This window comes from Herpailurus yagouaroundi, unplaced genomic scaffold (assembly GCF_014898765.1).
Source record: "Herpailurus yagouaroundi ecotype Mexico unplaced genomic scaffold, PumYag 184, whole genome shotgun sequence".
Taxonomy (NCBI): domain Eukaryota; kingdom Metazoa; phylum Chordata; class Mammalia; order Carnivora; family Felidae; genus Herpailurus; species Herpailurus yagouaroundi.
Genome location: NW_024412415.1, coordinates 29,094,424 through 29,380,409, shown reverse-complemented (window position 1 = coordinate 29,380,409; position 285,986 = coordinate 29,094,424). Strand labels below are relative to the sequence as shown.

The following is a 285,986-nucleotide window of genomic DNA, read 5'->3' as shown; positions in this document are numbered from 1 at the left end:
TTTCATAGTACCCTGCGAAAATACACAAGATAACAAGTGCAGGGTATATATAACCTTGCAGTTTTGGTTTATAAGAGATGTAACCTGGGGGAGCACCTGGGGGCTCAGTTGGTTAAGCATCCGACTTTGGCTCAGGTCATGATCTCACGGTTTGTGAGTTTGAGCCCCACATCGGACTCTGTGCTGTCAGCACAGAGCCTGCTTCAGAACCTCTGTCTGCCCCCTCTCTGCCCCTCCCCCACTTGTGCAGGCACATGCGCTCTCTCTCAAAAATGAATACACATTTAAAAAAGAGGGGCGCCTGGGTGGCGCAGTCGGTTAAGCGTCCAACTTCAGCCAGGTCACGATCTCGCGGTCCGTGAGTTCGAGCCCCGCGTCAGGCTCTGGGCTGATGGCTCGGAGCCTGGAGCCTGTTTCCGATTCTGTGTCTCCCTCTCTCTCTGCCCCTCCCCTGCTCATGCTCTGTCTCTCTCTGTCCCAAAAATAAAAAAAATAATAAAAAATGTTGAAAAAAAATTTAAAAAATAAATAAATAAATAAAAAAGAGAGAGAGGTGTAACCTGTGGCTAAAGGACATATAATGAAACCTATTAGAAATTTCTCAGAAGAAGGGTATTCAGGATTTACTTCTTTAATTTCTGGGCTTTTATGTAGTTGACCAATTTAGGAGGGAGATCTTATTAGTGATTTATTTCCAGAGCAGATGAGAAGTTATAAAACTACCTTAGTTTCTGAAATACCATGAATCAAAGAATTCAGTGCATAGCTGCCTTGCCCACCTCTCTCACTTCATTCCCATTACCTCATCATTACTTTTAGTAAGTACCGTTTTACCACACGTATAGCTTTTGTTGCATTTAAGGCTGTGTCCTCATCCCCTATCTTATTAAAGGACTTCACAGTATAATGTTGATTGATTAAAAATTTCATAAGCAGTGGATTCGACATGGCTCTGCAGAAGAGTGAAATAGAATATATAGAATTTCTTATTTAAATGCAGCCCAGGAGGGGTGCCTGGCTGGCTCAGTTGGTGAGCGTCTAACTCTAGATTTCAGTTCAGGTTATGATACCAGAATTGTGGGATCAAGCCCCATGTCAGGCTCCATGCTGAGCATGGAACTTGCTTAAGATTCTCTCCCTCTCCTTCAGCTTCGCCCCTGCTCACATTCTGTCTCATATAATTTTAGATAGATAGATAGATAGATAGATAGATAGATAGATAGATAGATAGATAGGTAGGTTTATTTAAATGCAGCCTAGGATAAGTCATTACTGTGTGCTAATCTTTGACCAAAGACACAGACTTTCAAAGTGGGCTTATGTCTGTATCTTTTACCACCAACATTGGCCACTTTATGGGCAGTCATGTGAAAAACTAGGAACAGAATGGAACTTGCGTGGGCATCTTTCTGTACAGATAGTTCTAATAAATTATGGCTATGTCTCCCAAAGAGACTTTTCTATTTGGCACATTTTCTGTAATACCTAAGAAACTAAACAGGCAAGTCTTTTAAATAGCCTTAAAATGATTCCAGTCAAAAGATACTGAGTCCAGATGTTCTGATGTGAAAGAACTTCTGAACGAGACTGTCTGTTTTCTGAGTCCTCATAATATATTGATCATAACACATAGCAATGCTTTTTTTTTTTCTTTTTTTAGTTTATATCCAAATTAGTTAGCATATAGTGCAACAATGATTTCAGGAGTAGATTCCTTAATTCCCCTTACCAGTTAAGCCCATCCCCCCTCCCATAACCCCTCCAGTAACCCTCTTTCCAGCTGAGGTGGCACTTCAGAATCATTTGCAGAACTGTGCTTACATTTGCTACCAAAAGTTCTGGTTTAGTAGTTTTGAAGTGATGTCACTGCATCTGTTTTTAAAAATTTTGGTGCTGTTTCTAATAGACACACTTCTGGTTGACTACCACTCCCAACTTACTTTGTAATTTGAACCACACATATTCTGTATAACCTGGAGCCACGCTTTCATTCATATAGGTTCTGTGGCTTTACAAAGAGAAACCTGGAAGGTAGCTAGAAGGAAACCCTGGCTATTGTCAGAATTTTAGTTTTAAGAGGAAACTAGTCCAAACTTCTCCTCTTTACAGATGAAAAAGCAGAGACATGAAGGAATTTTCAGGGTTGGTAGCAGAACCAAATACTAGATCGAAGACTGATTTGAGCCTTTTCTCCAGTAGCATCTTGGATTAGTCCCGTCTTTGAGAAAACTTCAAAGCTACTTAATAATCTAAAACTGTCCTGAGCATTCAAAGCCTGCCCCAAGATATGGTGAGGTCTCAGGGTATTTCATACAAGGAGCAATAATGCAGCCAACAGGAATGCCTCACATCTTTGTAGGAGTAGGAGTAAATTCCTTATGGGTGGAGTTATGAGTGATAGAACTCATAGGTAGAAATTACAGACATCACCCAGAATGCTTTTGTGACTTCTTTGTAAACATGGAAATTTCTGACAAGAGATGCTTGGATTTATTACTAAAGATTGTCAAGAACAAGATGATCATTTGTCTCATTTAAACTGATCTTTAAGTATCAGAAGCAAGCCTAGGGAATTATGTCAGTAGTATATATCTAAGCAGACCTTACTTTTAGTCTACTTATACTTCAGAAGGAGGATTTTGTGCCCAGATTTGCAATTTATCCAACTAAAAGAATAATATGTTTATTAATTACGATTAGATTTGACCATGAAAAAAGGTCCAAATAACAGTTTACTGAAGATAGAGATTGATTTTTCTTTTGGATTAAAAAAGGGCAGGGAAGTCCAACATTGGTTACTTCACAGCCATTAGGGACTCACGTTTTTTGGTTTGTTTTTTTTTTCTTTTTTGTTCCACTCATTCTTGCCACTGTCTGATATCTACAAGGTGTCTGATGGTTCTAGATGGCTTCTGGAGCCTAAGCCATCATCAAAGCAGGGCATACCTCCAACTTGAGTCAGCTCCCATGGAAGAGCTTTTCTAGAACTACCTCATCCAACAATTTCTGATTCTGTCTCACTAGTCATAGTTGTTATCAAAGGAAGCTAGAAAGTTACAACCACGCAGGTGGCTATTTGCAGTAATTAGAAGTTTTGTTATGAAGAAGAAGAGAATGGATACTAGACAGGTAACTAACAGATCTGCCACAGCTGTTGTGAAGAATGTACTACTTTTTTAAAAAAGAATATAATATTTATATTAGGAAAATCAAATTTTAGTGACATCAGAAACTATTATATAGCATTTAAATTTGAAAGATCCCCAAACTACCATCCACCATATGTCTGATTAGTAAAAGCAGTAATTCTCTACGATGGTGTTCTGCTTTGGATTTTTCAGCAGGACTCATTAGGAACAGCTGTTAGGTTTTGTATATTTTAAAGAAAGTGAAGAATGAGTTCAGAACAACAGGGAGATAAAAGACACTTTAAATTAAATCTGATTTCTTTTGGAGATAGAATCAAAACAACCACGAGGACAATTCAGTGGATATTTATGGAGCTGACAGGAGCAGAGTATGCTGTATTAGGTGATACAAGCTGGGGATGAGCATCCTAAAACACTCAAGTTTCTTAGTACCTAGAGGAACAAGGTAGACTCCAGTAGCACATGAAACAGTTAAACACATATCATAGCAACGAAACACACCAACTCCAGATAGACAAGATTTATCCTGGGGACAAGGATGGGCATCTTGGGTTAAAGCTTTAAATAGTAGATATTGTCTTAGTCTATTTGGGCTGCTGTAACAAAATGCCAGTAGACTGAGTGGCTTATAAACTCAGAAATTTATTTCTCACAGTTCCAGACTAGAAGTCCAAGATCAGGTTGCCATCATGGTCAGGTTTTGGCGGAAACCCTCTTCAGACTTTGTGCTGTGTCCTCACATGGTGGAAGGGGCTAGGGAACTCTCTACAATCTCTTTTACAAGGGCACTAATCTCATTCATAAGAGTTCTGCCCTCATGATCTAATCACTTCCCAAAGGCCCACCTCTTTTTTTTTTTTTTTTAATTTTTTTTTCAACATTTATTTATTTTTGGGACAGAGAGAGCCCGAGCATGAACGGGGGAGGGGCAGAGAGAGAGGGAGACACAGAATCGGAAACAGGCTCCAGGCTCTGAGCCATCAGCCCAGAGCCTGATGCGGGGCTCGAACTCACGGACCGTGAGATCGTGACCTGGCTGAAGTCGGACGCTTAACCGACTGCGCCACCCAGGCGCCCCGTAAAGGCCCACCTCTTAAAACCATCACATTGGGCATTAGGTTTTCAACATATGAATTTAAGGATGATGAGGAGACACAAACATTCAGATTATAGCAGGTAGAATCACCTCTGCTTATCTCTTATCTATACATATAAAAAGAATGAGGAGAAGGAGAGATTTTGTTGTCTAAAGAACTTGTAGGGGCGCTTGGGTGGCCCAGTCGGTTAAGCGTCCGACTCTTGATCTCAGCTTAGGTCATGATCTCACACTTTGTGAGTTCAAGCCCCGCATCGGGGTGGCATGGAGTCTGCTTGGGATTCTGTCTCTCCTTCTTTCTGCCCCTTCCTTGCTTCTGCTCTCTCTCTCAAAATAAATAAATAAACTTAAAAAAAAAAAAAAAGAACTTGTAGGCAGAAGCAAGTAGTAATCTGTAGCATATATAGCTGTAGAACATGGTATACATAAATGTGTGAGATGGAAGTGTTTCTGCTCTATGAGACCAGATTTTTTAAAAATGTTCTGTAGTCTCATTCATATCCGCTGTTCACATGGTGCCATTTAACACATGTTTACTGAATGCCTCATATTTACAATACGCTCTAAGGGAGAAATTCATTCACAAGTTGACACTTAGGTGAGAAAGTGTCTAGATTTTAGCATCTTAGAGCTATGAATTTCAAATCTAGGGAAAGCCCAGCCTTGTCGTTTATTTTTCCTTTTCCTTTCAGAATTACTTACCAGTAAACAAATGCTGTCTGTTGACTTTGCCCCAGCTGATAGAAAACAGGAAACTACAGAGACTCCCTGTGAGAAGAGAGCCAGGCTGTACCCTCTGTGACCTCAACCTTTCAATCTGAGTTCTCCTTGGGGCAGCAGTTGCAAACAGCTCCACGCGGCTTTTGGCAGTTAGCATAGGGAGCGCAGATGAAAACAGCTAATGCAACAAGGCCCGTTAGGCTGGCCTGTGAGCTCAGTGAACTGTCTTTTAACCTTCTGTGCTACTGTACTTTTGGGCCTCCTTGGGGAAGAATAGTTTATGCTCTGATCCAGTAATGGATCAGGGACCGTTCGCTGTCTTCCGTAGCAGTGGGAATACCTTTGTCACTCTGGTATTAAATAGCTGCTTGTTTGAGGCTATTAGGTGATGACTCACCTTTCCTACGTGTTACTAGTTCGCTTTGAAGCTACTGTGCTCAGTTTAGGTTCTCCAGGAGTGACTATGAGAGAAAATGGTAATCTCACAAATTGTACTTTCTTTGTATCTACCCAGTGCTGATGCAGCTATCTCACATTTTGGGTTTTGTGTCCCCCACTCTACAACCTATTTCTCCTCTGCTTGCAGGTGAAGGTCTTCCACAGGTGTATTACTTTGGACCGTGTGGAAAATACAACGCCATGGTGCTGGAGCTCCTTGGCCCTAGCTTGGAGGACTTGTTTGACCTCTGTGACCGAACTTTTACTTTGAAGACTGTGTTAATGATAGCCATCCAGTTGGTAAGTTGGCATTGCTGTTCTGCAAAAGGATAGGTGGGTCCCCCAGCTGCATTCCTGTGTCCCCTTTAGGGCTCTCCCAGATGTCGCGACACATATTGAGTGCACACTCAGAGGTTTGATGGCATTCTAGGAAGCAGGCTGTGCCAAAAGGGTTAACCTAGAGAAGACATACTGCATCTTCTGTTCGCTCTATTTTAAGAATTTGCACCTTGGAGCAACACCCTGCCCTCAACTGAAGTGGAAGCATATAATTTAGTTTGGGGATAAAGAGGATGAGTAGGTGAAATTGTACAAATGCAAGTGATTTCCTTGATGTTTTATTTATAGGTTTTAAACATATGGCTGTAAAGGTTTGTCCTCTCCCCTCACCCTTGCAGCCAGGAAGGGATTGGCCACATAACCCACTGCCCTAACAATCAGATTCCAAAATCGTGTGACCAAGAACCTGCCTTAGCTCTCTGGCCTCCGGTTCTTACAGAGACTGGCAGAGCTGAAGAGACAGCTCCCTCAGCTCCAGCCAAATTACACAGCAGTGCCAGTTCAAGAAGCAGTTAAGACAGTTCCCTTGAGAAGTCTGTCAGCCTCTCAGAGGAAGGATGCTCATGCATCTTTTATTGGTCTCAAATGGTGGTGGTCTCGCCCACTTTACAGTAAAAGCTTGGAAATGTTAGAAAATTGACCTTGGCTTTTGAGTCCAAACTTAAGATGCCTCGGCTTCCCTTTGTATGCTGTAGATAGAAATAAAACAAAGAAATTTGAAATAATTTTATGGTTACTATTTGGGGCTATATTTAATTTCACATAAAAACTGCTCTTCTACCTCTGCTGCTGATTAGCTCTGTAAAATCAATGCAATCTTTACTTCTCTGGACCTCACTTCCCATGTTTTTGCAGCAGAAAGTACTAGGTTGGGGAGGCCTGCCTGACTGAAGATACAAAGGTGTGGGCAGAAGGTGAATGTGACAGTGGCACCTGTCTTCAGAGGTTGCCGACGTATTGTGATAATCCTGGCTGGGGATACTTCGAGCCTCTCAAATGTATGCTTTCTGATGTAGCATAAAAACACCTAATTCTATTCATCATTTACAAATTGTAACATTATGAGCTGAACTGGCTGTCTCACTTTCATTTAACTTGATACTTGTTATGTATGTATTTGTATCCGAATTTTTTCTGGTTTACAAGCGTGAAGTGACTGGGTGGTGAAGAAGAAATGAGTTTTACTTTCATTTCAGTAGTTAGAACCTTTGGGCTCATAAAAGAAAATGTTTGGATGTTTGTTTGGTTTTTTCCCAGTAAACTTCTTTAGAGTATTTTCATCATTGTGTATTCTCTTTTAGCTTTCTCGAATGGAATATGTGCACTCAAAGAATCTCATTTACCGAGATGTGAAGCCAGAGAATTTCCTGATTGGCCGACAAGGCAACAAGAAAGAGCATGTTATACACATTATAGACTTTGGACTGGCCAAGGAATACATTGACCCTGAAACCAAAAAACACATACCTTATAGGGAGCACAAAAGTTTAACTGGAACTGCAAGATACATGTCTATCAACACGCATCTTGGCAAAGGTGTGTTTATTTTCTGCTCAGTGAAAAGGGGCGGGTCCTTAAAATAACTTTTTATTCCAATAATACTTTTGTCCCCTTTGTGCATTACAACTTGTGGTTCTTCTTGCTTCACAAGGCAAGTGATTTTTATACTTGAGAAACTAAGATGGTGAGTTAGTAACTTTCCTAGGTATCCTGTTGACAACTTAAAGATTTTTCTTTAAGTAAAATTCTTTACTTTTTTAATGTTTATTTATTTTGAGACAGAGCAAGCGAGAGAGCATGCACAAGCAGGGGAGGGGCAGAGAGAGAGGGAGGGAGAGAGAATCCCAAGCAGGATCCATGCTGTGTGCACAGGGCCCTATGCAGGGTTCAGTCTCATAACCATAAGATCATGACCTGAGCTGAAACCAAGAGATAGAAGCTTAACCAACTGAGCTACTCAGATACCCCTATTTAATTCTTTATACTATGTTTCCAAATGCTTAGTTTTTTAGCAGTGTGGGCACTTGAATTGTTGTATTAAAATGATAGCATTTGAGTAAGTCTAATGATGAATTTGGTGTTTACATATGAATGAATGACTCCATGTATGACAGTCCTGAAAAGGACATCAGATTGGTTGGTATCTGAACTGGGGAAGAGTGTGTTACTAAAACATGTGCTAGGCTTCTGTTCACTGTGCATAATTCCATGAATAATTCTTTGAGGAAGAGCCTATGTCTTACTCAATGAAAATAGAGGAGTTGTACACTATATTCAGGATAGGCAATTTGTGAAATCTCAATCAACAAGTAAGGCAGAAGGCCTTACTTGTTAGAGGAACTATTTCAGGGGAGAATATTTGTAAGAGAAGCCTAAGGAACAGTGGGAAAGCCAAATAAGCCGTGGGCCCCTCACTAGCTTCTCCAGAAAAGCTTCCATTTTTATCTATTTTATATATTGGGCTTCTGTGGAAGATTCTATATGAAGAAAACATTCTAAAGTGATTGTAAAACTGTGTTTGAAATTCATCACTCTTGGGGCGCCTGGGTGGCTCAGCTGGTTACATCTGACTTCGTCTCAGGTAATGATCTCACAGTTCATGAGTTCAAGCCTTGCATCAGGCTCCATGCTGACACCTTGGAGCCTGCCTCACATTCTGTCTCCCTCTCTCTCTTCCTCTCTTTCTCTTTCTCTCTGTCAAAAATAAATATTTTTTTAAAAAATACACCACTCTTGAGAATAGACATGTAAACAATATTATCAGGTTCCATACTCCTAGACATAGCTAATTATATTGGGTGTTTAAATATTAATGAATTGTTGTGCACTAACAAGTATTTTAAAGACTAAATGACTACAAAGTTGCCTTATTGACAAAACTGCCTAGGTTTTCAAATGAGGATTCTAGTGTTAGTGAAGAGTAACTATCATATTGCAAAGTGATACAACTGGAACAGAAATCCTGAATGCTATCAGGATTTTTTCAGTAAACGTATGAAAATCCTCACTTAACTAAATGTAATACTTTAAAATTAGACTAGAAGGGCTTCTGCCACTTATTATCTATGTCATTTTGGACAGGTTACTTAATCTTCCTGAAACTTATCTGTAAAATAGAGTAATATTTCACAAGGATGTGTTTGTGGGTTGAATGGGTAGTATGTGTAACATAGTTCTCTTGCATAGTGTTCAATATCCCCTCTTTCTTCCTTTTTACTTAGATAGACTGTGTTGTAAATAGTAAAGTCATGATTATTTGGTTTAACTGACAGACTCTAGAAGTTGTTCTAATTCCTGCTTCCTAGGCACAGCAGTCCATGTTCTGATTTTATTATTCTTGTCAGGAAAGGCAAGAAGAGACAGAGATGGGTCTCTTTGCTATGTACAGATAATGGTTTACAGAATATGTACAGATAAGGTACAGATAATGGTTAAGAAAAAGGTTTGCAAACCCTGGCTCTTGCGCTTAAATCTATATGATTTTGGTCCAGTAAACTTTCCTCAGCCTCAGTTATCTCATCTATGGAATGGGTATGATAATAATACATTATACTATAGGATACTGAGAGATAATACATATAAAGTATTTAGCACAGTGCCTCATAGTAGCAAAGACTGTAAATGGTAGTTATTTATTTATTCAACAAAATACATTTTCAGTGTGTAAGATCGTCAGACTGGTGCTTTCATCTCCTGGTATAGCCATTCCTGCTGGAACTTTGAGTTTATCTCCAAACTTGAAATTCCTGAGTTCTAGAGTTTTTTGGGTCACATTGAACCTATCACCATATTTTTGCCCTCTCCAGATTACAGAGAATACATATAGATGGTTATTATATGCCCTTTAAATTCTGGCCAGGGTCTCAAAGCAGAGAGGTATTCCATAGGACCTTGAATCATACTGTTTTGTTTTGTTTTGTCTATTTATTTATTTTGAGAGAGAGCGAGCAAGCAAGCAGGGGAGAGGCAGAGAAAGGGAGAGAGAGAATTCCAAGCAGTCTCCACACTGTCCGTGCAGAGCCCTGTTTGGGGCTCGAACTCAGAAACAGTGAGATCATGACCTAAACTGAAATCAAGAAAGGAACACTATTTTTTTTTTTAATTTTTCAAGTGTTTATTTATTTTTGAGAAAGAGCGAGAGTGCAAGCAGGGGAGAGGCAGAGAGAGGGAGACACAGAATCTGAAGCAGGCTCCAGGCTCTGAGCTGTCAGCATGGAGCCTGACATGGGGCTCGAAATCATGAACTGTGAGGTCATGACTTGAGCTGAAGTCACACACTTAACCAACTGAGTCACCTAGGTGCCCCAAGAGTGGAACATTTAACCGACCATGCCACCCAGATGTCCCCATATTGGTTTTTAAATGTGTAGCATTCTGTATGTTGTAATGAGGAAAAAGGGAAGTGCATCTTCAAATGACTTGGGGAAAATTGCCTGTTTTGTAAGGGAGAACAAGGGAAGAAGCCTCCTAAACCTGACCATATCAGATTAGCCACTTTGTATTCTTAACGACTGAAGTTAGGGTAAGAACACTGGGTCATCTAGACCCTTTCCTCCAGCAAAATATATTTGACCTAAAATCAGAGGTGTGATACATGTAAACCAAGCATGTCTTTCTGAATGGTTGAAAGCAGGCCTTTATGGTGTGAAAGAATTCTATGTCCTACTTTGTCCCACTTGTATTGAAACCTTTCTTCTTTGAAAAGGAAAATACCCTTCATGAAAAAAATGAGAGCATGTGGAAATTCTGAACTAAATGAATACGGTTTTCAGAGAAGTACACAAATAAAGCATGACTCTGGTTTTCACTTTTTTGAAAGGATTAAGTTATCATAGATTAATTACTAATGGGTTAAATTATCATAGATTAATTACTTTAGAATCTTAGAACTGGAAAGTGACTTTTCAAATTATCTACATCAGCCAACTTTCTTTTCTTGTTTGTTTTGAGAGAGAGAGAAAGAGAGTGCGCGTGCGTGAGCTAGCAGGAGAGGAGCAGAGAGGGAGGGGAGAGAATCCCATAGGTTTCCCACTCCACACTGGGCTTGACACAAACCCAGACATCATTACCTGAGCCGAAATCAGGAGTCTGATGCTTAACCAACTGAGCCACCCAGTCACCCCAACCACTTTATTTTCAAGTGAGAGGACTGTGGACCAAAATAGGTGACTTGGCCATGCTGAATTTCACATGGATCGAATGAATGGAAAGAATGGGCCAAGAGCTAGATAACCTAATTCGGGAGCCATTGTTTTTCCTATTATGCCATATTCCACAACTATTTTTCATGGTGCTCAGTAGTTGGAAAATCACTTTATTAGTTATTCTAGTGGGTTTACATGTGTTTTTGGGGTGTGTGTGTGTGTGTGTGTGTGTTTATTTAAAAGGCACTCATTTAATAATGGGCTTTGCTGTGGAGAGAAGTTGGGCGTTTTTCAGGATTGATCAGTATTGAAAATGTGGAGAGGTTTGCCCTCTAGTGCTCAACCAACAAAAGTGCAACTGTCCAGTGAATTTTTATTACCAAGGGGCCTCTTCTTACAGGAAGTGGATATAAAAATGGAAAGGCAATGTGTAGGTGTGATACAGTGTGAGAAACTGCAGGCTGTGGTTTCTTTGTCTGCCCTGCTTTATGAGAGGCCTCAACTCACCCTGCTTGTTCTTTCTTTTTTATTTGTGTGTATTTAGGTCCTATTAACAAACTCTTCCAGTCTAATGCCTTTATGTTTTCAATTATATATAAAATTTGGTGGCAAACCCCAGGCAAGCTGTGTAGACAAAAGCTTCTGTTGGTCTTGCTGTTTTACTTCATTCTTTTTAAGATTATTTCAATTGATGTGCATCCACTCAATTTTATGTTATTTATCTCTTGTCAGGGTGCCTCTTTTTCGCATTAGTGACCACCTTGCCAAAAACCGTTTTCAAACTGCAACTTACCAAGTTGCCTTTTCTTTCCTGATCCGCCCTGTAGAGTTCTATTCACTCTTTGTTGTGCACATTTTCCCATAAGTGAAGGCAGCCATTAAACATGTTGTACTTCCGCATTTTGCGCTGAGTAGCTCTCCTCCCTGCTTCCCTCGTAGGTTTTACTTTCTGCACAAAGAAAGCACAGTCAAGTTTAGAGTAGCCCCTTAGTCTTGTCTTTTTAACTTCTCTTGATAAAGCCCTCAACCTGATTCTGAGAAATAAACACATAAGATATCTGGGATGAGCCATACTTGGCAAATTAGGAATAGAGGCATGTACTACTTACATTCAGTCTGACAACCCAAGAATATATAAGGACGTTTTTTGAGATGAAGTTACAATATTTTTTATTATCTGTTCTTTAGTTTTTTACTATCTTAGTCTTCCCAAATGAAAGAAACTAAAACCTAGCAATTTGTTTTGCCTGATAAGCTCCCAGAATGCGGGGATCCTGTTTTATTTTTCTATATAGGGCACCTTAGTGATAAATTACAGGGGAGGGGCGTGCACACACACACACACAGAATCTGAAGCAGGCTCCAGGCTGTGAGCTGTCAGCACAGAGTTTGATGCGAGGCTCAAACCCACAAACTGTGAAATCATGACCTGAGCCAAAGTCGGATGCCTAACTCACTGACCCAACCAGGTGCCCCAAATTTTAAATGATTCTTAAGGTAGCTATGGAACATGGTACAAATGGCATGGAGCTGAGAGATGATACATTGATGTTTGTTTATGTCAAACTATATTTTAACTGTTAATTTTTGTGATGAATTAAAAGCACTAGACATGTATGCTAGGCATTCCACAGCTTGTGTCTTTGCAGACCTGGCCATTAGGATGGACCATTTAAAAGTTATAGCTGCTTTATCTTCTCACTTTCCATCATGGTAACCCAAAGGGTAACTGTAGCCCATATACCGCAAATAACATTTCATTTAAATTATCTCACTTTCAGGAAGGTGACAGCAGTGACCGAGGGGTGGCTACTCACCATTTAGTGATTTAGATTTGGTTTTAGTTTAGGATTTGCTCTTTTCACTTGGTATTTACTTGCCAGTGACAGCTCTAGGCAAAGGAAGCACACAGTATTTTTTGGTTTTGATCTGAAATACTATCCCTGGTTTAGATACACAAAGAATTAGTAAGCAGCGCCTTTCCAGAGCAGAAGGGTTTCTGAAGGGATTACTTGGTTTTGAACCCCTTTCTGCTTTAATAACTGCAAACATAATGTGTGATCTGTCTTCCCTTTTAGAGCAAAGCCGGCGGGATGATTTGGAAGCCCTGGGCCATATGTTCATGTATTTCCTTCGAGGCAGCCTACCCTGGCAAGGACTCAAGGTATCCTTGAAAGTGCTCAGTGGAGGGCTTTGTTTCAATACTCAGTTGTTAATGAAGGGGTTGCTGACTTGACGCCTGCAAGAAGCACAATTGGGAAGATTGGCTGGCTGCAGAGATGAAAAGCAGGGGCTGGTTATATTGTCTATACTGTAGATGCTTCCCTGGGCTTTGGGGGCTCTGTTTTGCTCACATTTGTCTTCTTCCCCTTGTGAATCCTTCTTCCTTGTTTTAGGGTTTTCCACAGTCTCTTCCCTTGTTCCCTCCCAGCCTTGGCACTGCTGCTTTTCTCTGTGTCACTTTCCTCCTCCACTACCATTATGTAGCAAGAAGAGTGTTCCCAGTGTACTGGGGAATTTCTGGAACAAATTGATGACAGCAGCTGCTACACATTTTACCAGCAAGGCCAACAGAGCTGGGTTGCCCCTAAGGAGAACTGGAAAATATTTATTCATCCTATCAAGGCTAAGGATCCACCTGAACTAAAATAAAAATCCAGGTTTAACATTGCTGTTCATGTGTCTTATTCAGTAAATGCCTATGCAGACAATAGCCATTCCTCATGAAACATGTAGTTTAAATAGCCTACCTTAGGTATCAGTACAGTGTATTTGTGTCAGAGTTAACTACTGATAATAATTTTAACCACTGTAATTATTCTGTGCCTCTGGCTGGTTAGACTAGGAAATGGTGAGCTTCTAACCCATTTTAAGTCCCATTTTAGATAGTTAAATGTGAGGTATATTTTTGAGTTGTGATTTATTTCAACATGTTAGTATGGAAAGAAACTTAATCAATAGATTTAGGTACTTACACACCCCTTGGCCCCCTCCCTTTCTCCCTCCAGAAGGGCAGAATGATTCATTTGCTGTGCTTTCTAGACCGTTGTCCTGAAAAGTAAAGCTTCTGCCCCTTCCCTTTGGGAAGATTTTATTTCTTTCCCCTTAAATTCTTCTCCTAACACTTCCTAGTCTTCTCCTAGTCACATGTATCTTTTCATTGGTATAGATAGCTGTCAGATAGAGTTTCATATTCTATTTACTCATTACATAGCCAAGCAATACATTTGTGTATTAATTGAAACTCACTCACAGTCTATGAATCATTTTAGTGTCAGTTGTAGATCTAAAATTTCTCCAACTTTATTTTATTTTATTTTATTTTACTTTATTTTATTTTATTTTATTTTATTTTATTTTATTTTATTTTATTTTATTTTATTTTTATGTTTTTATTTTAGAGGGAATGCAGGCATGCAAGCATGGGAGAGAGGCAGAGGGAGAGAGAGAGAGAGAACCAAGGCTCAATCTCACGACCTTGGAATCATGACCTGAGCTGAAATCAAGAGTCAGACTCTCAACCGACTGAGCCACCCAGGCAGCCCTCTCCAACTTACTATAGAACACTATTGCTTAAAACTGGGTGCAGCCAGCTAGGGAGAGCCTCACAAGAATCCCTTGAGGCTACACTGTTGGTCCAAGCTCCAGGAGCCTTCTGTCTATAATCCTGAACAAACTTAGTTTGCTTTGAGCTGCTGACATATATGAAACCTACCTGTTAGCCTGTTAGCCATGCCTCTATCATAGGTAACACTTTTCCCTCTGGAAGCACATTGTGGAAAGGCATTTTCTTCTACTACTTATTCTTTTTTTTTTTTCCCTATTCAGATTCACAGTAAATATTCTGTGGAGCCATCTGTCTGCCCCACACTTAGATTAGCAATATTTTTAATCTTATAATAGAACTGATCTAAGAAGGAGAAGGCTGAATTTTTGAACCCCAGTGGTCATGGGAGATTACTAAGCTTCTGCAGTTTTGAAAATAACTGCTATATGTTATTTTTATTTCCTTTTCCTAACCACTCATCTCATTACATTTGATGGTGTTTATCTGAGACTACTAAATATATTTGCAAATAAAACCTTCCAGAACAGAGCAGACGTTAAATACATCATCTCTGTTACATTTCTTATGTATTAGAAGATTGAGCCTAGCAATTCCTGCCAGTTTGAGTGAAGCAACCATTGCATCCCCAGACATATTGGACCTCCCATACGTGGCACCTGTTTCCAAATAACTTTCTCCCTTTGCTCTACAGGCTGATACGTTAAAAGAGAGATATCAGAAAATTGGTGACACCAAAAGGAATACTCCCATTGAAGCTCTCTGTGAAAACTTTCCAGGTAGGATGCTAGAAGGACATTCCAGCCATCGTGACTAAAACTTTGAAGTAGGTAGAGACAATGACTTGGTGTCTCTAGATAAGGGCGCTCTCTAGAAAATTCACATTTCCTTTTATTGTCATTTAAACCAAGACAGGTTTTATCACTTTCATTTGGGTCATAAGGAAAACACAAATATTCCTGACTTGGCTCAGAGCTTCTCACCATAGGAAGCATTCAGCTCATGAGCATGGCCTTTCACCTCTTTCCTACAGAAGAGATGGCAACGTACCTGCGCTATGTCAGGCGATTAGACTTCTTTGAAAAACCTGACTATGAGTATTTACGGACCCTCTTCACAGACCTCTTTGAAAGGAAAGGCTACACCTTTGACTATGCCTACGATTGGGTCGGGAGACCTATTGTAAGTATCCTGTTTTACCTCATCACTTCAGACCAGCACTACCTCGCTTGCCAGACTTTCTGCTTAAATCTATGGAAAAAACATTCCTTTGACTGTGGACTTTACGTATGCCAGCCTTTTCAGGGTGATGCCATAGGTTACAATTACCAGAGTTAGAAAGCAGGAGCAACTCCTTTATACATTTTTAAGATTATGACCAGTATGGCCTAAGATACCAGAACTTAAGCCAGTTTTTAAGAAGAACTTTTGCTTGAATGATCCAGAAGCTGGTGCTACGTAAGCTGGTCCTGCTTCTGTAGAAGTGGAACCCTTCACCATAAGAAATTTTTTTTTATTATTCATTTTATTAAAAAATTTTTGTTAAATTTTATTTATTTTTGAGCATGAGCGAGGGATGGGGAGAGAGAGAGGGAGACACAGAATCTGAAACAGGCTCCAGGCTCTGAGCTGTCAGCACAGAACCTGACATGGGACTCGAGCTCATGAACCGCCAGATCATGACCTGAGCCGAAGTTGGATGCTTAACCGACTGAGCCACCCAGGCGCGCCTGTTTATTTTTTTTTTAACTTATTTGTGTGAGAGAGAGATGGAGTATGAGCAGGGGAAGGGCTGAGAGAGAAGGAGAGAAAATCCAAAGCAGGCCCTGCACTGTCTGTGTGGAACCCAACTCGGGGCTTAAGCTCACAAACCATGAGATCGTAACCTGCGTCAAAACCAAGAATTGGATGCCTAATGGATTGACCCACCCAGGCATCCATCATGAAAAACTTTTGAATTAGTTCTTCTGGCCAGGAGTTCACAGTACCTGAGAGCAAGCTAACACATCACTGTAGGATGTTTTCTTATTTTCCAAGGTAAGCTGCTCTCTAATGAGCTACTGAGGACCAGGTGGCCTCCCTTTTGCAGATAAGCAAAGTGAGAAGACTTGAAACTGCCCATGATGACTGAAAACAACAATTAACCACTGTTTTATTAGAACTGGAATGATGCTCTCCTTTGCAGAGTCATTAAGTCGGGCCCATCTTCCATTTGACTTTTTGTTATATTTTTCCAGCCTACTCCAGTAGGGTCAGTTCATGTAGATTCTGGTGCATCTGCAATAACTCGAGAAAGCCACACACACAGGGATCGGCCGTCACAGCAACAGCCTCTGCGAAATCAGGTATGTGCTGGACCTTCCTTGTTTCAGACATTCTCCTTCTTACTAAAACCAAAATTTTTCGGCTTCCCTGCTTAAGTGTATATACTGAAATTGAATACAAAGGACTTGCCTTTTCTCAGGCATGTGGGGTGGCATTCCAGCATCCCTGGGTGCTATAACGGTACTGAGGTGTGGTCAGGCACCTGATACGAAGTATCCAGTCAAGAGAATTAGGACTTGTCCAAGTCTGTTGGCTGAAAGGGGCCATCTGCCACAGGCCCGAAAGACCTGCTGAACCACACAGGATCAACAGGGTAGCCCATTTGGGGTCTCATCTGTAGTCCAGTGTGGGGTACTCTCACTGGTGCTGGGGTGGCTTTTGGTCATCTTTATTTTATTTATTTGTTTAAAAAAAATTTTTTTAATGTTTATTTATTTTTGAGAGAGACAGAGACAGAATGCGAGTGGGTTAGGGGCAGAGAGAGAGGGAGACACAGAATCAGAAGCAGGCTCCAGGCTCTGAGCTGTCAGCACAGCCCCAACACGTGGGGCTCGAACTCACGAGCCGTGAGATCATGACCTGAGCCGAAGTTGGACACTCAACCAACTGAGCCACCCAGGCGCCTGATCGTCTTTATTTAGTTTTGTTTTTGTTTTTGTTTTCTGATTAAGAAGAGTGGGTAATTTGGACTTCTAGCTGACCTGGGCATAAACTGGCACCTCTGTTCCACCTCTGCTCCTGTCCCCATGTGAATTCTAGAGCTGGCCAAGTAAGGTGAAGATTCACCTTTGCTTTAGGCCACTGCAGAGGAGACCATGCCATCCATCCTTCAGCGTTCATGGTTTGAGAAACTAATGGTCTATGTGAGAGGCTTCTCTCAGCCTAAAAACAGAGGAGGCAAACACACAAAAATCAGCAAATTTGACAATATTTGAAGAAAGACGTCACTGATTGGGAAGGAAATATGACAACTTTCATCTTTATATCATATACAATTGACCCTTGAACAGCACAGGTTTGAACTGTGTGGGTCTACTTATATACAAATTTTTAAATAAATATAGTATAGTATTGTAAATGTAAATATAGTATTGTAAATTTTCTCTTATGATTTTTTAATAACATTTTCTTTTCTCAATCCTTATTTTAAGAAAACAATATAATGAGTATAACATACAAAGTATGTGTTTATCAAATGTTTATGTTGTTGGGAAGACTTCTGGTCAGCAGTCAGCTATTAGTAGTTAAGTTTTTGGGGGAGTCAGAAGTTATATGGGGATTTTCAACTTCACAGTGGTTAGTGCCCCTAACCCCCACGTTGTGTTGTTCAAGGACTAGCTGTACGTTGCTAAGAGAAAACTGAAGACCCCAGTAGATAAATAAGCAAAGGATAATAAACAGATACACAACATGTTCAGTCATTATCAACTCTCAAATTAGCTCGTAACCCTGACCTCACGTTTTAATATTCACAGACATATTTATAATAAAATGCAAAAATGCTTATTTCAGATGCACATATGAGAAAGTACATAGGTTAACAATAGCATATAGAAGTACATACACACAGGGAACATCTGACTGGCTTAGTCAGAAAAGCATGTGATTCTTGGTTTCACGGTCGTGAGTTTGAGCCTCACGTTGGGTGTAAAGATAAATAAATAAAACTTAAAATTTTTTTTCTAAAAAGAAAACATATACATGTACAGTGAAGTACATGCACAAATATGGATAGACTCACCAATAAGCACATATTCTTGGCAAAATGTATGTCTTGGTAAAAAAAGTATAAAGGAGGGAAATCTGTGTATTTAGTAGCTAAGAGAGAGTAGACAGGCAAAAAGGTGGGGTTTAGCAAATCACATACACTAATTGGATCCATCGTTACATGCTTTAATCAAAGTAGTTGGCTAGGAATTACCATTTGACTGGCTTCTGATTGACACAGAATACTGTTGATTCTGTGGTTGTTCTCTTCTACCTCTCTTGTTAGAAGTGTAGCTGATGGGGCGCCTGGGTGGCTTGGTTGGTTAAGCGTCCGACTTGAGCTCAGGTCATGATCTCACGGTCCATGAGTTCGAGCCCCGCGTCGGGCTCTGTGCTGACAGCTCAGAGCCTGGAGCCTGTTTCAGATTCTGTGTCTCCCTCTCTCTCTCTGCCCCTTCCCTGTTCATTCTCTGTCTCTCTCTGTCTCAGAAATAAATAAATGTTAAAAAAAATTAAAAAATAAATAAAAAAAATAAAAGTGTAGCTGAGTGCACACTTAAACTGACACTCTGAGACATGGCTCTGGACTTTGAAAATCCAGAATCAATTATTGGAATCCATTTTAAGAAAACAACCCACGATATAGATTAAGTTATGTGCATAAAATTGTCACAGTGTTACTTGAAACAAACGTTTTAGAAATGATCCACTTATTATAAGGGAATGGTTATGGATCCAGCTGAAATCTTTTAGCAAAAAAACTGGGTTATAATAAGGTAAATTGTAGTGGGCTTATTCAGTAGAATATTATGTAGCCACTTAAAATAATATTTAGGAAAACTTGTAGCAACCTGAAAATGTTTATGGTTTGTAGGGTGAAGAAATCAGAGTACAAAATTAGAATGACAGCATGATTTCCCCTCAGGGAAAGGGAAAATGAAAAAAATCAGTGGAAGGAGATAATGCCAACATATTAGAAGAAACAGATAATGTTGTAGGTAATATTTTTCCAGACTATTCTATGAAGAAGTTACATTATCCTATAATGAAAAATGCACTTAAATAGAAAAGGTATGGAAAGAAAAAAAATCAGTAGTCAGTAGTGAAGTCCACATAATCAGCATATCTGCCCGAGTACTCATGTTTTCAGAATATTTCAAATTAAAATAGGTATTTCCTATAGTTTTCCATGTCTTTTCTGCTTCAGTGAATTCTTAATCAATGCTGCTGTTTTGATTGGATTTTTAAAGTATGGGAAAAAGAGATGTTGAAAACCTGGATTGCCAGGGTGAAAAAATTAGTCAAAGCTAGTATCTGAGTAAAAGTACGCTGATTTTCAGTGTACTTTTTAAAAAATTATTTATTTATTTATTTATTTATTTATTTATTTATTTATTTATTTATTTTGAGAGAAGAGCAAGCAGGAGAGGGGCTGAGGGAGGGTGGAAGGGAGAGAGAGAGAGGGAGGGAGGGAATCCCAAGCAGGCTGTATGCCCAACATGGGGCCCTATGTGGAACTCAGTCCCACAGCCCTGGAATCATGACCTGAGCTGAAATCAAGAGGCAAACGGTTAAACTGAGTGAGCTACCCAGGTGCCCCTCAGTGTACATTTAAGTGAAGGGTCTTTATTTATTTATTTTTTTTTTAATTTTTTTTTTCAACGTTTATTTATTTTTGGGACAGAGAGAGACAGAGCATGAACGGGGGAGGGACAGAGAGAGAGGGAGACACAGAATCGGCAACAGGCTCCAGGCTCCGAGCCATCAGCCCAGAGCCTGACGCGGGGCTCGAACTCCCGGACCGCGAGATCGTGACCTGGCTGAAGTCGGACGCCTAACCGACTGCGCCACCCAGGCGCCCCTTTTTTTCTTTTTTTTTTTTAATTTTTTAAGTGAAGGGTCTTTAAACTAGTGTGTATAATTAGGAAATCTTACTGCAGTGCAATAATAAGCTTCTTTCTGAAGAATTGAATCTTGAAATTCTCTCTGATTTCTTTTTTCTTTTTAGGGTTTTTAGTATCCCTTGGCTGCTAAGGGATTGAAATTCCCCACATTAATGCAAATTTTATACCTCTCTCCCAGCAGATTCTGAATCCTTGCTGGGTTGAATTCTTTCTGCACTCTGCCCTGTGGGTAAATGTATTTCTAGTATCTGTTCTACCTTTACACTGTGTCTTAGTCTGGTCTCTTTGCTTTTATTCCATCTTTAGGGTTGTTTTCTTATGTTTTTCGGGTTTTGTGCTTGTTTTTTCAGAAAAATTGCAGCCAAGTATGTCCTTTACATTACTCCAAGAATTGAAAGAAGTATGTTCTTTTTTGGATTGGTACTTTTCAAGTTTTGAAATCAGCAAAAGAAGAAAGTAAAATCTCTCTTTGAGAGATCCTGACAAGTATTAACCTCACTTTAGGGGCAGCTAACTTTTTCTCAGCAACTTTGACTAAATAAGTCTAGCTGGAGACCTGCTCTGTGAAAGTATGTCCTGGGGATACCAAGATAAGTAGGGAGTCATTGTCCTCAAAGCATTGCCAGGTAGATCAGCCAGGTAGCCAGATAACCATAACACAAGGCAGAACAGAGAAGTTCCCCAAGTTTCAAATTATCATCATCAGAGATTGGAAGAAGAAGACATTTCATCTAGTTTGAGTGTGACAGTTTCATGAAAGAAGGTGCATTTGAAGTGCTCTTGGAAGAGTAACGTGGACATGAAAGAGGCATTCCATGCAAAAAGGAATTATGAGCAACAAGAAGTTATCTAGTTCATTTTCCTAAAATATATGGTGTGAATAAAGGAGACAAGGCTAGGAAAATTATCTTGGAGCCATTTGATGAAGTTCCTGGAATGATGGGCTGGAGAGTTGATACTTAGTTTCACTAGGGAATAGATAGGTACTAAAGGTTTATGAACAGAGAGGAGTGATGTGATCAAAACTTGGCTTTAGAAATTTTTTGGCATAGAACATAATAATGGCTTGACAGCCAGCAGTTGTATTCGTTCTCTTCCATTACAATGAGAATTTTCAGAGAAAATAGGCTTTGCTATTCTAAATTGTAGGTATATTGAATTGAGTACTATTTGGTTCCTAGATGCAGTGATAGATCTCAAATATGGTTCCCAAAGAACTGCATTTAAACTCACCTACATAGGGGCATCTGGATGGCTCAGTCGGTTAAGCATCCGACTTCAGCTCAGGTCATGATCTCATGGTTTGTGGGTTCTAGCCCTGCGTCATGCTCTGTGCCAACAGCTCAGAGTCTGGAGCCTGTTTCAGATTCTGTGTCTCCCTCTCTCTCTGTCCCGTTCCTGCTTGCCCTCTGTCTCTCAAAAATAAATAAACGTTAAAAAAATTTTTTTAATAAAAAAAAATTAAACTCATCTACATATACTAAATCTGTTTTTTACAACTATGTTAATATCAGATGTTTAAGAACATTTTTTAAATGTAAATTTTACCCAGCTAGAGAACTATCACCAAATCATGAGTTTGGATAGAACAAATACTGATAAAAGCTAGATCAATTTAGAAAATTACCAATGGATTTGTCTTTTCTGTTATTTTCCCCTTGGTATTTGTCCTTTCCCAGGTCCAAAGATGGTAAATCTTACCATGGCTGTGGTTCCTCTGTAAAGAACCATCCATTAGGAAGGGGTTGAAAAATAGTTCTGCCTCTTTCTACCTGGCAAGCTTCCCTTTGCATTCTCCGATCGAATGTGATCAGGAAGTAAGTCCTGGCAGTATCCAGAGATCTAATTTGGAGTGCAGTGTATTGCACTGTTGAAGGTTTTATTCATTGTGTTTGCTCAGTGTGCTGGATATAGAATCTTGCATTGACTAGGATGTGCGTGCAGGAGTATGCTTCCTGCTCTTTCTAAATCTAAGCCTGTGGCAGTCCTTACTCAAGTAAATGCTATACACATGCTACCATGGTTCAGCAATTTTGATAGTTACATAGGTTTCTGTGGGCATATGAAGAAGGGGTACTTGACCTAGGAGGTTAGGGAGAACAGATCTGTTTTGAGGTTGGAAAGAGTCACATTGGTCATCAAGAACTGTTAAACTCTATCAGACATGGTATCCTAACATCATAATATTGAATAGCACTTACTCATTTTTATATGTACAATATGTGTTCAGGGGAAATAATTTTATTTTTGTAATTTTCTACTCGGTGAACTGTTCATTTACAAATTATCAAGTTTGGCTGGGCAGGAAAATATGAATCAAATGTCAGAAAAGCTGATCTCTCATCCATCTAAAAGAACCATATTTAAACTAACTCAGTACCTTATAAACACACAAGAAAGGAGCAATAAAACTTGAAAGTGTCGAGTCATGTTGAGTTTTGAAGGTGTTCCCCCAGTAAAAGTGTTTCAAGGGCACCTGGCTGGCTCAGTGTGTGGAACATGCACCTTTTGATGTTGAGGTTGTGAGTTAAAGCCCCACATTGGATTTAGAGATTACTTAAAAGTAAAAACCTTTAAAAAAAAAAATTAGTTCAGATTTGTTTGTATCTTGACTCCCAAGAGATGAGATTAAAGGTATGTAAAGCCTTAGAAAAGTATGTTGTGGTTTAGTGCTGTGGTGCTTACTGGAAGAAGCTTGTTATAAACATAGCTTTTCCAAAGGAGAGATTAAGCCAGGTTGCTAAGTAGCCAAGATGGCCAAAGATCTTGCTAAAATGAATATCTTTATAGATTCTTTTGAAAGTCCACTGGCTTTGGAAAAAACAAAAGTTGATTAATTCTCCATTCACTTCTTTTGACATAATACTACTTCGTTTTCAGCAAGGTTCATAGTTTGTTAGTTGAAGAGGCAGGTGAGTGTGCTCAGAGAAAGTTTACGTCCCTTTGACCTGTGTGTAATTTCCTAACTTGCTGCCTGCCGTCTAGCAGGAACTTGGGTATAGAGATTGTACTTTCATCCTGTCACCCTCCAGCATAGAGCCCTGTGCAGAATGGGGCTGCACTCCTCATTTCTGGGACCTTTATCCAAAGGGAGACATCAAAACAAGGAAATGTAAAGAAAACTGAAATTCAGTCATTTTCTTACCTTCTCCCATTTGTCACCTATTTGCTGCTACTCACCTCTGCTCTAATCCTATATTCCATATTAAAAGTTCTCTTTGTGCAGTGGTCCCTGGCTAGCTTAGTGAAGCACGTGACTCTTGATCTGAGGGTCACAAGTTCAAACTCCATGTTGGACGTGGAGCCTACTTAAAAATTATAAAAGTTTTGTGTAGTCTTCAATATTTTGTATTTCAGCAGACATCTTGTGTTGTAGGAAGGCGAATCTGGAGTAGTCCTACCTAGATAAGTCATCCTTCTCTAGTTGTGGCAGGATGGGGATTGAAGGGTGGCTTCTACCCTTTTGAATAAGAATAAGCAGGGGCGCCAGGGTGGCTCAGTCGGTTGAGCTTCTGACTTCGGCTTAGGTCATAATCTCACAGTTCATGGGTTCAAGCCCTGCATCGGGCTCTGTGCTGACAGCTCAGTCTCGAGCCTGCTTCAGATTCTGTGTCTCCTTCTCTCTCTGCCCCTCCCCTGCTCACACTCTGTCTCTTGAAAATAAATAAATGTTAAAAAAAATTTTTTTAATAAGAATAACCAGGGTTTGAGTAGAGTGTTTCAGACCTCTGGAATGGTTCCATGATTTTTCTCAGAGCTTCGCAGAATTGACACTACTGTCTCTGTGGGCCTGCATTTATTGAATTTGGGAATAATCCCTCCCAGGTTACCAGTGATTTTCCAACATCTCTGATCTTCACTATCAAGGTTGTAGAATACAAGAAGGCGTTGTTTACACACACAGCAGGTTGCATGGAATCATCCTTGACTGGCACAGAAATTTGTTTCTATTTCATGAACTTAACAGAAGAAAATTTTTTAATTTTGTTGAAGTATACACTTCAGTAACCTTGCCACCTTTTAAAAATTTCATACCTAAGGTCAAATATGCTCCAGAAAAATTTCTTGAGGTATTTCTTGCCCCATTTTTTTCTCCTTACATCTTACCCCTATTACATTTTAAAAAAAAATTTTTTTAGTGTATGTGCTGCCAAAGCAAGCACAACAAAATTGTTTTTCATCTTGGAAGTGTGGTAAGACAATGTAATCTAGTGTATTCATTGCTAACTTTTTGGTACTACTCAGTCTCTATTTTTGTTAATTATAGCTTAAGACTGTAATTATATAATGAGGCCTAGAAGGCCAGCATGTGAAACCAAAATGTTCTGTTTAGGTGGCACCTTATAGAGTACTTTGGGAGCCATAAAGTGAAATGGAGAAAGTTCTTTATAAATATAATCAAAATTAACTTTTCAGAATAACTATATAACTTTATATAATGAATGGAATTCAATGATTTATGTGCTGCAACAGGAGAAAAATGTTTGCCTGCCTTTTGTTTCAGAACAGGAGCTTTATCTCTGATAAGTATTGGAAAGAATTTTCAAGCCATAGATGGTATCTGAGATGTTTTCAGAGAGTATTTTCCTGCCCTCTTGTGTCATTGTCCCCAATGTCTGTCCGTTAATCCCTGCTAGATGACTGCTGGGAGAGATTCATTTCCTCTGCCCTAAATCACGGGTGGTGGTTTTGACTTTTTACACCAGGCTCCTCGGTGTTTCCCCTTAAGTAACTTTTGTTAGCTTTGTCTTTGATTTATGTTAAGCTGGATCACCACTTTCTTATTTCCATGTTCATCTACTGGATAGTAAACCAAGCATTTCCACACAGGTAATGCAATCCCAACAGAAGATTTTAAAGCGTTCCCCCCAAGGAATTCCTACTGCTTGAGATTCCTGCTCCTGCCTTTGGGAATTTACACACTCCATGTGGACCTTTGCCTTTCAAGTAATGCAGAGAAATTGATATTGCTGAGTGACTCTTCTGTCCATCGAAGCTCCTGACTGCCTTTTAGATAGACACGTGTGCATGAGTGGTCTTTGAGAGTGAAAAGTTCACATGCCGATCTCCTCTACTGGTTTGCTTAGTAGGACTGTATCCTGTGCTGATTCTGCCCAGTCCTAATCCCCTGTACACAGCATTGCCTAGAATACCTGTCAGGTACACGAGCAGAACACTGTACTTGTCAAGATTCCTCAGTTTCATCTAGTTCCTGGGCACTCAGTTGCTTTCTAAAACTGGCAAATGACCCTTTCTCCTTTATCAACTTATATATACCAGTCTAAGCCCTTAAATTCTAGAAGGGAATAGCCACAGAGTTTAGTATTATGATGAAAAGTAATTCCCAAAGTGATGAACCGACAACCGCAGGTTCACATCTGTCTCTTGGTTTTGTTGCTTTCAGTGGATATAGAAGTCACTGGAGGGCAGTAGTCTGGTGCAGTGTGCTCTTCATTCATCACAGTGGAAGCATTTAGGAAGCAGCCTGGAATTGTTAACATTGTTTTTCTCTTTCTAAAAGATAAATAACACATTGCTTTAATGATGCAGATGGAGTATGACTTTAGGCCTTTGGAAAATGTCTTGCTATTTTTGAAATCCGGACATAAATGTTCATTCTTTGAATAAATTATGTATTTAGCTAGAATGAATACAAATAACTACATAGTCCTGTGAATCAGACAGTAGCATCAAACCAGACTTCTGATATGTGTTTCAGTAAAAAATGGAAATAGTAGTTGATCAGCTGTCCAGGTTTTGTTAAAAGCATATGAGTTTTATACGTACATTTCTTGCCATTTTCATTCAGTTTTATCTGCCTTAAAAACAAGCGCAAAACAGAGCATTCATGAAAAAAGTAATCACATTAAATATTTTATCATGGAACTCAAAACAACACCGAATGGCTTATAAATGTGTGGATATTGTTTAAACATTTAAAGTTTTTGAGAACTGACAGTTGTTCATAGTAGTTTAGGAGCTTAAATAAAGTCCTAGAGAGAACTAAAGAAGCTATCACTAATACAAAATAGGTATTGATATTACTTATAGTATTAGAACAGATTTATTCTCGGGGCACCTGGCTGGCTCAGTTGGTAGAGTGTGCAACTCTTGATCTTTGGGTTGTGAGTTCGAGCCCCACATTGAGTGTAGGGATTATATAAAAAAATAAAAGATTCAAAAAAAAAACCTGATTTATTCTCAAATCTCTAGTAATAAGAAGATATGAGATTAAGTGCTCTGAGAATATGGATACTGTCAATAAATTTATAAAAACTAAGAGTATGTTATAAACCACAGTCTTATTTGAAAAGTGAAACATCTGAACCTCTGTTGGCAGAAATAGTTGGAGGGACAGATATTTTGGGTACTTTTGATTCTCAAATGGGACTAGAGGTATAGAGAGCCAAACCCCTCTTTGGTTAGAGAATATAGCAAGCAAATTAATACAAGCTGCCTCCTTACAGAATATGCTCATTCCATGAGGAATATCAGAAAACATGGCCAAGATCCTTTACAGTGCTGTTACCCATGTGGCTTCATATTACATTAATAAAGATGAGTAAGTTTTAGCTGGTATATGAGGCTTGGGTTTGTTGTTGTTCTTTTAATGTAAAAAGCTTTTTTAGTGACTTACACTTGAGCTTTACATAACTCTTGTCAATGAGATACAGAAGAGGGAGACTGAGTATGAGTCTCAAACCACCACTTCTTTCTTTTTCTTTTTTATAAAATGCACCATTGATAGCTGTGAACATCTCTAAGATTTATTGCATCCTTGCTGGTTTTCGTGCAGAGCAGCAATATCACATCCCAACCCCTGCTGCTGTTTATATCAGCAGCAATTAAAATTTGATTTACCAATCCCTCATTGCTGCCTCTCCAACTCCTCATTTTTCATTTTGTAGAGCCTTAGGACTGTTACAGCTGAGCATCATGATGTTAACACCTCCTCAGCCATCTGGTACAGGGGAAGAGGCACCTAAACAGATTCTTCAGAACAAAAATCACAAATGAGCAAGATCAGAATAGTATGAGATCTAAAAAACAGGTAAAGAAGAAATGAAGAGAGCCTGAATGACAGCAGAACTGAAAGCAGAACTCAAAAAGGTTTTGGATTTAAAGCCCTCCTTTTTCTGGGGGAAAGATCTGCCTTTTGATATCTCGAGGAAAATAATTCATAGTAGTCCTATCTAAAACTATTTGTAATTCCAGACTAGAGGCCATTAGCTAGAGGAAGCAGGAAAACATTGTAGCCTTACCCACCGCCACCCCACCTCCCCGGCCCCGCCATCTTTTCATGTTCTTGACCTGTGAACCTGTTTTGAAGAGATACTTTTTTCATTCTCTTAGATAAGAAAGTATATTCCAGCCACTGCCACTGCTCATTTTATTGTATTTGAAAGTCTTGTGGAGGTTTATGTTGAGAGTGGTAAACTCCCTAAAAGCCATATTATCTTGATTCCTAATGCTAGGAATTTTCTGTATTGACTACTGTCTATTTAGGTAGATCTTTAATCAGTGAAATGATTTGTAAGTATGATTGTTCCTTTGTCCAATAGTCTTAACATTCTGAATTTGGTCTGCTTAGTGGCTACTGAAATTTTACTAATATGGAAGCTAAAATTGATTCCAGCTTTTTGGTGGTTCCCTGGTGGTCCCCCCACCCTTTTGGTGATTATTGTTTTTCTGTGTCTGGGTGAGGATGGTGTGCTGTAGAGTGTCATGTGTTGGCTCATTGGGCTGCAGTGAATGTAGCCAAGCTAACTTTTTTCCAGTGCTTTGCAGCGGTTGTTAGTTTAAAATCCAAAACGAAAACAAAACCCTCAGGGACGCTAATGTACTTGATTTTGTTATTGCTTGCTGTTGCTTCACCTTTCCTTCCATATCTTGCTCTCATGCTTCCTAATGCCTGAGCAGACTGCATCGTCAGAGCGCCGAGGAGAGTGGGAAATCCAGCCCAGCCGGCAGACCAATACCTCGTACCTGACGTCTCACTTGGCTGCAGACCGCCATGGGGGATCAGTGCAGGTACTTACTGCCTTTATTGCCTTTTCTTGGCCTTCTCAGCTTGGCTGGTGGAATGTTGACTTGCTTCTGAAACTTTGGTTCCTTTAAAAAGGAAACTTACTGCAAGGTTGAGCTGTTTCTATAGTTAACTGAATATCTGTGTGCTAATTTTCTGCCTAAGTAGACTTGGAAGAATCACTGGATGGGATGATTGTTGGTTGTCATTGACTAAGAAACATCTCTGTGGTTTCTGATACTGATTTCTGGTTAAACTTGTCCTACAACCTTGATACAACTCATGATAAACTGTAAAAATAACGTCAAGGTACAAGTATGTTAGTGTCAAGAATGTGAATTTTAAAGACTTGAAATGTATAAAGTAAGTATTTTTTGGATAGAGGACTGCATAATGTAGCTCATTTCATGATGATATGTGCTTTAGCACGTAACGTGAGAATGCTAATTGGTCCAAGCCAACCATTTTTGAATGCGTACCCAAGAAGTTGGGCTGTTTCTTTTTTCTTTCTGGAAAATGTGTGGTCTTGGGGAATTATTTCTGATTTCATTTGGACTATTTTGAAGCTCTGTTGTCTCTAGTACGTAAGAATATCTTGTGTCTCTTTACTTTTCTTATATGTCACTGTTTTAATAATCTTAACTCAAATACATCTTTCATACTATTAAGTGACACCACCAGTTGGGGCACACAGGTGAACTCAGAGCTACCAAATCATATAAAGGGATAGACAAACCTTTTACATGTAGAAATGCATTTTGATAGGCTTGATTGTCTAGCATATGCTTTTTTATATGAAGTGATGCACTGAAGATCGTGTTATTCACAGGAAGTCAGGAGACAGCTGTGGTTCTGTAGAAAAAAAAAAAATCAGAAAAACAGGAACATCTAGGTAAAAAACGTCTGTGTTCTAGGAAGCCACAGAACCCTAGATGCTCTCTCCCACCCCAGCAAAGACCAAAGACTTATTCTTTGCTAAGGGCAAAATAGAGGGGCTGTGGATAAGAGGAAATGAGGCACATTTTGAGGGAGGGGTGTTATCCTGAAGAAAAGGTACAGACACTAAATGAATGTGTGATCCATACTTAAATACTTAAGACTTTAGTCTTTGCAGTCTCCCACTTGTGTAATTATTTTTAAGTTTATTTTTTTAACTTTGAGAGAGAGCGAACAAGAGAGGGACAGAGAGTGAGAGAGATTGAATCCCAAGCAGGCTCCACACTGCTAGCATGGCACCTGATGCAGAGCTTGAACTCACTGACCATGAGATCAGGACCTGAGCCAAAATCAAGAGAGAGATGCTTAACCAACTGAGCCACCCATGTACCCTTGCAGTCTCTCACTTTTAAGTATAGGCAGCAGATGGAGGATTATCAGATTTCTGAGGAAAGCCTTTAATAAAAAAGGGACCGAAGCAAACAACAACAGTAACAACAACAACAAAAACTTCATTATTAATATCCCCACAGACAGAAAATATTGCAACTACGAAGTAAGGATAGGATGCTATTTTAAAAAGGAACATTGTAAGAACAAATTAAAAAGAAAAAGAAAAAAACAGAGCTCTTGGAAACTAAAAACATAATAAAAACTTTAAAACTGAAGAGTTTGGAAGATAGAGTTATAAGGAAGGCTCCCAGAAAAAAGATGGAGGTTAAAATGGTAGACAACATTTCTCAAAAAAAAAAAAAAAGAACTACCATGCAACCTAGTAATTCCACTTCTGGATATTTGTCCCAAGAAGATGAAAACACTTACTGAAAAAGGTATGTGCACCTCTATGTTTATTGAAGCATTATTTATATTACCCAAGGTATGGAAGAGTCTATCTTCCAAGAGTCTACCCCAAGAGTCTATCGATAGATGAATGGATAAAGAAGATGTGGTACACACGTGTGCATGCATGCACACACACATACACATGCATTACACTATTAGTCGTCCATAAAAAAGAATGAAATCTTGCCATTTATGACAACATGGGTGGACCTAGAGGCTTTTGTGATAAATGCAATATGTCACACAGAGAAAGACAAATACCATATGATTTCACTCATCTGCGGAATCAAAAAAAAAAAAACACACAAACCAGAAGCAGACTTATAAATATGAGAACAAATTGATAGTTGCCAGAGGGGAGGCAAAAAGGTGAAGAGGATTAAGAGGTATAAACTTCCAAACTCAACACCCAAAAAACAATTCAGTGAAGAAATGGGCAAAGACATGAATAGACACTTTCCCAAAGAAGACATCCAACAGACACATGGAAAGATGCTCAACATCACTCATCATCAGGGAAATAGAACTCAAAACCACAATGAGATACCACTTTACACCTGTCAGAATGGCTGAAATTAACAATTTAGGCAACAACAGATGTTGGTGAGGATGCAGAGAAAGAGGAACCCTTTTGCACTGCTGGTGGGAATGCAACCTGGTGCAGCCACCCTGGAAGACAGTATGGAGGTTCCTCAAAAAATTAAAAACAGAATTACCCTGCAACCCAGCAATTGCACTACTAGGTATTTATCCAAAGGATACAAAAATGCTGATTTGAAGGGGCACTGTCAACAATAGCCAAAGTATGGAAAGAGCTCAAATGTCCATCGACTGATGAATGGATAAAGAAGATGTGGTATTATAATGGAATATTACTTGGCAATCTAAAAGAATGAAATCTTGCCATTTGCAACAATGTGGATGGAACTAGAGTGTATTATGCTAAGCAAAAGACAAATATATGATTTCGCTCATGTGGTATTTAAGAAAGAAACATGAGCATAGGGGAAAGGAAGCAAAAATAAGATAAAAACAGAAAGGGAGACAAACCATAAGAGACTTTTTATTTTATTTTATTTTTTTTTCCAATATATGAAATTTATTGTCAAATTAGTTTCCATACAACACCCAGTGCTCATCCCAAAAGGTGCCCTCCTCACTACCCATCACCCACCCTCCCCTCCATCCCACCCCCCATCAACCCTCAGTTTGTTATAAGAGACTCTTAAATACAGAGAACAAACTGAGGGTTGCTGGTGGGATGTTGGGCAGGGGGATGGGCTAAATGGGCAATGGGCATTAAGGAGGGCCCTTGTTGGAATGAGCACTGGGTATTATATGTAAGCGATGAATCACTAAATCCTATTCATGAAATCATTATTATGTTATTATTATATATGTTAACTGACATTGATTTAAATAAAAAATAAATAAAAAGGTACAAACTTCCCATTAGAAAATAAGTAAGTCAAAGGGATGAAAAACACAGCACAGGGAATATAGCCAATAATGTAATAACTTTGAGGGCACCTGGTTGGCTGTCAGTAGAGCATGCGGCTCTTGATATCAGGGTCATAAGTTTGAGTCCCACATGGGGCACAGAGATTTAAAAAAAATTTTTTTTAATCATATAATAACTGTATGGTGACAGAGGGCAATATACTTATTGTGGTGAGCATTTTGTAATGTAGATCATTGTTAAATCACTACGCTATACACCTGAAACTAATATATGTCAACTGTACTTCAATTAAAAAAATTTAAAATGATTTTAAAAATGAAATAATACAATGTAAGATTTAAAGTTCAGGAGGTCTAATTTCTTAATAATGGGAATTCCAGAGAGAGAACAGAGAAAGTGGGGTAGAGGAAATCATTAACAAAATAATTCCCCAGAACTCATAAAGACTTGTTTCCAGGTCAGAAGAGCCTACTGAGTGCCCAGCATAATGGATGATAGAACCACACCAAGGTACATCATTGTGAAATTTCAGAACATGGAGGGCAAAGAGAAGATCTTTTGAGCTTCCAGAAAGAGAAACAGTCAACATGCAAAGAAAGGATCAGGAATTAGTGTAGCTTCAAATTTCTGAATAAGCAGTTCTGGAAGCTAGAAGGCAATGAACAATGCTTTCAAAATTCTAAGAGAAAATTATTTCCAGTGTGGAATTCTATACTCAGCCAAACTGTCAGTCTGGTTGGAATATAGAAAAAAGCTGTTTTCAAAAATTTGTGCTCTTAAAAATTTTACTTCTCATGTACCCTTGTGCACTGTGAAAATGAGTGAATAAACCAACGAAGAGGAATATATGCGATCCAGGAAATAAGATCTGACACATGAAAGAAGTGAAGGGACTCCCCAGTGCAATGGTAAAGTTAGGAGATCCCAGAAAGACAGCAGTGCACCAGTAGAAGAGGATAGCCTGTCCCAAACATAGGTGTTCAGGGGGCCTTGAGAACAATTTTACCAAGATGATGAAATGACTAGGATACCAATTTGTCAGAATATCTTGAAAGTAGCTGGGTAGATAAATGACAGAGTTTGGTTAGAATTAATGATTACAACTAATACATAAAAACCTAAGTAAAAATAAATTTTAGTGGCCGGTTGGTAGCTCAGCCGGTTAAGCTTCCAACTCCAGCTCGGGTCATGATCTTGCAGTCTGTGAGTTCCAGCCCCACACTGGGTTCTGTGCTGACAGTTTCAGATTCTATGTCTCTCTCACTCTCTGCGCCTCCTCCACTTGCACTCTTCTCTCTCTCAAAAATAAACAAACATTAAATAAGTAAATAAAATTTAAAAGATAATTAACTCCAAGGAAAAAAGGAAATGATACAGGGAAGTAAAGAACCATGGTATATACTTCATGGTACAGCTATAGTTTTTAATAGTCATAATGTAAAACTAAGAATTGATCTAGTTAAAATTACAGTATAAAGTGTAATGAAGGGGCACCTAGCTGCCTCAGTCAGAAGAACATGCAGATTCTTAATCTCAGGGTCATGAGTTCAAGTCCCATGTTGGGTATAGAGATTACTTTAAATAAATAAAGGTTTTTAAAAACTATAATGGAAATAGAAGGATGAAAAAGGTGAATATATGCCTAAAAATGAAGAATCAAGATGCATGCAATTCAGAGATGTGGAGGTAAAATAAAAGAATCAGTTGTAAAGGAGGTGAAATGGTGGAATAGGGGAAAGAGACTGCTGTTTTTCCTAATGATCCTTGTAGAAATATGTGCTTCTTTATGCAATGTGTTCATAGAAGTCTGATTTAAACAAAACCTAACAACTTAAAAAATACATAGATACACACACGCACACACACATACATACCAGTTTTCATCTATCACATTTGTAGTAAATTATAAATTTAAGAGCCTATCCATCTACTATTGTTGAAATGTGAATTACAGCTATTTTAGAGAGTTCTTCGGCACTATCTTTTCAAATCAAATATCTACACTTTTTGATTCAGTGAATCCAGTTTCAGATAAATATTCCTCAGAAATGCACAGATACTGAAGATACATATTCTAGAACAGTGCTGCTAAACAGGACATCAATCGTTTGTGATTTCAGATTTTCTAGTAATCACATTGAAAAGGTAAACATAATCAGGTGATAGTAATTTTAATACTATATTTTAACCCAGTTTAAAATAATTCAATGTATAGTCAGTATTAAAAATATTTATGAGGGGGTGCCTGGCTGGCTCAGTCGGTAGAGCATGAGACTTGATCTCAGGGTTGTAAATTCGAACCTCGAGTTGGGTATAGAGATTACTTAAAAATAAAATCTTAAAGGTCATCTGGATGGCTCAGTCAGTTGAACATCAGCCCAGGTCATGATCGTGGGGTTTGTGAGTTTGAGACCCATATTGGGCTTGCTGCTGTCAGCCTGTCCATGTGGAGCCTGCTTCGGATCCTCTGTCCCCTCTTTTCTGCCCCTATCCCGCTTGCACTCTCCCCAAAATAAATATTTTTAAAAGTAGTAAAAAAAATAAAATCTTCAAAAAGATTCTAAGATATTTTTACTTTTTTTATGGAGTGTTAGAAATCTAGTGTGGGGGCGCCTGGGTGGCTTAGTCGGTTAAGCATCCAACTTTGGCCCAGGTCATGATCTCACAGTCTGAGTTCGAGCCCTGTGTCAGGCTCTGTGCTGACAGCTCAGAGCCTGGAGCCTGCTTCAGATTCTGTGTCTCTGTCTCTCTCTGCTCCTCACCTAATCATGCTCTATTTCTCTCTCTCTCTCTCTCTCTCAAAAATAAATGTTAAAAAAAAAGAAAGGAAGGAAGGAAGGAAAGGAAAGAAGGAAGAAAAGGAAAAGAAAAGAAAAGAAAAGAGAAAAGAAAAAAGAAAAGAAATGAAATCTAGTGTGTATTTTACCCTTACAGAACATCTCTGTTTGGACTAGCTACATTTTTAGTGCACAGTAGCCACATGTGGCATGTAGCTATTGTATTCGATGCTGCAGTTTAGAATGTTGCCACTTGTTTCTTTTTTTTTAAACTTTTTTTAATGTTTATTTATTTTTGAGAGAGAGAGACAGAGTGTAAGCAGGGGAAGGGCAGAGAGGGAGGGAGACACAGAATCTGAAGCAGGCTCCAAGCTCGAAACTGTTGGCACAGAGCCCGATGTGGGGCTGGAACCCATGAACTGTGAGATCATGACCTGAGCTGAAGTCCCACACTAAACCAACGGAGCCACCCAGGCGCCCCATGTTGCCACTTGTTTCTAATACCAGAAAATCTGAAGCAACTAAATGTTCATTAATTAGGCATTAACTAACATAATACTTCCATACAGTGAATAGAGATCTCTGGTATTATGGGAAATGTCCAAGATGTGTTATGGAAAAAGCAAGTTGTAAAATGATATATGAAATTTGGCCCCATTTTTACTTATTTTCACATACATATGCAAATATATATATATATATAAGAGGAATAGCATACATATATGTTAGTTTATGCAGAATGAGAAAAAAAAAGCAATGTAGAGTAGGGGAGGCAAACACAGCCAGTGGGCTAAATCCCACCCTCTGCCTATTTTTATAAAGTTTTATTAGAACATGAACACATTCATTTGTTTATATGTTGTATATGTCCACCTTTATGTCCAGTGGCAGAGTTGAGTAGTTTCCACACAGACTGTATAGTCCAAAAAACCTAAAATATTTACTAGGTATCTTTTTATGTAAATGATTTGCATGCCCTTGTTCTCAAGGAAGATATACTGAATTTCCCACTAGCCATGTCCATGTGATTTCATCATGGGAAACCTGCACTTTCTTATGTAGTCTTTTTTAATACTCTTTTTTTTTTTTTTTAACAATAAACATGCTTACTTTGTAACTAGGGGAAAATACAAAGATTAAATAATTTTTAAAAGGAAAATACCTCATAATCAGGCATATCTAGACAGTTTAGTTAACTAGATTTGTGTTCCCAGAACACAGAGGTACCCATTTGGACAGTGTTTCCTACTGTCCACTGTAAGGGGGTCTCTTTATTTATTTATTTATTTATTTATTTATTTATTCAATGTTTATTTATTTTTGGGACAGAGAGAGACAGACCATGAACGGGGGAGGGGCAGAGAGAGAGGGAGACACAGAATCGGAAACAGGCTCCAGGCTCTGAGCCATCAGGCCAGAGCCCAACGCGGGGCTCGAACTCGCGGACCGCGAGATCGTGACCTGGCTGAAGTCGGACGCTTAACCGACTGCGCCACCCAGGCGCCCCTAAGGGGGTCTCTTTAGAATTGAGTCACGTAGAGTCTCTGACAGCACTTTGGAAAATGCAACCTGCCTGTACTCCCTGTAAACTAAGTTCTGCCCGCTTCCCCCACTTGGATAGGGGACAGGCAAGTGTGCTGTTTCCCTAATATTACATTAAGCTCTGCTGCTCCTCACTGCATCTGCCTCTTTAATTGTAGCCCCAGTTTTTGTAAACTCAGAAAGGCTATGCTTTTTGCAAACCAAATCAGTCCTACTTTTTTCTGGCGCAGCAGATGCCCACGTATTTTCGAGTTGTCTCACTTTCCAAAGGTAATGTGTTCAAACCATGCTTAGCCTATCTGGATGACCTGTAGACACCACAAACCTGGTAGGGAGTACAGAGGACCAAGATGAGAAGAGTTTGCTCTGAGAAGGCACATGGACAGTCCCGTTCTAACCTATTTCATTTGCAGACCCCACCCCCCTCACCGTGCTTCCCATCCTTCCACTGTTTCCACAGGTCTTCCACATGTGGAAGATCTAAATTCAATTAAGGCAGTATGTTTTTCTCTTTCAAAAAGATGACTCCAGAATTGTTTAAATGAAAATGTATATGAAATATCTAGAAATCTCCAGGGCCAAGCAAAGGCATGAGACTTAGGGATGACATTTAACTTTTAACTAATATTTACTTTGCTCAAATCATTATAATTTTAAATTATTTACAATTCTTGTTGAGGTCAGGAAAGCTGAAGTACAGAATTACCAAATATGTTAGTTGTAAGAAGAAGGATTGAAATGTTGACTGTCATCTAAAGTACTGTTCCTTTGGTATATAGCTCTCACTTTTCTTCATAGTAATGTTTTGAAAAATGGGACTTACTAAATCAAATTTTTTTTCAAATTTTTTATTTAAAATATTAAATTACTTATTAAAAGAGATGTTACCAATATTAAGGACTAAAGTTCAAAATAGCACTTCACCTTAGTTCCTTCCATGGGTAGTTCCTTACGATATTAATTACTTTGGTCTTATGTGAGATAGCCAGAATGTGGGATTAATTTTGATAGTGATTACAACAAGTTAACTTTCAGTATTCCAGGTACACAAATAAGCTTATTTTTTAATGAAGTTATACTAAAAATTCAGTAGGAAAGGTATAAAAATGATACTGCTTAAAATACTAATAATATATTGCATTCATAAGGGTGTTTTGATTTGGGGATTTGGTCTTTTTGTTTTTTACAAATTTTCAAATTGCTTTCTTCAACATCATTATTTTTAACTTGCCATAGTAATTATGAAGTAGGTGGGACCAAGGTTGTTGGCTTGGTCTTACAGAATTAGAAACCAGAGGAGGCTGACGGTAGAGCAAGGCCTGGAATCCGGCTCTTTGGTCACCTACACTAGCATTTGTTCCATTGCACATCTAGGTAGCTGTTCAGTGGTTTGACAGACTACCTCCAGCCTAAAGTGAATGCTTTAAAGACCTAAATAAGTAGCCACTGATTCGCAAGCATATTTTAGTTATAGTTAGAAGTTAGTGACCAGGTACTCACTGATAACAGATAAGACGTCTAGTGTATAAAATGTAGATCACCTCTTCTTTCTTAGATTGCCCAAGGATATTGCTTATAGGCCAAGTGACAATTTGTAGCAAGGAGAAGTTAGAGAGCATGAGACACTTGAAATACTGTGGACAGGCACCATGACCCAAAGTCACCAAGTAGTCAGCAGTGGTGATGCTTGCTGACTCCTGCTTTATTTGTACCCATTGAGGCCAAGGCATTTTCTTTAACATCTTACCTAGCTCCGGAATTGTTCTTTAAGAAACTTACGATGCTTTCTTCTCTAGCCCTTGTGCTCGCAGAATACATTTACCAGCGTGACCACCAACCAGTGTTCAGCCAGAACATGCCCCAAGAAATAAATGTAGCCTGAAGAGGTTAACAGGACAGCACTAGCATGAGGAGCTGTGCTTCTCTAATCTGTAAACCTTCACTCCTCAAATTTTGTTTTTGCTGGTATTTTTCCTTCTCATTTTGAAATTTTCAAATTTATAGAGAAGTTGGTGGTGGCGGTGGTCCAATGAACCCATGTATATCCCTGACCTCAATTAATGATTATTAAGATTTTGTCATATTTAATTCTGTGGTGGTAGTATGGGGGTGGCAGAGGGAGAGTGTGTGCGAAAGTGTTTGAAAGTAAATTGTAAACATCATTGTATTTTATCTCAAAATGCTTTAGTTGGCATGTCCTAAGAACAAAGACATTCTCTCATGTCACCAACACCACCATTGTCATACCTAAAAAAATAGAGTAATAATTCTGTAATATCTAATACACAATTCATATCGCATTTCCAATTGTCCTCAAGATTAATTTTATAGGGTCTGCGATCTAATGAAGGTTTGCATTTAGTTGTTATGCCCCTTTAGTCTCTTTCAGTCTCTTAGTTGTTTAATCTACTCATCTGTAACAGTCACCCCTGTATTTAAAGGGAAAAAGTAAAGTTTTTAAGAGTCCAGGCTTGCTTCCTATAGAATGTCCCACATTTTAGGTTTGTCAGTTTTTTTCCATCATACCAAAAGTTCAGATAAAACTTGTTTTGGGCAAGAATATTACATAATGTTATATAGTATTTTTTTATGTCAGGAGAAAAATAAGGTTGAGTGGTTCCATTAATCAGAGGTGCAAAATTTGATCACTAGCAGATTCCTAGGGTAAGTCCACATGTAATGTTGTAGGTTTCTTTGACTAACCATACAGCATTGTTTTAATTTTTTTTAAGCGTGTATTCTTAATAAGAACAATACATATTTCTGGTTTAGAAATAATGGTAAGGAGAGACTGCTAGTAAGTAGTGTTTACCTTGTGTGCCCTTTATTCTTTGAGTAAATACCCCCAAAGATCCCTTATACTAAACATACCCTCCTGCCTTCCTCTTTATGACTGCACAGGAAATTTTTTTTTTCTTCAAATTAGCTGCTGGTGAGGACCCCAGATCTAAAGGGGGGTAAGAATAAACATTAATGGAGGGAGAGTAACAGTAGTATGAACACTTGCTGGGCCATTACCATGTACCATGGCACTGGGCTAAGCACTTTCTGTGGATTGTCTGCACGGTAACCCTATTAGGTAAGCAGCACTGGTTCCCCATTTTGTGGATTAGGAAGCTCAGGCACAGAAAGACTGAGGATCTTGCCCAAGGACCCACAGCAAGTAAGTGGTGGAGCTAGGGTTCAGACTCAGGGTTGCCTAAATCTAGAGCCCGTTCCTTACTTGCTGTGCTGTCTCATACATTTGCTTCTATAATTTTCACATCCACCTGTAAGAAACAGTCTGAAGTTACTTATCCAAGAGCATATGATATCCGAACCATTCATCCTATTTTGTGGTTCTCTCTCATGTTTCAGCCAAGGTCTTTAACAGCAGAGAGGTTTGTCCAGCGGGGTCCCTTTTCCCACTCCCCAGCACCCACATAAACAGGAATCATGTGCTGGAAATGAAACCAGGTGACAGAAGCAGCTGCACAAGCAAGAGAAGCCTGATCGGGTCTATATTAACCAGATGACAGGAGTGTGAGCCTTCAGTGAGAAATGGGATGACACTGAACCTGAAATAAAGGTTGTTGAAATAAGACTGGTCTTCCAAGGAAGAGTGTTTCCTTACCGTTTGTCCTCTCACCAAAGAGGATGTGGCAGTCTTGTTATTTGAGTGACTTCAAACCAGTGATCAAAGCCATGAAGAAATTTCTGAAGGGAAGTGTGATTGCTTATAATCTCTAATGCCCATTCTTGATTTCCTTTTTAGAACTTTTTTTCAGCATCATCCCTGAGTCTATTTATAATTATAGCATAATAAACTGAGAGAAGTAGAATTAAAGAGAGTTATATGACCTATTCCATAGGCTTTTTGTGAAGATTAAATTTACACACAGTGTAGCCGAGCACTGACACAGAGTAGGCATTCAGTGTGGAAGTTCTTACAGGATTACATCATTGCATTTTGTGTTCTCACATGACGTGGGGCTGGGAACCTTACCTAAATTAGGACATTTGGACCCTCAGCCCAGGAAAACCAGCATTCCAGACACTGCCTGGTCAGTACCTAAACTACAGACTAAAACTCCCTTAGAGACCCTCTCTGTGCTGGCAGGAAGCCCCTAGTGCCATGGTGTCTATCACACTCCGTCTTTCTGTTTCAGGTGGTTAGCTCAACCAATGGAGAGCTGAATGTTGATGACCCCACAGGAGCCCACTCCAATGCACCAATCACAGCTCACGCCGAGGTGGAGGTAGTCGAGGAAGCTAAGTACGTTCATCTTCCGAGGGGGCTCTTGAGTTCTAGGTTGAAAGATCTTCTTTGTCTCTTCTTCTCCATGTGCTGCTCATCTCAGACTGGATTCCTCATGCTTGTGTCCTCAGCTTTCTTCCTTTGACCATTTTATTTTTTGCATGGTACCCTAAGGCTGCTTCTGCCCTTCTTTAGCTGTGATTTCTGGGAAGACCATCACATTGTTCTAGTCCACGTCAGGCAAAAGGCCTAGTGAACCCAAAGAATCATGGTATAAGAGCTAGAACAGATAGTAGTCATGAGCCTCTTGGGTCCCTCCGGGATACAGAAAACAATCTGCTTATGTAAATCATGGGCCACACTGAACAGCATTTGATTTCTGGTTCTTGGCTAACAACTCTGCATGTTCAGCCCTAGAGCGAGGGCTTCAGGGCCATTTTGTTCTCACTTAAAATGATTCTGGATTCCGAGAGACTCCAGTAAGTCAGGCAAGATAGTCTCTACACCTGTGAGTAAAAGAGTCTTGGGAGGAGAGGAAATCACAATGTTCCCAAGATGGGGAGGAGGTGACTCTACTTCCTTTTCTGCCTCTCTTGCCTATGAACGTGTTGCCCTGCCTGTACCACCAGCCCCCAGGTGCTCTCTGCATAGCATGTGGTTAAACTCTTAGCATATAGAGTATAGCAGGAAATGATTGCCATTTCTGCTGCAGAAGCAGCGTTTCTATCACTTCTTCCCCTTTTTGCCCCATCCCAAATTCCGATCCAGATTTAAACTCCCAAGAAGACATGAGGTAGGGAGAGAGAAGTCCTTTACAAATCAGTAACTGCTGCCAAGCCTGATACAGATGACCTTTCCTGTAATGAGAATATTCAGGCTATCCCGGTCCTGTCAGAGGCAGACAACATATTAATAGTGATACCCGTGTCCTAGGTGCTCTCTTGAGCCCCCAGATGGCCTCAATACAAGCCAGAACATGCTTACATCTCTGGGAGTAAGGTGGTGGGAAGCCAGTCAAGACCTGCATTCTTACCTCCAGTTATACTTTCTATGGTTGTCCCCCCACCCCCACCCACCCCTCTGCTGTCCTGCCCATCTATATGATGAGTTCACTTTGCTTCCAAGAGGTCCTTTCCTTGGAAAGGACAGGAATCCTTTGAGGATTCCTACCCAGTAGATAAAAAGCACCCAAGGACGACTTGGATGATCTCTCACAGGCACAAGTCACTCAGTCCCTGATGACTATAGGCAGCTTTAGGTGCTCCTCTCCTGGTTTATATAGGGCTCTGGTAAGTAAGAATGGCAGGGAGAGTTTTTAATCCTGGGAGGAAAGCATTTTTAGTAAGGAAACATGCTCCCTATTCTCAGGGACCTTGGAGATTTTAATGGTACTCACAGTGTTTCTTCAGCTTCCATGACAGAACTTCATTCTCCAAAGTAAACAGTATGGTACTTCTTATCCACAGTGTTCTCAACCTTGGCTGCACTTTGGAAACACCTGGGTATGTTAGAAAATGCAAATGCCCGAATCCTGTCCCCAGAGATTCTGGTTTATTTAGGATTATGGCTTGAGCATCAGGAAATTTTAAAAGTCAGGTGATTCAAATGTGTGGCCAAGGTCAGGAAACAGGGCACTAGGCACGTTCTGATTCATACGTTGTCTGGGCTTGAAAGATGGCTGTACCCATTCCCACCTACCTCACTCCCAATTCATGTTGTGGCTATTACTTTGAAGGCTAGAAGTTTAGCTCTGGATTTAATAGTGTACTGTGAATACCAAGATTCAAAGAGTTTTGTTCTTATCGTTTGCCTTATACAGGTTTATCTTTTGAACCCATTTCTCTCATTTGACTTCGGTAAATGTGTACACTGATTGTGTATGTGAGTGTGGTGTTTGTGTCCTGTGTGTAAAATAGGGGGCTGTTCACACAAAGAGATTTCAATGTGGTGACTTCTATTCTGGTATGATCCAAACTCTAGGATAAAGAGAGTTCAGAGTCTCCCCATTCGGTAAAAAGGACTACTGTGACTGCCACCAGTTCTAGGTTTGGGCCTTCTGAAATGTATGGACCAGAAGGGAGCAAGTGTATTTGACCAGATGTCCTCCAGAAGCTCAAAGCTTAGGGCATTTTGTGTGCTGATTCCCCTAGTGATTTCATGAGCTACCAATCCATCTTGCCCAGGGAACTGTCTGGCAGGGCCATGTGTTTTTTTTCTTGGCCTTCTATGTGTTTTGGAGGAAAGGAGGGGGTAGCCATCAATCCACCTGCTCATTTTCATGGGAAGAAGTCACAGCTAGAGAAGCACGAGACGTCCCAAACAACCCCTCATTGCACGCAGCTGTGATGCCATTTGTCCATGCAGCCTGCTTGTGGGAAAAAGAGAGCTGTTGCCTATATTAAGATTCAACCGGAGACTGAGGAGATAAGTGAAACCTTCATTTCCAAGCATTTGATTCACCCAGCTTGTTTTATATAAAGGAGGAGAGAAATAACAGGGTCTTGGTTTTTGTTCTTTCTACAAAGTGAACATCTAACTGCCCTTTTCTTCTGGCTGTGGGACACATGTCCTTGTTTAAATATAATTGGTAAGGCAAGGCAGCTTTTTGGTTGATTTTTGTTATGGAGTTTTTGCTTACTCACTGACTTTAGCTATAACTTAGAAAATGTGGACCTCATTTCTCCTGAGAATTAACAAGAATGGGATTTTTGGCCCTTCTCTGGCAGTTATACCTTAGTCCAGAGCAGTGACCCTCCTTGCTCTGATTCATCTCCTACTAAAATAAAGTGTTGCTGAAGCCTTTTCCCTCCTCTAGAGGAAGAGCTAACTGCCAGCCAGCTGCTTTGGTTAGGCATGTTGGACTTATAGAAAGGCTAGGGACTTGTCTTTCCCTCAGAATAGTTGGAAGGTCAGCTTAACATTGCACAGTAAGACTTTGTGTGGGAACCAAAATGGCTCACTTGGTGCTTGATTGAATTCTTACAGGCAGAATCATTTCCTCTTTCTTGTGCTATCTTCCCGGAAATTGCCCAGGAAAACCCGCTGTGGGGCTCCCACCAACTCTTTCTGTTCTACCTTACCCCTCACTGAGATCCAGTTCCCTCCTCAATGCTTCTATCAGGCACCTGCCCCTTCCATCTTAGGGTGGGGGCCAAGTGACCTGGGCCTACTCACCCTACCTCGACAGAGGAAGAAACGAAACACCAACACATACTGCATGTTTGCATGGCTCACAGGGAGTCGCTTCCATCTCACCTCTGTGGACTAATATCTCTCTCTTTCTCTCTCTTCCTTTCTGTGTTTTCTCTTTACACACTCTATAGCTGCCTGAAAATGCTCAACCTGTGGTGAGTCCCTCTCTCCAGTCCACATGCTAGGGGAGCGGACCAGACTAGGCTGGGATTGGCAAAGCCAAACAAAATGCCTTAGGAACACTGAATGGCTTCCATACGCCGCCTTGTGCCATAACCTCCCAGACTGGGGAACTAGATCCACAAGGTGGGGATGGGGCAGGCCTACACCCAGGAATTAATCTGTTCCTTCTTTCCTTTCAAACCCATCTCATTGCTGTCTCCTCCTGTCAAAACAATATCCCCAGTATCCAAAATTATCTTTCTATTTTGAGCCGAGTGAATTGTCTGCCAAATTAATAGACCAGATATTATCAGACAGAGAGGGACAGAGGCAGGAGGACAAGGTTACTCTATCAGTTGTTTAGATTATTCTTCACAACCCCAAGGGCAGTTATCACCAGATGATCTCCCATTCTGTGGTTTGGTCTCTAACTGGCTGCTTCAGAAAAATCTGTGACTTTTCTTTTGATTCAACTGGTTCTTCCTTCTGTAGAATGAGTCTCCAAAAGAGCTCCTTCTTGGGGGGAGAAATGGACATTTTGTTGTTGTTTTGGGGGTTTCTGTTTGTTTTTCGTTTATTGTCTTGTCTTTTCTTTTCTCTTCTTTTCTTTTCTTTGCCCTGTAAGAGTACACTTAGTGGGCCAAGGGCTGACCTGGCTAATGAGATATTGGAGCCCTTCTCCCACTCCTGGAAAAGGTTCCTTGAGTGGAAGGGGGAGCCCTAAAGAATCTGCGTTCAGTCAAGTACATTCTTGATACAAGAAAGAGCCCTCTCCCCAGCTTTCTTCTTAGACGTTGCCTGTGACCTTCCAGGTGCTCCTGAACTGGTTGGTCTGTTGCAGTCTGGAATTATAATTTCCCCACAGTGTCTGCATGCATGGGGTCATATTCTATGTGGTGATAACAGCCTCCTGGACTCTGTGTTTACCTTGTTTCTATTTGTCTTTAGTGACTAGGTTGGACACCAGTTTCTGAGCCCCATTGGTCTAAGCCAAGTTGCCTATGGGGCTTCCCCAGGAATAGGGATATATGGAAGATAAGTCAGGTTTTATGGAAATAGAATTTGTAGTCTTATGGTACTGGGGAGTACCTTTGACCTATTTATCTAGCAAACATGTCTGTGTAATCTGACATTGTCATAGTCTATTTTTTTCCTGTGAGATGTCACTCACATAATCCTGACTGCAAATACAGGGTCCACTGTGTGCTTCTCCAACTCTGCTTGGGACTCTAGGGGGTTCACCAAAAGCGTAGGTTACCCAAGAGCTTAGATACCATCTAGCTTAGGTACTCTGTAAAGTTTAGGTGCTGTCTAGCTGTAGAGATAAGACATATATACTGGAAAAGACAAGTAGGTCTCCAGGAGACTTGTTATTGTCCCTCAAGAGGTCACTATGGACAGGAATGGTCAAGAAAGACTTCATGGATACTGTGGGGCTTGAGCCAGGTATTAGAGCAAGGGAAGAATGTAAAAGTACACCGAAGAAGAGAAGCCTGGCAATGAAAAAGCAAAAGGGGAGAGAGCCAGGACATAGCAAGAGAGCAGTGTGGGAATGGCAATGGCTCAGAGGTCTAGAGAAAGAGTACTTGGTGGCTTGTGGGTAGGGAGACTGGATTGATTCTGACTCCAGCATGCTAAGAATTTCTGGTCATCCAATCAAAGAATCAACTAGAAGAATAATTACGACACAAGAAAGGTTCATCACTCACCTTCCTTCTCTTTGGAGAGTTAGACATTTGTGTGGAGTTAGTAGGTGGGCTTGGTCTGGGGTCTGACCCAGCTTAATAGGTCCTATTGCTGGTAGTCACCACAGAAACCAAAGAATCGAAAAGCAGATTGTGGGGCCTGTTTCCTTTTAGGTAGAGCGGTGAAAAGCTGCCGAAGCTTTAACTACAGTAACTAGCAAAAATTAATCCGGGGCTCTAAACCGTAGCGCACATTGCCCTCCAGTCAGGCAGATTCAGCATGATGTGCCTCAGCAGTCAGGTTATGATGTGCTTGTGAGCAGACACTAGTTCTTAGGACTTGCCTCGAAGGAGGTAAAAGAGAAGTGAGTAGTGTAGTTTGAAAGGGATCAAACTTTGAAAGGGACTTCTTTGTGATTGCTCTTACCTACTAAAAATACAAAATCCTCATTTTAGCATCCTCCAAAAAAAAAAAAAAAATAGAAATTGACTTAAATGTTAATGATGTCTCTGAAAATCATGGTTAACAGGGAATAGGGAACTCTGGTATAATACTGGTGCTCCCATGAGTTTTAATTTGCCTTGTTTAATATTAATATCAGGACTTTCAACTTGGAAAATGTTCATTTTCTAAAGCGTATATAATAGAAAAAGATCATTTTTTTTTTCTTGAAATCTTCTCTGGGGAGAGGACTGTCTTAAACATTCAGGAGCATTGGTCATTTTTATTTCAAAGAATTTATTCAGTCTCCAGATTCATATGCCACTTTGTTTAGTGACTATATTCATACCCATTTAGTATTTTACAGGACTCATGGCTGGCTCAGTCAGAAGAGCATGCGGTTCTTGACCTCGGGGTCCTGAGTTCAAGCCCTATGTTGAGGGGAGAGAGTACATAAATAAACTTGAAAAAAATAGTGTTTCATAAATGTCATTGATACCTTCGGAAAGTCTTTTTTTTTTTTTTTTTAATTTTTTTTAATGTTATTTATTTTTGAGAGACAGAGACAGAGTGCTAGTGGGGGAGGGGCAGAGAGAGAGGGAGACACAGAATCCGAAGCAGGCTCCAGGCTCTGAGCTGTCAGCACGGAGCCTGATGTGGGGATCGAACTCACAGACTGTGAGATCATGACCTGAACTGAAGTCGGACACTTAACCAACTGAGCCACCCAGGCACCCCATCTTCAGAAAGTCTTTTTTTTTTTTTTTAATTTTTTAACGTTTATTTATTTTTGAGACAGAGACAGCATGAACGGGGGAGGGGCAGAGAGAGAGGGAGACACAGAATCGGAAACAGGCTCCAGGCTCTGAGCCATCAGCCCAGAGCCTGACGCAGGGCTCGAACTCACGGACCGCGAGATCGTGACCTGGCTGAAGTCGGACACTTAACCGACTGCGCCACCCAGGCGCCCCCAGAAAGTCTTTTTAAAGACCCTCTTAAGAAGGTCCTATTTCCAAAATTTTCATGTTTGATTCATTCAGATATGGGTAAAGGCTATCATTACTTGTATAAATGTCTATTTCTACATTCTAAGAAACCTTCTCCAAATTTTTAACAACTTGTCCATTGGGTGTTGAAATACCAAGGAGCCTGGCTGAAAAAGGAGAGAATCTTAGCTACAGTGGAGAACTTAGGAGAATGGGAAGTAAGCACCAGTTCTTTATGTTCATATGAACAGCCCTGGCATTAAACCCAGAGATTTAGGCAAGAGAACCAGACAGAGTTTTCTCCGAAAAGCTTTCCTTTCAAGGGTCCAACAAGTTTGCAGCTTGACTCCCCTCCACCACCTGGCATCTTTGACTCATCCACACCTTCTGGCCCTCACATTCTCATTTCCCATGTGTCAGCTTCCTGGAAAGGACATGTCTTATGCACCAGCTATGCCACAGCCCTCATCACCCCCTTCTGGACTTAGTCATGCCTCAGCAAGAGCTGCTTCCTATTCCAGAGACAGGAGTAAGGAGGGGATGCTTGGGCCTAGGGCTGTGCTGGAGCTGTGGCTATTGTCCAGGGGCAACGCGTGGAGGGCGGATGAAGGGAGCAGACCCCAACCTCCACTGTACACAGGGCTAGTCCTCTAACCTTGTTTGGCACGGCAGCAGCGGTCTCAGTAGCTAAGCCGAGGACCCTGCAGCCATATGCTTGCCAATGGTCAACTCCTGGGCTGTGGCGCTGGTCCCCTCTGAATGAAACGTGGGCTGTGTTGATAACAGTCAGGGGATCTAGGCTCACAGTACTTGTTAAGAGTCAGGGCTCCTTCTGCTTGCTCCGGGTAGCTGGGTGGGGATGGGGGTATGGGATGGAGAGAATCCTTAATCCTTCATTGGCAGCATCATGAGATCCTGCTAAAATTGCAATCATATTTTGTGGGGGATTCATTTGTCTCAGTTTAGCTCCATATCCACTGGCCATTGAAGCTGCATTAAATTATTGTGCCCTCTGTATCAAGGGGCAGATGATGCAGGCTAGTCTTAGGCAGCCCTGAGGAGCCCCCAGCCTTGGTTCCAGATAAAGATGAAATATCTGGATTCAATGATAAACCTTCATCCTTCCAAAAAACACCTGTTTGGACCCTGCCTAGCCTGCATCATTTTGATGATTGAGTTTGGTAGCAGATTGAAATGAAGTAGCTATTTCCTTGGGCTTTCCTGGCAGATACTGCCCACTGCTTCCAGTGTGTGCACTATAGGTGGTGGGTGTGGGTGGCCCTGTGGGTGGGTGCCAGGGGGGAACTGCCCCCCACCCGCCGGGCAGTAAGCAGAAGCAGGCAGAAGTCTGAAGCTGTAAGCCTTCCACACTGACTTGCAATGTTCCTTGTACTCCAGGTGCTGCTGTTTCTTTAAGAGGAAAAGGAAGAAGACTGCCCAGCGCCACAAGTGACCAGTGCCTCCCAGGAGTCCTCAGGCCCTGGGGACTCTAACTCAATTGCACCCGCAGCTCCTGCCATTTTTCATTGGAAGGGACTCCTCTATGGGGGAGGGTGGAGGTCCAAACCAAAAAGAAGAAAACAGATGCCCCCAGAAGGAGCCAGTGCAGGCAGCCAGGGCCCAGTGGGTCAGTGGCCATCCCCGCCTGCCTACAGCTCTGAGCAGGTCCCAGAGCTGCGGCTCCTCCACTGCTTGCCCTTGGGGCTGCCTGGTTGACTCTCCTTCCTATTGTTTACAGTGAAGGTGTCATTCACAAAAACTCAAGGACTACTATTCTCTTCCCTCCTGTAGTTTACTCCCGGTTCTTGCCCCACCCTCAACCCTCTCCAGCATAAAAGCTAGTGAGTTAAAGGCTTTGTCTGCTGAAGGAGCTCAAGAGGCTGGGGGTGCGGTCAAGAAGGCAGGGGGAAGATGGCAGGCCTGGCAGGAGAAGAACGTTCTCCACCTACCAGGTGTGCCTGGCAGTATGGCTCCGTCCTCTGTGCCTCTGCAGCCTCCATCCCCAGCTGGCCACGGGGTGCAGGTTCTTGCCACCCTCCCTCCTGTCAAGTTACACTGTCGGACACAAGCTGTGAGAAATCTGCAGTCTACTGTCCCTGCGCGTTGGCATTCTTCGCTCTCTTGACAAGCGAGCTCTGTTCTCCAGACGGTAGTAGGACAATGCACATTGTTCTGAGCAAAGGAAAAAACTGACTTTATTGCACTTTTAGTTTTTTTTTTTTTTTTTAAACAAAAAACATGGCAGATGCATATTGTGTCTGGTTATATTGGGAGTTTTACTTTTTTCTGTTTTGAGGGGGATGGGGCCAGCCAAGCCATTCAGAGAGAACATGGGTCCAGAGGACATTCTCAATGGAAAAAGTTGGGTCTGCAGCACCCAGAAGAGAAGAAGCCAAACTCTTGTCATTCTGAGTAAACACTCAGGTTGGCAAACAAACATACTTGAATTTTCATTCATCTTCTCAGCTGCTGAAGAATGTCCCTACCAGAGCCTCTTGACCTCATCAGCCTACAGTTTGGACCGCCTAGCTCTCCAGCACATGGGATGAGCCAGCCAAGCCAGACTGACCAGGAGAAGGAGATGCTTGACAAAAAAATTGGAAATACCAGTTTCCTCCACTGCCAGGGACTTCCAACTAAATAGCCATGTGACTTTCTTAGTGACTTGGGGGACAAAATTAGTGATGAAATGGCCACCGCCATATTGCCGCTAGTGGACAAGAAGAGGAGGACTAAGTGAAGCCGCCTTCCAACTGCCAGAAGAACCTCAGGATTTGGCCTCATAGGGCCAGGAAATAAAATCATTGCGCACTGTCTGCCCCGATAGCTGAGTGATAGCATTTGGGCTGGCCTGCCGCACCAGGCACCAGGCACCTGCAGATCTCCCAGCAGGTCCACAGCAGCATGCTTAGGACTGAGCACGTGGGGCTGTATGAACAGGAAGATAAGATTGGCTGGTGCTGGAAAATTCCAAGGGAAAGGATACTGAAATGAAAGGTCGGAAATTATCTTCTCATTTGGATATAGACTCCTTCCAAATAAGATGGCCATGTACCTAGAGCGTGTGCCCCAGTCCACTGTCTGCCTCCCCATGTGGGTTAGCCACCTGATCTACTACCATGAAGAGTCTTGGTTCTTCGTTCACTGCTTGGAAAGTAATGTATGGAGTTAATCTTACTGTGCTCAGTTTTCATTTGAGTTCAGTGGCTTATGTAAACAGTGACCTCTTTCCAGATGTGATAGAGGAGTAAGAACCACTTACATCAGGGAACAAGGCCTTGTATCTGGGAGTAGAGAGAGCTAACTCACCAAGGAGGACAGTGGCTGGTGACTTAGTCTGGTGGTTTTGGGAACTCCGAAATCATTGCCTCTGGCTTGAGATGGAGGGCCGTGTTTTGGACCGGAGGATGTGGGGATACTTTCTGGTAGTTGGCATTTCCTGACAAGTCCCTTGATGTATTTTACATGGAGCAGAGATAGCAACAGTGGCATGAATCAGAGTTACTGGGCTTTACCTGTTCCATCGGGCCTTGGCTAGGAAATACCATTTTACTGGCTTCAAACCTGCTCAGCTCATGTAAGGATTGTAATCTTTCATTTCTTTAAAAGAAATTTTCCTGTATACAAGACAGAGTGGCTGGGAGACACAGTGTCACATCCCTTTTCCACAAGGATTTTGAATATTGAGGTTTGCTTCCTTGATAATACCTAGTGGTTAAGGCACCATCACAGAAATGTACAGTTTCTCAATTGGCATTTGGGCAACTCTAACTTCCTGTATAGAAACTTTAACTTCCTTTTCCCTGTGTAGAAGAAAACCTTGCCTCTCAAGGGATGGCAAGGGGAAGTAGTGACAAAGCCTCTAGCATCCTGGCACTCCACACCCCACTAAGTGCCTCCCACCTCTGCTTCCACAAAAAAGCAAAGGCATTGACCAGCTTGGCTCAGGGCAAGCCCCCCTGCAGCTGAGTTTGTGACTTTTTTTGGTCTTAAATGTTTTAAAGGCTAGCTTTTGAAGGGTTAAACCTAAGCAGTTATGGGGGGTCCTTCCTAATGCACTGTTCTCATTCTCCGCACCACCCCCCCCCCCCAAAATCTCTTACTAGGTATCTGCTTTTCATAACAAAGGCGAAGAGCCCCACGTCCCTCTGGCATGTAGGGTAATGGTGATTCTTCCAAGGCCATTAGCACTCCAAGGTGGTCCCAGGCCTCTGAGAGATTCTATTGTGATCTTCCTGAAAATTAAAAAGTAAATAAAAAGACTACCTAAGGAATAATTTGGCCATCAGTTCCATCCCCACCAGCACATCAGGGATCCCTCTTCAACCCTGTTGCTATAGTTGCTTAGTTCTGTGCCTCAGCCGGGTCCCTGAGGTTGGGCACTCCCTCCACCCACCACCCACCCAAATCCACTCACTATAGTTTTGGAACATTCTCCATTTCACAGCATGGTGCCTAAGGATCTTTTTCTTTGGGATTGATGCAGTTGCTTCTGAGTTAGCAGTAAGTACTAGCAGCGTTCACTCAAAATATTCTTAATAGTATGCCATTAGGAGGACGTCTCCCAAGCCCTACGGTCCTTCAGGTATTGCATCCTGAGCAGATTAAGGCACGCAGGCCAGGAATCCACCAAGGCATAAGCGGTCCTTCTCTTATGACCAGAGGATGACCTATGTCTGTGCAATGAAGCAGCTAAAGGTTGATCACTTACACACACCTTGGCATTTCCCAGTGATCTCACTCTGGACTCTGCAAGGGTAGGCAGTGTGCCAGCAGCAAGTGTGCTTTCCTGACAGCCTTAGTGAACATTCTGCTATATTGGGTCTGTCTAGAAGTAAACAGGGTCTAAGAAGGTACAAGTCAAGTGACTAGGCTAACCTCCAGTTAAAGCTCCATTTCACTCTGGAATGCAGAGGCAACAGGGGACAGCAGAATCCTGGGCTTTTCAGTAGAAATGTTGATTTGCCTGTTTTATCTGCATGAATTCCAGGTACAAAGAAACCACCTCTGCCGTTAGCCAGAAGAGGGTCCATCACCTCTATATCCCAGCTTAGTTAGTGCACTGGAAATGGACACTGATAGTGCATATTCATTGTTGATTCTCCGTGTTAGTAACCTCCTTTAATGTCAGAAATATGCAGTGATGGTAAATGTATGTCACATTGGTTACTAAAGATCATAGCCTTAACTTTTTTGTATGCAAAAGATAGAATTAATTGCCCCTGTCGGCAAGCATGGCTGATGTTTCTCAAAAATAAGTACTTCCATGACAGCATAGAAAGCATCTCAAAGGAACTTGATCTTTTGATGCATCTCTCCCAATTCCACATGCCTCCTGTGTGTCCCAGTCACCTCCATTTTCATACTGAAACCAGTTTTCCATTCCCAGTGAATTGCCCTGACAGTGTCGTCTCCAGCATCAGCCACATTAGGGCTCGAATTACTCAGATTGGGAGCTTACAGCGCCATACAGCCAACATTGCCTTTGCCAGTCCACTGCCACTGTCCCCGCCATTGCCCCAATGTGGGCAGATGAATTCCAGCAACCCTTAGGGAGCCAGGATAACCAGGCACCCCATCTGGATTGGCCATATATAAGCACCAGGCACTTGTTTTGGGGGCTCTTGTTTTGGCAACTCCGGGCCTCCAGGAAAGCCCTGTCTAGAAATTGATGGCCAGTGATTCCCAGTCTTCCCTATGACGGGTTGGCAGGAATCAAAATGGGATTCCTATGGTTTTATTGTTTTGGGGGTGGGGGGAGGGAGGCAGCGGAGGGGTGGCTTTGTTTCTGAATAAAGAAGAGAAGAAACTATGGCCCTTCTGAGGGTTTGCAGAGTTTGAGCAGTGTTTTAGCCACAAATAAATCTTGGAAGTCTTTGATCAATTAAGCAGTCTTAAAAACATGTTTTTCATAACTCCTTTTGCAGGTGACTGAGTGCAAAAGAATAGGTTTCTCCACTGTATTCAAAAATAGTAAGTAGGTTCCCTGGATATAGACTGTAGTAGTTGACAAATTTCCTCAAAAAGCAACCAGGAAGTCCACTCCAGTATTTGTAGATCAGCTTACAAAGGAAAAAGTGAACATGTACTCCATATATTTCTAGTTTTGTTACCAAACTTGATGTTATAAAGAAACCTCAGTTCTTTGGACAGAATTTCTTTTGTCGCTTTTCTTTTACTCCTCGCAATCTTATTTCCGGTGCCATCACCACCTTCAGAGTCTCAGAGCAGAGGGTTATCCTTGGTAGTAAATGGGGGTGCAGTGCAGTCATCCCAACAACACACACAGGAAAACAGCTGTTCTGACTGCCTCTTCCCTGCAAACCCCCTCTTTCAGGGCAGGTGAGACATTTTCAGTGTTCCTCTTCATGAGCTCCAGACCAAATCCCAGGCCAGCCCTTGCACTGAAAGCTTTTGTAAGAGGTTTATCAATCTGTTAGGAATGTCTCAGGAGAGATGAGCCATTTCTTTGGGGGGAAATCTATTTACAGATGGGTGTGTGGTTGTGCTTGTATGCCTGTGTGTGTGTATATGTGCGTGCATGCGCACGTGGTCTCATCTGTGCATTTCACTTCCATAAAGACTCACAGGCCAGGCTGCTGGGACCATGTGTTTAGGAATATCCTCGGAAGTAAACAAGTAACAAGTGAGCTTCTCAAACTAGTGTCACAGCAGGCTGGCTCTGGGAATGAGCCCCATTTATCAAGCAGAAAAGTAAACAGCAGAAAAGATAGAGATGAAACCAAAAATATTATAACCCCCCAATGGAAAATAATGTTGATTCATCAATTCCCATTGGATATATTACATGCTCTAATTTATTATATTATTATTTTGTCTGTTTCTTTAATCTTTGCCCATTGTACTTTTAAAAAGATGTTGGGATGTTGATTGCAATTTTTTAAGACTAGATATTGTATAAATCAGCTGTGGAAATCAGTTTTAAATGCTGTGTGGATGTGTCTGATTTATTGTTAAATGCCTTTTTTTTTTTAACTTTTTGTTTTATTTTAGATATGTTGTTGTTTCATAAACCCCGGCACTGGTCGCAAAGCTCAGCTGTGAAAATGAAATTTGTAGTATTTTTTAACATGAATGTTTATTTCAAGTGTATTTGAAATGGTTCCTCTGGGAGAGAGATTTGTACACCATTAGGAAAAACTCCTCTGCAGAGGAAGTAAGCCGCCTTTGGAGAAAACGGAAAATGGGTCTTGATGTGTTATCTCAGAGTAGCCCATTTCCTAGGGCACCATGGAAAAACACAAATGTGATCTTTAAGTATACCTCTTCCCTAATTTGGGGAGGAAAGGACTCAGTTTGCACCCTTTTTGTATGTAAAATAAAATGTCTTACCTTTCTTGACTAATTTTGTTTGGTTAGTTGGTTGGTTTGTCTGGTTTTAAATTACCCTGGTTCGTTTGTAACTAAGAATCCAGCTAGGATTACTTTGATAGGATTCAGGGCTCTAGTGAATGAAAATAATGCTTGATACTTTGGCATTCTTGCTTCATTCCTTTGGGTTGAACATTGCTCTCTCCTGCTGGTCACTTTATTTCTGTTTATTTATTTCTAAGTTTACTTGTTGATTTGAGAACCAGAGCATGAGCAGGGGAGGGGCAAAGAAAGAGAGAATCTCAAGCAGGCTCTGCCCTGTCACCATGCAGCCCCATGCAGGGCTCAAACCCAACAAACTTTCAAAACCCAAGAGTTGGATGCTTAACCAACTGGGCCACCCAGGTGCCCCCATTTTTTTTTTTTTTTTAATTTTAGAGAGAGCATGAGCTGGGGAGAGGGGCAGATGGGGAAAGAATCTTTTTTGAATGCTTATTTTTGAGAGAATGAGCAGGGGAGGGGCAGAGAGACAGACACAGAATATGAAACAGGCTCCAGGCTGAGCTGTCAGCACAGAGCCCAATGCCAGGCTTGAACTCACCAGCCGCAAGATCATGACCTGAGCGGAAGTCGGATGCTCAACCAACTAAGCCACCCACCCAGGTGCGCCCCCCCCGCGCCCGAGAGAAAGAGAATCTTAGGCTCCACACTGAGTGTAGAGCCCGATGCTGGGCTCTAATCCCATGACCCTGGGATCAGGACCTGAGCCTACTGAGTCGCCCAGGCGCCCCCTGTTGGTCACTTTAAATATTCCTGGCAGAACGTGGACATTCATCACTCACATAGTGGTTCCTGTATCCCTGTGGTTCTTAGGTGGTAGAACATCAGGAAGTTAGGATGTACTCTGGAACAGCTTTGGAATAGCTTTATAATGCTCTACTAATGAACATCTACACAGGGGATAAAACTATGATGTGCAATTATAAAATCACAAATATAAACATATATATATTTATATAGCCACAAAGTAACTGCCAATCGGCATGATTGGTTCCAGCTGTTTTGTTACTACTCAATTACTACTTGATTTGTTTTTTCACTGGGTAGGCAAGTAAGCAGAAGACACTTAAGATCATCATGAGAGAAAAACTTCACACCGAGAGCATTTTATCCATCAAGTTTTTTTTCTTTCAAAAGTGGGGGGGGGGGCGGTGTGGAGGAGGCAGGTTTTATGTGTTTTAGCATTAGCTCCTCAGGTGGAGGCTACTTTGAAAAAACATAGTTTGGTAAACATTTTTTCTCAATGGCTATGGAGGGCATGAGACCAGTGAGCCGGGAAAGAGGCCTGGCCAAAAAAATGGTTGGAGGATCAGAAGATCAACTTTGTCAATGCAACAGTTTTACCTAGGAGAACCTTTACCGGATTGAGGTGTGAGGATTAGAAACAGCAAACATCACTTGTGTTTACATGAGAGAACTGTGGAAACTTTGCAGCCTGACTGCAGTGACCTCAGTGTAAGCAAGGACAAATTAATGCCAGTGGCCATGCATAACCTCAAACTTAGGTCAGCACCTCATAAAGACAACAAATTGCAGGGCTCAACTAATTGAAAGGGAGCTGTGCCTACCTAGAATTTGGGGTGTGAAGACCAAGACTTTTTATATTAAGCTTTGAAAAGTGATTTAAGGGCACTTGGGTGGCTCAATCACTGAAGTGACCAACTTCAGTTCAGGTCATGATCAGGGGGTCGGGCCTTGTGCCCTGACAGCGAGCAGCCTGCTCAGGATCTTCTGCCTCCTTCTCTCTGCCCCTCCCCGCCACACGCACGCATGTTCTATCAAAAATAAACATTAAAAAACAAAAACAAAAAAACAGCATTGAGTGGGGCACCTGAACCCAGGCCGTTTCACAGGTATTATTTCCCACCTCAGTACTAAGTATGACGTTACTGCAACCAAAATTTGTTGAACACTTAGCCCTGCAGCAGTGTTGGCGGAGTTATATACAAAATCAGTGCAACACAATCCGTTGCTCACGCGCACACAAAACGGTTACTTGGAAAAATAGGCAAAGAAAGGAAGTTAAGAACCAGAGTATACAATATTAAAGCGTGCACTGACTCATACATACAGCAGTAAGCACGGTAAAAACCAGAGAACAGGTAGTATAGTGACATGGACTAAATCAAAAAGGGGTTCGAAGCAAGTTTTACAAGACAAGTAGAAGGAGCAGTATAAGGTCATGTTCTGGGTAAGCACAAACATGCCCCGAGTTTGGGGAAGCTACCATATTTAAACCCAAACTGATGGTGGCTAATGCTTAACTGGCCCAATTCGGAAAATAACAAGTGCCTTCTCTCCCGCTATCCACCGACTTCCTAACATAAACTGACCCTCCAAAAGACTTCCACTCCCACAAAGGCAGAGCCGGCCAAGGGACCCATCGCTCTACATGCTGGGGCTTGTAGTCTCCTCAGAGACCCAATCCGCGCGCTCTTCAGGGCCGGGCGGTGCCGCCTTCAGGGATCCTCTCCCCGTGGGTGGGCATTGGCTTGCGGGGGAGCCAATGAGGCCACAGTAACGTGGCAGCCACCCACGAGCCCGCGTCTCAGCCAGCAGGGTCCGCGAGGCGGGCTCCGCCCCCCACGGGGACCTACTACACGGCGCCGACCTAGAGGGGGGAAACAGGCCTCGCCTCCTGCCAGGAGGCCTGTAGGAGCCCCGGTTCCCCCCCGCGGCCGCGCTCGGTGGAGGCGCCGGTGCCCACGTTGACGCGTCCCCACCCTCTTCCGGCCCTCGGCTGCCCGGGCCGCGCTCGCTTCGCCCGGTGGATGCTGCGCCTCTCCGAGCGGAACATGAAGTTGCTCTTCGCCGCCGCCCTCATCGTGGGCTCCGTCTTCTTCCTGCTGTTGCCAGGTCCTTCCACGGCCGACGAGAAGAAGAAGGGGCCCAAAGTCACCGTCAAGGTCCGTCTTCCCCTATCCCAACCTTCCTGGCAAGGCCCATCCTCCGTCCCCCGGGTTCCGGCTTCGGCGCCGCTGGTTAGCGGCGTCCGAGGCATTTAGGCTCCCGGAGCTCAGGCCCAGGCGTCCTCAACTTTGGCTCAGCCTCTCCCTAGGTTCTCGGCTGTGGCCTCGTGGCGTCCGTGCAGTCCTGCTCGTTGAGACCGGAGAATGCTCGCCTCCTCCCCAACACCCCAGCCCTTGCCGTGATTCAGGAGCCGACGCCGGGCATGTCCAGCTGGGGCTGCCACTGTCAGCCTCAGAGCAGTCTTTTTGCAAATACTGTCCAGCGCTGGGGAAATGGTGAAAGATCACGTCTGCCAAACAGAATCCTTTCTTTACTTGGGCCAGGTTTTACCCACTTCCAATTACAAAACACAACAATCTAGTTTAAACGTGCGTGGCAAGCTTAGGCTCTTCTCTTTATGGTTTTTTGATGTTCATTTCTAGAATCTGTGCTCATTATTTATTTAGACTAAAGGTGGTTTGGCACGCTATAATCTTAAGGAGAGCGCAAACATTTTCTAGTAGAAGGGTCTGGAGTCTTCATTAGATTCTCATGGTAGAGTTTTTGTCACTACCAAAATCAGGTTCGGAATCACTGTTTTCAAAATACCGCTCTGTTCTCTCCTACCTTCATGGTAGCTTCTTGGCCCCTCCCTTCCCTAACAAGGCCCCTTTAAAAAGGCTGACTTTGAAATGGTGTTCTTCCTCAGGTGTATTTCGACCTGCGAATTGGAGATGAAGATATAGGCCGGGTGGTCATCGGTCTCTTTGGAAAGACTGTTCCAAAAACAGTGGACAATTTTGTGGCCTTAGCCACGGGAGAGGTAAGTGACCAGAGCAGAGGTAGTCAAACTCAAATGAAGTGAAATTGGCAAGTAGGGCTGGCAGGAAACTGAAGTGCAGAGCGTGGCCCAACTATACCAGGAGTACTGCTCCTGTGAGTACCCTCACAGAGTACTGCCGACCCATAGTACTGGGAACCACTATTATCACATCTTGCGGGTTTTATAAACTGAATTCAGAAATAGATTTTTTTTTTTGAGAAAATTATTTTTGTTTATAAATTTTTTTTTAAAGTTTATTTTTGGGACGGAGAGAGACAGAGTATGAACGGGGGAGGGGCAGAGAGAGAGGGAGACACAGAATCGGAAGCAGGCTCCAGGCTCTGAGCCATCAGCCCAGAGCCCGTTGCGGGGCTTGAACTCACGGACCACGAGATCATGACCTGAGCTGAAGTCGGACACCTAACCGACTGAGCCACCCAGGTGCCCAAGAAAATTGTTTATTTTTAAGACATTTCAGTAGTCAAGGAAAAGCAACCAGAACTTTCTTTTAAGGGTAAAGGGCCCAGAGCTTCCCAGGTTTTAAAGAAACAGTAGTGCCCCATTTAAGAAAGTTTGTATTCCTCTTAACTCTAGAGAACAAACTGGTGGTTACCAGAGGGGCTGGGGTTGGGGGACGGGTGAAATAGGCAAAGGGGATTAAGAGTACACTTAACCATAATGGGTGCTGAATACTGTATAGAATTGTTGAATCACTATGTTGTATACCTGAAACTAATATAACATTGTATGTTTTTATACTGGAATTAAAAAATTATCAAGGAAAAAAAGTTCCTATTATAACTTTCCATTGAATTAGGTAACTTTTTGATGTGATTTGATCAGTTTTCATGCATCTGTTTCTATGATTAGGAAAAAAAAGAGGGGAAAGGTGGAAACATTATGTGAAGTAGAATTGTGTAAAGTCTGGGAATTATATAAAGGCAGAGGAATGTGCAGTCTTAGCCCCTCTCCTGGATCTGTGTGTTCCATGCCTCGCCTGTGGGAACTGTTCACTCAGTGGCACATGGAATGATGAATCTGGTCAGCAGTGGTATCTCTTCCATGATGAGTTGTGGGCTAGGCTCTTGCAGGGCCTAATTAATATCTGCCTGTGCCTCATGCCACCTCTCACCTTTTCATTCCCTTTCTAGAAAGGATTTGGCTACAAAGACAGCAAATTCCATCGTGTGATCAAGGACTTCATGATCCAGGGTGGAGATTTTACCCGAGGAGATGGCACTGGAGGTAACCTCAGGTCGTCTGGGCTATAGGATCTGTTAATGCAACTTCCCACAGGGGAGAGCTGGGCTGTGTTGGGTAGACAAGGCCTCATTTTCACCCAGGTCCAGAGACAGGACTGGCACCTGCATTGAGACCAGCTGCAGCCTTCTTTGTACAGGGAACCCAGTACGAGAGGAGAAATGAGGGGTCATGTGGATCTTACCCCGCTGACAGACCTGGCAATCAAGGCCCGCAGCGTTGATGACTTTTCTCTAAATACCCCCTGGGGGGAAGGGAAGCAAAGTGTACCATGTGGGTGATTCTGGGTCATGCATGCAAAGCCTGAGTGGGCAACCTTGGAAGCCCCAGCGGGGGTGGGAGCAGCTGCTCCCCTTGGCAGTCTCCCACCAGAGACCATTTGGCAAGAGCCAACTGAATCTCCCCTTTGCATTACTTGTACACATAGGACAGAGAGACAAATAGCCTGGACTTACCTAACCCATGGGAGGGCTCACCGTACTTGGGTGCCCAGCATACTCTTCCCTCAAGACTAAGGCTGCCCCTCACCCCATCAACAGATATCTGTCGGGACAGGTTTTATGGTAGGTGCTGGGTGCAAAAATCAGGGGGACAGCAACTTGCTTTCACTGCTAAAGAATGGGATGAGTTGGGGGTTCTGCGTAGTAGGTGCCCAGCCTATGGTAAATCAATCCGGCCATTTTCAAAGTGCCAACAAGCAGAGGAATCACTTCCTGGCCAAGCTGATCAGGAAGTGGCCTTGTGAATATGAGGGAAGATTTGAACTGGGGTCCTGGCTGGGGAGAATTTGGACAAAGAGGCGGGGCTAAGGTGAACCCAGCTATGTTATGCCACAGGAGCTTGGCTGAATAATGGGGTCGGGGGATGGAAGTAGAGCACATGCCACACTGGGGTCCCAGAGTGGTGGGCCAGGGCAGACCTGGCAACCTGGGCTTTGTCCTGCATGAAGTTCTACAGAGGACTTGAATGGAAGACCCAGTTGCAGAGGAGTTTTAGGGAGGGTGATGTGGCAGTTTATACACTTAAGATGTTCACAAGGGTTCTCCAGCATACTCCGTTACCGCTCTGAGCATTAGCTGTACCTGCAGTGGGGGTAGCAGGAGTGCAGAGGAAGAATGCACAGCTAACGGGGGTGAGAACCATATGGACAATGTGCAAAGGAAAAGGTGTCAAAAGAGTAACTGAAGTCTGGAGGGGAAGACAGTATGTTGAACTTTAATTCGAGCTATTCATCTGAGTTTGGGAGTCCATGTGTGTTGGGAAAGTGATTGAAGTACAGATGTGGGGAAATCCTGCAGTTGATTGAGATTTACAAAGAGGACTCTGATCTTAGCCAGCACTCGAGCCAGGAGTCACTGCAGAGGGCAGGGTTCCTCCCTAGCCTGGGTGTGAGATGTCCCTGTCAGCATCTAGTGACTCTCAGGTTCAGACTTCCCCACGTACTACAGTCAGAAATACCTCCTGAAGAGCAGCTGTCCAGAACCATTTCCCAAGTGGGGTCTATCCTCTGGAACCACAGGGTGAAAATAAGGTGTACTGAGGAAGGAAAAGGAGTTTTGTAGGCGAGTCTGAAAGGTGTTGGGTAGGGGCGCCTGGGTGGCTCAGTTAAGCCTTTGACTCTTGATTTCAGTTCAGGTCATGATCTCATGGTTTGTGAGATGCATGCTAACAGCATGGAGCCTGCTTGGGATTCTCTCTTTCCCTCTCAAAAATAAACATTAAAAAAAAAAGGTGTTGGGTAAAACAAGACAGGATTTCTCCTGGAAGCATCTCTGAGAACTTGAGGGAGGATCTCTGAAATGGCGTAGGGGTCTGCCCAGCTCCCTTTGTCATTTACCCTCTGGCCTCGGACCCCTCGTGGAAAGACACACCACACACATCAACAGGCAGCTTTTATTTTGTGTTCATTAATAAGAGGTTCTTGATTTTCCAGAACCCAAATGGCAGCCCCTCCCGCCTCCTCTCAGTATCTTTTGTGCCATTAGGAACAAAAGCTGTCCTCTTCTTCTGGAGAGCTCTTTCCCTCCCATGTCCCCTGCACAGCACCTCTCTCCACCAAAGACCCTCAAAGTTCCTATGGCAGACCTCTCAGGCCATAGCTAAGGGTAGCTGTTGATCTGTGCCTTATTTAAAAGCCACTAAAGTCTATTCTCAAAGTAATCGATCAGGTGAGCTGTCACTAAATCAGCCTGGCATCGTGCCCCACTTGGTCTGTCAGCATGATTTGGCTCCAAGACCAGAGGGTAGGAAGAGCACAGCTTTTATGTCCTTATAATCCATTTGAGCCTGGCCTGGCACAGAGGTCAGGTTGAGTCCCTGGCATCCTCACCCCAAAGATCTGCTTGGTTTAGGCCTACCCAGCTCCCTGACCTACTCTTTCTTCCCAGGTAAAAGCATCTATGGTGAACGCTTCCCTGATGAGAACTTCAAGCTAAAACACTACGGGCCTGGCTGGGTGAGCATGGCCAATGCAGGCAAAGATACCAACGGCTCCCAGTTCTTCATCACTACGGTTAAGACCGCCTGGCTAGATGGCAAGCACGTAGTGTTTGGCAAAGTTCTGGAAGGCATGGTGAGTTTCAGGGGCTAAACTTGGGCAGCTCTCATCAGGAAAGCACCGTATATTTTATCGTTTTCCCAAAAGGGGACCCAGATTCACACCAGTGTTCATGTTTACAAACTTGGGGGGAATTAAGAACTACCCTGCTACTCTATGCCCCCAAGTTCTCAATTCTTCCAGCTCCAGGCACAGGCTCGGGAGGAGGCCTGTTGAGGCTGTACAGGTGCAGGTGCCTCCATTTCACCTAGTGATGTGCAGGCACCACCCTGACTTGTACAGGACATGGCTTAACATGATGTTCCTGAGAAGCCACTTGGTGCCCACTCCCCAGCCACCTTTTTCTTCCTCCTTGCCCTTAGCTCAGCCTGGCTCGTACTTCAGGGATCAAAACTATTGCATTTTCTGGGTTCTCTCTGCCCTGTCACCTGGCTATGGTTCTATTAGGATTTTGGTGCCTGGAGCTTGGCATGCTATTCATGTGGGCATCTCATCCCTCCCTGGCCATATTGTGAGGCCTGTCTCCCTTGAGAGGGGGACCTCCTGACCTCTGCTTTACTGCTTCTGCCTTCCTTTCTAGGAGGTAGTGCGGAAGGTAGAGAGCACCAAGACAGACAGTCGGGACAAGCCCCTGAAGGATGTGACAATCGCAGACTGTGGCAAGATCGAGGTGGAGAAGCCCTTTGCCATCGCCAAGGAGTAGGCCCCCAGGGACTTCTTCCCTTTGAGCCACCATCTGTGTGGCCCTGTTGCCCTCCAGGGAGGGGGTGGGGTAGGTGGGTAAAGATGGCCCGCCACACGGCTCCATGCTGCACTGGCCCTAGTGCTGGCATCTGACGGAGTGGACTCCTCCCCTCCCATTCCATAGGCCTCCAGGCCCGGTTTTGTAACAAACTCCTATCCATGCTGACCAATAAAAAAAAAGGTGGTTTGTTTTTTTTTTTAAACCAGTGTGGGCTGAGTTCTTGGGCCTCCAACACCTGCTCAAGTCTCTGTCCCAGCAGGTCTGGGACTCTTGGGGTAGGGGGTGCCTGTCCCCATCTGAGGCTCTGGTCTGACCCCTTTCTCTAGACACTGCCTATAAAGTTTCAAGCAGGAGCTTTTACTCCTTGTTTCTAACCTTTGCCACTACTGTGCCTCAACCTTTGCTTGTCTCCTGCCCCTTTCTGGGGTAGGTGAAGAAATATACCAGTCTCTTTTCAAAGCCTACCTCTAAATTGGACTTCTCCCTTTATTCCTTATCCCCTGTTGTCCCTGCCCTGGCATCTGGGGTGGTTAAATCCTGGGTCCGGGCCAAGGGGGACCCAGCCTCTGAGAAGGGGGCTCATACACTGAGGCACATGCCTGTCCTGGCAGGTGGCCCACAGACCTCTGGGCTGGTCAGGGCATCGGTGGCAAAGGAGCAGGGTGACAGGGAGCCTCGGACTGGGCTTTAGCTGAGCTGGTGCTGAAGCCATAGAGGCCCTGGAGCACGCCATTCACCACCATGTTGGACAGAGGCTCTGTGGGACGGAAGGAAAAAGGGAGGAAGGGGTAGGAGACCACAGAGAAATTGATGTAGAACAGGCCCAGCCTCAGGCCTGCAGCTCCTAGAGCCCCTGCGTCCATAGGCTCAGCCCCCTCCTCAGGAGCAGGAGTCCCCACCAAGGCCAGAAGTAACAACAGTTGGCCACCCCAAATGGGGCCTTGGGTTTCCTGGCTCACATCCTGTTCACAAGAGCTTGGTAAAGCCAAGCAGGTGAAGAATGGAGACCAGGAGAGCCAAGTTGATTTCACCATGTCTGCCTCCTGAATGAGAATAGAAAGCAGGCTATAGGAGCAGCAGGATAGGTGTCGCCCCAAAGGAGGGCATGAGGAGGGAGATAGTGCCTGGGGGTCCTGAGCTGAAAAATGGCAAGTTCACCCCTGACTCCCACCCTGCTACCTAGGCCCGAAATCTAGATTATAGGTCAGAGCCCATCCCCCCACCCCTCACCTGGGGATGGAATGCAAACGTAGGGATCCATGCAGAAGCTGATGACAGGCCGGTGGTGGAGCTGGGAGCTGGGGGGGCGGGGTAGGGGAGGAGAGTCATAACAGTGGAAGGAGAGGCAAGGCAGGGGCAGGGTCTCCTATCAGGTGGAGACTAGGGATTAAGATCACCAAGCACCCAAAAAGGGAAGGTGAGTGAGAAGTGGTCTCAGGAGGCACCAACAGAGATACCTGGACTGCTGCGAGAGGCCAGACACCAGCAGGCACAAGGCCACTAGGGGGCAGCCTGAGTCGGGCGGGGAGTTGGGGGCAGGGGGGGGGGGGGGTGGGGCTTCCACTTGCCTGCTGTTCTTGGGCAGGAACTCCCCCAAGGCGCTGAAAAGAAGAGACCCGCTGTGAGCGGCTGTCGGGCTAGGAGTTGGGGGGAGGCGCGCGCGCGTGAGGAAGGGGTGGAGACACGCAAGCCCAGCACCACACCTCCCACGGGACCACTACTTCTATTTGTAACAAGCTCAGTTCCGGAGGTAGCTGGGGTAAACCAAGACGGTCCAGAAAACAGTCCCTCTGCCCAGAGCAAGAAAGCTAATGAGGGAGGCCATATCTCAAGGAACAATCAGGCCTTTGCCTCCAAAACCTTGCCTCACCTGCTTACTTCAGGGAGCCCCTGTCCCCTCAACACTAGGGCCCCTCTCTCTTGCCTGGCCATGGCCCCTAGAGGTGCTCACCCCCAGTTGCTAGCCTTAGGGTCTGTGGAGAAGTGCCGAAGGCTCAGGAATTCCAGTAATTCCTTGGGCACATCCTGGTTCAGGTACAGGACACCCTGGGGAGGAGAACAGAGGAAACCTATAATCAGACCCAGCTATTTAACATAGAGCCCAGTGCAAAATGGAAACGATGGGGGCCTTCCCAAATGACTAAGCCAGAGCAGAGCATTAAACCAAGTTTGGGCCCTTCTGAGCCCTGGGCCCTGAGTAACTACATGGGTCGTATGCCCAGGAAGCCAACCTGGCCTATAATCTGGCATCACTGTGTGGGGAAGAGAGGGGTCTCCACCCAAATCCTCATCACTGAGGGTAGCACACCACGCTCTCACCCTGGAGGGAAGAGAGCTAGCTTTCAGTGAACTGAAACCACCTGCCTCCGTGTTACCTCATTCCCTTCTATCAGTACTGAAAGGGCTGTTTGGACCCATTACTGTTCAGAAAATTGAGGCTTGGGGTAGTAAATAACATGCTTAAGATGTGGGTCTCCTTCATTCCATGCCCCCGCACCTCTCCCTCTGGGTCGCACCTCTGCTCCAGCAGGCTGGGGGCAGCAGAGTGAACCCCATGCACACCTGGATATAGGCCTCCAAGCCCTGCCGCCGCTGCTCCAGTCCTCTGGTCCTCCAGTTGGGCAGGCGTTTTGAGGGGAAGTCGGGCACTTTGTACAGTTTCTTGATCTGCCAGGACGTTACCGCGGTGCCATCAAAGCATCCTGATTGAGCCCTCAAGCTCACTTCGGCCTAGCCAAGAGTCTCTCCCCAGGCCTCCCCGCCCCCACCTCCAAGACCCTAATGAGTGATGGTTGGGACAGGGTGGAGAGAGGCCCCAACACCCTCCTCCCCCAAAAGCCCGAGGTCTGGCCGGCCACACATTGGCACCCATAGTACAGGCTGCACCCTGCCCCTTTGCGCCCACCCCGCAGCCCGCAGGGAGGTCTGTGCCCAGGACAGGAACTGGGGCGGTAACGGGGGTGGCAGAGACTGGGGCCGCAGTTCGTCTCCCAGGAGGTGGGCAGGAACCAGGCCGAGGTCGGGGAGTCGGCGGCTGAGCCTCACCCTCTTGTGCAGCGCGTGGAACTCGCTGTAGCGCCTCTGCACGATGTGCCTGCGCCCGCGGCACAGTACTTCCACTCGGAACACCTGGCGGGCGCGGGCGAGCGGCCAGGTGCGCGTGAGGCCCCGCAGGAGGGCTCAGCAGGACCCGCGCCCACAACACGCCCACCCTCCCGCACCAAGCGGCCTAGGAACCCAGCCACTCTCCGGAAACCCTCCCACGCTCCTCACACGTTTAGGAAAGGGGGAAGACAGAGCCTCCCCTCAGTTCCCTGCAGTCCCTTGTGAACCTGGACCGCCGTCCACGGAGCTGGCACATCCCAGCGGCCCGAGACCCTCGGCAGGCCGTCTTCTGACGGCCTGACCTGCCGCGCTCAGACGCCCCAGCCCAGGCGCGGGGTCCCCACTACATTCGGCGCGGGGGAGCCCGGCGGGTCCCCGCGTACCTTCCCATCCACTGCCCCCCGCTCACCATGTGGCCTTTCTCTGGGCTTTGCCTGGGATCCTCGGCCTCAGGTCCCACAGACGGGATGTGAACTTCCAGCATCCGCGCCACGGCTCGAGCCCCTCCGAGCGCAACGCTCGGAGCGCGAACTCTCCGGGTGTAGATCACCGACCCCAGCGGGCCCGGCCCCTCCTCCTCGGGCTCGCAGGCCCCGCCCCAAGCTGGCCCCGCCCCGGGCGTTCCCTCGCGCCGCCGAGTCCTGCGAGGGGCTGATTAGGCAGCGCGGGGGGAGGTGGGCCAGGATACCGCCCCTCGAGTCTAGTGGGCCGCAGGTGGGGACCCTTCAGCGGCGGAGAGCCAGCCGTTTGTCAACATTTTCTGAGTGCCCGCTAACAGCCGTAGACGAGCCAAAATTTCACCTACTTTTTATTGAGCGCCTAGTAAGGACTAGAGCCTGTGGGCGCTCGGCAGGAAGGGACGCGGGGCCCAGACCTAGGCGCCGACCTTGGGGGCCAATCAAGGATGTTCTTTGAGATCCTCACACCCTTCCCCTAGACCAGGCTGCCGCCCATCTCCTTTCCTCCACCTTTCACCTGGACCCTGGGAGCGCGGCCACGCCTGGGGAGGGCTTGGGCCAATTTCTCTTTGATGTCCACCTCTCCCACCATCCACAAGCCCCTTCATTTCATTCATTCATGCATGCATGCATTCATTCATTCATTCATTCATTCATCTTTCAGCCCCAACCTTCTTCAGATCCAGTTTGCCTGGATGAAGCAGTTTAGGGACCTGAGCTCTGCTTTGAGGGTCAGATAGCTTGGATTTCCTGAACTGTGTAGACCTGTTCTCATCTGCAAAATTGAATACTATGCCTAAGGAGGGTGTATGGAAATGGAGATGATCCCTGTTAAGCCCTCAGCATAGCAGGTGCTGACAAACTGGCAGCTTGAGGGCTTGTCCTGGAGGCAGAGGTAGGTGGTGTGTGTACAGGGCAATAAACGGGGAAGAGGGACTGTGGGAGATGGCACTAGGCTGCTACTGCCCACCCCTCTGGGCAGGGCCTTCCTGGGTATGTGGCAGGATTTAATCCAGAACTCTCTGACCCCTTGGGCTAGAAAGGGCCTCTGCTCCCCCTACTAAGCCCCCCTACACTTCAGCCATAAGAGATCTGTCCCATTCAACAGAGTCCTCAACTCCCCTGACTTCCCCCAACAAAGGCCCGAGCAGACAGTGGAGGGAGGGAGGGCTGGAGGCCTCAAGGTGGGAAGGAGGAAACAGAGCACCTGTCTTAGGGGTAGAGGCTGGCAGTTGGGGGGATCACTGACTCCCTCCCTCCCCTGCTAGTGCAGAGGTGCTTCTGAGCTGGAGCAGAATCTCTCCCCACCCCCCACCCAGTTCTGCCCCTAGAGAGAAGGTGAGAGGGTGACCCCAAAGAAGGCAAGCAGGTCTCACCAATATTATGCCCCACGCTTTCTTCCCCCAAGTTCCATCTCACAAAAGCCCCAGAATCAGGAAGGTGAAACTTCCCGGAAGGGAAACCACCCACTGTGAACAGAAGTGCTGAGATTTCATTTCCTTGTACTTTGGAGCCCCCACACTCAAAGACCCTGTTCTCCTTGTCTACTGACCAAGGGGTTCTCTCCCAGGACCTCAGACCTCTAAGCTTCTCGGTCACCTGTCCTAATGACTGCCCTACCATCTAGAAAACTGCTACATCTCTTAATCGATCTCCCTGTTTTTCCTTGGCTCCCTCTCTCACACAAGGTCCATTGTCTACCTAGCAGCACAAACCACCATCAAAGCAACTGCTTCAAACCTTATGAAGGCTTCTTTCGTGTTGTACTTTGAAGAAAACATCCCCTCCCTACCACAATCTACAGAGCTCTAAGTGACCTAGCCCAGCCTCCACCTCTCATCTCATTTCCTCTCCTTCCCCTTCGTGTACCAGGCCCCAGCCAGTGACCTTCCAGTTCTTCAAACCCAACTCGCTCTTTCCTGCCTTAGGGCCTTTGTGCCTGCTGTGACTCCTCACCTGGTGGGTTTAGCCTAGAACTTCCAGCTCTTGGCCTAAAACTCACCTCTTCAAAGAGACCTTCCTTCCTGTCCACTTACCCTATCATATCACCCTGTGTCTGCACTTAGTTACGTAGTTACTGTTTGTTTATTGTGGGTCTCCCTGGTTTTCCCGACTTTGCCCCAGGCTCTGAGGGCCATCAGGCCAATGTCTTGTCAGTGGTTGCTGCCCTGGCACCAAGAATGTAAGAGACGCTCAAACATTTGTTGGTTGAAAGCCTTTCTGACTGAATCGGGGGAGGAGATGTGGGGAAGAGGCTGGGGAGAGGAGGGAAGGCCTGGGAGAGAGGCAGGAAGGGAGGAGTTAGAGGAATAACAACAGGAATCCTCTGCCCACCTTCAGATCCGGACACCTCTCATGGTCGCTCCGTCGCAGACCGCTGAACACACCTCGTTTATATGCTTAGTTTTCAGGTGTTCCTGAGACGCCTCAAATTAATGGATTCCCAACACCAGTTATACAGGGAGATTTGATGCACCTGACTTACAAAACATCTGGTAGGAAACCTGCAGCTCCTGATTCTTCAGTGTTCCGTGGCCATGAGTGAAGATCCAAATGAAGAAAAACAAGATCCTTGACTTGCAGACATTTTGGGATGTCTTTGGGGAGATAAAACAAGCTATGGAGAATATTTTCCTGTAAAGGGGAATACGTGACATAATGTAAACTCCAAAGCACTTGTTATAATCGAAGGAAAACTTATTTTCTGTATGCTGTAAGCACTGGCCCACTCAGTCTATGAACACTGAGCTGAGTCCCACCCACTATGTAGACCCTCAAAGTGACTTGTTTTTAGAATGAGTTTTAGTGTGCAAGCCTCTGTCTTTTCTCCATCACTCTCTAACACATGACTTTAATTTCCAAGTTTCTAAGGGAAGGGGGCTTAAAAGTACTGGTCGGTCACACACCAACTTGGCCAAAGTATTTCCAGATCAGATTATAGAGCGGTGGTTCTCCAACCTCCGCAGGCATCATCATCACCTACAAGTCCTGTTAAATCTCAAATAGGGCTCTGAGCCCAGTTTCCTGAGTGCTTGGGCCTGGCATGGAGCCTCATCGTGTGCAGGTTTTCACAACTTCCCCTGTACCAGAGCTGCTCCGGGTTGAGGACCACGTTGTAGACACCAGTCTCTTGACTCCCACGCCAGCTCTTGGAGATGAGGATGGTGGCCAAGCAAAGGGCAGCAAGGGCTGGGGGCAAAGGTGTTCCCCTCTTGGGCTCGATCTGGTGAGCCTCTCTGGGTGGGGGCGGGGCAGGTGGGACGGACCACAGCTCCCGCGGTGGCTGGGCCCTGGCCCTCGGGGGCCCTCCGCACAGGCACGCAAAGCCGCGTTCACTAGGCAGGCTGGACGCTGCTCAGGAGGTGGTTAACCCGTTTAAGAAACAAACAGCTCCTGGGCTTGTGGGCGCCGCCGAGGCACAGAAGCTGGATTCTTCCTGCCGGACTCGACCTGGCCTGGCCGGCAGCGGTGGGAGGAGGCAGACTAGACCGAGGGGGGCCCAACAACCTAGCACTGCCAGAGCAAGGTCGCCAGGATGGCGTCACCCAGAGGCTAAGGTCACCCGGGCAAGCTCAGACAGCTGCCCTCGCTCAGGGTCCTTATCAGCAGAGCAGAGCGCTGTGTGTGGATTGAAAGATCATGCTTCCAAAGTGCATGGGCCTGGCACACAGTAAATAAATGTCAGCTATTATTATTTACTGAATTAAAAGAATTTGCCCTAAGTCAAAACGGCGGGTTGTTGGCAATTATATATGGTCCAACCTAATATATTGCTGCTGATTCAACTTTAAAATAACACAACTTTACTATTCCTCTTTCAGTATCCTGAGATTGCAGGCTTAGCTTAAAAAATGAACTATTTTAACTACTAACTCTGTGATCATAATTTTCCTGATCTTGTCCATATTGTGCAACCCAAAAAAAGGTAGAATCAACTGGAAGCAGAGTTTGGTGTAAATTAGCAACTATCCTGTTCATCCTAACAGCCTCTGACTTCTTACTGATTGCCTTTTTAATGAGTACATCTTCCAATTTTGAATAATAAAATAAGACGAAATACCGGGGCACCTAGGTGGCTCAGTCAGTTAAGCATCCCCCTCTTGATTTCAGTGCAGGTCATGATCTCATGGTTCATGAGTTTGAGCCCCACGTGGTCGGGTTCTGCACTGACACTGCTTGGAATTCTCTCTCTCTCTGTGCCTCTCCCTAACTCATGCTCACTCTCTCTCAAAATTAAATAAATAAATAAATTAATTAATAAATAATAAATAAATAAATAAATGTTAAAAAAACACAACACAGTACCTTTATGTTGAATACTGAACTTTGGTGTAGATGTCTGAGAAAATAGTTCTTCTCAAACATCTTAAATTATTAAGAAGTCTAAACTCTTCATCTTATAGATGAGGAAACTGAGGTGTGAGGAAGGAGAAGTGAGCCTCCAGGGGAAGGTTGTGTTAGGAAGGCACCTTTGACAAACAGGTCCCGCCAGAGCCCCAAAAGCAAAGTTTGGCTCAGGGTAGGCTGGTAACCAGCTTCTCAGGGGACATACAGGCTCTAGCCCTGGGGCTCCAGCCAGCAGTGTTCCCCCTTCCAGATGACAAGGACAGCTCAGTTGCTTCAGACATGACCCAGGGATGGAGCAAAGGGAGCTGGCAGAGGCCACCCCAGCCACCTGCCATCCAAGGCTGCACAGCTTCCCAAGGAGATTTTTTTCTGGCGCTACAGCGACTCCCAACACCCCTAGAATGACTATGTCAGGGAACCAACCACTCGGCCCCCCTCATGTGCCCAGCACTGAGGTTCAAGGAACAAAGATGTGCTCAGGAACCCTCAGGTCACGGGGGTTTACTGTGAAGAGTTGTGAGACCAAGAACTGAGGCCAAGTGGAAAGCCAGGCCAGAGGCCGGGAGGGGCCGCAACCCCAGGCCCTGAGGTCTGGAACTGAGATGCTCCCACCTCCCATTCTAGCTCTGGGTTCTGTCTCAGGTCTCTCAGCAAGTGGAGGTTTTAGTCTCTGCCGCAAAAGGTCCCCAGGTACTCACCCAAGCTGCTCCTGTCTTCCAGATTCTGCTCCTGCTCCCCAACTGGGCCACACACTGTGCCTGTCTGGGGAGAGAGGATCTCACAGGGGTCAGAGAAGCTCACAAGCCTATGAGGCCAGGTGGGTGACATGTCCTTAACAGGTCTCTTGTGTGAATTTATTCAAGTCTTTAAGAAAACAACTTAGTGGGTTAATATCTAGGTTCCTCTTGTCCATCCCTGTCTAGAATGTGTGAGACATGGTGTGGCAGACAAGCTGAGTCAAGCAGATTGGGTTCAAGTTTTAACCTCAGAGCTCTCCCGGGCAGGGGGGGGGGGGTGTGTGTGCGGGGGGTGACCTTGGGCAAATTGCTTAATTTCTCAAAGCCTCAGTCTTTTACTACCTGGAAGTTCTCTGGTGCCAGATATGTTTCAGAGCCCAGAGGCACAGAGTAGGTGTTTAACACATGACAGCCCTTATCCTTAGGCCCCTCGGTGGGAAGGGGTTATCCTGCCCCCACACTTGTTCCACCTGCCAGGTGCCTTATTATTTCTGGTGAGGCTGTGCGGAGACCTGCTGGTTGGGCCCCTATGGTCATCACTGCTGCCACTCAAAATGGAAGAGGAAGCTGAGACCTCTGAAGCTAGGAGGGGGGTAGTGATTTGGAAACAATGGTCACATCCCTTTAGGGAAAGGTCCTAACTCAGATTGAATGGTTTTTCTGTGATTTTTCTGGACCCAAAATGCATCCTATGGAGGCTGTGCACCTGGCTCCCTGGGACCAGCCTTGGGGGTGAGTGGTGTTTTCTGCCCCAGAGGTTTGGCCATCATAGCCAGAGGGGCATTTCCACAACCGAGGAGGGCAAAGGGGAGGAATCTTGGCTGAGGCAAGCCTTGGGGCAGGTGGCTATCACCTCCCAGCCTGCAGGCCTCCCCTGGAAGATGGAGCACCATTCCTGCCAACCACAGCACGGCCTACCAAACCCCAGATCAAGCCTGATTTCTGAATGTCTTCAAAACCCCCAAGATCTGGGCCCACAGGCTCCTAAAACAATAATCACCAGAGCCGAATGGCAGCCATTGCCCCCTTAGGCTGCCTTTGTGGGTGGAAGGGAGCATGGAGATAGGTAGGAACAATACAGTCCATGATCTGAAGGAGTTCAGAACCCCAGAGGCTAATGAGATCATCTCAGAGATAACAATGCACACAGGGTGAGAAAGACCAGAGGTTTAAGAGGATTGACACAGCGACAGAGGAGGTGGTCTCCCGTTCCAGTCTGGGGGTAGAATGGAAAGTGCCTCAAAGAAAGCTTCCCAGAGAAGGTACATAGAGAGTAGGCCTCAAAGGATGCACTGCATTTTTTTTCCCATAGTGAAAACACTTTATTTAATTTTTATGATCATAAAAATACATAGAAATTCCAAGCAACATAAAATACTGTGAAAATTTTAAATAATGCAGAATTCCATCCTGCTAGGGCAACCATAGTTAACAATTCAATCAACATTCGTTCCATATATATAGTTTTATATAAACTTACACCACACTATACATGTAATTCTATAGCCTACTTTTTTCACTTAAAAACGTTTTCCTTGTCAATGAATATAGCTATGTATCATCTCCAATGACTGCACACCCAATCGTATTATGTACCATAATTCATTTAATCCCTTCCTGCTGTACAGAGATTGATTTCAATTTTTACAACCATACACCTTGCTAAGATGGGCCCCTTTGCACAGGCTTCTTCATGGACTTGGTTTCTAGACGTGTCTACAGGAATCCCCTGTGAATGTTCCGACACGTTTACCAGTGCCTTCCATCTCCATCTACTTCCACTCCCATTCAGACAGGTGTAATTCTGAGACTGAAGAGAGGGATGGGAACCGAGACAGGGCATGTCAGGTACAAAGCCCACCATTAACAAAAGGCTCCTTAGGCCTGGGCCGCACAGAACTGAGGAAGCAAAGAGCATGAGCATGTTTGCGGGCAGTTTCTGTCAGGGGTCGGGCGTTGTTGTGAAGTGCTAGGACATAAACAGGAAAGCGAGCGGGAATCCTCTCAGAGAACACTGGGAGTGCCAGGTGGCAGAACCTGCAGTTGGAGATCATTCAACCTTGATCTATCTGGTGCCTATTTTGAGCCCAAATCTTTGCTGGAGATCATGGAGTGACAAAGACGTACCACTTCGGAGAGTTGACCGTTTGGCAGAGAGCGCCAAAATCAACCACACATCTGGTGCCACAAGACGTTGGCAGATGACGCACACACCCTTCCCATGGCCAGTAGACACGGATGAGTGGTTCTTACCCATTTCTAACTCTCAGCTCGGGCCCGACTCTCCCCAGTCATGGAGTGTCTCTCCCCAAGACACTTAGCCAGTGTCTCCAAAGACAGGGCATTCAGTTCAGGTGCATGACAATTGCAGCAAAGGTCTGTTCTTCTTTGCTCCAGGAGGGATCACCATCATCTTCCCCTTTCCTCCTGCTCCCCTAGGCTGCTGTGGAGAAAATTCCACCACTTTGGGACCTGATGTCCCTCAAAATCCATGGTTTCCACTCCCATTTGGGCCATAACCATGCTCAGCAAAGGACACTCCTCCATCACCATGCTCTCTCTTCAATCACTTCCTGGTCCCATCCTTAGCAGATTTCATTATCATCTCTTGGTTTTTAAACTTTAAGCTGCAAAGGTATTCTTTATTTTCTTTATGGTTCCCAGCTATAGGTGCACTCAGAATGAAAGTCTTCTGGAAAGAGCTCAAAGTTACAAACACCTATGCGTGACACTTTCTATCATTCCCACTTCTCATTTAATCTGTCACTCAGTACTCATATTGAATGCTGGGGTCCCTCCAGCTCAAAGTTTCATGCTCTAGACTCTGAAGCCCAGAGATTCTTTGGGGAAATAATGCATGGGTAAGTAGGGAAGTACAGACTCGTCTCCACACCTCTTCTCTAAACCACTTGACTCAAAATAGGAAAACCAGGTATCTCTATTTGAGAACACTTTAATTACCAAGCAGGAGACCTATATTCTCCGCCCCACCCTGTCTTCCTTCCCCATGCCTCCTTGCTTGGCAGTGAGGCTCCCTGCTCTGTGCATTTGTCCCCAGACACAGCTCTGATGGCAATTCCCTTTCTCTCCTCTGAATTTTATTAAGATGCCAAGTCTGACCCACCTTTAAATAAAACAAAGCCTCCTTTCACTAGGTTTCTCTCCCACCTCTCAGCATGGGCCTCCCTTCCCATTCAGAGGAGCCTCTTATGCTACATGACACAGGCAGCACTGACGGCTTCTGCTCCCATCTGCTCCAAACCTACTTGGCCTTGTGTTGCCTGTGTCATTAAGGGCTCCCTTCACTGTCTATCCTTCCCCCACCGCCCCCTCCTAGGGGGAAGCATGAACGCAGTCCCCCACTACCACAAATTATGCAGTCGAGTTCCCCACTTTTGGGGAAATCGCAGGGGTCAGCACATCCAGAGTGCAGTGGATAAGCCTTGCCCTGGGGGAAACCACCTTCATGATCATGGTATCTTCCCTGCTAAGTATTCTTCACTGTCTATCCCGAAATTCCAGCCAGAAACCTGCAAGTCAGGCTAGCTCATCCCTCAGGCCTCTCATCAGATCAGTGACCAGGTGTCCGGTGGTTCCACGTCCACCTTCTGAGCCTCTCCAAGAGACCATCCCTTCTGTCCTCCTCAGCAATCTGGCTGGCTGGGATGAACATGGCTGCTCTCCTTGCCTCCAGTCTGATGCATCTAAATCACAAATGTGAACATGTTATTCCCTGCTTGAGTCCCTTCAGTGGGTCCCCACCCTTCTGGGTAATTGTGCCAAGTGCTTCACAAGTTGTATCAAGCAGTGTGATCTGGTTCCTATCTGTCACTCTCTGTGGGCTGCCCAATGACTTGACCCACACCATACCAAGCCACCTACATTTCCCTAGATGCCTACCTCCCACTGTCAAGAGACAGGGAGGTAGAATGGGCTCAGCAGAAGGGGCAAACGCCTCTTCACCTTTAAGCCACAGTTCAAGCATCCTCTTCTCTACAAACGTCTTCTTCCTGAGGCCCCAGGTAGAATGACTCTATCTTTTGTACCACCGTGCAGGCCTTGGGCTCAGTACCCTTAACCTGTTTGCTTTCTCAGTTTCCATGTGTGCAAGCTCTGTACAGAAATGCACAGGCCTGTCAGCCTCCAGTGCCAGATGCTAAGGAGGAAGTTCTGAAACCACAGTCCATCCCAAGGAAATAATAGACTTGCATCAAGATGATCACAGGATGGAATATAACAAAGCAAGGATAAAGTTTTACAATTAAGTTTCTTTGGAGAAGAGTTACAAGTATGGAAAAGGGAGAAGACTTAGATAAACCCAATGGGGTTAGACTGTAAGGATCTGTGTGAATTCATGCTTTCTAATATCTAATTCTTTATGTCATCTCTCTCTCTTGCTACTGCTATATATCTTTGTCTTTCATTACTTTCCTGCTCTGCCAAAAGCCTAGAAGCAATGACACTGCAGAAGCAATGAGCACGCTCAGCACGCAGATCTTGGTTTCTATATATATTTAATTCTCCATTAAAAGAAATCAGGACTCTGTGGAGAAATGGCTGATTCCAGAGCTGGGGCAAGGAAGACACAGGAGAAGCCTGAAACATTTTATTATGCCAGAAAGTAAGAAAAGTGTTAAAAAAAAAAAAAAATGAAGGGGACAGGTTAAAAAAATCATCTGGGATGATTTGAGAATCAAAGTAAATCAAAGCAAGGGCTTGCAATGCACTTTGAGTAAAATAGGAATCCATTCATGCATACTGATAAACAAGTAGATTATTAAGTAGAGAGAACGGATGTTTTTCTTTAGTAGAATGCCAACCAGTAAATGCAGATTATGGAGCCAGAAAAGCACACTGGAGAAGGAACAAAGTATTTAGATGATCTCAAAGTACCTCCCCACAAATTTCTTGTCAATTACAAAGGGGAAAATAGTAATCAAGCGATCAGAGTTAACTTAAGCATTAACGGGACCGACATCATGTGCCAACTTAAAATGCTCTGAGGACGCATCACTTCTGTGATGTTCCTGCCTAATTGCAAAACCCTAATATAGTCACACGGAACCATGAGGCCAATCCAAGTCAAGAGATATTCTACAGAATACCTGGCCTATATTCTTCAAAAATGCCAAGGTAATGAAAGGCAAAGAAAGGCTGAGAAACTCTTCTGGATTAAGAGAGACACAAGTGATCGCACGTTACAACTAAAGGTAACACATGATCCTGAACCAGGAAAAAGGGAATAGCTATAAAGGACACTACTACTGGGATAACTGACAACATTTAAATACGGACCATGGGTTATGTAACAGTATTAGTTTACTGTCAAACTTCCTGATTTTGATAAACATACTTATGGTTGTAAATTATGAGAGATGTCCTTGTTCTTAAGGAAATGTATACTAAAGATCTGGGGGTAAAGGGGCACAATGTCTGCAATTTACTCTCAAATGCTTCAGAAAATACAATATGTAAATATAGATAATAAATCACAAAGCAAATAAGGTAAAATGCAAACACCTGGTAAATCTGGGTAGAGGCTAGATGGGAATTCTTCGTGATACCCTGTAACTTTTCTAGAAGATTTAAATTATACTAAAATTTAAAATTTACCAAACAACCAAGAATCCAACAACAAGGGATGAGTCCGAATTATGGTACAAGCACTCTGTGGAAGCCTTAAAATTACACAGCCTTCTAAATAAAGTTTGTGAAGATATGTAACAATAAAGAAGAAATGCTTACAAAATATACAGTGCTGAATGATAAAAGGATACAAAATATTTCACGTGGGTATTATTACAACTGTGCAAAAGCAAACGCAAGACTGGAAGGAAAAAAATCAAGAGTGTTAATAAAGATATTGGGGGACAGGGAGAGACTGAGTGACTTTTTCTAAAACAAAACAAAACACAACACCCAACTGTTGAAAAAAATACTTGCCAGCACTGCCCCCCCACCCTGGATCCCTGCCCCTACCAGGCTGGTGCACTGGAAATCAGTGCTGTTTACTGCATTCTCTTGCCTCAGGCTGTCCCTCCCCAAACCTTAACCACCCACCCAAGAGAACTAACAGAGCAGGCCTGGAATGCCCACAGAAAGGGGCGTCTCTGGGGCTGGGGGGTGGCGGACAGGAGTGGCGAGGTTCCATGGCAGGCAATCTGCCAACCCTGCCCCACAGAGCAGCTTCACAGACCATTCTGATCAGCCAGCTTAAGCAGCTGTGGACACAGCTGAGGGGAAGCCCAGCAACAGCGCATGTGAGACTCCAGTCTCCCTGGCCAGGCCAGGACAGAGACCCCTTTGAACGCCCTTGGCCTAAGCTGACAACACTCGGGCCCTGTTGTTGGCATGCTACCTCCTGGGCACAGAGAGTAAAGCTTCTTGGAACCTCAAAAAGTTTAGGAACTCTTGGATGACCTGATCTAGAGGCAAAGTGCTGGCTCTGTTCTCAACGGAGATAAAGTGTTAAGTCCTTATCAGCTCTTTACACTTTTAACAGGAATCGGTCTACTGGGGACTTGGCAGAAAGAAGTTCAGAACAGAAGTCTGCTATCAGAGGGCAAGACTGAGAGAGCCCTGGGCAGCTAAGGGAAACAGGGTAGGAATAAAAGAAAGTCAGCCTCCTTCGCAGGAGAATCCATTGTCCCTCTTACTATAAGAGATGTCTTTACAACTCCTTCCCTAAAAAAGTAGGAATAAGAATTAAACAGGTTAAGAGACCCTCAGAGTGCGTAGCAGAGGTAGATAGAAAAAAAGAAATTCTAGTCCCATAGGGAAGCAGCAGCAAAAGCTTAAACTCCTGTGGAGAGAAACTTACTATACCTGGGCAACTTCTTTGTTCGGAGTATTCTGGACCTGTTTCCCAACTGCTCCCCAGCCTAAAGCAAAAAGCACCACCATTCCGAGTCACGTGACCTGATTTTAAAATATTTTATTACATAATCTTTTCATGGCACCATCAGGAGTAACAGAAAACGTTATTCCCAGTTCCTAACCACATCCTGAAAAATATACATTTGTATTTATATATTTATATCAATACTCCACCCCTATCCCCTAACTCCACCACCTAGTGTAGGTCTTTTGCTTAAAGCAAGAAACTATTCTCTCAGGTAAGAAAATATATATGGAAGCTAAATGAAGTAATGGTTAGAATGGGCACAGGTTGGTCGTGGGGGCAGGGAAGAAGGGATAAAGTCCAGGCTAGGCAGGATGCATCACTGGAGTCCGGCGGAGGTGGAGAACAGTGTATAAAAAGGCAGCGTCAGGCAGGTGGGCTCTGGTGTCCTTGGTCCATTAGGAGATGGCCTTTGCCTCAGGAAGGAAGGCTTCCCAGTACTTTGCCAGCTGCAAAGAAGTGGGGACAATAAGCAAGTGCCCCCACCTAGTGGCAGAGACTGAGCCTGGGAGGGGAGCAAGCACAGTGCCACGCACTCCCCCGTGGTCTCAGCCACCCAAAGGGAGGCCAGAGCTGAGGCCAAGCTGAGGAAATGGCTAGGCTGAGAGTGGACCCTGGGACAGATTGGCCAGGCAGCCAATCTTACCCCTCTTCAGAGGAAGCATCAAGTACAAGGGAAATCTCTAAAGACAGTCCTGCTTCTGCCCTGGAGGAAGTATCCCTGTGGGGGCTACAGCTTTGCCCAGCTCAGTTAGCTCCTCACAATGGGATCCACTGTTCAATACAATGATTGGGTCTCAGCCTTAAGAGGGTTAGGTGGTACCACGGGGGGTTACAGGGAGAGGTAGGGTTTGTCCTTAAAAACTAACTTATTGTAGGATTAGGGCTACAATATCCTGCTTGGCAAAAGACCCTATTAGATTCTCCATGTTAGAGCAATACAGCCAGCCCAGCCCATCCCATCCCATCCCATCACCAAAGCCCCAGGTAGGCAGCTGGCCTCTGGAGGAGGCATAGAGAATGAAAGTCATGCATAACTTACATACCTGCTGCTGTGAATACAGGAGTGTCTCAAGGTACTTGATCACGTGGTTTTTAAAGTCCTTGGATTTTTCTTTCTATAGGAGACAGGATTCTAGACTGATCATCCAGACAGTTGCTCCTACCCCTCTTGATGGGATGGAGTTTATTGCTGACCAAGGCCAAACACAGCCCCAGAAACTATAGCTAGCAGCTGGAATAGCTGTAATTTCCAGCCAAATGGCTTCTGCCAAGGACTTACAAGGCTTTCTTGCATGGTGGGCAGGGGATGGGAGGTGGAGGAAGACAGGAGAAAGAAAAGGGAACCAGAGGACACAGGAAAGTTGCAAGCTTTAACTTCTCTGGTCCAGCAACAAGTGTAGGACAGCCACTCTGCCTCAGAACATAAATGTGAACACACACACACACGGCCACGTCTGTTCACAGCTACCAGGTCACTGGCACTTTCATCGGTCTCCCTACTCAATAGACTTGAACAAAACCAACACCACCACTAAACAAGGCACTGCACACTTGTGAGAAGTAGGATATTCTATCTCACCTCAAACCGTATCACTTCTTTTCGGACCACAGTTGAAATCCTTTCAAAGTCCCTTTCATACTGAGTCACCCGAGACTCCCACTGGGAAGAAAGGGAACAGAAAGGATCACTTAATATTATGGTATCATTACTGAGTCTTTACCTTTGGACAGCAATTCTACATGTGAGACCTCAGTTGGTCATTATGTCTGTTTGCCCCTCTGGGTAAGATTAGAAACCATATGGACATTCAGTGTGTAAGTCTAAGTCTAGGTGAAAGCCATCTGGCTGGAAAAGAGATGCTGTGTACTCCAGGCCAGGCCTGGTCTCAAAGTTCTGGCACCCCAAAGCCCCTGGTTCAGGTACCCACCACAAAGGCTGGGAGTTCCAGAGAACTGAATTCAGTTGTTGCCATACTGAATCGCCTTGGCAGTTTTTCACAGACCCACCCACGACCCCTCCTGCAGAGGATCTGATTTGTTAAGTCTGGGTGGAATGGGAAGAGAGGAAAAGGGCCAGGCCTCAAAGCAAGCCTGGACTCATTCTCAGAGGCTTCCCCAGCAGCCACAGTCCTTTAGACTCAATCGGCTCTCTCACCTGCTGTGGGGTTTCAAGCATCTGGGTGGGATGGGACCCGGGCTCATGCAGGAGCCAGTCTGCCCTGTGTGCCTCACCTCTAAGATCTCATCCTTGGCCTGCTGCAATTTGTCAGGCTTGTTGGCCCAAAGCAGCCGAGCCTCAGCCTCCCGCTTCTTCTGCAGCGTCGCCTGAGCATCCTGCCAGCGCTGCCACGTCTTCATACGCTGGTCGAAGGCAGCCTGTGGGGGTGGGGGTTAGGGAAGAGCACAACCAGCCCTTCAGGAGCTCCCCTGGCTCTGCCTGGGGTAGGGCTTGGGGGGCAGGGGGACTCTCTCCCAGCAGCTGTGCTAGAGAAGGACTGACCAAGGGCAGGTTCTGCAGCCGTGTGTTAGTGCCCAGCTGGAAGCTTCACATCAAAAAGCACAAGCTTGGGTAAGACTCCTCTCCAAGCCTCCAGTGGGGTGGTGCCATGCTGCTTCATGCTACTTCCAAGGTTGGATGGCTGGGAGCACAGCAGGTGGCCTGATGCCAGTGCCCAGTTCTATGGCTTCTGAACTGCCTCCCTCAGATTAGTCTCTGGGTCTACATACTTTTCCTGATCTCCTGCCTGCCATGTGCCAGGAACTAAGAATACAGTGGGGAATGAAACACGTGGTTCTACTTTTATGGAGCTTGTTAGAGGTTGACATATATTAATAATTGCAAATAAATAATTACAAGTATGCAGAGTACAGAGTAAACAAGCAGAAGATCTATCTCAAAATATCAAACTTGGAGACCTAGCTTAGTCTGGGAGATATACCAGGGAAGCCAACCTAAGGAAGCAACCTTAAAATTAACACATCCAAATAGTATACAGGATTAGCTTAACAAGTCTTTAACTAAATACTTGAAGCTACCATGGGGACACACACGGCTTCCATCCCATCCATACATTCAACTGATAAATCAAGGCCCCCAAGAAGCTCCCCAACGTCCACTTGCTGGTTTTCCCAGTTTCCAGTTCTTTTCTCTTTTTTAAGATTTTTATTTTTATTTATTTTATTTTTAATTTTATTATAATTTTTAAGTAGGCTCCACCTCCAGCGTGGAGCCCAATGTGAGGCTTGAACTCATGACCCTGAGATCAAGACCTGAGCTGAGATAAAAAATCAGGTGCTTAACTGACTGAACCACCCAGGCACCCCTAAAGATTTTTATTTTAAGTAATCTCTATACCCGTCGTGGGGCTCGAACCCACAGCCCTGAAATCAAGAGTTGCATGCTCTACCGACTGAGCCAGCCAGGCAACCCATCCCCTCACCGTTTCCAGTCCCTCGATCACATTTCCAGAGGACAGTTATTGGCGTAACCAAGCCATCCACCACCCCCACTGGCTTAGTAGCTTCAAGAGGCAGCCTGGATGAGAGATCTGTACCTGGGGTCAGCCTCCCAGCCCTGCTCCAATTTGCTGTCTGCAGAAGTTTTCTGGATGTTTTCTAGGTCTCCTTAGGGCAGGCCTTTGCCAAAGTTTGAACCTTAGGGAGTGAAATGCCACCAAATTCACCTTCCCCAGCGTTGACTGTCACTGCTGTTCACTTGCAATTTCTAAGCAGCTCTCAATGTCAAAGTATAGGTAAAGGGTAACCTCGTAAGACTCAAGCCTAACCCTCTGGGCTAAGGGTGGTACAGTTCCAGGTTCAGGGAAGAGCATAAAACAAATATCTGCTCATCTCCCCAGCCCATCACCCTCTCACGATTATGAAGAGGGCAGGTTAAGGGTCTCTAAGAAAAGCCCAGCTTGCAGTTCTGCACTCAAGCATGTTGCCTCAGTCCCTACATGGAGCTCTAGGCTGGGGCTCTCTCATGCCTGGGGGGTCACATCCAAGAGCTGTGCTCTCCTGAGGCTGCAAACGATACCCCTCTCTGAAACTTTCCCAGAGAGGGCCCTTCCCTAAGGTAGTGCTCCAGCCTTCATAGTCTGACCAGTTCTACAAATTCCAAAGCAGGTTATTTTTCCAGCCTCTTATCACTCTGGAGTTAGCAGCAAACCAAACAGCTGAGGGAGACAATGAACGACCTCACAGGCTTTATTGAGCGACTCTGCCACAGAGGAAATGAGAGCCCTGGGAGCAGCTTGGTTCTTGACAACACAGGGGCTCCCTGGTCGGGAGATGCTGGGGATGGGGAGTGAGTGTGGCTCTGTTCCAACTCAGAGGCTCATCCTGGTCCCAAGCTGGAGAAGGGGCAGATTCAGTCCCTTATAAGGCAGGCACCAGGATCCCTCTTGGCTCTTTCCTCTGTCTCAGGGAGACCATGCGAGAGCTAGTATCACTGCCCAATGAAGCTGCCTCGGCTGCTCTAAAAATGGGAAACCAGACTGCCCCAGTTACCAGGAGAAGAGGTGAGGTGCTTGATCTGAGAGGTAGGCTGCAGTGTTGTTATCAGTGTGGTCAGCACAGCACACAAAGGACTCTGGTGACAAGCTCTCTCAGCCCTGTGGCCACACTCCTCCATGCAATGCCAAGACGATTCCGTGTAGTTACCTGACTGCCCACATTAGAGGGACAAGTGGAAGCCAGTAAGAGCTCTTACGAAAGGCAAAGCCGCCGCTTACTGTTAAGGAGGCAAAGACCAAAGAACTGAGGAGTCATTGCTCCAGGGGGCCAAGACAGCAGGTCTGTAATAAGCCTCATTTGAAGAAAGGAGCATAGAGGACTGTGTGCAGCTGTAGCAATAAGGAGGGGCCTACCTGAAAATTCAAGAGTAGTCTTTTCTCCAAATGCATTTTAAAAACTGGCTATAAGGCCTCAAAAATGACATAGTGATAACTAGCTAAAAGTTAAAATGGATTTTTTGGTTCACAAGATACCTTCTCTCTTGAGAGTAGAAAAAAGTTACACCTACTTTCAGCTATAATGGATGAAAATTTCTTGGGAAGGGGAAAAGGAAAACAAAGGCAAATTAAATAAAGGGGAGGAAAAAGAGGAAAGCAAACAGAAGCTTACACGGACTATGGCCAGGAGACGAATGTAGTCACTCAGGAGCTCAGCAAGAAGGAAGAAGTCATTGTTGGCCTGTTCCTGGTGAAGCTGCTCAATTTTTTCTTCCACCTCAGCCAGCTGGGAGAGTGCCCGTGACAGTGCTGTGTTGTCCTCAGAGCTCCCAAGCATGGCTAGACTCTTTGCAAACTGGGCTGTGTTCAGTGCGAGCTCTGGAAGGAGGAAGACAGCAGAGGCCTCTTATCTCAAAACGAAAAGGGACAAGTCAGCTGGCATTGCATGGCATGCCTTAGAAATGCTGCCTTCTGCATATCTAACAACTGTGGGCTCTGCAACCCAGTCACTTACACCACAGCCAACTGTACTTAGAAAAGTGAGGGGAGTGCAGTGTGGTCACACGAGCAGGGAGAGACATCTGCTGTTCTAAGTTTCACCAAGTTAAGGCCTAGCCTACTTGGAAGCAGCAGCTTCAATATTCCTGGAGAACTAGGGGCCAGTTAATACAAACAGGCCAAAGGAATGATTCTAATTTTTATGTTAAAGCTCATTGTTAGTCTATTTGCACGAGAGTGAATGTACGTGCACATTGCATAGTCTTACATGTCCTAAAGCAGGACAAACTTTTTTTCTAGGAAGGGCTAGATGATTTAAGCCTATGGATCACATATCGGCCTCACTTTCTTTTTTCACTCATCCCTTTAAAAATGTAAAAGTCATTCCTAGCTCACAGCAACAGGCCTAGGGCTAGGTGTGGCCCATGGGCTGGGCCATATTTTGCCAATGCTCACAATGGCTTCATTGTAACAGTTTTCTGCTTGTTTTGATTTCTGTTTATTACCATGTTTGTTTGTTTATTTAAGTAAGATTCATGCCCAGTGTGGAGCCCAATATCGGGCTTGAACTTATCACCCTGAGATCAAGACCTGAGCTGAAATCAAGAGTTGGATGCTTAACTGACTGAGCCACCTAGGTACCCCTGATTATTACCATGTTTAAGGCAGAGAAGGAAAGCATTCAAACTTGGCAAATTTTACTAGCTCTTAGACAAATCTCACCAAAGAAAGGTGAAGAAAGGTTAGGAGACATATATAGTTTCCCTGAATTTACATATTGTCCATTTGACCATGTAGCTAAAGTATGTGACATCACTTTGGATATAAGCCACCAATTCAAATCATACCAACTGAAGTCCATGTCCCACGTGAAGCTGTATGTGAGGCAGTTCCCCTGCACCCCTCCCAACTAGAAGGCACAATGCTCACAGTGGCTGAGTCATGTTTCCTGCCAGGAGGTGCAGGGCGTATCTTTTTGATGAGAACATCAAGGACCAGGTGGGCTGAGAATTTCAACTTGAATGGCTGACAGGGTTGGGAACAGCATGCCCTCCCACCTATAGCTCACCGGAGACATCTCCAGCTCCGAGTGCATTTCCGAGGTTGTTACCTTTTCTATGATTCACCAGAGTTTCTACAACAGCATGCAGCTTCCGTAAGCGCTGCTCTTCACACTCTACTTCCTGGAGCTTCTCCTCAAACCACTGAAACACACAAGTCCAGATCTTCAATAGAGGGGAATCCTATAGGCATACAGCACAGGGTTTCCTTAAGGGACTGAATTACCTTAAAAGATAAGTCTCTAATCTGAGAAATGTCAGGATTTCTCAGGGCTTCTGACCCATAAGACTGAGGGGGCAGGGGAAGCCGAGAGGCACAGGGCTACTCACAATGTCTGATTCATTCATCTTGATGGTCATTTTGCTGACTGCGTCCGTGGCTTTGTTGAACATCTTGAGGAGACCAGCGCCACTCAATGTCTGGGTACCCACGGCGCGTGGCAGCTACAAGACCAAGAAGGCGGGGATGGCAAGTTATCTTCTGCCCCTATTTTAGGTTCAGAAGAATTAGTATCCATCAGATGGCATGCTCAAAACTTGCCAAACAATTATTTGAAATGTAGACTGTTGTTTTCAAAGGCAGTTAGACACATCTGTAACTAGCACATATAGAAAGAAAAAAAAAATCAAAGGACTATGTTTAACATAATAACAAAATTTTCATTTTGAGATAGGGTACAGAAAGAAAATACAGTAAGATTGTTATGTAGCCAGGTGATCTCATGTTGAGATGGTCTGCTATCCCAGGCATGAACTGCTTAAATACCAAACATGCTTTTGTTAAAAGTTACGAGATCCTTTGGATAAGCATACTCTACACACAGCTGGACTTAAGGTCTTGAGAGGCTCTAAAGTTGTGCTGTGATTCCATTTGAACAAAGGTCTAAGGACAGGAGCATTATTTACTCAGATTGGGGTTACTTTTAGGGATGATCTTGTTAAGCCAACCATGCCAAACATTTAGAAACAATTTGGTTGGTTCAGTCTAACCACTTCTTTCCTAAAGTATGAAAAGAATGCTAAAGAATCTACAGTAAATATATTATACGACAGTGAAAAATTAGATTTTAGTGCTCAGGACGGTTAGTCAAGTAATTCTCAACTTGGGGCCATTTTGATACGTAGGGGACATTTGGCCGTGTCTGTAGATAATTCTGGTTGTTAAAACTGGGGTGGAGAGGGGCACCTGGGTGGCGCAGTCGATTAAGCGTCCGACTTCAGCCAGGTTACGATCTCGCGGTCCGTGAGTTCAAGCCCCGCGTCAGGCTCTGGGCTGATGGCTCAGAGCCTGGAGCCTGTTTCCGATTCTGTCTCCCTCTCTCTCTGCCCCTCCCCTGTTCATGCTCTGTCTCTCACTGTCCCAAAAATAAATAAACGTTGAAAAAAAAAAAAATTAAAAAAAAAAACAAAAAAAAAAAACAAACTGGGGTGGAGATGCTACTGGCATCTGGTGGATAGAGGCCAGGGATGCTACTAAACTTACAACACACAAGGCAGCTCTCTACAACAAAGAATGATCCAGCCCAAAGTGTCAATAGTGCTGTTGTCAATAAACCCTGTTTTAGGGGTATGAGGGAGGGATGAGGGGGTAAAAGGGAAAAATGGATACAGGAACCCCAGAGGAGGAATGAAAATCACTAAGTAAAGAAATTTTAATTAAAAAGTTTCATTTGGGGGGGGAAACCACATATAGCTAGTACCATTTTCTTCATTAACATAATTCACACTGTATGTAAATTAAGTAAAAATTAACAAGTAAAAACACGGGGGCACCTGGGTGGCTCAGTCAGTTAAGTACCTGACTCTTGGTTTCGACTCAGGTCATGACCTCATGGTTCCTAAGTTCAAGCCCTGCATAGGGCTTTACGTTGATGGTGTGAAGCCTGCTTGGGATTGTCTCTCTCCCTCTCTCTGCCCTTCTCTCTCGCTTGCTCTGTCTCTCTCTCAAAATAAATAAATAAAAACTTAAAAAAATAGTTAAAAAAATAAATAAAAGTAAAAACAAAATGAAAAAATAAATACAAAATGAGAGTCCTATCCTGTCACTTATTTCCTTCTACTTTTCTTTCATATGGGATACAACATCGTTTGATTCCAGTGTTGCTTTTGATCTTTACTGACTAACATGTTCCTATAGCTCTATACCTGCTGTTTCAAGTTTCACATTTTATTTCATTTTTTAAGTTTATTTATTTTCAGAGAGAGAGAGGGAGGGAGGGGCAGAGAGAGGGAGAATCCTAAGTAGGCTCCATGATGTCAGTGCGGAGCCCCATGTGGGGCTTGATCCCACCAACCATGAGATCGTGACCTAAGTCAATATCAAGAGTTGGATGCTTAACCAACTGAGCTACCCAGGTGCACCAAGTTTCACTTACTATTATTATTATTTTTTTTAAGTAAGCCCTACACCTGACATGGGGCTCAAACTCACGACCCCTCAGATCAAGAGTCACATGATCCACCAAGTGAGCCAGCCAGGAGTCCCATGTAATTCTTATAATATAGATTTCCAATGAATATATATGAACGCTTCTGTATACTTTTGTTTTATGATGAGAATAAAGTATTTGCTGTATTGATATATAATACTTAATTCTTCAATTATTAGCAATTGGGCCATCTCCAGTTTTTCACAATCATGAATAGCCTATGCATAGCCTGCAAAACAGACGGTCTACTTGAATCAACACTTTTGCTATATGGCAGTTCTGTGGTCGGTGGTAATTGGTTTTGACTTAATGCCCCCCAGCTCCTTGCACAAAATAAGCATTCAATTTGAGCCAAGTCATAACCTATGAAAGACATACAAAGGACTTGCCAAACAGATCACTGTGTTGTTCCAGTAAAACACCAGGGTGCAGTCTGACTCCTGAAACCAGTTGCTTTTAGGGTGCCTAGGTGGCTGTCAGTTAAGTGATCAACTTCGGCTCAGGTCATGATCTCACAGTTCGTGAATTCGAGCCCCACGTCAGGCTCTGTGCTGACAACTCAGAGCCTGGCGCCTACTTCGGATTCTGTGCCTCCCTCTCTTTCTGCCCTTCTCCTGCTTGCACTCTGTCTCTCTCTCTCAAAAATAAATAAACATTAAAAAAATTAAAAATAAAATATAATAAAATAAAATAAAACCCGTTGCTTTTGACTACAGGCAGAACTTTTATTTCAAAGGCTGAAAACTACCTGTCATTCTTGAGGGCTTACAAATTAAAACACAGTCTTATACTAGGTTAAATGCATATTGAATGAACTAGTTTCATTTCACTAGAGGCAGGTATAAATTATGAAATTCAGTATGTACAATACTAACCTCTTCTTTTTCTAAGAACTCCCTGACATCAGGATCCTGTAACATGGTAGGATGATTCACAATCCTCTGAAGGTACCTACAGGGTATAAGCAGTTATCTGGTTAGTCAACCTGGCCTCACAAGGTTTTGGGTGTCAAGCGTATGTCTTTCATTACTTTAAAATGTGCTCAGATAAGGCACTTAAGTATGACTCTGCTAATAAGCACAAATTCATGTTCTTCACATTTCCAAAGAGAGAAGAAAAGTAACTGCTCGGAAAGAGACCTCAGAGCCAATTATATCTGACTGCAAAAGAGAATATCATTGTCTGCTCACTTAGGGTGAGGAAAGAAAAGAAGATGGTCTGTTCCTAAGGTGGGAAGGTCAGAGACAAAGGAAAGGTTAGAGAGCTAAGAGAGGTGTGAATCTTTAATTCAGTCAAGTCTCATCTCTACTAACTCAAGTGAATGTTTCATAATTAAGTCTGTTTCAGCTTTTCACTTGTTCTTATGTTACTCAGGAAAATGGATGTATGGCATTTACCTTTCTAGAGCGGCCCTCCGTTTTTCAAGAAATTCTGCAGAAGAGGAATCTTCCTTCCCAACTTTTACTTTTGTCATTCCTGGAATGGAATTTAAAAAGTAAAAATAACTGTAAATCATCATGAATTAAAAAACAAAACAAGGGGCGCCTGGGTGGCGCAGTCGGTTAAGCGTCCGACTTCAGCCAGGTCACGATCTCACGGTCTGTGAGTTCGAGCCCCGCGTCAGGCTCTGGGCTGATGGCTCGGAGCCTGGAGCCTGTTTCCGATTCTGCATCTCCCTCTCTCTCTCTGCCCCTCCCCCGTTCATGCTCTGTCTCTCTCTGTCCCAAAAATAAATAAAACGTTGAAAAAAAAAAATTAAAAAAAAAAAAACAAAAAAAACAAAACAAAACAAAACAAACACCTGTGAGAAAGCCCACAAAAGGAAAGGCAATGAGAACAGCATTACCAAAAACAACCAGAGGCCACTTCTACACCCCTACGTTGCGAGGAGACATGAACAAAAGATTCTTTACATGAGAATCATTTTTTGAACTAGTCTCAAAGTGCTGAAGGTTCTCAACTCTGGGACTTGCAGAATATTATATGTTTTCTAAAAGGGCCACAGGACTCTAAGTCTAGATGAACAAACATCAACTGATGGCAATGGGAAGGTTCCTCAGCTCCCCCAAACCTCCATCCAATTTAGTACATTTCAATCTGGAGGAATTAGGAATCATTTAAGACTCCTGATACCAATATAAACTCAAACACCACACGTGCATGCACGCGCGCGCGCGCACACACACACACACACACACACACACACACACACACACACACACACAGCTGTGAAAGCTCAAAGCATAGCCTCCTACTGCACCCAAGGAAAGAGTACATGTCAAAACATGCTATTTCTCTAGGCCTCATGTGATTTACAGGAAAACATTGGAAATATTTCTTTCCTAACCATAAGATTCCACAGTTAAGTATTCTCATATACTAAGTAGAAAGTATACTGCAGAAAGAACACAAAGGAAAAAATCCAGGCAGAATTAAAGACCACATGCTTACCTATTAGGCTTTTCTCGGGTGGAGGAGGGACAATAAAGCCATTCTGAGAATGTTTCTCCGATAGCTTCTCGTAAAGACCCAGAAAGTCACTAAATCTTCTTTTCACCACAAACTGTTTACTCCTGAACATTGGTAGGCTCGTCTTGGGGACAGAAAAAACACAAGGCGATATCATTTCAAATAGAAGATGAGTATCTGTAAAGTCATCTGGCTGATGTGAAAGGAGTTTACTTCCCAGATCCCTGTCCTTTAGCCACCTGGCAAATAACTTTCTCCAAGGCTAAGATTCTTAAACCTTCTGAACTACAGTCTCCTCTGTCAGGAAGTCTACAGAGCCCTTCTCAGGATAAGAATATTAAATGCATAAAACAAAATGTACAGCGTTACAAAGGCAACTAATTAAATTCAAATCCAGTTCTACTTCCAGGTTGAGAACACTTGTTCTAAAAGGAAACAGAGGGGGGCGCCTGGGTGGCTCAGTCGGCTAAGCGTCCGACTTCAGCTCAGGTCATGATCTCACGGTCCGTGAGTTCGAGCCCCGCGTCGGGCTCTGTGCTGACAGCTTAGAGCCTGGAGCCTGTTTCGGATTCTGTGTCTCCCTCTCTCTCTGACCCTCCCCTGTTCATGCTCTGTCTCTGTCTCAAAAATAAATAAACGCTAAAAAAATTTTAAAAATAAAATAAAATAAAATAAAAGGAAACAGAGGTTGAAGTCTAGTTTAAAGAGGAAATCTATGGTCACCTACAACCCATTCATCTTGCACTGCCTTATTAAGGGTATTTGCCGCTGGAAACAAAGCAGTGAAACAAAAGACAGACTAGAGGGGGGAGGATCAGGTGAAATATCTACACTGTAGACACTTTAAACTCTAAAGTGTCACAGGATCTAGAACTCACAGGGGGCAGGCCAACAAGTAGTAGTAAGACAATATAAAGGAAACTTCTAGCAAAAAAGACGAGGCCTATATCATAATGACAGATCATTTAATACTCACCAGGTAGGCAAAATCTAAGGAGGCTGTCCTTGCCAGTTGTTAGCAGGGGAGTATATCAATGGGAACTTTTACACACATGCCAGTGGGAGTATAAATTGGTACAAAGACTTTTTTAAAAGTTTGTATTAAAAAAAAGCAGAAACAAAAACAAAAGTTTATATTCCTTTTCCTCAACATCTGCTCTATCTAGTACCCTGGGGGACTCCTCCTGTTTTTATACACTCTAGAGAAACTCTTCTACGTGTGCACTAAGAGACATGTGCAAGAAAGGTCGTGGTTCATAATTACAGAAACTGGAAACATGCCAAATATTCACAACAGGAAAACAGATAAATATATTATGCTATAATCACACAATGGACTAACTACAGCTACACACAACACGGATGGGTCTGAGAAACAATGCTAGTAAAGAAAGCGCTATTTTCAGCATGATGCCGTTTTTATGAAACTTAAGGACAAAGCAAAACAGCATATTGTTTAGAGATACATATGTGAACAATTTTTATAAAGGAAATGAGAGACAACTCAGGAGAGTGGTTGTCCTTAAGGTGTGAGGCAGGGGATATGACAGGGAGAAACACGCAGGCAGATTCAATGGTACTCATCTTAAGACTGGTGGTAGGTTCGGGGCTTCATTTTTTATGCTTCATAACCTGCATACAACATTGTGTAAGTTTTGTATGCATTAATGTTATATAAAAAAGGAAGACCAGACCTGAGGGGTAAAAGGGCAGGGAAAGTATTAAAAGAAGTTCCACACAGGAAACCTCATAAGAACTGACAATTTTTAAACAGATGACATAGTTTGGGGCAATCCACCAAACTAGTTCTAAGCCACAAAGTTCCTACAAAGGACGGGAAAAATGTCAGAGATACCACATGTCTTAATAAAACTTACAAAGTTTCACACTGAAGTGTTAGCTCTCTGGAAGAAAAGTGGAAAGGCTCAGATGAGATTACCAAAGGGATGCAGGCTTGCTCCATCTTGAGTAAACTTGAAGGAGGATGTTGGCAAAGAAACTAAGGAAATACCCAGAAATAATCTGAATGATGACCTTCTTGGTATAAACACCCAAGTCTATTAAGTTGGTTACCAGCTGGGTCGCTTGGACTCACCTGTGTTGTAACTTTGTAGGCTACATAGGCATTCATACCATCCCCTGTGGGAAAATAAGAAAGCGTGAGAGGAGTATTCTGCAAACTAAAGCAGTGCTGATCTTGCTAATATCTAACCAGGAATCATAAACCACAGGGGCCCTGTATAAGAAGAGACACTTGTTTCATCTCCAAGCTTTATAAACTATCCTACAATCTCCTACTTTGCCTTAAGGTCTTTGCGGCACATATCATGCCCCCACGGATGCTGGCGGGGTCCCAGGTTGAGTTAAACAAGAGAGTCAGCCCCCTGTTCCAAGGCCAGGCTCCATTTATACCCTTCACAAAGCAGCACTGGATACTGACAATCCATCGGTTGTTACCATGCCAATATTTGGGCTGGTTACACACATCTGTCTAAAATCAAACAATTCTCTTGCTGTATAAAGCAGGAGGAGAAGGAAGCAACTGATGTAAAAGGAAACAAGCAGTTCTACCCTAAGCTAGCTCTGGGCTCGGTTTGCTCTTTCAGAAATACTGTCACGGACCCCTCCACTGGTGCTGGGGGACACTGACCTCTCTCATCTAGCATGTTCATCCAGAGCAAAGGACCTGGCAGGAAGACGCTTCGGCTGCCTGATGTCACACAAATCTCTTTCCTGGAGGAATTATTTTTCTGAAAAAGCCTTTGACTGTTAAATAATTTGGGATTCAAGCAATTGTTTTTCTCTGTGGTAGTGTTCTGACCTAGACCACTTAGGGACATAAAGGCACCATTGACTCCCTGAGCAGTGAAAAGACATACAGTGGACTCTGACAAAGCTCCAGGGCTAGAATGTGGTGTTTTGGGTTGGTTTTGTTCCCTTCTTCCCCCACTCAATTCTTCCTCACACCAAACAGAAAAACCTAGGTCAACAATTACTAGGTGCTTATGATTCTGAACTGGTCCTGGGAGAGGGCCCAGGGGAAGAAGGTGCAGTACTGGATCGGCAGGGCACATACAGCAGGCAACCTGGTTTCAATGAGACGGCTAGGAATGCCTGTTTTTAAAAAGTACATAGAGAAGTTGGAGATTATACAGGAAGGAAGGGCTTGTCTTCTCTACCTTTCTAATACTACCAAAAGGGTGTACGTGAAACAGAAATCATACGCTAACCCTTAGAAATTACTGCGTATCAATTACCACTGTTAGTTCTCTTCTAACCACTACATTGCCTAACACTACCAAGAACATTTACCACTGTTAAAAGGAAAAAAAAATCTAAATTTACTTTATAGAAAAAGTATTCAAAATTTCATTCAGAGGTCATAGTCAAATTTCCAAGTGGTCAACCCCGTAATTTAGTGCCTGCAAAAAAGGAAGCCTAAGTGCAACCATACGTAACACCTAACAGCAAAGCAAGATCATCAGTTTGCCAGCCTATCAGCTGCTTTTACTGAGGCAATGAGTGAGGGAAAACATACCTGCATGTACACACAGAGTTCATAAAATATGGAAATGGGCTAGTAATACAGCAGTTTTAAATTTACATTAACTTCCTAAATAATTTCAGAGAGTTGGAGATGGCATATGCAAATTACCATGGCTCTAAAAAGCACATCCTAGTAGAAGTGGGATCCTATTTATTTATTTGTTTGGTTTTATTTTTTGTTTTCACTTTTTAAAACGTTTATTTATTTTGAGAGAGAGAGAGAGAGAGAGAGAAAGAGAAAGAGAGACAGAGACAGAGAATGAGAACACGTGCGCAGGGGAGGGGCAGAGAGAGAGGGAGAGACAAAATCCTAAATAGGCTGCACTCAAAGCATGGGACTCCATCTTATGAACTGTGAAATCATGACCTGAGCCAAAATCAAGAGTCAGATGCCCAACCGACTGAGCCACCCAGGTGCCCCAAGGTTTTAAGTAATCTCAGTGTGGGGCTTTAACTCATGACCCTGAGATCAAGAGTAGCATGCTCTACCAACTGAGCCAGCCAGGCACCCCGGTTTCTAATTATTTAGATGTGGGAAGGAGAAGCACACGTTGAATAAATAGCCCACACAAATAGAAGGTGTGGTTGTAAAAATCAGGTTTTTTTGTTTTTTGTTAATGTAATCTCTACATGCAACATGGGCTCAAACTTACAACCCTGATATCAAGAGTCACATGCTCCAATAACTGAGCCAGATAGGGTGCCCCAAGATCAGGTCCTGAATATGAACATGCTCTAAGCAGCTGGTTTCTTGGCATCAACGTGACTAAGAATCTAGACTATGATACAGGGAATGAAAGCTTATCACCAAAGGGATCTGTGTTTAAATAAATCTGATCCACAAGATGTTTAAATTACTGTTATGGAATGAATTCTGTACTCCTAAAAAGATATGTTGAAAGTCCTAACTGCCAGCATCTCAGAGTATGACCTTATTTGGAAACAGGGTCTTATAGAAATCAAGTAAAAATGAGGTCAGTAGTAGTGGGCCCTAATTCAATATGACTTCTGTCCTTATAAAGAGAAATGTGGACACAGAGATAGACATATATAGAGGGAAGACAATATGAAGACGCCCAGGTAGAATGTCACGTGACAATGAAGGCAGAAATTGGGGCGATGCAGCTACAGGCCAAGGAATGCCTGAGGCTCCCAGAAGCTAGAGGAGAGACACAGAAAACCTTCCCTAGTGCCTTCAGAGGGAGGATGGCCTTGCTGACACCATGATTTCAGAATTGTGAGCAAATATATTACTGTTGTTTTAAGCACTCTATTTGTAGTACTTTGTTATAGAAGCCATAGGAAACTAATATACTTCCTCCCTCTTCTCGTCTATTAAACTTCATGACTTTTATTTAATTATTTTTTCAAAACATCATGACTTTTATTTATTTTTGAATGTTTATTTATTTTTGAGAGACAGAGAGAGAGAGAGACAGAGTATGAGCAGGGGAGGGGCAGAGAGATGGAAACACAGAATCCGAAGCAGGCTCCAGGCTCTGAGCTGTCAGCACAGAGCCTGACGCGGGGCTCGAACTCACGGACCGCGAGATCGTAACCTGGCTGAAGTCGGACGCTTAACCAACTGAGCTACCCAGGCGTCCCTAAAACATTGTGACTTTTAAATATTAAAACAATTAGTATTATTCAATTATTCTTATTCTACTAAGGATTTAAAGCAGGTAAAGTTTGGGGCACCTGGGTGGCTCAGTTGGTTAAGCGGCCGACTTCGGCTCAGGTCATGATCTCGCAGTCTGTGAGTTCGAGCCCTGCGTCGGGCTCTGTGCTGACAGCTCAGAGCCTGGAGCCTGTTTCAGATTCTGTGTCTCCCTCTCTCTGACCCTCCCCTGTTCATGCTCTGTCTCTCCCTGTCTCAAAAATAAATAAAACGTTAAAAAAAAAAAATTAAAAAAAAAAAAAGCAGGTAAAGTTTAACTAACTTAAAATCAATGTGCTTACAAAATACTTATAAATATTGGAGAGGCAAAAAATAACCCCACACATGTAATCCAAAGTACTGGCCCAGGCTGTACCACGAACCATACTGTGACCTGACAGGAAAGCTGCATTTCACCTAGTAGTCCTCAGTTTCCTCTACTACTGGATGGAGAAACTGTATAACATGCTCATAAACATCTTATCAGTGCAACAATCTAGGAAAAGTCAAACTCAACAAACCATTTTGGCATAAAGTCTAATTACAGTTTATAAATTCCTGTTTCTAGGGGTGCCTGGTTGGCTCAGTTGGTTAAGCATCCGACTTCAGCTCAAGTCATCATCTCACGGTTCGTGGGTTTGAGACCCATGTCAGGCTCTGTGCTGACAGCTCAGAGCCTGGAGCCTGCTTCAGATTCTGTGTCTCCTTCTCTCTCTGCCCCTCCTCCACTTGCACCTGGTCTCTGTCTCTCAAAATTGCATAAATGTTAAAAAAAAATTTTTTTTTAATTTCCTGTTTCTAGTTCAGAACAAAGGGTTGGAAATTACATTTTCCTCTTGACCATATAAACAGCACCCATGTTTAGAAGGAAAGGTTCTGTAAAGCCTCTTTTCTCAGGGACTGTACCTAGAACAAGGAAAGTTGAGGCCTGTTGCTCTCTGCTCGATAATAGCTTTCACAAATTTGCGACATGGGAAGGCCATCCAGAAAACCCAAGTTCTGGCCAAAATTATGTATTGTGCTTTTTGAAAACCCAACTTCCCCCAAACTTGACCAAAATTCAACCAGGTCCTTTAGTCATTACCTATCAAAGAGAGATACAGACTTAGGTACTTCTTTAGGCTATCAAGAATGCATGATAAATAATATGTAACAAGAATTCCAAACTTTTTAGGGGAAAAACAAATTTAGTACCCTCAAATTTTAGAACATGTTTTAGGATGCTTAAATAAAATTTATGATTTCAAAGAAAAGTAAAATGGTCTTATCAACTCTGTGGGAAAAAGCAATTTTTGTTTTTTTTTTTTTTAAATGTTTATTTTTGAGAGACAGAGAGTGCAAGTAGGGGAGGGGCAGAAAGAGGGGGACAGAGGATCCAAACAGGGGCTCAAACTCAGAAACTGTGAGATCATGACCCGAGCCAAAGTCGGATGCTCAATTGACTAAGCTCAGGTGTCCCACAATGTTTGGGTTTTTAAGAAAGGATTCTGGGGCACCTGGCTGGCTCAGTCAGTGGAGCATGCAACTCTTGATTTTGGGGTTGTAGGTTCATGCCCCATGTTGGGTGTAGAGATTACTTAAAAATAAAATATTTAAGAAAGAATTCTAATAGTATTTAAAGTCTCTGATTTTTTTTTCCCAAAAGCAAAAAAAAAAAAAAAAGCCTAATAAAGTACTAGGTAACTACTATTTCTAGCCTTAGAAGCATAGCAAGGGGAATAATCTTACAGGAGAGAGAATGATGAAGCACTTCACATTTGCTAATTCAGCTCTAGAGGTAACCATGTAGAAACTGGCTAGCCATGTTTTCCTCGGCCACATCCTAACATCAGAAGGATGTTCAAGTACACTTACCTATCTTCTCAGGATCAGTTATACCAACTGTCAAATCAAATTGGTCTTCCTGTTCTTCTTCCTCTAGCTTTTAAAGAGAAGACAAACCATGAGAGTTAATACACAAAAAAGGGTGTTAATTATGCCCTGTACTTACCTTGTTTCAATTTAACAACATTAATTTATATCCTTCTACACATCAGTGTTAAGTTCTGTCCATTTCCAATAATTCCAATGAATCAACCTCCACAATTTTAAGGTGAAGATTGCTCAAAGGACTTTGTTACATCTATTCACCTAAAACCTTACTGTGATCATAATAAATAATTACTAGATTTTGGAAGACTTGTGTTTGTTGGGCTAAAGAGAGAATGAGGAAAGACTACACTCTTGAATATGGGAGCTTCAGACATTAAGTATCATTAGTGTTCACTGAAAGCCTCTGTGTTATCCTCTGGGTAATAGATACTCTGACCAGGAAAGAGTTCTTTATTGGATTTTGGCTGTCCATTAACCATAAAAGTCTTCTTCAAGAGTCATAAATATTTTTTCAAGGTTCATAGTCAACTGAACTTTAGACTGGCAACACAGTCCTAAAAATCCAAAAGAAACAAGACCAAAGCACAAAGTCTCACCTCCTCATAGCTTGTCTGGGGCTTAGAAGAATTTGTGGCTTCCTGTGGAGGAAGAGAAATCAGCGTTTTGGCTGGCACCTTCTTCTGATTATTTTGTGTACTGTCCAGGGAGAGCTCCACTGTGGCATCTAAAAATAGTTGATATTTTACAATGCAGATCCATAATGGGTCTCTCATGGCTAAACTTCAGTTCTATAGGCTAAGACAAGAAACAACAGCAACCACTCACAATACTTACACGTTTTCAAACTAAAAGAGTGAGAGTAGAGAAATTTGACCTAGGTGAACAGAACAAGGGAAGAAGTTTTTACATAGATAAAAGGGGAGTATGGTAAGAGAAGTGCTCTTTTGGCACTAGTTTGGCAGAACAATCTCTCCCATTTCCAAATACAACTGCTTAGCTATCCTCTCCTACATAAAATTTAGGCAAGAATCAGGTATTAAGCAAAAAGACTACATAGCCAAAGTCAGATTTTACTTTACTAATTAGGAATTTACTTTACTATTTTACTTTACTATTTACTTTACTATTACCAATTTACTATTAGGAATATTCCTTTAAAACCCTATATAAACTCTATTTATTCCTGTTATAACTATTTGTAAAAGAAGAGTGAGTTCAGCTAGAGTTAGATGTACTGACAGCAAAAAAATGACATCAAAGGAAATCAGGAAAACCGTTAAGCTAGAAAAAACAGACCCAAAATACAAACACCGTAACACTTGGGGAAAGACACTATTCGTCACACCTGAGATTGGCAATGTTGTTTTAGCACAGTTTTTGGTTTTTTTTTGTGTTTGTTTTTGTTTTATAATGTTTATTTATTATTGAGACAGAGACAGAGTGTGAACAGGGGAGGGGCAGGGAGAGAGGGAGACACAGAATCTGAAACAGGCTCCAGGCTCTGAGCCGTCAGCACAGAGCCCGACGCGGGGCTTGAACCCACGAAGTGTGAAATCATGACCTGAACCGAAGTCGGACGCTTAACCGACTGAGCCACCCAGGTGTCCCCCCCCCCTTTTTTTTTAATGTTCAGCACAGTTTAAGAATTGTTTACAGGGGCACCTGGGTGGCTAGTTGGTTAAGCGTCCGACTTCGGTTCAGGTCATGATCTCAGAAGTTCGTGGGTTCAAGCTCCTCCTCGGGTTCTGTGCTGACAGCTCAGAGCCTGGAGCCTGCTTCAGATTCTGTGTCTCCCTCTCTCTCTGCCCCCTCCCTGCTCACACTCTGTCTCGCTCTCAAAAATAAACATTAAAAAATTGTTTACAATTATACTTTTAGATCGTCTTGCAAAGATTATGTTTAACACACGCTATCCAAGGGGGATAAAAAGATGTTGTAACATCTGAAAATCTTTCTAATAAAAACCGTTAAAAAAATAGTGCTTAAAATTGCTTTTGTCTATCTGGGAAAATCTCAGTTGAGCACAACAACTCATTCCGTAAGTGTTCTAGAAAGGGGATTTTAAAAGAGCATTATGTACCATTTTTAGACATTAAATTTTTTTTGACTAATAAAAAGAATGCACTTTCAACTTGGAGCAATACAACTAGAAGTTCAAAACCTAAACAGCTAAGATTTTTTTCCTTTTTAATAAAGAAAAACATAAATAACTACTTGGGTTTAGCCTGATCAGTAGGCATTCAATTTTACTCTTAGAAAATTCAAAGAAAGCTATTTTTTTTTCTTTTCTAGACTTTCCTTGGAGCTAAAATGAAACCAGAGATGGGGATCTATAAGGTATAACTAAGTCCTAGATCAATGTTCTAATCATTAAATATGAATCATGTCTACAAACATGGATGTCACACTGTTGGAACTGGTAGCTACCAGGAAAAGAAGGTGGCTATGTAATCTGACCCTGGTGTGGGTGTACAAAACAAAAAAAAAGTACACATGATAAACGTCTCAGGGTGGTAGGGCTCTGTGGAGCAAGCAACCAACTGAAGTATGTTAAAGTTACACCATGTAGGCCCCAAGTAAATAATTAAGTTAACAAATGTGTTTGGAAATGAAACAGGAGGCACTTTTTTGAGAGAATGTGCACATGCAAATTGAAGACGGGTAGAGAGAGAGAGAAAAAGAGATAGAGAGAGAGAGACACTACCAAGCAGGCTCTGTACAGTCAGCGTGGAGCCTGATGCAGGGCTCAAACCCACAAACTGCAACATCATGACCTGAGCAGGAAGTTAGATGCTTAACTGACTGAGCCATCCAGGAACCCTGGAGGTACTTCTTATTTTAAACCTTTCACTTATTAAGTGCTACTGAAAGCCTTTTGAAGAGCTATGTATCTTTTACTGATATTCATGTGACAAAGATGCCTAATCTTATGTTAGAAAGTGGTTTTTTTTGTTTGTTTGTTTTTTCAGGGTGCCTGGGTAGCTCAGTTGGCTGAGCATCTCACTTGATTTCAGCTCAGGTCATGATCCCAGGATCATGAGATTGAGCCCTGTGTTGGGTTCCTCACTGAGTGTGGAGCCTGCTTGAGATTTTCTCTCTCTCTCTCTCTCTCTCTCTCTCTCTCCCCACCCCCCCACCCTTCTCCCCTGCTTCTTTCTCTCTCTCACTAAAATAAAAAAATAAAAATTAAAAATTTTAAAGGGGTTTTCTCTGCACTCTTGACAAGAGTAATGGAAAAGCCTTTGTGCTCCATCACAGAGACTCAGATTGTCACTGAACTAATCATGTGGAAAATAAACTCAGAACATTTAAATCTCCACAATCCATATCTAAGACACCTGAGAAGCTACTCAAGTCCTAAATTAAATGTCTCATTACAGGTATTCCTTTCATGTTCCTTTCTTAGTAGTGAGGCAGGTACTGGCTGCTTATGAAAACAGTAGGGGATCAAAGTAAATCAGAATCTTCATTACTCATAAATATGTCCGTGATAAAGATTTCCTACATGTTCATGTACATAAAATCCAGCCATAGGGGTAACTCAGTCACACTAAGATTTCAAGTCTTCTTATAAGGAAAGATAATATGAATGTTAAGGACCCAGAGAGAACCCCCCCCCTTTTTTTTTAATTTTTTTAATGTTTATTCATTTTTGAGAGACAGGGAGAGACAGCATGAGTGGGAAGGGGCAGAGAGAGAGGGAGACACAGAATACGAAGCAGGCTCCAGGCTCCAAGCTGCCAGCATAGAGCCCTCAACACGGAGCCTGACGGGGGGTGTGAACTCACCAACTGCGAGATCATGACCTGAGCCTAAGTCGGACACTCAACCTACTGAGCCACCCAGGCGCCCTGAGAAAAAACCCTTTTTAACCTGCCATATAACTAAAGATAATTCATTAGATAATTGCATTTCTCCTCCAGTAACTTTATCCAAAACAATTACTACCACAATGAACAGTGTGCACTTTTAAGTTTCAGAGATAAAAGGAATTGGAAAATCTTCTAATAAATGATTAAAGTCATTCTAACTTCTCTTTCACGTCTTTAAAAACAATTTTTTTTTAATGTTTATTTATTTTGAGGGAGAGAGAGACAAGAGTGCAAGCGGGGGAAAGGCAGAGAGAGAGAGACTGACACAGAATCTGAAGAATTCTCCAGTCTCCAAGCTGTCAGCACAGAGCCCAACGCGGGGCTCAAATTCACTAACTGCGAGATCATGACCCGAGCCAAAGTACAACGCTTAACCGACTGAGCCACCCAGGCACCTCACTTTCACGTCTTTTAAATTTCCTACCAGAGTTCTAATGAGAGGACCTTCCCAAGATGTTATCCTCTGCCCTCCCATGTCTCCCTTTGCTCACCACTCTTCTCTGAGTTGCTCACTCTAGGAAAACAACTCCTGTGTGTTCCGTTCCTCCCTCTCTCCCCAGGTAGAGTACCACAATTCAAATCACCTCCTGGGCATTTTCCTTTGCATTTCAAATTTAAAATATCTCAAACCCAAACTCACTTTTCCCTCAAAGCCAGTTTCTTCTTTCAGAATGTAGTTCTCAAAATGCTCATTTTCTTCTTAATCCTTGGATTTGAAACCTTTGACTCCATCTTCAATTCCCATTTTTGGATGTCCATTACATCCAATCACTAACAACAACAACAACCAAATTTTGTTGATTTCTCTTTTGAAAAGTTTTCACCTTTCCCTTCCTATTTATATCCTCTTATTTTTGGTCATTGCCATATCATTCTTTTTCTTTCTTTCTTCTTTCTTTCTTTCTTTCTTTCTTTCTTTCTTTCTTTCTTTCTTCTCCTTCTACTTTTCTTTTTTTGAGAGAGAGAGAGGGTGCAAGTGAGCGAGGGGCAGAAAGACAGAATGAAGCAGGGCTTACCAGAAGTGGGGCTTGAAATCACCTGATGTGGGACTCGAACTCACTAATCATGAAATCATAACCTAAGCCGAAGTCAGATGCTTAATGATTGAACCACCCAGGTGCCCTGCCATTTCATTCTTAAGCAAATCTGTAACTGCCTTCTGAAGTATCTAGTTTTCTCTACTGCAATCCATTTTATATAGTAATTCCACTAGATCAGTCTTCTCAAAACATTACTTTACCCATATCACTCTATTTTTTCTTAAAATTTATTTATGTATTTATTTAGAGAGAAAGTGCATGTGCAAGCAGGGGAGGAGCAAAGAGAGAAAATCCCAATCAGGTTCTGCACTGTCAGCAACGAGCCTGACATGTGGCTTGAACCCATGAACCAGGAGATGAAGACCAAAGCCCAAATCAAGAGTCAGATACTTAACCTACTGAGCCACCCAGGAGCCCCTGATATCACTTTCTTTATTCAAAATGGCCAGTGGCTCTTAGTTGACAGGATGAAAATTCAAACTGTAATTATTACTGATGTCTAAAAGCCTCCCAAACTACATTTCAAGCCTTTTCTTCCAGGGCTTCTCTAAGAACTCCCTGCTCTGGTTCAAGTTTATTGACTGGCTTTCAAACTTACCTGCCCAACCATTAGTACTGTTTCTCCTTTTTCTCCTACATAAATTCTGCTTCTTCCAGGAAGTCTTCCAAAGTCACTCTTAGCCAGAGTTTCTCAATGTGGGCACTACTGACATTTTGAGCTAAATAATTTTTTTGTGAGGGCTTGTCTTGTGTATTACAAGGTTTTTAGCAGCATTTACATCCTCTATCCACCAGATACTAATAGCACTACCAGCTGTGACAACCAAAAATGGCTCTCACCATTGCCAAGTGTCTTCTGGGGGGCAAAATCACCCCCTGCTGAAAACAGGGAGGCCCTCTCAACAAATAATCATTAGGCCCAAAATGTTACTAGTGCCAAGGTTAAGAAACCCCACACCATACTAATGTTTTTCAAACTGCAGGCTGTGGCTCTTTGGTGAACTATGAAATCAACTCAACGGGTTGTAAATAGCAGTTAAAAAAAAAAAGGAGAAACAATAGAAAATTTCAGATTGTATTGTAAAAGCAAGTCACTTAATAAAACTTTGTTTCAGTTTTATATAAATATGTATATATTTTGGATTATGACACAAAATGTAATTCTTACTATGAGTCTTGGTCTTAAAAGTCTAAAGCTACTACTTTAGTCTGATCTAAAAGATCTGAGACTTAGTATTTCTAGCATTCTTGCCACATTTATATTGTTTAGTAGCTTGTCTAACTCGATCTGTATGTTTATGTCTTACTCCCTAAACCTGTCAGAATCTTGATAGCAGGGACTATATTCTACATGATTTGGAATCCTCCATAACCATATCCTTATGTGGAGTTATGTTTCCAATATACATCTTGCTTATTAACTCAGCAACTTAGAAGACTTCTAGTGTAAGTTATGAGTCCATACTTGCCTGCAAAGAGATCCTGTGGTTCTTGGTCTTGTTCCTCATGGATCCCATTTTCTTTGGAGCCATTGTTGATGGGAAGGGAAGCAACTCTCTTTGGAGACTGGGGCTTACTCTGAAAATGAAGAGACACTCCGAATAAAACAGTACCATTAAAAACAAACCTAAAAAGTGACTTAATGCATCCCTCAATTGCACCCCCAGGTGTTTAGGGAAGACGGGCCCACGATTCAGTCAGTTCAATAAGCAGCAAATCATCATTAGTGATGTAAGTACTGCCCAATCACAGAGCTAAAATAAACTCACAGATTTCAGGGTTAATTTCTAACACCATAACCTTGCTGAAATGCCCTATTCCAAAGCATATGATACTGACATGGGTATGTGTACACAAGATAATTTTCAAAAGAACCTATCCAAATGCATTTCTCCTTCTCACTTGATGACCTTTATTCTTTCAAATGCTGATGGGGCACATTCTAGTGACCAGTAAACCACATTGGAGCGCAGAATTAAAGCTCTGATCCTACCTTATAGTGTGGCCGTGACTAAACTGTTCACAGAAACCCAGTTGGGTAGATAATCCTGACCCCATGACAGGCAAAGGAAGGTATGACATTTTATATCTAATGCTGTTCATAAATACAACTTATCTGATAAAAAGATAATTTTATCCCTAAATTACACAGACACAATTTTCAACCACACCCATGCCAGGCTAGCAGAATAAAAACCAGTCACAGCCTCCTGGGCACATGGTAAAAATACAGTCAGTTGATGGCCTTTATCAAAAAGCTCAGTGATCACCCACAAACAAGGGTAGGGTGGGGCCCCAGACCGGTACCAGAGCGAACAAAGCTGGATTGTGCAGAACATGAACAGAACGCTGGGAATCTGGCTTCAAAAGCCATGGTGTGGTATTGCAGCGTTTTGAAGTCAGACCCCAAGGCCAAATCAGTTAAAAGACCCGATTTAAGGAATCTTTTATGAAACATCTCCTTAACAAATCTGAGGGAGTTTGTTCCTCAGAAACAGGCCTTTTCTGACCCAAAAGAAAATGTAAAATGACAGATCTATTGGGTACTCTGAATTTGCCATGCAAACAGCTCAGTCTCAATACTGGAGCCACCCTCAGGCAAAAAACTGCTACCAATATGTAGATTTATGTTAACAAACAATGCTCCTACTGGAACTTTTCTATGCTAATAAAAGTTTAATGAATACTTAGTTGCATATGCTTAAATGTTATACCAACTCAAAAGACAGTGATCCTGTTTTCTAGGTGCTTAAAACAACAAAAAAATTACTGCCGAGACAAAGACAACAAATAATAGGGCAAAGCAAAATCCACGGTTCCCTTTTGCCTCATACTTTGCCAACTACTTTCCTACATACGTATTTCCTTTCTATACATACTCTAGTGCTCTTGTACAGTGTGGGGATCTCACAAAAAGCCATCTGATTTTTTTTTAATGTTTATTTATTTCCCAGAGAGAGAGAGAAACAGAGTGCAAGCGGGGGAGGGGCAGAGAGAAAGGGAGACACAGAAATCCGGAGCAGGCTCCAGGCTCTGAGCTGTCAGCACAGAGCCCTACGCGGGGCTCGAACTCATGAACTGTGAGATCATGACCTGAGCCAAAGTCAGTCGCTTAACAGACTGAGCCACCCAGGCGCCACAGCCATCTGATTTCTTTTAATTCAATTCTCACAGATACCAGTCATCTCCAAATGGAGATCTAGGAGAGATTAAAGCTTGTGGCACATTAAGGGTGTGTGTGTGTGTGTGTGTGCGCGCGCGCGTGCATATATACATATATATGTATATACACACACATGTATATATATACATATACATACATAATATATACATATACGTATCCAAATGTAATTTACTAGTTCACCAGGAAGACTAAAGCAACAGGAAAGGCAGAGGTTAGAATTTAGCCATTTTTTTAAAAAAAACACCTAGATTAACACATTCTTGTGATATGGAGATGAATAAAACAAGCTCTTCATTTCTGATTCATCTAAAGTCGGAAGTTTAAACACTAAGAACAGTTTCTGAAGCAATGTTAGAACACCAGCCTGCCTTTCCTTATAATAATCAAAAAAGACAGACCCAGAACATTCCAAAGACAACCAGAGCATGGCTGCCTGCATCTCTTCCTCCCCCAGATCCCCTTTTAAGCCGAAACCATAAGTCACTTGACTAGAACTGTGACATGAGCTAAAAACAAAGACATGTGACATGTGCTAAAAACAAAGACATGTGCTCCAAGTATGCTAGGTATGCTAGGTAACAACTACCTGTGAGAATAGAAAACTCCTCAGATATACTCTGGGATTCCATCCCCCAAATCAAACTACTTCCGGCTGAGTTCAAAGAAAGCTGAAGATAGACTGATTACTGTATTTGCTACCCTATTCTTTCCTCTGCAGTTCTTTTATAAAATTAATCTTCTATGTGTGTAAAGCTTTGTATTCTACCCCCCTCCCCCCGCCCCACACCATTTGAGCATTTTTTCACGTCATCAAGAGTTGAACAAAAATCGCACTTTTAGTGATTTAACTCTCTATTGTATGGGTATACCACAACATAGTCATCTCCCTAAGGAGGGACACTTACAGTTTACAGGTTTTTATCATCACAAATAATGCTACGATACTCATCCCTATACATAAGTCCACATTTGATTATTTCTTTGGGATATATTGTTTTTAATGTTTATTTTTGAGAGAGAGTGAGCATGAGCAGGGGAGGTGCAGAGAGAGAGGGACAATGGATCAGAAGTGGGGTCTTTGCTGTCAGTGTGGGCTTGAACACACAGCCATGAGTTCATTACCTGAGCTGAAGTTGGACACTCAACCAACGAGCCACCCAGGTGCCCATCCTTGGGACAGATTCTTAGGCAGAATTATTGAACATAACATTTACAAAGGCTCTGCTAACCTGCCTTCCACAAAGACCACCAATTTATATTCCCTCCCCTACAACGTATAAGTGTCATACTCCCAGCAACATTTAGCACTATTTTTCTTCAAGATTTTATTTTTAAGTAATCTCTACACCCAACATGCCACTTGAATTTACAACCCCAAGATCAAGAGTCACATGTTCTACAGACTGAACCAGGCAGGCGCTCCAAATTCTTTCTCTTTTAAAAACTGTTTGCTGGGGCGCCTGGGTGGCGCAGTCGGTTAAGTGTCCGACTTCAGCCAGGTCACGATCTCGCGGTCCGTGAGTTCGAGCCCCACGTCAGGCTCTGGGCTGATGGCTCAGAGCCTGGAGCCTGTTTCCGATTCTGTGTCTCCCTCTTTCTCTGCCCCTCCCCCGTTCATGCTCTGTCTCTCTCTGTCCCAAAAATAAATAAAAACGTTGAAAAAAAAATAAATAAAAAATAAAAACTGTTTGCCAGGCTGACTGGTGAAAATTATTTAAAAAAAAATTTTTTTAATGTTTATTTTTGAAAGAGAGCGTGAGTGCGGGAGGGACAGAGAGACAGGGAGACACAGAATCAGAAGCAGACTCCAGGCTCTGTCAGCACAGAGCCCGATGCAGGGCTTGAACCCACAAACCAGATGCTCATGACCTGAGCTGAAGTCATATGCTTAAGACTGAGCCACCCAGGTGCTCTCTGGTGAAAACCCTTGTTTCCATGTGTTTACTGGCCATTTGAACCCCTCTACTTGTTGTCTTGATGTTCTTTGCCCATTTTTCTATGCTAAGTCAACATTAGTCAGATGTACACTTTTCTTACATAAGTATCCGTTAAGTTTATTTAAGTTTCTTACATAACCCTCTCTCGGGTATATCATATAGCACGCAAGTTTGTCTCTTTTTGTACCTGTTTTATTTTTGGCTTTACCAAATTTATTTCAGTTGAATGATCTGGATTGGCATTGGACAAACTAACCTTATTTCTTTAGGCTGGGGAGTACCAGTACCCAGGTGGCCTTTGAGGCATAATATTCTCAAATTGTACTTAAAAATCAGATTCAGTAAAAGTTGAGACTTATTTTTTAAGGATAAGAAATGGACATAATATCCCACATTCACAAAGAATTGTTAACAGAAAACAAGTCTTCCATGAGACTAGGGTCTGTAATAACAGCTTGTCATCAAAATAAATACCCACCTGGGCATAATAACACATTTCATATGTTATGCCCAAGGTTAAAAGTCTAATATTTTTTTCAATAAATTTTTAAAAAATTTTTATTATTTTGGAGAGAGAGAGACAGACAGAGAGACAGAGACAGAGAGAGAGAGAGAGAGAGAGAGAGAGAGAGAATGTGAACGGACGAGGGGCAGAGAGGAAGGGAGATAGAGAATCCAAAGCAGTTTCTAGGTTCTGAGCTGTCTGCACAGAGCCCAATGTAGGGCAAGATCATGACCTGAGCAGAAGTTGGATGCTCAACCAACTAAGCCACTCAGGCACCCCAAAAGTCTAATCTTTAATCAGTATTATTAAGGTATAATTTACATTAAGAAGCTAATTTTGGGGGTGCCTAGGTGGCTCAGTTGGTTAAGGGTCTGACTTGATTTCAGCTCAGGTCATGATCTCACAGTTTGTGGGCTTAAACGCTGCATCAGTCTCTGCACTAACAGCGTGGAGCCTGCTTGGGATTCTCTCCCTCTTCCTCCCTCTCAACAAATAAATAAATTTAAAAAAAAAAAGCTAATTTTGAATCAAGAGTTATAATTTCAGAAAGGACTCATTTTGAGGGAGGCGAGAGGCACACTGATTATGCTGAGCTGCAAAATGAATACTAAAAATAAGCTTTGCTTTATAATTCATATTTTAAAAACCTCTTGTCAGTAAATCACAAAACATTCCTTTTTTTTTTTTTAATCTTTATTTTTGAGAGAGAGACGGAGTGCGAGTTGGGGAGGAACAGAGAGAGAATGAGACACAGAATCCGAAGCAGGGTCCAGGCTCTGAGCTATCAGCACAGAACCCCACGCAGAGCTTGAACTCACAAACTGCAAGTTCATGACCTGGGCCGAAGTCGGACGCTTAGCCAACTGAGACACCCAGGCGCCACTTCATCTTTTTGAAGGGGGTTAAATTTCTAGGCAATAGATACAACTATTTTCTGTGATGAAAACAGTATGGTTGTGATATAGTTAGTAAAGTAAGACAACAGCCTTGCCTACCTCCCCATCCCCCCAACCTTCTCCTTTTTCTGAAATAAAGGAGGCATTCTTTCTTTAGTGACAGAATCCTAGGCTAGGCTATCCAACACCTGCTGCCTCCTTTAGGCTGTTAATTCTATCGGGTCATTCCAGTGATACTCCTGTTAAAAAGTTTAAGTACTTCTGTTTATAATTACAAGACACACAGACAGCCTAATCTAACTCTCACAGAGGCACTAGAAAGATCTGCAGTGAGAGCACTTGTGCTAAGAGCAAACAGGTATTCCTCACCAATTACCATCCTCAAACGATGAGGCCAGGCCACAATGTTCTCAGCTCAGGGAAAGACAGACCTGGGTTTGCTGTCCCCCACAGTTGACATAGTCATTCAATCCTGAAAGGTACTACTGTGATTCTGGGTAACTTCCCTTTAGGTTAACCAGTTGTGATTCTTCCTTATACTGCTCAACTGCTCTTTGCTCCATGCAGAAGCCTTGCATTATTCAAGAGACCCCAAAAGGGTAGTACTGTTAAAACCCTCAAATGCATTTAGAGGTCGAATCTAAATTAAAAGCTAAGGTAACTGTGCTTCTGGAGAACTACAGTACTGATTTTCTGGCAAAAAAAAAAAAAAATTAATAATTTAGTAAGGCAAGGTAGAGCTACAGAATCGTGTGATCATACTAATGTAACAAGGCAAGGATGATTAGGAAAAACCCATGCCCAGAAGTTACACCCACATAACAGGGCAATCATGAAGTCTTTAAAAGTCACCCCTGAAGACCTTGGCATGAAATACTGATCCATTTACCACCTCTACATCCATGGAAAAACAAGCTAAGTGGCACAGCGCATTCACTTTCTATCCCTACTGCAACACAAATTTAACAGTTTAAACAATGCAAATTTATTAACTTACGGTTTTGTACAAGTTAATATAGGTTTCACTGGGCTAAAATCAAGGTGTTACCATGGCTGTATTCCTTTGTGGAGATTCTAGGGGGTGAATCTGTGGCCTTGATCTTTCTAGATTCTAAAAGCTACCCACATTTCTTCACTGATGGCCTACTTCCTCCAACTTCAAAGCCAACAATGGTTGCATCTCTCTGTACCTCTCTTCTGTAGGTACTCTTTTTCCATAGTCACTTTCTGACACTTTCATTTTAAAGGATCCTTGTCATTACACTGGGCTCACTCAGATAACCCAGACTAATTTCCCTACCTAACGGTCAGCTGACTAGCAACCTTAATTCCATCTTCAACCTTAATCACCCTTTGCTCTGTAACCTAATACATTCACAGCTTCTGGGATTAGGATGTGGACATCTTAGGGAGGCAGCAATTATTTTACTTACCATACCCACTTCCACATGTTTCAAAAATGGCACAGATGCTGTGAAAGCTTCTGTACTTGGGAGAATGGAATTTACTGTCCATTGGATTTGGGAACAGAGTGCATCTTACTTTACAAGCTGATTAAATATTTGATTAACCCAAATGATACCACAATATTACCCCCTTTACAGTTGAAGGAGTTAAAGTAGGGGAATTCAGGAGATATCTGTGAACTTAGATGGGGATAAAATTACAATTTCCTTTTCACTAACCTCTACCTGAAATTGAGCATTATCTTCAATTACAAAGATAGGCAACAAACCATAATAGTAATAGCAATACTTGAGACTATAACTAATAGAAATCAGATAATTTTATTTGACATTACAGTTATTAAAGTTCTCAAAATATCATTTATGCTCATCTCTATTTACAAATTAATTATGGTGGGGCACGTGGGTGGCTCAGTTGGTTGAGTATCCACCTTCAGCTCAGATCATGATCTTGTGGTTCATGACTTTGAGCCCGCTTTGGGCTCCCTGCTGTCAGTACCAAGCCTGCTTGGGATCCTCTGTCCACCCTCTCTTTCTCTTTGCCCCTTCTCTGCTCCCTCTCAAAAATAAACATTAAAAAAATTATGGTAGTTATTATACCTATCCTTAGATCTTACTACATAAAGCATTAAAAATCACATTACTAATATAAAATTGTTTTCAGCTTTTGCTAACTGCATTTCTGTGTAATTGGTTTCCTTTGTAATCTTATGTATTTTATACACTTAAAAACATTCTGAGAATGGATCCACAGACTTCACTGGACTGCTAATGGGTCCATGACACAAAAAAGGTAAAGAACCTCTGAGCTAGTCCCTCTAAGACTATGAAAATAAAAAGGGGAAGCCAGAAGGGTGGGGAAAATGAGAGACATCAAAGTGAAAGGGCATACCATGGTCTGTCAAAATTTAGCTACAGACAATCAACTGAATTTTCTGGTGTAATTTCCCTACTAAACTTTTTGCGTTTCAAGCTAATATAACTTAGAAGGGCCCAGAAAACTGCAGTAGGATCAGAGTTCTAATGAGTGCATTAACTTCCATTTTGAAAAAGCAAACTCAGTTCAAATGTGCTCTGAAAGCAGAATGAAGTTCCAGCTGTCCATCTGACTAAGCAAGAGAATAAGCCAGAAAAAGTTGAGCAACAGGCTTTTCCTGGAGATGAGATACTTATGGCTACTTGCTCTAGTAACTGTCAACTACTCATTTATTTATGCCAACAGTTACTCAAGAGTACGGAGAAGCTTTGAGTACCAAGAGAAACTGGAGTTTCTTTTTCCTCTCTCCCCTCCCAACCAAAAAAAAAAACAAAAAAACAAAAAACCCACAAATGGCTATGTCATAAGAACTACCCTAACACCTGAATAAGCAAAGGAGCAGCAGCTCCCTACAGAAACCAGAAGTCTGACTGCAACCTTTATTGCTTCTCTCATAAGCCCCAAACTTGAATTTTAAATACATTTTAAGTTATTAATCATCTTTAAAAGTCTTCTCTCGTCCCTCTATCTCCAAAACTGCTTTGTAAATACTTTTGTTAGCTTTTCCTGCATCACCTTGAAAACTAGGTTAACTGCTAGTACAATTCTATGATCAAGAAATCAATGACTCTATGTACTTCAAGAAAATCTAAACTTAGTAGTAGTAAAACTTGCTTACAATTTGAGCTGAGCATTAAAAAAGAATATCTGGATATAACACCAGTTGCTGACTTTTTCAAGAACGTATGTATCAGATCAGTGTCAAAAATGTGGAATTTCAACTACGGATCTTTCAATGCCAAATATGACCACCTAACGTGATGTTAGCTCCAAAAAACAAGTGTTTGAGACAACATGCCTATAGAAAATACTGTACACTAGAGGAACACTTATCCATGACTATTTGTTATAACTACACCATCAACTAAAGAAACTAAGCAATAAACTGTTGTTTATGGGGAGCCTGGGGGGCTCAGTCAGTTAAGCATCTGACTTCAGCTCAGGTCATGATCTCAAAGTCTGTGAGTTTGAGCCCTGCTTAAGGCTCTGTGCTGACAGCTCAGAGCCAGGAGCCTGCTTCGGATTCTGTGTCTCCCTCTCTCTCTGCCTCTCCCCTGATCATGCTCTGTCTCTCTCTGTCTCAAAAATAAATAAAAACATTAAGAAAAAATTTAAAAATACTGTTACATAGGGGAAGCCTGAGTGGCTCAGTCGGTTAAGCATCTGACTTTGGCTCAGGTCACGATCTCACAGTTCGTGGGTTCGAGCCCTACATCGGGCTCTGTGCTGACAGCTCAGAGCCTGGAGCTTGCTTCAGATTCTGTGTCTCCCTCTCTCTCTGCCCCTCCCCTGCTTGCACTCTGTCTCTTTCTCTCTCAAAAATAAACATTAAAAAAATATTAAAAAAAAGTTTTTTAAAATACTGTTACATACATTAAGTCTGATTAATAATAGAGAAAAGATATTATCAAGAAATTTACTGAGGACATGTTACATCCTTGGGAACAGCCACCATGTATTTTGTAGAACAGAATTAAAATATTAGCCAGCTAAACGACCAATCTCCTTAGAGCTTTTAGTTAAAACTACCAAATTCTATCCAGATCTAAAGAAGTTATCCTATAAGCACACAAAAGGAAATAGACTGGTTTGGGGATTGTAAAACAGTGATGTTATGGAAAATAGTAGGGAGGTTCCTCAAAAAATTAAGAATGGGGGTGCCTCAGTCAGTTGAGTGTGTGACTCTTTACTTCAGCTTGGATCATAGTCTCAGGGTTGTGGGATTGAGCCCTGCATCGGGCTCCATGCTGAACTGGAATCTGCTTGGGATTCTCTTTCCCTCTGCCCTTCTCCCCCGCTTGCTCTCTAAAGTAAAAAAAAAAAAAATTAAATTAAAAATAGAACTACGATATGATCCAGTAATCCCACTTCTGGGTATATATCTAAAAGAACTGAAAGCAGGGTCTTGAAAAGATATTTACATACCCATGTTCTAGCAGCAGTATTCACAAGAGCCAAGAGGTAGAAGCAACCCAAATGTCCACTGAGGAATGAATGGATAAACAAAATGTGGTATATACATACATATGATAGAATATTATTCAGCCTTAAAAGGAAATTCTGATGAATGTTAGAACATGGATGAACCTTGAGGACATTACGCTAAGTGAAATAAGCCAGATACAAAAGGACAAATACTGCATGACTCCACTTATATGAGATTATTCAAAGTAGTCAAATTAATAGAAACAGAAAATAGAATGGTGGCTTCCTGGGGTTTGGGGGAGGGGAAAAAGGGGGGTTTTTATTTAATGGGTAGTGAGTTTCAGAACTGCAAGATGAAAAAGGTCTAGAGATCTGTTCCATAAAAATGTGAGTATAGTTAATACTATTGAATAGTATAATTAAAAAGGTTATGATGGTAAATTTTGTGTATGTTTTACATACAGTAAAAAAAAAAACCCTGATTTATTCTCCCTCAGGATACATATTGATCACAGATATAGGGCTGGATTCTAAAAATAACATGTCCTTTCCTGTCTAAATGTTAATACACAACTTACAGTTCTGTAATTCACTACAGTCTATGAAACATGGTCAATCAGAAACCACTTGCTATCCATGACTTTTGAATACCAATAAGAGTTATAATGTTCTTTAGTCTTAAATACCAGAGAGAATATGTAAGTAAGTCTTGATTAATCAAAGACTAGTTCTTCAATAAATGACTTTTCAAGCCTCCTGCTATTCCTTCATTCTGTTTTATTCTTCCTAGCCATTTCTGTAATTACTAGGGTTTCAATGCAAGAATATGAGTATTGGGAAAAAATTCTAATTGGTCTGATGGATCACTGTAAGAAGTAGTTACCAGATTTGGCCACAATGTGAAATGAAGTTTTTATCTATGTTTTCCTTCTTCCTCTTAACATGAGAAAAACCTCCACAGTTCTCTTCATTTACAAGGCAGATCTAATTGTGGCCCCGGCATACTGCTAAAAAGAGATGGGCATATAAGAACTCCTGGGAAGGTAAATAAAAAACTTGCTTCAATTCTATCCTTCAGTTTTAGAAGTATAGAAGTAAGACCAATGAGGTTAAATGAGGCATAACAATATGTATGCCATTTAGTCTTTTTTAACATAGTATTAAGATTTAGGAGGGCCAAAAATTGCTGTCTCCTTTTAGTAAGAGGAAAAATTAATCTTATCCCAGAGCTAAGAAAGTTTTAACTAAAAAGATACATATTTAGATTCAGGTCCGATCAACATTCAGATAATATATTTAGAATTTTAGATCTTTTTATTTATAGGCCCGCAAAGTAAGGAGCAGAAAGAAGGAAGATAAGATCTTAGGTATTCTTTTTCAATTTATTTTATTAAAAATTTTTTAAAAATTTTTTTATTTATTTTTGGGGGGGGAGGGGCAGAGAGAGAGGGAGAGGGAGAATCCCAACCAGCTGTCAGTACAGAGCCCAACATGGGGCTCGAACTCACGAACTCTAAGAGGACGACCCGAGCTGAAACCAGGAGTTGGACACTTAACTGACTGAACCAACCAGGCGCCTCAGGTCTTAGGTATTCTTAAGAACCATTTTAAGATAGGGGCGCCTGGGTGGCGCAGTCGGTTAAGCGTCCGACTTCAGCCAGGTCACGATCTCGCGGTCCGTGAGTTTGAGCCCTGCGTCAGGCTCTGGGCTGATGGCTCAGAGCCTGGAGCCTGTTTCTGATTCTGTGTCTCCCTCTCTCTCTGCCCCTCCCCCGTTCATGCTCTGTCTCTCTCTGTCCCAAAAATAAATAAAACGTTGAAAAAAAAATTTTTAATAAAAAAAAAAAAAAAGAATCATTTTAAGATATTTCCCAGCTGGTTTTCAGTCTTAAGACAATGATTTCAGATTTGTGTTAATAATCCTTTTTACTCCAGTCTATCCCATTAGTAACTGGTTTGCAGATTCTGAAATGCATATCATGGGCTACTCTTTTGATCGTAAATCATACGTTTATTACTGTATTAACAAAACCTCTTGGGCTCTAAAAAGGAACAGATGGGATGATTAACAACAGCAGCTGTTACATCACTGTCCAGGATATTACATGTCTACCATAAATTATTTTAAATTTTATATGCCTCACCTTCCCGATTTTTTAATACTGCTCCTTTGCCTCCAATACACAACAAAACACACCACGAAGGTAAATTTAATAAGATGCTACTGATGTCATTAAGTGCCTTCTTTGATGACTTTTAGCTAATCAAATCAATCTTATTACTGGTTTGATTTTGATAAACTTTATATGTAACTTTTCTAATACATTATTAGATTCTGTTGGTTTTTTGATTCTTAGAGTAATTACCGTTTCCAATGTTCAACTGTTTCAGGAGTTATTTCACAGGTATTCTAATTTAATCCTCACAATGGTGGACATAAATACTACTATTACTCACATTTTACAGGTTAGGAAACCATACAAAGTAATTAAGTACTCTGCCCAAGTAATAATCTAGATGAATTTTTTTTAATGTTTATTTTTGAGAGAGAGACAGAGGGAGAGAACCTGAGCACGGGAGGGGCAGAAAGAGAGGGAGACAGAGAATCCTAGGCAGGTTCTACACTGACAGCAGAAAGCCCCATGCAGGGCTCAAACTCCCTAACTGTGAGATCATCACCTGAGCTGAAGTTGGACACTTAACCGATTGAGCCACCCAGGTATCCCATGGATGGATTTTAATCAGCCTTCAAAGCCCTTGTTCTTATTTTATTCTTCCCCTATCTTCTCACACTGGCTCACAACTAAAACATTTACTGGAATATAATTTGTATTTAATGACTATTTAACAAAAAAGTCACAGTTTAAACAGTGAGGAATCTTGGGAGTCTTGGCTTTCTGAAGATTAACATCAGAACAGGCAGCTCAAGAAATGGCTTACAAGTAGCATTTTAGTTTCCTCAGCAACTCAGTTTTCCTGGATCAAAATCTAACTAAAAATAATTATGCTCTCTGTGGTAGAACAAATTCATTCTGACTCCCTCCTCCTCTCTTTGGTTGGAAATTAGGCAAAGTACTTTAACAGTCTTACAAGAGAGAAGTATTTATGCCTCTGTAAAGTAATCTGGTATCAATTACGTCCTAACCTCTTCAACATTTTAGAAAATAACTATCACCCTTCCAGGGTCCTTTTTGCAAAATAAATCATCATTTGCCTATGTGACCAGTCACTTTCAATATCAGAGTTTCTATTTTCAGATATTCGGTTGGATTGTCTACCATCCCAGCAGTTATTAACAGGAGCTGTTCTCGATACCTTATGGGAGAATTACTAAAGGAAAAGACCAAAAATTTATTTTAAATGAGATACAGAAAGACTAAAATAGTAGAAAGCGTTATCTCTTAGAATAACAAAGACTTCATTAGATAGTTTAAGTGGTTATATTAGCATCAACAAGTACTTTTTGAGCTGGGACTATGAATTTATTTCCTGAATATAAAGGGAAAATTCTAAAGATGTCACCAAAGATATTTCCTAGAAACATAACCTTTCTGACATAAATGAAACAAACTTCAAACTTTTTCAGACACGTGCTGCATAAAGAACTTAACACTGTTTTATTTAGTCACTCATATACTGAATAGCTACTATGAAGAGAAGTATTATCCAAGATAGAATAATACATAAATTCACAAACCTAGTACTGAAATTTTCAACTAGAACGAACTGTACCAAGTGGTATGAGTCAGTATTCTTATAAAACAGCCCCAAACATCTCCAATGGTTCCAGAACAGATTACTGATTTCCACATTCCACATACAAAGATTAGTTTTTCCCAACACCTCTTACGAGAAACCTGGATATTACGAAGGGAGATACCATTTCCTCCTCACATTTACAAATCTGATCCCACAAAGGTACTTAGGCACTTTAATAATACATCCCTTTAAAAGAGACAAAGCTTGCGGTCTATGTAGTTCTGGTAGGATTTTCCTTAGAGATCAGGAGTCACATTAACTCTTATAAACTAGACTCAGAACGGGCCTTTGATAATTATCGGTTTGCTCTAAACTAATGAAAGGATTTGTGGGCGGGTCGCCATCCTGAACCACTCCAGATAACACTATTCATCCTAGGAGCATTAAGGTTAGGGAGAGCAAAGTCTGCACTCCATCCCCTTATGCTGACCTATTAAATCAAGCCACAGGAAACCACCACAAAACAGCCCCGTGGGTCTTTGGGGTCACCACACGGCAGGGCTAAATGCCGGCCTGGGCAGCTCTTAGCTGTCAGGGACCTCGGCGAAGCCACCACACCCCTCTCACCGTCCGCCCCAGGGGCCTGGAAGTCAGGCCCCTACATCTTGGCACTCATTAATGGCCCCCAAACCACCACCATCGTCACCAACGCAAGGTCTCGCCGGGCCCACTCTGCCCAGCCTCCTCGACCCTCGCTTAGCCTCTCTTCCCTTTTGGGGCGCCCGCCCGCCCGTCCGCCCGCCGGTTACCCCGAAGGGTGCGAACTCACGACCGCAGCCGCGCCGGTGAAAATATCCTCCCCCTCGGTGTCGCTGTCCCCAGCCTCGGGTTCTGACCCCCCGGCTGCCCCCTCGGACTCCGGCTCCAAGCCAGGAAAAGGTGGAGGGAATCTCTCCGAAGCGCTACAGCCACCACCACCCGACGCCATCTTCCTCCACCCGCGGCGGAAGCCGCAACAACAACTTTATAGAGAGCGCCGCGAGCAAAACGTTCCAGAGGAACGAGGAGTGGGATCGTCGTGATCAACCCCGTGGGACGCACAGGGCGGGGGCTCAGGGGCGGAGCCTAGCCGCTCGGGGCAGGGCAGGCCTGTTCACCTCTGGTGCCCAACAAATCCGAGCCCTGCATCGCCACGCTGAGATCTTAACCAGGGGGGCGAATGGGCCAGAAAAGGAGGAGCTAGGTATGGGCTGCTCACATTCCTAGGGTTCTTTGTGTTCTGGATAGCCTTATCTAACAGGCTTCTTAAGATGTCGTTCGAATAAAGGAGCTTGAAAACTCTTCTACATGCCACGCACCTATGCCAAGCACAGTGCTGTCACTGAGATTCAATAAATATTTTTGACTGAGGGCTCTCAACAGGCTGCAGTAAAGTTTCGCCATTTATTCTTTGTTCATTTAGTTAATTCATTCAAGAAATACATATTGAACATCTACTGTATGCCTGGCATCCTACTATGCGTTGGAGATACAGAAATAAACGGACTCAACAGGCACTTGAGAGACAGGCATGCAAATGAACAATTCAACGTGTTCAGTGCTACAGTGTGCTCTGGGAGCCGTGTGAATGAGTATCAGTCATGCTTGGAGACGCTGGGAGGCCCTACAGAAGGTGAGACCTCAGTGCCCTAAATTTGGTTACAAGGAAGTGAGGATTATCCTCTTAATTGCTGTGGAGTGAAGTGGAACAGATGGCAAAGAAATTCTTAAACTCTGAACAGAATTTTCCTGGGGCCTAAGCTATTCACTTGTCTGGTGAGACTAAAGTCTAAATCAGTCAGACAATACTTTAAACAAAAGTTTGAAGATAAATGGGATATGTTAGCATAGGATAATTGTGCAAAGTAATCCTTTCTTCTCAATAGAGATGAAATTTGCCATCAAATGTGACAAAAGATTTGTTTCTAATTGCAAATTCCTCAACATCAGGGATTGGCTCCTTCCCAGGTCTATGTATGAACTGTTTGAATGCAGGGGCCGCCTCCTAATCTTGGTATTCTCAGCGTCTGTAGACCAAGTTTGGCAAAGTAAGTGCCCAACAAATGTTTGAAACTTGACTGGAGAGATGGATGGATAAAAATAACATCATCAACCTTGATACTGGCATTCATCACAGCCACGAACACCAGAGGACTTAAACCATTCTTTTTAGGATAACGATCTCCAATGTGTCACTACTGGATGCCCTGGGCACAGCGCAAGCGCTGTCGTTCTAAGTTGTCTTTGAAGGCAACTAACAGAAATAGCTCGCAGTGGGGAGTTGTGCCGGCCGAGTCCCTCTGAGACGAGAAAATCAAAAACCCTCTCCGCCTCTGCGACATCTAACGAACCTCACTGGGCTCCCAAAGTGTTCCGTTTCACCCCAAGGGAAACTCACTTCCGGCGTGACTAGGAAGTAAGAAAACTGGCTGGAAGCAGCTCCCTCAGAAAAATAACAGTAAAGTCTCCTTGCACACGCTCCTCCAGCGCTAGAAATCAAGATCTCCTTTCCCCCTACCTCTTCAGGATTCATCTTTAGCTTATTGAAGGCGCTGAGTGAGGCAAACAGTGTAAAGTAACAGACCGTTACCTAACCCCCTTCCCCGACAGAGACTACAAATCCCAGAATACAGCTCTCTGTCTTCCGAAGAAAACGCCCCATACGTCCCAGCACGCAATGCGCCTCACGTGCTGGGAGGAATTTTTTTTCCCCCCCCGTCCCGCCGAAACCGAGGAAAGCATGCTGGGGCTTGTAGTCTTTGCGGGGCCCTTCCCTAGGTCCTCCGCGCTACTCCGTCGGGTCCCGCCTATTTTCTGCTCCCCTGGAGCTTTAGGCTCGTCTTGGCCCATTTGAAGACCAGGAAGTTGATAAATTGCGAGGCCCGCTGCTGAGAGACGGTGGCTCGGGTGGGACAATCGCCAGGGATGGCGGAGCGTAAGGATGGAGCGGGTGTCCGGGCTGCTTTCCTGGACGCGGAGCAGAGTCCTGTGGCTCTCCGGCCTCTTTGAGCGGGGAGCTGCCCGGCAGCCCCGGATCATGGAAGAGAAAGCGCTAGAGGTTTATGGTAATTAATTTTACCCAGGGCAGCGTGTGGCTTTGTATGTGGAGACGGGGGTAATAGGGGCTTCACCTGAGGGCTGGGGGTGGAAACTTCGGTTTTTTCTGGGTCTCGGCGGAAAGCTTGGGAAGCCTTTTCTCCGGAGTGGGGAAATGTGGGTCTTTCTAGGACTGGGGCTCTTCCCAAACTTGGGGCTAAGCCGAGCCTGGAGGTCTTAAACACCTCATTTCCCTCTCATGCCCTAGTGCCCTTCTCAAGACTTCTGGGCAGAGCAGGCGTCTAGAGTGCTTGGTTAGGAAGGAACGCTGGCGTGATTGCACTACTGGTCTCCTTCCTTGCGTTCCCTAACCCCTGGATACACATTCCTCCTGCTGCCACCACCGAGAGCACTGCTGGGTGACTAACGAGTTGGGGACTGGCCCAAGGTTACAGCCGCTCTCATGTGCAAAAGAAAATGCAGAGATCCCCCCCCAGAGAAGAGGAGGACAATACTGGTTCCCTGTACCTGGGCCTCGAAATTAGAGTTTCTTATCACAGCCAAGCCTGGAGTGCAAAAAACGAATACACAGAAACACACATATAGTCACATGTGTTTGTTTTGTTTTTAATCCCTTGGGACCATGAGAAAACAAAGGTTTAGAATGGTTAACTACCCAGAGGTCACGCTGCCACTAAACAACGGCAAAAACCAAACCCCGGATCTTCTGATTTCAAACTTCGTGCACTTTACACCATTTCACAATTGTCTTACGGCTGTTTTTGGACTTAGGTAGTATTGTTTTTGAAAACTAAAAAGACTGGGACTAACTAATGTTCAGAGATTCCTGCTGACTGAGGGAGAAAGATTTAACCCTAAGAATACAAATAAAATGTGGGCAAGGATTATGGGCCAGTAGAAGGAGGTCACAGTTGGAAGGGACCGTTGGAGCCAATCTAATTTACCCCTCTCTTACTAGAGGCAGGACTTAATCAACCCTAGTTATATGATTATTGTGAGTGGAATGATCCCCACAACACGGACACATTCCTGTCCTATCAGACTTATGTCTACAGCATCTCAGGACGGACGGGCACTTGGGGATACAACCTTGGAAGAGAGATGATTCTTGTCATCAAGTTTATATTGAGGGAGACCTATGTACGCAAAAACAGACTTTTTCATTATATGCAGTACCAACCAATAGACTTGAATAAGAGATACAATAGGAGGAAGGAGAGATTCTAATCTCTGATTGGGGAATCTGGAAAGAGTTTAAGGAGGAGTCACTTGAGTTAGGCATTGAAGTAGAAGTAGGTTCTGGATATATGGTGGGTAGAAGGCATACTAAACAGAAAAAGGATCAAAAGAATGGAGGTGAGAAAATAATATGTTAGGGAATGGCAGATAGGTGGGTCTACAGGTTAGGGTTTGTGGTTTAAAGGTGAAAGTGCTGTCAAAAAGTGTTTAGGGGCACCTGGGTGGCTCAGTCGGTTAAGTGTTTGCCTCTTGATTTCATCTCAGGTCATGATCTCATAGTTTGTGGGATGGAGTCCTGTATGGGGTTGATGGCTTGGAGCCTGCTTGAGATTCTCGATTCTCTCTCTCTCTCTCTCTCTCTCTCTCTCTCTCTCTCTCTCTCTCTCTCACTACCCCTTCCCCTGCTTGTGCCATCTCTCTTTTTCTCTTTGTGTCAAAATAAATCAATAAACATTTAAAAAATTGTTTTATATACCAGGTTGGAATTGGATACTGAAGGTTTAAATGTAAATAAAGAATATCTGTGCAGAGCCATAGAAGAATTTTTATCAGGGGAGTAATGTGAGAAGAGCAACATTTCTTTCTAAAGAAATAAATCCAGAGCTCTCAAATCAGTAGAAAACCAGAGAAGTTTAATGCAGGATGAAATTTAATATCAGGCTTAAGTAACATATAAAGAATATAATGTGGCCTGTATAAATGAGCCTTACAGGGAACATGCCTAGGATGAGGGGAAGCAAATTTCTTTTTAAAAAGCAGTGTTTCCCTGAGTCCCACGATGATAGAGCCTTGTGAAGAAGAAGCTTTTGTCTTTATTTTTCCTGCCTCCATTTTGAAATTCTGTGGCTGATCAAGTGATAAGCCCAGGAGTTGCTGGGGAGAAGTTGCAATTTGATTGGTTTAGTTTTCCCAGTAGCATTTCTGATTATAAGGGTGCTATAAATAATACAACAAAACCTCAGGCCTGAGAACGTTGTCCCATCCTACGTGAACTCCCTCTACTCTCCTTTCTGCCTCACCATTTTTGTCTCATTCTCCTTTTCCATCTTTTTCTACAACCTCAGAGTAGGAAGGAAATCTTGTCCTCTCCAAGGCCAACCCAGGCTCCCACATCCTTGGTCTCTTTCCCTTCTGTTTATTTTGCCAGTCGTGCCCCGCCCCCCCATATTTTCAGTCTCTCTTCTATTTGGTTCTTCCCCTTGGGCTATATATAAAACACTCAAGTTTCTCTTACCCTTGTGATTGTTCTAGCTTTGTCCAAACCCGCAATTCTTTTCTTTTCCCTTCCCCTTCCCTGCTGAAGCCCTAGGACTACATTTTTAGTTCCCACTCAGTTCCCCTTTTGCAAGCTGGCTTCTACCTTCATCCCTCTACTGAAACTGCTTTTTTACAGGTGATCTCCTGAGTGATAGATCCAAAGACCTGTTTCAGCTCTCGTCCACCTGAATTTTTCTGCAGCGTTTAATATTGTTAACCACCCCCCTTTCCATCTCTGCTTCTTGCTTTTATTTCTCCTTCTGATCCCTGAATTAGGTACTTCCCACAGATCTATTCTTGGGTCTCTCCCTTCACATTAGTGGTTCTCAAATTGTACTAAGAGGAACCTGAGGAATTTTTTAGAAGTCACAATGCCCAACCCATGCTACCCATCAGTTAAATCAGGATCTTTAGGGGTAGGGCTTTAACATCAGTTTTTGTTTTGTTTTGTTTTTAAAGCAGGTCTGATAATTCCATTGTTCAGCCAAGCTTGAAAATTACTGTTAAACTCATTCTTCGTGAATCTGTGGGTTCAACAACCACTGTAGCTTTGGTGTTCTCTCTCTCCCCCTTTTTTTTTTTTTAATTTTTTTTTCAACGTTTATTTATTTTGGGGACAGAGAGAGACAGAGCATGAACGGGGGAGGGGCAGAGAGAGAGGGAGACACAGAATTGGAAACAGGCTCCAGGCTCCGAGCCATCAGCCCAGAGCCTGACGCAGGGCTCGAACTCACGGACCGCGAGATCGTGACCTGGCTGAAGTCGGACGCTTAACCGACTGCGCCACCCAGGCGCCCCTCTCTCCCCTTTTTTAATTAAGTTTTTAATTTTAATTCCAGTATAGTTAACTTAGTGTTATGTTAGTTTCAGGTGAACAATATAATGACTCAACAGTTCTATACATTACTCAGTGCTCCTCATAAATGTACTCTTAATTCCCTTCACCTGTTTCACCCATCCCTCAACCCACTCTGGTAACTGTCAGTTCTCCGTAGTTAAAAGTCTGTTCCTTGGTTTGTCTGTCTTTTTTTCCCCTTTGTTTGGTTGTTTTGTTTCTTAAATTCTGCATAAAAGTGAAATCATACAATATTTGTCTTTCTCTGACTTATTTCACTTAGCATTATATACTCTCTACCTCCATCCATGTCCTTGCAAATGTCAGTATTTCATTTTTTTTAATGGATGAATAATATTCCATTACATATACAATGCAATATCATTCTGTCTGTCTCACATCTTCTTTAATCATCTATCAGTGGATGCACTTGGGCTGCTTCCATAGTTTGGCTTTTATAAATAATGCTGCAATAAACATCAGGGTGCATGTATCCCTTTGAATTAGTGTTTTTGTATTTTGGGGGTAAATACTCAGTAGTATGATTACTGGATTGTAGGGTAGTTCTATTTTTAATCTTTTGAGGAACCTCCATCCTGTTTTCCAGAGTGGCTACACCACTTTGCATTCCCACCAAGAGTGCCCAAGGGTTCCTTTTCTCTCCACATCCTTGCCATTGCTCATTTCTTGTGTTGTTGATTTTAGCCATTCTGACAGGTGTGAGGTGGTATCTCATTGTAGTTTTGATTTGCATTTCCCTGATGATGAGTGTTGTTGAGCATTTTTGTAAAGTTTTTTTATTTGGAGAGGGGAGTGGGCAGGGGCAGAGGCAGAGAGAGAGAGAAAGTATCCCAAGCAGGCTCTGCACTATCAGCATGGAGCTTGACTTGGGGCTCAAACCCACGAACTGTGAGATCATGACCTGAACCAAAGCCAAGAGTCGGTTGCTTAACCGACTGAGCCACACAGCACCCTGAGCATTTTTTATGTGTCTCTTTAGCTTTGGTGGTCTCTTAAGCCTTATGTACCATTCAGTGTTTGCTGGAATGTTCCTTTGGGTTGCCCCTTAAGCACTTCAAATTCATTATGTATAAAATTGAACCCAGTTGCCCCAGCCCCACCCAACTTTCTTCCTGTGTTCTCCAGCTTTTTTTTTTTCTTCATTCTATCAGTGTTCTCCCAGACAGACTTAAAACCTGAGTCAGCTTCCATTTTCCCTTTCCTTGTCTTCTACATCCAAACGCTTGTCAAATTCTATTGATTCTGCTTCTGAAATGACTTCTCCATCTCTCACCTCCTCTCCATTACTATTGTCATGTGCCTGTTTTGGGCCCAGCATTTTCAGCTGGTATCCCTGGGCTCTACTCTTAGTTCTGAGTCTACCAGCTGGTGGATGAGTTACCAGCTGACAGTATAGTGCTGTCCACGTTTACTCCCTTGTTCAGAACCTCTTGATTCCTTATTACCTGTGGCTGGCTGTAAAAACAATCCTTGATGGTCTGGATGAATCTCTTATATCCTCACTTATGCTGAGTTCTAGGCAGACTAAACTTTTTTTTAATTAAAAAAAATTTAAGTAATCTCCTACACCCAACATGGGGATCAAACTCACAACCCCAAGATCAAGAGTCTCATGCATTAGCAACTGAGCCAACCAGGCACCCCTCAATTTCTGGTCCTTTAGTTTCCTTCAACCTTAAATGTCAGATATTGAAATGTCACCCATATTTAAAGGCTTGATTCAGATTCTGCTTTCATAAATCCTGATACCACATTCTCCGAGACTTCTTTCTCCACATTTCTTTCCGACACTTTTCTCATTCTTATATTCTCTCTGCAATGTTGGATCCAAGAAATGGGTGTGATCTAATAGTAATCCAAGAAAACTGTCTTCTCAAAAGGAAACTGGTAGTGAAATTTTCCGTCAGAAATCTGGGGAGTTACTGTGATATTTGGTTTTAAAAAAAATCAGTGTTTGGATTAGAGCTGGCAAAGTCATCCTTATTTAGAATATTCATGGGTCTTTCTGTTTTTATTTTTTTTTATTAAAAAAATTTTTTTTTCAACGTTTTTATTTATTTTTGAGACAGAGAGAGACAGGGCATGAATAGGGGAGGGACAGAGAGAGAAGGAGACACAGAATTGGAAGCAGGCTCCAGGCTCTGAGCTATCAGCCCAGAGCCTGACGCGGGGCTCGAACTTACGGACCGTGAGATCGTGACCTGAGCTGAAGTCGGATGCTTAACCGACTGAGCCACCCAGGCGCCCCATGTGTTTTTTTTTTTTAATGTTCGTTTATTTTTGAGAGAGAGAGGGAGACACAGGATCCAAAGCAGGCTCTGCACTGGCAGCAAGAGACTGATGTGGGGCTCCAACTCAGGAACTGTGAGATCATGACCTGAGCCGAAGTCAGACGCTCAACTGACTGAGCCACCCAGGTGCCCCTAGAATATTCATGTTTTAACATAATACCTTGTCTCTGATGATTCTATAGATTTGATTCGAACCATCCGGGACCCAGAGAAGCCCAATACCTTAGAAGAACTGGAAGTGGTAACCGAAAGTAGTGTGGAGGTTCAGGAGGTAAACGAAGAAGACTATTTGGTTATAATCAGGTTCACGCCAACAGTACCTCACTGCTCTTTGGCAACCCTTATTGGTAAGGTTTTATATGTAAATATATTTTTAATCCTAAGTTATTTTACTGATAGTGACCCCGAATAACAATTAGCATCATGTATCACACTTTACAGTTCGCACAGTATTTTCAGATGTGTATCTTCTGTAGTCCTCACAGGCTATGAGAGACTTTTCAGATGAGGAACCTAAGTGTCCAAGAGTCTAAGTGACTTGCTCAGAATCACATAGCCAGGAAACGACGAAGCTGAAGCTCAAACCCAGGTCTCCTGACTCCAAACATGATACCTCCTTTAGTTACACCATGCTGCTTCTCTTTGGTATACACACCTACAACGGCTGGAGAGTGGGTGTGAGCCAGTCCTCGCCTCAGTTCTGGAGATTGGAGTGGGTGCTCTCAGACTGGCACTGCTACCATCACCTTCTTCTCTAGCTGCTCTGTTGGCTTCAGTGAAGTATAGGCAGAAGTCCTAGTGGGAGAGGTGTTGTTTTTGTTTTTTGTTTTTTGTTTGTTTTTGTTTTTTTCTTTGGGGGTTTATTTTGAAGGCTGTTTTCTATTTGAGAGGCTGCATTCCCAGTATTTTGGAATAGTTAGCAGTAAGATACATAAGAGGTGTCTTTGAATACATACTTTGTTATAAAGAAGAGAAAGGACATTTATTTCAAACCAAAATGTTCATCGGTAGGGGATGGTTTAAATAATCAGTGCTGGTATGTATTAACAATGGAATACTATGTAGCTCTTAAAGAGAATGAAGAAACTGTCCATGTGCTGATATGGAAAGATCTTTATTACATAGTGTTAAGAAATAAAAGCAAGTGTAATATTGCTACGGTTGTGTAAAAAAAGGCAAAAGTAGACATTTGTATTTGATGGCCTAGGCATGAAGAATACATAAGAAATGAATAGCTGTGATGGGGGTGGGTAGTAGTGGTGGTAGGAACGGGGCAGGTTGGAGGCAGGATGGGAGGGAGACTTTACTATGTACTTTTTCATATTTTTAAGTTTGTGAGCTATGGGACTATATTATCTATTTAAAAATAGATGTTTATAAAAAGGATCGAAAAGGTAAGCATTTTATTATTGCTTCCATGCTTGTAATTTCTGTCTTTTCTCGCTTATTGATCTGGGATTCCTATTAGTGGTTTCTAGTATACGGGCCACATCTTGAGGGACTAGAGGGTTTGTGAATCCATAGGTAATATTGTAGTTATTAATATTCCATACTAGAAAAAGCGTTTTGGGGTGTTTGTCTGTTTGTGAAGATTTTATTTTTAAGTTACCTCTGTACCTAATGTGGGGCTGGAGCTCACAACCTCGAGATCAAGAGTCGCATGCTCTGCTGACTGATCTGGCCAGGCACCCCGGAAAAAGTGTTTTTGAATGCATACTTATCTTTTTTGTCATTGGACAGTTTCTGAATCGCCAGATTCCAGAAGTGCTGCTGCTCTTTTGATGTGAAGGGGGTGTCTTAAAATATTTTGGTATATAAGGGTTCTTAAACAGAGGGTCTATTACTCCAAGAGTCTTCAGCAAATTGATTTTTCAAAAAGTAATGTTTATTTTGTGTTTTTTAAATTGCAAAAGTAATATCTTGGCAATAATTTGGAAACCCCACAAAAGCATAAAGAACAAAATAAAAACCAGCTGTCATAAAAGAATGTGTGTTTGGGTTTAAAACTCCAGCTCCATCAGGTCTGCCATTTTGTGGTCTTAGGCAAGTTACTTAACCTTTCTGGGCCTCAGTTTCCTAATCTGTAAAGTAGAGATAGTAAGAATAGCAACGGCATTACAAGGGTTAGATAATAGAAAGCTTGAAATAGATGAGCATAGGCAATTTTTTATTCATCATTAAATATTAGTTTTTAATTATATAGTCATGTAGGTCTGTGTTACTAGCACAATGTATTATGTTTTATACCATTTAGACCACTTCTAGGCTTTCACAATTATAAATTATACTATGATGAACAACTTTATATGTAAATATTTTTATATGTCTCTAGTTATTGCCTCAGGATAAATTCCTTTAATTGGAATTATTGGGTCATGTGGTATAAGTATTTTCAAGCTTCTGGGTACATATTAGGAAATCCTTCTTAAAAAGTTTCTACTCTTTGAGGAATTAAGGAAATAATTCCATAGAAGAAAACAGTAGCATGTACAAAACATTTATCATAAACTTATAATAAAGAAATCTGGAAGAAATTATAGTATCTATTAAGGAAATGGCATCCAATATAATGGGATTTCTTATTGCTATTGAAAATGATAAATATAATCAAGGAATCAAAGTATCTGAGCAATGTATGAAAAAACTTAAATGCTAAGTTGAATTTGCATAATGATTGTAATTATTGAAAAAACTGTGTTTATGAAAGTCCATGAAATAAAAGTAAATGTAAAGACACCAAGATCTGATTGTGGTAGATATTTCAGATCTATACACTTCAGGTGTTGTTTTTTGTTTTTGTGTTTTTGAGAGAGAGAGGGAGGGTGCAAGTGAGCGTGGGGCAGAGAAAGAGAGGAGGGAGGGAGAGAGAGAGAAAGAAACGGGACTCACCTGAAGCAGGGCTCGAGCTCACGAACCATGAGATTAAGACCTGAGCTGAAGTCAGATGCTTAACCGGCTGAGCCACCTAGGCACCCCCAGATCTGTACACTTCTTGAGCGAAGTTTTGTTGGTTTTTTTTTTTTGTTTTTTTTTTTGGCTCTTTCAATACGAGTTTCACTTAGGACCCTTGCCTTTTTAGAGGTTAGTAGAGTAGTGTAGTAACCATGTTCAATCTATATGATCGGAAAACAATAAAAAGAGCTCTCTTTCTGACATTTGGGAGGCATTTCCTGTGAGCAGATAGTACTAAACAGGGAAAGGCACCTGGGTGCATTCCCCTGGGATTGCTGATGTTGTCACCTACTCAGAATTATCCTGGTAGATAATTGCAGAGACAAAGGAAACTCAAAGGGGGTGATCGGGTAAGGCAGAGAAACCAGTTGTTAACTATTTGTGTAGACTTAGTCCAGACAAGAATAGCTGGAGGCAGGTGTGATCCAATATGAAGGGCATAGGATTTGGAGTCAGAAGGTCTATATTTAGCTCCCAGCTGTCCGCCTGTTAACTATATGATGTCAAACAAATCGCTTATCTTGGTTCCTGGCTGTTAAAATGAAAATGATAACAATAGTAATGGCTAATATTATTGGATACTTTTTATGTACCAAGTACTATTTTAGGCACATTGTGTAACTATTTATTACTTATAGAGTGGTACTGTTATAATACTTACTTTATGGATAAGCAAACTGAAGTTCAGAAGAATTCAGTAGCTTGCCCAGGGTCACGTAGCTAGTATGTTCTGGAGCCACTCTTGAACCCAAAGAATCTATCTCAATAATGCTGTACTGCTTCTCTTGAGGATTTTGATGCTCAAGAAAGTACTTTGTGAGTTGTGAAACAGTTATTATTTACTTTATGGATAAAACACCTACCAACGGTGAGTAGAACACATGAGAATGTTCAGATGGTGTACAGGTAACAGATAAAAGAGACAGCGTGGGGAGAAGAAGAACTCTCCAGATAGGCTTTAAGGAAATGGTTTAAAGGGAAAACCCTTAAAGAAATGATATATTGTGTTTAGAGTTCTTTAATATGTATTATGAAATTCCTGTGTTCTAGACTCGAAGCACTCTGGAACACTTTCTGTGCATAATAAGAACAATTCGATTTTTGTGTCTTGGGATGTTGATTTAATTAAAAATTCATTCCTTATTTTGAAGTGGGGGAAGAAGTAGAGCATGGGCACAAAAGAGTCTGTTCCAAGCCCAGTTTTAATTTCCCTTACAAGTCTCAACAAGGGGAAAAAAAAATCATTGAACTGTGACTTGGTGTTGGGGTGGCTAACTGAACTTCAGAGGAACTCGTTTCAGGGCAACAGCTCTATTTGTACATTGCGGCATAGAGGATTCCAAACTTGTGAAGTTTCTTGTGGTCCTTTTTAAGTGGCTCTTACTTGGTTTTATTTTATCTTATTTTTAAATTTTTAAAATTATTTATATTTGAGAGAGAGAAAGAGAGACACAGTGCTTGAGTGGGAGAGGGGCAGAGAGACGGAAGCCCAGAATCTGAAGCAGGCTCCAGGACCCAAGCTGTCAGCACAGAGCCCGACATGGGGCTGAAACTCATGAACCACGAGATCATGACCTGAGTCAAAGTTGGATGCCCAACCGACTGAGCCACCCAGGCTCCCCTAAGTGACTCTTACTTGGTTTTAAATATTTGGGTGATCTGGTCTGTTAGTGTTCAATAAAGTGTAATGAGTGAATTGACCTTTGCTTGAAGGCAAATCGATGCAGTAGAAAGGACCTAGGCTTTGCAGTGGTCTTGGGTTTTAGTCCCAACTGCCACTTTACTAGCTCAGTGATGTTGGGCAAGTTACATTGTGACCTTGGTTTCATAATTTATAGAATGGGTTTGGTAATATTTGGCTCACTGGAGTGTTATGAGGAGTATGTAAGACTATATAAAAGTTGCTAGCATGGTGCATGGCTCAGAGGAAACCTCCGCTGGGTTGAGCCAAAGCTGTTTCCAGCTACTGTACTGTATGGAGATATCTACACACAGCTGTATGCTTTTTCAAGAACTAATAAAAGAATAGATAATTGGGGCCGTTTTTTTTTTTTTTCCCCTCTACAGGGCTGTGCTTAAGAGTAAAACTTCAGCGGTGTTTACCGTTTAAACATAAGGTAAGGAAGATTTTCTTGTTTTATAACTGCTTTATTGAGATTTAATTCACCTTTCACACAGTTCCATCTGTTGAAAGTGTACAACTTAATTGTTTTTAGTATATTCACTGAGTTTTGCAACCATCACTACTATCAGTTTTAAAACATTTTTATCACCTCAGTAAGAAACCCCACACCTATTTCCCCAAACCTTCCCCTGTCCCCAGCTAACCACTGATCTACTTTTGGTCTCTGTATATTTGTTTATTCTGGATGTTTAATTCAAATGGAATCATACGTTTGTTGTCTTTTTTCACTTAAAATATTATTTTCAGAATTCATCCATGTTGTAGCAGGTGTCAGTATTTCAGTCCTTTTTATTGCCTTACACTATTCCCGTTGTATGAATATGCCGTAGTTTATCTTTTGATTAGTTGACGGACACTTGGGTTGTTTACGCTTTTTGTCTATTATAAATTTGTTTGGGCATATGTTTTCATTTTTCCTCTACCTAGGAGGGGAATTGCTGGATCTTTTGCTAACTGTATTTAACCTTTTGAGGAACTGCTAGACTGTTTACCAGAGCTACTTCACCGTTTTACATTCCCACCAGCAGTATGAGGGTTCTGATTTCTCCACATCTTTACTTACACTTCTGTTTGATCTGTATTATTACTATCTTTTTCATTATAGCCATCCTGGTGGGTTGGAAGTGATAACTCATGGTTTTGATTTCCATTTCTCTGGTGGCTAATAATGTTAAGCATATTTTCATGTGCAAAAATTTTAAACCAAGTAAGAACCAGTTAGAAAGGGCCGCAAGTAACCTCTCGAATTCAGAATCTTCTATGCCTACCCGGTACCAAACCAACTGTGTGGTTTCGCTGAGGTATTGTTAGTTCATATAGGAATCACAGGGTAAGTGCTTGACTTTTCCCCTTTATTTACCATTTTCCAGAGTAATAAGTCGTGCATAATTTAAACCAAAGTAAATGAGTATAAGGTGATTTTATACCTGTTGCTTTATTGTCTGGAAGAAGAGTTAGTGTCATGCCACTAGGGGAATTTATATGGTGTTTTGTTTTTAAAAAAAGACTGTTCTAGATGATCTCTGGGGTCTCTTTTAACCATAATAAGGTATGATTTTTTTTTCACTCTTGAAAAACGTTTATCTCAGTAGTAAAATAACTTTATAAGAATTAGTTAATACACTCCACTGTTCTCTGGAAAGTAGACACGAGTTTATCATATAGCATGCTTTATTTGCCATGGGATTTGCAGTAATTTTGTGGGTTTATCTTAGAAGCTCCAGTTCTTGGAGGTTAGCTAATCTGAGGGAGTGCAGGAGGCCAGGAGGGATACCTTAACTGATATTATACTTGAGAGGAAATTTAGCAAGATAACAGTGTATGAGAAAAAGGAGGATACTGACAACTGTATATTGTGATCCTATTTTTGTAAAATAAGCAAAGAAAAGAAACTTCCAACCTTGGTGTGTGTGTGTGTGTGTGTGTGTGTGTGTGTGTGTGTGTATAAACTCTATATTCCATTATTAGGTATGGAGAAAAAATATGGAAGAAACTACACGAGATTATTAGTATAGCTTGCTTGGGGCTTGGGGCAGGGAGTAAGTTTAGATACTTTAGGTACTAATCTGGGAGGAAGAGGTAGAGAGATCCATGAGTGAAATACGTTTGAGATCTCATTTGTGTAAACTTTTATTTGTATGTATGCATTTTAAAAAGTAATTAATGGGAATAACCCTGCAAGCCTTCCCACAGGTGACCAAAATTTAAAATCCTGCTAATTTCAGTCCTTGTTTTAGAGGGATCTGTCACTGATGTTAGAAAAAGGAATTGGGCTTTCATCCTTAGGCTCTTGAGTCCTCTGTGCATTGCACTTCACTCATTATCATAGAGTACTCTAAATGTTTTGCTTTTAATATTTTTTTTTCCTAGTTGGAAATCTACATTTCAGAAGGAACCCACTCAACGGAGGAAGACAGTAAGTCAATCCTGACTCATTATTAGAAAGAAACAACTTTAGATAGTACTTCATCTTGGATACCAAGTTATTCTGCCATCCAACTATCTACGGGGTCAAAAAAGTGCGGAATTAGTTGTTAGCTCTTACTTGAAGTGGGGGAACCTAGACTTTTCAAGAAGTAGTTTTTCTGTAGGACTCTAGGTGAACTAGAGGTAAGACCTATGGATATTGGCTGGTTTAGGCTAGGAGCTGCACATCTCTGAAGAATATCCAGCTTTAGGGACCTTGACTTTTAAACTCTAAGGAGGGCTTGATATTTTTCTTTGATCAGGATAGAGAGCTATGTACTTAAAATTTAAATTGAAGGTCCAGAAAAGAATATGGACATTTCTTTTGAACTCTTACATCAAGAGTGCTTTTAGCAAATTATAGACAACAGATATGGGCCAGTACCTTAATTATATGAAGATCCATGCAGACTCATTAAAAAAAAGACCTAGTGGATGAAGGAAAATTCACAGAACTAAGAGATAAACATGGGGTAATGTTCTCACTCATCATTAATCAAGGGATTATGAATTACAACAAAAATATGGAGCCATTTTTCACTTCCTCTCTTATGTGTGTGTTTATTTGTTTTTATTTATACTGTCATATTTTTTGCAAAGTGATAATTCATGTATTGTTGTTGACAATATAATTAGTTAAAAAATGTTGGGAAGTAATTCAGTGATGAGAATCAAAACCATGAAAATATTCATATCCCTTGATCTAACAATGCCACTTTTAAGAACCTTTCCAAAAAGAAGGGTGTATGTATAAAGGTGCTCAATGTAGCGTAGTCTTTATAATTAATTTAGAAGACATATAATTTTTGATGTGTTAAATTACCTGTAATTAAAAAAAAATAGGTTAAAGGGGGAAAAATAGAAAATTTTAAAATTTCATTTACTCTTTACTCTGTATGGAAATATGTATATGGAAAAAGACTAGAAAGAAAGAAATGAAAATAGTTGTGGAAGAGTAGTAGGATTATAGGGTGTAATTTTCTCTGTAAGTCTCCCTTCTAGAACTTAGGAATCATTAGCCAAAATAAGCTTTAATTTACCAAGGAGTTAAATTCTGTTTTAACAGGCTAAAAAAATTTGTTACTATATATCGACACAGTTCCTTTGCTAACTTCCTCTGTATTTTGCAGTCAACAAGCAGATAAATGACAAAGAGCGAGTGGCAGCTGCAATGGAAAACCCCAATTTACGGGAAATCGTGGAACAGTGTGTCCTTGAACCTGACTGATTGCTGTTTTAAGAGCCACTTAACTTTAATTGTTTGGTATATTTGTTTAAATTCTTTGTAAAATGTAAAGACTCATGTTTAATACATAGGTGATTTGTACCTCGAAGCATTTTTTTAATGGATGATTTGCAAGCAAGATTTAATTATATGTAGTATCTAGTTTGTTCAGTGTATAACATTCTCAGGATTTGTAACACTTAAATGATCAGACAGAAGAATATTTTCTAGTTATTATGTGTCAGACAAGTTGCTATTTTTCTGACGCCTCTTCTGGTACAACTACTTTTCATGTCAAATATTTACTGTGCCCAAATGCGTTCAATTTAAATCATTACTCTGTAGAATAAATAAAACAGAGATGATTCTTGTAATGACATACTTTAGAATGTTTTTATTGAATTATAAATTTTAGTGTAAATGTCAACTCAAAAGAAATTTAAAAGCTTTATTTTCTTATTAGAATGTAGAATCAGAAATCAGAGAACCAGAAAGAACCCTTAAAATCAAGCCTAGGCCCTGCTTTCCTTCAAGGACAGTCTGGGACCCATTTGTAGATGAGGAAGAAACATGGAGAGGGTCAGATATCGTACATAATTTTGAAGATCAAGAAGTCCCCAAAGAAGTTTTGATTAAACCAGTCTGAATTTACGGTCTCTTCTTTACTTGAACTTTGTTTAGTTTGTTTTAGGGGCTAATGATATTTGAAGTGTAACAGGGTGTGGAAGGCAGCTGCCGAGATGTTCCCCAGTGATCCTTGATTTCTGATGTTCATGCCCTGTAGAGTTGCCTTCCATATTGAATCAGAGCTAGTAGGTGTAGCTAATCAAGAATCAGAGGTGATAGTGTGTGACTTATGAGGCTAGATCATAATAGGCGTTGTTGCATTCATCTTGATTTCTTAATTGCTCACTCCTCGGGAATCCAGCCACCCTGTCATGAGAACAGTCAAGCAGCCCTGTGGAGAATTCCACAAAGAGAGGAACTGAGGCCTTCTACCAACAACCAGCACCAAATTGCACGCCATAGGAGTGAGCCATGTTAGAAGTGATCCTCCAGCCTCAGTCAAGCTGATATTTTGATTGGAACCTCAAGAGACCCTGAGCCAGAACTGCCTAGCTAGGGCGCCCAAATTCCTGACCCAGAGAAGCTGTGAGCAATAATGAATGTTTATTGTTTATACCACAAGTTTTGGGGTAATTTGTTGTATAGCAATAAGTAACTAATGCACAAGTTCCTAGAATGGAACTCTTCTGCCTTAAATTTAATTGAGGACACAAAGGGGAAAACAGGAGAACTTATTCCAAGGCTCTTGATAACCCTTTATCCACTTTGGGAATACAAGTTTTGAAAGAACCGAGAGGATTTTGTAAGAAGTTTAATGAGATTTTTTGGATAAAGTTGTTGCTGTGTTGAGTTCCAACCCCCATTTTGGAGGAAGGGTAGGGAAGTGATATCTACCACTATCTTCAGAGGGAAGTTCTCAGGGGACAACTCAGAGTTTGGGAATGTGTTCCCTGCAGTTGGGAGATGCAGCAAACTGGTACCTGACTCAGGCCTGAGAAAGAAGGTGGAAGTGGGCTGGAGGCCGGGCTGTAGGTGAAGGCTGACTCCTGCCTAGGAAACCTAGAGGAAAGACAAGGCCAATGACTTTGGTGACAGAGCCCTCCTGGCAAGGAACACATGAATACCTCTCATGGACCGTGCTGTGGGTTCATATTTGACAGTGTCCAATAGGCCATCAGCAGAGCCAAGGAGACCTCCACAGAAAGGGTCTGGACATGTCCTGCCTGGTGCCCAGGGACTGAGGAGAGAGGACAGCAAATGAGCAACAAGGGGGGAGATGCATCTGCCGGGGTCAAGGGTGCAGCAGGAAGCTCTGGAAGGCTCAGGAAAGTACCAATCCGAGAGAGAGACCCAGCTGTAATCACCAGGCAGGCCCAGAGAGCATGGAGTCCAACAGCTAAGTCAGAACCATTCAGTCTCCAGTGTTCCTTCCTCCTCAGCCTCCAAAGCAGTGGTAGAATAACTAGCAAGCAGGGGAGTTGAAGAGGAGGAAAGAAAAGAGAGCAAAGGACTGCATCCCATTGCCCTGCTGTAGGTTTTCAGCCTGAAGCAGACTCAAAAGACTTAATGCCAAGTTTGTAGTTTTGACTATTAGATGTGACTAGATTCTCTCTTTTTTTTTTTTTAAACTAATTTATTTATTTTGAGAAAGAGCTGGGAAGGGGCAGAGAGGGAGAGAGAGAACCCCAAGCAGGCTCTGTGCTGTCAGTGCAGAGCCCGACGCGGGGCTCAGTCCCACGAACTGTGAGATCATGACCTGAGCCGAAACCAAGAGCTGGACCCTCAACCGACTGAGCCACCCTGGCGCCTCTAGATGTGACTAGATATTTGGTGATTAAAACTGATAGGAAGACAATCTGACAGAAAATCACGTGTCTGCCCAAATCTTCCCTGTTGGGCAGAGGAAAATCATGTCTTCTCAACAAAGTGTCAAAGGATAGTGGGGGACAAAAATAAAACTAATTCTTTATTTTTTTTTATTAAAAAAAAATTTTTTTTTAACGTTTATTTATTTTTGGGACAGAGAGAGACAGAGCATGAATGGGGGAGGGGCAGAGAGAGAGGGAGACACAGAATCCGAAGCAGGCTCCAGGCTCTGACCCATCAGCCCAGAGCCCGACGCGGGGCTCGAACCCACGGACCGCGGGATCGTGACCTGAGCTGAAGTCAGAGGCCCAACCAACTGAGCCACCCAGGCGCCCCTAAAACTAATTCTTATATAACTTACTGATTATAGACATGCTTTTGAAACTGTCTTGGCTTCTGCTAAGGCTCTGTGCTGCCTCAGCACATCTTCATCCCCATGTTCGTTCTCTCTCTCTCTCTCTCTCTCTCTCTCTCTCTCTCTCTCGTAATTACTAATGGTGCTGCTGTCAGAAAAATCAGACATTGTGACATTGGAGCACTAGCCTTGTAGAAATGTCACTACGGGTTGCTGATCTGCTAAGAAAGTTCTCATTGGCTCCTTTTTTCTGGGGCATTAAGAATCTGTCCCCCAGCATCTATACATAGATCCACAAGTCATAAAATGTTGCTGTTTTTTAGTCATCTCTGTAATCACTTCTTTCTAAAGTACAAATGCACCCAAGAAGGTCCTTAGCACCAACACTGTTCCTTGTTTCATGGCAACTTGCAATCAGGGCCAGGGCAAGAGCTGTGTCCCTAGTGTATATACCCGGTTTCATGTTCTCCCAGCCAGTGTACACATGTGCATACAAGTACTTTTTAACTGGCTGTCTGCCTTTTAAAAAAATGTTTTTTATTTCATTTATTTTTTAGAGGGAGACAGAATCCCAAGCATGCTCCACGATATCAGCACAGAGCCTGACGTGAGACTCGAACCCACAAACTGTGAGATCATGACCTGAGCCGAAGTCGGACACTTAACTGTTGGAACCACCCAGGCACTCCTGGCTATCTGCTTCTAAAAGATATGGCTGGTGTCATCAGAGGGGCTCTGAGACTAACAGCCTAGGATCAAATTCACATCCCCAAATTCTGATCATTTCTCATTGTTGGACCCTCGATGGTCTGGGAAACCCAGGATGTCATGGTTAGCGGTTAAGGAACAGGGGCTGTCTTTATATTCCCTTCTTATGAGACCCTGATGTATGAAATGTTCTTTGCTGGTTTCAGGTGGCTGGAGTCTGATGAAGTCGGAGATCCCTAGTGTATACTCTCACCAACGCACACAATTACTCCTCGGTGCTCTCATCCACAGATATTTTAAATTATTTTTTTTTTCAACTTTTATTTATTTTTGGGACAGAGAGAGACAGAGCATGAACGGGGGAGGGGAGAGAGAGAGGGAGACACAGAATCGGAAACAGGCTCCAGGCTCTGAGCCATCATCAGCCCAGAGCCCGACGCGGGGCTCGAACTCACGGACCGCGAGATCGTGACCTGGCTGAAGTCGGACGCTTAACCGACTGCGCCACCCAGGCGCCCCTCATCCACAGATATTTTAGTGAGCACTCTGAGTACCAGGCACTATCAGGTGCCGAGGATACAAGGACAGATTGGCCACTCTCTGTCCCCTTGGAGTTCATACTTAACCAACCTCTGCCTTCAGTCCCTCTGCTGCAGGCAATGAATGACGCAGCCCATCTCTTTATGTGCCTGAGTTTGGCTTGGCTGGGTGACACAGAGGCTAGACAGCTAGAAGCAAAGACAAAATCATACCTCAGGGACTGTTGAGTGACGCACAACCAGAAATGGGTCACTCACTGCTGCAGCACTCCCATCCTGCTGGCCCCAATGGTCTTAGAAGTTAGATGGGACTGTTATGTCTCCACATTGCCAGAATGATCTCTCCTCTCCCTGCTGTTTTGTGTGATTCACTCCAGCTTCAGAGCCCTAGATGGGGTCTCTAATCCCAAGTCCCACGTCCTTGCCCTGGCTGCCAGAGGCGGGAGAAAGGAGAATCTGGCCTTCTGTATGGGACACCAACTCTGTCTCTGCAAGAGTCACGTGGTAGGAACTCCCCAAATGCAGTATGATGGTTCCAGTGACTAATGTCCCCTACATACTTAGATGAGTTTGTACTTAATCACAACAACACCAACACACAAGAGAAGAGAAGAGGCACCCATATTTACAAGATGTATTATCTAGTCCCATCTCTGGCAGGGTCCGCAAAATTTTTTGGAACAGGGCCAGATAGTAAATGTTTAGGCTTTGTGTCTCTGTTGTAGCTATTTGGCTCTGCTCTTGTAGCACAAAAGCAGCTGTGGCAATATGTAAACGAATGAATGTGGCTGTGTTCCAATAAAACATTTTTTATGGACACAACTTTGAATGTCATTTAATTTTATGTGTCGTGAAATAATTCTTTTGATTTTTTTTTCAGCCATTTAAAAATATACAAACCTTGGGGCGCCTGGGTGGCGCAGTCGGTTAAGCGTCCGACTTCAGCCAGGTCACGATCTTGCGGTCCGTGAGTTCGAGCCCCGCGTCAGGCTCTGGGCTGATGGCTCGGAGCTTGGAGCCTGTTTCCGATGCTGTATCTCCCTCTCTCTCTGCCCCTCCCCCGTTCATGCTCTGTTTCTCTCTGTCCCAAAAATAAATAAAAAACGTTGAAAAATAAAAAATAAAAAAAAAATATACAAACCATTCTCAAAACACAAAAACAAACATTCTCAGCTTGAGGGTTGTATGAAAGCCAGTATTAGGCAGGATTTGGCCTGTGGGCCATTTGCCGACCCCTGATCTGTAGGAATGATTCATGACCTTTTCGGAAGTTCTCAGACCTCTTTGAGAATCTGATAAAAGATAAGGAATGGATCCTTTTCCTTTTTCTTTTGGAAAAAAAGCACTCGCATGACACTTTGCATGGGACTCCAGGATTTTCATGGATTTGCTGAGGAGTCAGTGGAAGCCAGGTTTGTAACTCTGGTCTGCAAATCATGCTGCCTGAGCATTTGGGCTTCCTATTCTTTTGATACCTCCTCAGAGCCCTGGGCTTCACAGCTTTGATTAGGAAGCCACTACCTTCTCAGACTGTAATAAATAATCAAGAAGTTTTCTCACCTCTACTGTGAAACAACAGCTTTGTTACCCAAACTGCAGATGTCTCCTGCAGGATACAATTAACTGTAACCGGGGGAGGACTTTTTTAGGAAGAAGAGAGATTGCTCTAAAAGCCACTTTGCATTCATAGTCCATTTGGTATTCCTTGTGCATTAATACAATGGCAGAAAACAAGCCAGTGAACTAACAGCTGAAACTCCTCACTGATGCATCGTCACTGGAAATGCTATTTTTTTAAAGCTGCTGGTGGGTACTGAGTATTTGTTATGTTATTCCTTATATATTTTTTGTATATATGGAATATTTTACAAACAATTAAAAAAATTTTAATGTTTATTTTTGAGAGAGAGAGAGAGAGAGAGAGAGACAGTGTGAGCAGGGGAGGGGTAGAGAGAGAGGGAGACACAGAATCCGGAGCAGGCTCCAGGCTCCGAGCTGTCAGCACAGAGCCTAACGCGGGGCTTGAACCCATGAACTGTGAGATCATGCCCTGAGCCAAAGTTGGACCCTCAACCGACGGAGCCACCCAGGCGCCCCATACAAATTAAAAAAAAAAAAAAAATTTTTTTAATGTTCATTTATTTTTGAGACAGAGACAGAGCATGAACGGGGGAGGGGCAGAGAGAGAGGGAGACACAGAATCGGAAGCAGGCTCCAGGCTCTGAGCCATCAGCCCAGAGCCCGACATGGGGCTTGAACTCATGGACCGCAAGATCGTGACCTGAGCTGAAGCCAGACGCTTAACCGACTGAGCCACCCAGGTGCCTCCAAATGTTTTTTTTTTAAACCCACTGGATTTAGCCTGGACCAGAAGTTGTCCCTTAATCAGGTTAGAATGCCCGTACGGTAGAGGCAAACTCAGTCTCTGTGTGAACTTATTTAGGACAGATGTACTTGGGGAAGGGGTAGGTAGCAGTTTGCTATGTGGGCTATAAGGTTCTCTCTGTGTCCTGTTATTATCACACAGACCTTTGCCCCTCACAAAGGAGGTGGTTCAGAGCACAGACCCTGGTGCCAACATGCCACCTTGTTCTAATTCTAGACTTAGCCACTTGGGTAGCTGTGTGACCTTGGGCAAGTTACTGAACCTCTCTGTACCTTAATATCCTCATCTGTAAAGTGAGGTATTTGATAGGGCTGTTAAGAGGATTAAGAGAGAATGCTTGTAAGTACTGAGCACAATGTCTGGAACATAGTAAATGCTTCATTTTAGTGTATGTAAAAATAGACGAGAGGGCCCTTTGGTACCAAGTTGCTTGATGGAGAGGACAGTTTTCCTTCCCGGCTGGGTGCAATTACCTGGGGAGCACTAGATGGCAGCAAAGCATGATTCCTTAGTGCTGGCTTTCAGGTTTCCGGCCGGCCTGCCAGGAACAAGACAGAGAGCACTGATTGCTTAGTGTCAGCTGTCCAGGGTATTCTCAGCACCTGCCCAGGGACCTGCAGAGGGACCCTCCAGGGCACCCTCGCCACCACTCTTACCCGGCTGCACTAAATGCCAGACCACACTGAGCGCATTGCCTTTGTTCTGACTGAGGTGATTATCCCAGAAGACTTTCTTAGATGTGGAATTACTTTGCTAAAGGTTATGAATAATTTTGAGGCTTTTGATATATATTGCTGAATTGCCCTCGGAAAAAAATTGTGCTGATTGACATCCTACCAAGAATGGGGGTTTGTGAGGGGCACCTGGGTGGCTCAGTCCGTTGGGCGTCTGATTTTGGCTCAGGTCATGATCTCACAGCTTGTGAGGTCAAACCCCACGTTGGGCTCTGTGCTGACAGCTCAGAGCCTGGAGCCTGCTTCAGATTCTGTGTCTCCCTCTCCCTCTGCCCCTCCCCAGCTAACGCTCTGTGTCTCTCTCTCAAAAATAGGGGCGCCTGGGTGGTGCAGTCGGTTAAGCGTCTGACTTCAGCCGGGTCACGATCTCGCGGTCCGTGAGTTCGAGCCCCGCGTCAGGCTCTGGGCTGATGGCTCGGAGCCTGGAGCCTGTTTCCGATTCTGTGTCTCCCTCTCTCTCTGCCCCTCACCCGTTCATGCTCTGTCTCTCTCTGTCCCAAAAATAAATAAACGTTGAAAAAATAAATAAATAAACGTTAAAAAAATTTTTTAAACAAAGCATGGGGGTTTGTGTTTCTGCCCCACACTACTACAGGGTATTGTTATTTTGTTTTTGGGAGGCAGGTATTGTTATTTTTAAAAAATCCATGCCCTAGATGGAAGATTTTTAAATGCAATCTTTTTTTTCATTCACATTTGATAAGATTAAACATTGGAAAATAGTTTTCTATTGCGATTTTAAAACATCACCTGTTGATATCCTTTGCCCACTTTTCTATTGAGATGTTCACTTAAAAAAAAACTATACAGTATGAGTTTTAGAGTTTTTTGTCGTATATACAGCAAATATGTTTCCCAGTGTTTTGGTTGCATAGGCATGTTTAATTAATGTCTACTAACTAATGTAAACTAAATTAACATGTTAATAAATAACATGAATTATTCAGTTTTAAAAATTTATTTTATTTTTAATGTTTATTTATGTTTGAGAGAGAGACAGAGTATGAGTGGGGGAGGGGCAGAGAGAGAGGAAGACACAGAATCCGAAGCAGGCTCCAGGCTCTGAGCTGTCAGCACAGCGCCTAACACAGGGCTTGAACCCATGAACTGTGAGATCACGCCCTGAGCCGAAGTCAGATGCTTAACCAACGGAGCCACCCAGGTGCTCCTATTTAGTTTTTGAATGAATAATACCTTCAGGTGGTTTAAACATCAAAAAGCATGGTATAGGGACACCTGGGTGGCTCAGTCAGTTAAGCATCTGACTTCAGTTCAGGTCATGATCTCTTGGTTTGTGAGTTCGAGCCCTGCATAGGGCTCTGTGTTGATGGTGAGGAGCCTGCCTGGGATTCTCTTTCCCTCTCTCTCTCTCTCTCTGCCTGTCCTTCACTCTCTCTCTCTCAAAATAAATAAATAAACAAAAATTTTTTTAAAAGCATAGTATAAGGCATATGGTGAAAAGATTCCTTCCCATCCCATTCCACCCAGTTTTCACCCTTCCCCAACAGGTTTCATGATTAATAATTTCTTACTGCTCCAGAGAGTTTTATGCCTGTAAAAGCCAATACAAATATATATACCCTTGTTGGCACAACTTTTTGCATACATTGTGCCAGACCACACTGTTCTATGCCTTGCTTTTTTTTCTATTTAACAATATATCTTTGAGATATTCCTATATCAAATCTACAAAGAACTTACCCATCATTATTTACAGTGTTATAGTGTTTCATTTTATTTAAATTTTTTTTAATGTTTATTTATTTTTGAGACAGAGATAGACAGAGCATGAACGGGGGAGGGTCAGAGAGAGAGGGAGACACAGAATCTGAAGCAGGCTCCAGGCTCTGAGCTGTCAACACAGAGCCCGACGCGGGGCTCGAACTCACGGACCGTGAGATCATGACCTGAGCCGAAGTCGGCCGCTTAACCGACTGAGCCACCCAGGCGCCCCTATGTTTCATTTTAAATAACAAGACTCCTGTTGGTAGTCATTTAGATTAATTCCATTATTTTGCTATTACTAACCAGGCTACAATGAGCAAGCATACCTCATATCATACGTTTACAAGTGGATCTCTAGGATAAATTTTTGAAAACGGGATTGTTGTAAAGTATCTATACATTTACATTATATAGCTACTGATGGATTGCCCCTTGTAGCGATTATGCCAATATACACTTGTACCATCAATGGATGAAAGCGCCCATTTCACTGCAGCCAAATAAGGCATCATCAAACTTTTAGATTTTTGTTAAACTAATACGTGAAAAATTTTATCTCAGTGGAATTTTAGTATTTTTCCCATCATGAATGAGGTTAACATCATTTTTACATAAGTGAGAGGCATTTATATTTTCTTTTTTTAATGTTTATTTATATTTTGAGAGAGAAAGAAAGAGAAAGGGTGGGGCAGAGAGAGAGAGGGAGACAAAGAATCCCAAGCAGGATCCGAGATGTCAGCGTGGAGCCTGACTCAGGGCTTGATCCCACAAACATGAGATCATGATCTGAGCCGAAATCAAGAGACAGACGCTTAACCATCTAAGCCACCCAGGTGCCCCTATATTTTCTTAATGTGAAACGCTCATATCATTTGTCCATTTTACTGGTTAGTCTTGTTCTTAGTGATTTCTAGGAGATCTGTACATATTAGAGAGTAGTGATATGTGTTGCAAGGTTTTTTTTAGTTTTTCACTCATTTTTTAATTTTTCTCATTTTTTATTATCATGGGAGGAGCAGAGAGAGAGGGAGAGAGAGAATCCTAAGCAGGCTCTGTACTCCCAAACCATGAGATCATGACCTGAGCCGAAATCAAGAGTCAGTTGCTTAACTGACTGAGCCATCCAGGCGTCCCACATGACCACTATTTTCAAATCTTACTTTATGAACCATTTGGTCACATTATTTTTTATAAAGAAAAGTGTAAAACTTAATGTCTAACAATAGGTAAAGTGCTAAATAATTAATACTATATTCATTTAATGGACTCAATGTTTTCAAAGACTTGTTAATTCCATGAGAGAATTCTCAAGATAAATTAAGCAAGAAAAGCAAAATATAAAACAATTTATTCCAAATGATCCCAATTAAAAATGAAAGAGTGCATTTACATGTAAAAATGGCTAGAAGGAGGGCGCCTGGGTGGCTCAGTTGGTTAAATGTCTCACCTCGGCTCTGGTCATGATCTCACTGTTCATGAGTTCCAGCCCCACATTGGGCTCTGTGTTGTGCTCGTGGAGCCTGCTTCAGATCATCTGTTCCCCTCTCTCTCTTTGCCCCTCCCCTGCTTGCACTCTCTTTCTCTCTCAAAACAAACAAACAAACAAACAAACAAACAAACACCTTTAGAAAAAACTAAAAAAAAAAAAAGTGGCTAGAAGGAAATCTATTAAAACTTTAAAAGTAGTTATCTCTGCCTTAAAAAAAGTTTATTTGCAAAGAATATGTTTTCTTTTAATAATATGATAACCCCTAACAAATGTTACTAAACACACACACACACACACACACACACACACACACACACACACATCTTATGGTGTATGTCTCCTTCGTAAAGCCATTTTAAAACATATATTTTTAAGGTGGGAGATAAATCAGTAAAATGTTATTTTACCCTTTGGGTAAGTTTCCTTTGATCCTATCAAAGTACTACTATCACACTGCTCATATTCTTGGTTATCTTCAGTGTGTTTTATTTCCTGTCTTCTTAGGTGCCCCCTGTATCTCCCACAGCTCATGATACATTGTTTTCTTGTTGAATGACTTTAGGCTCACCTGGTCATAATGAAGGGATTCAGTTTACAAGGGCTTGAGCCTTTGGCATTTCATATAAGGAATGTCCACTGCATGATGGGTCAGACCTGACCTTTAATCCTGGCTCTGCCCAGACAAGTATGAACTTGGATAAAAGTCACTTCCCTTGTTTTTGGGCTTTCTTCTTCCTTCTATAAAGTGAAGGTGTTAGATAATCTCTCAGGCTCTGTCCGATTTAAATTTCTACCTGTTAGAAGCCACAGTGGATTCTGGCTTTCTTGGGCTTCCAAGAATGCATTAACATCATTAACAACAACAGGAATGATTAATATTGAGATTGGCCCACAGTTGTTAATATGTTGATTTATGGAGAATTTAAAATGATAAGCAAAGCTTATCAGGTTTTTTTTTTTTTTTTTTTTTTTTTTTATGGAATGTATGCTTCTTTGGTGATGGTTGTTGTTGATGATGTTATTGTTGTTTTGATTAAGCTATCTAAAGTAAACTGGGTCACATCAGCTGAGTTTCCTTGTTACTGGATTCCTGAGGCTGTTATATCAGTGTTCCGTGGCTACATTAAGGTGAGGTCTGTTCAGATGAGTCAGAATATAAAATGAATACATATGTTGAGCTCAAGATTGCCTTGCAGGGTAAAATTTACCAAGTTGCAGAATCTTGCTGGACCTTTATTTCCCCAAGTGAAATACATGGCTACCATCAGGGACTGTGGGGGCTGATCTTATGTTAATCTAATCCTACTACTTGATTTTATAGGTAAGAAAGAAAATGGTGGGCAGGAGTTGTTGAGTGACCTGTCCACATTCACACAGCATGGAAAAATCAGATCCAAGACTATGGGGTTAGGATATATGGAAAAAGGCCTGGATTCCAAGTGAGCGTTTGCCAATAATCAGGCAGTATGATTTGGGCAAGTCATTTCTCTGCCCAGATTAAAGTGAATCAAAAGAATAAAATGCAAAATTTTCTAGATTATTTAATTATTTTGTAGACTAAAATAGGGGTTTAAGTAGATTGACAAAGAATCCTCTGGTAAAAAAAATAGGACGTAATAGTACGTAAAAATCATGATATGATTCTGTCATTTTCATTAATTTCTCAAGGATATTTACATCTTAATATGTCTTCACATTAGTGATACTTAATGTTCTTTAGCAATATGTTTTCCTCTTAGCAAGTCTTAGTAAAAAAATGCAACACCTTTTAATAGGTGCTGTTGTTGAGCAGAAACGGGGGTAAGGAAGCCAGGCAGAGCTCTAAGAACCTCAATATGCGTAGAGAGGTCCATAAACTTAATGAGCATTAATAGGCACCACACACGATATTTATTAGTTCTTTTCTGGAATGAAGAGCCCTCCGCGGATACAAGCTTACATCCTCAGGGCAACCTCTGTTGTATGTATTTTGTCGTATTAATTAATTACTAGGTTTCTTTTAAGTTTTTTTTAAAGCTTTTTTAACGAGTGCAACCCACTCAGGGCTCGATCTCATGAACTATGAGATCATGACCTGAGCCAAAACCAAGGGTTGGATGCTTAACCGACTGAGTCACCCAGGTGCCACAATTGCTCGTTTTCTTTCATCACAAAAGTAATATAGATGCATAGCAAAACCAAAAAAAGCTCAAAAAATATAAAATGAAAACTGGTGGTGTCCCTTTCTGCCCATCTGTGTTACTCCCCAAAGACAATCAGTTTCAACAATTTTTAGTTTTAGTTTATCTGCTAATTACCATAATAGATGTTGTTTTACTCTCCCCAACTTTTGATTTTGAAAAACTTCAAACTTCCAGAGAAGTTGCAAGAATTCATCTAGATCTATAGACCGTTAATAGTTTGCCATCGTTAGCTTTCTTTTACTGCACGTATATACATGTTCTCCTTTTTCCTGAACCATTTGAGGAACCACTGTAGACATAATGCCATTTCTTCTCAAAATACTTCAACATGCATGCATCCAAGAATAAGGACATTATCCTCCAGAACCACAATATAATTCTCCCACTCAGTACACATAGTTCTGATATCATTACATACTAAAGTTTCCATATTCAAATTTCCGTAATCGTCCAACAATGTCTCTTTTAACTTCTTTTTACAATCCAGGATCCACTCACTCATCACACATTGCACAGAGTTGTTATCTTTTCGCTCTCCTTTAATGTAGATCAGTTACGTTTTCTTTCGTGACGCTGATATTTTTGTTTATTTTTTAAGTTTTTTCTTTTTTTTTTCTTTTTTCTTTCTTTCTTTTTTTTTTTTTTTTAATAATCTCTACACCCAGTGTAGACCTGGAACTGACAACCCTGAGATCAAGAATCACATGCTCTACTGACTAAGCCAGGCAGGCACCCTCCTGGCACTGATATTTTTAAAGAATATAGGTCAGTTGTTCGGCAGAATGTCTCTCAATCTGGGTTTGTCTGATTGTTTCCTCATGACCAGTTTCAATGTCCACATTTTGGGCAGGAATACTACACCAATGAGGTTATCTTTCCCAGTGCAAATAACGTCCATTTGTCCCATTATTACTAATGCTCAGTTTGGACATTTTATTAAGGTGGGATCTGCCAGATTTCTCCATTGTAAAAGTACCTTTTCCTCTTTGTCATTAATGAATAGTCTGTGACATGGTGGTTAGAAACCAGCTGAGTATCTTGTTCTCCAACCATCTCTCACTCAGTGGTTTTGATATCCAGTGATTGATATCAAATATTGATATCAGTGATTGCCTGAACACCCATTGCTATATGGTGGTAAAGTGGTGATTTTCCTAATTCCATAATGTCCACTTATGTGTTGGCATTTTTCTTTAAAAAATTGCTTTCTTTTCTTTTCCTCTCTTTGTTTTAATTTTAATGTTAATTTTAATTTTAAAAATAATTTTTATAAATCTCTGAAGTAAACAGGGTTAACTTTTTTAAAGCTTTTGTTTGTTTGTTTATTTATTTATTTTTAAGTAAGCTTTACCCCCAGTATGGGGCTTGAATCTGTTACTCTGAGATCAAGAGTCACACACTCTATTGACTGTGCCAGCCAGGCACCCCTTAATTTTTTTTTAAATATCAGATTAGAACATATCGATTCTTTTTAAAATTTTCAACATATTATAACCTATTCCTATCATTATTTATTTCAATACTCAAATTATTGCAAATCTAGTCAGTGGGAGCCCCTTCAAGCTGGCTCCCTTGTCGCCAACACATTCGTTACCATCCATTTTTGAGTACTTCCTTACTTTCTGGCACAAGATGTTCTAGGTCGTGGAACATCTTGTAGTCTCCCTGCCTAGTACTCTCATCCTTGTACTCTCCCTGCCCCAGCCCTGGTATCAGCCATTTTCTTTAGGAGCCTTCCATTATAATTAAAAATAATATAAACTGGAGCAAACTCCTTTCCTTCTACCTCTTCTTTTCTTTCTACTTCCCAAATTTGTCGTGTGTGTGTGTGTGTGTGTGTGTGTGTTGTCAAGATCTATAGCATCACATATTAATCTGTACCCACCATTAAACTAGTTCATTCTTAGCTTCAGGATTGTTTCTAAAAATTAAAAACCAATAAATGAGATGCATTTTATGATCGTATATAATCCTCTTTAGAAACAAATATGCAGCTTTGCGCAGTGGCAGTATCGTAGCCAATGAGGTTTATCCGAGACGCGATTATTGCTAATTGAGAAACAAATATGCAGGAGCACCTCAGTAGCTCAGTCGGTTAAGTGTCTGACTTCAGCTCAGGTCATGATCTTGTGATTTGTGGGTTCGAGCCCTGCACCGGGCTCTGTGTTGACAGCTCAGAGCCTGGAGCCTGCTTCAGATTCTGTGTCTCCCTCTCTCTCTCTGCTCCTCTCCACCTTACACTCTGTCTCTCGTTCTCTCTCTCAAAAGTAAATAAACATTAAAAAAATGTTTAAAAAAAGAAACAAATATGCATTGGGTGTCAAATTTTAGTGTAGATATGAATCTCCTAAAAGGCCTGTTAAAAATTCACATTCCTCAGCCCCACCTCCCAGAAGCTCTGAATCCATTCATTTAAGGGGTCTGGTGATTCTAAGACATTGTGAAGTAGTACTGGGTGCATAAAGAAAGAAATAAAATCCCATGTCATGAAAGTTTGTCAGCTTGATTGAGAAACTTTCAACTGTCAGCCCCTAAAGAATGCTTTTGTTTTCTTTCTAGCTGTGTTCCATTCTTCTGGGTCCCAAGCTATTTCTTGTATCTTGTATCATCCACTCTCTTGGATTCTTTACACATTTTCTGCATTTTCCAGAGTAATTCTTTTTTCATCTTGGATGTGTGTGCTAAAATTTCTGAACCATTTTGAAAAAAAAAAAAAGAGAGACTTCATTTTGCTCTCACGTTTAGGGGACAGTTTGGTTTGATAAAAGAGAAGTCTGTTGTTCGTCTGATTTGTATTCTTGAGGCAAGATGCTTTTCCCCTCTGAATTCTTTTAGGATTTTTTTCTTTATTCTTAGGGTTCTAAAATATCATCATGATGTGCCTTGGTATAGATATGTTTTTCATTAACCCTTCTTGGCCCTTGATGGGTTCCTTTAAATCTGAAGATTTTTATCTTTTTTTTAAATTTTTTGCCAAAGATAATTTTCTTTTAGTATATCTTCTATTATTTTTCCTTCTCCTTGAATACTCATTTTAGACTAATGTTGGACTCCCTAGATATATTCTCTATGCTTCTGAACATGTCTTCATATTACACATCTTTTTGTTTTGCTCTTGGAGACTTCTTTATTTTCCAGTTTACAAACTGTGTAAGTGGGTTGGGTGTGTTGTTAGTCTAGCTTTCCTATTGAGGACTGGGTAGGGACCAGAAGGTTGGGGACAAACTGCCAAGATAAGTGTTATGCTCAGAATTCGTGATCCCCAAAGACCACTAGGGAGCCGAGTCCGATGCAAAAGCAAAGAGCCTTTATTCGAGCTAGCTCGAGCTCAATCCCCTACCTGCACCGAGGCAGCGGTGAAATACCAGGGAAAGAGAGCGAGTTTCAAAAGGACAAAGGTTTTATTGGGGCCTGGGGGCAGTTGGTGAGGTAATGGCTATGGCCTCAGCCGATTGGCTGGGGAAGGGTCCTGGGGAAGGGTCCGAGTCCTGTTAGGCAGGTGAGGGGGGGTTACTCAAGGGGAGGAGGTGTGGTCAAGGTGAAGGACACAGAACAAGATGGAGTCGGCTGGCGTAGGCCCACCCTTTCATTCCCCCCTTGTCATGTAGCTTAGGGACCCAATCATGGGACCGGCTGCATTTATGGTGACAAGGGGAACAGAGTTTGGAGGTTTACGCAAAGTTCTAGGAACCAAGTGTCCCTGGGGTGGCTCTGGGATGTCTGAGTAAGTATTGTCCCCGAGCTGGTGTCTATGATCTGCCAGGTGATGTTTTGGGGGGCGTGGGGACTCCCGGCAGCATGAGCAATGACAAGCAGAGTTAACAGAGTTACCAATATTAGGTAGGTCAAATGCGCTGTAGCTTGAGCTTGAGCGGGTTGTGTTGGTCCCGACTGATGGCCCATCGCGTGACAACGTCATTCTGGATCGAGGAGGGGTCCGCTGGCTGAGCGTGGGTGTGATGGACCCAGGTCGCGATGCCGTCTACCTTGAGAGCGGTGGGGGTTGTCAACACCACGATGTAGGGTCCCTTCCAGCGCGGCTCGAGAGTTTCTCGGTGGTGCCTCTTGACGTAGACCCAGTCTCCCGGCCTGTACTAATGAGGTGTCGGGATCGGGCCAGCCTCATCCCAGCCTCGTAGATGGCACAGAGGCGCGGCCAAATGTCCTCGTGCGCCCTCTGGAGCCCGCTCGAGGAAAGAAAAATTTCTTGATCTTTAAACTCAGCAATAAGTTCAGCTCGAAGGCTGGGAATAACAGGGGGTGGCCTGCCAAACATGATCTTGTAGGGAGTAAAACCCAGAGTGTAAGGAGTGTTTCTAACCCGGTAAAGGGCGTACGGTAGGAGAGTCACCCAGTCCCCGCCAGTCTCCATGGTTAATTTGGTAAGGGTCTCTTTTAGGGTTCTATTCATTCTTTCTACCTGTCCTGAGCTCTGGGGCCTATAAGCACAATGTAATTTCCAGTTTGCCCCCACTGCCTTGGCTACTGCCTGTGTTACCTGCGAGATAAAAGCTGGTCCATTGTCTGATCCTACCGTGGCAGGAAAACCATACCTGAGTAAGATGTCTTCTAGTAGCTTCTTAGCCACCGTCTGAGCCGTTTCATGCTTGGTTGGGTATGCCTCCACCCAGCCAGAGAAGGTGTCTGTAAATACCAGGTCCTTGTGTAGTGCCTCGTCGAAGATGGTGGGTGAATTTTTGAATCCCTGAGGTAACCGTGTCCAGGTGAGTTGCCCATTGTAGCCCTCCTCTGGATCATGCCACTCGAAGGTGAACAAGGGTTGGCTCTGGGGTGCCAACGGCAGACTGAAGAAGGCGTCCTTTAAATCTAGTACAGTATACCAGACCCTGGAGGGCGCCAAGGAGCTCAAGAGAGTATATGAGTTGGGAACAGTTGGGTGTATGTCCACGACCCTCTTATTTACTTCCCGGAGGTCTTGTACCGGTCGGTAGTCATTTGTGTGAGGCTTTTTGACCGGCAGTAAGGGGGTGTTCCAGGCAGACTGGCAAGGAACTAGTACCCCTAGGCTTCGTAGTCTCCGGATGTGTGGCTGGATCCCCTTCCAGGCCTCCTGAGACATGGGGTATTGTTTGATCCTTACCGGACTCTCTCCTGGCTTGAGCTCTACCAGGACTGGGGTCCTGTGAGCGGCTAGTCCCATCCCCCCTGTCTCTGCCCAAACCGAGGGGAATTCTTGTAGCCATCTGTCTATATTATCCTCTCTCGGGAGCGCCTCCTGGTGGAGGAGGTATTCATCCTCCAGTTTCATGGTCAGGACCTGGATGGGGTGGCCCTTGCCATCGGTGACCTGAGGCCCCCCTTGTCTGAAAGTTATCTGAGCTCCAATCTTGGTCAGTAAGTCCCGTCCTAACAGCGGGTAGGGGCATTCTGGTATTACCATAAAGGAGTGGGATACCCGGCCCGTTCCCAAATCTACTGTTCTTCGGGTAGTCCATGAATACTGGCTCATACCAGTTGCCCCTTGTACCCAGGACTTCTTGCTAGCTAGTTTTCCTTGTGGGGTGCGGAGGACCGAATGTTGTGCTCCGGTGTCGACAAGGAAGTCGATAGGGGTCCCCTCCGCTTTAAGAGTTACCCTGGGTTCGGGGAGAGGGTCCGAACCCTGACTCCCCTAATCACTTAGTTCATCCAGCTCTAGGACTTTTACTCGATCAGTCTTGCTTCCCTTCCCGCCAGCTCTTTTTGGACAATCTCGGGCCCAATGCCCTATCTCCTTGCAGTATGTGCACTGATCCTTCTGCAGCCTCTGCTTCCCCCCCCTTGGTGCTTTTACCTTTTCTTGTGTCGTCTGCCAGCTGCCGGAGACGGCGGTCTCGTTCCTCGGGGAAGTCAGCAGTGGTAGCTAGTAGTATTCTGGCCAGGTCTCGAGTCTGCTTACTGCTGGCAGCCGCCATGGCGCGAGCCTGCTTGTCCTCAGGAGGCTCCCGGTTATTATATACCTTTTCGGCTACCACCAGTAAGTCCTGCAGACTTTTTTCTCCTAGTCTATCTATTTTCTGTAATTTTCTCCTAATGTCTATGGCCGATTGGTTTACAAAGGCCATGATAACAGCTGCCTTGCTTTCCGGAGCCTCTGGATCCATGGGGGTATAGGTACGGAATGCCTCCATGATCCGTTCTAAAAAGGCAGCCGGAGATTCATCTTTTCCCTGTTGTACATTTCCTACCTTGGCCAAATTGGTTGGCTTTCTAGCAGCCATTCGGAGACCCCCCATTAGAGTCTGGCGGTAGACCCGGAGCCTCTCCTTACCTTCTGCCGTGTTGAAATCCCACTGGGGCCGAGTTAAGGGGAAGGAGGCATCTATCTGAGCCTGGTTGGTGGTGGGATTCCCGTCTGCGCCTGGAACTAGTTTTCGGGCCCCACTGAGGATTCTTTCTCTTTCTTCAGTCGTGAACAGGACCTGCAAAAGCTGCTGGCAATCATCCCACGTGGGCTGATGGGTAAAAAGAACAGAGTCTAATAAATCAATAAGCCCTGCCGGTTTCTCGGAAAACTTAGGATTCTGAGCTTTCCAATTGTAGAGGTCACTAGTGGCGAAAGGCCAATAGTGATGGGGCTGATTCCCCTCCGCGTCTGGGGGTCCGGTGGCTCGCAGGGGCAGAATAGTGGAGTCGGCGGCGGAGGCGGATTGCCCCCTCTGAGCCCTTTGTCTGGTAAAGGGCGGGCTTCCCCCTGGAGCGTTTCCGCCTCCCGCTCTCAGAACAGCGTCTGCCTCCCCCGGAGGGGGAGGATGGTGTTCTTCCGGCATCCTAGAGGGGTTATATGGGGGAGGAAAAATTAATTCTTCTTCAGTACCCCCCTGTAGGACAGGGTAGAGGGGTGCTGAAGGCTGGGTAGGACTTTTCCTCTTCTCTGTCTCCTGCAAAGCAAGAATGGGTTTTGGCTCCGGAGGGAGCAGGGTTAGGAAGGGCTTAAGCCAAGAGGGTGGGTCTTCTACAAGGTCCCGCCAAGTGATAATGTAAGGGAGCTGATCAAGATGGCCCGCCTTAGGCTGAGAGATGATACTCCTGACTCGGTGGATGGTAGGGAGGTCGAAGGTCCCCTCTGGTGGCCATCCGACATTGAAAGTTGGCCACTCGCTAGAAGAAAAAAACTGCAACCGACCCTTTCGGACTTCCACACTGAGGTTGTTAGCTCTTCCCCTCACATCCTTAAAGTGATCAATCATAATACTTAGAGGAGTAGTCTGAGTCTGTCCCATAACGTCCGTCCAGTAAGTCCACAGAACAAAACAGAGAAACACAAAAACAGACAAACAGAGGGCCCTTAGAAAGTCTTCCAACTCCATGGAAGCAAAACTGCAAGCTAGCTTAGACCTTTGAGGGGATTCCATGTCCCTCCAAAACCGATGAGGGGATTCCACGTCCCTCCAAAGACGACGGCCTCACGCCGACCAGCGGGAGCGACCCGCCTCGTCTCAGACCTTTGAGGGGATTCCACGTCCCTCCAGAAGGGAGAATCGGAACGTCTTCCGAAACTCCCGGCCCGTGGTCCTCCAGTGCGTCCACTTAGACCGCATCGGACACTACCAGAATTCCAGAAATGAGCTCACACAGAAAAGACAGAACAAACAGACACTAACCGTGGCCAGTCAGGCTCTCCGGGTCGGGGGTCCCTCGGGGTTCTTGGGGATCCCGGGCCGAGCCCCCAAATGTTATGCCCAGAATTCGTGATCCCCAAAGACCACTAGGGAGCCGAGTCCGATGCAAAAGCAAAGAGCCTTTATTCGAGCTAGCTCGAGCTCAATCCCCTACCTGCACCGAGGCAGCGGTGAAATACCAGGGAAAGAGAGCGAGTTTCAAAAGGACAAAGGTTTTATTGGGGCCTGGGGGCAGTTGGTGAGGTAATGGCTATGGCCTCAGCCGATTGGCTGGGGAAGGGTCCTGGGGAAGGGTCCGAGTCCTGTTAGGCAGGTGAGGGGGGGGTTATTCAAGGGGAGGAGGTGTGGTCAAGGTGAAGGACACAGAACAAGATGGAGTCGGCTGGCGTAGGCCCACCCTTTCAATAAGTAGACTTTTACTCTGAGCATGATACACTGTGGTGTATTTCACTGCTAGATGAAGCTATCCTTTTCTGCCCTCTGCCCCTCATGGAGGGCCAGGCTTACCTCTGCTCTGCTTCTGCCAAGGGTCCCCACCACCCTGTCAGGAAGGTAGGTTGTTCTCTTTTTCGCATAAAATTATTCTCAGGCTTTCTCTCAAATTCAAAGCTGTATACTCTAGCCAGTGGATAGGTGGAAGAATAAGGGAGGGGCCTATCGGCCCCGCTGTGCTTGGTGTGGTATTTTGTGATTGATCCTGTCACACCATACACTGCTCCCCAACTCCTGCTCTCCCTACTGTTCAATGCAGAACTTGGAGATTTGGGGTATGGCATAATTGGGGCTGTGGAGTCAGACTGCCTGAGTGTAAACCCTCTCTCTGCTTCATGTTAACTGTGTGAGTCTCACTAAGCCTCATTTATAGAATGGAGATTATAATAATAAGTGATTGGTGCACAGTAAGTGTTCAGTTATTATTAGTGACTATGAAGACTATGAACTCTGATACCATGGGCTGTGTTTTTAAAAAATATTTAAAAATATATTTTCTTTTTTAGAGAGAGAGAGAGAAAGAGAATACTAAGCAGGCTCCATGTTCAATGCAGAGCCCGATGTGAGGCTCCATCCCACCTTTTGTTATTCAGCACCATATAACCAAAAAACATATTTATAATCCTATTTAATAACTTTTCAATTTAATATATCTATTGATTTCCTATGATGAAAGATGAAGGCTTAATGCTCATAGTTTTCCCCATCCTGCAACCTTCTCTCTATTGAGAGAAGATAAAAATTTATAATTCACATTTTACAACATGTAAATATTTATTCAGAGCTCAGAGCTGAGCTGTGGTGTATTGCGATGAACACTTCGTTACTTACATACTTTTTTGTTATTTTCTGGAATTAATAGTCACTTTGTCATTTTTATTCATTTAATTTTTTTGTGTGTACGATGCATCCCCAAATTTTCCTCTCAAAGAGCACCACTCAACAGGTTAAAACACATTGCCCAGTGTATCAATTTCACTTCTCTCTTGGAGCCACCACTCTTGAAGCCCTCTGTTCCCTCTGCTCTAATCTCAAATGGTTGCCTTCGAGGCCTGCTGCACACTGTCAACCTTGGGGTCCCCTTCACGGTCATCCTGGGAGCTCCATCCACTTCTCTCTTGTGTTGGAAACTCCGTGACAAGGTAGAAAACTCCAGGTGTGAAGGAAAATGTCTTCATTTGGTTCCTGGCCCTTCACCATTGAGCACGTTCCTGTCTCTTCCAGTTGTGCTGGTTGTTGCCAACTTAGCACAAAAGGATTCCCTGTAAGGCTAGAGGGACTCAGAATCAAAGAGACGCTGGAATAGGAGGAACCAAAGAGGCTCTAGAGGTTGGAACCATCTGTCCAGCATGTCTCCACTGCTGCTGCTGCCCAATGAACATCTTGGCAGTACTCACTTGAGATCCAAAGTGCTGGGCAGAAGTATGTGATTGGCCAAGCCTAGTCTCATGAAGACTGGGTTGGAAGAAGGAGGATTTTCTCCCTACAGTTTTGGTGGGAGATGGTTCATCATCTCTGTGTATACCCTAGTACTGCCACCATAGTTGTTCCCTCCCAAATGGGAGGAAGGCATTGGACATTGGACAGTCAAAACAAATCAAATGCCTACTACATTCTTTGAGTTTCAGTTTATATAATATAATAAAATATAATAAAGATAATAAATATATATAATAAAAATACTATCAGTCTATACAAATATTCAACTTGGGGATTAAATGAAATAACAGGAAAACTCAGTACAGTGCCTGACTCAGGGCAGATTCTCTATAAATGTTGGTTTGATTTGAGTAGAAAGATGAACATATTCTATGTGGATGGAGTAACAGAAACCAAGGCTGAGAGGCTAGGAAACCTCAGAGGAAAGAGCTGAGGAGGTCTGGGGTCCCTTACACTGGAGAACAGTTCTGGTGAGGAAGGAGGCCCAGTTCTGTTTGGGACAGAGGCCACTGTGGACAGCTGGTTTTGGCCTTTTTGCCTTTGTTTTCCCGGATGCAGCTGCTTATAACTGGGTCAGGACCTGGGCTCAGCTGGGATGGAGTCAGCATACAGACCAGGGAGGGCAGGTCAGGAGCTCTGAGTTGGAGGGTCAGCCCATACGGAGGTCAGGGATCAGCCATGGGTGTGGCAGGAGCCACTGCAGAATGACCAGGTCTGGCCCTGGAGTTTCTTTTCAGAGGGGGTTGGGGGAGGAAATGTTGTCTTCCCCATCCTTCCCTCATGGATCCATGAAAGGCCTCTGATGGGTCTAAGCACATCACCAGCAAAGTGTGGGAAGGATGGCGGGAGAGACTCAAAGGACCCATTAACAAACATGGGAAGGTGAAATCTTATCTTCAGCTCAGCAGATATAATTGTGACATTGAGGAAGAGCTCCCTCTTAAGAGGAACCTTCCTGCCCCAGCCCCCAGCACTCAGGGACCCTCCCTCCCACCCCTGGGCTCCTCTGGGTCCCTGCCTGGGCTCTGGCCTGGCCCCAGAGCATAGGGGGTTCTGGAACTTTGTTTCCAGGACAGCTTCTCTTCTTGGCTTTGAGCTCCTGAAGAGCAGGGCCTGTGTCTCACTTCTCTCAGGGACCAACCCAGGGCCTGGCCCATGATGGGCACCAGCAAATTTTGAAAAATGAATGAGGCTGGAATTGGGCTGAGTCTTAGATAAAGGAAGGTCAAACGAAGAAAGTATTTCATAGAGTTGCAGGAACAACATGGCCTGAGAGATATGGCACAAGTGACAGACTGTTTTGAGAGAGGGACGCACCCATTTGGGGAGGGAAGGTGACATTTGTACCAGTGCTTTCTCAAATATTTTGTCTGGTCCTCACATCAACCCTGAGGGAAAAGGTGTAATTATTCCCATTTTATAGATGAGGCAACTGAAGCTCAGAGAAGGAAAGTGATTTCCCTAGAAAGTGGCTGGACAGGAATATAAATAGGGCTACTTGATCCCCGAGCCTAGAGTAGTAAGTAGGTGAAATTTGTAGCCCTAAAGGTAGGCATAATTTGGGGGCCTTCTCCAAGAACTCAGTGTGCATGCCAGCAACCTCTGCCCCAGAGTGAAGGTGGTGGCAAATGCCTGGGTCATGATCCTACAGTGTGACCCCTATGCTGGCTCAGGTGGGGGTTGGGGCAGTAAATGGCAGGTGGTTCCATACACCCAGCCCTTTGTCCACACAGCTACTCCCACCTAATGTGCTCCCTTTCCCTCTACCTCCTACTCACTTGGTCCTCTTCTTTCAAGTTTGAATCAAGCCTCTCCTTCCCCTCAAGCCCCTCATGATGCCTGCTAGACTACTCTAGCCTCCTGACACTTCTGAGCACTGAGTCTATACTTGCCCCTAACAGCATCCAGCCCCAGGAGGCACCCTTGAATGTTTGCAGAGTGAATGAGCATGTACACGTGCCCAGGAAATCCCCATCCTCTGGGTTTCCAGGAAAAGACAAGGCTTCCCACACCCCAGCCCCTTCATTGGTGGGGTCAAGGCCTCGCTGAGTCCAGTAAGGCTAGATGTTGAAGCAGCCACCTTTGGCTTCAGGATCCCGTGGGCCTCCTGAGGGAGGAAACAGGAACGGCTTCCAGGCCTGCTCCACACCCTCGACATTGCCTGGCTGGGTGTGGGAGAGCAGAGGGCACAGGGCAGGGTGGGCAGGGCTGGGAAGGGCTGAGAAGCCAGGCTACCAGGCCACCTTTGGGAGGAGGAGGCTTCCTGCCTGCCTCCTACCCAAGAGGCAAGCCAGCCAGCCAGGGAGGAACCACCTGTGCCCTCCCCTGGCCTGCTCCAATAGCCTAAGAAAGGAGTCAGTGCTGGGCCCATTGTCAAGAAGCCTGCATTCCAGACTTCATGTGACACTTGCTAAGAACCTCCTCTGGGCCAGGCTGGTGCTGGGTCGGGTACAAAGATGGCTAAGATCCATTTCTTCCTCTAGGGAAGCTCACACCAGACATTAAAGGAAAAATTAAAACAGCTAATACTCATTGAGCACTCTGCCACATGCTAGACCCTGATCTAAGTCCTTCACATATATCTCTAATGAATATATGTTGTTGAACATCCACAACGCTATTCTTAGCTCCACTTGGCCGTTGGGGATAATGAGACACAGAGGGATCAAGAAGCTTGCCCTAGATCACACAGTAAGTGAATTACATGCTGGGATCCGCACTCAGGCTTGTGGCATCATTTAATCCTCAAACTCTGCACTCTCTGTATAGACTCCAGCGCCAGCTGCCCCAGCCGACTTGTGCAGCAGCTTAATCCCTGCCCTGTCTCCTTGCCAGCAGGTTGTTAGGCTCTGTAAACTTGCCAGGCACCAAAGTGTGCTTTAGGATATCGCCATGTTCATTGCCCTCTGCTGCTTGCTACGGTTACCTCTTTCCCTGTGGGCTTATTCCCTGTGGAAGCTTCAAGCTCCTGTGACTCACCCATCTCACAGTCCCTTGGAGAATCTTGCACAAAGCAGGTGCTCAGATGTGTTTGCAGTTTGGTGGGCTGATGGAGGATGCTTTCATTTCCCCGGGTCTCTGTGACATGAACAAAGTGGTTCTCAACCTGTACACTGGAATCACTTGGGGACTTTTAACCACTACTGATGCCCAGATTCTACTTCTAGAGGTTCCAATGTAATTGGTGAGGGGTATAGTCTGAGCATGAGGATTATTAAATACTCTCAGGCAATTCTGATGGGCAGCCATGGATGAGAACCCCTGTACTGACACGGTTTTAGGATACTTTCAAGTTTCCATGGAGAGCAGTGTGTGGAAGGGGCAGAGGAGCAGAAAGATCCTGGATTTTGGAGATGGACAGGCCAGATTCACAGCACACTCAGCCTCTTACAAGTTGGGTGAGCTTGGTGGGCAAGTCAACTTCCCCAAACCTCAGTTACTACATCTGTAAAAAGGGATAATTGCATCTACCTTGAAGTAAAGTTCTTGGCACTGAGATGGCACATGTTGGAAGAAATGAACCGTACATCTCTCCATCCAACATATGATCACTAAGTGCCAGGTACTTCGGTATCCCTGGGGGACAACAGAAACAAGACAGTTGTGGTCTTGAGACATTTACATTCTAGCAATCCAATTTAACAAACTTTATTGGGTTGGAGATATCAGACATTGCCTCAGTACAGAGATGAGCAAGCCATTGTCCTTGCCCTAAAGGCAAAGAGAAGTGGGCACTAATGATAACTAAAACAGGGGAAGGGGAATGCCAATTAGGTGCAAACCAAGAGCGGTGGGGTTCAGGGGAGAAAGCCAGCTGGAGGTAGATCAGGAAGGTTTCCGTGGAAGATATGATACCTGAGAGGGCCCTTGAAGGAGGGGTATGATTTTGTAGGATGGGATGGGGGTGGGTGAGTGGAGTGGCTTAAACAAAAACATGGATGTAGGAACAGCCAATAATCCAACCTGGCAAAGAGCTGGATGTGCATCCACAGGACGGAAGAGGATGTATGTGTAGGCCTGGAAAATGTAGGCTGGAGCTTTAACTGCCAGAGTGAGGCATTTGTACTATTTTCTCAGCTGTTGGAACCATGCAGGAGCTGGAGTGGAATTGCTTGATTCTTACCTGGCCCTTCCTCTGGTTTCATTATGGAATATGTGCACTGTCGCTCCCACCCTTGGGACCTTTCCTTCTCTGCCCACTGCCACTCTGGTCCTATGTTCAGTGCTCAATGTCCTGTCGCTGCTGTCAGATGAGGGTCTGATAAGCTCACTCAATCTTAAGCAAAAAATGCATTTCCAGATGGTATCTCCTTAGGCACTTGCATTTGACAATTACAGTGGAAAGCACACCAAACAGAATCTGGCAGAGGCCTGGTTCTAATCCTGGCTCTGCCTCTTACCAGCTGTGTGACCTTGGGCAAGTCACTTTTTCTTTTCTGAGCCTCAGTTTCCTCATCTGAAAAATGACAGGCTGGTTGGGGTGATTGATAATGACCCTTCCAGCTGCAATGTTCTTTGACTAATTTGCCAAGTATCAAATCTAAGAATTACTTCATGCAAGGGGAATGCTGTTGTTGCACATTAGGTGTTAAGCATGAGGCTCGGAGGGGAAGTGATGGAGAGGCTACATGTAGGTGTTCTGGCAGTGTTGGCCAAGTCCAGCTTGGATGCATCATAGCCCAGGCTATGATGTGAATGAAGAAGCCTCCAGAATATTCCATCTCCCAGCCATTCAAGTCATTCCCAACTACTCAAGTCTTCCCAGTTGAAGCCCCAGACACTGTGGAGCAGAGATAAGCCAAATTGTGCAATGTCTGAATTCCTGACCCTCAGAATTTGTGAGCCTGACAAGATTGCTGTTTCAAGCCACCAAGGCTGAGGTGGTTTTTACATAGCAGTAGATGACTGGAAATGGGCGGTGTGTGTGTGTGAGTGTGTGTGTGTGTTTTGAGGGTACTGTGAGGATGAAGGGTCGCCCTATGCTGATGAAAGCTCAGTGGGTATCCTTCTCTGTCACTGACATTGGAAGCCACCTCTGGTCTTGGGTATTACTCCAGGTAGCATGGTGTTCTTGGGACAGGAGACTCAGGGCCTGCACTGTCCTGGGATGTGAAAGTTTATAAACAAGGAAGTTCTGCGGTCTTTTTCTGGGCTGTCTCAGGCACTGGTCAGCTGGGGGGCGGGGTTGCCCACACTGGTGGAGGTCCTGTAGATGCAACTTGCACATGCTTTTGTTTCAGCCCCATGTGAGCTCCATTAGACACTCTAAGAAGGGTTGTTTGCCCCACTTAACTGATGAAGGAAAAGCTCGGGTGCCATGCCTAAGACAATACATGGGGAAAGACAGAGCGGGGCTTTGAACCAAAGGGCAGAGCTCTGAATCTAACACCTTCTCCTCTAGGACTGTCTTGAGGAGCCCTGTGGATGACTTAGGGATGGAAACTCTGGGAAGGGGCCTCCATTTCCTTTGGCTAAACAGTCTCTTGTCTTGAAGTAAGTTCTGTCTTGGCTGTGATTCTGTTTCCGCTTCCTTCTTCCCATCACCCTCTCCACTCTCACTCTTCTTTTCCCCTCCTGGGATTCTTGGCAGAAGGACGAGAGGAGGAATCCACTGCCAAGTCCTTTATTAAGGAAGGCTTGATGGTGATGCGGGGCTTCACTTACCAACCTTGCAGAGGCTGGGGGTACGGAGGGCGAAGGAGGTTAGGCTGCTTCCAAGCTGGGGCTTGGTGGTGAGGAGGGGAGTGTCCCTCACCATCTCAGCCCCCACCCAGCTATGAAACGTGGGTGGTGAGGTTCCCAGAAGAATATGTCAGGGAGCCTTCTGGCTGGGAGGGAGGAAACGGCCTATTCCCTAGTGGGACTTCCTCTTTCACAGTGTGCGTGTCGGGGGCGGGGGGTGTGGAGGTTAGGGGTGGAGGGACAAGGAAATAACATTGTCTGAGCGATTGTGCCAGGCTACGTCACATTATCAGCAGCTCATTTAAATCGTTTTCCAGATAAAGCTTGGAGAGGTTCGTTGACCTGCCCAAGGCCACACAGCTTGTGAACCTCAGAGCCGGTAAGGACGCCTGGACGGTCTTGCCCCTGGCTCTCTCCCTTGACTCCTGGAAGCGTCGCCGGACCTGGTGGAAGGCTGTCGGCCCTCACCTCGGGGCTGTCCGGAGGGGGCTCCCAGCAGGGGGCGCCCCGAGCCCCGTCCCGGGGAGGCCGGGAGCGCCTCCAGCCGGCGCCTGGGACCGGGCAGGCCGCTCCGCCCCCTCGGCTCCTCAGCGGCTCCGCGGGCGGGCGGCCGGAGAGCAGAGACGAGCGCCGCGCACCCGGTCGCGCCTGCCGTGCTCGCCGTGCCCGCCCAGCGCAGCCTCCCGCCGTGAGTAGCGCCCGTGTGCGGGCTCGACGGGCGGGACGGGGCGCGCGGGGCTGAGGCTGGCGGGGACAGATTGGTCCCGGGATCTGTCTCGGGTTCCCCAAGCCCGCCGCCCCGGTCCCTGACGCCACCCCCCCGGGTATGGCCGGCCTTGCCCTTGGCGCTGTGGCCGGCCCTGGACCTGCCCGCAGCGCCCCAGAGGGCCTCGCTCCGAAGCCTGGCACTTTGACCCGAGGGACCGGGTGGGGGCAGCGGGCCGAGGCCTGGCACCCAGGCGAGAGATAGAGACAGACTTTCATCAACGTAGGGCGCCTTAATGGAGAGAGCACTACGGATTCCCGGGAGGAGAGGGGCCAGTCTTCTCAGCAACGGCCACCTCGCACACCTCCTCTCCCCATTTGCACAAGGACTCGTTTCAAGAAGGCTGCTCCGTACATAGTCAGCTTGCTTGTGGCAGAATGAAGCTGTGGTCCCCATCGTCAGGGGCCCAGACCGAGGCCAGAGCTACGGTGGGCATGGGGGTAGTCAGTGGGTCTGGGGTAGAAGGGCAAAGGAAGGAAGGCATTGTCAGTTGTTGACCCTGATTCTGGACCAGGCAATGTGGATGCCTCATGGCATGTGTGGGTCTGGCTAGCCCTCACTGTGACTTTGCCATGTGGAAATAAGTATTCTCACTTTGGGAAGGAGGAAAGAGGTGAACACTGAGGACATGAAGGTAGTGGTACGTTAGGGGTACACCCTGGAAGAGAGGAAGTCATAGCTGGTTGCCTCAGAAGCAGGTGGAAAGAAGGTCTCTGGGGGCATGTGGAGAGAACACAGCCCCTGACACCTTGTTCTCTAGAATCCAGCCGAGGGCAGCTGGGGGCTGCTGCTATGGTTTCTGACTCTGATTCCCAGCTGCGTCCATGTAAGGTATTTCTGGGAGAGTCCTGGTGATTAAGGGGAGCCGGTGCCTTGGCCTCTTCACAAATACTTTCAGAGCCCTGTTCTTCCCCAAACCGCCCATCTTCTAAGATGTGTTTTTAACACCTAAAGTGGTCCCACTGATAATTCAGCTGCTTTGGGAGAGGCTTGGGCAGAGGGTGCAGGGGTGTGGATGAGGGTGGGTGGGTGCTGGTCTGGAGCAAGTTTCCAGCTGGCAGGAATGAGACCTGAACTGTCCTGACCACCTCCCTCAGATTTGCCTCCTTATTAGACATGAGAGTGAACAAGCAGGCTGCACATGGACTGGACCTTCACTAGAAAAATGAGGTTTTCTCTTGTCAATTTCGGCAAATGGCTGATGTCTGAGCCCAAGTTTCTTTATCAGGGGTTGGAGTTCGTCAAAGCCTTGAATGCCTGGAGGGGGTCTGTGATGCTGGAGTCCCTTTCCTTTTTTTTTTTTTTTTTCAGATTTTTCTTTTAATGTTTTATTTATTTTTGAGACAGAGAGAGACAGAGCATGAGCAGGGGAGGGGCAGAGAGAGAATGAGACACAGAATAGGAAGCAGGCTCCAGGCTCTGAGTTGTCAGCACAGAGCCCGATGCAGGGCTCGAACTCACGAACTGTGAGATCATGACCTGAGCCGAGACCTCAACCGACTGAGCCACCCAGGCGCCCCTAGGGTCCCTTTCCTTCTGTGGATGGCCTCCTCAGAGCCTGGGTGATGGGGAGGGGTATAAGAGGACCATCATGCCTGCTCCCTTGCAGTGGTCCCATGTCACTGACTTATATTGGGTGAGGTGGTGTGATGGTCTCTGAATGTTCAGCAGCATGAGCAGGGTTGAGGGTGCTGTCATCGACGCCCAGGGCAGAACAGCTGGAGCGGACTAGCTGTGTGACTCAATAAGTCCCTTCCCCTGTCTGGTCCTTAGTTTCCTTCTTTTGTAAAACAAGTGGGTTAGGCCAGACACCAGTGGTTTTCAACCACCCCGCACCCCCCCCCCCCGACCGCCATGAATTCTTACACAGAGCCCTAACTTACGTTATAAAGTAGAGCTGCTGTGCCTCCCCTTCCTCATGCCGGTGGCTCCTGAAGCAGAGTTTAAAAATCCCCTAAATGATCTTTGAGGTCCCTTTTTGTGAGGTTCTAGGAAACCTGTGTTAACCCTCAGAAGTGTTGCTTATTATTAGAGTTGGGGGCAGGAGTATGAATTCTAGCGATTCCATTAAGAGAAATGTGGGCATTAAGATGGGCTTCATCCTTGGAATGTCTAGAGCTGATGGCCTGTGCCTCTGACCAAAAGCTGTAGCTGTGTCCCTCCCCTCTGACGTGTGCTTTCATCTTTTCAGGGCCCGAAAGGTTCCTGTGCCCTGGGGCCTTTTCTGGGTCCTAACTGGTGATTATAATTCCACCTCAGAGTTTCTCCCCTTTAGTTCATGTTCCTACATTGAGAAAATTGATAAAACACAAATTCATCTTGGGGAGAGATATCAGGAAGAGGCTTTAAGTTGTTATTGGTTATTTTAACTTGAAGCATCTGAGCAGTGGCTTTGAGAATGGAGGCTGGGCCACTACATTTAAATCAACCAACATTTATGGAGCACCTGCTGTCTACCAGCTGCTACAAGGGGACAGAGGTGAGAATGTCACCACCACTGCCCTCATGGGGCTCCAAGACAGTAGGCAGGAGGGAAGGAATTCACATTTGTTGGAACCATCTAGACACTACTTAAAACATTTTACGTATGATATCTCATTTTGTCCGAAAGTAGATATTAGTCTCATATTTTATTATGTAAAATCTTGATTGTATATAAAGTAAGTGTACATACCACATAGCCATGTAACCACTGCCCAGATCAAGAAACAGCATTGCCTGTACCCTGAAACCCCCTTGAGTCCTAGACATCACCTCCCACCCAGGGGTAACCACTATTCTGACTTTTAGCACCACAGGTGAGTTTTGCCTAAGTGGAATCACACAGTATGTAATCTTTTCTGTCTGGCTTCTTTCATTCAACATTATTAGGCTTGTGAGTTTCATCTATGTTGTTGCAGGTAGCCGTAGTTCATTTATTCTCATTGTTGTGTAATAATTCTATTGCATGGGTATAACTCTATTTACGTATCTATTCTTCTATTGATGGCCATTTGGTTGTTTCCAATTTTTAGTTATTACTAATAATGCTGCCGTGAACATTCTGACATGGGCCATTTTGGAAGGCATCTACATGCATTTCCCTTACGGATGTCCATAGAAACTGCCCAACAGATTTCCAAAGTGGTTGTCCCAGAGTGTGCTTCTCCTGGCAGTGTTTCAGAGTTCTGATTTCTCCACATAGTCACCAACAGTAGGCATTGTCCAGATTCATTTTCCATGTAAGTAATTTGAAGCTTAGAAAAGTTGTCCTGTGCTCAATGTGTGCAGAGGTTGTAGAGCTGGGGTTTAAACCCAGGTGTGACTATGGAATCTGTGAATTCTCCTTCTGGGTTAGACATAGACAGTTATGAGCCAAAATACGAAAGCTCTAACCCTAAAAATGTATGATGAGACCTCTCTGGGAACTGAAAGGGAGAAGGGGGTTTTAATTTGTTTTGATGAGTAAAAGGGTCATGGAGCCTCAGAGTTGGTAGCATTTGAGCTAGGTCTTGTGGGAAGAGAGCTGTTTTCCTAGGGAGGCTCTCCAGGTGGGCCTTCCATGGAAAGGGGCCAGGTTGAGCTGAGGCATGGCAAGGGTGGAAGTTTTGGGGGAAAGGGAAAGGTCTACTTTAGCTATACTATAGGTATGTGGGGGGAGGGAGATAAGGCCAAAACGTTAGTTGGAGCCAAACTGGTGGTCCTAGTTTGTCCTTAGGGGGCTCCCTTGCCCCCGAGCCCCTGGCTACCCCTGGAGCCCAAGGCAGGGGCTCATGATTTTGTTGGGCAGCTGGGGTTGCTTCGAACCCCTCTCAGCTCCTGATAGCAAATGGAGCTGGCCTATCGCCAAATGGAGGATCGTAGCTGTTCCAGGGGCTGCTCTCAGTGTATCTATCAACAGAACTTCTTGGAGTTTTCTGCTTTTCTTTAGTTGTGTGAACTCAGTAACCCCACCCCTCAGGACTGTGTGAAGTAGGTGATATGGATGTTATCAGCCCCTTTTACAGATGAGGGGACTGAGGCCCAAAGATGGTGCCAGCCTGTGTGGGTTACACAGCTAATACACACCCAGGCTAGTCTACAACTGGGGCTCCTGGGAGCCTGCCCTTTTTTGTATTCCATGCTTGCTGGGCTCAGGCCAAGCACAAGGTGAAGACCGAAGAGGGAGGAGGATGCCTGATGGACCACGTGCACTGACAGGGCAGGAGGTCGGCAGGTGACCAGGAGAGTCAGGCTGGGGAGCCAGGCCAGCTCTGCCTGGGGGTCTTCAGGGATGTGTGCTCCATGGAAGGGAGGGAGGCAGGCTGCATCTCAGTAATAGAGCTGTGGTTTGCAGGGGGCAGCACTGGAGGAAAGAGGGTGAAATGTATACATTTTCTGAGAGTTGGAACAGCTCCAGCCACTTGGCACTGATGAGACTCACCCTTATGTAATGGTGCCTCCACCCAGCTTGGTGAAAACAGTCTTTTGGGGCTCATGGGGCCCTGGGCGTGGTTGATATCTGATTGGCAGGCAGAAGAAAAGCTGCCAACTCTAGCCAAAATGAGCTCTGAGAGGCCTTTGCTAATGACTCTCGAAAGACACATCCACAGGCAGCTGGTTTTATCTTTATCATTTGCAGGCTGTGTCCTGGGCCCTGCCCTTGGGGTGCTGTCCAGGATGGCATATGGAACTCCAAGAATGGGTGGGGCTTCTTGGGGCAGGGGGATCCCAGGGTAGGATGCATACAGTCTCTTCTGGTGTAGTGGTGAACACTCCCCATGGCTCAGAGTTGTCTTCTGGCTCTTACTGAGGTGATCTGGGTGGGCAGGTGGCTCCATTTTATAGATGAGGAATCTGAGGCTCCTCTGACAAGAGATGAGGTCACAGAGCTAGTTGTGGGCAGAATTGGAACTAGAACCTCTAGCTCCTGACTCCTGGTGCTTATTGTGATTTGTCACACCACTCCCGTCCATCTTTCCCTTGGGGTGATGAGTGAGAGAGTTTATAAATCAGTTCAGACTCGCAGTTGGGTGGCACAGCCCCTGAGGGAACTGAGGTGATGATAATCCCTTACCTTTTTACAGCATTTTATAGTTTACAAAATAATTTCATGATTTGCATTAAATAGTATTAACCCATCTCACAGATGAGGAAACTGAGTCTCTGGCAGTTTACATGACTTACCCAGGCAATTGGGACTTGAATCCAGAACTTCTGACTCAAAGATGAGGGCTTTCCTGTCTTATGGTTGCTTCTTTTCTCAGTAGACCTGGATTTCATGAGTACAAATTGCCGAAGCTGGCCATGGTGTTGTTTCTCTGAATTTGTTCAGAGCAGATCTGAAGAAGTGAGGAGGGCTCTTTTTCTATCTCCTTAACAAATTTGAATTGGTATACATCAAATAAGAACCGTATAGGGGCACCTGGGTGGCTCAGTCCATTAAGCGTCTGACTTCAGCTCAGGTCATGATCTCATGGTTCATGAGCTGGAGCCCTGCGTCAGACTCTGTGCCAACAGCTCAGAGCCTGGAGCCTGCTTCTCCCTCTTGCCCCTCCCTCACTTGTGCTCTATCTCTCTCTCAAAAATAAATAAATATTTAAAAAAAAAAAAAAGAACCGTATATTGTCAGTCATTGATGAGAAAAGACTTGCTTGAGCAGGACAATTCTTAAGGAACCAGTGCTGTGGGTTATTGTTAAATTATTAGCTCCTTGCAAGCTGATTACTTTTAGGCCCAGACTCTGAGGCTTCCACCAGTGTTCATGGCTGTCCTGACCTCCCGTTTCCTCCCGTTTCAGGGCTGTATGCTCCAGGCCTCAATGAAGAGCCCAAACATGGAGACATTCAAGCAGCAGAAGGTGGAGGACTTTTATGACATCGGAGAGGAGCTGGGGAGGTAAGAGGCTGGGAGAGGTGGAGGGGGTGCCTCTCCTGGTACACTTGTCACTTGATCTTGTAGGCACGGGCTTGTCACAGGACTCGTGGGAAACTTTAAAAACAATCCTGAGGCATTCACCTTCGTGTGCAGCTCTGCAAACAGTCATCTCTGTGGAAATAAAGACTTGCTGGCATAAGGGACTAGAATTCTTGAGCTCTAGGTTTTCAGTATAGCCTGGCTGACAGTTATGGTGAGTCTAAATGCTTCTCGTTTCCTCTGTTACTTTTCTCACAAAGCCACTCCCAGGTTCTGGACTGAGATCTGGTCTGTTGGTTTTCTTCTCTGAGTCCCACTTAGGATTCTCCATGGCTCTCAGGATTTTGTTTCATAAGCTCAGTGCCTGAATGGGAGGTGAAGTAATCCTCCTGAAAATGGATTCACGTTGAGTAACAGGGTACGCGAGCCTCGTCACGAAGGTTCCTAGGATCTGAGTTATTGGGTGCATTTTTAGGTTTGCTAAATCTAGAATGCAGCCAGGGATAAGTCCTGATATCTGAAAGTAGTTAGTCTTCAGAAAGGAATGAAGATTTCCCAAGCTCTCTTCTTGCCTTCCATTTCCAGAATCTGCTAATATTTAAACAGTTTTTTAGTGATTACAGATCACCAGCCCTACGGTTGGATTCTCACTGCAATGCAAGAGATGGGAATTCATTTCATTCTCATTTTGCAAGTGAGGAAACTGGCCCAAAGAGTTTAAGCAAATTGCCTGAAATTGGTCAGCCAGCGAGTGACGTGGCCAAGGTCTGGCCAGTCCAGTTTGCACCCGCACACCTGTCATGCCCTTTCCAATGAGCATGGCACTTACACACTCACATATGCTTACTGGTACACCAAGCCTCACCCCTTCACACACCCAGCAGAGTAAAAACTTGGGGGCTTAGGGCCTTTGCTGTATCCACGATGCAACACAGGAGGCCTTTCCCCTTTATAGAGCTCTTGGGTCAGGCCTAATTCTCTTACTTTCTTTTATGTTTAAAGACAAAATTGAAAGAGTTTCAAAGCCAGAGGAGCCTTACTCCAAGAGGAAGGTGCAGTTACTTCAAGTCCAGGGAGTGCTTGTCCTGACTGACTAGCTGGCTGGGTGGGGGAGCAAAGACTGCAGAGACCCTGGAGGGGAATGGGTCCTCAGCCTTCTGCCTGAGCCGGCTGCCACTGGCAATCCAGGGGTGAAGGGGTGGGAAGAAGACAGAGGGCCGGAGGCTGGAGGGTGGTCAGTTGGAGTCTGCCTCTGAATGGGAAGCCAGGTGCTTCTCCTGCCCTTGGTGATACAAGGGAGAAAGTGGCAAGCTCAGCAGCAGACTCTGGCAGGCCTTGCCCGTGGCATTTGATTTGGTAGCCTCACCTTGGCCACATCCTATGGGGGTCTGTGCCAAGTGCTCTGGGTACAGATATGAGCAAGACATGGACAGTTTCAGTCCTGGACGTTCAGCCTGGCCATAGGGGCAACCGTGCACATCCCAAGGCCAGAGTTGGATGGGACCTTGTTGGGGCGGGGGCTCTGAGGAAGAAAGTAGAAGCAGTTTCCTGGGGGAATTCATCTATTCTTCCTTCTTAGTCCCGTCTCTCCCCAGTTTGTACATCAGGGCTATTAGAACTGGAGGAGGCCTGGGGCACCTGGGTGGCTCAGTCGGTTAGGCGTCCGACTTTGGCTCAGGTCATGAACTCACAGTTCATGGGTTCGAGCCCCACATTGGGCTCTGTGCTGACAGCTCGGAGCCTGGAGTCTGCTTCAGATTCTGTGTCTCCCTCTCTCTCTGCCCCTCCCCTACTCACGCTCTGTCTCTCTCTCTCAAAAATAAATAAACATTAAAAAAATTTTTATTAAGAACTGGAAGAGGCCTCTTCTCTGGTCCTTCACGTATAGCAGGGTGGAGGGCCTGTACCTCACAGCCTGGGAACCTTGGATGACTCCCCCTCATTTCAAAAAGGTTGACTGGACACAGGGTAGGTAAGAGGCTGAAGAGGCCTGAGGCCTTTGGAATGGCTTGAAATCCTAGGATTTGTGGTCTAGAGGCCAGATGAGCTAGAAGGCTTATAGAGATCCTTTCTTCCAGGCTCTTCATCTGAAAACTGAGGAAACTGAGACTCAGAGAGGGGAAGATCTTGCCAGGGGCCATAAACAGGCTGGAACTAGACCTGCCAGCAGATGAGTGCTGAGATTCAGAAGGGGCAGTCCTCTTTTTCTCTCCTCCCCTCCTTTTCTTCACTTATCATGCTTCTGAGGAGGTTCCTTGTGCCAGGCACTGTCCAAGGTAGTGGCAAACCAGCAGATGCATTCCTGTCCTTTTGCAGCTTATGATCCACTGGTGGACAAAGGCTCTAAACCAGTGAACAGGGGAACCAAGAGCATAATTCATTATGGCATGTGTTAAGGGCTGTGCAAGGAGAGAACAGGATGCACTGAGACAGAATAGGGGACACAGTTGAGACCAAGTGGTCAGGGAATGCTGCTCTGAGGAAGTGACTGTCCATTTGAGAACTGAGGGCTAAAGGTGCAGGAGAAAGCAACAACATGGACACAGGCCCAGAGCTGCTGAAACTTGAGCTGTAGGTGAGCAGTGCTAGATGAGGTTAGAGACATAGGTGTTAGACACGTGGCCAGTGAGCTTTGTGTCAACACAGAGTGGTGGAAAGGTTTGGCACATATTGAGATTTGGGTCCCCTTCCTAGCTGTGCAACCTTAGGACAGCTTACTCAACCTCTCTGGGGCCTCTGTTTTCTTACCCATAAGATAGAAATAATAACAGTACCTAGTCCATGGTCGTGAAATGTGAAGTGTCAAGTGAAATGCCAAGTCTATGGTACCCTCATGGAACCAGGCACAGGGTAAGTGCTCGATGAACAAGAGCTTCTGGCCTTTGAAGCATATTTGGGACACCAAGGCCCTGCCTCCCACCTCTGGAGCGCCCCCAAGAGGGAGGTGTGGGACTCTGCAGGAAGAACAGAGTTGTTGGGTCATGCTTATTTTGGGGAGAGGTGCGTGTAAACCTGCTTCCTCTGCTGTCAGTGAGCACCCTAGGCTAAACTCAAGGATGTCTTACTGATTTAGCTCCTCATTCAGTACTTCCTGTGCAAAAATGAAAGCAAGCAACACCATTTTTCATTTTTACCCGTACTGATAGATAGGTCTCACACACCTAATGTTGGGTAAAGAAAGCCAGGTGCAAATGAGTCCGTACTGTATAATTCCATTTGGGTAAAGCTCAAAATGGGCAAAATGAATCAATGGTGCTGGAAGTCAGAATAGTGGTTATTCCGAAAGAACTAGTGACTGGAAGGCGGCATGAGGGAGGTCCCATGGGGTGGGTATTGTTCTGTTTCTTGATCTGGGCACTTACTTCACAGATACATCCTTTATGAAAAGCCATACCTCTTTATGTGCATTTTTTTTTTCTGTAGGCCTGTTATATCTTAACTAAAACCGTGTATTAACAAACAAGGAATCTTTCACACTGTTCCTTGGCCTAGTCTGGTCCCTAAAGCTCATGTTTTTGATTCATTTGGATGTCTTTATGTCCTCATCCTACAAGTAAGAGAGCATCTGGGAGTAGAGCTGCTAAATCCACCTTTGGATTGGGACAGTGTGCCCTGGCTGGAGGGTCCTCAGCTGCTTGACCATGTGATTCTTAACTGATTTCATGCTGAGTGCAGATACTTAGCTGTGCCATTTTGGTACCAGCCTGCTGGGGATGCTGGAGATTGTCTGCTGCTTCTGAGAGTGGCTGGAGAAATGCTGCAACCTACAGATTCTGGCTTCTCCCAGCCTTGGTAGCCAGGGTAGGGTAGAGCAGGGGAATATTAGAGCAGGACTTATAAAGAAAAAACCCATCCAATTCCTCCTTTTTAGACAAGGCTAGGTCCAGAGAGGGGAAGTGACTTGTCCGAGGTCACTCGGGGAACTAGTCATGGACCAGGATGGGGACCGGTGGTCTGACTACTCTTAGTCTGGGGCTCTGGCCACCACACCATAAGGACCCACAATGTACAAACTCATTTTTGCTCTCATTTGAATGCTTCTCAGGGAGTGGAGGAGAATATATAGTAGGGTGGTCTTTTCTGTTTGACCTTGAGAGTAGAGCAACAGTGTCAGAGTCAGGAGGTTGAGCAATGGGGAAGGAGTGATGTTCCCCAGGGGGAGGGCACTGATAGATACTCCCTCCCCCTGGGGAGTATGCCCAAGAGTACAAGGTATTTTAGTGAAAGCAGCATGTAATGATCAGTGCTTTCTTCTTTCTTGTGCTTATATTACTTTCCTTTACTTAGATTATTACATTGACATAAAATCGTAAAATGTTATGCTGAACTGGATTTCAACAAGAAGTTAGTCCAAATCTCCATTTTATAGATAAGGAAAGTGAGGCCGAGCTCACCGAGGAGGTGAGCTGATTTGTCCAAGGTCCTAGAGTAAGCAATATGGAAGGTGGAACTTAAAGAAGCTTTTATATTATTTTATTTTAAAAAATATTTTAAATTTATTTATTTATGTATTTAACACAAGGCAGGAGGGACGAAGGGAGAGAGAATCTCAAGCAGCCTCCATGCCCCTGTCGAGGGGCTTAATCTCACCACTATGAGATCATGACCTTAGCCAAAATCAAGAGTCAGATGCCTAACCAACTGAGCCACCTAGGCACCCCAGAAGCTTTTAAACTGCACTGTGCTAATTTAAACAAACATACAGGGGTGCCTGGGTGGCTCAGTTGGTTCAGTGTCCGACTTTGGCTCAGGTCATGATCTCATAGTTTGTGAGCTCAAGCCCCATGTCGGGCTCTGCACTAAGAGCATGGAGCCTGGAGCCTGCTTTGAATTCTTTGTCTCACTCGTTCTCTGTCCCTGCTTGTGCTCTCTCTCCAAACAAACAAACAAACAAACAAATGTTTATTGATATATACATTCAGTTTTCATCCATAGCCCCAGCTCTGTCAAGGAGCCTACCTCACCATTACCCCACACATGCCTCACCCCACCCCCCTCTTCCCTGGTGAAGACAGCAGCCATAAGCCTTGCTCCTACTTACAGGAGGTTCATGTATGAAAGGCTGAAAGGTACCCTGCCAGGCACGTAACCTGCAAAATCCCCTTTTGTAGGGACAGGAGCCTTGGGCCAGGGAAGGAGCCACTGTTCTGGACCTCACCCTTCCTAAACAGACCTGAGGAATTTGCTGCGACATCCATATTGACAGGGCTGCCTGCCAGACCTGAGTCACCCGATGGGGTTCTCAGTGGTTAAGATCACACATGTAGCTTAGCCAGGGCAGCCTCTTTTGGGAGAGAAACAAAACCTACAGGAATGTGTAGAGCTCAGATTTACTCAGGCTGGGTTCTATAGCCCAGTCTAGCCACAGAGCACTATAGGAAACAACAATAATAAGTGTTTGGATTTACCTGTTTCAGTCTTTGGGGAAGGGTTTCCAAGGTGAACTTTGAAGCAAAGAGGCTTTTGGTATTTCTTTTTAAATTAAAAACTTCTTTTTTTATTATAGAAGTTATGCATGGCAAATGTCATAAAGTTCTGAAGAGTTCAAGTAAAAGGTCAACTCCCTCTACCCTCCTTCCTTGTCTCGTGCCCACAGCTAGACTTTGATGATAATTTTCTTCTGTTGCCTTTTAGAACTTTTCTAAGCAAAGCAAGTGTGTACAGGGGCCCAGATGGGATCATATGACCATAACTACAACTTGCTTTATTCACTTAATGAAATACATTGACTATCTCTAAAAATCTTTTAATTTATTTTTTAATTTTAGAGAGAGAGAGAGAGAGATCACAAGTGGAAGAAAGGGACAGAGGGAGAGAGAGAGAGAGAGAGAGAGAGAGAGAGAGAATCCCAAGCAAGCACCATGCTCAGTGCAGAGCCCGATGCAGGGGGCTTGATCCCACGACTCTGGGATCATGACCTAAGCCAACAGCAAGAGTCAGAGGCTTAACTGACTGAGACACCCAGGTGCCCCTGAATATCTTTCACAGCAGTATAGAGAGATCTTGGAGACTTATTTTGGATGAAAGTTTGTTTTTTTTTTTTAATAAAAAACTAGAGAAGACAAGCCAATAAGAAATTAGCAGCCTTAACTCAGCCAACTATTTTTATTTCTGACTTCTACCTTCTCATTTTTCCAGAGCTGTTTTTCACACCCACACATCCCCTTCTCTTTTGTGTCTGCTTGAGGCACATAAGCTCAGAGTTAACATTCTCCCAAGTGCTGAGCTCCTGGGGCAGGGTGGGGAGGCGGTGGGGGGAGCCGGGCAGCGCTCATGGCCCCGGGATTGCCCAGGGATGAGATGAGGCCTATCTCACATTTGTTTGTTTGGGGCCATCAGCTCTTTTGAAGGTAGGTTTTCTTATTTTGTTTATTTGTTTGTGTTTGTTTGTTTAAGTTTTTATTTTAATTCCAGTTAGTTAACATACAGTGTAATATTAGTTTCAGGTGTACAATATAGTGATTCAACGCTTCCATACAACACCCGCTGCTCATCACAACAAGTGCACTCCTTAATCCCCGTCATCTAGTTCACCCATGCCCCACCCTGTCCCCTAGGTTCTTACTTTGAGTGTCACTATAGCACGGAGACAGAGGCCGAAGGTCCCAACGACTTCGGTGACTTCTCCTTGTTCTTGCTGTTCCCTTGCTCTTGGATAAGTTAAATTTTTCCTTCAAGGTCTAGGTCAAATGCTCTCTCCCTAGCAAAGCCTGACTCACCCCATCCGACTCCACCCTGTTCTGTAGACGTAATTACTGCTTATTCTGGACCCACATCCCTGTTAAGTGCTCAGGTCATCATACCTCATGTTACCTGAAAGAGTTCACTGGTCATCTTCCCACTGAAGATTCCTCCAGGCGGGGCGCCCCTCTATAGTGTCCAGAGCAGGCCTTTTACACTTGATAAGTGCTCGGCTCCCACAGATACCCATCAGGAGACTGCAGTGCTTTCTGGAACCTACTCAGAGTTAAATCTGAGGCAGAAAACCTCAGCCAAGTCCCCAGCACCCATAGACCTTGGCATCCATGAACGTTCAGAATTTTGCAAACACAAAGTGGGAAACAAAATGCAAAAATTACGTTCATTTCCTGGACACACATTGTTATATTTAATCCTTATAACGTCCTGAGAAGAGTTATTACTCCTATTTTATAGATGAAGAAACTCAGTCTCCAAAATGTTAGGTAACTGGCTCAGGAAATACAGATCTACCTCATCAAGGAGAAGCCAGCTGGGAAATTCCACTCGGTGCAACACAACAAATCTTAGAGAAAGTCAGAAATAAAAGCCAGAAACTTTTCTGGGCAGAGTCCTGTCACCTACTCTGGGCTGGGATTTTTGTGCCTCTCTGATAGCATACGTGTTTATATTTCCTGTTGCTGGGAAGGTGAAAGTGGCTGACATATGTTAAGAATCTTCTGCACTCACGTCAGTGTCTGTGCCGAGTGCTTCCCATCCTTCTAGGACAATATGAGCTGGGTCACATTCCCACTCCCCAGATGAGGAAACTGAGGCTCAGGGAAGTTTTACATGGACTCTTTTTGTCACTCATGCCAAAAGCCTTCTCTGCCACTAACACCAGGCTTATCTTCTTCAGGCCCAGGAAGCTCTCAGCTTGGTGTTAGTGGCAGGGAAGCCTTTTGGGCCATAGTTGTCTCCTAGGCGAGCTTGTGGTTTCTGAAAGATGAGTGGGGTGTGTGGATGCATACGTACACATCTGTACTTTAGGTCATTATCATAGTCCGATGCCTCTTCCTAGGCACCCACTGTGTGATGGGCACCATTTAGGGCTCAGGCCTTGCCCCAGAAGAACTCAAGCTCAGCTGGGGCACAAGGATACTCTCCTCAAAAGCTAGTGAAATGAGATAGAACAGTCCATGAGCTAATAGGGGGACCCCTAAAACATGTGCCAGTTGTTCAGAGGAGGAAACCATCACCCTGGGGGTAGGACAGCTCCTCACAGTCTAATCTGGGAGATGGCAGATGACCACCCCAAGGTAAGGGCTCTGCCAGAGACTGAGGGGCAGCAGGCCTGGGCTTGGGCAAGAGAGCACATGGTGGGGGTCGAAGGGATGGGGCTGCCAGGAGGACGAGTGACCGCAGAGGGCCCTGGATGACAAGAGGCCACGGATGAAGGAGGGAGGTGCTTTCATCACTCATTGTTAGGAAAACAAAGCACAAAGCCACTCAAACAAAGTGGCTGCATTGCCCACGCTTCCGTCAGAAGCTGGCACACAGGGCGAATCGCTCGCCCTGAGGGGTAGGTCTCATTGAGCTCAGTTTGCGTTATGAAAACTGTAAGAGCTGGAAGGAGGTGCTTATGTGGGGATCACTGAAATCATGATATACCTGTATCTACAGCATACACTCTCTTTTCTACCTCATCGCCAGTATGCACATTTTGTGTTGTGTTGTTTTTGGGTTGACGTTTTATTTATACCTTTCTGTGTATCCAGAGTCCGTATACCTTAAACATTTTCCATTTCAAAATAACTGCAAGTTTGATAAAAGTTTTCAGACTAACAACTCCCATATATTCTTTATTCAGATACAGCCTTTTAACATTTTGGCTTCTCCCTCCCTCCTTCCTTCCCCCTCTCCTCCTCTTCCCCCTGCTCCTCTCCCTTCTTTCTCCTTCTTTTCTTTCCTTTTCTTTTTTCTTTTCTTTTCTTTTCTCTCTTATTTTCTTTCTTTCTTTCTTTCTTTCTTTCTTTCTTTCTTTCTTTCTTTCTCTCTTTCTACTTATCTATTATTGCTTCTAAGCCATTTGAGAGTGGGTTGCAGACATTATACTTCTTTATCCCTTAATACTTGATTATGCATCTTCTAAGGGCTTGGCTATTCTCTTTCATATCCATAGTACAGTCTTCAAATTTAGGACATTTAACTCTGATATAATGTTTTTATTCAAGCTGTCACCCTTGTTCCAATTTTGTTAATTCTTTTTTTTTAAATTGTTTAATGCGTATTCATTTTTGAGAGACAGAGTGCAAGTGGGGGAGGGGCAGAGAGAGAGGGAGATACAGAATCCGAAGCAGGCTCCAGGCTCCAAGCTGTCGGCACAAAGCCCGATGCGGGGCTCGAACTAATGACCTGTGACCTCATGACCTGTGACCTCATGACCTGAGCCAAAGTCAGATGCTCAACCGACTGAGCCCTCCAGGCACCCCAATTTTGTCAATTCTTGATAGCAGTTTTCTCCCTGCAGAACAAGATCCAATGCAGATCATCCACTACATTTTGCTGTCATCTCTCTTTAGTCCCCTTTAATCTGGAATGATGCCTCAGCTTTACTTTGTCATGACACCGGTATTTTTGAAGAATGCTAGCCTTAAAAAAAAAAAGATACAATACAGTCTATATACTTTTGTTAACTTCATAGTATTCTGCTATGTAGACATTCCCAGTTTACTTAAGTTCCCCCTGTTATTTCTCACTGCTAAAAATAAATGTTTCTGTGGACATATTTGTTGAATTTCCTCTCTGCATTATTTCTGCTGGGCATACTCCCAGAGGTGAAATACTGGGTCAAAGACTATGACTGATTTGTGTAATGGTTGAAACTAGATACCAAATCAGTTTGCCAGCTCACCAGCAGGTGCTTATTTCTGTATGGCTTTGTCAATATGCTTTCATTGTTTTTATGCGTGTTTTTGGCAGTTTAAGAGTTTTGTAAAGACACATTCATGTTTTCACAGTGGGAAAATTTAAAGTGGTTCGAGTCTCCTGTGCTTCTCCCTTAGTTCCAAACTTTATTCTCTCTGCAACTTTGCCCTCTTTCATGTGTTTGCATTTCATTTTCATTTCGTTGCATTTTTGGTCATTGGAGAATGTGAAGTTTTGAGAGCAACAGAAGGCAGGTAAGGCAAATGTAATCATTCCCATTTTATAAATGATGGAAATGAGGCTCTGGAAATTTACCTGACCCAGCCTTGTCAGGACCAGAGGTAGAGAACTCTTCCCTATAGCCCGATGGTGTTGCCTCCCTCCCCCAAGAGGGAGGGGATACAAGGTCTTAGGGAACCAAGAAAGTCCAGCACAAGATTCCACTTCTTTGTCCATACTTTTAGAAGCTGGCTGGAAATGGTCTAAAAGAAAGTTTTCTGAGGGGTGTCTGCGTGGCTCAGTTGGTTGAGCGTCCAACGCTTGATTTCGGCTCAGGTCATGATCACAGAGTCATGGGATCGAGCCCCGAGTCAGGCTCTGTGCTGAACACGGAGCCTGCTTAAGATTCAATCTCTCTCTCTCTTTCTCCTCTCTCTCTTTCTCCCTCTGTCCCTCTCTCCCACTCGTGCTCTCTATCTCTCCCTAAAATTAAAAAAAGAAAGAATGATTTATGAGAGCTCTGAAAGAGGAGTTGCCTGGAAAGGGGGCTGCTTTTGAGGGCAAGGGAGAGAGCATGGTTCCCCTCTACTTCTTGCTGGGGAAACCCACATGAGGGGTAAGAGCTGAGGCCAGTGGTAGAGTTCAGGCCTGAGGTACCCATCACCTCAGCTGCAGTAAGGCATCCCAGGCTTGGACAATGCTGGTGGGGGGTCTTAGGAGACCCCGAAGCTTCCAGGTCTTCCCACAGAGGTAATGGCTGTGACCTTTGTGTCTTTCTGGGAGATTGCCCCGGACCCTAAAGCAGCCTTCAACAGACTTTAGAGCCCAAGAACTTTAATCTGCATGGGCTCCTACACTATCTAGTCCAGGGGACAGAAAACTACAGCCCTATAGCTGTATCTGGTCCGCTACCTGTTTGAGTAGTCCTGGAGCTACGAACTGGTTTTACAGATGAACAGTTCCAACAGATTGATTATAGAAAACACAGACTTTGGGCCCCAGTTAAGTAATATGTTTTCCCCCCACCAAAAAAGTTCCATTCTTCTAATTGGAAGACCTGTATTACAACAAACAAAACAAAACTCATTTCTTACTATATTTTAAATTTCATCAACTAAAAATTTGTGGAAATGTTTATTTTCTCCCTCATTATATAAGTACCTATGTCATATCCTTAAATTTGCTTCTTGATCTGCAATGAAGAATATTTACTGTCTGACTCTTTGGGGAAAAATGTGACTACTCCTGATCTTCAGTAGAGTTTACTATTTAAGCAGCAACATGTTAAAAAAAATGGATTATTGTAGGGTGGGGGACAGGATATAAACTGATCAAGGTGAAGGTGCTGTTATGGAAAAGGATGAAGAAGGGGTTAGCAGAGGTCCACCTGCCTCCCTTCCCTGTCCTCCTTCTCATAGCCCTTGAAGAACCTCCAGGAAGACAGTTTCAGAACCACTGTCTACCTAGGTTAATCCTGTCCTTCAGAGAGTGCCAGGGTAAGAAGAAGGGAAAGGAACTCTGGGTATTAGGGATTGAGTGTCTTCTCTAAATCTGGTCCTGCACTAGGCACGGGTGTTCATTATGTGGCTTGTGTAGGGCACTTGCAGCCCTATGTGGTGGTAAGTGTTTCTCCCATTTTAAAAGTGAGAAAGCTAGAGCTTAGCAAGCTCAGCTGACTTGCCATAGTAAGTGCCAGAGCTAGAAATTAAGCCCAAGACTTCTGACTCCTGGTCCAGTACTCCTGCTGAGGTACCAAGATGCCCAGAATTTTCTTTCTTTAAAAAAAAATGTTTTAATGTTTATTTATTTTTGAGAGAGAGAGAGAGAGAGAGAGAGAGAGAGAGAGAGAGAGAGAGAGAGAGAATGAGCAGGGGAGGGGCAGAGAGGTTGGGAGATACAGAATCCAAAGCAGGCTCCAGGCTCCGAGCTGTCAGTACAGAGCCCAATGCGGGGCTCGAACTCATGAACTGTGAGATCATGACCTGAGCCAAAGTCAGATGCTTAACCGACTGAGCCACCTAAGCACCCCACCCAGAGTTATCTTTTTGCCTGAGACCCTCAGGTCCCCTCCAGAGAACAAAGAGGGAGGTTGATACAGTTGGTTCATGCTCTTGGTGGACTATTGGAGGAGATCTGCTGAGAGCCCAGTTGTCCTGCATTTGATGTACCTCCAGGGCTGGCACTGCCTCCCTGCTCACCCCCAGTCCTTGGCAGCCAGTATCTAACTCTGAGACCTCAGAACCCTAATCTTGAATTCTGAACTGCTGGCCCCTGGTGTCATGGCCACAGGGCCTAGGGGGTGATGAAATATCCTTCTCTCCTTGGGGTGAGGTTAATTTGGCACCCTGGGGCAGGGCCCACAAGCTACAGAGGAGACTTTAGCTACAGTGTGGTTCTAGGAGGCAAAGAGTTTGTACCAGTCTTTTGGAGGACAGTCCCCCTTCTCTCCTCTCTGTCCCGCCTTTTCAGCTGAGGAGACAGGGCAGAGGAGAGAAGGGCAGCTGAGGGACTTCGGCAGGAGGACAGTCTCAGCACGGGAGGCTGACAGTGACTGTTCTGGGTGCTGGAGCCACCAGGCACTGGTATGATTTTGACTCTGCTGCTATGAGCAGGTTGGACCTCCAACAGCATCGCTCTCGTGGGCTGTTTTGTCATCAGAAGATGGTCCCTGTCTCACAGAATTGTTGAAATACCACTTGTGGAATCAAGGTCTCTTCATGTTTTCTAGCCTTCTGGGGTCCCATTCTTTAATGGCCAAATAAAAATAATGAACATTCCATTCCAGGGCAACAGGAAGTCCTGTTCTTAATCCAGCCTTTCTGGCTCTCCCCAGGGAGCACTCACATCTCAGTTATCGGAGCCATATCTCAGAGCCTTGGGCTCAGGGGCCCCTTCCTCCTTCAAGACAAGGCTGAGCTCCCTCTGTGACCTCGTGTCAGGCATAGACTCGGGCCCACTTCTGAGTGCCTTACCTCAACACCGAGATTGGTTGCAGGGTATGCTGAGGAGACCCCCTTTTCTTCACATATACCCAGTTTAGCTCCTTATTGTTGCGACCTCTCCCTGAGTGGACCCTGGCCTTTTTATCCTGAATGAAAGGCCCTTTCAAATTTTTCCCAAACAACAGCCATCTCTGACCTGTACTCACCCTGCCCCCATGATGGAGTCTTTTGTCTCTTTTAGCATATGGTAACAGCTCTGAGCAGCTTTCAAAATACCACTTTCCCCATTCCTGCCCTAGACGTGAGGGGTGTAGCCTGGCATTTGGGAAGTGCCCAGCAAATAGTCACAGATATGGACACCATTATGCTAAAAGCCTGGTGGTCAGTTGTTTTGAAGAGCTCATGGGAAGGAGCTGGGTTGGGCAGTTTCTCTGTTACCTCATCTGATCATGAGACTCTTGATTGGCGTAGGCAGACAGGTGGAAGTCACTGTCCCCATTTTACAGATTAGGAAACAGAGGCATAAAATCCAGTCCCTACTGTTGAGAGCAGGGAGACCTGATCAAATGGAGACAAGGCTGTGTATCCACGAGATTTTGTAAACACAGGTCCAAGCAGCAATATTGAAAATATGTCTTAAAGAAAGACATTTTTTAAAGCACCTTCAGAACTAGCTAACTAGCATTTGTAGAGATTGGGGTCCTGACATTCTTTCTGATGTCTCGCCCTGATATAGGATACTTCCTGGAGTCCACACATGTCTCTGAGAAGATGTTAGCTTTCTGCTGGTCAGGAAGCACTGCCAGGTCCTGGCTAGTTTGGCCTGGCTCCACCCCCACCCCTCCAAGTCCCCTGGCTCCCAGTGCTGCTACCTTCACTACCTTCTAGCAAGGTCTGTGGCTGGGCCATCTCTAATGGGGCAGCTGAACCATTCCTCTCCAATACAGAGAATGTATCCCTCAGATGTGGGGGGGTCAAACTTGGGTAAAACTGACTACTAGTGACTGCTTGTGTGACCGTGACCTTGAGCAAGTTACTTCACTTCTCTGAGCCTTGGTTCTCTCATCTGTGAAGTGGGGAACATACTACCTACCTTATCAGGTCAGGATGTGAACGTAGATCTTTCTTGACTCCAGAGGATTGATCGAGATTAAGACTGAAACATGAAACACCATGGTTGTGATCCCCAGGGGTATATCTGAATCACACAGGAGATTTAAAACATACAAATAAATAAACAACATGCCTACATGCCAGGGATTTGAGGTTTAGAAGGCCTTGGGTAGGGCTCTAGCATCTGTATTTTTTTAAGATGTCCCAATTTGTGTAGAATATACAACTGGATCTGAGATCATTTCTTTGAAATAGAACTTGAGACACATAGCAGGCTCTCGGAGATGTTGGTTTATTTCTTGCTTCTCTTGATGGAGCAAGTCTCTGTATTATCCTCTGTCCTGGCTATGTTAATTTTACCACTTTGCCTTTGCTCATACCAGACGTCTGCTTAGATGCCCCCTCTCCCCCTCCACCAACCCCTGCTGTGCATGGCTTCTATCATACTCAACATTCCTTTCTTGCTAGAACTACATCTCTTGCAGAAGATGGACAAAAGTCTAAAAGATAGCCATTAAAAATGTAATGGTATTGGTCGCAGGGGTGGGGTGGGGAGGAGGGGAAGGTAGGACCATGGATAATTTAACAGTTTTTTATTTATACTTTTCTGTATCTTCTAAAAAACATTTAATATTTTTTTCCATTGGATATTCTTTCCTGCTTTGTCAAAGATTAGTTGGCCATACTTCTGTGGGTCCAATTCTGGAGTCTCTATTCTATTCCATTGGTCTATGTGTCTGTTTTTGTGCCAATACCATGCTGTCTTGATGATTACAGCCTTGTAGTAGAGGCTAAAGTCTGGGACTGTGATGTCTCTCGCTTTGGTCTTCTTCTTCAATATTACTTTGGCTATTTGGGGTCTTTTGTGGTGCCATATGAATTTTAGGATTGCTTGTTCTAGCTTCGAGAAGAAAAGATGCTCAACGTCACTCCTCATAAGGGAAATACAAATAAAAACCACACTGAGATATCACCTCACGCCAGTCAGCGTGGCTAAAATGAACAAATCAGGAAGACTATAGATGCTGGAGAGGATGTGGAGAAACGGGAACCCTCTTACACTGTTGGTGGGAATGCAAACTGGTGCAGCCACTCTGGAAAACAGTGTGGAGGTTCCTCAAAAAATTAACAATAGATCTACCCTATGACCCAGCAATAGCACTGCTAGGAATTTACCCAAGGGATACAGGAGTGCTGATGCATAGGGGCACTTGCACCCCAATGTTTATAGCAGCACTTTGAACAATAACCAAATTATGGAAAGAGCCTAAATGTCCAGCAACTGATGAATGGATAAAGAAATTATGGTTTATATACACAATGGAATACTACTTGTCAATGAGAAAGAATGAAATATGGCCTATTGTAGCAACGTGGATGGAACTGGAGAGTGTTATGCTAAGTGAAATAAGTCATACAGAGAAAGACAGATACCATATGTTTTCACTCTTATGTGGATCCTGAGAAACTTGACAGAAGACCATGGAGGAGGGGAAGGGGGAAAAAAAAAGTTAGAGAGGGAGGGAGGCAAACCATAAGAGACACTTAAAGACTGAGAATAAACTAAGGGTTGATGGGGGGGTGGGAGGGAGGGGAAAGTGGGTGATGGGCACTGAGGAGGGCACCTGTTGGGATGAGCACTGGGTGTTGTATGGAAACCAATTTGACAATAAATTTCATATTAAAAAAAAGAAAAGCCAAAAAAACCACATTTAATCTGTATTTCTCATATAGAACATATTGCTTTTTAAGTATTTCACGCTCAGGAGTTTGGATTTCTTGCTGGTTTTACATTGGAAGAAAGGTTAATGGGACTGGAGAGAGACAGGGGCATGGGAGTCAGGCTAAGGAGGAGTGAACTGCTGTAGAGAATGTGAGGTGACGAGATCTGGAAGCTCTTCAGGGGAGGGATGGTGGCTTCACTCTCTTGCATCCTTCATGCAGAAAGAAAAGACTCAGTAAACCCTTGCTGAAAGATTGGTGAGTGAGTATGGCAGCTGCTAACAGGGAAGGTAACAAGGTGGTGGCAGATCCATACTGGTACCAACTGTGAGTCTCCCATCTCTCTTGTCAGAAAAATTCTGGCACATACCCCAAGGGGTTTGGAAAGTCATTTGTGATCACGCTATCAGAATTTAAACCAGAAGGGTCCCAAGATACCATATGCCCTACCTCTTCAATGCACTGTGAGCTCTTCAGAATAATTTTTAAATTTTAAGTAGTCTGTTCTTCACAGAAGTGGTCACCATGCACAAGTCCTTCTTTCTTGGGCCTTAAAAAAAGTGACTTGACTTTCAAAGAGTCCACTCTTTAGGGATTTTGTCTGTTGGGTGAAGTGACATATACTTGTATGTATCCTAGCTCAAACCCTAATTATGCTGACTTTAGGAAGCTCTTTCTAAATAAGAGTTTCCCCCAAATAAGTCTAGAGAACCTTTGCCTAATGCTTTGAAGAACATGAGCATTAACTGAGACCAGAACCGAAGCAACATTAATAACTACAGGTGCTCATTTAGTAATAACTCTGTTGTACATTTTCTGTTTTCTCTGTGACATTGCCCAGTGGCCAGATATTAAGTGGCACTTGGGTGGTTGGTTACTCTTGTAAAGCTGTACTCTATGCCCACAGGTATATGGCTCTGATTTATTTGCCTTTCCTTTTTGTTGCCACTTTAGCTTCCTCTTTGCAGGGAAAGTGATTTAGGTCAATGTTAAAGCCATGTCTTCCGTAGATTCTGTCAGGCACAGAGTCAGGAATAAGTGGCTGGCCAACTAAACTGAAGGCTGTGGCTGACTTAGTCCCATTATTTTGCCTATTCTTCTTGCCCAAACTTACCTCTCAGTACTTCTTAAACTTTCTCCACCCTAGCTGCTGTGCCCCTCTGTCTGAGCCTTTTATTTTTAAATGTTATTTTTTTAAGTTTATTTAATTAGAGAGAGTGTGCGCAAGTGGGGGAGGGGCAGAGAGAGGAAGCGAGAGAGTCCCAAGCAGGTTCCACACTGTCAGCACAAACTGTGTCTTATAAACTGAGATCATGACCTGAGTTGAAATCAAGAGTCCAACGCTCGACTGAGCCACCCAGGCACCCCTAAATGTTTTTAAAAGTTTTAATTCCAGGGATGCCAGAGTGGGTCAGTCAGTTGAGTGTCGGGCTCTTTGTTTTGGCTCAGGTCATCAAGTTATGATCCCATGGTTTGTGGGATTGAGCCTCAAGTTGGGCTCCGTGCTGACAGCATGGAACCAGCTTGGGATTTTCTGTCTCCCTCTTTCTCTGCCCTTTCCCTGCTTGCGTGCATATGCTCTCCCTTTCTCTCTCAAAATGAATAAATAAACTTTAAAAAAAAGTTTTAAGTTTTAATTCCAGTTAGTTAACATACAGTGTTACATTAGTTTCAGGTATTCAATATAGTGATTCAACACTTCCATACATCACCCAATATTCATCACAAAAACTGCATTCTTTAATTCCCATCATCTATTTAACCCATCCCCTCCCACCTCCCCCTCTGTGGCCATCATTTTGTCCTGTATAGTTAAGGATCTGTTTCTTGATCTCTCTCTCTCTCTTTTCCCCTTTCCTTGTTTTCTTTGGTTTCTGAAATTCCACATACAAGTGAAATCATATGGTATTTGTCTTCCTCTGAATTATTCCACTTAGCATTGTACTCTCTAGCTACATCCATGTTATTGCAAATGGCAAGATTTTATTTCTTTTTATGGCCAAATAATATTCCATTATATATATATATACGCACACATATATGTGTGTGTATATATATATATATATATATATATGTATACATGTATATATATATATGTATATAAATATTTACCACATCTTCTTTATCCATTCATCCAACAGTGGACACTTGGCTGCTTCCATATCTTGGCCCTTGTAAATAATGCTGCTATAATATAGGCATGCATGTATCCCTTTGAATTAGTGTTTTTGTATTCTTTGGGTACATACCCTGTAGTGAGATTTCTGGATCACGAGATAGTTCTGTATTTTTAACGTTTTGAGGAACCTCCATACTGTTTTCCACAATGGCGGAACCAGTTTGCATTCCCACCAACATTGCGCGAGGGTTCTTTTTTCTCCACATCCTTGCCAACACAGGTTGTTTCTTGTGTCTAGGCCTTTTAATGAGATGTTCTTTTCCTCCTTCAGAGCACTTTCTCTGTCATCTCCCTCTTTTCCCCTAGTTCTCCTCAGTCCTCAAGTACAGTGAAAATGCCTCCTATTCCTCTGCAGCCTTGAGAAGGTACTTCCCCCAGCCTCATCTATCTCTCTAGCTTTGAGGAGCCATAGCCCTTAGAGTCTGTGCCTCATACAGAATTGCTCTTAAGTACAAGGCTTTTTGGAGGTTCATTCTGTGTCCCAAGCCAGACTGTGAACCCCTTGAGGATAGGGGCCAATGTTTATCTTTCTTAGTGCTCCCCCCACCTCTAGTATGGGGTGGGCCCATAGTAGGTACTCAGCAAACACGGGGGCTGGTGCAACCATAAGAGGAGCTCAGCCAGCGCTGAGCCCCAAGGGTCTGAGTTTGTGTCTACAAGCCCCGGGGAAAAGTAGAAATGCAGCATCATTTTCCTCACAGCCCTGCTCACACGACCTTCTTTGTTTTCTTGCCTGGAGAAGGGGGGAGCAGGGGAGCAGGCCAAGTGTGCAGAGCTGTTTGACAGCCCAGAGCTGTACAGAATGCTCACTTGTTCTCCCTCTCGTGTGCCAGAATTGCCCCACATCACAGCTTCTTCCTGCACTGGGGTTAGCCCAGTGGCCTCTGTCCTGCTCCTGCTTCTCTGGGAAGTGGCTGAGCATCGTTCTATGAACCCAAGTGGAGTACCTAGTTCTAGGGAAAGAAGGTGCCATGGCTTCCCCTTGTGTGCAGGAACCAATCTCAACTGAGGAGATGAAGAGAAGTCCTTTTGCTGTGGAAGTTCCAGATCAGACTTGTGGCTTCTTGGGGCTGTCTGAGGATAAGAGAAGTAGAAAACCTCATCATGGCATCTGAGCCAATAGCCATGGATGTGGAGTCAAGAACTTGATTCACATCCCACTTTGTCCACCAGTGTGTTGTGTGGCCTTGGGCAAGGCGCTTTCCTTCTCAGGGCCATGCAGCAGTTTGGCAGTGCAACAGGGACCTGAATGCAGGTCCTTTGTTGTTGTTGTTTTTTGTTTTGTTTTGTTTTTTACTACTCCACAGAAACACTACAGGCATGTGGTATCCACTAAGTCACCCATCCTTTCTCTTTGGACTTATTTCTTTTAGCACCTGAGGTGCTCTTGGGACTAGGGACTTTCTTCCAGAGGTGTGCTGTCAGGGATCTACTGCCAAACCACAATTCTCCCACATTTCCTTCCTATAGGTGTTTCCCCTTAAGCCTCAGACTCCCTGATGGTCTGTCTCCTACAACAGCTGCAGGGAGATCCCAGAGCAGGTGGGTAAAGTAGAGCTGCTTTGATGAAGCAAGCAATACCTTCCCATAGCTGGGTTCAGTAACACTTAGTTACATGAATGCATGAATGAATGAATTCCAGCAAGAGACAGGAGAATTGACAATGCCATCACTGTAAGAGACCAGGCCGCTCTTGGGAAGGCAGCCCTGTGAAACTGACCATCTCGGAGCAGCTCTTGCCCAACTGTCAATGAAGGGTCTGATGAAGTGAGTCTGTTCTTTCCTGCGATCTCTGCCGTTTCTCCGTGTTGAGGCATTCAAGGAGAGTGCAATAAGACCAAGTCTGGTGTGGAGTGAAGCGGTCCAGGCTTTGGTTCCAGAGCTGCATGTGCTTAGGCAAGTCCTTTCCCCCACATGGTCTCAATTTCCCCATCTATCTCTAACAGTTAAGTGTCTCCTGGCACTAGCCTCCTGGATTTTATGATTTTGTGAAGCATCCTCACTGGGCCAGAGGCTACCTCTCAGTTAGGTCAGGAGTCACTCACCTGGTGCTGTGGCCTGTGGCACAGGAAAGCATCCAGTGCTGTTGGGGCTGCTGCTGAGATTAGACAGGGACATTTGGCACTGAGTCCATGCCCTGGGCCTGTTTTAGCAACACGGCTAGTAAATATTGACTCTGTGGCATGAAAATGGAAAGCAGAGATGACTGTGTTAAACTCACTCAAAGGGTAGGAGTTCATCAAGCCCCGATAAGACGAGGTGTAGTTATGCAATGTGGACATGTGTCACGAACAAATAAGTTGTTTAGGGGTGGGGAGAATGGAAAACAGGACAAGGAAGCCTTCACTGCTTTCCTGTGGGCACTGGCTGGCCTGCATTTTCATCTTTTAAATCAGAATGGATACTTACTTACCTCCTTGAGGCATGTAGAGGAAAGAATGCAAGGAAATACACCAAAACATCCACCATGACGTTCTCTAGAGATGGTGAAAGTGTCACTAATTTGGATTTTTCAAATACTTTTCCTATTTTTTACAGTGTCTGCAATGATCCCGTATTACTTTTATAATTAGAAAAGGGCAGTATGTTAGGAATAAAATATTTTCCTTTGAAGAGTCCGAAGGATATTTCAGAATCTGCCAAGTACCTCAGATCTTTGTGTTTGGCCTACTGGACATTGTGTAGTAACATGGTCATCAAAAGAAAAGTCCATATGAGAGAAACTGCTTTTCTGCATAAACCCTGATTAAGTTTGTTTACTTATTGATTTGTGCCCATGAAAGCAGAATGTGGTGGGAAAAATTCCAATCATTTGAGATTTCAGGATTTTTTTTTTTTTCCCTAAGCAAACAAACACTTACTGCTTTGAGTACTTTCTGTTTGCCGGCTGTGTATACCACAGTGGCCAGGCCCGGCTTGGCCCAGAACTGGCAGGTCTGAGAATAGGACACTCCGATAAGTGGGTACATGGGAGCTGAAGGTGGCAGGAGCCAGGTTTGGAGAGACTAGGCCTTAGAATGTGGAACATGGGGGTGGCCGTGCCATTATAATAGCTGCTGCTAATTAAGCACCAATCGTGTCCCAGGAGCCTGCCTTATAATATCACGAATGCTTACAAAACCATGTGATAGGCATTAGCTACCTTTTAGGAATGAGGAAACCAGAGCCAGGAGAGTCACCTTTCCAAGGCTCCAGAGCCAGTCAGCAGCAGGCCTGGATTCAAACCCATGTCTGCCTGGCTGCAAAGCATTTGTTCTTCCTACCAAGCCAGGCTGCCTCTCAAGTGATTTGGGGTTTTGCACTAGAGAACATAAAAAGTTCCAAGTCCCCTTTGTTAGCCTGAGCTAACAAACAAGGTGCATGCAGGCTCCACCCAGGATTGAGGGTCTTTGGAGGAAGGGTCAGCCCCAAGTATAAAATGTGGGTGAGTAGCTACAGGTAGGATCCTGGTATGTCAGCCCTGATCCCAGGACTGGGTGTGTCTGTCCTCCTCAGCCCTGGGGTGACCCAAAAGGGCCAGTAGGGCCGTGAGAATCCCCCTACCACAGGATAGGTAGGCCTCCTTTGAGGTCACTTCTGGCCAGTCTAGAGGGCCTTTTATTTGCTGACTGCTTGTGAGGTATGTGTCGGGTGGGGGTGGGGTGGGCATTTGTTGGGAGGAAAGAGATCGAGCTTAAGGTTGTAGCATCAAGGCCTGTGGGGGAGGAGATTGGTCTGTGGGTCTTATTTATGCCTGGTGACTTAAAAACTAGTAAAGGAGTCTTACCGGTTGCTTAGCTTCTTAGCTGGATTAGTAGAACTGATTTCTGAGTCTGAGGCAGTGATTACCTCTTTGGGTTCCTAGATCCAGACCTCACAGCCCTTGGGACTGGCCAGAAGCCCCACTTCCTCACCCACTGCCCCTGGAAATCTGTCTGCCTGTAAACTGTAACTGGAGAATGCTCTGTCCACCCCCTCACCCAAGAAGGCTTGCCTTCCGAGAATGAATGTCTCGAAGTTGGACTTCATCACTTAAAGTTGGTTTCCACTTATTTTATTTTCTTAGGAGCAAAGATGTGTGTTTTGGGGGATGGGGCTGAATTGTGGTGTGTGGTGTTTTAAAAAAATTATTTTTTTTTGTCCCCAGCAGCCAAGTTATTTGAAGCCCAGCAGCACCCATAATGGAAATAGCTTATCTTGTGGTCCTCCAGAGTTGTGGCTAGAATGTTTTTGGTTTCCTGACAAAACCATCTAGAACTTTGGTAGAGAAGTTTTCAAAGTTGCCAAAATTGAAAGGAGCTGAGGTATTTGTGCTTTCCTCCTTCTGGCCCAGGAGTTTGCTCCTCTGAGGCTCCCACCAATGTATATAGTGTCTGTTTTTGACATAATAATGATAATTATGATAATCAGTTCACAAAGCACATTCACATACATGATCTCATTAGGTTCTCATGGCTACATTTCTAGATCTGTGGGAGTAATTAACTCTCTTTTACAGCAAACTGAGGCTTGGAGATGCTTATTTTTGAATTTATTTTTAAATTTTTATTTTTGAGAGAAAGAGATAGAGCACAAGCAGGGGAGGGGCAGAGAGAGAGAGGGAGACACAGAATCTGAAGCAGGTTCCAGGCTTTGAACTGTTAGCACAGGGCCTGAAGCGGGGCTCAAACACGCAGATTGCGAGACCCTGACCTAAGCTGAAGTCAGACACTTAACCGACTGAGCCACCCAGGTGCCCCTGAGGCTTGGAGATGTTTGTTAAGTGACCTTGTCACACAGCTAGGAAAAGGCAGTGTCGAGAGTCCAGGCAAGGTTTTCTGACTCCAGGCTAGGAAAGACAGGGAGATTTGCACCCAGTTTAAGATGTGGCCCTATCATTGTCCTGAAATGCAGTTTCACTGTAACTGAGGCCCAGCAGAGCCGACCTCCATAGGCCTAGAATTATAGTTTAGGGCCTTGCTTCTATGGGCTTCTGTGGCTGCTGTCTCTGTTTGGTCTTTGCAGTTGCCCTATGAAGCCTCAGAGTAGGTAAATGCTATTGTCTCATTTCACAGATGAGAAAAATGACATTTCAAGAGGTTGGGTGACTCACTCAATGTCATTTATTTGTTATTCACAAAACAAGTAGGTATTGGGTGCCTGTTGGAGGTACATAGGGGACTGGGGTCATACCTAGTGACTGGGGAAGGAGGGACTAAGAAGAGGAAACACAATAGGTGCTCGACAACTCTCTGATGAGTGAGAGCCCTTGAGGACAGCCCCCAGGTTGTGACTCTCTTTGTATCCACCACAACAAGGAGAATGAGGTGGGCTCAGGCCAAAGTTCTAGAATAACTTCATTATTTATGTAAATGATAATGATGATAATTGTTACCATTTCTTGTGCTCCTGTTATATAGCAGACCACAGATTGGGCATTTTACACGTGCTATTTCTAATTGTCATAGTTGCCCTGCGAGGCAGCGGTTACTTATCCCACTTTACAGATGAGAAAACCGAGGCTCAGGAGATTAGTCACTCATATCCCAAGTCACCTTGGGATTAAAATATAGGTCTCTTTGGGGTGCCTGGCTGGCTCAGTCGGAAGACCATGTAACTCTTGGTCTTGGGGTTGTGAGTTTGAGCCCCACATTGGGTGTAGAGATTACAAAACAAACACAAACAACCAACCCACAACCCGGGTCTGTTTGACTCCAAAGCCAGAACACTTCCCACTGAACTATACTGCCTATCTATGATAATGGACTCCGAGAAACTCACTGGATGGTATCAGTTACTTTTGTGGGGTTCATGGGCAAAGAGGGTCAAGTGTGGATCAGGATGGATGGACAGGACCACAGGTTCGGACAGAGAACCCAAGAGGCAGTGCACCCTGCTGCCTGATGGGTGAGTGGGGCAGGCTCCTATTCATGGCCCCTGTATCCAGCTGCCCTGAAGTCCTCAGGAGCCAGAGGCTGCTTTGTCTTATGACCCCTGTTACACAAATGTGAGTGACATCATCTCCCAGAACTCCTGAAACTCCCAGCCTGCTTCCCCATCCCCTGCCTTGCTGTTTTAGTTTCCTGGGGCTGCCATACCAATTACCCTAAACTAGGTGGTTTAAAACAACAGATGTTTATTCTGTCACAGTTGTAGAGGCCAGAAGTCCAAGTTCAAGGTGTTAGCAGTGTTCTTCCTTCAGGAGGCTCTGAGGAAGAATGGCTTTCATGCCCCGCCCCCTGCCCTGCTAGCTTCTGGTGGCTGTCGGTAACCCTTGGCGTTCCTTGGCTTGTGGATGCATTACTCCCGTGTCTACCTCTGTCTTCACATTGCTGTCTCCCCTGTGTATCTCCATGTGTCCTCTTCTGTCTGATCTCCCTCTGCCTCATTCTTTTAAGGATCCTTCTCATTGGATTTAGGGCCTACCCTGGTAATCCAGGGTGATCTCATCTTTAGATCCTTAAATTAGTTATATCCTCAAAGACTTTTTTTTCAAATAATGTCACATTCATGTGTTTTGGAGGTTAGAACATGGACATATCTTTTTAGGGACCACTACTAAACCTGCCCAACCTGCCACCCCTTTTCCCTCTTGGAGCTGACTGAGATCTTTGGGGTCAGTGCTCTCATATGCAGCTGCCTCTCCTCTGCAGGCAGCCTCTTGGGCCATATGGTCAAGTGGGTCTTGGCCCCCCATAAACTGGAAATGGGAGACTTTTGTATAAAGAGCTCATAGAGCCCTGGTGTTAGCTGCTTTTGAACTTCAGAGCAGTAACTCCCACCTGGGACATGCTGTCCTTGTTGTGGATGGCATAGGCAGGAGAGGGGTATCCTTGGGCCCCCTGGGTCAGCCAGGCTGTTTGTCTCCTGCCTGGCTGTAGCTGGCACAGGTCCTTGACCATGAGATACCCTCTCCTGCCGCCTCACCCTGACTGGCCACCCTGCAAAGGTCTGCTCTCCAACTCTGGCCAGATTTCCTTATACTTTCTGGCCACTTCTTCTTAGGATTCTTCTTTACTCCATGCTTTTCACTTATCTAGGTAATTTCTCTGTCCTCCCTCAACAGTGCCAAGTCTTGTTTGTATTTAATGGCATTAAATTTGCCAAGGGATCAGGTCTATTTTTTCATTTTTTTTTAAATGTTTATTTATTTTTGGAAGAGGGAGGGGGGAGTGAGTGGGGGAGGAACAGAGAGAGAGGGAGACAGAGGATCTGAAGCAGGTTCTGTGATGACCACAGAGAGCCCAATGCAGGGGCTCAAACCCACAAACTGTGAGAGCATGACCTGAACCTCCAAAGTCAGGCACTCAACTCACTGAGCCACCCAGGCATCCCGATGTTTTCGTTTAGATGTAAGCTCCCCTGTGGTACTTTGCGTGTGGTCTTTGATAAATACCTAGTGGTGGCCCATCAGCTGTTCACCTGGCATAGGAAAGTGTGGACTCTGGGTCTCATCCAGGATTTGGGGTCTCCTTCAGAGACCCGAGGGTTGTTGAGAGAAATGAAAATCCAGGAAGTGGATGACTATCAGGTGGCTTTAAACAAGTCACTCACTTCCTTGCTCCTCATTTCTTTCTCTGGAACCAGTGTTGAGCTGTTAGATGTTCTGGAAGGTTGCCTTCAGGTTGAATGTTGATGTCCCAACAGCTCTCAGGTCTCTGAAGCATCGTGTCTGATGATAGCAGGGCCTGGACCAACACAAAAGTTCTCCCTGTATCCAAGGTAGGTCAGAGATACCCACTCCTCCACCTCTTTTCCCAGGATCCCTGCCTCCTCAGGTGGTACTCCTAAAAAGCCAAACTGCAGGAGGGACCATGCTTTTCTCTGTAAGGAGTCTTTAAGATAACCCCACTTCTCTAGGGTCAGGTTCTCCGGGCCTGGGAGAGGCCATCCTGGAGCCCAGTTTAGAGGAAAATGAGGTGAATAACATTTGACTCATGTCAGCATAACCTCACGAGGACTCTGAGCATCCCAGCCCAGAACCCTACCCGGAAGGTGTTTCTTTCTGGCAAAGCTGCCAGCCACACCCAAAGAAGGTCGGGATTTACTAAGTGAACTGACTAATTAGTACTGAAGCAGGAGATTTCTATCTGTTCACCGTGGCATCATGATTTATTCATGGGAGGCTGGAACACTTCCAGGGACTGGGCCCTTGTTTCCTGCGGTTTCCATGTGATGTGCAGCCAGCTGTAGTTTTCCAGAACAGATAATTTCTCAGATCTAGCCTGCTTTCCCAGTTGCTGCCTGGACGCCTGTCACTGGTCACTTAGTAGCCGCCTCCTTCCTGGGTCTGCAGTCACTTTAGGAGGAATGCATTCTTTTCAGAGCCTCAGTTCCTTCTCTGGCAATGTGTGGGTTGCACTAGATCGTATCTCAGCGCCTTCCACCCCTTAGGTTCTTTACTTTTAAATTCTTGCCCCTTCCTGAAGCCAACCCTTCTGTTTTCCTAACGTATTTGCCTCTATGGGGCTGCTGCAAGGTGATCAGAGACATCTCAGCTGCTTCTGAGCCTTGTGCCTGGCTTCACTTCGCTGCCAAATACTTCATCTCACAGGCGCCTAGTATAGTTTAAGCTGCTAGTTTCTGATCTTTTAAGATTGCACAGGTTCACTTAATGTCTTCCAACTTGCAGCTCCTAGCCTAAAACCTTAGTAACGAAGAATAATGTCTCAGCCCCCGGGTAGAGGGAAAGCAGGTTTATTCCATCTCCACATTCCCTCAGAGTGAGGGAGCTGGACCTGTCTCACTTTACAAGACCTTGGCCATGTTACTGAGACTGCCTCCCACACACTGGCTGTGGAATGAGAGGCTCTGTAATGATTTGGTTGCCACCTTGTGGATCGGCTAGGGCTGGGGATAGCAGGGGCCTTGGGCCTTCAGAGACTAGACTGCTAGAGACAGTGTGATGATTTTGCTTCTGTGTGTCGTTCTTTTTGGTCTGTTTGACATTATGATAACCCCAAGATATAATTTATATCCCATTTTCCCCGATTACATTACAGTATAAACATTTTTTTTTCTGTCATTCCCTCAGTAAATGTATTTATTGGCTATGTGACATTCCAGCTATAATTTCTAACATGATCAGGTTTAACTTTTATAGTTGAAAAAGAAAACTAGTTATAAAAAAAAATCAAATAATGCACTGGAAATTTCCTGCCCCATCCTCTTGAATTTCTCTAGCCCATCCTCAGAGGTGACCATTGTTAAGTTTCTATGTATCCTTCCAGAAATTATCTGTGCATACACAACCATACATATGCACATTCTGTATTTTTTTAGAATGTAGGTGGGATGAGATTGTACATGGAGGTGGGATCAGAATGTTGTTCTGCAATTTGATTTTTTTAATCTTGTGCATTTTCCCAAATCAACGTGTGTGTGTGTGTGTGAGAGAGAGAGAGAGAGAGAGAGAGAGGGAGATTCTTTTTCAAAGTTAAATGTACCACCTATTATGGATGGACTGTAACGAATTTAACCAGTGTCCTTGTTGGTAGACATTTAGGTCATTACTGCAGTGAGCATCCTTGTACTTCTGCATATCTGTACATGTACCCTGTACATCTGTGTATCTCATTTATTCACCTTCTAACTACCAAGGACAGTTTCAGGCATTGAGGATTCTGCGGTAAATAAGTCAAACTCTTGTGTCAGACTCTGACCGGTATGATTGTCAGATAAATTCAAAGTGGAATTGTTGGCACATTGATTTAGTACATTCATTGAACGCATATAAGCCACACAGAATGGATGCATGCCTCATTTTATTGTGCTTTGCTTTATTATGCTTGTTTTTTACAAATTGAAGGTCTGCAGCAACCCTGCATGGAGCAAATCTGTTGGCATCATTTTTCCCACCACCATTTACTCATTTCACATCTCTGTCATATTTTGGTAATTCTTGCAATATTTTAAACCTTTTCATTATTATTATATTTGTTATGGTGGTCTGTGGTCAGTGATTACAACTCACTGAAAGATCAGGTGATGATTAGCATTTTTTTTTAGCAATATAGCATTTTAAAAAATAATGTTTGTTTATTTTGAGAGAGAGAGTGTGTGAGAGCAAGCAGGGGAAAGGCAGAGACAGAGAGAGAGGGAGAGAATCTCAATCAGGCTCCCTGTTGTCAGCACAGAGCCCAATGTGGGGCTTCATCTCACTTTTTGTGAGATAATGACCTGGCTGGACGTTAACCAAATGAGCCACCTAGGTGCCCCAAAATAAAGCATTTTTCATTAAGGTATATACATTGTATTTTTGGACATAATGCTATTGCACAGTGAATAGACAAGAAGTATAGTGTAAACATAACTTTAAATGCACTGGGAAACTGAAAAATTCATTTGATTTGCTTTATTGTGATATTTGCTTTACTGCAGTGGTCTCAGACTCGAACCCGCAATATCTCTGAGGTATGCCTGTATTTTGTTGAATGTCTGATAAATCAGTGGCTGATTGAAACTTTCTCCTCTTCCCTTGCGGCCTGGCCATATTATCATCACCCTGTCCCCAGCCTCCCAGTGGCTAAAGGGCCATTTACTGAGTCTTCAGGAAGGTCATTACAGCATTCATGCGTGGTGACTGGTGACTAATGTGTTTGGTAGTACGTTTAAGGCTTCTTAGGGTACAGCTTTGCACTGTGTCCTCATGACTGTATGGGGAAGTCAAAGCGGCTGGTGTGCACTTTGCAGAAGGAACTGGGTCACAGAGAGGTAAGACTGAGTGAAGGTTGGTGATGGGACTCCTAGCTCCCCAAGAAGCTGGCTGGGGGCAAGGCTGGGATGAGGTCCCAAGAAGAGGGACTCTTCTTCCTGAGACTTCTTCAAGGGGTGCTCAGAGTCTCTCTTCTTTAAATTAAAGCATTTTAGGGGCTCCTGGGTGGCTCAGTCGGTTAAGCATCTGACTTCGGCTCAGGTCATGATCTCAAGGTTCATGAGATCGAGCCCTGCGTCGGGCTCTGTGCTGACAGCTCAGAGCCTGGAGCCAGCTTTGGATTCTGTGTCTCCCTCCCTCTCTGCCCCTCCCCCGCTCATGCTCTGTCTTTCTCTCTCTGTCAAAAATAAATAAACGTTAAAAAAAATTAAAAAAATAAAGCATTTTAGGGGCACCTGGCTGGCTCAGTTGGAAGGGCATGCGACTCTTAGTCTCAGGGTTGTGAGTGTGAACCCCACATTAGGTGTAGAGATCACTTAAAAATAAAAGCTTCAAAACAGTTAATTAATGAAAGCTAGAAAAGTAAGTTAGCTTTTTCTTTTCTCTTCCTATGTGGAGATAGGGTTTTAAAGGACTTGCATTTCTTGAATTCACCTAGAGCTGTGCCCTGCAGTAGCCATCAGCCACAGGTGACTAATTTAAATTCAAATGTAAAGGAATTAGAATTAAATAAAATTATAAATACGTCCCTCAGGCATAGTAGCCACATTTCAGGTGCTCAGTAGGCTAGCAGCTACCATGTAGGACAGCACAATTACAGAACATTTCCGTCATCCGTGGCACTGGTGTAGAGTTATCAATAAGCTCTCCCATCAGTTTTCTTTTCATAAACACTTGGTTGTTTGTGAGAGGAATTTTTGAGATTGTCTTCACTTTCTAGGTTTACAGGTAGGGAAAAGGGGGCTGTCAGATGGGAAGTGACTAGCTGCCCATAGTTGCGGAACAGTGGGTGCAGATCACAGCTAGAGCCAGCCCTCCTCCTGTATTGACTCCCCCCCAACCTGCCCTGTTTATCCCGAGGACCCTTTTGCTTGTGGCTTCATCTGTTTCCTTGCCCTGACCACTTGCTAGAGCCAAAGGGCCCAGATCAGGTGCCCTCTGCCAGGTAGCCCCGGGTCTGCATTCTCCCTGTGTTCCCAAGACCGGGAGCCCACAGATTGAGTCGGCCACCTGTGCGTGGTGGTGCTGTGCCCTGCCGACTCTCCCCCCAAAACTGCAGGCCTCCTCTTGAACCCTCTTCTGATGAGGTCAGAATAAGCATCCACAGTTTATAAACAAGATTACAGGAAGCTGGGCTGCTGCTGGGCACACAAATCCACCCCACCCAGCGATCTGTACCAGGACGGGTGCTAAAGAATGAGGCGATGTGAAGCTTGTCCTCACGGATGGGGTAAAACTGGAGAGGCCAGCAGACTGACCCAGTGTTTTCAAAGGTGGGGGTGGGTACCCAAATTAGAGACCAGAGCCTTTGGTAGGGGCTTAGAACAACGAAAGTGCAAACTGAAAATCGAGATGATTGAGACGGCAGTCGGTGAAGCCTGCACCCCAAGCCTGTCCTCTGGGGTTAGGGAGTGATGAGAAACCACTGGTTAAAACTGAGAGGCAAATGGGGAACATGGTCCACTGAAAGGGTCACAAGTGCATATACTCTACACCTCATAGATTTTATCTTCTGCTCAGCCTCTTGCCCGTGAAAACTGCTGGTTCATTAGGAAAATTGGCAGAGTAGTGAGCAGTTGGTACCTGTTGTTATTACTGGTACTAGTAGTAAGTAGTAGTTAGTACTAACTAGGAGCAGCATTGAACAACCGCTTGGTACTCTCTGCCAATTTTCCTAACTACAGTTTTCAATTTTAGTGGCGGTAGTGGTTAATAGTAAACAGGACAACATGAGTTAAAAGTTACATCCATAGGCAGTCTTTAGGGATGGGAGGAATTGCTTTTTCTGATATACCAGGATATTCCTCTTGTGTGTTTGCACGAGTGGTTCTCGGAATCCCCCAGAGGGCTTGTTAAGCCACAGATGTTGGGCCCAATGCTCAGAGTTCCTGACTCAGGAGGTCTGGGGTAGGGCCTGAGAATTTGTTTCTGACAAGCTTCTAGGTGATGCTGAAGCTACTTACTGGTGTGGGAGCTATCAGGGGCTAGAGAGAACACTGTGTATTTCAGTGGCATAGATTTTGGTTTCTAAACCCCTTTTACAAACCCTCCTCCCCGTGCCCCAGTGGTGCCGGCTGCCTAGAACAAGCCTCTGTACCACCTGGAAAACGCTACTGGCATTACTAATCATGGCTGTGTTGCAGATTTTCAGATGTAACCCACCAGTAAGTGTTGAGCTCCTGCAATGTGCCTGTCTTACAGTGGGTGTGGTGGGTCACACTGATGAAGTGTAATCTTGCCCTGCCCTTAAGAAGATTAATCTGGTTTGGGGGTGGGAAGAAGACAAACACAGGAAAGAAAAGGGTACAGAAAGATTATTAAGTGTACTCAGCTTTGGGGCTGACACATTCAGAGGCAAGGATCCCTGGGGGTTGGCATGGTCAGGAAAGGCTTCAGGAGGAGTTGGAACTTGAATTTAAGCAGAGGTAGGAGTTGAGTAGGCAGAAGGTATCTCAGGGATAGGCAAACAGGGCTAGTAGAAGCCTGGAGGTGGGAATGAGTGTACTGGACTGTGCCTGCTGGGAAGCCAGAGTACAATCGGGCAAGTAGAATGGGGCCAGGTGATGAAAGGGCCCTGGGGCCTGGCCAAGGTGCTCAGGCTTGATGGGAAGGGGAAAACAGGTCTTGATTAGAGGAGAATGGGATAATATCAGCATTTCAGGAAGATGGACTTGGGATGTGTGGGTAGAGGACTGTGGGCAGGAATGGTGATCAGGAGCTTGTGCTAAGTGTATTCGTGTGCAAAAGTCTAGCTCAAGAGGGTGGTAAGTATGAAGAAAGTCTAGTCAATTCCATTCAGAAAACATGTACTGTAGACCTATGGTGTGTCCGGCACTATTGGGTGCCTGGCAGTACAAGGATGGGTGGTCACCAGCTCTGCCTGAGGACCTTCCAGTCTAATGAGGAAGAAGAATATATCAAGAGACAATTCCAGTAAAATGTGCTAAATGCCATGAGGAGGTGTGCACCAGAGATGAAGACGGGAATGGTCTCATGTCCAGGACACAAGGCGCATTTCGAAGGAAAGACCAGTAGTGACTGAATAATTCTGGCTGACGTCCCTGTGCTCCTTTGGATTTTATGTTTGCAGACTTAAAAGGGGGTCCTGCCCTTTCTTCCCCTGTTGCTGTTAGGCCCTTGGTGACCCTGCAGCTCAGGGGCCTGGGTTACAGAGACCACTGATGCCTACCCCCTCCCAGTCCCTAGAGTTCACCCCTGATTGGATAATTACAGTGCTCTGGGGTGTCCATTCAAGTGTTTATTTTCTCTCTCTCTCCCCCGCCCTCTCTTTTCTACTGTTAAAAAAACACAGGAAATTTTTAAAGGGAAGTTTTCAGTCAACTATTCATCATCCTAGCATGGTTTTGCATCTGTGTTCCCTGTTATGTTTTGGCCACACAAGTGTATTTGAAACAAAGCCAAAGTGGTAATCAAACTGCACATGTCGTTTGCACATATTCACTTAACATTATTTTATAACATACGCTGTTCTTATTTATGGTTTTAATGTTTCTGTACTCTTCCACTGCATCCAGAACAACTAAATGCCACGACAGTTCCTTAGTGGAGGATGTTCTGTTTGTTTCCACCTTTTCCTTGTGTATGGAGCCGTGTTCTTTCTTTCGAAGTCTCTGCATAGGCGACATTCCCAAGAAAACACTGTACTTAGACTCAGATCACCTGACTTTAGGTTCCAGAGCTGTGGCTAGTTAGCTATGTGACCTCAACTCCCTGAGCCTCAACTTCCTGGTCTATAAAATGGTGATAATAGCAACTGCACAGGGTGTTGAGCTATGACCCAGGACGAATGGATGTAGAGTGTTGCGCGAAACACTTGCTTATTTAGGCACAGTTGACATCACCCGGTAAATCATGTCCATGTTTTTATGGTTCTTATTCTTTTTTTTTTTTTTTTTTTTTTTTTTTACCTCTTGAAGTGATATAATTCACCTACTGTACAATTCACCCATTTATAGTTATACAATTCAATGAATGTCTTTTGCACATCATTACCATCATCAATTTTAGAACTAGAACCCTGAAATAGAAACCCTGTTTCCATTAGTGCAGTCATGCCTCATGTCCCCCAATCCCTCTAGCCCTAGACAACCATGAATCTAATTTTGTCTCTATGGACTTGCCTATTACGCTCATTTTATGTAAGTGGAATCATATAATATGTGGTGTTTTATGACTGGCTCCTTCCATTTCTCATAATTTTTTTTGAGACTCATCTATGTTCAGCATGCATCAAAAACTTCATTCCTTTTAATTGCCAAATAATATTCCATTATATGCATATCGCACATTTTATTCATCCTTGCATCGGTTGATGGCCATTTAGGTTGTATGACTCTTTTTGATGTCATTTAGTGGTAAATGACATTTATTAAACACTATTACATGTCCCATACTGTTTGATGTGCCAGAAGGTAGGACTCTTGGTCTTACTCTTGGGCCCTTTTTCAGTGGAACAGTCAAACTGTAGAAATTAGGCAACTTTTAGTAGACCCATCAGAGAACTGTCCCAGTGGGTTAGGAGGAATCCCTGCAGAAAGTAAGCACAAGCCTTCTAGGAGGATACCTCTGCCTTCCTTCCAAGTGCTAACTTTATCCAGTGTTGGGAGATCAGAGGAAGGGCTTCAGGAGGCAGAGAAGGCTGCCTGGAGGAGGGCGGCTTCCAACTGGCCCTTCAAGGATAGAAAGCTCTGGCTGGAGGTAGGAGGAGGTAGACCTCTTGGGCAGGTGTGAGCAGGAGGCAGGTTGCCATGACAGGAGAGCAGAGGGAAGATTTAGGGGCACTGACTGGGTTGGCCAGATTATGGGCTAAGGGTATCTTATACCTTCTCATCATTTTGAGGGTACATGAGAAGGGGTTGTATGATGGTGAGCATGATAAAATAAGGATGGGCCCACCCCTATCTTTTAGCTTTCCTTCTTCCCTGTGCAGCTGGTGGAGGTTTTTCTGAGCAAGATTTGAGCTTCTCTGCATTTTCAGCAGCTACCTGGAACCAGGCCATTTGTTGGAGCTGGGCTACCTGTGGGTGGGAAGGAAGAATAGTCTTCACTTCCTTCTTGGCTACCTGTGAGACTGATGTAATCTGGACTTGGCCTTCTCCTCTCCTAGCTGCCAGGCCTTCCCCATGCAGGCGCCAGGTCTGAACTGTCTGAAACATGAGGCGTGGTGGAGAGCAGAGAGAACTGGGCTGCCTGTCAGGAGACCTGTCTGGCCCTGGAACTGTCCCTGCCTGGGAGAATAGGGGACTTGGGCAAGGCCATTCCCTTTGCTCGGCCTTGGTTGCCCCATCTGTAAAGTGAAGATGATGGTGACAAGCTCCCTTTATTTCTATGGGTTCCGTGAGGTTTGCCAGTGTCTTTTGTGTACTGGTGGATTGCAGGCAACTTTCCTTGGTTGGCTCTGTCCTGCTTTGGGGGGTGTGTGGCTTTCCTTTAGGGTCCTGACATAGGGACTGCCCATCCTTAGCTGGGGGGTGTCAGGGGCTGACATGTATTGTGTAAACCAGGACAGACACTATTTTGGTGTTGCCTCCTCCCTGATTAGTCAGCCTGGAGGCTTATGGCCTCTGATTCTCTGTCTCTGGCCTGTTTTTGGCCAACTAGCCAAAGTTATATGTCAGATTCAGGTTGGTACACACCTTGGTGGCAGGTGCTGCCTAATGACAGACCTTGGTGGAAGGCACTGCCTAGGGCTGGCCTAGGGGAGTTGGGTGGACGAGTATGGTGGGCTGGGACCACTTGGTGTGGGTTGATGGCAAAGGCAGAGCAATGCCTAGCTGGCTGGTTTTGCTCATGTTGCAGAGATTTACGTGGGTTGGGTCTGGTTCTGCCCCTGGATCCAGTCCTTGTGTTCACCTCCCCTCCTTTGTGGGCAAGATAGATTCTTGTTTTTTCCCCTCCTGCCTCCACTTTGGCCATCTGTCTCCCAGTGTTTGCTGTTGGACTCAAGCATGCGGGACTCTGGGCAGATTGGTACAAGCCCATTCCCATCTTGGGAGGGCACATGGCTGTTCTCCCACCTCCTGGGTTGTTTCAGGCATCCTTTTCTACATCTTCTCCAGCACCTGTGCGTCTTTCCTGAGCTGTACATGATATTCCTGGACTGGCAGCTGGGATTTAGGTCAAGGCAGGATAATGTTTCTGCTCGTTTCCAATATCTGTGCTGTGTTTACTAAACCCCTGATCAAAACACATGGCATCACACACATAGCTTGAGAGTAGAACAAAAGTGCTTACAATTGCTGCTATTTGGGAAAATCTAGGCAGCATAATTTGCTATGAGCTAACTAGAATCCCTCCTGCTGAGAGCCTCTTATCTCCTCCAATACCACAGGCAGCACAATCCCTCAGGGGTAGCTATTGGACTTACTCAGAAGACATGTCTTTGTCTTGGTTAAAGGCAAGATCTTAAGAGTAGGACAGCAAGTAGTCCAGCCAATCTCTTTGGGCTCAGTTTCCCTGCCTGGGGAGTGGGGCTCTCTGTTAGTCACCTTCCTTAATCACTTAAGTGCAGGAGGATTAGGTAAGAGAGTGTTTTGAAAGCTCTTAAAACCCTCACCTAAAAGGAGCTGTGGGAGTAGAAGGAATTAATGTTTCAAAGGAAAGAAAGAGAAGTCGTCACTATTTTGGCCCTGAAGCCAAGAATGTGAGGTCAAAGAACAACCTGTGGCTGCTGAAAGGGAGGGTGTGGCTTTCAGAGTTATAGGATCCTTGGGTTGTGTCTTGGCTGATCAGGAGGAAGTTCTGCCCATGCTCAGTGCATTTGTGAGAGCCTGTGTGCACCCCAGAGCCTGTTCCAAACCTCAGTGCCCACCATGTGATTGTTTTGATCAAAGCTGAGGCGAAGACCCCACCAAACAAGCCAGTACAGACCCCCCTTTCACCCCATGCTAATGGGGCAGTAACAGCTTTGAAAGTCTGTATCCCACTAAGGAACTCCAAACCTTGAGAATACTCTAGGGGTCTAAAAGAAGCTGTCCCATCTAAGCAAAGGTGTCAGCATGTGGCAAATCATGGAATGATGATGACTTTTTAAAAAATGACCCCCATACCCTGCACTGAAAAGCTGTTAATATTACAAAGAGAGAGATAGCCATGTAGCTCCTGATGGAAACACCTATGGAGTTTTGCCAGAAATTTAAACCTCAATCTGATCAAACCCAACTTCCAATCCATAGGAAATACAGGGCACAAAGGAACATGGTCAACAACACTATGGGTCAACAAAATCCTGAACTGGAAAACTCTGCAGGTCAAAAGATCTAGTATTTTTAGCAAACGAATTTTAAGAAAAAGAGAGAGATGGAAAAAAGAGAAGAGGGGTGTGTGTGTGTGTGTGTGTGTGTGTGTGTGTGTGTGTGTAAAGTAGAGAAAGGAGAGGAGGGGAGAAAGAAACCTAGATTAACAAAGACTGGGGTGCCTGGGTGGTTCAGTGGGTTAAGCACCTGACTCTTGGTTTCAGCTCAGGTCTTGATCTCATAGTTCGTGAGTTCGAGCTCCGTGTCAGGCTCTGCACTGACAGCATGGAGCTTACTTGGGATTCTCTATCTTGCCTCTCTCTTTCTCCAAAAAATAGAAAATAAATAAATAAATAAATAAATAAATAAATAAATAAATAAATAAACAAACTTTTAAAAAAATAAGAGAGGGGTGCCTGAGTGGCTGAGTCGGTTAAGTGTCTGACTCTTGATCTTGGCTTGGGTCATGATCTCTCATTTTGTGAGTTTGAGCCCCGCATGGGGCTCTGCGCTGACAGTGCGGAGCCTACTTGGGATCCTCTCACTGTCTGCATCTCTCTCTGTCTCTCTCTCTCAAAATAAATGGACATTAAATTTTTTTTTTTTTAAATAAGAGAGACTTAAGAGACATTGTCAATCAGTTGCAATGTATGGACCTTATCTGGATTTTGATTTGATGAAACAAACTATAAAAAACCCTTTATGACACCATAGGGGAATTATTAGGACCAATAGGATATTGATGGTATTAAAGAATTATTGTTATTTTTTAAAGGGCCATAGGTACTGTGGTTATAGTTTTTTAAACAAGAGCTCTTATTTTTTAGACATACATACTGAAATATTTACAGATGTTGTAATACTAGTGGAGTGGGGAGTCAGTAGGCATAAGATGGCTATGAATTGATAATTGTTGAAGTTAGAAAAATTTGGCTTGTTTGTTTTAAGTTTATTTATTTATTTAGAGAGAGAGACAGCATGAGCAGAGGAGAGGCAAAGAGAGAGAGAGAAGAGAGAGAATCCCAAGTCTCTGTGCCGTCAGCACAGAGCCCGATGTAGGGCTTGAAGTCATGAAACCGTGAGATCATGACCTGTGCTGAAACCAAGAGTCTGAGCCAGTAGAGTCTAAGGTAGATGTCTTGAACCACGCAGGTACCCCAAGAAAAATTTGTTTTTAACAACATTGGACAAAAACTTTTATGGGACTGCTTGACCCCAGTCACAAGGTGATTCAGAAACCTTATTCAGAGACGTGCCACTAAGTCTTGAGTGTCACAGGTGTTACTGAAATATTTGCAAATCAAATGAACTCCAGTGCAATAGAACATAAAATAGAATAAGACAATTTTCAGGGATCCTGGGTGGCTCAGTTGGTTAAGCTTCTGACTTCAGCTCAGATCATGATCTTCTGGTCGGTGGGTTTGAGCCCTGCATCAGGCTCTGTGCTGACAACTCAGCCTGGAGCCTCCTTCGAATTCCGTGCCTCCCTCTCTTTCTGAACTTCCTCTGCTCGCACTCTGTCTCTCTCTCTCTCAAAAATAAATAAACGTTAAAAAAAAAAAAAGAATAAGAAAATATTCTGGGTTGCCACAAAGTAGTAATAATAAGAATATTTAACATCCATAGAGAATCTACTGTGCATTGGATGATGTTTAGTTTATTTGATCCTCACAACTCTGTAAGGTAGATGCTATTATTTTGGAATGGTTTATGCACAGAATAATTTGAGATTTACAGAAAAGTTATATAGTATAGAGAGTTTCCCACGCAATATCACCTAATTCTAATAACATCTTACATACCCATGGTATATTTTTCAAAAGTAAGAAACCAGCATTATTACATTGTTATTAACTAAACTCCAGACTTTATGTGGATTTCACTAGTGTTTCCATTAATGTCCTTTTTCCATTCCAGTGTCCCATCTAGGATACCACATTGCATTGAATTGTCGTGTCTCCTGAGACAAACCTACAGAGAAATTTGGCTAGAAATTCAAACCTGAACCTGATCAAATCTCTAGACCCAATTACTAATTTATAGGAAATACAGGGGACAAAGGAACTCTGGTCTGTGGCTATTTCTGTCTTTCTTTGTTTTTTGTGACCTTGAGGAGTTTGAGGAGTACCAGTCAGGTATTTGTAGAATGTCCCTCAATTTCAGTTTGTCTGATGTTTTCCTCATGAGGTTCTGGACTTGGGGGAAGAACACCACAAGGTGAAGTACCCTTCTCATCACAACAGTAGGGGGTACCTCACATCAGCATGACTTATCACTGGTGGTGTTAATCTTGATGACTTGGTTAAGGTGGTGTCAGCCAGGTTTCTCCACTGGAAGGTTACTCTTTTTCCCTTTTCATACTCTGTTAGTGAGTCACTAAGTCTGGCCCATACTCAAGGGGAGGGGAAATCAGCTCTACTTCATGGAGAGGGGAGTATCTTCCTCTATATTATTTGGGTTCTTCTGTAAGGGAGATGTAATGACCTCATTTTAAAGATGAGGAAACTGAGGAATAGTGACAAACTAACTTACTCAAGGGATGAATTCCCCATGGGCAACTGCAAGCTGTGTCCACTTAACTTTGTGAATACCCCAACTCCAAGCTCGGCCAATTTCCTATGTAGAACTGGTTGCCTGACTTGTCCCTAAGAATAACTTTGGCTCCCAGTTCACCTTGACGTTCTTCACCAGCTCCCAGAATGAATCATGGAGTCCTGTCGGCTAGAGATAGACAGGGACATAGAGTCAATCTGACCCAGTGATTTTCAAGCTGTGCACCTTAGAACCACAGTCCTTCCAGGCACCACCACAGGGGAAAGGGGAAGGAGGATCGAGCATGTGGCTGTCCCAGCCCTAACATTTCTGTTTTCAGTTGCTTCACATATTGGGCTTTACTAGTTAAGAAGTTTGAAGACTATGGATAGATCTACTCCAGCCATCTCATTTAAAATGAGGCAACTGGGGCGCCTGGGTGGCGCAGTCGATTAAGCGTCCGACTTCAGCCAGGTCACGATCTCGCGGTCCGTGAGTTCGAGCCCCACGTCAGGCTCTGGGCTGATGGCTCAGAGCCTGGAGCCTGTTTCCGATTCTGTGTCTCCCTCTCTCTCTGCCCCTCCCCCGTTCATGCTCTGTCTGTCTCTGCCCCCCAAAAAATAAATAAACGTTGAAAAAAAAATTAAAAAAAAAAAATAAAATGAGGCAACTAAGTCCCAGAGAGGATGATTGATTTATTCTCAATCAAGCAGTAGGTTAAACCTGGGTTGTTGAACTCCAGCAGGGATCAGTAAAGAAACAGGAATCCTGGTGATGTTGGAATGCCCTGTAAGGACCTTATCTTGCAGTCTACAATGTGTGCCCAGGTCTCTGCCAGAGCAGTGGCACTGGCTAGGATGGAGCATGCTTGCTAAACCTTCCCCTGAATGTGGGTTAATTTCACACCCTTTGGAGGCATTGGTCTTCTGAGTTTTAACTCAGTCATTGAAGAGGGACAGAATCTGGATATGTGGCCTAGAGGGAACAGAGGAGAAGAGCCAGTAGGGCTTGTCTATACCCCCAAAGCAGGCAGGCCCCATCCTTTCTCCCAAGACCAATTCCCCCCACCTGACTTCCCTGTGTCCATCTTGACCCTCCTCAGCCTTAGTCTAAGCCTAGGTCCCATTCTTACTAATTCCTGCTTTGGATGTGTTGAAAAAGGATGTGGCCTTAAACCTACCCCACCACCTCTCCATCCCTACACATGCACACACCCTCCCTCTGCTGCTAGTTTCATTGACGGGATGATTCTCTGTTAAAGAGCTCTAGCACTATAAGGAATACCACTTTAGAGAAATGCAGTGTGGGGGCAAAGTCCCCCAAACTCTTGCCAATAGCTTCCCATTGTTTGTGAGACCCACAGACAGTTTCAATGTGTTTGTGTAGCCTTTTGCAGTTTACAAAGTGTGTTCACTTCCATTGTCACAGGTGGGTCTCACAGCAGTCTCCTGTAGATGCGAAGTACCCTCGTTTTATAGAAGAGGAAACAGAGGCGAGAGAGTTTATGACTTATCCCAAGTATGACAGCTCTCTGGAGGAAGCTGGTACCAGATCCCAGGCCACCTGAGTCCCAGGATGACATATCCCAGCTGTAGACAGGTGACTGTCTACAGGGTCGCAGGATGGGTGGTCTGCCTGTGTGGGCCTATCCTAAAAGTCTGCGATCACCTGTGACTGAGGTAGAAAGGAGCATTAGGGTTCAGGGGTCAGCTGGTGACTTTTGTTTGGGTGGAACAAATAATAAGTAGAGAGTTGGGTTGATTGCTCTCTTATGGCCAAGTTCCCAGCACACTCTGGTGATGTTCAAGGATGGACCAAACTTGATCCTGCTTGGCTTTCAAAATGAACAAGATCCTGACCTCCTATCTCATCATCTCTCCCCAGGCTGCTGACTCCATTTTTTACCAGTTTCCTACCACTCTTGATGAGGCGATCAAGGTCAGGAGTAAGGGTCTGGAGCCAGTTCTTTTGGGCTTAAATTCCAGCTTTGCCCCTTCCTAGTTGTGTCACTGGAAAATTACTTCCCCTCTCTGAGTTCCAGTAGCCTCATCTGCAAATGGGGCAATGATACCTCCCCATATGACTGCTAAGAGGACTGACTGAGTTAGTATATTCTAGAATGGTGCCTAGAATATAGCAAGAGATAAATGTCAACTGTTACTTTTAAAAAGAGTGAAAAGTCTTTGTAAATAGAGAAAGTTATAACTAGAAAATAATGAGTGATCCGTTGTTGTTGTTGTTGTTGTTGTTGTTGTTTTTAAATAAACTGGAGAATTTTCCAAGAATGCTGTCAATTCTGGAAATAGTTCTAAAACTCCTTCCTGGGAGTTACCTTCTGTGCCAGCCTGCAAACCATGAGACAATCAGACACATTATGGTCTCATTCTATGAAACTTAAGTTAACTGTAATCCTCTGCCAAATGGAATTGTATGCATGTGTACATGCATGACCTTTTAAATAGGCAGATTAAAAGAAAAGATGATATCAGGAATCTGATTTATATTGTAGGGGTAGGTCCCCAATTTCTTATACCTATAGCTTAGTTTATGGAACTTGGTCCATTTTGCAGATGGCTAAAGGAGCCTGCAAACTGTTAAAGGTCCAAGGCAGTTCCCAGGACCAAACACTTACAGTTGATCCCAGTAGCCAAACTGAGTGATCTAAAAGCAGAAGGTATTTCCCATAGGAATAAAATGGTGACACCCCTATTCCCCTCCTGTCCCCAGCTCACAGGTGGCCCATCCCCTCACCCCCACCCTCAAAGGGGTTTGACTTTAGGTCCACACCCAATCTCCCACAAGGCTAGAGGTGGGAGGTTCCTAGAAGGAACAGGTTCAAGTCTTCTTGGAAATAGATGACAGATGAAAAGACATGTTCTGAAAAATTTGCCATATCCATCTATTCATTCATTCATTCATTCAAAAATATTTATTGACAATTACATGCAAATTACCATGATAGATGCTATGGAAGACACAATAATAGGAGAACTTGAAGACCTTCCAAAATCTGTTAATCTTCAAAAACATATTTGATCAAAGCACATATGCAGGATCTTGTTCATTACTAGGGCAGGTAAAGCTGATTCATGTTCCCAATAAGAACACCCAAATAAGAAAGGAAATTTCTGATGAACTCTGTCAACATTTTTAAAAACCAGGCCATCCTTTCCTCCAGTAACTATGTATGCATAATCTTTGTTGATCTCTGACATTTCCACCAGATGTAGCTCCTAAGTGCCACGTTGGAAGCTGTTTGTGCCATTCTCTCCAAGACCCCTGTGCTTGGCTCCTCCTCTGTCACGGGGGTCAGTAATACCTGTCCCCAAGGGCCTCCTAGGGATTTGGTGAATATGAAATAAGATAACTCACATGAAACCACTTTGTCAATCATAATGCTACTCTTTAAGAGTTATTTATTATTAAAAGAAAGAGTCATTCAAGAGATATTTATTAATTTGAGTTTGCTCATTATTCTGCCTTTACCAAAATATGAAAACAGTCTTATAGGTCCAGACTTCCAGCACGAAGGTCCAGAACCAAAGAGAATGTGGAGTGAATTTTTGGGTGCTCAGAAGCCTATCAAGTAATGGATTGGGGGCTTGCTGCAAGTTTTTCTAAAACCGTGCTTCTCAAACTCTAATGTGTTCACGAATCACACGGGAGTCATGTTGACTTACATATTCTGATTCAGTAGTGCTGGCATGGGGTCTGAAATTCTGCCTTTCCAACAAAGCCCTAGGATCTAAAGTCAAATTCCTTTGAGAGTGGGGATGAGGGGATGGGCCACCTGTGAGCTGGGGACAGGTGGGGGATGGGGGTGTCACCATTTTATTACTATGGGAAATGCCTTCTGCTCTGAGATTGCACTTTGAGGAGTCATGTTCTCAGGGGTAAAATGTTCAGCGGTGAGGAAAGGAGAGGAAGCACAACCCAAGGGCCTGGGAGGGAGATTTCTAGGAAGTTTGTGTTGGGAGCTGTGACTGTAAAACTCAGTGCCCCCACTTCCTTCCCATCCCCATCTGGAAGAGGCTGTTATCTTCCTGGGCTGTGTATTTGCTCTGCATTTTGGAGAAAGAAAGTGTGCATTGTGAGTGCTTGGGGGAGGGAGGTGGAAGGAAGGAGATTGCAGCATCAAGCATGGTAACTGTCCTATCTAGGTAACAAGGGGCATTTTCCCATGGCTGGACAATGATCTAGAGAGAGCGGAATGAGCCAATTCCTGCCTTGGGCATCCAATGGGCAGCACAGCAGAATCTGGTGCAGACCAGAACTTTTTTCTTTGCCAACTGGAGGTGGTTGGAGAGTGTTCTGCTTTTTCCTAGGTACCCCAGTTCTCCCCACCCACAACTTATCCCTTCTTCTCCTTTTACATCAAAGTTTCCTTTTTCTTCCCCAGCATAGCTGAATTCTGCCAGTTGGTAGGAAAGTAATCTAATTCAGTGAATTTATATTAAGGCTTACGTGACTGCTAATCCAACTAGCTATTAGTTATTTGCGTTTTTATGAGCTGTGACACACGTGGATTCCTCCCAACTTTTCTCTGTCTGGTCAGAGCCTGAGCTGTAGGAAAGCCTGATGCTTTGTAGAGGTCTCTTTTGCTATAGATGCTGATACCTCAGGAGTCTGGGCATGGGAGGAGCTGTGGGGACAAAATCCATGTATACCTGCTTACAGAGGTGTCTGTTCAGGGAGCAAGGTTCCTTCTGCCTCCATAGCAGGAACCAAGTAAGAGCAGGAGGCTGTGATGTAAGGGGAAGTTGCTGTAATGGTGTGGTTTCACACTGAGTTTTATGGTGCAGACTTAGGGGCTTTCCTGTGTGTGTGTGTGTGTGTGTGTGTGTGTGTGTGTGTGACTCTACTCTAAGGCCTTCTGTACAATTTCATTTTTTTTTTTTTAATTTTTTTTCAACGTTTATTTATTTTTGGGACAGAGAGAGACAGAGCATGAACGGGGGAGGAGCAGAGAGAGAGGGAGACACAGAATCGGAAACAGGCTCCAGGCTCTGAGCCATCAGCCCAGAGCCTGATGCGGGGCTCGAACTCACGGACCGCGAGATCGTGACCTGGCTGAAGTCGGACGCCTAACCGACTGCGCCACCCAGGCGCCCCAATTTCATTTTTATTTAGCCACGGTCATGTATATTTAAGAAAGAAATAACCAAAAGAAGAAAAGGAGCTCTGCTCATAGAAAAAGTTTGGAAATCCTTCCCACATAGAAAGACACAGAGTAGGGGGGCCTGAGTGGCTTGGTCAGCTAAGTGTCTACCTTCTGCTTAGGTCATGATCTCGCAGTTCATGAGTTCGAACCCTACATTGGGCTCTGTACTGACAGTGCAGAGCCTGCTTGGGATTCTCTCTCTCACTCTCTCTGCCCCTATCCTGCACTCTCTCTCAAAATAAATAAATAGACTTAAAAAAAAAAAACAAACAAACAAACCAAAGACACAGAATAGGGTCTCAGGCTGCTCTGCTGTGAATCACTCCATGACCTTGGACAAGCTGAGTATTTCATCAACTGTGAAAAGGGTCCTTCCTCTCCCCTGTGGTTTGACCCTGCAATTCTGTGAGAAGCAGCTATTGGCAGTTGTGGGGGCAGAACTGTTCCTCCCACTCCCCTACTGTGCCCTGGAAAGGCTTGGGTCTGACACCTAGCCTATGGATCATCCTGACTCCCAGCCCCAGCTTGGTCAGATAATTCCTGGGCTAGAGAGGAGGGGGAGTTTTGACCAAAATACCTTGTATCTTACTCGCCACTGGGATCATGAGAAAATTCCTTACAGAACAGAGAGGGGCTGGGTGGGTTTACAGCAGAATGTACATGCAGTGCTTCTGAGCTGAGTGTTGTCTGTGTCAAAGTGGCTCTTACTGTGTACCCTTTGTGAGGTTAGATGTCCTGGAGGTAAAGAGAAGTTCCCACAAACAGCTCTGCCCTCAAAGAACATGGGAGGGGAGACACACAGAATGCTTAGAAAAGAGATTTGTGAGCATGCCTTCTTCAAATGCTTGATGGTTCGTAGATGAATGAGGATCTATGTCTTGTTCATCTTTGTGTCCCCAGTGTCTACACTCAAAACTCACTTATTCAACTCACATGCACTGAGCACAGATAAATGCCAAGAGCACAACAGTGAGCAAGATGGCACTGTCCCTGCCTTTTAGGAGTTAACAGCTCCGAAGGAGGGGAGGAAGGCATGGTGGGTGGGATTCAGGCAAGTAGACAATCAGAATAGCCCAGGGCAGAAAGAACTGTGATGAATGCTGAGTTGTGTACCCAGAGGGCACCTGTTGTCCTGGTCATGGCAATTTCAGCCCTCCTGCCTGGGATTCCTGGCAATTCCCCCAGGGTCTGCTCTGGCGTGGGCCCACCCAACAGAGACCCAGGTACCTAGGCACCCACACACCTTCTCTGTGTGTAAATGAACCTTGCCAGGACATGGCAGGGGATCCTTCAGAGTCCCTGACCTGCAGGAAATGTGCAGTGGCGGGAGACCCAAGGGAGACAGTCTGTCCCCTGGTTGTTCTGGGCCCTGACGTGTTGAAACACAGCCTGGCTTCTCATTCTGCTCTGGAGGGAAAGCTGGGACCTGCCAGCAGCTCTCAAGATAAGGCAAGAATGTGCCTGTCTGGCCAGGCTGGGGCCCGTGTGGGGCCCATATGGGTGCCAGTGACTGCTCTGTTGGCACTAAGGGTGAAGGTGATTTTCTGAGATACTGAAAGGGCAGCCCGCAGCTGTAGGTGAAAACGTGTGCTCCAAACCATGGCAGTCATTATCTGATTTATTCACCCTTCACCATTCAGAAACCATTCACTGGGCAAGAAAGATATGCCAGGCTCTGTGCTAAGTATTCTCATATTTCTCTAATTAAAATTTCCCAACAATCCTGCAAATTAAGTGTATTATTTCCACTCTACAGGCAAGGAAACTGAAGCCCAGAGAGCTGAAACTAAAATCTTATTTATTTATTTACCATACGGCACATGCTGTTCTGAGCCCTCACTCAGGTCTACCAGTGTATCTAATCTTCATCACAGCCTGTGAGTCGTTGTCCTCCTCATCATACTGATGAGGAGGAGACCGAGGCACAGAAAAGCTAAGAAACTCACCCACGTTTCCGGAGCCAGCTAGTGATGGAACTGGGTTGGGGTTATCCTGGGGTCCTTCCCAGATCAGAGTCCCCCTGTGGCCTCAGAGCATTGCTGGTGAACCTCTGCCCTTCTGTGTCTCCGGTGTGGGTCACGTGTGCAAGCACAAGGCCACACTGAGGCAGCTAGTGAGGGAGGTCTGGTAGGTGGGTTTCTAGAGGGAAGAGGCCATGGGCCAGGGTCTATTCTAGATTGCAATTTGGGTAGATAGAGGAAAAAATAAATCACATTGGACGTGACACGTACCTTTCCTGCATTCTGACAATTAGGCTCAAAGGCAACGTGCCGGGCATGCCAAATGCTGTAATGACTTAGAGCAGCAGAGTTAGAGGAATTGAGAAGGAGTGGCAGCCCTGAGGATGCCTAGTAGCTGCTAATTGGGGATGGTGATGACAGAAGAGGTGGCAAAGCCCCAACTCTGAGCCACTTGCCCAACAGTTTCTGGCTTCTGCTGGGGAGACAGGGCTGGGTAGGAGGACGGTTTGGAGGGAAATCTGCTTCCAAGAGGACTTGGACATGTTCCTCTCACCCCACCCCACCTTCAGGCTTGTGGGAGACTGGGTGTGGATCAAAGTCAAATCCCTTTGAGGGAGGGGATGTGGGGATGGGCCACCTGTGAGTTGGGAACAGGAGGGGGATGGAGGTGTCACCATTTTATTCCTATGGGAAATACCTTCTGCTCTGAGAGCACCAAACTTGGCTATTGGGATCGACTGCAAGTGTTTGGGTGGTCCCGCCTTGGACCTTTAGTGGTTTGGGGGCTCCTTTTAGCCATCTGTGAAATGGGCCAAGTTCTGGCTTTGTGGTGGTGCTCCGCAGCTCACTGTCTCTGTGCTACCGTGATGGCAACACAGAACCACTTATAGTTCTTCCTGTTCGTGTGTGTTAAGGATTTGAGGCAACACAGAATAAGAGGCACATAGACGCAACTGGAAAATAAAGGCAGAAGATCAAAAGCCACATGCCCTCCAAAGATTATGCGTTATCAAATCTGTGGTGAGGCATTTGGCATTTTAAACAAGCTCCCCAGATGCTTCTGATACACCCCTGAGTTTGAGTACCACTGGTGAGAAGGAGGAAGGCAATACCCCCAAGGTCCAGGCCACCATAGTTGTTGTTACTGACCACCAAGATAACGAAAAGGAAGTAAGATAATGTCATTTTCATTATCTGAAACACGGAAGGGTGTCAGTTTTTCGGGGTGGACGGACATCTTCATGGTGCTGATTTCTGAAAGAAAGCCGTTCTGTGAATCCTGTTACAAAGGGCACGAAACAATATAGTGGATAATTTGGGGACAGGAGAGGTGCTTTGCATCCCTCAAGGGGTCTCTTGTGCTGGTCACAAGTGCAGCTGTGGCACATGCAGGGGGCCTGCAGCAGGACATGCTCACCTTCAGATGCCGTCCCTTCCTGCAATCAGCCAGGAGGAGGGACATTGCCAGGAGGAAAAGTGAGGGGACCTTGAGGAAAGGACCAAGTGTGGGGGATAGAGAAGGCAGTGGTTCCCCTGGGCCTGAACTGAGTGCCCAGGTGAGCAGCCAAGTCAAGAGTTCCACCCCAAAGCACAAGGCACTTCCCTTCACAGTGTCCCTAAAGCACATCATCTGGGGGATTGAAGTGTCAGGCAGGAGAAGAGAAAGGTAAAGGGGGAAAAACTGGTTGACACCATCTGATGCTGAGAAGACCTGAAGCTCCTCTGTAGACAATACAATCAGTTGGGGAAAATATTTGCAACATACATGACGAATGGTTAATATCACAAATATGTAAAGAGCTTTCATGAACACTTAAGAATAAGGCAAATGCCCCATTAGAAGAATTAGCAAAGCATATATGAGTATGCAATTCAAATTACCCATAAACATCGGAAAAGATGTTCATTCTCACTAGTAATCAATTACAATTACCCTTTTTCTACAAGTTAATTAACTTAATTCAAGTTAGAACAACAATGAGGTATCACCTTTCAAGTATCAAAATGGTAAAGCTGAAAAACAGTGATGAGCCAGCGTATGTTGAGATGTGTATGGGGTGGGAAATGCAGGAGCTAACAATATTTATGGCAGTCAGGAGTATTAACAGGACAGTATTTCTGGAGGATAATTCGTGAAGCATGAAAAACACCTCAAAATTGTACATCATTTTTGGCTAAGGATTCTATTTCCTGCCATTTATCTTGAGGAAAGAATATCAAGGGACATATAGAAAGATTTATACGTAAGGGTATTTATAACAGTGTTATTAATTATATTAAAAATTGGAAGTAATATAAATGTCCAAAGTTAAGAATTTGCTATAACAACCATGGGTTATCTGTACAATGGGATACCATATAGCCATTTAAAATCAAGTAGTAAAAGAATTGTTAGTTATGTAGGAAAATTTGAAGTAGATATGTTATTAAGTGGAGCATGTAAAAAAAGCAGGTTCCAAAATAGTACTTATGGTGGCATCCCCGTTACATTAAAAAAAATTAACAAATAGAAAAGACTTTATACTATGCTCTGAAACAAATCCAAGAGAGCAGACACCAAATGACAAGGATGGTTATCTCAGGAATATGTGATTAAGGACAGTTTTTAGCTTCCTCTTTGTGCTTTTCTGTGTTTTCTTTCTTTTAGATAATGAACATGCTGCTTTTGTAATAAAGAAAATATCAGGAACGTGTTGTTTTTTTAAGTGAATCTGCCAATAAGTAAGGGATGATACCCTTTACCACACTGCCTGCTGCCTCTGTTTAAATCTTCCTTTCTCCAAGCATTGACTGCCTACCTGCTTTGTGCTCAATGCTGAGCAGGGTCTATGAGAGTTGTTACTCTCCAGGCTCTTACGGATGGTTAGTGGTGAAGGGTAAGGTGAATGCCCAGATCATTTGCTGTAGAAATACTTTTGGTCCTTGGTGTGTTCAGCATTTTGCTGGTTGTGAAGATGGTATAGGGGCACTTGCTGAGAGTGCCTGAGATCTGCTTTGCTTGCCTGGAGCCCTAATCCTCTTTCTTTGGAAATTTAATTGGTTAACATGTGACTGCTAAACCTCAGGAGCCTGAACCATGGCTGGGGTCTGTGCAGTGGGAAACCCAGAAATCACCCTATATGTTTCAAACTGATAGATCCATGTGACATATTGGCCTGCATCAGAGAATCCTAAGAGGGCAAGCTAGGAGGGAGGTAGGGAGGTGAAAAAGACATCTGGTCCAACTCTTAATTTTTCAAATGAGAAAACTAAGGCCTCCACAGAGAAGGGGACTTGGAAGTTGGTGACAGAGTCAGGACTCCTACCCTCGTGCTCTGCCCACATTTATAGCCCTGAGTGTTTGGGAGATGTGATCTGGGATGTTGTCAAGTAACGGCAAGGAAGCAAACAAACTTGGGATAAAAAATGAACAGAAATTCTGAGAAGCAGAGCGCATCCACCCTAGACGGCTAAGAACTGAGTATATCAGTGAAGAAGTTGCAACAAGAATTCCCAGGACATTAAGATTCAGGGTACAGAAGAGCACCGACAAGAAATAATTGGTTATGATTTGTTTACACACCCACATTCACATACACAGACACACTTAGTCAGTCCTCCACCGAGCCCCCTATTTGGTGTGAATTTTAAGAAAGTGGAAAGACCTTTTTATCTCCAAGGAATTTCTCCACTTGCCCGATATGGCCATAGACTTGCCACCTTAAAGCCCTTCTTGGTCAAGGATGCTGTGAAAATGTGAATACGTTACTTTGGAATGAGGTCAGGTTAACCCTTTGGAATCCTTTGTCACTTTATGTGGGTTATGGAAAGGATCCCAGAGGGATATGGACCACAGGGAGGTGAAAGTTCACGGGAGACAGGCTGGGCACAGAACTCTGCACTGGGGGGAGGGGTCTGGCAAGTTGGGAGGGAGGGGTTAGAGAAGATAAACTGCTCACGTCATCATTTCCTGAGGATGGCCCTGTACCCCCATAGTAATAGCAGAACCTCGGCCATCTTGGATTTTTCTGTCTTCCTTTGCAGTCCCTTTTTTGCTCTGTGCCACGAGCTCGTGTTTTAGGTCTCATCTGTTATGGTCCAGCCTCCTGGGCTTTGCTAGGCTGTGAAGGCCAATTGGCTGACATTTCCAAGATTGATCTAGCTGACCTGTTCCATTGAAGTTCTTTCACTAATCAAATGTATATCTGATTGTCAGGAGCCAGGGGGTGAGAAGGGGCCCCACCCCAACTGAACATCTTTGTCGGCTGACCACTTGCTCTCCCCTACCCTCCACCCCCACAGAGAGGAGAGGAAGGGGCAAGTGTAGCTTCCTGATATATTTCCTCAGGAAGTGGCCACTTGAGGGGGAGGAAGTGAGGTAGAGAGGTGATGACTTGAGGCATCCACAGAATAAAGCATTCGTATATCGCTCTCTGCTTTTCCAGCTTTGGTGAGCTGTTTCCCTTTGCCTGCCTGAATCCAGCTTTTTCTGCCAGGTTTGGTCAAATTCTACCTGCTCTAGAAGGCTTCCACCGACCCCAGTCAGCTGGTACTCCTTCTCTGTTCTGACTTGCTGCAGCATTACTGTTTGCTCCCTCACTTGACCCTGAGGCAGGTGTCTTTTACACACCCATGTCATATTTCTTTTTCCATTAGTGTGTGTCTCATTTCCCCAGCGGACTATAAGCCTTTCAAGTTGTGGGATGTGTCATGCTTATAGCCCTTCGGACACTGATCAATAAGGGAGGGGTGGAGGAATGAATTAGTGAATGGATGGATAGGTGAATGGACAGTTCGGTGGATGCAGGAAGGTGGGTGGGGAGATAGGGAGGTGAGTGGGCGGTAGGCTCCAAGCCCAACGCTATATTGTGTATAACCTACATCATGTCAGTGTCTAGAACCTAGACTCTAGACTAAGAGAATAACCAGAGAACACTGAGCTGTATTTTCAGTGAAAACCTTTCTCTATGTAGCCAGGTGCAGCTTAAATTAGGCCAGACTTCTTTCAGGTGTTGAACTTATGGGCTCATGTTCATTTGACAACAGCTATCAAAATGTGCTTATACCTCAAAATAGATTCCAAAAAGTAATCATACCTCAGCCTGACTTGGCTGTGCTCAACGATTCCTTCCTTTCTGTGCTTTAGGAGTTTTTTTCTGACAAAAAAAAAAACTCCTAAAAAAAAAAGGTCAGAGGAAGGAAGTTTGTCTGCAGGGGCAGCGTATCAAATGAGCTAACCTGTGAATGCAGCTGTCATAGGCCAGCATGAGCATACACCTCCGACTCTGTGGACAGAGGCCATTTGTAGGTCACGGTTCAGCTCCTGGAGACTTGTGGTTCCTGATTCTATGTATTCCTTACTGCTGACCCTGAGCTTGGTTTGGTTGGAGTGACTTCTTGAAAGACTAGATAATAATTTTGAGAAATATCAGTGTTTTCTATCCACGCCCCCCCCCCTTTTCCATATACAGTTTGGAACTGTTTGGAGATCATCAAAGAGCATGTGGCCACATTGTACAGTGTGCTTCCCAAATTGTGCTTTGTGGAGCTCTTGGGGTTCCACAGAGCTCGTTAAGCCACAGGAGGTAGGCTCTGAGTTGGTGGGTTCTGAGTGCCTCTCCCCCAAAAGAAGCACTGCTTTTTATCTTTTTTACATATGGCATGTATTCTGTGCAAGATTTATTGGAGATGGGGTTCCACACCTCCAACAAATTTAGAAACGTATGTCAGAGGCTGTCAAGGCATTCACAACATGGTGAGAGAGGAGAAACGGATTCATTGGACAGACTGCTTGGCTCACTAGTTGGGAGAAAAGGCCACTTAAATTTTTTTGTTAACGTTTTTATTTATTTTTGAGAGACAGAGAGAGACGGAGCACCAGCAGGGGAGGGGCAGAGAGAGAGGGAGACACAGAATCCGAAGCTGTCAGCTCTGAGCTATCAGCACAGAGCCCGAGGCAGGGCTCGAACTTACGGACCTCGAGATCATGACCTGAGCCAAAGACAGACACTTAACCGACTGAGCCACCCAGGTGCCCCAAGAAAAGACCATTTAGATGGCTCCAGGAACTCTTGTGTCTGTAGGTCTTGTGCTGATGTTTCTACCTGCTCCAGAGTCTCCACTCACCTCCAGCTGGCTTGGATGTTCCTCCTGTGGGTCTCACACTCCTTGCTTGCCCACCTAGTTCCCGATGTGCTGCCCACCTGGCTTTTGGTAAATTTTTGCTCATTACCCTTATCTCTCTGTCCTGGAATTCTGACCTGATACCTGCGATTTCTGGTGACTTGATACTTCTTCACCTTATTTTGGCCTCCTGGAAAATTGGTTCCTTGCCCTGCCCTTGAGTAACTGTGTCCCAAGTATCATCTGCCTTCCTGGATCCTGGCATCCTCTGGGACCCCACTTTTCATCTGCCATGGCCCTCCCCAGCACTATCTTCTTCTTCTTTTTTTAAATGTTTGTTTATTTATTTATTTATTTATTTACTTATTTATTTTGAGAGAGAGAGAGATAGTGAGCAGGGAGGAGCAGAGAAAGAGGGAGAGAGAGAATCCCAAGCAGGCTCTGCACTGTCAGAGCAGAGCCTGATGCGGGGCTCGAAATCACGAACCTCGAAATCATGACCTGAGCCAAAACCAAGAGTTGGATGCTTAATGACTGAGCCACCCAGGTGTCCTGCGGCACTATTTATTTTTAAGCTGGGATCTGAGGAGGCAATTCATTGGGGCTGAATCAGGTTCAAGAATGTGCTGGGATTGGGAAATGGGGACCAGGATGTGGATGTGGCAATCTAGTGGATGGAAAGAAAAAATAATTAACATCCATGGAAAAGTTCTAGTTCACATAGTGCTTTCACATTTCATTCTCATCACAGTCCTGTGAGATTGGGATATTCTTATGTCTGTATTACACACAAGGAATGTGATTTGCTGAAGGTAGAACTGGAAACAGAACCTGGGTCTTTTGACCCTTAATCTTGGACTAGGGTATAGGAGATAAGAAACAGGTTGATTGCTAAGGCAATGAGGAGAAGGCTCTTGTTCATGGGAATTGGGAGTGGCCTGACTAGGGGCTGGATGTTTTGGTAATGGATGGGAGATAAGAGGCAGAGTCAACCACAAAGGTCCCACAGTCAAGGCTGGCTAGGCAGAGGAGTGAGGAGGGGGCTTTGTGACACCATCCCCAGACAGGCTGTTGCCATGAGATCGGGGTGTGAGTCCTCTGGGATCAGGCTGATCTGGTTCTTGCAGACTGCAGATTTGAACTGCTCCTGCCCGTGCCTTTGAGACATGTTAGCTGACGAGCCCATTCCCCAACCTGTTAGGCTGCACTTGGGGTGGCCTTGATTGGAAGCATCTAAGCATTATCCCTGCCCTGTAGCCCTGAAACTTGCAGGGTAATTCCAGAAGAATCATGGCTTATTGTTCTGCAGTGTGGGAAGAGGAACTGTAATGACCACTTGGGGGAAGCAGGAGGAAGAACCTGGTCTCCGCAACCCTATGACTCGGAACACTGCACGTTTGCCACCACTCCCCTCAGTGGCATCTCATCCCTGGGTTTGCATTCTGTGCAGCTCTGCCTCATCTCTACCTTGATACACTGGTGACTTCGAGGCAGGTTACTGAATTCATGGACACTTTAAGGTTGACTGAGAAAGGGTTGCTTGGGTAGCTTGGTTGTTTAAGTGTCTGACTCTTGGTTTTGGCTCAGGTCATGATCTCATGGTTCATGAGTTCAAGCCCCATGTCAGGCTCTGTGCTGGCAGCAGGGAGCCTGCTTGGGATTCTCTCTCTTTCTCTCCCTCTCTCTCTGCCCCTCCCCTACTCATGCGCACATGCACTCTCTCTCTCTCTCTCTCTCTCTCTCAAAATAAATAAATATTTTAAAAATTAAGAAAAAAGTTGTCTGAGAAAGGAAGTGAGTTAAGTCCACTCTATTCCTAGACCTTACAAAACACCTTTAGCAGCCCACCCCTCATGATTGCCAGAGCAAGTCAGACTGGCCGCAGCTTACCATGGCAGGTAGGGGTGGATGGGCTGTGGATGTGGTCTCCTTGATGCAAGCCATGATGGGTGCATTGTCTTTTGAAAATTAAAACCAACAATAAAATAAAATAAAAATAAGTCTGCTTTCTATTTTCATGTGCTCGTGCAATTCTGAATAATATCAGTGATAAAATATTCCTCTCTTCTGGGGTGGGCCCCTCTCCTCACTGCTTGGTACACTAATGAAGCTAGAGTCAGTAGGCGGGATTTCACGTCCTAGACCTGCTATCAGGGCTGACTACCGGGCCCAACTACCAGGTCACTTAACCTCCCTAAGCCTCCGCTTTCTTTTCTGTGAAATGGAACTAAGAATGATACCTGCAAATATTAAAAGAATGAATGTAAGATTAGTTTATAAAGAGAAAAGCTGGGTATAAGTGTTGTAGTATCTACATTGCTATACAAAAGCTAAACGGTGTGAGATCTGGGTCTTGCTCAGGTTATTCTTTGGCAGTGAAGAATTTGGGGGTGATTGAGCCAGGTTCTTCCGTGAAGTTGAGGAGCTAGTGTTGGAGATGTAACATCGTTTTTGGCACTGAGAAACTGTTCTGGGTTTACGCCTTTTCATCTGATTCCTGGGTAGACACTAGGACACCCTTGTGGGGCATCACCCTGGGTCCTGCTGTGTTCTGAAATGAGGCCCATCTGTCTCACTCGTGATGCAGCCTGCTTCATCCTCAGGGTGTGCTGAATGAGTGAGGAGCTGAGCCCTCTGCCTGGGAAGAGGGGTGTGTTCCTGACTTAATTGCAGAAGAGTGTGCTGGCATAAGCACAGAAGGTAGTGTGTGTCTGCAGGATTGACTGTCCCTTACTAAACCAGGCCACGTGACTTTCACAAGCCAGCCTTTGGCACTGAACCCCCCTCCCCCGCCCCGCCCATGCCTCCTGCCTTTCTACAGGGCTGGATAGTAAAGCCCTTTCTCAGGCATTATTTGTGATTTCCCCTGTGACGTGACCAGTCTAGGTTTTCTCACCCCCACTTGACAAAGGAGGAAACTGAGGCCCAAGGAGTTGAACAGGCTGCCCAGGGTCAGGGCAGGGCTTTGACTGGAACCCACATGGAGAATGAAGGGAAGGCCTTTACCTCTGTTCAGTTGCTGTGGGCTTTTTAGAGCTTTCTGACAGAAGCCTTCTGAGGTGAGACTTCAGGGGACAGGTGGAGAAACACAAACTGAGAAGGCAGTTCCTTGTCCCAACCCATGAGGCTTTGATGGCAGGACCAGGAATTAGGCCTCCTGACTGCCAGCCCTTTGCTGCATTAGACCATGGGTTAGGTATGAAGGGAGGGGAACTGGAATATGCATGCTTTGTGCATATGTACCCCATGTTTTAGCATTCCCATCACTTCTGACTTAGTGTTGATAATGATTTTCGTTAGAGATTGGGTGCCTTCCCTCTCTTCCCTCTCTGGATAACACCCTGGGGTCTCTGTCCTAACCTAGAGAGCTCCTCGCTGCCTACCTCTTGCCCCCATAGCCAAGTTGGGCAACTTCTGCACTGTGGGGCCTGAACTCCTATCTTTGGAACATCCTAATGGGCAGATGAAGGCCCATCACCATCACTGCTTTTACCTGCCCATTACCAGGCATAATACAGAGTCACCTCAGCTCTGATTTTATTTTATTTATTTATTTATTTTTTTACCTCAGCTCTGATTTTTGCATTTGCGACCAGGGTGTGTCTGAATGTAAACTTCCATTCCTGTTACCCCCAAAGCCTAGGGTAATCTTCTGTCTTGGTTTGGAGCTGACCCATCAAGCAAAAGACTCCTGGTGGGAGAGACGACCCTTCCCTTCTCCCCCTTACTCCTTCCCTCGAATGTCAAATCAAAGAACTAAGGGAGAGGGTGATAAAAGGACAAGGAATAAAATGAGTAACAGCAGTATAGTATCTTTATCTGTCAAAGGGAGATGATCAGAGGACTGTTGTCAGGCGGTGTTTCTCAGCCCCGGCTGCACATCAGTCACCTGGGAAGTTTTTAAAGACCTCAGTTCCCAGGACGCAGCCCAGATCCAGGAGACTGGGATATAAATTCCCTGGGTGATACCGGTTTACAGACAGTTGCTCCAAGAATTAAAAGAGTTGGTTAACTGCTTAGAACAAAGATATTCCTGTATCAGGTTATGCACTAGACTCATCAGAAGGACTTTCAAAATGGTACTGATTCCCTGGCCGCATATTGCACACCATTTAAATCAGTGACTTCTGGGGTGCCTCTTGCTTGGCCTTCATGTGAGCAATACACTAGTAACAGTTATACTAGCTATCATTTTTTAAGCTGACTGTGGGCCAACATCGCAGGTATTTCCAGTCATCATGATTCCCTGGTAGGGAGTCATGATTCCCATTTTACAGATGAGGAAACTGATGCTCAGAGCAGAGAGCCACTCTCCCCAGGGGACAGCACAAGTTTCCTGAGTCCAGGCCTGTCTGCCCCAGAAGGCTGCTTTTGCTGCCCAAAGCCTGGCAGCCAAGAGGCTGGCCTTAGTGGAGCGTATTCTCCCCTCTTCTCCGTAGTGGCCCGGCAAGAGGGGAAAACCCATAGGTGGCCTTAGCTCTCCTTGGGCTCCCCAGGGCAGGTTGAGTGGAGGATCCCTCCCCCAGGAAGAGAGGGGGAGATGAGGGGTGCTGCTTGGTATTCGGCTCTCAAAATACCTCCTTTTGGTGCGAGGAAGTTGCCTGCATATTAGGACTGACCCCCGGTCACCTCTCATTGCCACAGCTGCTCTCTCTCACAAGGGGAAAACTCAACCAGGAAAAGCAAACACTCATTTGCGTTTTTGAGAGTTTGAGGAATTTTTAAGTCATGTGATACAGAAAAATGCCTCTATTTCCCTCTTAAGACAAAGTGAGGGGGCTATCTCAAGGTGACTGAAATATTTTGCTCTGCTTTATAAAAACCTTGCACCTCCACCTCTGTGCTCTGTAGGCTTAAACAAAATGCTTAAAATCCTTAAGCTTTGGTTTCCCCATCAGTCAGCTGGAAAGAGTAAGCCCTGTCTGCCCTCAAAACTGCTGATGCCAGGTCCCTAAGATGTCAGAGAAAAGAAAAGCATGGCCATCTTGACACGGAGACTCACAGTTGCCTGGGACTGGAAGCTTTGTCAGATGTTTCCTGGCTCCCGCTAAGGGACCCAATGTCCCTGAGGCCCATAGTAGCTCCAAGCGACCAGTGTTAGAGATCTCCCTGAATGTGTTCACTCTGGCTTTGGGAGGCCTGGCTTCACTCCGCTTGTGTCAGCTCCTGTGTGTAGACAACTAGGAGCCAATATTTGGGGCATAAATAGCTGAAACTTTATTTAAAAAAATCTTTTTAACATTTATTCATTTTTGAGAGACATGGAGAAACAAAGCACAGCAGGGGTGGGGTAGAGAGAGAGAGGGAGACACAGAATCCAAAGCAGGCTCCAGGCTCTGAGCTGTTAGCACAGAGCCTGACACAGGGCTCCAACTCACGAACCATGAGATCATGACCTGAGCCGAAGTCGGATGCTTAACCAACCGAGCCACCCAGGCACCCCTGAAACTTTAGAGTTAGTAGACAATGGAATATAAATTTGGTTCCACAAAGCCATCCTTGTCCAGCCTAGCCCAGGCCCCAGGGCCCCTCCTTCCCCAGAGTTCCCTCTGTACCTGTTATCTGTGCCTTTGGTCCTTGCCCCGCACAGGACCTGGCACAGACCAGACACTCAGGCAGCACTAAAGTGAATGAAGGATGAGGGGATGGAGACATACAGGAATATGTATCTGGTGATGTCTCTAAGGTGGTTGCCATAGAATGCTATTTAAGTGTTGGCATATCTATTCCTTGCTTGCTCTACTTGACTTTTTTTTTTTGTCACTTAGGTTTATTTTGAAGACTGTCTTACTGAGGATTATTCTAGGAATGGAGTGGTTCAGATGTGATGCTATTTTCTGAGGTTGAGGCAAATATCCCGAGAATTTCATCGTGTGTAACTCTTTTACCCCAGAGCCGCAAAGACAGTACATCTTAAGTGTGGAGTATGGCATCGCTTATTAAGCCATTAAGCTGAACCTGCAAACTTTCTGAGTTCTGTCTTAGCAGTGGGTATTGTGAGCAAACGTGGGGGCACTTGTGGGAATGATAGAAGGGGAGTAGGAAGACGCCAGGAAGGGTGACCACTGGGCCATCTCCAGGCCCTTAGAGCTGCCCACCCATCCTGACCACCTGAACTGAGATGGTGAACAGAAGGCTGCTTCCCTCCCCTGTGGAGTGGGCTGTCCTTGGAACGCTCAGAGAAGCTGGCTCAGGGCCACCTGCCACTCGCATGGACACTATTCCATGGCTACTGTATTGGTCTCCAGAATGAAGCATTTCTAGGCCCAAACCTGAGGGGCACTTAGCATATTCTTGACTTCTATAACTACTTAGTGGCTTTGTGGACAGTGAGCTGGGCACCTGAGCTGGCCATTAGCTCTGTGATGACCTCATGCTTGTCACTGACCTCTCCTGTGCCTCAGTTTTCTAACACTTTGCAATTCTATGGTCCCATCAGCCCTCTCGCTGTGACCAACTCCCCCTTACGGTTATTAACAGTGTTAGGCTGCCTCCACCCACCCCCGCCTCCTCCAGGATCCCACCAACCCAGCCAGCAAATCCTCTGGCCTTGTCTTTACATTAAGTGTATCACTCTCTTATTTTCTCTGTCTCCTTACTGAGGACTTGCTTTGCTCAGGTCATTGAAATTTTATTTGTTGGGCGGAGGTTAGGGGCAAAGGTACAAACTGAGAATATAGAGATATCACAATTATAAATGGATGAATTTATACTTGTGTCCAGGTAAGACAGACTCAAATTCAATAACTGTTACCATTAATATTTTGGCCGTACCAATATTTATGTTTTTCCTTGCTAATCTTTACATTATGTAGTATAAACCTCTGGACATTGTGATTTTATCTAGCGGATACTGGACTTGAGTTCTCATAGAGACTTAAGAACAATGAAACTGTGTCATCCTGATCAAATAGGAAACCGTTCAGGGCCTCGGTGTTTACATCTGCACACGGGGAATGACAATACTGGCATTCATTCCTAGTAAAGGCAAAGTACTCATATGAACAGAAGGAAGCCCAGTACCTGGCCCCTCTCAGCCACTCGTTACCTGGCAGGGGAGGATGCAGGCTGGTGATATAATTTGTCCTACTCTGGCGGAATGAATTAGTGTGGCCTGGGGCTGACAACTGGTCACTTCCTTGATGGACACAGTTACACCCTGATTGTGCTGGTCTGTGTCCCCACAGCGGCCAGTTTGCCATTGTGAAGAAGTGCCGAGAGAAGAGCACGGGGCTGGAGTACGCGGCCAAATTCATCAAAAAGCGGCAGAGCAGGGCCAGCCGGCGGGGCGTGTCCCGGGAGGAGATCGAGCGGGAGGTGAGCATCCTGCGGCAGGTGCTCCACCCCAACGTCATCACGCTGCATGACGTCTTTGAGAACCGAACCGACGTGGTGCTCATCCTCGAGCTGTGAGTGGGTGTTTGGGACCCATGGGGGCAGCAGAGGCAGGTAGGGTGGTGGGTGCTTCAGACACAGATCCCAGAGGGCAGCGGCAACCAGACCTCATGAGCTTGGCCCAAAGAAGGTGAAGTCAATGGTGGGTGGTTTTCGTTGGTTGCTGCCTCCCTCATCCTCCTTCTGAGCTTGGGCCAAAGGTGGGTGGGTTTGCTGAGCATCAGGCACAGAAGGCTAGGGTCTGGGTCTGGCTTTCATGGGACCCTGGGGATAAAAGGGAGGCAATGGCTGGCCCCTGGGTCGTTTCCTGGCGGAGCATGTGGGAGGATGGTGGGGGGTAGGGAGCGGTGTAAGAAGGTAGTATGAGGGGAGGAGAGGCTGTTCGGGAGGGGTCTTCTCTATGAGGAGGAGAGGAACAAACATCCTTCAGGCTCTGCAAAGCCCTTCTCCAGCCCTTTCTTGGGAAAAATTCCCACATTTGTTCTGTTTGATGCCTTCATTATCATAATAATAGCTATTATTTAGAGAGCCCTAGTATAAGGCAACCATTTGTCGATGCTTCTTGTTTGCCATCCTGTTCAGTCCTCACAAAGACTATTGAGGGAAGTGTCCTCCTAACACGGAGGAGTTACTTGGTATTCACTGTATTGAGCACTTCTGTTATCTTATTTAATTTTCATAAAAATCTTATCACACGGAAGCTCTTACTATCTCCATTTTACAGACAAGAACACTGAGAGGCCAGGTCTCTTATAAGACCCTAGAGCCAGGAAGAGGAGGGGCTTGAGTCCACACTGCTTGTGCAGACAGCTATGAGCATGAGGTGAGATGGCATTATGCTGGCCTAACTGGGCAAGACATCATAGTCTGATGATACCAAGACTCCAGGAATTGGCCACCTTGTGTCCCTCCTGGAGGTGTCTCCATGAAATGGGGAGATAGAGCTTTGGCAGGCAACAGAGTTTGAGTTGGACTGTACAAGTCACAATGGCTGTGTGCAATCAAGCAGCATGACCTGGTGTTGAGAGTGTTCCGAGCCTCATGGGCATATATGCATCTGCTGGTTGCAGAGGAGTGGCAGCATTTGTTTCAGAAATCCCTGACTTTGTGACCTCGGGCAAGACACCTCACTCCTCTGAGCTTCAGCTCCCATCTGTAAATGTGACAGCCATCCTTAACCTGCGCACAAGTTGGGTGGACCACCTGACATTTGAAGTCATTCTAATTTGAGAACTAAGCCCTGACGTTACCAGGATATAGATTTATGTAGCAGATGGGCATTTGCATACTCTTGCATTGATGCTTAAATTATCCATCTCACTGTTTCAATGCATAGACTCGCCCGTGCTATTCCTTTCACTCCAGCGTCCTCCGGTCTCTCCCATAGACCTCTCAGCCACTTGGACTAGTTGGCATATGCCGCTGCCTGACTCAGCAAGCCTGGGGGCGTCCCACAGGTACGGTCAGCCATGTGGACAGCCCAAGGTGTGGCATGCCGCAGGGCTAAGGGTCAACAGTTGGCACAGTGTTCCCAGCAGAGAGCGACAAGCTTACCCCTGCTGGGGAGGCTAGGCCACTGCTTTAAAAAAACTTTCCAGCAACTGAAAAGAAATTGCATTTACAATCCTACCATCCAAACATAGCTATTCATGTTTTTCTGTGGTTCCTCTCCGCCTTTATCTATTTGTATACAATCATCGTACTTGCACAATTTCTTGCTCTACTTTTCCCCTTCAGCATAATTTCACAAATAGTTTTTTTTTCTTTTAACTGACTGTATCATGTTTCATTGAATTACATACTCGTATATCCCTATCGTTGGACATTTCGTTTTGATTTTCCAGCTTTTAACCATGACAAATTTCAGTGCCAGAAAACAACTTCCTTCCCATAATTTCCCACTTTTCTTTTGAATTAATCCTTTCAGATCAATCCCCAGGAAGGGGATGACTAGGCTGACATTTGGAGGGCTCTTGATATCCTCACTTTCATGGGACGGTATTAGTTAACCTGTAGGACCTACAATATAGGAGCGGTTTCCAGTTTGCCCGCAGCCTTGTCAGCCCTGGGCCATTTGTTCTAAAACAGGATTCATTATTCATTTGCCTTTATAGTTATCAAATGATTTGTTGTTGTCATTTTTATAATTATAAGATTAAAGTGTTTTATTCTTTAATTGCTAGAGAAATTCCCTGCTTCTCCTGGTTTGCAGAACCCTAGGAGTTGGGGTCTGGGATGCTCTTGAGATGTCCCTGTTTCTCCCAGCAGGGCTCATGGTCAGCAACAGTTATGTGCCCTCTTCCAGTGAGTTGTCACCATCCCTACCATCAAGCTGTCGCACTGGTACTCCCAGTGTGACTTGCTTGAGCTGCTGTGCTTGCTCAGTTCTGTCTATTCATAGTTTCTCTATCACCTCTTTTACTTTGAAGCTGTCTCACTGCTCTTGGGGTGTCTGACTATGGAGTGCTGGGGATTGCTAAGGCTAGCAATGGTGCTGGAACAATGTGTGACAAGGGTGTCCCAGGGAGGACCTCCCAAGAGAGAAGGGGTTTTCATGGGCTTTTGTGTTGGGATTTGGTGACCCCTGTTGGGCTGATCAGCAGCCTTTGACTGCCTGGTCCTCACGGTGCCCTAACAGGTTAGTGGGTTTGCCCAGTGTTTAAACATGACTATCAGTGCCCGCCTTGTTCAGTTGGAATTGCAGGTTTTGTGGATGGGTTTTCCCCAATCCCATTGTCCCTCTCAGCAACTGTTGTCTGGTGCAGGGCGTGCTTTTGCTTTCTGCTAAAGTGACCAGTACTCAGAAGACGTACCCAGCCCTGAGTTGAGTCCCTTTAAACTGTCATCACTCCATCCATGACCTCCTTAGCAATAGCTGCCTCTGGTCAGGGCTGTTGAAAGCAGGGATGGGAAGGATTTGGTTGTGCCATATAAATTGACTTTTGTATGGCATAAAGAATATTTTCAAAATCTCGGTAGATTAATTCATGTCATATGTGGAGCTTGCTCTGAAAATGTAAGTCAGCCCCGGGGGGGGGGGGGGGGGGGGAGTTGGCAGGCCTCTTATCCAGGCCCCTGACCTCTCTGGAGCCTCCTGGGCTCCCTGCTAATGGAAAGTGATACCCGTGTGGTTGCATACCAGAGAATGGGTTGGCAGATCACCCCACGGGGTCAGCAGTGCTTTCCAGTGCCCTAACTTGAGTGCACCTTCTTGGGCCCAAGTGGCTCTGGCAGCATCCTTTCCAAATCACTGTCTACACAGATCATTTCAGTACACATCCAAGAAAGCATCTGAAAAGGTTTTCTAGCAAGCAGACCAACCTGTGGGGAGGAAAGAGGCAAAGGTCAGCTTAGCAGGAAGGGGACTGATCCTGGGAATGGTGAGAGGAGAGGAGAAGAGACCCAGACTATTGGGTTTTGCTTTTCATCTTTAAGCTGAAGAGGTTTGGGATGTGAGAGGAGAGAAATTTGGGAGGAGATGGGGAATGGCTCCGGGGAAGAGAAACCCTTGGGAAAAACTATGTTAGAGGAAAAATGAACAAAACCTTGAGGAGAGCTGCCTGAGCACTGATGTGAGTGTCCGCAGCCTGAGTGTCCAGACTTGGACGTTTATCCCTGTGGGCTCATCAGCCTCCACCATTCCAAGACTCTGAGGAATATTCTAAGGGCCACCATGGCTGGGATCCAAAGGAGACCATGTCTCACCCAGTCTCCTGCTCAGATCACACCTTCAAACAAAATGGCTGATTACTGTCCCCTAAAGTCCTCACCCAGCCTGGGCCTTCACATCAGTGGTGTTAGGTGACAGGACACATTATCATAAGATTCTTTTACACTTATGCAGCATTCTATTTAAGGTAGGAAGAGTAGGGTGTGCCTGAGGCCACAGCCTCATAGGACCCAGCAGGGGCTAGAAGTATAGAAAACAAGGGCCAGGCTGGGTCCTGTGTTTCAGAGGGGCCCTGTGGATTTGAGCAGGTCTGGACAGGTCTCTTGCAGATGCCGAGCCTTCACTTTTATATGCTATAGAATATGCTGTATCATGTTGATATTTTTAATGTTTTTTTCCCCCCTTTGTTCTTTAATCCACCCACCTTCTATTGAATGTCTTTGTTTCACAAGGTGCTGGGGAAGCAAAGATAACCTAGCTGGGGAGAGAGGCAGACAGGTAACATGTGTGATGAGGGCTCAAATGCAGCTCAACAGGGATGTCAGAGGCCTATCCAGTACTTGGGGTGGCCTTGAGCTTTCCTTTTTGCACCCATTCAAACTTTATAATGTGGAGACAATGTGGCGAGAGGAACACACAGTGGACTGGAGCTGAGAAGATCTGGCTGTGACTCCTGGTTCTGTGGCTTACTGTGCGACCTTGGGCAAGTCACTTGCTCTCTTGGGGGCTTCAGTTTCCTCATTTGAAAAGTCAGGCCAGAAGTTCCGTCTACCCTCAGGGTGGGTATGAGTCTCAAGTGAGAGAATGCTTGGGAAGGTGCATTGCTCCAGTGGCCAGCTCGGAACCAAGCACCCTTCTGCCACTGCTATGCCTCATGACAGTATGGTGCGTGTTATTTACTTCCGGGACTTGATCGAGGGTCTCATAGCACTTGTCCAACTCTACAGCGAGATTCCCCCCTCCCAGGGGGCAGTGAGGCTGGTTTTTTCCCTCATTCCTGTTTTGCAAGAAGAAAAGCTCAGCCCTGGGACTCTCACGTGCCGCACCCCAAGGGGAAGGTTGGGTCTGTGTTAGGGAAGGATTGGGACCACTGTCCTGGCCTTTGACCTGGGTCTGCAGAGCAGACTCAGAGTTTCTGCTTCAGCCGGTGAGAGGGGTTCAGGTTCCAGCACCTGCCCAGGTAGGGGTGGGGCAGAGGATGGCCTCACCCATGAAACACATGGAAAAGTAGTGCACAAGCCTCGCTGCCAACACCAAGGCAGATGCTTTAGGCCACACCCAGCTGACAGAGTAGAGGGGCACTGTGGCTCGAGCAGATAGTATGCACCCCTGCACCTTCTCACCTCATTCCCTCTTCACCCCTTTACCACCACCCCGCCCCACTTTCTCTAAATATTTACTCAGCATCTGTCACGTGGTAGACACCAGCCCTGAGGATGAGGATCTGATTCATGGCTCCTGCCCTTGAGAAGCTCACACCCCAGCAGGAACAGAGGCTTCTGGCATTTGTCTGTCTACTAACGGGAGATATTTTCAACCCCATTTGACAGATGAGAGAAGACTGAGGTGGAGAGTGACTTGGTAGTCAGTGGCAGAACCAGCACGCCAGCAGGTCTGCAGCTCATCTCCGAAGCCGGCCAGCGCACAGGGACTTCTTGCCACATACATGCCCTGCGCTTGCCCCCATCTCTGTGCCTTTGCAGAGAGATGCCTGCCTGTTACACCTGTCTCATCCCCTTGCTCCCTGAGTCCAGACCCTACCCAAGCCTCCCTGCATTCCCAGCACCTTCTCCCACCACTTAAGCCCGCACTAACCATATGTGATAAGCAAATAATAACATCATGGCAGAAGTCCCTGCTGATGGGACACAGTCAGGTGCTGGTCACTGTGCTGAGTGCCTTCCTTAATGCACCAACTTGTTTGCTCTTCAGAACAAGGTGAGCAGGTAGACGTTCCCATTACCCCCAGCTCCTGAGAGACCTTGCTGAGAGAGTTAGGGCGGCTTATCTCCCGTCACATGTTAGCCTGAGAAGACAGTGTTGGACTGTGGCTGGGGCCTGGACGCGGCCTTGACCGCACGCTGCCTTACTGGGAGACCTTGTGTAGCTCCTTCGCCTCCTGTGGGCCTTGGCTTTCTCATCTGTTATGAAAGAACTTCCAGGTGATCATGGTCTATGTGGGAGTGCAGCTGAGGGATATCATGGAGTCTTCCCCCCGGAAGTTTCCTGTTCACTTATAGTGGATTTCAAACATACGCAAAAGGAGAGAGAATAATGTTGGAAAAACTAGGTCATTTGTCCCATTGATTGTCTCACAGTCTGGATTTGGCTTATTCCTGCCTCATGCCATTAGTTAACTTCCTCCTCTATGTCTTGTATTTCCTGTAAACTAATAGTTAGATCTAAATGAGATACCCTTTATATTGACACTGTTCGATAGAAATATAATATGAACTGTATATTCAATTTTAGATTTTCTAGTAGCTGCATTAAATAAGAAGTGAGAAGAAATAGGTGAATTAATTTTAATATTTTTATTCAATCCAATATGTACAAAATATTATCATTTTAACATGTAATCGATATAAAAATCATTAATGAGATATTTTACATTCTTTTTTCCGTATTCCATCTTCAAAACCCAATGTGTATCTTACACTTACAGCACATTTAGTTCATTCTCAGTGCAGTGGTTAGCATGAAATACAATCCTACCAAAACAACAAAGCTGTGTTTACGGGAAAATATTTCACACCATTTCAGTTTTTGAATTAAAATGACTTCAAATGAAATAAAATTTAAAGTTCAGTTCCTGGTTGCACTAGCCGTATTTCAAATGCTCAGTAGCCACGTGTGACTAGTGGCTGCTATATTGGACGGTGTTCATAGAGGGCATTTCCATCACTGTAGAAAGTTCTGTTGGGTAGCACTGAACAAGAGGCTTAAGCAGATGTAGGTGTCACAAGTGTTGCTGTGTACTTACTGTTGTACCTCATTGTGTCCAGTTGTTCTGTTTTTCAGGATGCTGAGATTGATTAGTGTGTCCATGGGTGCTTCTGGGCATTTTTAAAGAAAGGAGAAAAGGAAATTTTGGTGCCGTTTAGGGTGAACTAGGTGGCAGGGAGTGAGTGATTCCCCAAAGTGGGACAGAGGCCATTCTAGCCATATAAGCATCATCTGAGGACACTTAGTATGATATAGTGGTTGAAAGTCATTCTTCCTGGGTTTGAATCCTGACTGCCACTTACTAGCTCTATGACCTTAGGCAAGTCACTTAACCTCACAGAGCCTCTGTTCCTTCAACTGTGAAATAGGAAAATACTAGTACTTAGCTCACAAGGTATTATGATGGTTAAATGAGATAATGTGCATAAAGCACACATTATGCACAGAGTAAGTAGTCAATGAATATTAATTACTAATATTATGTTATTGTAAAAATATGGGTTCCAAAGCTTTGGGGCTAGAGAATCTGATTTGGTAGGATCTGTGGTAGGACCTGGGATCTGCATTTTGAACAAGTCTCCAGGTGATCCCCCTGGCCCAGATCCCTCCCCGACATTTTTCCCTGGGATGACCCTTGGCTCTGACCCAGCCCCCAAGAAGCACATCCTGGCTGAATACCCCAGCGTCTGTCAGAGGACAGACAAGCCCAGTAGAGTTGCCAGATTTAGCAAATAAAAATCCCGTATTGTATCTGGCAACCCTAAATCTCTAATCCAGCTAAAACTGTAAACTAGCATTTATAGGAGAGGTTGTTCTGTGCCGTGGGTCTCCATTCCTGCCATATCTACCATAAGGTGCAAGAGTGTGGAGTGTGAGGACAAAAGTAGCACTTTTGGGTTTTTAGATAGGTCTTTACGTTTCAATTAGGGACCATGTCTAGATTTTTGACTCTGAAGAGGCCATCTTTTATAAAATCCAAGAAGGGTCTTTAGGGGCCATCTTACTTCTTCTGCTCATTCTGCAGATGGGGAAACTGAGGTCTGACTGGAGAGGGGGAGAGGAGTTGTCCAAGGTCAGTGGCAGGGCTGGACTGGAACCTAGGTGTCCAGCTGCTGGCCCAGCATATGTTCTTCTCTGTCATCCCACAGTACTTGTTTCTGTCCTCTGCTACCTCAGTCGTGGTGGGGGAGAGGTAACACCTAGGGTAACCAGAGGCCCTTCTGGTAACGCCCTAAGAGTGGCTCATACCCTTGTGATCCAAAGGGAAGGACACAGCGAATAGAAGAAAAGGCAGTCCCTGGTGCTGGCTGGACAAAGCCCCAGAGACGGGTGAGGGGATCCTGCCATATGTCCAGATGGTGGGGGTCAGGTTCAGGAGCTGCACCCTTTGGCCTGGCTCCCTGACACACAGGTCTGACTGGGCCTGGGCCCCACCCCACACCGGTGTCTTGCAGAGTGTCGGGAGGAGAGCTCTTCGACTTCCTGGCCCAGAAGGAGTCGCTGAGTGAGGAGGAGGCTACCAGCTTCATCAAGCAGATCCTGGACGGTGTGAACTACCTTCATGCCAAGAAAATTGCTCACTTTGATCTCAAGGTCAGTGAGGGGGTGAGGGAGGAGAATCATTTTAGGAAGAAGGAGCCCAGTCCCTTCTGATGTCACTGCCGGGAAGGGCTCAGTGCCCGTTTGGCCCTCGTCCCTTCTCTTGCTGTAGAAAACTCTGAGCTCCTAGGAAAGAAATGATGCCACAGAAAGTGTCCCTTTCCTCACTTTCATTTCACCTATCAGGCTTTCTGCACATAGAGACTGACTGCAAGAAGCTTCTTATTCAGACCACAGGTACCTTATCTCTCTCAGGGAGCACGGTGGGGTGCAGTTTTTAAATACTAGACCAACAACAGGAAACTTGAAACCAAACACATTTCACAAGACTGGACTCTTCAGTAACTGAGAACTAACTCATGAGCAGGCAGAAGTAGAAGCGTTCAGGCAAGGACTACTGAGGTTGGCTGGCCCTACAGGCCCTGCGCAGCACAGCCTTCAGCGGCCCTGGCCCAGAGGTCATCAATCTTGGAGCTCAGGGGCCTCTGGCTGCCCTCCCTGTTCCCATCCCCTACTGTGACCACAAAACTGCTTCCAGGGGCCGCTCATCATTTGTGGTCACTGGTATTCAGGGTCAAGAAAGTTCACTGTGACCACATAGGACCTCATAAAGCAAGAGTGTGGTCAAGTAGAAGGAGCAGTTCCCATAGTAACTGAACTCAGTCTAGTGGACTGATGAGCCTTTACAGGCACCCAAAGCTTAAAGATCCTCTAACCTGTGATCAGAGGGACCTATTTCCCAGGGTGAAAACCCACTCATGTTTCTGTCCAGAAATTCCTGTTGTGTTTCAAGCATTGTGCCAGGCACCTAGGTATTGCTACAGATACAAAAATCAACTGGGCCCTGTCTGGGCTTAGTTCCTCTTTTCTAGGAAACTTAGTACAGGAGACAGAAAAGAAAGACCAACAACAGAAGGAAGTATAGGGGAGCTGCAATAGAAGGAAGTATAGGGGAGCTAGGGAGCTGAAAGGAGAGGGCATCTAAGTCAGACTGCATTATCTGAGAGGGCTTCCTAGAAGAGGTGTTATTTGAGTTGAATTTTGAAGGACTGGTAGGGGTTATCAAAGGAGAAGAGTCTTCTAAGGAAGAGAGAACGACAGTGTACATGGTCCTGAAATAGCACAATGCATTCAGGGAAATACAGGCAAAGGGTGAATGTTCCAAATGGCTGGAGAATAAGCCAGGAAGAGAGCAGAAGGCAGACACAGGGTTTGAGAGCTAAGCCAAAGAGATTGAACTTTACCCTGAGGGATATAGGGGCCAGGTGATCAGGGAGGTGAGGCCAGCAGATGTGTGTTTTGGAAAAATCCCTCTGGCTGGAAGGATGGATAGAATGGGGAACACCTGGAGGCGGGGGTAGGTGCCATCCGGGAAGCTAGTGCAGTAATCGGGTGAGATGTGGGAAGTGCAAAACTAATGTAAGGAGGGGACAGATTGAAGATCAATTACAGAGGTTGGTCTGAGGCTTGATCAGGTGCCTAATTAGCTGTGGGGGATGAGGAAGACGGCAGAGTTCAGGATGACACCCAAGTTCTGACTTGGGAGGACTGGCCCAGAGAGGGCATGGCATGCCTACGGTCTCACAGTGACTGCCTCAGGCAATGGGTTCAGTTCTTACCATGGACCCCCACCCCAGCTCTTACCCTGCCCTGTGGGGTGACCTGCCGTGATTCCCCTCGGTGGGGTCCTTACTTCTCTGCTGATTGCCGCAGTATTTTGAATTCCTCCAACAGAAGACACCTTGCAGTGTTTTACACAAGAATCTGGGGTAAAAGTTGGAGTCACTGAGGAGGGTGTGGCCTAAGGGGGACTTTGGACCTCAGAGTGGTAATACACTAAGCAGGCAACCGTCTACCCGGACTGTATTTGTGTCTCCTTCCTGGCAGTACTGTGGACAATTAACTTGCTGTTTTCTGTGTCTTTACTGGCTCCAGGAGACCGACCTCAAAATGGGCTCCTTTGTCTTTTCTCTATGGGGTCTGGTAGAGGTAGGAGGTGTTGTAATCCCACAGGCTCCGTGACTAAAGCGGGTCCACGTTGTTTAGTTTGCTTGTGTGGCTGCTCGCTGTGGTGTGGGGAGTGCTGGCTTGGAGGTGGCCAGGTCGGGGTTTCATCTTCATCCTACTGTGTACCAGGATACAACTAAACCTCAGTCTTTCGGCTTCAATGCAAAGAATAATCCCTACCTGGTGCGGTTGTTAAGGGTTAGAGAAGCAGCATTACCTGCTGTGTACCAGACAGTGCTCTGTAATAATACCTGCTATTGTTATTTCCCCTCCCAGAATAGAGGAAAAGGAAACACAACTCTTGTTACAGTATGTTGGGCCCGCCAGCCTAGAAAAACAAAACTGCTAATGCAATTCTCGATTAGCCAGCAGAGCTGAGATTCGTTGCTACTGGGGCAGGTCTGGCTCCTGGGCTCAGTGTGGATGCTTTCCTTGGCCTGGAGATGGTCACTGGGTTTCCCCCGGTTGTGTGTAGGGTGATTCTGCTAACCCCCGTCTCGGCCTCCTGTTCTTAGAGTTGTGCACACTGTGAGCATTCTGACCTTTCCTCCCCATCTGTGAGTCCCTTGGTCCAGGCTCAGCTGAGCAACTTCAGGAAGTGATGAGTAGCTGGATTACCTCATGATTGGGTAGACACTTCCTGGAGCCAGAATGTGGGTAGGCATGCCCCCGGTTGGAACTTTCCACCAGCTGGAGGGGGTCATGTAGAAAGCCCAGCTGGTAGCTTAGAGGGGACTTCTTGATTCCATGTTTCCAACCACATAAAATTCATTTTACACGAATACAGTTTTCTCCCTGATTTTCACTCCCTGTGAGGTGCCTCTGCTTTTCTCAACTCTTATATTCTGTTACTCCTCACCAAGTGAGTCAGGCCAGCCTTGCTGCCCCATGGACACAGCCACTGTGTTGTCTCCATGCCCCTACCCATGACCTGTTCTCCATGCTCACCTTCCAGGAGCAGGTAATGGAGGACAGTGACCTCTCACCTGTCTTTGGAATATGAACTTCTCCTGGATCTTCCCATGATAATCTCCTCCTATGTTCAGTCACTGTACTAGAGAGGTGAAGCCCTGTCCCTGGTTAACACATGCTCCCAGCCTTGTGGCAGAGAGCAGATAAATGGACAAATTAATGTATGATAAGCAGTCTTGGTAAAAACAAATCATGGCATGCTGTTGCCCAGAAATCTATGTTGGGTCCTTGTCATCTGTAGGATAAATAAACCCGTTCAGCATGGCATTCGGACCTTTCTTATCCTGCCTTAGTCCAGATTCTGGTCTCATCCACCTTTCCCCACTCCAAAACACTAGCCCCAGGCAACAAGATGACAGATACATGTTCTGGCCTCTCTCCTTCTATGTTCATGCTGTTCCCATACAGGAAGCTGTTGCTCTTCCTTTCTCTGTCCATGGACATCCTTCCTGTTCATCCTTCTAGGCCCAGCAGAAATATCATTTCCTCTAGGAAGCCTTTCCCTTCCCTACTACGTCCCAAAGCATAACTAAGAATGGACTTGCCTTTATGCTTCCGTTGCCCTTTGTACAGTCTGAGAATGTCTATTGCTGTTGGTCACTCTTCTGCTTGTATCTAGCACTGTGCTTGGCACATGACACATTACTCAGTGTTGAATGAATGAGTAAATGAATGAATGAAATGACTTAGTAAGACCAGATGCATGCATCGATGGCAAAGACCCTTTGATGTCACCTGGGAAATGCAAAAGAGTTTGCGGGCAGAAGTCAGTGCAATGATGTGAACATTTATTGGGGGGCTATAATATGCCCAGGAGTAGAGTGACAAACATCAATGTGATATGGTACCTGCCTTCCACGGGCAGGAGATGGCCACGGTGAGACTTGGTGGGGAGGCCACCTGAAATGAAAGCTAACCATGACTCTTGCCAACAAATCCCTACTACCAAGGGGTAAGTGTTCCACCTCAGCAGAGGGAATACCAGGCCAGTGTGTGCTGTAATTCACCATAGAAAGGCTGATTGAGGTGGGTAGGTAGGAGTGGTAAAGGTAGATGATGTTGCCTGTATTTACATGGTTGGAAGGGACATTGGGGTTGCCTGCCCTTCAGTCACAGGGAGCACCCAGTGTGCCTTCAGACATGCCTTTTGCGGGACAGATTACCAGGAAATGGGGGTCAGTACCACCTAGGAACCTTACCCTGGCGTGTGATCCCTACACAAACAAAGGCCTTGTCGAGGGCAGTTTTGTGTGGTTTTGTGTTTATTTTGTATTTAGGAATTTCCCTTCTGAGTTTTGGTATTTCTGCCCTACATCCTAATCCAACTTGAGGATTCAAAAATGGAAGGTCGGCCTCAGGTCTGACTAGTATTTTAAGCAAAAAGAACAAGTCATGAGGATTGAAAAAAATTATATGCAAACCAGGAACCCTCATGGGGCTTTTTGGCTTATATAACTACTAGAAAGGAAGAGTGAATTTCTGAACAAGTACTCCAAAATTCCAAATTCCTCTATGCCCTGATCATCTTTTGAGCTGTTTTTATGTTCATGATGTAAGGGGGTTTGCTTGTCAAGCTTTCATAGGAATGATATCAACAGTACTTTAAATGTATATGGCACTTTCTATAATACAGCATGGTTACACGTTTGTTCTCTCATGTGATCCTTATGGCCACCCATTGAGGTATAGGTATTGTCACTTTTTTACACACAAGGCAATTGACATTCAGAGAGGTTAAGTAACTTGTCCAAGATCACACAGGTTGTTTTTTTTTTTATGTTTATTTATTTATTTTGAGACAGAGGGAGAGAGAGTGAGCATGAGCAGGGAGGGGCAGTGAGACAGAGGGAGAGAGAGAGAGAATCCCTAGCAGGGTCTGCATCCTCAGTGCAGAGCCAGATGCAGAGCTCGATCTCACAATTGTGAGATCATGACCTGAGCCGAAATCAGGAGATGGGTGCTCAACTGAGTCACCCAGGCACTCCAAGATCACATAGGTATTAAGCGAGATAGCTGGAGCTTGAACTTAGCCAGTGAGGAAACACTAAGCCAAACTGGGTATTACCAGCTTTTTCAGTCACCAAACTGTGACGGTGTAGACTTCTTACTTCCTTGGTCCATGCCTCTTATATTTAATTAATCCAAGGGTCTGAACCGTGTCATACATTTATCCTTTACATGGTTAATTTCTCATCTGGTTACATTGTTTTTTCTTTCTAATATCCTCATAATTTTTAAAAAGTGCCTATTTTATTAACTGCTATAAAATGTGCATGCATTTGAAAGTAGAACTTAGAAGAATGAGATTGTTTCCATACTAAAATCTGGTGGCATGAAGTGAAGGTAAGACATGGCAGAGATTTAACTTAGGATAGGGTGAGATTGTGACGGTGAAGGCCAGACCAAAGAGTCTGTGTAGGCAGTCACAGCCATGGAAGGCTTTTCCCCTCAAATGTTTTTATTACGAAAACATTTCAAAACATTTAAAGAAATTGCAAGAATACAGAGGACACCATTATACCATCCCCCTAGATTCAACACGTGGCCACATTTGCTTTACCTCTTTCTGTAAAAAAGAATTAAAAGGGGCGCCTGAGTGGCTCAGTCGATTGAGCGTCCGACTTCGGCTCAGGTCATGATCTTGCAGTTCATGGGTTCGAGCCCCGTGTCGGGCTCTGTGCTGACAGCTCAGAGCCTGGAGCCTGCTTTGGATTCTGTGTCTCCCTACCTCTCTGCCCCTCCCCCACCCCTGCTCGGTCTCTCTCTCTCTCAAAATTAAATAACATTTAGAAAATTATAAAAAAAGAAAGAAAAAACTTTTTACTTATATAAAAGTATTTTATGTCTGTGTATCTACACACAGACACGTACACGTGTACATATTGTATATATACATACATATGATCTTTAGAATTAAAATCATTTTAAGTACAAATTAAAATAAAAACATGTATGTGATTTAAAAATTTTTTGGCATAATTTGAGAGAAGATTATAGCCATCCTGACACTTCATGCTCGGCACTTCTGTAGGCTTCTCCTGAGACTGAGGTTGGTCTCCTATAGTGCATCATACTTAAGAAAATGAGCAAGCATTGGCGGAAGACCTTTAATGGGTGGATAAACAAGATTCTATTTCTGATATTGAAAGAAAATTCTGGCAGGGCAGAGAGAGTACGCCAGTTGGAGGCGGTGATAAGAATATGGGAAAGAGATGAGCCAAAGGTACCCCTTAGCATCTTTTAAAATTTTTATTTAAATCCAAGTTAGTTAACATATAATGTAATAATGATTTCAGGAATAGAATTTAGTGACTCATCACATATATATAACACCCAGTGCTCATCACAAGTGTCGTCCTTAATGTCCCTTGTCCAGTTAGCCTATTGCCCCACCCAACACCCCTCCAGCAACCCTCAGTTTGTTCTCTGTACTTAAGAGCATTTTTCAAGGGAAGGATGATCTTTTATGCTATTTTTTTTTAATTTTTTTTTTCAACGTTTATTTTTTATTTTTGGGACAGAGAGAGACAGAGCATGAACGGGGGAGGGGCAGAGAGAGAGGGAGACACAGAATCGGAAACAGGCTCCAGGCTCTGAGCCATCAGCCCAGAGCCCGACGCGGGGCTCGAACTCACGGACCGCGAGATCGTGACCTGGCTGAAGTCGGATGCTTAACCGACTGCGCCACCCAGGCGCCCCGATCTTTTATGCTATTATAAAAAGTAATAACTCATAGAAAATGTAGAAACTTACACGGAAGTTACCCACAGACTTTCCACTCCAAAGCAACTATTATTATCACTTGGTGTGGTTATGAACAGGTGTGTGTGTGTGTGTGTGTGTGTGTGTGTGTGTTAGGGTACTTGTAACTATATTGCTTTTACAGTTTTCTTTTGTGCTTTTTTTTTTTAACTTTACATATTAACCCCAGCAGCCCACATGGGCTGTCAAGTATTTTACTTTGCTGTAGAAACTTTTATACAAGTATTTTCTGATTTCCTTACCCCCTCAGGGTATTCTGAGAGGTGGACCCTGCTTCCTGTTTCTCAGATGCAAAGTTTAGCTTGTGCCCTCTTCATCTCCGCCCCATGCATAAGACTGTGAGCCCGAAGCCCTAGAAATACGTGTGGTTTGCTTTATCAACTACTGCAAGGCCACCCTAGGGCAACCTGAGGAGAAGTGACCCTCAGAATGCTGAACTTCTAAATAGTGGAGGGAAGGAACAAAATGTGCCCAAATGTAAGCTATAGACAGCCATTATTAAAAGAATTGAAATATAGATGCTTTGAAATGGGAAGCATTAAACCAACCAGGTGACTCTTACAAGATACAGCAGGAGGCCACATGGTGAAGTAGAAAGAGGAGAGGATTGGGGGTTGAGCCTGCATTTGAGTCTCAACCTATGCTGTGTGACATTGGGAGTTCACCTCTCTGATGTTTCCTGGCCTTGAAAGTGGAGATAATATTGCCTCTTCTTCCTGTCCCGTGGGGGTGGAGCAAAGGACCAGGGAGGTATCAGTATTTTTTTTTTTTCAACGTTTATTTATTTTTGGGACAGACAGAGACAGAGCATGAACGGAGCAGGGGCAGAGAGAGAGGGAGACACAGAATCGGAAACAGGCTCCAGGCTCTGAGCCATCAGCCCAGAGCCCGACGCGGGGCTCGAACTCACGGACCGCGAGATCGTGACCTGGCTGAAGTCAGACGCTTAACCGACTGCGCCACCCAGGCGCCCCATTCTAACACTGCCTGCAAATACTGGTTGTCAGTTTTAACTGGTCTTATTAGGCCACATTTCTCCCTACTCCTCTCCCTATTCCTCTCCCTATTCCTCCCTATTTCTCCAGAGGGATTCAGAAGGGAAGGTGGGCATGGAAACATCCAAAGGGGGAATGAATAAGGTAGCACTTTCCAGCCAGCCGGCCGGGAAGATTTTGAGGGTGGCAGGACACTGTGTAAGACTGACAGGAAACTAGAAATGCAAATTGCCTTTGCATTCACTGTTAGGTGCTTCAGGCCTCCTGGGGCTTCTAGCTGCCCATGCCCTCCACTGGGGGCCCCTCCCTAGGCCTGGCCTCCAGGGAGGTATCATGTGTTCAAACAGTTACTTCTAGGTTCCATTCACAGCTCCACTGTCAGTCCTCTCACCGCCTCTGATCTCAGTAGGAGTGAAAGAATCTGATTCTGGAAGCAATGAAAATTGTAGAAAGAACAGGAACCTTAGCACTAAGAGGACCTGGGCTTGAATTTTTTTTAAGTTTATTTATTTATTTTGAGAGAAAGAGAGAGAACGTGGGAGGGGCAAAGAGAGAGGGAGAGAGAGAGAATCCCAAGCAGGCTCGCACTGTCAGCACAGAGCCTGATGCAGGGCTAGAACTCATGAACCATGAGATCATGACCTGAGCCCAAACCAAGGGTCTGATGCTTAACTGACTGAGCCACCCAGGTGCCCCAACCTGGGCTTAAATTATAAGCCCGGCTCCACAACTTAGTTGTTTGGCCTCAAATAAGTTACTTAACTTCTCTGTTCCTTAGTTCCTCATCTAGAAAACACAGAGAGTACCCTCCTGTGTGAGGTTCTTTGCAGTGGTATTCTGGGAGCAGCCAGATCTCCAGAAAACAAGTGTATGTTTATACACACACACAAATTTATCCTGAATTTTATGATACAAAGATTTACAACACAACTTGTAAACAATAAAGTAAATGATACTTTTTATTGTAAATTCCAGAGAGCAAGTTGTTTCTCATAGCACATTTTCTTCGGTTTTTTGCCAAACCCTTGTATCCATAGCCAATCTATGGCTGCAGGTGACACCTGAGTGTAGTTCTGACCAGAATGTTGGTTGATATTTTTGTCTACGTTAACAAGTGAGATAAAAACCAAACAATGAAGACATGCTTTGGAACTTTACTCGTTTGTCAATGACACGAATGACTTCTTTGCTGAACTAGATAATAGTTTCTGAATATCAAAAAAAATATATTTCCTCAGTTTCTGTGTTATTCACAAAGTGACGGCTACCGACACGGCACCCTTTTAAGTTTAATCTGCATTATTAAGTGATCTTCTCCAGCGCTTCTTAAGTCTAGGATCAAGAAGACCACAAACGAGGTCCTGATCGGAGCATCTGCCAGTTTCCATAGTATCAGTACACCCACCATGGCCAATTTCAAGGAACCAGCGTGCAATTGCACACCATTAATTAGTATTTCCCCAACACAGAGATAGAGGGCAGAAATCACCTCAAGAGCGTCGAGACTATTAACACATAATTAACAAAATTAGGAAGCAATGAGTTTTAAGGATTGTTTTTAAGATAGCCTATTTAACTGTAAGTTTATATAACTTAATTTTAATATTAAAATAATACAGTTACATAGCTCTCTTTAACAACCAGCTCACAAAATTCCTTCAAATTTAACAATTGGCTGTCATGAGCCAGTGGGCACCCCCCCAGCACCCCCCTGGGTCTCAGAGACTTTGCAGGTGAAAGCATTTTGTGAACAGGTTTCGTGCTCTATGCAGGCTGACTGTTGTCAGGGGTGTAGTGATAATAATGGCAGCCAACATTTCCTGAGCACCTCGGAGACACGCAGGCTCTTCTCTGAGTGCTGTGCTTGCGTTCGCTCTTTTTATCCACACAGCCACACTGTGAGGGAGGTTCTGGGTCATGCCCATTTTATAGAAAGAGGAGGTTGCTCGAGAGCTCCTTGGGCTTTATTGTGTCTCCTCAGAACCTCTTAACATATTAGCATTCCCATTTTTCAGATGAGGAGCCAAGGCTCAGAGGGGTGACTGACTTGGCAAGGGTCACACAGCTAGCACGGGACAGAGTGGGATTCAAACCTGTGTCTGTCAGGTGACTGGGCCCTCGTCGGCACTGGTTTCCCAAACATGACACTGTCCTCTTCAGACTTGCTTAGAGAACTTGCTTTCCAAAACCAGTACAAGAGGCTCACTCCTGGTGAGTTGATTTCTGTCGGTTCGGTAGCATTAGCACGGTCTCCAGAGGATTACAATGGGCAACTAGCTCAGACGCGGACCCCCAAAGCACAGCTTGGGGGCTCAGAATGTCTTGATCCAAGCCCAGATTCCTCACTGGTGAGATGGGGCACCAGCCATCCATAGCTGGGTGGCTGTGAGGATCTAATAAGGTGATGTGCGGGGAAAGCTCACCACAAATGCTAGTTTGGCACAGACCATAGACCCAACATTGCTGATTGGCCCAAAGCCGAAAGCCAGTGGTCCTGGAATGCCTTTGAAAGTGAATTTTTATTTCTGCCCCTGCTGCTAGGGCCTAGAGACAGAGTAGGTAGGTAGAGTAGGTTTTCTCCTCTGCTTTACTGAATAGGGCAGTGGGAGGTCAGAACCATGTAACAGCCTTCCCCAGAGGAGGAGGCCATGAGCGAGTGACCAGAAGCTGTGGCTTAACAAATCCAAGTGCAACCCAGTTGGGGCCCTTCCCTAAGCCACAGCTGTGGGTTTTCTGGGAAAAACATGGAGCTGGGGCAGGAAGCTGCTGAGGCACCAGGGCCAAGATGGACGTGCCCACTTTGCCAGCAGGCAGGAGTGACCCCAGCAGGCACCCTTGCATCAACTAGAGGAAGGGAGGGGACGTGGAAGAAGGGAGAGCCCACAGGATCTGGAGTCAGCCAGAACTTGAACCCTAGCTGCACTACTTATTACTGAGGCACCTTGGGAAAGCACTTAACCTCTCTGAGCCTCTGTTTCTTCATCTGTAAAATGGGGGTGATGATGGTACCTGCCTCAGAGAGTGAGAATCAAGTAAGTATGAATGTGCTTTGTAAACTAAATGCTATAGGTTGTGCTTTTAGGACCGTAGAAAGAGCATGAGAAGCCTGCCTGCTCTCTGCAAGTGGGCAGTCTTGTTGCGGAGGCAGGACTAACAATCAGGGTCTTGGCGAAATGGTTGGTACTGCAGGGTGAGGTTGCTGCACAAGTGTGGAGCCAGGACAAGGAAGGAGAGCTGGGCTGGGTATTCAGATGATACTTCCTGAGATAGGAATTTTGGCTGGGCCTGGAAGAGATAGAATTTTGGCTGGGCCTGGAAGGATGGATAGGAGTTCAGTAAGCAGATGAAAAAGACTCTCATTCTGAGGAGACACATGATCAAGGAAATAATCATAGAGATGATGCTGGGGCACCTGGAAGGCTCACTCGGTTGAGCATCTGACTTCGGCTCATGTCATGATCTCACGGTTCGTTGGTTTGAGCCCTGCATCAGGCTCTGTGCTGACAGCTCGGAGCCTGGAGCCTGCTTCGGATTCTGTGTCTCCCTCTCTCTCTCTCTCTGCCCCTCCCCTGCCCACGCTCTGTCTCTCAAAAATGAATAAACATTAAAAAAAAAAAAAGATGATGCTAACAGTTATAGGTCACGTATTATGCCCTGTTTGATCCTCTTGGTAACCCTCATGAGGTAGGTTTTATTATCTAATTTATTGCTGCTTATTTATAGGTGAGAAACCTGCGGCTGACAGGCTAAGGAACTTGCCGGTGTCACACTGCTGGTAAATGGCAAAACTGGGATTCAAATCCAGGTTCTAAGTGTCTTAGCTGTGATCTCTCTTGATTCCCTAAAAGCAGAATGAGCAAGAGATGCATATGTGGTTTGTCCATTTGTCCAGCAGACAATTCCTGAGCACTTACTGAAATAGCAGCCACTGTTGGGTGCTAGGGGTGGCAATGGCAGGCAAGGCCCCCATCCGCCTTGTGGGGCTTCAGGATAGAGGAGGGAGGACACATAAGGAATTACAGTGCCGTTGGTTCTCTGCCAGAGGCATGTCGGGGTACCATACAGGCCCTGACGGGAAACAACTAGCTGCACGTGCGAGAAGGGAGGGGATCACAGAAGATGTTCCAGTGTGTGTGTTGGAGTTGGGCGTCAGGGGGAAGAAAAAGCTTGTGAGGAAGGCCATTCCCCCAGAGTGAACTGCAGATTGGGGTACGGGTGATGAGGAGGTCGGTTGGCATGTGAGTGTCCAGTGATAGGAGGGCCTTGAATGCCAGACGGAGACGGGCCTTGGGCATAGGCCACACTGGAGGCTTGTGGGAAGGGGCTGCCTGTGGTCTCATCCACGGTGTGCCAGGGGGAGAGTTTGCTGCAGCACCATGGAAACCAGCCCAGAGAGGCCTGGAAGCAGTCAGCCTTGCTTTCTCAGTTTGCCCAGCGCTTCCTAAATAATCTGGGGCCATGCTCGATATTTGCAATGAAGGTTCATCTGCAGCCTTCTTGTCCCCATAGCACAGAGTGGCTGGGCCCCTGCTCTGCTGAGGTAAGCGGCCTCACCCAGTGATAGGTAGGCTGCGTAGGCACCTGGAGAGGGTGCTGGGTAGGGAGGGGGTCAGCAGACTTGGGCTCTGCTCCTTGCTCAGTGACCTTGGCAGTTTCTTGACCTCTTTGAGCTGCTCTGCAACCATGAAGGGACTAAATGACCTCTGAGGTCCCTTGTAGCCTCACCATTGTGAACACGGTATGGTGAACTGGGGGTGAGCAGGTGCCCCAGCATCATCTCTATGATTATTTCCTTGATCATGTGTCTCCTTCTCAGAATGAGAGTCTTTTTCATCTGCTTACTGAACTCCTACCCAAATGAGTGGGACAGGAGGCAGGTCAGGTCAGTGAGAGGGCATGGTCTGCAGGTGTGCACAGGTGACTCAGCAGGGATTTAGTAAGATTCCCAGGGCTGACTGTTGTCATTGCTGCATCCCAGAGAGGAGCAAACAAACATAGCTACCATGGTTTGAAATCTTGCTGGGCATTGATCCTTACGTGCACCATCTCTGAATCTTCAGAACAACCCTCTGCCATGGTAGGTGACTCATTTTACAAATGGGAAATCATGGTTGCAAGAGATCCACTGACTTTGAGCAGGTTTCACTGTGAGTGACAGAGCTGGGATTTGAACCTCGACCTGCCTGGCTCTAAGCTCAAGTCTTTTGCACCTTACTGTGTAACTCCCAGAGGCTGCCTTCATCCTGCAGGGGCTCTTGGACATGCTGTACTGGACTGGCGGGGATCACCCACTGTCATCGGTCCTGCCAGGAGGACTGGCTTCTGGTTGGCACCATAGCAGGCACCTCTGACCAAAGCTGCTGGGGCATGGAGGGGCATGTTGGCCTCTCCCACAGCTGCCTGCCTGGTGGGCTGAGCTGGGTGATTTGTTTTGACAGGTGAGAGCAGTTTCACCTCTTGGTAGCAGCTCCACAAACCCGGTGCTGGGCAGTGGGGGCACCTACTGGAATGTGATCCTTCTTTCCAGCCATGCTTTGGAGGTGATGGCAAACATGTGGGTAGTATTTGGTTGAAGCAACTAAAGCTGGAGGAAAGGGCAGACGGTTAGGACCACACTATCCCAGAGAGCATACTGGCTTGGGCCCAGTGGTTTGTGGTCACAGTGGATTGTTCGTCCTTCCTGACCAAGAGCCAGGAGACCTGAGCCTTTGTATGTCTCGCTTTGGGGCCCAGAGGAGTGGGAATTTGCCCGGCCAGCTTGGGAGGTTATGCCACCTTGCAGTTGCAGAGGCTAGAGCGTGAAAGGGGCTCTGGATCCCATCCAGTGTCTATTTTAGAACTGGGGAGCTGTGACCCAGAGAGAGGAAGTGATGTGCTTAAGTTCACATGGCCTCGTATGGTGGAGGTGGAACTGGAATTTCCCACTACCCAGGCCCAGGATCTTTTCTAGTGCCCTACCCTGTTCAGGAAGGGGGAAGCAAAGAAGCTTAGAAAACCCCCCTGGGGGAACTTCTGCTTTATTGGCCCTCAGACTACCCTTGGGGATCCTCCCTCAGTCATTTTTCTCCTGGCCCAACCCTATAGCAGCCCTGTGGGGAGGAGTGCACTAGGGCCCCCCTAGTGGTGGTGGAGGGCCTCCACAGGGCAGAAAAGGAAGGACCACTCACTGGTTCCCAATTCTTTCAGTGCACGTCAGCGTATTTCAGTGGGACATACAGGATGCAAGACACCATAGGGGAGGCCAGGAAACTTAATGCTGACCTGAATTTTCCCAGGGAGGCCACCACTCAGGAGAGCGGTGTCACAATATGAGAGACAGCCTGCAACTTAGGACCACTTGCTCATAACCCCCACCTAAGGGGGTTAGAGCACAAGGTCAGGGGCTGCTTCATTGAAAAGTAAGGGATGGGGTGCCTGGGTGGCGCAGTCGGTTAAGCATCCGACTTCAGCCAGGTCACGATCTCGCGGTCCGTGAGTTCGAGCCCCACGTCGGGCTCTGGGCTGATGGCTCAGAGCCTGGAGCCTGTTTCCGATTCTGTGTCTCCCTCTCTCTCTGCCCCTCCCCCGTTCATGCTCTGTCTCTCTCTGTCCCAAAAATAAATAAACGTTGAAAAAAAAATTTAAAAAAAAAAAAGAAAAGTAAGGGAGTAAAACGAGGCAGGGATGGGGCATTGTCTCTGAAAGTGTGAAGAAGAGTAGGAAAGATATTCTTGGCAAGGGGAAGAGCCAGAGAAAAGGATGGAACTGAGATGTCATTCTGGGTGTGGTAATACCCACCTTGAGGGGATATGGGGCAGGTGCAAGCAAATGATGGGCAGTGAGGCTGGGAAGGTAGTGTGGGGCAGTCAGTGCAGAACTTCAATGCCTCAAATATCAGGCAGGGCACCTTGACCTTACTCTCATGGTCAGTGGGACCGCTGAAGATATTTAACCAAACTGGGTGAAGTGGTGGCGAGCAGGGGCTGCACTGCCCAGGAAACCCACCCTGATGCCGCCATGATGAGCTGTTGGACCTTGAGCCAGTGCTTTAGGTCTCTGAGCCTCTGTTTCCTCATCTGTGAAATGGGGGTGATAACAATCCACCACTCAGAATGGTTGCAAAGATGGCATAGAGCGCTAGTGTGCTGCTCGCCTTGGTGAATGTTTGGAAAATAACAGCCCCTGCTTTGCCTCCTGGTTAGTGAAGGCTGAGACAGCAAGAAGGAAACCCTTCTGAAAGCGAGAGTTGCTGCAGATATAGGGTCTATTTTACTGTTTTGCTATTTGAGGGCAGGTCTGAGCCAGAAGGTACATTTGGTCCAAATGGCTCTGTGTGTGAGTGGTAAGGTGAGGACAAGAATCTGGGTCCTGACACCCAGTAGAACATTCCTGCTGCCCTAAGGTCACCTCTCAGCCTGAAAACCACAGGCCATATCACTTTACCCAGACTCTCTATGGGGACTCTGCCAGGACCTCTCTTCTCTCCTTGAAACAAGGAGGTCGAGCCCAGGAGATCCTGAGATTCCTTTACTGAGCCTTTGAACCCAGCGTGAGGGCAGGCCAGAACTGCACTCGGGGCCCCTCACCTGGGTAAAGCATCCCTGGAAGAAAAGGCGTGCAGGGATGGGAAGCAAGTGCCAGGACAGCAAAACAGCTATGCCTGAGCCAGGGTTCAAGCCTGCCCTAGGTTGCCAGCCTGGAGCAGAATATCCACTTCCCCCCCTGGGATAGATTTCCCAGAACCTTTGGGAAGCAGGAAGATCATTTACTCTAGTTGTTAGAGCAGAGGTTTTGGAGTCCAACAGATAGAGGTTAAAATCCCCATGTCCAGGAACACCCGGGTGGCTCAGTCGGTTGAGCGTCCAACTTCAGCTCAGGTCATGATCTCACAGTTCGTGAGTTTGAGCCCTGCATCAGGCTTGCTGCTGTCAGCGAAGAGCCCGCTTAGGATCCTCTGGCTCCTTGTCTCTCTGGCCCTCCCCCACTCATGCTTTCTCACTCAAAAATAAAAAAACAAAACAAAACATGAAAATCCCTGTGTCCACAAGCCAGTATTTCAGTCTTGGTTTCTTTCTGAAACAGGGAAATGATAACATCCACTGCATAAGATAGCTGGAAGGGTTCAATGAGGTAGAAAGTATGTCCCGTGCTGGGTTAGCACATTGCAGCGAAATGGCAGGTGTCTTCGCTCAGGGAACAATTATGAGCACCTGGTGGATGCTGGGCTCTATCCTGAGCTTTAGGTAGTTGATAGGAACAAAACCCTCAGGAAGCTTATAACCCAGTGTGAAGAGACAGATAAGTAAGCGACCACCTTGAGACAGTGTAAGACACATTGAAATGGGGGAAGCACAGGATGTTATGGGAACTGGGCAGGAAATGTGTGTGTGTGTGTGTGTGTGTGTGTGTGTGTGTGTGTACGCATGTGTAGGCCTTCTGGAGGAGGTACTATTTTTACTGAAACGTGAATAGGAAATTAGCCAGGTTTGGGGTAGGGACTGTGCAGGAAGAATGTTCCAAGCAGGGGAGAAATCACCTGCTAAGTGTTAAGTTCTTGGAGTGGGCAAGAACTTGCAGGGACAGGCAGTACTAAGGTAAGAAAACGTGGCCTGACCCTGAGGTTTTCACAAGCCAGTGCAGAGGCTGTTTCCCCTGGACTGTGGGACACAGAGGTGAGAGGATATAAGGCAAGGATACTTCTCACCTCTCAGAGCAATGCTGCCTGGGAGAATTCAGCCTCCAATTGTTTTTCCTTCTCCCATGTTCCCTACCCATTTCCTCCTGCCCCATTATCCTGGGGGTCACCAGGTCTGGTGTGACTGCTTTTGTCCACTGTGGCTCCCATCCCCATTCAGTGTGTGCTGTGCCTTGAGCACTATGGTGGTCAGGAAGACCCCGGCTCTGACCCTCCTCTGCCCCAGAAGCAAGACTCAGGGCCATTCCCTGGAGGAGAGGGGAAGTTCCTAATAAGGTAAGGTGGTGGGCAGTGGGGAGGGCACAGCTTACGGCATGGGGTTCCAGAACACTCGAGGTCCATGAGCAGCCATTTGAGGGCTGGATTGGGGGTATCGGAGTGGGGCCATCTCTCTGGGTCCCATCTCCTGACCTCCCCCCTCAGTCTCCTTTCTGCAGGACCTAAGATCCTGCTTTGCCTTGGGAAAGGACTTTGACACATTTTCACAATCAAGTTGAGAGAAGTCTCCAGAGGGGAAAAAGGATAAACAAGCTTAAAAAATGCAAAAGGAAATGTATTCTTTATTTATTTTCAAAGTCGGGGGAGGCCACAGCCAGCTCATTTGAGTGAAAGTTTCCAGCCACTCTGACATGAGGTCACAGAGACTTCAGGGAGCCAGGACGTTTGGGATGGGGCAGCTGGAGTGTCTTCAGGCCAGATTCAGAATCAATTCAGCTAACAGGGCAACCGTCAGCCTGCCAGGCACTGTGCTCTGCACTGCAGGGGTGAACATGCAAAGACCTAAATCCTCCCTCCAGCTGAGAGTCCGGTAGAGGAGCTAGAACAAAGATAGCAAGGACTGGTGGACAAGGAGAGAGTGTGACAAATGTCATAACAAAAAAGTTCAAATAAGCACCAAAGGGACAGGAGGGGGATTCATTTCTGGTGTGTGTGGGTGGGGTACTCATTGAGGAAAGCTTTCAAAGCTTTCAAGGACTAGCTGAGTTAGACTTTGAAGCCCAGCTAGGATTTTAATGGGCATAGATCAAGCAGAAGGCTTTCTGGGTAGAGCAGATAATGTGAGCAAAGGTACAAGGTGGGAAATTCTTCTTTGAGAAATAGGGATGTTTGGGGCGCCTTGGTGGCTCAGTCGGTTAAGCATCCGACTTCAGCTCAGGTCATGATCTAACGGTTCGTGAGTTCAAGCCCCACGTTGGGATCTGTGCTGACAGCTCAAAGTCTGGAGCCTGCTGTGGATTCTGTGTCTCCCTCTCTCTTGCCCCTCCCCCACTCGTGCTCGCTCTCTTTCTCTCTCTCAAAAATAAATAAACATTAAAAAATTAAAAAACAAGAAATAGGGATGCTCGATTTTCTTAAACATGTATTTATCTATTTATGTGTTTATTCATTCATGTAAAACTGCTTTATTGAGATATAAGTCACATACTATACCATTTGCCCATTTAAAGTGTACAATTTAGGGGCACCTGGGTGGCTCAGTCAGTTGAGCATCTAACTCTTAATTTCCTTTTTTAAAGTTTATTTATTTAATTTGGGAGAGAGAGAGAGCACAAGCAGGGGAGGGGCAGAGAGAGAAGGAGAAGAGAGAATCCCAAGCAGGGTCTGCACTGTCATTGTGGAGCCCAATGTGGGGCTTGAACTTATGAACCTCGAGATCATGACCTGAGCCAAAACCAAGAGTCAGACACTCAACCACCTGGGCCACCCAGGTACCACCTGACTCTTGATTTTGGCTAAGGTCGTGATCCCAGGGCTGTGAGATTGAGTCCCACATCAGGCTCCCTGTTGAGCATGGAGCCTGCCTAAGATAATGTCTCTGTGTCTCTCTCCCTCTGCCCTTACCTGCCTCTCTCTAAAATAATAAATAAATAAATAGACAAACAAATAAAATAAAGTGTACAATTTACAAAGCTGTGCAGCTAATACCACTATCAATTTTAGAAAATTGTCATCACTCCAAAATGAAGTTCCATACCCATTAGCAGTCACTCCCCATTTCCCCAGTCCTGAGCAACTGCTAAACTACTTTCTCTTTCTATGGATTTGCCTATTCAGGATATTTCATATAAATGGGATCATATAATACACGGTCTTTGGTGACTGATTCTGTCACTTAACATCATGTTTTCAAAGTTCATCTATGCTGAGGTATCAGTATTTCATTCCTTTGTACTCTTTCTCTGCCTTCATTCCTTTTTATGACTGAATAGTATTCCACTATATGGATATACTGGGTTCATCAGTTGATGGGACGTTTGTCTTGTTTCCATTGTGGGACTGTTATGAATTTGATGCTTTTGTGTGGATGTATGTTTTCAGGACATTCCACTTTGAAATTTTTTTTTAATGTTTATTTCTTTTTGAGAGAGAGAGACATAGAGTGCGAGCAGGGAGGAGCAGAGAGAGAGAGGGAGACACAGAATCTGAGGCAGGCTCCAGGTTCTGAGCTGTCTGCACAGAGCCTGACACAGGGCTCGAACTCACAAACCTTGAAATCATGACCTGAGCTGAAGTCTGATGCTTAACTGACTGAGCCACCCAGGCACCCCCAGGACATTCCACTTTGAATGAAGTCTAGGACAGTCATGGTGGGGAGCGGGAGGGGAGAGGGTGAAGTGGAGAGACCTGCTCACCCATGTTCAGGCTCTGAGCAGTTGGGTGGGAGTGAGATGGGTAGGCTCAGAAGGGTAGGCTTGTGTCTGGCCTCCCTGAGAGCCTGTGGTGTATGAGGCCAGGGCAGGGCCATCCCCCCACCAACGCATACCCACATGGTTGTGTCACATCTGGCAGCTGTTTGCTACACTGGAAATAGCCTGGGCAGCTGGTATTTTCCCGGGAAGTCAGGTGCATTTTTTTCCAGTGTCCTGCCGAGGGCCAAAATTAGTTAAACCCATAGAGAAGTGTGAGCTACATGGTTAGGCCAGAGGAGGGGAGTTTGTCAACAGGAAGCTGGCCAGCCAGGGGAAAGAGGTGGTCAGGAAGACAAAGGTTAATAAGCCGTGTGTAAAGCCAGGCTAAGCTGCTAGGCTCCCACCCCTATGGTCCTCACACAGAGGCAGTGGTTTTGTTTACAGGAAATGCTTTGAATTTCTCACTGGCCCCATTTAACAGATCAGGAAACAGAGGCACTGCATTGAAGGATCTGCCATTCAGAGACAAAAAGGGGACTAAAAGCTAAGGTCTCTGGTTCTGCTGTGAGCAGCAGATTTCATAAAACCCAGCCCTTGCCCTCAGTGCTATGTCTGTCTTTGAGTTCACAGGAGAAGACAGGACACAAAAACAAGAAAGAATTTTAGTCTCCTAAAAAAGAACACCAAACCCCACCCCAATCCTAAAGCAAAAACACAAAACAGGGCTTTAATTACCATCTTTTCATCCTTTCCTTTTTTACCTTTTTTTTTGTTGTTGTTCTCCAGCCAGAAAACATTATGTTGTTAGACAAGAATATTCCCATTCCACACATCAAGCTGATTGACTTTGGCCTGGCTCATGAAATAGAAGATGGAGTTGAATTTAAGAATATTTTTGGGACGCCAGAATTTGTTGGTAAGTTTTAGGCCTATTTCTCTCCCAGCTAAGTAGGCATCTGGGACCAAAAGGTAGAGAAATTCTGGGAACAAACCCTGTGTCTGTTTGAGAGTCTGGGCTGAGAGATGGTGCCTTGGAGACTCCCCCTTGGAAACCTAATGGGTGGGGAAGAAAATGTCCTGCAAGTCTTCTGGGTAAGGGTCCAGGTGCTGGCCTTGAGCACCCAGTGGGGCAGGAGGAGGCCCGGTGGGGCTAGAGGCCTTGGCAGAGTCAAACCCTCCCGGAGCTGGCCCCACCTCCTGCTCTTAGATGAATTTATTGTGAAGATTTAAAATTTCCTCACCCTCTGGCATTCCCATAAACTCAAGTTTCTCTGAAGTAGCTTTTGACTTCCTGAAAAGGAGAAGGGAAATCATCTGCTAAATGCCAGATCCACCCACTCACCTCTCCTGTGTGCCTGGCCTTTATTCTTGCACAGGGGGCCCTGCTTCACAAGAGCCTTGGCAGCTCCCCCATCCCTCCGTTTCTATCAGCCTTGGCTCAGGCCCCAGAAGCCCCCTCGTGGGACTGGGGCTGCAGGCTGAGGGTCCTAGAGAGACAGCCTTACAGAAGGGAGAGGAATGAGAATTGAGGACCACTGTCTCTCTGCTTTGGGAGTTGAAGTGGTCTTGGAAATGGAAGGAGGTCAGGGTCTCTCCGAAATCTGGGGAAAACTTCTGACATAAATAAAATAAGGAAAACAGAATGTGTCAGATCATCCATCCTGATGGATTTTCAGGTCACACACGCCAGCCCCACAGCCACTATGGAATGGTGCTATTAAGGCTCCACAGACCCCAGGGTAGGGGAACTTTGCTGTGTGCCAGGCACTATGCCGGTGCTCTGCAGACATCACCTCAGCTAATCTTCAAACAACCTCATGAAGCAGATTTAATTATTTTCTCTATCGGATGCTTTGTTCAAGGCAAAACAACCAGTAGGTGGTAGAGCTAACATTCAAATACAGATACATGCAACATCAAAGCCTGTGCCCTCTTGGTTACATGGGGTTGTCTCTCTAGAAAGACCTTGTCCCGAGGAGGCTTACAATTTAGTTGTGGAAACATCAAACGACCGAGTGTGAGTGGTAGAAGGATCTTTTTAGGTCATCTGGGCTAGTTCAACAAATGTAGGATTGGAAGTCTGGGGGATTTTAGTGAAGGTCAACCAATGGCTATTCTTCACCTAATATCTATGACAGATATTAGGTGAGGTACTGAGGACACAGTGGCGGCAGGGAGCCACACTCAGAATGATTCATGCAAGGTCACACAATGAGCTGGTGGCAGAAGCAACTTGAACCAAGGGCACAAGACATCTATTCTTGAACTTTGTCCAAGATGGCAGTTGCTGCCCACCATTCACATATGTGGTGAAATGCATATATTTATTCACTTAAGTTCAGACCAGATGCTAACAGTAAATGGTTCAACTAGACATTCAGGGCAATAGTGGAAGAGGTGTCACAAGACAGGATGTGATTAATTATAAAGTGAATGATAGAGACCTCTCTGAAGACTTCTCAAACAAGATATTCACTCTGGCAAAGTCAATGGGATCAGTCAAGCCCTTGAGTCAATGAGAGACAAAGGGCTGGTGTTGTGGGTTGGAGAAGTGTGAGGAGGGGTAGGGAAAGAGGCAGGGTAGAAGAGGAGTATACATCCCAGTCTCAGTCGTTCATAGCAGTGGGGAGGGCCAGAATTAGTACATTTATCCAGGACAATTCCCTGTCCACTATGGATGAAACAGAGAGTTCCTATCAGAATGGCCATGTGAGTGAGACATTGATGGCTAGGGCCAGACTATGGAGGGTTCTTTCCAGTGATACAGTGTTCAATGTCTAACAACTGGGTCTCCAAAACAAAACCAAACCCAACCCTAATTTATAGCATTTGCCAATTTTAAGCTACCAACTTGTCACTGAATTCAGAGTTGGGAAGAGATACACACAGTTGACCCTTGTGAGCCAGTATGACCCAGCTCTAGCCTAGAACTGGTTTTGTTTGCACCTTACAGATATACAGGGTGACTTCTCTAGGCCTCTGCCCAAATTATGATAACTTTCTTTATCCAGGACTCCTGAGAAACAGGTTATAATTACTTGTCCTACTCCCACCATTACTCTGAAACTTCAACCTGAGACACAGTATTGAGAAGTTACCATCAGCTTCTGGGAGCATGGTGGACCTGGTCTTCCAAAAGCCCTCTGGCAACAAAACTTGATTCTTGAGAAAAATATTCTTTCTAATGAAATTCTGGACTCATGGGAAATAAGAGAAATCTTTAAGGGTAGTAACTCTTCCCGCATCACCTGCCCCACCTCCAAAGCCAGTGAAATATGAACTTAGAGCTGGAGCTGTGAGCAGCAAGAAAATTCAAGAGGAGGTCCTCTCCCAAAGGCAAGTGTATGTATCAGCATTTCAATCAGAGACTAGCAAGACTTAGACATCCAAGGACATAAGATATTTAAATGATCACACGTTGACTGTAAAATCAAGGGAATGTATATAGAAACAAAAGAATCATAAGAATGAGCAAGCAACAAGAGACTGTCAAAAATGACCAGGCAAATGCTAAAAAGAACCAGGAAGAAGTTTAAGAAATTCTATACTTCTAGAAATTTAAAATTTAGTGAATGAGTTAAACAGCAGATTACACACAGCTGAAGAGAGAATTAAAGAATTGAAAGGCAGAGCTGAATAAAATTAGCCAAAATACCACAGAAAGATCAAGATACAGGAATATGAAATAGAGGACAAGTGTGAGAGGGTGAAAACAGAAAATCTAACACAGGTCTGTTTGGAGTCCCAGAGGAGGGAATAGAGACAACAGAGGATCAACATTTGAAGAAAATGGCTGAGAATTTTCAGAACTGTTGTGAAAACATGCATCTCCAGATACAGAAAGGACAATGTATATCAAACAGAAATAAATAAATAAATAAATCCATTATAGTTACACTGTAGTTAACACTATAGTTAAACTACGGGGTACCAAAGACAAAGAGATCATGAAAGTGGCCAGGAAGAAAAGACAGATAATAAATAAATAAATAAATAAATAAATAAATAAATAAATAAATAAAAATTTGACAGTGTACTTGTTAAAACAACAGTAGAAGCCAATGTCCAATAGAATATTATCTTTCAAGAACTAAGGAAAAATTAAAAAACAATGATTAGGGAGCATCTCTCTACTTGCTAGATGGGATGCTGTCCAGTTCATGAATCACTTAATAAAGCCAATTACAATCCTCAAAAAAAAAAAAAACCCAAAACACTCTTAACTCTACACCCAGCAAAAGTTATATTTCAAGAATGAGGATAAGTGATTCAGGCAAAACATAGCAAAATCCAAAAATTCAAAAAAGAACAATACAAACCATAAAACAATTAAGCCACCAACAAACCTTTATTACTAGAGCTTCTAAAGATGTGCTTGTGAACTAAATGTTCTCTGAAGGAAGACCTCACTGTGTGAAGTAATAGAGCAAAGAAATAAGTAAACATTCGGCAAATATAGCCATTTTCTGTTTAAAATGATGATGGTGGTGGTGATGATGATGATGATGATGACAGTGATGGACGGTCATGGATGTTTTAATTGCAGGGTTAAAAAACAGAACTAAAAATTGAGGAAAATAATGTTAGATAGGAAGGAGTTCTTGAAATGAGTGTTCTAAGGCTCTTGTATTATTAGAGGAGAGTCAAAAGAGTGCTTATGTTAGAATTTGTTAGATAGCCATCCTAAAGTCTCAAGGGTGGCCATTACAAAAATAAGTAGGAAAGGAAAACAGTAAGAGAAGTAATAAAATAAAAAACACCAAGAAAGAAGAAGAAAAGCACAGAAGAAAATAGACAAGCAAATCCACATAGAGAACAGAAGTGAGTGTATATGTGTATCAAACAGATAAGCCTGGAAAGTGAGTTGTGCTTCTCAAACTCTCTATGGTTAAAGACTTAAAATTTTTTTTTCTTCAATCTGTCCTGGACTGCTTCTTCATTAAAGACACAAGAAAAATAAATCCCTAGAATAATCATCACAATTTGAATGTCATGGCAATGACATATTGCTGTACGAGTTTCTAAAAGCTTACTCCATTTCTGGACCTATTGTGTCTGGACCAGTGACTCTTTGTCTTCAGACCACACTTTGAATCACTGTGCTAGAGAATGTCTTTCATGTTTGTGAGGAGACTTGTGCCAAAAAGTTCATAGCAATGTTCTGATAAGAATAGAAGTGGAAACCATCCAAATGATCACTGAGAGGACAATGACTGAAAGATGATACATATTAACACAGTGGACTATTACATAGCAGTGAAAATGAAAGACCATGTATGAACATTCAGTGAACACTAGAAGCATAATGTTAGAGGGTGGGGGGGATCAAGTGACTACATTATCTCTGGGATGACATCTTTTTAATGAAGCTAAAAAATAAGCAAAACCAGAAAAGTGGTTCCTTGTGTCTCTAATTAGAGAGGGGGAGGGGGATGGTGGTCACATGCTACAGATGCAGTAGTTTTAACATTGTTCTAGATGCACCAGTGTAGCCTTTCCCACCCTCTCCCTTTTTCCATTATGATTAAACAGGCTCAGGCCTTCTCCCTTCTCTAGCTATTCCCCTCTTTTTCTCCTCAGTTTCATGACCAAGCTTTTTTTGTAGCATTGTCTACACCCTTATCTCTACTTCCCACAGTCAGGGCACCTCTGGACACCACACACTTTCTAAGTGTTTGCCTGCTTGATCTTTGGGTGGCATTTGGTCCTCTTCTGTCCTGGGTAGACTGTTCTTTCCTAGACTCTGCACCCACTCTTGGTCACCACAGCATCCACACAGCTCCCGTTTCCACCTGTACGATGACTCCAGATTTGATGGCTCCAAGTCACTCTCCCATACCCGGGGCATCTTTGCCTGGATGCCCCTCGGGCACCTCAGGTTCCTCATCTCATTGGCCCCAGATTGTTGTCATTCTTCTCAGGGAAGAGGTGTCCCTCTTTCAGACCAGATTCAGGAACGTGGATTCCCTCTCTGCCTTCTTTTCTTCGTTATGACCTTCCAGCGCTGACCTGACTGTTTTCCACCAGAGACTTCTAAAGCAAGCCTTGTTGTCAGGCCCCATTTCCCCTTCTGGCATCTTCCTTACCCCACCCTCCTCTTCCTCTTCCAGGCATCCCTCTGTCCTTTCCTTCTTCCTCACTATTAAGGCCTCTTTGTAAAATATTTCTACCAGGATAACAGGCAACTTCATTTCTCAAAATTCTTAGACGCAGATTATCTCCATCTGTTGATTTTTCCTTAGTGAGGATTCAGGAGGGAGACATTTGTCACCAAACTCCCTAAAATTCCCTATCACCGTCTCTTCTCGTTTTCATACTCCTGCTGATTCTTCAATATGGCTTCTTTCAGCTCCAGAAATTGTGAACTACGAGCCCCTGGGCCTGGAGGCTGACATGTGGTAAGTTGTATAGACAACCCAGGTGACCTTGGGGTCCTTTCAAGGGCAGAAGACCTCAGACTCTGACTCTGGCTGACATCATCCTGCTTGACCATGAAAACCCCTTACTCCACACGTTCAGAGCCTCTGGCTGTTCCCGGTGTGCTGGACCTGTGGCCCAGAGAAGCTGGAGGCAGCCAGGCCTGGACCTGAGGCCTGTTAGAACACAGCCGAGGCAGAGACAAGGGGAGAGACTCACCCTGGAGGCCTGCCACAGCTATGATAAAGAAATAGTAACAATAGCTTATTTAGTTAATCAACCAAGTGATCACTGAGAGCCTTGTAGGCTCTAAGAGCTGTGTTGGGCCTGAGGATACCGTAGTGATTGATTTTCTGCACAGACAGGACTCATTTCATTTGAACAGGGCTTTATAGTTGGCTGAGTGAGTACCTTGATTGCTTGGTTTTCTAAAATCCTCCCAGAAGTTTTGTGAGGTAGTTATCATTAACCTCATTTTATGAGGAGAATGAGGCTCAGAGATCATGAGGGACTTGCCCCAATCACAGCCTGCAAGTGCAGAAGTCTGACCTTGAACTTGGGTCCTCGGACTCAGTGTCCAGAGCTTGATGACTCCAGATGCATCCCAGGTTGCTGCTGAAGACTGGGATGAGTGGAGAGGGCTATGGACTTGAGGTGACATCCTTAGGCCACTGTATAGGGGCACGTGACTCTTCCCCTTGAGAAGCATGGGGGGGAGTCCCTTGCTGGGCTGGGATCAGAGCCAGGTGGCTCTGACTTGCCTGTTCTTTGTTTTGCAGGAGTATAGGCGTCATCACCTACATCCTGTGAGTATCCCTGATGCTGGGGTCCCAACCTAGCTTGGATCTGGGGAACTGGGAGGAATGAGAGAGGGGTAGGGACAGGCAGCCTGAATTTACTGGTTTTACTCATGAATCATTTACCACGAGCCAGATGTGTTCAATCCACACAGCACACCTGAGGCTCCATGCTTTTAGCTCCATTACATACTTTTGGCCCTAGGGTTGACCTTGGGCCTTGTCTGCATCCCTACCCTGGCCAGGCATCCAACGCTCAGCCTCACCCAGGCTGCATTTCCTGTGAGAAAGTCAGCTTTCACCCAGAAGCCTTGGGACAGCCCTCAGGCTGCCGTGCCTTCCCCATCTCGCTCCTTCTTTCTCTCCCAGTCTCCCCTTCCTTCCCTGGCTCTCACGTGCTCTCGTCTTTCTCCCCAGAGTCTCTTTCCCACCCCTGAAGTATTAAGTTGCTTAAGCAGACATTTCCTGTGTAGCTCCATGTGCAGTGGATCTGTCACTTTCTATCTTTGTGACCTTGGGCAGATACTTAACCTCTGGGCCTGTTTTCCTCATCAGGAAAATAAGAATCACAAACTTCCTGCCACGGTGTGCTGTGTGGGTTAAATAAGCAGACATGTGTGCAAACTTCCTAGCGCCGCTTGGTGTTCATTCCATCAGTGCTTCTCAACCATTTCCCTCCCAACAGCACAGCTGGAACATGCTCTTTTTGTCCCAGAGGGGACATGGGGGCTCCAGTACTCACCAGCTGAGGGGGACCATCTCTCCGCATTCCTGTAAACCAGTTCTCTGACTTCCAGCATCACTTAGACTGGGAGCTCTTTACAATGTGGTGGACCCCTCTGAGCTATGGCAGAGAGTCTCAATCCTGTCTGTACCTTAGACCTTTTAATACCTAACACTGCCCAGGCCCACTGCAGATCTATTACATCATAATTGCCAGGGATGGAGTCTGGCCATCAGTATTTTTTTTTTAAGCCCCAGAAGAACTGGATGGAGAGAAAGAGAACTTGATGCATTGCTCGATGGTTCCAGATTCTGTGTTGGCTCTTAAAACCTTGATTTTTTTTTTTTCAGAACTCGGATTTCCATTTTGAAATATTAAGGAATTCCAGTGTGTACAAAGCATATAGTCTTCTTTTAGCTTGTTTGAATTCTACACAGTTTATTGAGTGCCTGCTCCATGGTGGGCACTGTGCCAGGCACTCAGGATACTGACATGGAGGAGGTCTGCCCTGCGTGCCTGGAGCTCCCTGTGTTGGAGGGAGACACCACACAGCTCAGTTGCACTCAATAGGACCAAGATTATGCTGATGTATGAACATGCCTGTGTGAGGCACAGCTGGGAGAGACACTCGTTTGCTGGGATTGTGGGAGATTTAATGAGAAAGAGATTGAGATTAATATGAACTGGCCTGTACAGAATGAGATTAATTCTCTGGGTGGAAAGGGAGAGAAGGGCTGTCTGCTGAAGAAAGGAACAGTGAGCCTGTTAAAGTGTGGTGAAATGTGCTGAGCATGTGGTAGGGACCAACTTCCAGTGTCTTGCTCAGGAGTTCAAACGTGATCCTATAGAAAATGGGAAGTCACAGGAGGTTCTTTGTGTTCTAACAAAGATAGTAGTAATGGCCACCAATTCCAGAGCTCTCAGTATGGGGCAAGATTGCATGTAACATTGTAAATATATTTATTTTTCACAACCATCATGTGAGCTGAAGAGTTTTCTTCATTTTATGGAGGAGGAAACTGGAGGTCAGAGAGGTTGAGTAACTTACTTAGGTTCACACAGCTAATGAGTGGCAGAGCTGGAATTCAATTTGAGGAATGAAATATCAGCATTTTCCCAGTGCACCTTGCTACCACTATGCTAAGACAGTGGCAGTGGAGATGGGGAGAACCTTTAGGAGATATTTAGTAAATAAAACCAATAAGACTTTTGGGCCAGTTAGATGTGGTGAGGGAATGGATGGAAGAGTCAGAGGTGACCCCTGTGTTCTAACTTGCGTGCATTTGTGAGGTAACATAATTAATCAAGGCAAGGAGCTCATGGAGGGAGGTTAGGGCACAGTGACAATGGCACATCTAAGGAGAGGAACCCCATAAGCTGGGATATGAGTCAGGAAACAGTAGATTTGGGAGTCACTATTTGAATGACACCTTCTTTTTTAAAATATTTATTTTGAGAGAGAGAAAGAGAGAGAGAATCCCAAGCGGGGCTCAATCTCATGAATCATGAAGTCATGACCTGAGCTGAAATCAAGAGTCAGATGCTCAACCTCATGAATCATGAGATCATGACCTGAGCTGAAATCAAGAGTCAGAATCAAGAGTCAAGGCACCCCTGAATGATACCTCTTGACAAACCCTGCAGGGGAACCTTACACACTCTTCTAGTCCCTACTGGTCCATGTATTTCCACATCTCTCAGACTCTGCTCAAGTTGCTCCCTTAGCCTAGAACACCTTCCGTCTCCTCCTCTACTGACAACCTCTTCATTCTTCAGGACACAACTGATACAAATGTCAGTTCTCCCATGAAGCCTGCACTTGGATGTCCCCTCTGTCCTGTGCCCCCCTAGTCCTTTGTCTGGTCTTCCATTGTATTCTGCTTTGTTCTCTTTGGGATTATGAAGAGTCATGTCTCTGTTTCTTCCCCTGCTTTTTCGAGTTCCTTGAAGACACAGTTTCAGTCAAGAACTTAGTAGAAGCTCTGTAAGTGTCTTGAATCGGACTCAGTTTGTTGAAAAGGCTGCTGACTGGCTGCCCAGAGTGGGCAGGCGGTGTTGCTGGGAGCCTCCGCATCCCCATGCAATAGTATGAGTCAGGGTTCCCTGACTGTATCACCTCCACCTCCATCTACTTTCCTATAGTCACGTGTTCCCTCTCTGTGTGCTCAGCCTAAGTGGAGCATCCCCTTTCCTGGGAGACACAAAGCAGGAAACGCTAGCAAATATCACAGCAGTGAGTTACGACTTTGATGAAGAATTCTTCAGCCAGACCAGCGAGCTAGCCAAGGACTTCATCCGGAAGCTTCTGGTGAAAGAGACCCGGTAAGGTGACAGAGAAAGGCACGGGCTTCTCAAGTACTGACCATCTCCTGTCCCCTCCCCCAAAGATGTGCTAGTCCATTCCTTCTTTGCCACAGGCTGCCATCCGCACCATTGTGGTCTAATCTGGGCAGGTGCTGAGAAGTGTGGATTAGCTGAGACTTGGCATTCATCTTGTTTGCTCAAGTCTTTCTGCTTTCTTTCCTGCCCCAATACAAATAACTCTGTGTGTGTGTGTGTGTGTGTGTGTGTGTGTGTGTTTGGAAGTCAGCCTAGGTTTCTCTAGGACACATTATCTTTTACAGTCTTTGAAAAGGAAAGTGGCAGAGTTTCCAAGCCATTTCAAGTGGGTGTTGGGGTGGAGGCAGACTCAGAGGGGTCAGTAAGTGGGAGAATAGGAGACCTGTTGATCCTACCCCTCCTTAGGGCCCAGGGTGAGCCCTGTGGCTGAAGAGTCAAAGTAGGAGATAGGCAGGAAATTGTAAGGTGCCTGGTGCCAGAGCATGGACTAAATGGGGCAGGAGTGAGATCCACAGATTCTAGAAGGTCATGTCCTCTTGGTCCCACAGACTTCAGAGAGAGTGCAGGGGCCTGGTTTCCCCATCTAAGGGCGGTGCTAGGTCAGATCATAGTACCTGAGCAGGGAAGGGCAGAGAAGGGATCTGGGAGGCAAATAGAAAAACATAGGCCAAAGGTTTAGCTGTGGAGAGCTAAAGCTCACAAGAACACTTATGACTTCCTAGAGTGTGGTGTTAAGCCCTTCAAGTTTGGGACCAGAGATGAGGGTTTATGTCATAATATCATTCTACTGAGGGGTCCGCCTGGACCATTTTCTCTGGGATGCAGGGAATTCAGCCCATTCCCCAGCCATCTCTGCATCCCCCCCCCCCCCATTATTCTGGTTTGATAGAAGTGGTCAAAGAATGTCAAAATGCAGGTCTGACAAGAGTAAGAATGGAGACTGTCACTCTCAGCTTCTGTATTCATGGATTGTCATTGTTTTCTGATCCTCATTGCAGGAAACGGCTCACAATTGAAGAGGCTCTCAGACACCCCTGGATCACGGTAAGGGCATGGTGTTGCGTTCCAGTGAGCGGGCAGGTCCCTGGTCTGCTGCCAGGGCCAGGAGGGGTGGCCAGATGCAGGCAGCCCATGGAAAGGCCTTTGCTAGAAACATCCACCCTGGGGCACAGATGAAATCCAGTTGGGGGGTGCCAACTGATCTGGGTTTGTTCAAATAGGTTTATAGGTTTACATTTATATTTCATGGGCTCAGGTGATTTATGAAATGGAGCCCTCACAAACCTCAGTTGAAACCCTTTTCCTTTGGGGCCATCATAAAAAGTGTTCTTTGTCAGAGGGCATGTTGCTGTCATTCTCAAAGCAGTAATCAGGGCTCCCAAGTTGTAGATAGAAATCGATGACAATTAAAAATGTCAACTTTGTAACCAAGGCTCCTTCTTTCTGACTTTCGGGGCTCTGAATAAAGGATGACACTCCAACCAGTCAGCCAGCTTCTTTAGGCACCTTGAGACCTCAGGGAATCGGGCTCAGAGATGGAAGCCTGGTACGGAGGAGAGATGGCCACTCTCTGGGCGATGCTGTTCCCTCTGGGGAGGTGGGGGGTACAGAGGGACTCTAGCCTGGCCTACTTGGTAATTGGGCTCCCAGCTACTGGTTTGTGGAGGGTCTTGCTCACAGTACAGTAAAGTGCTAGTTAAAGGCACTATGGCCAGGGGTGTCTGACTGCCTCACTTTGTAGAGCATGCAAATCTTGATCTTGGGGTTGGGAGTTCAAGCCCCAGTTGGGGCATAGAGATTACTTAAATTAAAAAAAAAAAAAAGGCACTTTGGTGGGGTGGAAATCAGGAGACCAGGATTCTGGCCCTACTTCTGCTGATTGATGAGATGTGCGCTCCTAGAGCATCACCAGATTTCCCATTCACCTGGAGGAAATCACCTGGATTGTTAAATGAGAGGCCTAGCCAGCTTGATCTGAGCATGCAGATCAGCACAGGTAGGGCTATGGAGGATGGAGACCAGGGAGGGCTGGAGTGCTCGGGAGAAGGTCAGGTTCATCTGCTTGTTAAAGGGCCCTCTAGGTTTTGAGTGGGCCCAGAGCACAGAGCTAGGCAGCTTCTCGGGCTTAGCATGCTTAGTATTGCTGAGGCCCAGGATGCCACCTGGTCCTGAAGGAGAGAGGTCTCTCAGCCTCCCTCTGTCAGCCATGGCCTTGTCTGCTCCTGCCGTGGAGTGGATGCCTGCAGAGTCCTGGCTATAGTCTGCTTGTCTATGTGAGCACCTCTAAATGCTATGTGTGTGGAGACCTTCTCTAATGGCCATGGACCACCCTGCCCTGAAGTGAGCATGGAGGCCGCACCCCCGTACTCTTCAGTCTTTTTTATCATCTGTGGGGATGCTCATCCCACCATGGTCCTCCCCTTGGCCTGATGCATGCAGTGAATGCCTAAGAGGCTGCTTGTGTGCCTTCTTCCTGCACCTTGAACTGCGCTTTGGATTTGGCATCAACTTAATTCTGGCTGTTCTGTCTAAACACCCACCAGTCCAAAGGAGAAGTCAGAGCCCCGGAACAGCAGAAGACAGAGCCTGCCCAGCTGAAGACCAAGCGCCTAAGAGAATACACCCTCAAATGCCACTCAAGCATGCCTCCCAATAACACCTATGTCAACTTTGAGCGTTTTGCCCGTGTAGTAGAGGACGTGGCTCAGGTGGACCAGGGATGCCGTGCCCTGGCAGGGACCCATGACACCATCCAGGACGACGTGGAGGCTCTGGTCTCCATATACAATGAGAAGGAAGCTTGGTACCGGGAGGAGAGTGAGAGCGCCCGGCACGACCTCTCCCAGCTCAAGTATGAGTTCCGCAAAGTGGAGTCCTTGAAGAAGCTCCTACGAGAAGACATCCAGGCCACAGGGTCCAGCCTCGGAAGCATGGCCAGGAAATTGGACCATCTGCAGGCACAGTTTGAAGCTTTAAGGCAGGAGCTCTCAGCAGACCTACAGTGGATCCAGGAACTGGTGGGCAGTTTCCAGCTGGAGAGTAAGAACACAGATGGCCTGGGCTCCGTGTTCTGCAGGGACACCAGGGAGTCCCTAGTGGAGCAGCTCGACAGATCATGCAGCAAGGAAGTCTTGGCTGGCTTGAAACTCTGAGCACCAGAATCTAGTCAGTAATGCATCCTGGATGATTTGCAGAAGCGTGTTCCCAAGTGCCCTGCCAGAGCATCAGCTAGAATTATCCTTAGGGTGTGTGTATGTAGCATAGCCCTCCACCCCCTTCACAGAATCCAGAATCAGGAAGGCGCTAGCTAGTTACTCATTCTGCACCTCCTCTCACCAACCTGGTTTTCTGGGAGGTGGCTGGTGGAGCAGCCAAGCTATTAAAACAATTGAGAATGAGTACCTCTCAGCCTACCCTTTTCCAGAGGGAGGATGGCTGGCCCCGGGGAGATGCTTGTAATTGATCTGTGATAATGGATTTCTTCACATCTCACCTCCCACCTATATGTCTTAATAAATTGCAGATCTTGGGTAATCTTTGAGCTAAGTAGGGATAACAATAAACCAGTTTGGTGCTTTCCTGCTGCAGAAGGAGGAATTTAAAATGCACAGAAAAATATTACCTTCCATTTGCACTGACTTTTCACTTACCAAGCACTGTCTTTGATCTTTAAAAGAACTCCTTGAGCAGAAAGGTGGATGGTATTATTCTTGTTGTTGCTATTATTTCCATGTAACTGATGAGGAAATTGACTCTGAGAGGAAAAATGACTTACCCAAGGTCTTTCATAGCTAGCTGATGCAGATGAGACAGAAACCTAGGATGCCCGACCCTCATAAGAGGTATATGGAGAAATAGTGAGACTTTGCTATAAATATCCACCTTAACATTACAGTTCAGCTCCAGAGGAAACGTTAGTAGCTTCATGTATTTATTTCATGTATTCTGACAGGTATAGGTGGAATGTCTCATACCTTTAAACGATTGTCCCAAGAAACAGGTCCTAGAAGATGCAGTTCTCTGTTCCCATCCAGCCCTGTCCCTGGCTGATTTTCAGCAGGTTGGAAGCGGCAGTATCTCCCCCTTCTCCACTTTTCCCCCTTCTGACTGAGGGCCCCAGCCTTGTGTTAGAAATGAAGACAAAAAAGGACTCAACAAGAATATCCCTTTTCTTATGTGCTAGGGCATAGCCCTGAAAGGGCTGAGAAATTCCAGAGCGTTTAAGACTGGAAAGCACAGGCTCAGTGGTCCCTTCTTGACTCCAGGCTTCAAGCACACCTTCTTGAGGACTGTATTATGTCCTCTCCTTTTTCCTAAAGGAGGGACATCAGCCAGCTCATATGGACAGAGTGTAGGCCCAGCACTGTGCTAGAAGCTTGGGGGTGAGGGACCAGATTGTATCATTTCAAAGTTACTACACAGACTCACAGAACACCCTTGTCAGATAGGCAGGGTAAGTGTTATTCCCAATTTGGAATTGAGGAAACAGAGAGGATGTGATTTGCCCAAGGTCACTGTAGTGGCAAAAGTGGAGGCCTTCTGATGATACGTCTGTTGCTCTTTCTGCTTCCCCTAACTGCTCCAGGCTCCGGGAGTTTACTCTTTAATTATGGGGCAGAGACACCCAGATTCATCCATATATCCATTGACAAATGTTTATTGAGCACCTGCCAGGCACTCAGCCTGGCACAGGGGATACACTATTGAGTGAAAACAGGCTCCTTTCCTGCCTTCATTGAGTTGACAGTCAGGTAAAGGATTCCAGCATTAAACAAGAACATTCTACAGATGTAGGGCTGCAGGTGGGATACACGCTATGAAAGAGAAGGATGTAGTGCTGCACAAGCATGCTATGGGGGTTTGATCTAGTCAGGGAAGGCCTCCCTGAGGTGGTGATGCTGGAGGTGAGGTCAGCTAAGCAAACCAGGGAGAAAGAAGTGTTCCTGACAGAGCTGTCATGCCAGGGCTCTGTGGTAGAGAGGGCATGGGAAGCTGAAATTGCACAGACAGAAAGCTGGAGGGCAGAGGATAAGGTGTGTATATGGTGTAGATGTGACTGGAGAGGATGCACGACCATTGGTACTTTGCCATATCAAAGAGCTCTGCCTTTATCCCAAGAGTCATAGGGAACCATGATGGGTGCTGGGCTAGTCAACAGCCTGATGTGCTGGGCAAGGGAGGGGATGTGCAGAGAGCAGCACAGATGGCAAGTGGTTTAGGAGGAGACATGAGATTTTGACCCCATGCAGCCATTTTTTCAGAACCCTACCTCCTTTTCCATTATTATGCCAGATCATTTCAAATATTGCATATAACATTGGTTACAGAAACTTTTTTCATCAAATATAAGAGACCATATTTCCATCAAATATAAGATGAGTTGTTATTTTATATACCAAAAATAAGAAAGAACAAAGCCAAGTGCAAGAGGAGACCGCTTCCCCTCTCCTCAAAGCTGGGACGCCCTCACTGAGAGGGTAAATGAGAAATAAAGCCACCATGCAAAAAGGGAAGGCAAGGAAACCTGAGTCTTTCACCCTTCATGCTAGATGGAGGGATGGAAAATCCCCCCCGACAAGAGGGGCCCCACGCGTGTGGAATTCACACAGGTTTGCTTTCTGAATTTGCACAATCAGTGTGATCCAAAGGAACTTCAATTAGAGAATCTAATGTCATACAGTCTGAGGCTGAATGGCCCCCAATGTCTGGCAGAAGCGGTGTGGTCATCTTCTGAAACACCTGCCTTTGTTTCAGACTGACAGTAATGGCAAAATGCCATTGATGGGAAAGAAGTCCTGATTTCAGAGATCCAAAACTGTGTATCTTGGGATCAATGGAAGATAGCAAAGCCCTTTTTCCTGTGCCTTGCCTGGGAGACTGGGTATAAGTGGCCTGTCTACAGTCTCTCCAAGAACTTACTTGCCCTGTCATGAGTTGTGATGTACTTGTTTGACATGAAGACACTGCAGATATTAAAGGTCCCTTTGGCTATGTCAGTAGACCTTGACCTCATATAGCCAGATTTCCTCAGGAAAGGAAGCCCCCAATTGAATAACTCAGGTTAAACTTTATTGTGAAAGTCCAAATAAAATGCACTTAAAGGAGTAAGATGTTGAGGATGATTTGATTTGGAGAGACCGGAAACAGAGAGGGGAAGGTAGTTAGTTGAGAATCGTGGCATGAGTCACTCACTGTTTGTACTGAGAAGTGGACCATCAGACACCTTCACTTTACAGCATTTGACAGGACAGGGCCTGCCTGAAGTCACCCAGCTGGTCATCCCCAAAGCTGGAGTCAGAACCATAAGTGATTCTCCTCACAGTAGTGGACTCATCTTCTCTGTGATCATATCTAGTCATTACTAACTATTTATTATTTAGGTGTTTTATAAGCAGACCCTTTTCTGTACTAAGAGTTTCCAAAGACAAATCGAAATAAACTAAGAAGCGCTCCCAAGTCTTTCAGGGAAGGTGGAGGAGGAGACCATGACCTTCCTCTGTCCCCTGGCCAGTCCAACTCTCCCTACCCTTTGGCATCAGAACCTGATACTGAGGGGGAGCCCAAGGAGGCCTGTGGAATGTCAGAGAATCCACCTGACTCCCCACCACATGTTCACAGCTGGCATTTTAACAGTGGAGTCAAGGGTAGGGTGGGGCTGACAGTGGCCTGAGGGGGTGTCAAGAGGGGAATGTTTCACTGGGACCTAGAGGGAGGAAGGACTGGGGTGGGGTGGGGGTGGGGGGGCTGCTGCTAGGCCCATCTGCCATAAAGGAGGAGTTTTCATTTACCAGGCAGTGAGAGGTTGGCCTCTGTGCTCTGTGCAAATGCCACCCTGGGCTGTTGGGGAGGGCAGGCTGAGTGTGTGACATCTTCCTGATCATGGGTTCCCAAGGAAGCTGGAGAGTCGGCACCTTGGGAAGGCAGCAGCCTGTCCATGCTCTGAGCCGAATGGCACATGGTAACTCAGCTTTGTGTTAGGAAAAGGTGTGGTAACAGGTGATTCTGCAGCTGTAGGAGGCTGGCAGAGAAGGGATGGGGCGGAGTAATAATGACAACAGAAGCCAGTCTCCCCCATGAGTCCTCTCCTCACATCACCCACCCTTCCCTAGAGGTGATTATGAAGACGGTGGCTTCCCACCTCATTCCGTCATGCAGCAGTCGGCCTATGTGGGAGGTAGCTGTGTGCTCTGCACCCACCCCCACTGCCAGCCTCTGTAAATGTCTGTGGGACTGAATGGCCTTTTCTCCTTTGTCTGTGAAACTCTTGGGTTGTGGAGAAGATTCTTTGCTCTGTAGAGGAAGACCCAGCAGTGGGTACATTTGAGGAGCAGAAGGGGCCAGTTCATTTGAACAGTCACTGATTGTGCTCTGGCTCTGAAGGGAGGTGACAGATAAGGACAAGACAGCCCCTGAATAAAAGACTCAGTGTCTGGAACAGTTGGGGACCCCAATTGGGAGATGGGAAAGGCCATGAGAAGTGGTAAAATAGAGGTACCTAGTATTCCAGAAGACGGGAGAGAGATGAATTCTGACTGAGAAAGAGTAAGAGGGGCATCAGGGGGCAGAAACGTTCTCAGGGAAGGTCCCCCCTCCAACATCTCCTTCCCAAGCCATAGCCTGTGGAGAAGGTGCCACGTAGAATTTGGGGGGGGGGGTGGGGATGAGCATGAGCATGAGCACAGATTGGGATCAGGAGCCAGGAACTATTAAGTGGAGGTAAAGAGGAGATTTATAGAGACTTAACAGAGGGCAAGTTTTTGTTTCAAATTTTTTGTTATGGGAGATTCTCATCAGTATCCAGAATGTTACAGTGAGTTCCCTGTGCCTGTTACACAGCTTTGACAGTGAGCGAGTCATGGCCAGTCCTCTCCCATTCATCTGCACCACGGCTTTTTCCGGAGTATTTTAAAGCAAACTTTGGACTTACTTAACTTAAATTCCTCAGTATGAATTTCTAAGCACTTTCTTTTTAATATTACTTCTGTGCCATTATCAAGCCTGACAGAAACCAAGAATAATTCCTTAATATCATGTGGATACACATTCCATACTCCCATGTCCCCACTTTTCGCAAGGATGTCCTGTTGTAGTTTGTTCAAATCACGATCTAAACATAGTCCACACTTGGCATTTATTTGGTGGTTACATCTCTCAGGTCTCCTGTCTCCTGTAACCGTCCAGGAGGGAGAGCTTTTGAAGCTTTTCCTGGGGACAAAAAATTTCTCAGAAAACTGAAGGTCCTGGGGCACCTGGGTGGCTCAGTTGGTTAAGCAGTCGGCTCAGATTATGATTTCATAGTTTGTGGTTTCGAGCCCTATACTGGGCTCTGTGCTGACAGCTTTGGATCCTGGAGCCTGCTTTGGATTCTGTCTCCCTCTCTCTCTGCCCCTTCCCTGCTTATGCTCTGTCTCTCTGTCTCTCAAAAGTAAATAAACGTTAAAAAAAAAAGAAAGAAAGAAAGAAAGAAAAGAAAAAAAACTGAAGGTCCTGGAAAGAGGATTAAAAGGGCTGAGACCTAACTAAGAAAAGTGAGACCAGGCCGGGCAAGGAAAGGGGCATTTCCACGTGTTTCCATTGGCTTCTTCTAGGCATGAAACAACTGGCAGGGACACAGCCTTTCTATAGCTCTCCCCACCCATATATAAGGAACTTGACACTCAGGCCCCCTTCAGCCTCACATGTTCCTTTCCTGGGAAAACTGGGAAGTGAGGCCAGCAGGGCCCAGGCTCTAGCCAGCAAAAGGGGAAGTTGGAGATGCAAACTATGGAAAGACTCCATTAAGGGAGATTGGTGGGGGAGGCAGAGTGGCAGACTGAGGCAGCAGAGGGGTGTGGGTACTCAGGTGTCCCTGGCTTCCAGTGGAGGACGGGGCTGGAGAAATGGCACAGTTGGAGGTTTGAGAAGTGGCGATCTGTTTGCAGTTTTCTAGAGGAGGCCTGGTATTGAGAGAAAAGCTGGAGTGCCTCTTCTGTAAAGCCAGGCTTCCTTTTTTATGCCCAGGGGAATGGCTGTTGTTCCATCTCCCTGCTCTGTGGACGTGGGTGTTGACCTGGCACACCCCTCGTACTGTTTCAAAGCCGTTTGCATCTCCGTAAACAAAACCTGCCTCAGTCGGTGTTCTGTCTTCTTGACTCGCTTCCCAACATTTTTCTGAGAGACTAAACATGCTCCTAGGAGCCTGGTCAGAATCGCCCATACTCTCTGCCCAAAGGACAACAGGCTTAGAAGGTGGGCACTGTCTGTTTGCAGAGAGGGCCGGGCCAGGAGGAGGCAGAACCCAGTCCCACCCTACTGACACCCCTAATTTAATCAATGGTGTTGCTGCCACTTTCCTTCTGGGAACAGATTTCACTGCAGAATTTATGTCTCTGACTTTCAAGGATTAGATGGTATCAGCATTTGCTTGAGCCTCTTAGCAACCAAAGAGGCCCATTGATTAGGAAAGGCCAGCCTGATGGATTTATAGCCTGGGTGGCCTCCTTCTCAGAGTTCATGCTGCTTTGTGTAGCACATAGAGCCCTAGAGGTAATTGCATCACTTCCCCTTAATGGCCTCTGGGAATGATCCCCCCTCATATTTTAGTTGGGCCTCGTTGCTCCACTGCTGGACTAGTTAGAAGGTAGGATTCTTATTAATGGGATTCCTCTAACTGCATGTTGACTTTCCGCCCATGGGGTTCAGGCATCTCTCTTCTGCAAGAGTGTTAATCAGTAAGTGGATAAAAAGAGGTCCGTACTCTTCTAGAGTCTACCGATCCCACCTCATCAAACTCCAAGCAAAGTGCAAGTGTCCCCTGCAAGGGTTAGGCTCAAAAGTGAATCACAGACAATGGTGAATTTAGAGGTAGAAATGTTCTGTGAGTTGGGAAGGCAGGAAATCACCCTGGAAAGGAGATACTAGTTGCTGGGAGGTGCAGGAGAGGGAGATTAACACAGAACAGGGGCACCTGGGTGGCTCAGTCAGTTAAGCGTCTGACTTCGGCTCAGGTGCTGATCTCATGGTTCGTGAGTTCGAGCCCTGCATCGGACTCTGTGCTGACAGCTCAGAGCCTGGAACTTGCTTCAGATTCTGTGTCTCCCTCTCTCTCTGTCCCTCCCCCGCTCATTTTCTCTGTCTCCCTTGAAAATAAATGAGCAGTAAAAAGTTTAAAAAAAAAACAACAGAACAAACAAATACAGAATCAAATATCAGGTAGTGACAAGTGCTATGAAGAAATAGGGCGCAGGCACAGTGAGTTGTGTGGGGGCAGTTGGGATGCTATTTTATATAGGATGGTCAAGGGAGGCCTCCCTGTGGAGGTGACATTTGAGCAAAGACCTGAACAAAGCGACCAAGTGAATATATGAAGGAGCAAGGGCAAAGACCGTGAGATTTGGGGCTCCTGGGCCAGCAAGCAGACTGTGCGATGGGAGACACAGCAACAGAAAGGAGACAGGGAGGAAGTCGGTTGGAGAAAAACCCAGATGGTACAGTCCTCGGGGGTCTGGATGAGCTTGTTGGGTTCCATCAAGAGTGCCAGGAAGCTGCTGGAAGGCTTTGATACCAGAAAAGTCAGGCTCTGCCCTCTTTTGCATCTCCCCTCAGGTGAGACCTAGACCCAGGGCTAGGCTTGCAGGTGCGGCACAGGAAGTGAGAGGCAGTTAAGGAAAGAGCTGGGAGACCTTGGCCTGGTGGTCCCCTCAGCACCCTCGTCTTTTTCTCTGTCTTCCTTGTCCCCTCCTCCCATTCTCTGTCACTCTTTGGCACAGAGTGTTTTAGTTTGGGAGGGTGAACAGCCCCTGGCTTTCTCGTCCCCCGCTCCATGTCAAGGTTGTATGCATTTTCCTCCCTGTTCCCTGACCCCAACGGAAGTCTGCTGGCTCCCAGGCGGAGTTGTGGGGAGTCGTGGTGTCATGGCTGCCGATCCAGGTGCCCGGGGCCTCTCACTGGCAGGAGCAAGCAGGTCCCAGGTCCTAGGATCTCATTCCAGTGTCTCTTCAGCAACTCGGGGAAACAATTGAGCTATACAACTATTAAGCACCCACTGGTGTATGCTCTGGGTGGGGAGGAGATGGCCCAGAGGACATGGACAAAACCATGAAGAAAATTCTTTCTGTGCCTTCAAGTTGTTTCTCATTAGTGAGACAACCCCACCGCAGAGCTGGCTGAAGTCAGTGAGAAATATTGAGGGAGCCCACATGTGTTTCTGTCATGGCAGGGAGAGAGACATTGCTTTTTGGAAGTTGTCTTGGAGGAGGTCACGTTTGGACTGGGCTTTGGAACACACGGAGGACTTGCAGGAGCACGGGGGTTGGGTGAACATGGAAAATGGCTTCTGCCAGAAGATTTTAAGTCCCGAGCGGTGTGGGCCAGCTGTATGCACTGGCTTTCCGGGTGCCGAGCGCCATGATGGAAAATAAACAAAAATGGAGGAGAGCTCCCAGTGTGGATGGGAGACAAGACCAGCACTCAGGAGTCCGTGAGCTATGTCACTCAGCATTCAATGGGGGGGAGGGGGGCGTGGCAAATGAGGCATTGCTGTGAGGAGGCTGTCGGAGCAGAGAGAAAAATTGAGCTGGATGGGACCACACGTATCATCCTGGGCAGTTCATTTGTTGAGACCACAGAATTCTTTGAGAATGGATGAAATCTGTCAGCTCTCCTCAGAAGAGATGTATATCTGTACACATGCATTCAAGTGAAATATTTATTAAGATATAATTCACATACCATAAAATTCATCATTTAAAAGTATGCAAGTCAAGCAGCCGTGTCAAATTCAGGGCCCGCCCGTCCGTGGCAGGTGCCGGCCCGAAAGGCTGCCACAGAAACACCGCGGCTCATGGACCCTGATCCTCTGTGCTGGGCCTCAGGGATAAATTCAGTCACAGACACCAAGAAAAAAATAAATAAATAAAATAAAAGTATGCAAGTCAGTAGTCTTTAGTATCTTCACAAGGTTATGCAATAATCATCACCCTCTAACCCCAGGACAATTTGTCACTCCAAAAAGAAACCTCATACCCTCTCAGAGGCCTCTCCCACCCTCCCCTCTCCCCAGCCCCAGCAACTACTAATCTAATTTCTGTCTCTATCGATTTGCCTATTCTGGGCATTTTATGTAAATAGAATCCTACAGTGTGTGGCCTCTTGTGCCTGGCCCCTTTCACTCAACATAATGTCTTCAAGGTTCATCCACGTTGTAGCATGTGTCAGGACAGTGGACGCTCGAACAACCCAGGTTTGAACTATGAGGGTCCACGTTCATGTGGATATTTTTTATGAATACAGTATAGCACTGTAAATGTATTTTCTCATCTTTACAATTTTCTTAATAATACTTTCTTTTCTCTAGCTTACTTTTTTTGTGAGAATACAGCATGTGAAATATAGAACATACAAAATATTTGTCAGTCTGCTGTTTATGTTATCGGTGAGGTTTCCAGCCAACAGGAGGCTATTAGTAATTAAGTTGTGGAGGAGTTAAAAGTTATATTGTGGATTTTTGACTGCATGGGAATTCAGTGTCCTGACCCTGCATTGTTCAAGGTCAACTGTACTTCATTCTTTTTTATGAACAATATTTCTGAATTATATTCCATTGTATGGATATATTCCATTTTGTCTATCCACTTCTCAGGTGATGCACATTTCAGCTGTTTCCATTTTTTGGCTTTTATGAATAATGCTGCTCTGAACATTCATGTATAAGTTTACCTGCTAAAATTTGCAGAGCATTTCAGGAGGTTCATAGGACCTCTGAAACCCATCTCTGGATCTAGGAAAGCCTGTTTTACAGAAAGAGAGGAATTCAAGAGGGAATGGAGTCATCGAATTGTTTGCTTAAATATGTCCAGTTTTTTATGTCAATTATGTTATCCCCATAAAACAGATGAGAAAACCGAGGCTCAGAGAAGCCATGTCAGGCTTGTTGGAGAAGCCAGGATTTAAGCTGAGCTTTGACTGCCAAGCTGTGAAAGGCAATGATATATCCCATCTCCTCTCAACCTCCACCGAAGCCCCTATTTCCTTCAATTTACTTTTTTTGTTGTTGTTTGTTTTAAAATGTTTATTTATTTTTGAGAGAGAGAGAGCACAAACAGGGGAGGGGTAAAGAAGAGAAGTGGGGACAGAGGGTCTGAAGCGGGCTCTGTGCTGACAGCAGCGAGCCCAATGTGGGGCTCAAACTCATGAACTGTGCGATCATGACCTGAGCCGAAGTCGGACACTCAACTGACGGGGCAACCCAGGCGACCCCTTTCAATGTACTTTTGAATGGGGTATTAAGCTTCTGTTTGCCAACAAAGCATCTGTTTTGCTAAGCCCAGAACCAGCCCAGTGCACAGTGGGCATCCTAGACTGCTGCCCAATGACCCTTCCCTAAAGTGAGCTGTGACTGAAGGCCCTGCCTCTCATTCTTCCCCTCTGGGGGGCCGATTCTCCAGCCCAGCCAGAGTGTGTATCCGGCTGCGATAATAATAGCTCAGGGGCACCAGGGCCGTCTCCTGAACAGCTGAGACATCTGTAACCCTTGCCCTGAGTGTGTTGTCCCTGTGCATGCCCTGCCCAATGAGGAGGTGCCAAAGTCAGGCTAACGATGGCATGTGGTCGTTGGTGTGGAGAAGGGGGTGGCTGCCGACCCAAGCCCTGTGTCAGCCACCATGCTCTGCTTTGTCTCCCAGCCGGTGGACAACCAGCAAGCCCTGGTCCGCAGGGAGTCTGTGGTCAACCTGGAGAATTTCAAGAAGCAGTATGTCCGCAGGCGATGGAAGGTGTGTCAGGGTTCAGGGGTGGGGGGGCAGGGGGCACCGGTGGGTTCCTGGTTCCCTCCAGGGTCCCTGTGCACATTCTCACCAGGCAGTTCCTTTTCTGTCTCCCTCAGCTCTCCTTCAGCATCGTCTCCTTGTGTAACCACCTCACCCGCTCCCTGATGAAGAAGGTGCACCTGAGGCCAGATGAGGACCTGGTAGGTAAATGCAGTGTTGTCTTGTTGGGTGGAATTCTGGGGTGACCTGCAGCTTGGGGATGGGAGGGAGCAGGTGGGCCCTAACTGTTTCCCACCAGTTCTGCTCATCCTGTCCTCTGCGTGTGTGATGGGCAGAGGCTGCATATTCCGGGACACCGCTGGGGTGGTGCTGGGTGGGGGGCCTCCGATGGGCAGCATGAGCTCCTGGAGGATCTTGCATCCTTTCCTGGTTCACCTTCAAAGGTACTGCTGCTGCCATTTCACTGCCCTAGTCTCCCCCTGAGAACTTGTAGCCTGTTGGAGCCTTGAGGACTCTGAATAATAAAATCACCACAGTCAATCCACAATTTATACCTGGCAATCCAAAGATCTGCTGTAGAATGGGAGCTTAATATTCATTTTTCAATTTTTCCATTTCTGTTTTGCTTTAGATTGCCAATAATAATAATAATAATAATAATTAGATGATATTTGACTAGCTTGCTACTGTTTTGTGTACATTTAAAATGAGGAACTTATATTGGTCAAGAGCGTGGCTTCTGGAACCAGACTTTCAGGATTCACATTTGCCACTTACTAGCTGTGTGACCTTGAGGAAAATACTTAACCTCTCTGTGCTGAAATGCTGTCACTTGTAAAATGGGGTTAACAACAGTTCCTACCTCATAGAGAAGTCACAAGGATTGAATGATGACATATTCTTAGAGCCTGGCATTATATGTGCTTAATATGGATTAGCAGTGATTCTTGTGTAAAATCTCCCTGTAGACTTTAAAGTGCAGTGCCAGTGCCTCAGAAGGCAGTGTTAGTATTTAGACAATAGAGGTGCTCTGGACAGATGTTCCCCAGTACTCGTCAAATGTGGTGAGGCCCCAGAGATGTCTGGGATGGCACAGGTCAGGACAGAAGCGACTCCTGTTCAGGAAGAGCGGCTGCCTGAGATGGGTGGGCAGCCAACGCTGAGCAGCCTCAGGACATACCACGCTCGCACTCGGGCTGCATCCCAGGACCTGGCACGGTGACTCTCTCCCCCCACCCCCAGGAGGGGATCCTCTTTCTTCAGGCTAAGCTCTTGTTGATTCTTGCTCTTGCTTTAAGGATTTATGGCTCCAGAGGCCCAAAACAACTGTATGGCTTTGGCCAAGACATGTCCCTTCTCTAACTGCTTTCCTCATCTGCCATTCAAAGGGACTGGACTGTCCCTCTGAAAATCCCTGCGAATGACAGGCAGACTTTCCCCCAGTTTACTTTTTCATTGTTTGGCTCTGACTCATGCTACAAAGTTGCTGTTCAGCAGAGCTTGAGTTATTATTATTGTTCTAGCCAGGCTTGGTCCAGGATGGATTTGGCTTAAGTTGATCTTGACCTTGGATTTCCAACTGGCTTATGCCAGGGGAAGGAGAGAAGGCTCTGGGAAGGAACATGGCACATGAGTTGCTCTGAAAATTCAGGCCATGGAGAGAGAGGACTAGAGGATAATTAGAAAGAATTTGTATTTCTTTCTTAATTTTTGTCCTTGTGCAAATACTTAAGAACAGTCCTCTTTTTATTCAAACACTCAGCATCATCAGTTCAATAGCTCGTTCTACAGGTGGAGAAGGAAGGCTTGGGTCCCAGACATCTATTCTACAGTTTTCCAAAAGGGAATTTCCTTTAAATAATAATAATAACAACAACAACAACAATAATTAGTAGGTCCTTTTTTTCAGGGAGCCTTAAATTTGAACATCTGACAGCAGATGTTTTATGACACACTTAAGTCTTTCTGATTGGTGCCCCTTTTAATAAATGTTAATAATTTGATTAGACTGATGTGACTGAATGAAAAAGTAATGACCTCCAGGATGGCTGCCTTGACTCTGGTTTAGCCATGGAATGCACTTTACTCTTTTCCTCTTTCATAAAGATGGAGCACAGAGGCCCTGTCCCTGGCAAGGCTTGCCAAAGGTGCGGCCCAAGCCAGTCAGAGCAGAGGGGGTGTGGAACAGTGGCCATCAGAGCTCGGGGAGGTCCCTGTGGCTCATCCCTGCTTCCCGTTCTCTCCAGGCTGAGTTCAGGAGGCCACTCAACCCACAGAGCATGTATCCAAGTGGGCTTGATTATGTGGCAGCTACAGAGAACACCAGATACTATTTTCATTATTATGATGATGATTTGGCTTCTCTTGGTGCCTGGTTTCCCCTAGAAGCACTACCTGCTTTCCTTCCTCCTGGGATGGAGGCCTCAAGGCAGTGGTCTGGCCCCGTTTCCAGGTCCCTCCCCACCCCCACACAATCCACCCCCCAGACTCTGGACAGAGTAACAGCCTTCGCCTCAACATCCACTTCCCTGGCTTGCAGGCCCCTGGCCCAGGTGCATAGGCCCAGGCTGCCCAGCACAACTCCATCCCTGGCCTCTCGTGACGCTCTTGCCCTGGGCTTCTCTTTTTCCCAGAGGAATTGTGAAAGTGACACAGAGGAGGACATTGCCAAGAGGAAAGCTCTCCACCCTCGGAGAAGAAGCAGTACCTCCTAGCTGGCCCGGCTCTCTCCTTGCAGACTCCGGGTCTCCGCTTGTCACCAGCACCTAGGCATTCTGCGTCCCTGAAGACTTTGCAAGACAGATGGGCCTGCAGGGCTCAGAAGAATTTCCAGGGGAGCTGGGAGCCCCTGGGAGCGGTGGCTGTCTCCTATGAAGGAGGCTCCGGCATTCCCAAAGCTCTTATTCTCCAGAAAATGGCTTTCGCCTGTCTGCCGACCTCAGAACCTGGGCTGAGGTGTGGACTTGAGAAAATGACGCAAATGAACATCATCATCACGGGGGAAGGTCAGACTCAGGCAGGTTGTTCTCACAGGATGAGGGAGTTCAGAGCTAGCCTGGTCAAAAATTACACCAGAAAGACAGAGACCTCCCCCATGGGAGCAAGACAAGTGAGTGAAGTGAATCTTAGGGTGTGAGGGACCAATCTTGTGACCTCCCAGAACCCACATGGAATCAGCCTGTTGGGCAGACCAACATATTTGACCTTCTAAAGCAGCCCACTGTACTGTAATTTTTTTTTTAATTTTTATTAAACTTCTGGTTTTACCTGGTGCTTGGCTTCTTTTAGGGCTATCCCCATCCGGTTTTCTTTTTTTTTTTTTTTTTTTAATTTTTTTTTTTCAACGTTTATTTATTTTTGGGACAGAGAGAGACAGAGCATGAAGGGGGGAGGGGCGGAGAGAGAGGGAGTCACAGAATCGGAAGCAGGCTCCAGGCTCTGAGCCATCAGCCCAGAGCCTGACGCGGGGCTCGAACTCACGGACCGCGAGATCGTGACCTGGCTGAAGTTGGACGCTTAACCGACTGCGCCACCCAGGCGCCCCCCCATCTGGTTTTCTTTAGCTCAGGTGCCTATGAGTCCGGGGGAGCCCCCAAGGTTGGGGTGCTGAGTGGACAGTACCTCAGAAGGTCACACTGAACCATGCCCTCTGGACTGTAGGGCACCTGCCTTCTATATCCTTCCTTAAGGGTTTCCATCCCCCCAGATCAGTGCAGATACAGCATATAATGCCTGCACCACCTCTGCCACTACTCCTATCACTACTGCTGATACGGGCTTGATTGTGTCTCCCAACCTCTAGTACCACAGAATATGACTGTATTTGGGAAGAGGATCTTAAAGAGGTAATCCAGTTAAAATGAGGTCATTGGGATGGGGCCTGGTCCAATGTGCTGGTGTCCTTACAAGAGGAAGAGACTAGGACATCAGAGAAAGACCATGTAACAACACAGGGAGAAGACAGCCAGCTACAAGGTAAGGAGAGGGGCCTCAGAAGAAAATAACCCTGCCAATACCTTGATCTCAGACTAAGGGCCTCAAAAGCTATGACAAAATAAATTCCTGTTGTTTAAGCCACCAGTCTGTGCCACTTTGTTAGGGCAGTCCCCAGAAATAAATACACCTGCCAACTGTGGCCAAGATAGGGGCAGGGGACTTTTGAAAGATGTAGAGGAAGAAGGGCAGAGAAACCCACAGGGAGAAAGGAGAGGAAAAGAGGTGGGTTACGTGGACCCTGGGGTGAGCATAGTAAGGGAACCTTAATGAAATGGAAATCTGGGCCCTGCTTTCCAGGTCGAATGAATGGTGATGCTGATCAGAAACCCAAGAGAAGGTCCTTAGAAGCCAGAGATCAGGGTTGAGGCACTGAGGCTGAGAAAGTATGTGAGAAGAGATGGGAAGAAAGGGTAAGTTTTGGAAGGTGAATGGGGCAAAGGAAAAAAAAAAAGAAAAGGCCCAGGGAACAGGGAGTCATCCTTTCCCTTTGTCAGCAGCAGGTTGGAAGCCAGGGGGTCAAACTGCCTTCAGCTAGTGCATGGATCCAGAGCAAAATGGCCCCACAGGCACAGAAAGGCAGTCCAGTTTCAGAAAAGCTTCCAGGGAGAAAGGGAGCGGACCTGCCGGCGTGTTGAGGAAGTCCTGCAGCTGACCTGTAGTTCCTGCGTGTCCCCAGTCCTCCGGCAGGACCAGCTCTGTGCCTCGCAACAGCCTCTGGAGGATGGCTGATGCTGGGAGCCACGTTCAAGGCCCCTGGGCCTGTGAGGGGCTCTTGGCTGTGGCTGGGGGGAACAGGGGCTCAGTGGGAGCTCCTGGGAAGTAAAGTGTGGTAGTGGGGGGACGTTGAGGATGCCTCCAGGGGCCAGCAGCCAGAAAAAGCCAGGCGCCCATGCCACTCCCATAGAGAGTCTCAGTCCCTGTGACCTCTCTGCTGGCAGGTGGCGGGTACCCTCCAGGCGTGAAGATGAGGGGAGCAGCTGGCCCATGGGAACCAGGTATGTTGGGTTAGCTCTGAAGAAGGATGTGTTGGCCAGCTGACACTTCAAGGCCGAAAGAGACCACAGTGTGCTCTGAGGCGCATGGAATTTTCCAGTGACGAAAGCTGTGCTCGGTTAAAAGGCAAGTCTTCAAAGAGATCTGAGGGAGCCCTGCCCCAGAGTGTTTGCCTGTGTGTTTGCAGGATGCCACATTAATATTTCACAAATGCACACATAAATATTTTAGCGTACTGTGTTTTAATGTCAATCTCACCAGCTTTCCTGACTCCAGATCTTAGAGTGCACTTGCCTTTTCCAGTCACATACTTATTTGCTGAAAACCTTACTTTGGAAGCAAATAAAGGCCCTATCATAAGAGGTGAACCACAAAATTTCTATGAGAGAAAAGTCAAGCCCTATGATGTATGGACATGTAGGTACATGTGAAAAGAGCTGAATTGAGGAATCACAAGGAATTTTATCGGGCAGAGGCTTGTACAACTTTCTTTCCATCTGGTTCCCAGCTTGTTGTCATCCCGACATTGTTCTGTTCACTGTAGCTGGACCCCAAAGAATAATGTCTTCTTTGGTGGTCTGTTGAGAGGATCCCATTCTAAGCAAACCTTAATGGGCTGAGGGATGGAAGCAGTTGAAGAGTCGTGAACAATGGGTAATTGACATTTCAAAAAGCAGAAACACAGTTGGTGACCTTCCACTAATAGTTTCTTCCTGTTTTTCCCTTTCCCCCACCAGTTCTGTCTCCCCCTCCTTCCATTAGCAAGTCATAATATATAGCTGAAGTACATACTTTAGTAATGTCTTCACTTACTGAATAAAATTCATGTTCCCAGTTCTTAATCTAAAAAACAGTTGATTATATTATCTAGGGAGAAGTAATTTTGTAAGGATTCCCCACCCCCACCCTCCCACCCCCGGACCAGTGATCTCCACCCCTGAGCTAGAAGAAAAATAAGAGGAAAAAAAAAAAAAAAAAAAACCAAAACCAGAGCTCACAGTAATTTTTAAAAACCTGTTCTGCAGGAGGAACACTTGACATACAGGCTTTCACTAAACCCTCTGCATAACCTTGTCAGGGGAACAAGAACCCCATTTATACAGATGAGGAAGCTGAGACTAGCAGAGTTAAGAAATTTGCATGCAATCACACAGCTTGAGTACTTGGGATCTAGATTTCAGCCCAGTTTTGCCTACCCTGCAATCCACATTCTTCTCTACTGTTCCTGGAGAAACAGTGTTGAGTGAAAAAAGCATCCCGGAAAACCACATACAGTATGATACTATTTTTATAAAGCTCAAAAACTATACCATATGTTGTTTAGGGATACATGCAAGTATTATAAAACTGTATTTTAAAAGCAAGACAATGACATCATTCAAAATTCAAGGTGAAGCTTACCTCTGGGCAGCTGAGATGGGGAGGAGCTCAAGGGTGGGTACTAAGCTTTTGGCAGTGTTCTAGCCAACACCAAGTTCACCGTGGGCTCTCAGAGTTCATTTCACTATTGGGCTTTCTTACATATTATCAACCCTTGCAAGTATAAAGTATTACCTTAAAATAATGAAGAGAGGAAGTGAGGTGAAAAAAATAGATCCTCATGGTCATCGGGTCATCAGATGCCACAGTGTACAGGACACGAAGCTGTGTGGTGACTACCCTTGCGTGTGCCTTGCCCCTCGAAACTCGATGGCGGGCTGCCCTCCGTCCTTTTACTGGCACCTTGATCAGAGCTCATCCTGCCACCCTATGAGAGTACCTGGCTTGGATTAATATTCCTTGTTTATTTATTTTTGAGAGAGAGAGAGAGAGAGAGAGAAACAGAGTGCAAGTGGGCTAAGGGCAGAGAGAGAGGGAGACACAATCTGAAGCAGGCTCCAGGCTCCTAGCTGTCAGCACAAAGCCTGCTGCGGGACTCAAACTCACAAGCCGTGAGATCATGACCTGAGTCAAAGTCGGATGCTTAACCGACTGAGCCACCCGGGTGACCCCTTAATACTCCCATTTTATTTATTTATTATTATTATTTTTTTAACGTTTATTTATTTTTGAGACAGGGAGAGACAGCATGAACGGGGGAGGGTCAGAGCAAGAGGGAGACACAGAATCTGAAACAGGCTCCACGCTCTGAGCTGTCAGCGCAGAACCTGACACGGGCCTCGAACTCACGGACTGCGAGATCATGACCTGAGCCGAAGTCGGATGCTTAACAGACTGAGCCACCCAGGCGCCCCAATACTCCCATTTTATTTATTTATTTATTTTTTTAAATTTTTTTTTTCAACGTTTATTTATTTTTGGGACAGAGAGAGACAGCATGAACGGGGGAGGGGCAGAGAGAGAGGGAGACACAGAATCAGAAACAGGCTCCAGGCTCTGAGCCATCAGCCCAGAGACCGATGCGGGGCTCGAACTCACGGACCGTGAGATCGTGACCTGGCTGAAGTCGGCCGCCCAACCGACTGCGCCACCCAGGCGCCCCGCAATACTCCCATTTTAAAGAGAAAGGGCAGAAAATATTCCCTGCCCGTCCCATCTCTGCCTTCCCAGTCATAACCTCCCCATGGAATTTGTCTAAGGACTCTGGTCTGAGGATGTCTTCTGAGGCCAAGCAGTTTGAGCTTGCCAACCCTTGCTCTGGGTGTCTCTTTGAGTTTAAACCCAGAAGCTGGGTGGGATTTGAACTGCCATCTGGGCCATTCCCCTGTTCTTGGGTAGGATGGCCCTTGGGTTTCTTCATCTCATTTTGAATTGAGAGAAGGCGATCCTGTGTCTTTTGTCAATTCCCTTTTCTGGTTCTTATCGGTCCTGATTATATCGCACCACTCCGAGCCAAAAAGTTTGGGCTAAATCCTGCCACTTTTCAGCAGTTGCATCTTGATCTTGTCATTCAACTTTTGCAGACCTTGATTTGTTTGCTTGTTTATTTAAGTAATCTTTACACCCATCATAGGGCTTGAACTCATGACCCCGAGATCAAGAGCTGCATGTTCTACTGACTGAACCAACCAGGCGCCCTGGACCTCAATTAAAAAAAAAAAATTTTTTTTTTAAATGTTTATTTATTATTGAGAGACAGAGAGAGACAGAGCATGAGCAGGGGAGGGGCAGAGAGAGAGGGAGACACAGAATCCGGAGCAGGCTCCATGCTCAACGCGGGGCTTGAACTCACAAACCACGAGATCATGACCTGAGCTGAAGTCAGAT

The 285,986-nt window shown here is 44.8% G+C and overlaps 6 protein-coding genes, 2 non-coding genes and 1 pseudogene across 32 annotated transcripts in view; 6 read left to right on the top strand and 3 right to left on the bottom strand.

The window, feature by feature from the left end:
- Positions 1-54,043, top strand: part of CSNK1G1 (casein kinase 1 gamma 1) — a 165,384-nt gene extending 111,341 nt beyond the window's left edge. For 2 of the 12 annotated variants that reach the window (XM_040492939.1, XM_040492940.1), the window contains exons 5-14: positions 5,552-5,703; positions 7,044-7,278; positions 12,965-13,050; positions 15,146-15,230; positions 15,485-15,633; positions 16,689-16,796; positions 28,308-28,418; positions 40,122-40,228; positions 43,534-43,557; positions 48,076-54,043. In XM_040492939.1, the coding sequence (XP_040348873.1) occupies positions 5,552-5,703; positions 7,044-7,278; positions 12,965-13,050; positions 15,146-15,230; positions 15,485-15,633; positions 16,689-16,796; positions 28,308-28,418; positions 40,122-40,228; positions 43,534-43,557; positions 48,076-48,130 (1,112 nt within the window). In that variant the 3' untranslated portion in view covers positions 48,131-54,043. Of the gene's footprint in view, positions 1-5,551; positions 5,704-7,043; positions 7,279-12,964; positions 13,051-15,145; positions 15,231-15,484; positions 15,634-16,688; positions 16,797-19,357; positions 19,852-25,217; positions 26,967-27,295; positions 27,439-28,307; positions 28,419-40,121; positions 40,229-43,533; positions 43,558-48,075 lie in introns of those variants that run through there. The other 10 variants (XM_040492941.1, XM_040492946.1, XM_040492944.1 and 7 more) reach the window with 10 other exon arrangements.
- Positions 54,044-56,791: 2,748 nt separating this feature from the next.
- Positions 56,792-62,600, top strand: PPIB (peptidylprolyl isomerase B). Its single transcript, XM_040492957.1, has 5 exons — positions 56,792-56,975; positions 57,728-57,841; positions 58,993-59,086; positions 61,489-61,673; positions 62,239-62,600. The coding sequence occupies exons 1-5, from the start codon at positions 56,841-56,843 to the stop codon at positions 62,359-62,361; spliced, it is 651 nt and encodes a 216-aa protein (XP_040348891.1). The 5' UTR covers positions 56,792-56,840; the 3' UTR covers positions 62,362-62,600.
- SNX22 (sorting nexin 22) lies at positions 62,456-66,091 on the bottom strand. 6 transcript variants are annotated; one of them, XM_040492951.1, is made up of 7 exons: positions 65,918-66,091; positions 65,449-65,532; positions 64,966-65,070; positions 64,355-64,449; positions 63,861-64,040; positions 63,634-63,701; positions 62,456-63,160 (listed from the first exon to the last, which is right to left on the bottom strand). In XM_040492951.1, exons 1-7 carry the CDS (start codon positions 65,990-65,992, stop codon positions 63,039-63,041), a joined length of 729 nt encoding a protein of 242 aa, XP_040348885.1. In that variant the 5' UTR covers positions 65,993-66,091; the 3' UTR covers positions 62,456-63,038. The 6 variants fall into 6 exon arrangements, with proteins under 6 accessions (XP_040348885.1, XP_040348886.1, XP_040348888.1 ...); XM_040492952.1 differs by having other exon boundaries at positions 63,861-64,004; positions 65,918-66,089; XM_040492954.1 differs by having other exon boundaries at positions 63,972-64,040; positions 65,918-66,088.
- Positions 66,092-74,384: 8,293 nt separating this feature from the next.
- LOC121042145 (U1 spliceosomal RNA) lies at positions 74,385-74,545 on the bottom strand. The gene has a single exon (XR_005796004.1). It is a non-coding gene; the product is annotated as a U1 spliceosomal RNA (small nuclear RNA).
- A 1,360-nt stretch (positions 74,546-75,905) lies between these two features.
- Positions 75,906-118,586, bottom strand: SNX1 (sorting nexin 1). 3 transcript variants are annotated; one of them, XM_040492937.1, is made up of 15 exons: positions 116,829-117,056; positions 102,820-102,928; positions 97,035-97,162; positions 96,421-96,487; positions 91,459-91,502; positions 89,346-89,487; positions 88,292-88,370; positions 87,770-87,845; positions 84,796-84,909; positions 84,516-84,609; positions 83,079-83,284; positions 80,187-80,330; positions 79,534-79,614; positions 78,998-79,069; positions 75,906-77,931 (listed from the first exon to the last, which is right to left on the bottom strand). In XM_040492937.1, exons 1-15 carry the CDS (start codon positions 116,985-116,987, stop codon positions 77,845-77,847), a joined length of 1,602 nt encoding a protein of 533 aa, XP_040348871.1. In that variant the 5' UTR covers positions 116,988-117,056; the 3' UTR covers positions 75,906-77,844. The 3 variants fall into 3 exon arrangements, with proteins under 3 accessions (XP_040348871.1, XP_040348870.1, XP_040348869.1); XM_040492936.1 differs by lacking the exons at positions 75,906-77,931; positions 116,829-117,056 and adding exons at positions 77,965-78,400; positions 118,557-118,586; XM_040492935.1 differs by lacking the exon at positions 75,906-77,931 and adding an exon at positions 77,965-78,400 and having other exon boundaries at positions 116,829-117,046.
- Positions 118,587-118,825: 239 nt separating this feature from the next.
- On the top strand, positions 118,826-134,253 carry CIAO2A (cytosolic iron-sulfur assembly component 2A). Its single transcript, XM_040492938.1, has 5 exons — positions 118,826-119,103; positions 124,921-125,085; positions 129,758-129,807; positions 131,745-131,790; positions 132,971-134,253. The coding sequence occupies exons 1-5, from the start codon at positions 118,980-118,982 to the stop codon at positions 133,066-133,068; spliced, it is 483 nt and encodes a 160-aa protein (XP_040348872.1). The 5' UTR covers positions 118,826-118,979; the 3' UTR covers positions 133,069-134,253.
- Positions 134,254-147,609: 13,356 nt separating this feature from the next.
- LOC121042162 (uncharacterized) lies at positions 147,610-147,687 on the top strand (annotated as a pseudogene).
- A 13,452-nt stretch (positions 147,688-161,139) lies between these two features.
- On the top strand, positions 161,140-281,061 carry DAPK2 (death associated protein kinase 2). Of its 7 annotated transcripts, XM_040492933.1 has the most exons (12): positions 161,703-162,047; positions 167,378-167,475; positions 226,305-226,526; positions 234,583-234,721; positions 254,554-254,683; positions 260,117-260,165; positions 260,964-260,990; positions 263,875-264,027; positions 265,044-265,089; positions 277,707-277,796; positions 277,907-277,990; positions 280,424-281,061. In XM_040492933.1, exons 1-12 carry the CDS (start codon positions 161,997-161,999, stop codon positions 280,502-280,504), a joined length of 1,170 nt encoding a protein of 389 aa, XP_040348867.1. In that variant the 5' UTR covers positions 161,703-161,996; the 3' UTR covers positions 280,505-281,061. The 7 variants fall into 7 exon arrangements, with proteins under 7 accessions (XP_040348865.1, XP_040348864.1, XP_040348863.1 ...); XM_040492929.1 differs by lacking the exons at positions 277,907-277,990; positions 280,424-281,061 and adding an exon at positions 266,589-267,210 and having other exon boundaries at positions 161,575-162,047; XM_040492931.1 differs by lacking the exons at positions 161,703-162,047; positions 277,707-277,796; positions 277,907-277,990; positions 280,424-281,061 and adding exons at positions 161,140-161,232; positions 266,589-268,867.
- LOC121042142 (small nucleolar RNA SNORA5) lies at positions 275,788-275,921 on the top strand. The gene has a single exon (XR_005796001.1). It is a non-coding gene; the product is annotated as a small nucleolar RNA SNORA5 (small nucleolar RNA).
- Positions 281,062-285,986: the final 4,925 nt, after the last annotated feature.

Coding starts and splice junctions, on each gene's coding strand:
- PPIB (XM_040492957.1), top strand. CDS start 56,841: ATGCTGCGCCTCTCCGAGCGGAACATGAAGTTGCTCTTCGCCGCCGCC. Junction 59,087..61,488: donor CCGAGGAGATGGCACTGGAG/GTAACCTCAGGT, acceptor CTTTCTTCCCAG/GTAAAAGCATCTATGGTGAA. Junction 61,674..62,238: donor GCAAAGTTCTGGAAGGCATG/GTGAGTTTCAGG, acceptor CTTCCTTTCTAG/GAGGTAGTGCGGAAGGTAGA.
- SNX22 (XM_040492951.1), bottom strand. CDS start 65,992: ATGCTGGAAGTTCACATCCCGTCTGTGGGACCTGAGGCCGAGGATCCC. Junction 65,533..65,917: donor GCCCAGAGAAAGGCCACATG/GTGAGCGGGGGG, acceptor CGCGCCCGCCAG/GTGTTCCGAGTGGAAGTACT. Junction 63,702..63,860: donor GGCCTCTCGCAGCAGTCCAG/GTATCTCTGTTG, acceptor CCGCCCCCCCAG/CTCCCAGCTCCACCACCGGC.
- SNX1 (XM_040492937.1), bottom strand. CDS start 116,987: ATGGCGTCGGGTGGTGGTGGCTGTAGCGCTTCGGAGAGATTCCCTCCA. Junction 83,285..84,515: donor TCTGGTGAATCATAGAAAAG/GTAACAACCTCG, acceptor TCCTCCTTCCAG/AGCTCGCACTGAACACAGCC. Junction 79,615..80,186: donor CCAAGGATGAGATCTTAGAG/GTGAGGCACACA, acceptor CTTTCTTCCCAG/TGGGAGTCTCGGGTGACTCA.
- CIAO2A (XM_040492938.1), top strand. CDS start 118,980: ATGGAGCGGGTGTCCGGGCTGCTTTCCTGGACGCGGAGCAGAGTCCTG. Junction 129,808..131,744: donor GTTTACCGTTTAAACATAAG/GTAAGGAAGATT, acceptor TTTTTTTCCTAG/TTGGAAATCTACATTTCAGA. Junction 131,791..132,970: donor CCACTCAACGGAGGAAGACA/GTAAGTCAATCC, acceptor TGTATTTTGCAG/TCAACAAGCAGATAAATGAC.
- DAPK2 (XM_040492929.1), top strand. CDS start 161,997: ATGAAGCTGTGGTCCCCATCGTCAGGGGCCCAGACCGAGGCCAGAGCT. Junction 167,476..226,304: donor ATCGGAGAGGAGCTGGGGAG/GTAAGAGGCTGG, acceptor GTGTCCCCACAG/CGGCCAGTTTGCCATTGTGA. Junction 226,527..234,582: donor GTGGTGCTCATCCTCGAGCT/GTGAGTGGGTGT, acceptor GGTGTCTTGCAG/AGTGTCGGGAGGAGAGCTCT.